The sequence below is a fragment of the Brachypodium distachyon genome, chromosome 3, assembly GCF_000005505.3.
Source record: "Brachypodium distachyon strain Bd21 chromosome 3, Brachypodium_distachyon_v3.0, whole genome shotgun sequence".
Lineage (NCBI taxonomy): Eukaryota > Viridiplantae > Streptophyta > Magnoliopsida > Poales > Poaceae > Brachypodium > Brachypodium distachyon.
Window position 1 is genome coordinate 16,154,802 of NC_016133.3, and position 282,581 is coordinate 16,437,382.

At 45.4% G+C, this 282,581-nt stretch overlaps 24 protein-coding genes, 1 long non-coding RNA gene, 1 other non-coding gene and 2 pseudogenes across 39 annotated transcripts; 15 read left to right on the forward strand and 13 right to left on the reverse strand.

The window, feature by feature from the left end:
- The first annotated feature begins 22,725 nt into the window (after positions 1 to 22,725).
- Positions 22,726 to 28,060, forward strand: LOC100832353 (putative potassium transporter 12). Of its 2 annotated transcripts, none has more exons than XM_003573489.4 (9): positions 22,726 to 23,540; positions 23,792 to 24,017; positions 24,605 to 24,850; positions 24,924 to 24,974; positions 25,258 to 25,515; positions 25,611 to 25,663; positions 25,741 to 25,855; positions 25,993 to 26,247; positions 26,889 to 28,060. In XM_003573489.4, the coding sequence occupies exons 1-9, from the start codon at positions 23,421 to 23,423 to the stop codon at positions 27,926 to 27,928; spliced, it is 2,364 nt and encodes a 787-aa protein (XP_003573537.1). In that variant the 5' UTR covers positions 22,726 to 23,420; the 3' UTR covers positions 27,929 to 28,060. The 2 variants fall into 2 exon arrangements, with proteins under 2 accessions (XP_003573537.1, XP_024317580.1); XM_024461812.1 differs by lacking the exon at positions 22,726 to 23,540 and having other exon boundaries at positions 23,919 to 24,017; positions 24,605 to 24,648; positions 24,734 to 24,850.
- Positions 28,061 to 28,833: 773 nt separating this feature from the next.
- LOC100825213 (nuclear transcription factor Y subunit C-4) lies at positions 28,834 to 31,300 on the reverse strand. 2 transcript variants are annotated; one of them, XM_014900689.2, is made up of 2 exons: positions 31,065 to 31,300; positions 28,834 to 29,833 (listed from the first exon to the last, which is right to left on the reverse strand). In XM_014900689.2, the coding sequence occupies exon 2, from the start codon at positions 29,806 to 29,808 to the stop codon at positions 29,137 to 29,139; it is 672 nt and encodes a 223-aa protein (XP_014756175.1). In that variant the 5' UTR covers positions 29,809 to 29,833; positions 31,065 to 31,300; the 3' UTR covers positions 28,834 to 29,136. The 2 variants fall into 2 exon arrangements, with proteins under 2 accessions (XP_014756175.1, XP_003571523.1); XM_003571475.4 differs by having other exon boundaries at positions 28,834 to 29,836; positions 31,065 to 31,298.
- A 19,444-nt stretch (positions 31,301 to 50,744) lies between these two features.
- Positions 50,745 to 51,287, reverse strand: LOC100825521 (nuclear transcription factor Y subunit C-4). Its single transcript, XM_003571476.1, has one exon. The coding sequence runs from the start codon at positions 51,285 to 51,287 to the stop codon at positions 50,745 to 50,747; it is 543 nt and encodes a 180-aa protein (XP_003571524.1).
- A 505-nt stretch (positions 51,288 to 51,792) lies between these two features.
- On the reverse strand, positions 51,793 to 52,224 carry LOC104584060 (nuclear transcription factor Y subunit C-2-like). The gene has a single exon (XM_010238171.1). The coding sequence runs from the start codon at positions 52,222 to 52,224 to the stop codon at positions 51,793 to 51,795; it is 432 nt and encodes a 143-aa protein (XP_010236473.1).
- Positions 52,225 to 52,362: 138 nt separating this feature from the next.
- Positions 52,363 to 53,583, reverse strand: LOC112271646 (nuclear transcription factor Y subunit C-6-like). The gene is made up of 2 exons (XM_024461377.1): positions 53,477 to 53,583; positions 52,363 to 52,552 (listed from the first exon to the last, which is right to left on the reverse strand). Exons 1-2 carry the CDS (start codon positions 53,581 to 53,583, stop codon positions 52,363 to 52,365), a joined length of 297 nt encoding a protein of 98 aa, XP_024317145.1.
- A 4,081-nt stretch (positions 53,584 to 57,664) lies between these two features.
- On the reverse strand, positions 57,665 to 58,393 carry LOC100826143 (nuclear transcription factor Y subunit C-2). Its single transcript, XM_003571478.1, has one exon. The coding sequence runs from the start codon at positions 58,391 to 58,393 to the stop codon at positions 57,665 to 57,667; it is 729 nt and encodes a 242-aa protein (XP_003571526.1).
- Positions 58,394 to 61,882: 3,489 nt separating this feature from the next.
- On the reverse strand, positions 61,883 to 62,347 carry LOC100826453 (nuclear transcription factor Y subunit C-2). The gene has a single exon (XM_003571479.1). It carries the CDS (start codon positions 62,345 to 62,347, stop codon positions 61,883 to 61,885), a length of 465 nt encoding a protein of 154 aa, XP_003571527.1.
- Positions 62,348 to 85,933: 23,586 nt separating this feature from the next.
- LOC100832978 (bifunctional purine biosynthesis protein PurH) lies at positions 85,934 to 91,330 on the forward strand. 2 transcript variants are annotated; one of them, XM_003573491.4, is made up of 12 exons: positions 85,934 to 86,089; positions 86,198 to 86,306; positions 87,028 to 87,103; positions 87,484 to 87,580; positions 87,980 to 88,082; positions 88,230 to 88,360; positions 89,095 to 89,272; positions 89,368 to 89,525; positions 89,815 to 90,024; positions 90,181 to 90,528; positions 90,668 to 90,794; positions 90,886 to 91,298. In XM_003573491.4, the coding sequence occupies exons 1-12, from the start codon at positions 85,985 to 85,987 to the stop codon at positions 91,035 to 91,037; spliced, it is 1,794 nt and encodes a 597-aa protein (XP_003573539.1). In that variant the 5' UTR covers positions 85,934 to 85,984; the 3' UTR covers positions 91,038 to 91,298. The 2 variants fall into 2 exon arrangements, with proteins under 2 accessions (XP_003573539.1, XP_010234456.1); XM_010236154.3 differs by having other exon boundaries at positions 85,985 to 86,089; positions 87,022 to 87,103; positions 90,886 to 91,330.
- A 124-nt stretch (positions 91,331 to 91,454) lies between these two features.
- Positions 91,455 to 92,078, reverse strand: LOC100833600 (defensin-like protein 2). The gene is made up of 2 exons (XM_003573493.3): positions 91,938 to 92,078; positions 91,455 to 91,828 (listed from the first exon to the last, which is right to left on the reverse strand). Exons 1-2 carry the CDS (start codon positions 92,002 to 92,004, stop codon positions 91,653 to 91,655), a joined length of 243 nt encoding a protein of 80 aa, XP_003573541.1. The 5' UTR covers positions 92,005 to 92,078; the 3' UTR covers positions 91,455 to 91,652.
- Positions 92,079 to 92,972: 894 nt separating this feature from the next.
- On the forward strand, positions 92,973 to 93,917 carry LOC100833908 (defensin-like protein 3). Its single transcript, XM_003573494.4, has 2 exons — positions 92,973 to 93,139; positions 93,523 to 93,917. Exons 1-2 carry the CDS (start codon positions 93,082 to 93,084, stop codon positions 93,696 to 93,698), a joined length of 234 nt encoding a protein of 77 aa, XP_003573542.1. The 5' UTR covers positions 92,973 to 93,081; the 3' UTR covers positions 93,699 to 93,917.
- Positions 93,918 to 105,487: 11,570 nt separating this feature from the next.
- On the forward strand, positions 105,488 to 113,451 carry LOC100834821. Of its 5 annotated transcripts, none has more exons than XM_010236155.3 (9): positions 105,489 to 105,686; positions 107,457 to 107,537; positions 107,800 to 108,530; positions 108,614 to 108,712; positions 108,785 to 108,883; positions 109,277 to 109,372; positions 109,455 to 109,553; positions 110,132 to 110,278; positions 110,861 to 113,451. In XM_010236155.3, exons 3-9 carry the CDS (start codon positions 107,898 to 107,900, stop codon positions 112,976 to 112,978), a joined length of 3,291 nt encoding a protein of 1,096 aa, XP_010234457.1. In that variant the 5' UTR covers positions 105,489 to 105,686; positions 107,457 to 107,537; positions 107,800 to 107,897; the 3' UTR covers positions 112,979 to 113,451. The 5 variants fall into 5 exon arrangements, with proteins under 5 accessions (XP_014756695.1, XP_010234457.1, XP_010234459.1 ...); XM_010236157.3 differs by having other exon boundaries at positions 107,871 to 108,530; XM_014901209.2 differs by lacking the exon at positions 107,457 to 107,537 and having other exon boundaries at positions 105,488 to 105,686; positions 108,797 to 108,883.
- Positions 113,452 to 113,987: 536 nt separating this feature from the next.
- Positions 113,988 to 118,252, forward strand: LOC100834220 (UDP-N-acetylglucosamine diphosphorylase 1). The gene is made up of 15 exons (XM_010236159.3): positions 113,988 to 114,356; positions 114,753 to 114,807; positions 114,902 to 115,053; positions 115,167 to 115,206; positions 115,526 to 115,615; positions 115,699 to 115,811; positions 115,905 to 115,979; positions 116,144 to 116,183; positions 116,285 to 116,367; positions 116,459 to 116,536; positions 116,634 to 116,777; positions 116,856 to 116,923; positions 117,328 to 117,442; positions 117,550 to 117,706; positions 117,816 to 118,252. The coding sequence occupies exons 1-15, from the start codon at positions 114,186 to 114,188 to the stop codon at positions 117,911 to 117,913; spliced, it is 1,479 nt and encodes a 492-aa protein (XP_010234461.1). The 5' UTR covers positions 113,988 to 114,185; the 3' UTR covers positions 117,914 to 118,252.
- LOC100827077 (probable pectinesterase 8) lies at positions 118,162 to 120,104 on the reverse strand. Its single transcript, XM_003571481.4, has 5 exons — positions 119,495 to 120,104; positions 119,230 to 119,401; positions 118,932 to 119,138; positions 118,580 to 118,839; positions 118,162 to 118,492 (listed from the first exon to the last, which is right to left on the reverse strand). The coding sequence occupies exons 1-5, from the start codon at positions 119,854 to 119,856 to the stop codon at positions 118,321 to 118,323; spliced, it is 1,173 nt and encodes a 390-aa protein (XP_003571529.1). The 5' UTR covers positions 119,857 to 120,104; the 3' UTR covers positions 118,162 to 118,320.
- Positions 120,105 to 120,356: 252 nt separating this feature from the next.
- On the reverse strand, positions 120,357 to 123,760 carry LOC100834521 (40S ribosomal protein S11). The gene is made up of 6 exons (XM_003573496.4): positions 123,604 to 123,760; positions 122,767 to 122,807; positions 122,584 to 122,684; positions 121,204 to 121,348; positions 121,042 to 121,131; positions 120,357 to 120,659 (listed from the first exon to the last, which is right to left on the reverse strand). Exons 1-6 carry the CDS (start codon positions 123,613 to 123,615, stop codon positions 120,566 to 120,568), a joined length of 483 nt encoding a protein of 160 aa, XP_003573544.1. The 5' UTR covers positions 123,616 to 123,760; the 3' UTR covers positions 120,357 to 120,565.
- A 9,330-nt stretch (positions 123,761 to 133,090) lies between these two features.
- On the forward strand, positions 133,091 to 133,450 carry LOC104584061. The gene has a single exon (XM_010238172.1). It carries the CDS (start codon positions 133,091 to 133,093, stop codon positions 133,448 to 133,450), a length of 360 nt encoding a protein of 119 aa, XP_010236474.1.
- An 11,253-nt stretch (positions 133,451 to 144,703) lies between these two features.
- On the forward strand, positions 144,704 to 147,996 carry LOC100827894 (zinc transporter 4). Its single transcript, XM_003571482.4, has 3 exons — positions 144,704 to 146,148; positions 146,689 to 146,838; positions 147,259 to 147,996. Exons 1-3 carry the CDS (start codon positions 145,354 to 145,356, stop codon positions 147,562 to 147,564), a joined length of 1,251 nt encoding a protein of 416 aa, XP_003571530.1. The 5' UTR covers positions 144,704 to 145,353; the 3' UTR covers positions 147,565 to 147,996.
- Positions 147,997 to 154,230: 6,234 nt separating this feature from the next.
- LOC100835437 (GTP-binding protein ERG) lies at positions 154,231 to 158,139 on the forward strand. Of its 2 annotated transcripts, none has more exons than XM_010236161.3 (9): positions 154,231 to 154,843; positions 155,422 to 155,511; positions 156,025 to 156,170; positions 156,296 to 156,454; positions 156,541 to 156,607; positions 156,940 to 157,047; positions 157,130 to 157,269; positions 157,355 to 157,469; positions 157,694 to 158,139. In XM_010236161.3, the coding sequence occupies exons 1-8, from the start codon at positions 154,364 to 154,366 to the stop codon at positions 157,452 to 157,454; spliced, it is 1,290 nt and encodes a 429-aa protein (XP_010234463.1). In that variant the 5' UTR covers positions 154,231 to 154,363; the 3' UTR covers positions 157,455 to 157,469; positions 157,694 to 158,139. The 2 variants fall into 2 exon arrangements, with proteins under 2 accessions (XP_010234463.1, XP_003573547.1); XM_003573499.4 differs by having other exon boundaries at positions 154,232 to 154,843; positions 157,677 to 158,134.
- A 354-nt stretch (positions 158,140 to 158,493) lies between these two features.
- Positions 158,494 to 161,828, reverse strand: LOC100835744 (probable cinnamyl alcohol dehydrogenase 5). The gene is made up of 4 exons (XM_003573500.3): positions 161,581 to 161,828; positions 159,290 to 159,917; positions 159,050 to 159,203; positions 158,494 to 158,963 (listed from the first exon to the last, which is right to left on the reverse strand). The coding sequence occupies exons 1-4, from the start codon at positions 161,691 to 161,693 to the stop codon at positions 158,743 to 158,745; spliced, it is 1,116 nt and encodes a 371-aa protein (XP_003573548.1). The 5' UTR covers positions 161,694 to 161,828; the 3' UTR covers positions 158,494 to 158,742.
- An 11,521-nt stretch (positions 161,829 to 173,349) lies between these two features.
- LOC100836264 lies at positions 173,350 to 176,808 on the forward strand. The gene is made up of 3 exons (XM_003573502.4): positions 173,350 to 173,788; positions 176,095 to 176,143; positions 176,444 to 176,808. Exons 1-3 carry the CDS (start codon positions 173,433 to 173,435, stop codon positions 176,513 to 176,515), a joined length of 477 nt encoding a protein of 158 aa, XP_003573550.1. The 5' UTR covers positions 173,350 to 173,432; the 3' UTR covers positions 176,516 to 176,808.
- A 243-nt stretch (positions 176,809 to 177,051) lies between these two features.
- Positions 177,052 to 177,123, forward strand: TRNAR-UCU. The gene has a single exon. It is a non-coding gene; the product is annotated as a tRNA-Arg (tRNA).
- A 465-nt stretch (positions 177,124 to 177,588) lies between these two features.
- Positions 177,589 to 178,132, reverse strand: LOC100836569. Its single transcript, XM_003573503.4, has one exon. It carries the CDS (start codon positions 177,996 to 177,998, stop codon positions 177,759 to 177,761), a length of 240 nt encoding a protein of 79 aa, XP_003573551.1. The 5' UTR covers positions 177,999 to 178,132; the 3' UTR covers positions 177,589 to 177,758.
- A 17,256-nt stretch (positions 178,133 to 195,388) lies between these two features.
- Positions 195,389 to 196,698, forward strand: LOC112271886. Its single transcript, XR_002965406.1, has 2 exons — positions 195,389 to 196,183; positions 196,271 to 196,698. It is a non-coding gene; the product is annotated as an uncharacterized LOC112271886 (long non-coding RNA).
- Positions 196,699 to 197,287: 589 nt separating this feature from the next.
- LOC100837188 (VIN3-like protein 2) lies at positions 197,288 to 204,831 on the forward strand. Of its 2 annotated transcripts, none has more exons than XM_024461922.1 (6): positions 197,288 to 197,593; positions 198,134 to 198,197; positions 198,323 to 198,387; positions 201,911 to 202,412; positions 203,085 to 203,410; positions 203,559 to 204,831. In XM_024461922.1, the coding sequence occupies exons 4-6, from the start codon at positions 201,919 to 201,921 to the stop codon at positions 204,464 to 204,466; spliced, it is 1,728 nt and encodes a 575-aa protein (XP_024317690.1). In that variant the 5' UTR covers positions 197,288 to 197,593; positions 198,134 to 198,197; positions 198,323 to 198,387; positions 201,911 to 201,918; the 3' UTR covers positions 204,467 to 204,831. The 2 variants fall into 2 exon arrangements, with proteins under 2 accessions (XP_024317690.1, XP_003573553.1); XM_003573505.4 differs by having other exon boundaries at positions 197,289 to 197,593; positions 201,911 to 202,580.
- A 7,449-nt stretch (positions 204,832 to 212,280) lies between these two features.
- LOC100836881 (26S proteasome non-ATPase regulatory subunit 8 homolog A) lies at positions 212,281 to 215,040 on the forward strand. The gene is made up of 6 exons (XM_003573504.4): positions 212,281 to 212,506; positions 213,054 to 213,132; positions 213,472 to 213,574; positions 214,095 to 214,358; positions 214,447 to 214,558; positions 214,645 to 215,040. The coding sequence occupies exons 1-6, from the start codon at positions 212,402 to 212,404 to the stop codon at positions 214,783 to 214,785; spliced, it is 804 nt and encodes a 267-aa protein (XP_003573552.1). The 5' UTR covers positions 212,281 to 212,401; the 3' UTR covers positions 214,786 to 215,040.
- Positions 215,041 to 227,488: 12,448 nt separating this feature from the next.
- LOC104583570 (putative F-box/LRR-repeat protein 23) lies at positions 227,489 to 232,320 on the reverse strand. 5 transcript variants are annotated; one of them, XM_014900372.2, is made up of 5 exons: positions 231,745 to 232,320; positions 231,277 to 231,440; positions 229,871 to 230,062; positions 228,733 to 229,079; positions 227,489 to 228,092 (listed from the first exon to the last, which is right to left on the reverse strand). In XM_014900372.2, the coding sequence occupies exons 2-5, from the start codon at positions 231,310 to 231,312 to the stop codon at positions 227,633 to 227,635; spliced, it is 1,035 nt and encodes a 344-aa protein (XP_014755858.1). In that variant the 5' UTR covers positions 231,313 to 231,440; positions 231,745 to 232,320; the 3' UTR covers positions 227,489 to 227,632. The 5 variants fall into 5 exon arrangements, 4 of the variants coding, with proteins under 4 accessions (XP_014755858.1, XP_014755857.1, XP_010234465.2 ...); XM_014900371.2 differs by having other exon boundaries at positions 231,277 to 231,450; XR_001406747.2 differs by lacking the exon at positions 231,277 to 231,440 and adding an exon at positions 228,553 to 228,626 and having other exon boundaries at positions 228,017 to 228,092.
- A 4,575-nt stretch (positions 232,321 to 236,895) lies between these two features.
- Positions 236,896 to 239,867, reverse strand: LOC100828804 (annotated as a pseudogene).
- A 16,314-nt stretch (positions 239,868 to 256,181) lies between these two features.
- LOC100838199 (noroxomaritidine synthase) lies at positions 256,182 to 257,878 on the forward strand. The gene has a single exon (XM_003573509.3). It carries the CDS (start codon positions 256,204 to 256,206, stop codon positions 257,734 to 257,736), a length of 1,533 nt encoding a protein of 510 aa, XP_003573557.1. The 5' UTR covers positions 256,182 to 256,203; the 3' UTR covers positions 257,737 to 257,878.
- Positions 257,879 to 279,093: 21,215 nt separating this feature from the next.
- Positions 279,094 to 282,581, forward strand: part of LOC100829107 — a 3,798-nt pseudogene continuing 310 nt past the window's right edge.

Genomic DNA, 282,581 nt, shown 5'->3' on the forward strand with positions numbered 1-282,581 from the left:
CTAAATTTGAACGGCATGCACGGGAAAAACAAATCACTTTGCCGGCGACCTTTTTTGGTGGCCGCCAGCAAGGATAGCTTTTTTTTCTTTCCCGCAGGCCGTTTCGCCCACCGTTAAGCTCGCACACGGGCCCACGTGCAGGGTTTCTTTGCCGTGGGCCGTCCTGTGCCGACGGCCTTTCTTACGATTTGCCGGCAGCCCACCCTTTGCCGTGGGCTTTTCCGCTGGCCCACGGCATATTAGCTTCTATCGGGCCGCCGGCAAAGAGTGTTGCCGCCGGCAACGACAAGTCTTCCCATAGTGCCTGTTGTGCAATGTCATCTTGAAGATCTCCGTCTACCTTCCGCCGCGCTGTTGGTGTGGCCGGCACATCGCCCAGGCCAGGTCCTTGAGCTTCTGCGACGAGCCCTCGCTGTGTCGTGTGATGGACATGCTGGCCGCGTAGAGCGGGCCCCTGCCCCGATCCCTTCCCCCTACTCAATGCTGGGGCCAGGCCATGGCCTCCTCCATCTTCCTGAACATCTCCTTGGCCTGCTCCCTGACGGCGGCCGTGCACATGAGCCGGTCCGCCATGTCAGAGATAAGACAGTTGTTTTAATCTGTGTACGATTGGGGGCTTGAAAGGCCCGATTTTGTAGTAGTGCATGTACTCGTACAAAATGTTTATATGCACATCCTGTTGTCTCCCCACCGAACTCATGACAGTTGACCTCACACACAATTGTTTTAATCCGTTTAATGTTTTTGCCACATTTAATTTACCTCATGTTTGCAAATTGGTGAAAATGTTTACGACACTTTACCCCTTCTTGTAACAATTTTACGGTGTTTACCCTCACTTAACTAATTTGCCTGGTCCTGACCAGATAGGCTCATCTGTCGGCTGGTACGCGCAAGTGACCGGAAGCTTAATAATGGATTCGGTCTAGCTTGTGTGCAGAAGGATCGGCTAGCAGGCGTGTCGATGGGTGGTTATGCAGGGAGTGTTCAACTGAGGAAGAAAAAGCTAGCGAACATATGCTTCTAATTTGGCATTCATCACTTGTCACATCAGTTCAACTGGTTGACCAATCATGTCAGAACCAGACATATTAGTACGTGAACGAAATGCACAGCCCTAGGTGCACGAAATGCTTAACCTTGGACAGAGAACGTGACATCAGCCCCTTCCTTTGACGCCAGTAGCTTTGCAAATTAAATGAAGCAATAGCTCTCTAATGGTGTGCAGGTACCTTGATTTTAGGTGGATCGAATCAGTCTGAAAAACCAATGGATCTTTCAAACTAATGATGCAACATTCAATTACGAATTTAATTACGATGCGATCAGACTTCAGATATTCTGATATTTCAAACATATTTTTTCCATGAATTCTCGCAGCCCGCTATGCATTTTCCCTCTGCCTCAGAACTGGATGCCTTTAACACATCGACCCAACTCCAGGATGAGCTGCTAGGGGCATTCAATCTGAAGAAAAACTGTGCCCTCACCTCTGCATTTTCGCTCCTGAGCTCAGCATAAACTGAGATGTACCTTTTGCTTCTAGTATTTCTTCCATCAGGGTAGTACCTTATTTCCCAGTGATACCCATCAACATTGAAGGTACTGGACCTAATGAAGTTTGCACGACCAACCCATTGTGCGAACTGTAGTCAACAATCGTGAAGTGGTACCTGCCATGGACTACCGTGGCGGCACAAGTCGTAGATGTTGTTCCAATATTCTCGATGTTTTTATCAGGCTACAATGCCAATTGGATGACTATAATAATATATATCTCCCGATTGACACAATAACATACTTTGATTCACTCCGACACCCAGAACCTCCAGTAGAGCAACACGTCTGGAGAACGATCAAAACACTTATCGATATTGCTTGTGACTGCGTACATATTCACGATCCAAAACCATGACAAAAGTGATGGTATAACTAAAACGTATTCAAGAGACTATTAACAAACTAGATCTGACGTGACCAGGGGTCTGAAGCATGTGAGATTTTCTATGACAGAGTGTGACGTATATATAGTTGGATATTAGATTTTGATTGGTAGCGGAGTGTGTGACATACATTTTTTTAAGTCGTTGTGTTATAATATGTGTATGAATCTTGGAGGCGAGTGTGTCATACATTTTTCTAAGTGGGCGTGTTGAAAAGTGCATGAGCTTGGTTACATTTGAACTCCTTGCAGCGGAGGAGAGGGGATGTGAGGTTTTTTGGGAGGCGGAGTGTGAGATATTTTTTTTCTAAGTGGGTGTGTTGGTATGTGATGAGTTTGCTTACACTTAGCTCGTAATCAGTGGGGTGGGGGGAGGGTGACCCCATGTGAGATTTTCTAGGAGGCAAAGTGTGACATACATTTTTCTAAGTGGGTGTATAAGTTTGATTATGGTTGAATATGTGATCTTTTGGGAGGAGTGTGGCATACATTTTTTTAGTGGGTAGGTAGAAATTGCATAGATATACATGAAATGGTTGTGCAACTTACTTCTTAAGAATTAAGACCTGGGATGTAACAAAATAACTGCAAAAACCATTTGGTCATAAATACTTGGTGAAACCCAGAACAAACGTAGCTTACACTCGCGAGCATGTTCGCAAGAAAAAGGACCTTGAGGAAGTCCCTCCCGGATTTCTTCATACTTCTGTTTGGTAGGAATAACCCTTCATTTCTGTGGCATTTTTACATTGTTAATCTCCTCATTTTGGATGGAACAGGCCGGTCTTTTCTCCGCTACCATTCTCACAAAGAACAATTTGCTGTGTGATGCTCTTTCAGAGGAATGTTCAGCGTCATCACATTGGTCGGCAACCTTATCAGGTAGGATGTCGTAGCTCTTCTCTAAACGTAGGAATGGCAGGATTTGGTGTGCGAAACTTCATAGCACTTAGGTAATTGTTGGAGGTGATTGGAGAGTTATCACACAAGAAAAGAAAAATTGCTGATAGAAAAGCAAAAGGACATTTGAAGGTTCACTACCATAATACTTCGCCGAAGTGCCTGGGGCACACGACAAATCCTGGTTTGCTCTCGGCGAAGGCATTGCCCTGGGCCGCCCATGGCCAAAGGCAGCTCGATGAAGTCCATAACGACAGCCATGCACGTCCTTCGCCGGCTGTCTTCTATGGGCCACTCGACAATGATTTCTCCGTGGGCAAAAGTAAAGCACTCAGCGACAAAAAGGTACAAAGGGAGACAGGCAAGAAATGGAGGACGCATGTGGGTTAGAATTTGCCAAGTGTCCTGCGCAACTCTCGGAAAAGAGTGAACACAAAATTAAGAAAAATCCCATCCCGAGCTGCCTGCCGAATCGGTGCACGGAGGTAGCTGGATGCACGCAGAACAACAGTGCATGTCGCCCTCCGCCCGTAGGTAGCTGGATACATAAAACATAGGTACGCGTCGAACGAGTTGGTGAAGTGGACGAGGATCGCCGTCTCGATGGCGCCGCATCCGATGGTGCACTGCTCCAGGCAGAACATCCTCTTGGGGAGCCCCGAGGGAGGTGGTTGAAGCCGGTGGTGAGGAAGAACTGCGGAAGGGAGAAGGGCAACCTCCATCGAGATATCGCCCAGACACCGAGGGTAGTAGGCGGCGGACAGAACGTGGGGCCGTTGAACTGCATGGTTCCGGCAGGGCGCTGGTATGGTGGTTTTGCTTATGGGGGGATAAGGAGAAAAGGGAGTTTTGTAATGACGAAGGATGTGGGTGAAAGAGATAACTGGCGCTGGCGGGGGTGGGGTGTTAAATAGCAGGCCAAAGGAGACGGCAGGGAGAGGAAAAGATCGGTGTGCATGCGGAGTGTGAAAGCAGTTTGCATTCATGCATCGGGCGGCAGGCCAGAGGCGCTCTAAGGTGCATTATTTTTGTGAGAAATCAATTAATACCATTATTAAGCATCAAGAGGATTTACTGAGTGGAAACAAACACGCACACAGAGTATGAATGAGTAACATTGTCTCTTATCAACGTCCCGCGTCCATTAGAGTGTGCACGATGAAAGCAGTACGAGGAATGTATAGATCACGCATGTCATATTTTTGTTTGGAACGCCAAAATGCATGCACACCACCTTTGTGCAGATGGATATCTTGCAGGACATTAATCTTCAAGGGAACCCCACCTTCACCTCCAGGGCCCTCCAACAAGGGCTGCCTACATATAAAGTGTCTTAAATGTATCTTAAGCATTTACCGATCACTTTCTTGAAACCTTTAGATTAACATCTGATTGCCCTACTGGCGACCTTCACTACCGGATTTTCATGGCCGTCTGCCCAGTGCCCCCCACGGCAAAATGTGAGTGTAATCGTACAAAATGTTTTATATGCACGCCCTGTTGTCTCTCCCGCCCAGTTCACGAGACGCATGTTGACCTTACACACAGTTGTTTCAATCTGTTTTTTCTCGCAAAAAAAAAGTTGTTTCAATCTGTTTAAATTTGTGCCGCACTTAACCCCTTCTTTGTAAATTTGTGAAAGTGTCCACTTTATGTGATCCGTAAACTGCAATATTGCTGCTCTGAACTTCGTAATAAAAAAATGGCTGTGTGCATCGGTTGATGCAGAGCCCGGGGGTTTCCCCTTTTCGAAAAAAACATTTTAAAATTTGTACCAGATTTTACCCCTTCTTTGTAACTTTTTACGGTGTTTACCCCACTTAACTAATTTGCCGGTCCTGTCCAGATGTGCCCACCTGTCGGCCGGTACGCGCAAGTGACCGAACGCTAAATGGATTCGGTCTAGCTTGTGTGCAGAGGGATCAGCTAGCAGGCATGCGGAGGGGTGAAGTTAAGCAGGGCAGGTTCAGCTGAGGAAGAAAACGCTAGCGAAAATATGCTTCTAATTTGGCATTCAAAGTACCACTCGTCACATCAGTCGAACTGGTTGACCAATCATGTCAGAACCAGGCATGCATATTAGTTAATTAAATGGGGGAAAAATAGTACCCTCACATGTTTACAAACAAGAAGCAGTAATTTCTCAGTGTTTATAAGATATAAGAGATACCTAAAAACATTAGACAACATATGTTCCACCGTACAGCTGCGACTTAAATACCGGCGACCGTTCTGCGAGGACAGCCCTACGTGCAGGAAATGCTTCACCTTGGACAAAGAACGTGACATATATAAACCCCTTCCTTTGACTCCGCTCGCTTTGCAAAATCAAGGGATAGTCTGCTCTAATTGTGCAGGTACCTTGATTTTAGGTGGATTCGTATCAGTCTGAAAAACCAATGGATCTTTCACACTAATGATGCAACATTCAATTACGAATTAAAATGTGATCAGACTTCAGATATATGTTTTTGAACTGGATGCTTTTAACACATCGACTCAACTCCAGGATGAGCTTCTAGCTAGGGGCATTCAATCTGAAGAAAAACATTGCCCTCACCTCTGCATTTTCGCTCCTGAGCTCAGCATAAACTGAGATGTACTTTTTGCTTCTAGTATTGCTTCCATCAGGGTCTGGACCTAATGAAGTTTCCAACGACCAACCCCTTGTGCAAACTGTAGTCAGCAATCGTGAAGAGAGCTGCCTGCCATGGACTACCGTGGCGGCACAAGTCGTAGATGTGGTTCCAATATTCTCCATGTTTTTTATCAGGCTACAATGCCAATTGGATGACTATAATCATACGTCTCCTGATTGACACGATTACATACTTTGATTCACTCCGACGCCCAGAACCTCCAGTAGAGCTGCACGACTGGAGAACGATCAGAACACTTATCGACATTGCTTGTGACTGCGTACATATTTACGGTTCAAAGCCATGATAAAAGTAATGGTATAACTCAAACTTATTTAAGAGACTATTAACAAACTAGATCTGACGTAACCAGGGGTCTGACTCGTGTGAGATTTTCTGTGACAGAGTGTGACATATAGTTGGATATTTGATTTTGTTTGGGAGCGGAGTGTGACATACATTTTTCTAAGTCGTTGTGTTGGAATATGTGTATGAATCTGGGAGGTGAGTGTGACATACATTTTTCTAAGTGAGTGTGTTAAAATGTATACGATCTTGGTTACAATTGAACTCGCGCGTTGCAGCTAGCGGAGGAGAGGGGATGTGACGTTTTTGGGAGACGGAGTGTGAGGTAATTTTTTCTAAGTGGATGTGTTGGAATATGTGATGAGTTTGCTTGCACTTGGACTCGTAGTCGGCGGGGTGGGGGGAGGGTGACTCCATGTGAGATTTTCTAGGAGGCAAAGTGTGACATACATTTTTCTAAGTGGGTGTGTTAGAATATGTGTATGAGTTTGATTATGGTTGAATATGTGATCTTTTGAGAGGAGTGTGGCATACATTTTTTTTAGTGGGTAGAGACATTGCATAGATATACATGAAATGGATAGCTGTGCAACTGACTTCTTAAGAATTAAGACCTGGGAGGTAACAAAATAACTGCAAAGATCATTTGGTCATAAAAACTAGGTAAAACCCGGAACAAATGTAGCTTCCACTCGCCAGCATGTTCGCAAGAAAAAGGACCTTGACGAAGTCCCTCTCCCGGATTTCTTCATACTTCTGTGTGGTAGGAATAACCCTTCATTTTTTGTGGCATTTTTACATTGTGCAATATATGGTTAGTCTCCTCTGTTTGGATGGAACAGGCCGTTCCTTTTCTCCCCGACCATTCTCACAAAGAACAATTTAATGTGTGATGCACTTTCATAGGAATGTTCAGCGTCATCACATTGGTCGGCAACCTTATCAGGTAGGATCTCCTGGCTCTTTTCTAAGCATAGGAATGGCAGGATTTGCTGTGCGAGACTTCAGAGCACTTAGGTAATTGTTGGAGGTGATTGGAGAGTTATCACACTAGAAAAGAAAAAGGAAAGAAAAACTGTTGATAGAAAAACAAAAGGACATTTGAAGGTTCACTACCGGAAACTTACTTCGCCGAAGTGCCTGGGACACACGGCATCCTGGTTTGCTCTCGGCAAAGGCATTGCCCTGGGCCGCCCAGGGCCAAAGGTGAGCTCAAAGCCTAATTATGGTACACATCTTCAGTCTTCCTGGCAAACAACATGAAGCATAACTCCTCATCAGTATACTTAGGGCCATCAACAATCAGGTTGACAAAGTAATGGTATAACTCACACGGATTTAAGATATTATTAACAAACTAGATCTAATATATAATGGCTCGTGCCAAGAAACATATAACATAATGTAGCAATACGGAATGCAATATATACCAATTGCTATAGCAAATGACCATGTACTCTTAGAACAGTCCTAGTGTGCTAATAGAAACAAAAACACACTGATTATATATACCAAAAAATCATTATTTTCGTCAGCATTTCCATTCGTGGACTAATTGACCCTGCACAGGGATAGGGCGAGATCTATATTTCCCGGCCCTTTTGTTTTACAAGGAGGATACTACAGATTTGGCCTTTCAAGCCACACTTAATCGCACATGGAGTGCAGAAACTGTATATGCATGAGTGCGACATACATTTTTCTAAGTCGTTGTATTTGAATATGTGTATGAATTTGGTTACAGTTGGACCCGTATTCAGCTACCGGGAGACCCCATGTCAGAATTTTTGGAGTGTCGTACATTTTCCTAAGTGGGTGTGTTGAAATATGTGTATGACATATATTTTTTAGAGGCGAAATGTGACATACATTTTTTCTAAGTTGGTGTGTTGTAATTAATATGTGTATGGAACTATATTGTCGTCCTATCTTATTTAGTCGCTGTCGTTTCAGTTTGTTCTGTTCCAGTGTTTGATATCGATATTGCTTCCAACTGTAGTACCAGTCCATCGATGGTAGATATATAGCTGCTGGTAAAATATATCTTACTGCTTTTCTGTACTCCGTACAAGCTAGCAAAGGACTGTCAAGTCTTGTTGCTGCTTGTATCTTAATATCGGGGGATCCGTGACCTGAATGCCCCTAACATTGGTGTAAGGAATTCTCAGACTGAAATATAATCTGTTTTTTTTTCAGAGTTCTATTCAGCTGCTGATGTTACTGTTCACACATTTTAATTTTTTCCTTTGCATACTTTTGTTTTAGAAGGGAACTACTACAAATTTGACCTTTCAAGCCCCTTTCAATCGCACACGGGGTGAAGAAGTTTTGTGTATAAGTTTGATTACCGTTGGACACGTATTTGGGGTGGGGGATGACCCGGCCCATGTGAGATTTTCTGGGAGGTGGAGTGTGACATACATTTTCTGAGTGGGTATGTATTGGAATATATGTATGAATTTCGTTACAGTTGGACTCGTAATGAGGTGGGTTGATCTGACCACATGCGTGATTTCTGGGAGAACCATGACCCACACTTTTCTAAGTGGGTGTGTTGCACTATCACTGCTACAGAATTGGTCAGCAGTGGCGGGCCAATTTCAACACCGGTGGTGGTGGACCGGCCCGCCACTAAGCCTGCGCCACTAGTGCTGACGAGCACCAGTGGCCGGTACGACCACCGCCATTGCTAATATCTTTCTCCTGTGGTGGTCAAGAATCGCAGCCACTAGTGCTATCTCTCTAGCGGCGGTGAAAAATCACCGCCACTGGTAAGATTTAGATGAATTAAAAAAAAAAGCAGACCCATGCTTGCAATGCATCGTCACTGATGATGTTGGAGAAAAAACACAGATTCAATTCCGATACAAACACACAGATACAAATCAGACCCAGGCCGTGTGGCTCCAACAACAAGAATCAATCAAAACTATAGAAAACATTTCAGATCTAAGCACTAAGACCAGTTCGGAGTAAGTGTGCTTGAACACCTTTGGATCTAGAAAAAAAAAGAATAAAAGAAGAGAGGAGTTGCAGCCGCCCTCCTCTCCATGCCAGCGGCGGCGCGGACTGGACATGGAGGTGAAGCCAGCGAGTTGCAGCCGCCCTCCCACCTGCAAGTGGCGTTGTCCTTCTCTCCTCGCTCGTCTGCAACGGAGTTAAGAGAGGGAGGGTGTGTGAGAGGGAGAGAGAACTCACCAGGATCCGCGGCGCCAGGACCAAGAAACGCCGGATCCAGAGGCGGCGGGGCCGAGCGCAGCCAGACCCAGCCCCATTCGGCCATGGCACAAGAGGAGGGGAGACCTCGGGAGCGCCATAGCAGCAGCCACGCGCGTCGGCGGAGTCGGGGGTGGGGGCCTTGTCGGCGAAGTCCACCTGCCGCGGGGAGTAGGGAGGAGGGCGGCGGCCGAGTGCGCCGAGGAGCTAAGGAGGAGGGCGGCGGCGTGGATCTGCAGAGGGCAGAGGATGAGGGAGGCCGCTGGGAGCAGAGAGAGAAAAGGGAGAGAGGCCCACGTTTGGAAAAAGAGAGCAGATAAGAGAGAGGCTCACGTGTTGGAATAAGAGAGGAAGGGGATCAGGCTGTTCGATGGGTTGTGACAAGAAAACGAGCGGCCGAGCGAGATATACGTCACCGATCCATGGCACACCAGCTCCACCCATCGTACGCAAGCACACGTATTCCGTGTTTTTCAATTCCATGGCGAGCGAGATACAAAACCGGTGGCGGACTGGCGGGTAGTACTACGAACCGGCCACTGGTGCTGAGCTAGAGTTTTCCAAAATTCCTCTCCAGCACCAGTGGCGGACTCTACTGAACTATCCGCCACTGGTGCTGATTTTTGAAAATGGTATTAAATTCATATTATATTTTATGAGTATTAAAAAATTACAAAACCTGTACTTTTGAATGTATACCAAGGATACTTATTTGAAAGTGAAGTTTAAACTATAAATTGAAAAACTTTGTACACTAATTTGGATAATTATGTGTGATTATGTGTGGCTTTTGTGTACTAAAAAATCTATCAAATTCATTTTTACTCAGAATCTTCCCAAATTTGGTTTGGACACTTCCCTAATGATAAGAAACGCACATACAAAAATTCAAGTTCAAACTAAAAATTCAAGTCACATTTGGTTGATTGGGTTAGATGGTTTCAGAGAGTTCTACCTCGATGGCCCCAAAATGAAGAATTTTTGTGGTCAATTTGGAGTTTTGTCTTCAAAAATTATATGTAAGCTTCTTGTTGTATACTAAGTTTCCATGCAAAAATTCAGATCATTTTGAGCAAAATTGAATTTTCTAGCAATTAATAACTTGAATATGAACAACATAATCATATAAATGGTTGTTGATAATTTTTTATTTAGGTTTCAAACTTCGAATGGGACAAGATATTATCAATTTACACTCAAAAGGACAGGTGGTTTAATTTTTTGAAAAACACAGAATATAATATGAATTTAAAACCCCATCCAAAATTACTACCAATTGCGGGTTCCTTGTGCGGACCGGCCACTAGTGCTGTTTTGTGATATTGGTAATCCTTTGTTGAGTAGCAGTGGCTGTTTTGAACTCAGAACGACCACTGAAGGTGGGGCGTTACCAGTGGCGGTTTTGAACTTAGAACAGCCACTGGTAACCATTGGGGGAATCCCCATTGAACCCCAGTGGTCGTGGACGGGCACCGCCACCGGTGGTGGAGCACCGGTGGCAGTGGTTTTCTTGTCACCATCTTCACCGCCACTGGTGCTAGATCACCAGTGGCTGTGGCTGGCCACCGCCACCAGTGGAGCACCAGTGGCCGTGATTTTCTTGCCCCGCTCGAACAGCCACTAAAGGTCATGCGCCAAAGCCACATTCTGGCGTAGTGTATGTTTGTATGTGACCTACATTTTTCTAAGTGGGTGTGTTGCACTATGTGTGTATGAGTTTGGTTTCGGAGCCGGAGTGTCACATACATTTTTCTAAGTCCTTGTGTTGGAATATGTGTATGAATTTGGTTACGATTGAACTCGTAATGAGCTAGGACCGATGTGACTTTTTCTAGGCGATGGAGTGTGACATGTACATTTTGTCTAAGTGGGTGTGTTAGGACATATGATGAATTTGGTTATACATGGACTTGTAATCGACACGGGTGGGTTAACCACATGTGAGCTTTTCTAGGAGGCGAAGTGTGACATACATTTTTCTAAGTGAGTGTGTTGAATTATGTGTATATGAGTTTGGTTACACTTGGACTCGTAGTCAACTCAGGTGATGGGGTTGACTCCATGTGAGATTTTATGTGAGTTGGAGTGTGACATACATTATGTTAGTCTGTGTGTTGTAATATGTGTATGAGTTCGGTTTCAATTTGACTCTCTTAATAGGTAGGGAACCCCATTTGACATTTTTTTGGGAGTCGTGGAGCTAGTGTGGCGAACAATTTTCTAAGTGGGTATGTTGAAATATGTGTACGTATGAGTTTGGTTACAGTTGGAAACCTAGTTTTTTTAGTTGGGAAACCCCATTTTCCATTCAAAACAGAACGGAAAAAAAATAGCTGTTCTCACGCTTATAGAGAGACAGCAGAAGAGAAAGTTTGAAGCGGATCCGGCCACTGGCAGGAAACCTAGTGTGTTTCAGCGGCCGAAACACTATGGGGGCCAAAACCTGCTGTCACCCAAGTTCAGTTCATCTAGCCCTATCCAGTTAACCATAGCGAAGTATCGAATCAACATTTCTCCTTACAGAGCCACAAGGGAGCCGGATAGCAAAATGCCCAAACCTAGTAATATGTAAAGTCATGGTGCATGGGATAAATAATCATCAAACTCCCCTAACCAAATAGATCGAGGTTTGAGGATCAGTAGTTTTCTGGACGCCATTGCTCTTTGTTAATTCGATGGGTCGTCGTCGCGCCAAAATCGGAGCAAGGTTTGTTGTTCCGAGATTGGCTTGCGAGTACGTCCTTGGGCAGATTGGATCCGGGACCAGGAGCGCTAGCGCGGCTCGCAGGCCAAGAAGGAAGCACGCAATGAGAGCTGGACAAATGGTCCAGCTACGCGCTGCGCGTGTGACTTGGGCTTAGGCCTCATGTGGTGGGTACCGCGGCCCAGGTGTGCGGGAGAAGCCTGATCGAACTTCGAACAGACCAAAGAGACGTCCCGCTCAAAAAAAAAAACAAAGAGACGTTCCTCTAAAAAAAACAGACATTGTCAGAGTTCGACCGATGGAGAAAACATCGTTATCATGTACCGAACCAACACGTTTTTTTCAAATTACATGCATGTATACAATTTTCAAACTTGACATGCATCAGGGACGTTGCATATTACAAGATGCATAATAATTCTGTCTTTAATTAGAACTCGTTCCAGATGCAGAAATTACACGCCCCTGCACCGTCTTTCTCAGCGTTCCAGACGGTGATTGTACCCTAACCAGCAGTTGCTTGTCACCCAGGTAGCTGATCTGGTAAGGTAAAATCAATTCCAATGCAACGGAATGTGATTGAATCTGAATCTGTGACATTTGTCTCGTTAATGTTGGATTGCTCTCTGCTCCGTCGGTTCAGCATGGTTCAGCATGGATAACAAACTAGCTGTATGTTACAAAAAAACTAGCTGTCACCTCACTAAATAAAACTAGTACTTTGTTGGACGGAGGGAGTAACAAAGCTGCAAATACAAGCAAACTATAATTGCACCTCAAAACTCACTATTCGAAGAACACTACAAATTAACTTCAGTTGGCACAAAATTTACCTGAAGTGGAGTCGATTCACTCCTACCACTATTGTGAGCCACAGCGATGGCACGATGTCTTGCTATATTGTTTGAATTGGAGAGAACTAAACGTAGCTATGATATCCAAAATCCAATCTTGGTCTGTTCTAAGCCTTGGCACCATAATGCATCAGTTTGCTCCAACGTCCTAAGATTGGATTCAAGGAGAAAAGAATGGTACAGCGTACATTGTGGCTTTGTTTCCTTCCTATCTCAAGGTGCTCATTTATGCCGGGCCTCATGTTGATCATGGCAACTGTGCTGCCAAATGTGATCCATTACTTTCACATGACTAGTGTGTTCATCGAATGGCGAAGTAATGTGCTTCATGTTGCATGCTTTCTTTCTAAGACGAACTGAAAAATGCTATTCGTGTGAACCAATGAACATAGAAAAACTAGGCTTGTTGGCCACGCACCAAGAACAGCTCTATGCAAGAGCAACAACAGTGATAAAATGTATTCCCGTATAAAAAGAACAAAGTAATTGGGGCAAATCAATATAATGAAGAACAACTGAGTTCAGGCAAAAATAGAAAAACTGGGAGGACATCTCGCTGTAGAACGGAGGTGGGCTCTCCGAATATCAAATCGAACAAGCGGCTCCGTACAATTACAGAGTAAAATATACAGTCTCCGCTTCTCGACAGCTTATATATAAACTGTAAGCTTATAGGTCGGGTTTGTCCGACGTGTCACCTGACAGATGGACCCGGTCTGTAATGAAAAGTGTCAAATTGTCTAAACACTTCATTTCGGGCTTGTTGCTACATCGTGACCGGAGGACTGTGGTTTTCCGGACAAATTAGCAAAAGTAGAGGCTGCGTGAAAACAATGCCCCGAAATGTATGGTTCTGCGAAATTTACTCTAATAAATTAGTCGTCGTGAAACTACGCCGCTGCTTCTGTTTTGTTGTGGAAGGTATGAGAAGTTAGTTCTCTTGGCAGCTAAGTAAAACACAAACGTGTCCTTCAACTTGGACCAGCCATGTCCATTTCTCAGTTTCCTCCCACATCTTAAAATTGGACAACGGGCGAGGGAAGCATGGTTCCTTTTTATCTCTATGATCGCCCCGTTCACCTTAGGGATAGGGATTGATCACGAGGGATGTGCCTTTGCGTGATTCGCATTTCTCATGACTAGATCATACCCGCGGCTTGTTTTCTTTACGTCTTTTCTTGCCGAATTGGAGCATGATATTCGTATACAGGGGCTTATCCAAGGCCCGCCGGTCGATTCCTTGGCGGCCTGGTTCAGCACGCTAGCTAAACGGTAAACAGTAGCAACGTTGGGCCCTTGGCGTTGGGCTTGGAGCAAAGAGGTACCAGCGATCATGTTGATTAAAATTAATGTTTCTTCCCACAAAAACACCATCCCAGCCCAATACTGTTTGGGCCTCTCTCGGTCGAGTTTTTAGCCCAATACATGCATTCAACCAATATATACATCCAGTTAATTCAGCCCATACCACATTCAGTCCAACAATGCAATACAATACACAGAGACAGAGCACAGTAGATGAGACATAGAACTCGAATGGTCTTGGCAAATATAAATTAGTGTACGTTGGTAGCAAGCCTTGCAAGGATGGCTAGCCTAAGTATGACGCTGCGCTTCTTAATGATCGATCACAACAAAGCATTTTGGCGCCTGCATCTTGCATGCACTACATTCCTCCTGCATAATGTTGGCATTAGTGTTAGTTGTGTATCTGCACAATAATAAATTTACAAAGCATGAAGCTCGGGTGGACTAAGTGTAAATGTAAATAAATCTCATCACCATATGAGCTGACAGTATAGTAAATGAAATAATTATTGACAGGCAGACAAACAAAAATGACAAAAAACATCTCTAAGCATACTCAATCCACAGACTAGACCGCCACACATTGTGGATAAAAAGTCCCTGGCCACAAGCTTCAAACTGCTACAAGTCATCAAAGCCAGTTGGCGATCCACGGTTTGAGAAGAGTAGACTAAGTACGGAGCCAATGAGTGCGTGAATATAAAACCTGCATATTAGAGAAGAGTTCTTTCTGCTTAAAACCATGTCATTCTTGCAAAGCCAAATTGCCAACATAAAGCAGCCGCCCCAACCATAAGAAGCGCACTCAATCTTTTATTACACCCCGTAACCAAGACCCAAACATATGAGAGACACCACGAAGGGAAAAAGATTAGAAGTTATTTAGACCATTGACCACATAGAACATGTGACATGACACCCAAAAAAATGTGTACAGTAGTGTCATCTTCAATACAAAAACCACTTAGAACACTTAAAACTTCCATTCCAATTCCGCTTTAGCAGGTTGTCTTTAGTCAAGGTGACACCCCGTCGCAAGAACCAAAGGATTTTTTTTGGAGGAAGCTTAATTTTCCAAACCTCCTATTTTTTTGCAATCGGTACATCCAGAATGAACGAGCCTGGTACATTGATGTGACCCAAAATACGCCATTGAGATGGAGATTCATGGAAACTCATCTCGCCCAGGAAAAAGATTCACATTAACAAGACGATTCAGGAGTTCAGTCCAAGCCACCAATTTGTGTCGCCTGAAGGACAAGAAAGAAGCAAGAACATGTGCCAAAGTGTCACGCTTATTACGTACACTGAGAAATAAAGACGGATATTGCTCTCCGAGAGAGCAACCTCTGAGCCAAGAATACTCTCAAAATCTCACTTTGGTATCCGTCCTTGATAGAGAAAGAACCGAAACGGAGAAAATGCCGTTTGGCTAATCATGATAGTTGTGCAGAATGCTAATTGGATTTCTACAAGTCGGCATCGTCCACTGCGCTTCCCTACTATTCGTCCCTGGCCTGAGCTCTCTTGTGGCACTTACGAAAGCACAGCCATGTTTTTTTTTCCGTGACCAATGTCGTAGTGCCAACAGGATGACCATTCAGAAATATATCGTATACAACTTTGCAAGTAAGTTCAAAGTAACATATTTTCGCGATCGAAACAGCTCACGGAAAAATGTCCTCACACCAAGAACAACTCTAAACAAGAGCAACAAGAATGATAAAATTTAAACTGCTGTAGAAAAAGAACTACTCAGGTCAAGCAAACATAGGAGAACTCGATGACACCTCGCTGTAAAACGGTACCGATAAGGCTCTCCAAGTAGCAAACTGGATAAAACGAAACAGCTTAGGATAAAAATGGACTGTACTGTACACTTACAAATTAAAGCAAAATATACAATCTCTTAGGATCTCGACAACTTATCTACGAACTGTAAACTGATAGATAAATCCGTCGCGATGAAACCCTCCCGCTGATCAAAGTTCTTGTTTCTTTGGCTCCCAAGATATGAGAAGTTAGTTCCCTTCACAGGTAATAAAAATACAAAATTCTCGTTCAACATCGATCATCCTTGCCATTTCTCAGTTTCCTCCCACATCTTAAAATTAGAGAACGAGGGTGAGCCGGTTAGAAGGACGGTTCCTTTTTATCTCCAGTTTCCATGTTCACCTTAGTAGGTGACTCGCATTTCTCATGACTAGATCACACCTTTTTATCTCCAGTTTCCTTGTTGCTTCTTTTTTCTTCTTTTTTTTAGGGGACCATGTTGCTTCTTCTTGTTCTTCTGTTTGCGACGAGCCGATCCATTGTCCACCGATCGATTCCTTTGTCGGCCTGGCCCAGCAACAAGCTAGCTACTCAATAAACGTAGCAGCATGGGCCCATAGTTGTTGGGCTTGGAACAAACAGCAAATTCTGGCCCAGGAGCCTTCAAGCACTTGTGCTTGTCGAACTTTTCCTTTTTCGGTCCAGAAGGCATCGGTTGATTCAGAAATCAGAAAATATTGTCCATGTGTTAACCTTCGTGCAAATTAAAAAAAAAATCCCTAAAAGAAGCCCCGTGCGAGGAAGAATCAAGTTGCACTGTAGCTGTGATTCCTGAGCATGTATATATGCACGAAGCTGTACGTTAGATCGGATCTAATGTCATATTGTCAACGGGCGAACGATTACACTAGTACTTTCACCAAGAAAATTCCAAATCTGAATCTCAACTCGAATGAGTACTACAGGCCACGAGGCTTCTTGATCCCTACTCCGTTCAGGTAATTAAGTAGCTTGAGTAATTAATTGTCTGTCCAGCACCCTGTCAAAAAAAAGTAGGAACACAATGGCCTTGTTTTCTTTCTTTTTGCTACTTTCAGAAATCAGCCAAAAGCTGGTTTGTGTGCAAGCTAGCCTGAATGGATCATTCGGAAAGTTTGTATGTATCCAAGAAAAACATGGTTTAATGCCAACATATCTAGTGATCATGTTCAAAAAAAATATGAACCATTGCTGTGTGGTACGCAAAAAAATAAATAGACATGTACGATAATCGATAAGCATTATTAAAACAGTTTCCATTTGCCAACATTCATGATCATAAGCATAATTAAGGTCCATGTCCTGGTCCACAACAATGTAGCACAAGCACAAATTTATATCAAAGGAACAGGGGTGTCCCCATGTTAAGAATCTATAATTAGACAATCTAGTGAAAGTAGGTGCACAATTTGTTCCTTCTACACAAATGGCCGGGAGGTAAAAGAGAACAAAGCTAGCCATACATATTTTTTTTCCAGCATGTCGCAAAATCGGTGGTTCAATCATTAATATCTTCGCATATATATCTGCATTTTTGTTTCACGTGCACGCCACGCCTCCTAATCCTACTCTTATTGTTCAATGATTATACTAATCCGGTATAATTAGTACCCCACAAGCTTTTGATTTGGGGCAAAGCTAGTAGCTACAAGGCAAACCGAAACTGGAAATCATGACGTGCACAAGGTCGAGTACAAGTTAAAGAAAGAGCCAACAACTTGCTTGCATCAACAAGCGAACGTACGTACGGCTCACAAATTTCAACGTACTGTTATGTCATCCTGAAATGGTTTGCAGATTTTGGACGGATAATATCATCCTGTTAGAAATATATAGAGTATTGATATTTACTTCCTCCGTTTCTAAATTTTTGTTGTTGTTTTAGTTCAAATTTGTACTAAAACAACGACAAAAATTTAGAAACAGAGCAAGTATCATTCATGTGAGGATACCAAAGAATCTGAAGCCTCATCATGCAACGTGTCGTGTCAACGTTCTTGATTTCCAATTTCCAAAATACAAGATATATAGATCGGTAAAATGCTAAAATTGTTCAGAATGAAGAAGCTTCATAACAACTTGATCACAAAGAAGAAGATTTGTTTTTACAAATCACTGTATTTACATCCTTATCATCGTTCTCAGGCATGAGAAACCTACTGATCCGTTAGCTGTTCATGGGATACATGTGTGCATTGAATCGTTGATGCATCATCATATTGTCAGCAATAAAATGGGAAAAATTCATCTATAGGAAAAAGGCCTTTGGATGCTTGAAGAGACACATCCTTGAAGTGATTGGATCGAAAACCTTGGCTCAGCTTCTTATATTTTCCTTTAGTTTGCTAATAATTTTTCTTTGCCATGCACATCGATTTCTTTTCTTTTTAATTAAGCATGCATATCCCCATGGATATTGATCATCGAGAGACTCCCCTAGATACAACCTAATAAGAGATCGCACCAAGATTTCACAAACTATTGTTTTTCTTCTTTTGTCTATATATCCTTGTTAGATGCTGAAACAACTTTTGCTTATTGTGGTTGCTATGATCAACTCTAACCATATATATTTTAGTACAAGGAAGCAACATTCTTTAGTACAATGACAATGCTGACACGGGTTTCTCTGTTTACAAGAAACACACGTCAGCAATGACAAGTGCAACTCAAATATTACTTCTTCCGTCCCGAATTAACTGACATGGATTATACAAATTCGGGACGGAGGGAGTATTACTTTAGAGCCTGTACTGGTCAAATATTTTTACCTTTGCTTTAGCCATCAACATAGAAAATGTACCAGCATCGAAGTACTAATTATAAAAACACAATGTTTAAGGTACTCCTGTGTCAGAAGGAACGAACAGAAAGTAATAAACCAATCTACAACAACGTGATCACAAAGATAGGACACGTGCCTGGATTTGTCTTATACCTAAAATGGACACGGACAGGGACGCATCACCATGCCGTCTCGATCTAAAGGGTAGTAAACAAACACTTCTTCTTCTCATGCGACTTGGACTAAACATAACCAAGTTGTCCATCACGTCTATAGTATCAGGACTGTGGATTAATAAATATTAGCAAAAAGCTCCGTGCGTTGCTACGGAAGAAAATAAATTGAAAAACATGCTAGCTTAAGTTTTTAAAAGTGGTGTCTTTTGCACGTAACTACGTATTGAGAGCAACTCTAGCAGTTACCGAAATTTCTGATGAAAAAACGTTAATTCAGTCTACCGAAAACGTCTTTTCCGATATAATTTCATATTTTATAATTTTTAGCCCATATGAAAATTATGTTAGCCCCGACGAGATGCTGCTCTCCCTTCGCTCCATCACGCATCTATGCGATGCCATGCCACATATATTGGGCCTGTTTCAACCATCATCGATTGGTCAAATGATCAAGTCCAATCGGGTCAAAAAAATAGATCCAGGAAAATGGTAAAACTAAAATCATATACGGAGGGAAATTAAATCAATAAATTTTTCAGAGCAGATCCATGTCCTAATTATATTTAGAAAGCATGGTTTGCATGTACCATCAATTAGGCCAAGATTTCAGCAAAAATAAAGAAAAAATAGAGAAAAGCGTTGGTAGTAGCAACGTAGAACGCCCGCTCGGGAGCAGCTGCTGCTGCGCCGTCACTGGAGGAAGGCGCCCGCGCTACCGCCATGCCCATCTCCACCCTCGCGCATCGGATCTGCGGCTGCGACGCGCCGACGACCAACTAAGGAGGCGCCCGATCGACCCGCCGAGGAGTGGGCGCCGCGGAGGATCTTGACGACGCAGGCCGGACGAAGGAGCGACACTGTTGTCTTCCCCACGCGGATCCTCGTCACTGGGATCTGGCCGTCAACGGGACCCGGGCGCTTCGCAACTGGCAACGTGTCGTCCTACGCCTCCACCTAGTCGTCGAACGCCACCCGGCCTCTCCCGATCTTCTGCAGCACTACCGTCGCGCCTCCGTCTTCAGACTGCAGCGCCGCTGCCGAGCTCCGCCTACCTCGCTCGTGGCTCGCCCCGCCTCTGCCAGAACACACTGTCGATCTCCTCCACAGACTACAGCCACCCGTCCAGATAGATGAAGAGGGAAGGGGGCAGGGGCTCAGCGTCCTTGGTCCAGATCGGGAGCACTGGAGGAGCGAAGAGGGCATGGGGCGCTGGGCCGCCAGATGCCCAGATCGAGTCTCCTCGGGACTCGGGAGGAGGAGACGGGGCAGGGGATGAGGAGACGGGAGTGGCCGCGCGGGCCAGATCGGTAGTAGAGAGACCAGAGAAGGACTGGAGAGAGGGCGGCGCGGCGGGGGAGAGTAGTGGCGGCGGTGGCATGGAGAACGAGCGAGGATGGCGATGAAGGGAGGAGTCGGACTTCATGGAGGAGGCGGATCGAGCGGTGCGAGGAAGAAGAGTTCAGGGGGGATGAATCGAGGGGATAGGTGCGAGAGGGAAGGGGACAAGGGTCGGGCCACGTGCCCGCATGAGAGGGAAGGGAGGAGTCGGACTTCGTGGAGGCGGATCGAGCGGTGCGAGGAAGAAGAGTTTGGGGGGGATGAATCGAGGGGATAGGTGCAAGAGGGAAGGGGGTAGGGGTCGGGCCGCGTGCCCCCGTGCCCGCGTGAGAGGGTCGTGCAGAAAGTATCGAGGACGTACGTCGGTGGTTAAAATCAATCGGATAAAAAAACGCTTCGGGATTAAAAGTGGTGACAGCAGTGGCAAACTGGTAATTTTGGTCTAGCAGGTGTTGTGCCAGTGCGTTGCTACGGGTCAACAAAATCACAAACTATTTATTTTTATTTTCCATGTAGCCAACTCATGGCGCCGTCGAGGTCGGCATGTGGGTGTGGTGGCGTCGGTTGTAAGACGGGGTAGTAGAGAAATCGTGAAAAAACTGGAGGAAAAGAAAATAACAGACAATGACATATTGGTTGTAATTTTAACGAAGTTAACTTACGGTGACGACGACCGTACCATCACCGCCAACTCCAATTTAATAGATACGAAGAGAACTGTCAACTAACCAGTGGAGTACTCACCTAGCAGCAATTTAATTGTGTGGGGAGCAGCATGTGGGTAAGTATACTTACGTAGCATATCTAATCCAACGGCCACAGCCTAAAGCAGAGTCTCTCTGTAGAAAGACCACTTTCAACTTGACGAGCAATAACATTTGAACAAAAAATTTGCCCAACCTTCGACCAGACTCTCATCACAGATATGGAAACGTGGAACATGTATATATGGAGGAAGAAACGTCATTTTTGGGGGGAGTTGTAGCTTTGCGTGAGAGCGCTCGATTGGCGCCAAAAAAGATGAGCCGAACGTTCCAACGCTGAGAGGCTGGGTTTGTTTGAGTGCCAATGAATGCCGCTTTTGGAATCTTGCTTGTGTGCACCGCTCAGGCTAAAGCACAAAGAACCTATTTTGCCTACGTGCCTTGGTGGCTGGTGTATATCTCTAGCCCACGCTAGTCATCTTCAGAGAAGAAAAGATTGTAGTACCTTTCTTTAACAAAACAGAGTAATTAAAGAAAAACAGAGTCAAAGCATTCTAACTCATGGCAGTGTATGGTATCATGGTGTAGCATGAGAGAAACAAAATGCTACATAAGTAGTACTACTTTTTCCGTCCAACAAAATATGTCTCAACTTTGTCATAATTTAGATGTACGTAGACCTGACTTAGTGTATAAATGCATTCAAATTTAATTAAAGTTAAGACATACTTTGTTGGAAGGAAGAATAGTAAATTTCACTATTTCAGTTGAATGAAGTTGGGAGCAGAAATGAGTTGCACAGTGGCGCGGGTAACCAAAGAACGGTGATAACCCTCCTTGAGTTCCTAAAACGTTGTTCAAAGCTCTTTAGTGAAGGTTCAAGGTTGTGCAAATTTTTAGGACAAAAACGATGACGACTTGTGTCATCGTCATGGGTTGATGAAACGGTTGCACGGGTAATCAAAGAACGGTGGTCTTGTCGTTACATGTATGAGAGTTTTTAATGTCTTGTTTAAAGTCTTTTGGAGACGACTCAATCCTATGTAAATTTTCTAGTCCTTGCTCATTAATATCAAATATGTTTAGTAAAAAAAAGCTGGATCCTTAAAAAAGAAAACTCCCACATTAGTTATTTTCCGTCAACATGCGAATAACGAGGTCTCAAGCACTGAATAACGCGTGGATGTAAAATAAAAAAAATAGACATGCGAAGATAAATTAGCAGCTCCCGAAGTCCAAAAATTCAAAATCTGGATCTCTAGATATAAACAAGAATAATACGTGTCAGCAACAGACTGGCAAATTCTCTCGCTAATTAATTGTGGAGAGTTGGTCCCTGCTGAGAGACCCCAAACCAGAAAAGGAAAAGATCAATTAATCTAGCTAGGTGAGCAGCAAAGCAATTACAATACCAGCAGCTAGCTGACAGCAAGCAGGACCAGCAAGCAAGCAAGCAAGCCTTGCTGGCTCAGCACTCAGCAGGCAGCTGGGGCCTCGCCGCTGTGGGGACTAAAATGTCTGCAAGGTTCCAAAAGAAAAGAAGTTGATATACGCTTGATTTAGCTGGGGGGAGCTCTTTTGGTTTGTTGTATTCATCGGCATTTGGCATTTTAGTACTGCATCTTGTCCTTGTGTATAAATATGTTTTGATTAGGCTGTCTCGTGCCATAATAAAGGAACACAAAAGGAAAAACTGAGTTGCCACTGTGGACCTCATTTTTCCTTCAGAATACCCAATCAGCCCTTGAACCGTATGACTACGAAGGATGAACAAAATCCGTACTTCTCCAGTAGCCAATAGTGAAAAAGAGTTTGTTTAACAGGGTAATAGAGTCATTTCCACTAGTCAACGGTGGTCATTGTTGGAACAAAAAATTGACTGCGTGACACCAATTCTGAACAAATTTCAGTTTCAGAGTTTCTTCTCAGTCAGAATTTTTTGGTCAGCGTGTTCTCTCGATCTATGCTACGGTTAAAATTGGAAACTTCCAATTCCCGAAGAGAGAAATTAATTCTAGTTCCAATTTGTGGGCTCCTCACCAACCTCTCTCATGACTCATGAGGCTAGAGCCTCCAGCATATGCTCTTCCTGCAACCCCTCCCTCTCTCGCTCCCCCCTTCTCTCTCTCTGCACCATGAATAATTTCGCCTCACTCTCTTCTGTCTAGATTTCTGCGCCTTTGCCAATTGGTGGGCGGCCCACCTCGGTGCTCGTGCTCCCGGCGCCCACTCTGGTGGCGGACAGCATCGAAGCTTGATAGTGTTGCCGAGGTTTTGAGAGGCGAAAGATTGGGTTTTTGGTTGGGTTTTCCTGGTTCTGGGAATCGCCCTCTCGGTTAATCTCTCTTGCGGGGGAGTCTTTGGGTCTGGTTGGAGCAAGGAGTTGCTAGCCCAACTCTGCCGAATCCCCGCTCCTTGGCTCCGATTTGGAGATTTCTTGCTGCGGTTCTTCTTCCTCCCATTTTCGGTTCTTGCCGTGAACAGAGAGGGGGGGAGTTCGCTCTAGGGATTTGAAGTGGCATTCTGATTTGGATGATTCTTCTCCCTTTTCTTGGCCCTTCTTCAAAGGTTGCCGTTTGCACAAGGCCAAGGCGACGCTCGTAGATTTGAGAGAGATCGGGGATTCTGGAGTTCAGTCTGGGAAGTTGAAAGCTTGCTTTTTTTTTACTGTTACAAAGATCGATTTCGGTCATTTGGGGAAATCCTGGTGTGAGCTTTTGAGGCTGAAGGGAGCTAATGGCGTCGATATCAGATAGCGAGACGACCAACCATGGGAGCATGTGGGAGTTGGATCAGGATCTTGATGAGCCCATGGATGAGGAGGCTAGCCGGCTGAAGAACATGTACAGAGAGAAGGTTTGCATATGAATAGTTATCCTTGCTTGCTGAATTTTATAGTATTTCTGTCTACTTTCCTAAGCAATGAGTATCTCATCTGTCTTTTTGTATCTATCTGAAACAAAGTTGAGTGCCACTATTTTAATATAGATAGAATCTGGAAATATATGAGTGGTGATCTTATTCTTAGTATAAATACTGTTTTGCTCTATATCTCTGGCATGTTCTTGTCTTTCTGAAACTCATATGTCCCTTCTTTTTGTTTGCAGAAGTTTTCTTCAGTTTTGTTACTGCGGCTTGCATTTCAGAGCCTTGGTGTAGTCTTTGGTGACTTAGGTACATCACCATTGTATGTTTTCTTCAATATCTTTCCGCATGGGGTCGACAATGATGAGGATGTTATCGGAGCTCTTTCGTTGATCATTTACACCCTCACGCTCATTCCTCTGATGAAGTATGTTTTTGTAGTATTGCGGGCAAATGATAATGGTCAAGGTGAGATGTTACATCCTTGCAAGTTTACCAAATTTGTTGCTTTTTAATGAGTTTTTTTTTGGTATTTGCAAGAATATCGGTCCAATTGTCAAAAAAGACTGATTTTGGCATTTGCAGATGTATTTAGTAGGATTGTATTTGACAGTGTTGTTAGAATGTTAGTAAGAGTTTAGTACGGGCAATTTCAAATGCTCTGTATTTTATTATTTTGTTAGGTTGGCGCTGGCAGTATCTTGCATGGTCACACCAGCAATACTGGTGATGTAGTTTTTCAACAGGGTTACATGATTCAACGTTGTAGGGCTTTAGTCTTGGCAAATGCAAATTTTCTGCAATTTTACCATTTGATTTGATTGACTCTGGTAGAATCTCGCTACATGGCAACATTCAAGTGATACAATTCGATCAATTGGATTTGAATATTAGATGCCACAATCGCTAGATAGTACTCTATTAATCATGAATATCTGTAGAGGGTGAAGTCAAAAGTGGATTTATTTTGTGCTCAGGCAAGAGTTATTTAACTATCCTTAGATCCCATAGTTTGTTTGCACAATTTCAGCTAACTACTTTATCATTATTTACAGGTGGAACCTTTGCCCTTTATTCTCTACTTTGCCGGCATGCGAAGGTCAGCACTATACCCAACCAACATAAGACCGATGAAGAACTAACAACATATAGCCGACAGACTTATGAGGAGAATTCACTTGCAGCAAAAGTAAAGGGATGGCTAGAGAGGCATGCATATACAAAGAACTGTCTTCTTATTCTCGTTCTCATTGGTACCTGTACTGCCATTGGAGATGGGATCCTTACTCCTGCTATATCAGGTATTCAGCTACATAGGTTTGTAAGTAAAACCAATGCAATTTAGATCGTAACTTGTATGTTTGTGTTCTGCAGTTCTCTCTGCAACAGGTGGGATCAGAGTTCAGAATCCAAAGATGAGTACAGGTAATTCTGCTCTTTTGTATGGTTTATCTTTGGGGCTGGTGTTGTGTGAAGAATTCTTAAGTGGAGTTAGTATACAAGAATGTGAGCTTGACCATAATGAAAGAAAGAAATCGGTGTCTGACTGTCTGTTATATATCCAAAACAGTGCATATACAAAAAATTTTATCTCTGGTAGCTGGGCTGCACCGACCATTTTTCTTGTGATCTAGTTAGGTTCTTTAAGCATGTTGTTCTAGTATTGTCATAAAATCTTTTGATATTTGTTTTCTTACATATCCAACAGATGTGGTTGTAGTTGTTGCGGTGATCATATTAATAGGCTTATTCAGCATGCAACACTACGGTACAGATAAAGTTGGATGGCTCTTTGCACCGTTAGTGCTCCTTTGGTTTATTCTAATTGGGAGTGTTGGGGCATTCAACATACACAAGTACAACAGTTCAGTTCTGAAGGCATATAACCCAGTCTATATCTACCGGTTTCTCCAGCGAGGAAAGTCGATCTCGACCTCCCTTGGAGGAGTCATGCTTAGCATCACAGGTCATTGGCAACTCTCTTGTAAATTCCATTGATTGATGTCATTTTGCGTTGATCATATGGTGCAGCAGAATTACTTATATGACTTTTCTTTTCAGGGACCGAAGCATTATTTGCTGATCTATGTCATTTTCCTGTATTAGCTATTCAGGTATTGAACATGAACACATTCAGTTAATCGATTATGATCGATACATTTGCTTTGATATTAATATTATCTATGCGCAGATTGCTTTCACTGTAGTGGTGTTTCCTTGCCTTCTCCTGGCGTACACTGGGCAGGCTGCTTATATTATTGCCAACAAGGACCATGTAGCCGATGCCTTCTATCGCTCCATTCCAGGTCCAAAAACAAAAAATGCTGTCTTACAAGATTATATCAATGCATCATGCCCACTATGTGCAAATTGGCATAGTGCTTTACTAGTGCTGTATGCACTATGATATACTCATGGTAACATGTTTGATCACTCACTGCAGATGCCATATACTGGCCAGCCTTCATTATTGCAACTCTTGCAGCAATAGTTGCGAGCCAAGCCACCATATCTGCAACTTACTCAATTATAAAGCAGGCTCTTGCGCTGGGCTGTTTTCCCCGTGTGAATGTTGTACACACCTCAAAAAAGTTCCTTGGTCAGATTTACATCCCTGACATCAATTGGGTACTTATGATTCTTTGCATTGCTGTGACCACTGGTTTCAAGAACCAAAGCCAGATAGGAAATGCATACGGTAAGCTTTACATTTCAAAAATTCCTTGAGTCTACGAATTCATGATTGAATAGGGAGAAATTGGTTTTGGTATTTCTACTTTATATGCAACTGACTTAAATTTGTAAGCTAATTAAGTTTCACATTGCTGCAAAATAGAGGATAGCTGTGGTACCTGTGGTTCATTTCACCACTAACTACAGAGTCAGCATTTTGTTATCAATATTTTTGTACTTTATGACATAATATGACCCAGTGAGTCCGATTCTAGAATACCTGAACAGAAGATATAATTCGCACAAGAACTAATAGCTAGAGAATACTAGATGTACTTCTCTGTTTCTCCTCGTTACTATTTGGGCCTTTGAACTTTTGTTTCTCCTCTGTTACATCGGTAACCCCAACATGGCGTGTCATTTTTTGCCTTTCTAATGATGTGGGTCATGGCCCTTTGGCCTAAATGATGTTACCTTTCTAAAAAGTGAACTAAGTCAGCATCATCTAGTGAGTAGTTAGCCAAAACAAAAAAACTGAAAGCGTTAAGGACACTTCGTAAATTGACAACTAAAGTTCTAAAAGCAACTGCAACTGAACCTTCATGATGAACTCTGCATTCCATATATTACGCCCTACTTACTTGCATGTGCATGCTATATGAACAGGCACTGCAGTTGTGATAGTTATGCTGGTAACAACATTCCTCATGGTCCCAATAATGCTGCTGGTATGGAAGAGCCACTGGATCATTGTTGTCACCTTCCTCGTGCTATCGTTGATGGTGGAGTTCCCATACTTCACAGCCTGCATTAACAAGGTAGACCAAGGTGGTTGGGTCCCACTTGTCGTTGCAATCACTTTCTTCATCATCATGTATGTGTGGCATTTCTGCACCGTAAAGCGGTATGAATTTGAGTTGCACAGCAAGGTCTCCATGGCCTGGATTCTCGGACTCGGGCCGAGCCTTGGCCTTGTTAGGGTCCCTGGGATCGGCTTTGTTTACACCGAGCTGGCAAGTGGTGTTCCGCATATCTTCTCCCATTTCATCACCAACCTCCCTGCCATCCACTCAGTTGTCGTCTTCGTGTGTGTAAAGTATCTTCCAGTGTACACTGTCCCAGTCGAAGAGCGGTTTGTCATGAAGAGGATTGGGCCAAAGAATTTCCACATGTTTCGTTGTGTCACGAGGTATGGGTACAAGGACGTCCACAAGAAAAATGACGACTTTGAGAAGATGCTTCTTGACAGGCTCATGGTCTTTGTCAGACTGGAGAGCATGATGGATGGCTATTCTGATTCTGAGGACTTCACCATGACGGAGCACAAAACTGAGAGATCCACCAATGCATTGCAGCTGACTGAAAAGGCTGGGAGCAACACAATGTGTTCCGCTGCTGACCTGAGCTACTCTTCACAGGATTCCATTGTACCGGCCAAGTCACCCCTCACGGGGAACAGCTTGACAGGGTACTCGATCCAGACATTCGACGATGAACTGGAGTTCCTGAACAGCTGCAAGGATGCGGGCGTTGTGCACATCCTCGGCAACACCATCGTCCGAGCGCGGAGGGATTCAGGGATTATCAAGAAGATTGTTGTGGATCATCTATATGCCTTCCTTAGGAAGGTATGCAGAGAGCACAGTGTGATATTCAATGTTCCCCATGAAAGCCTTCTCAATGTAGGCCAGATATACTATATATGAGACCATCTTTTTGTTTCCTTATGTTCGAAGTGAGCAGTTAACTGTGTAGGGCCGCTGAAAGTTGTACTGATCAGCTCTGGAGTTAGCTTTGTTCGTCATTTTGTTCTCGTCACAAACCATTTATTTTGCAGATGGCATGCTCTACATAATCTTCTTAAATTGACGTATTAGACAGAAAAAAGTTGTTGCAAAATCCGAATGCTCGTTTACCATCCATATACATTATGCCATAGAATAGGCCTGGAAAAAAAGTAATGTCCTGAATCATCAGGAAGAAAACCAGAAAAAACATGAAAAACAAAATTCTGACAGATCCACAAAGCAGGAAAAAATCCTGAGTCCAAGAGAGACATGAAGAACTTTTGAGCATCCAAGCGCCTCATACTTATTTCTTGCTATCAGTTTCACTGACGAGGTTTGTTGTGTCAGCCGACAAATTGCTGATAATATTCAACCAAAGCTTCAAACCAACACATTAATTCACTACTCCCTCCGTTTCAAATTATGGGACGTTGTATCTTTGTACTAAGTCAAAATTTTCTAAACTTGATTAAGGTTATAGAAGAATATATACTAACATTTACAATATCTAATAAGTATACTATATAGGTATATATCATGATGGATTTAGTAAAACTAATTTAAAGTTGTAGACATTGGTAGATTATTCTATAAGCTTATTTGACAGGAAGTCAAACATTAAGAAGTTAAACTTACGACAAAGCTAGACCATTTTATAATTTTGAACAAAGTAAGTAGGTCTGTTAAAAAAATATGCAGGGACCTGACACCAACAGATATTCATGTCGACAGCTGATGAGGTTTGCATCAAAAGGACGGTCTTTTTAGACCTACTATCACAAACAGAACGAGAAGAGTCAATCACACTTAAAAAATTCCAGCCAAATCACACCAGAATGTTAACTAAGTACAAACTCTGTAGATATCTGTAAAAAAGCTATGCCACTGCAAGACCTGAGACTAACAGAGACATTCATGTCAAAGCCTGATGAAGTTTACATCAAAAGGTAGCTCAGTTTACCTACTATCAGAAACAAAAGACAGTTTAAATAAGCACAAATAGTCACTTTCACCAATGTTCCAGCCAAAGCACCCCAGAATGGTAACTATAACATACAAATGCGCCGAGTCAACCACATTAGGACACTAATCGCACGGCTTGATTCTCCCGCTTTCATCAGCTACACTCATACGTCTTGTCCACCGTTGTAAGGCGGCTCCTCCTCCTCCTCCTCCTCCTCCTCCTGCTGCTGCTCACCATTGTAAGGGGGCTGCTGCTCCGGCTGCGGCCAAGCGAAAGCAGTTGGCAGCTGGTTTCCATACATTCCAAAGGGAATGCCCATTCCTGGGACCATGGTCTGCAAGGTCACAGGTGGCAACACCGCGCCATTCTCCTGCATGACGTCCACCAGGAAATCAAAGTCGTCATTCCTGGAGACCACAGTGGCGATATCATTTTTCTGCAGTGTATTCCTATTGTTCTCTCTGGTTTGGAGCCACGACCTCAGCGTCAGCTCCAGAATGAACATCTCGCAGGCCTTCGCGAAGACCGCTGGCGCCTCACCAGCGATCATCTGGACGTCCTCATCAGCCTTCATTATCTTCTTGATCCTCGCGAGGGGTAGGCTGTGGGTCTTGCAGTCGGTTATCTGCTCGATCTCAGTCTTTCGGTCGGCCCAGAAGGTCTGAAGCTGTTGCTGAACCTCCTGCTTCTGTTGGAGTGGAAGTTGCTGCTGTAGTGGGGCGGCCGCATAAACGACTGGACCACCATTGGAGCCTGCAGGAAAGGCAGTGCCTGCTGATGGAGCTCCAGATACCATCACTACATCCTCTACCTTTGTCTGTGAGTGTTGATCCATCGCCAAGATGCACTTCAGTCTGAACCTGCTATAGAACGTCAAAACTTGTCATTTACAGGAGCTTACATGCACAATTCAGTTGAATGATGTTGGTAATTTAACCAAGAGCTACATAAATTACATAAATTACATTAAGCTAGGTATCCTTCAAAAGTAGGTAAGCTCCATTCTTTTTTCTAATGAAAAGCATGAAGAAAATATTGCAGCAAAAGAAACAAATGTATAAACATGGCCAATGAAAAAGCTGTGAATTTGCCTTAGTAAGTAAACCTGAAAATAGTAATTTCATAATTAAAAAATTAAAAATATTTCTGCAAGGTGTGGAAACCCTGCAGGCAGTTTTATTATGAGTCTAATTTTAAGTTATATATCTACTCTAACTTCGAAGGTAAATCGACACCCACGCCCTTCCAAAAGAAAAATCGATACCCACAGACACAACTTGTGCTGGGGACGCCCAGGCTGCAAATGTTACACCAAAAGTTGGCCAGAATACACAATTGGCCCAACAGAGCAGTTGCACAATTCATGGGACACAACTATATAACTTTCTTAAACAAAAGAAAATATTAGACACGTCACTTTCCTAAAAAAAACCTAGACACAACCAATGTACTGATATCCACTCGCACCTGAGGTTTATCCTCAAAGGTATAGGTAAACACATACTGATTTTTAGCTCACTTCTGCTTAGATAAAATTCAATCTACAATTCTAAAGAAAAGAAAAACATTTACATGTACTTTTGTCTACATGGAAAATGCTTTCTACTGCCGCGGTGCTAGCTGGGTAACCAACAAATAAAACCAAACATGTGCCAACATACTATAGACTATGAACATTGGCTCTTCGTGAACCCACATAAAAATAAAAATAAAAACTGCAGGGCCACATGCCTAAATTCACATCTCAAAGCAAGGCAAAAATACCCACATTTCTGGTTCCATCCAAACTCAATTTGCTAGTGTTCTGACCTGGACCGCTGTGGTTTAAGTAGCACACGGCGAGACAACGGCGATCGGCCGACCGACCAACCCGCGGGCGCCGAAAGAATTGGAAACGAGACGCACGAGACAATTACCTACCCATCCATATCCAGCATCTACACGGCCCCGATCTCGCCCGAATAACAGTAAAAACCACACAGCATCTAGCATCGCTCCACGCGCCCAAGCGGCGGCCGGATGAAGGAACCGATTATCGGTAGCTCGGGGCAGAGCGCACGATCAGGAATCGGGAGGGAGGTCGATGCTTACCAAGGTGGTCGGGGCGGCGGAGGACAGGGATGGCGGCGGCGCCGGCGTGCGATCGCCGATGGAGCCCTAGCTAGGAATTGCAGGTGGTGGCGACGGCCGGGAGAAGAGAGGAAGACCTAGGCTTGACCCCTGCTGGACTTGGGATTGGGACCGAGCGCCTGGGAGACATCTGGGCCCGGTGGCATCGCGGCCTGTAAGCCCGCCAGCCGGCAGGTGGGCCCTGCGAGATTTGGTGGGGCCTTTGGGACACACGTGCCCACCAAAAGCCAAGAACGAGGAACCAGGGAGGTTCTTCTCTTCGAGCTTTTTATTTATTTATTATTATTAGCTGAAAGCGCTATCCGTTGTTTATAATTGTTTTTTAAACAACGGGGTCGAAGCATCCGAATAAAAAATTATAGAATAACTAGTACTATGTTCATGCGTTGCTACGGAAAAAAAAATTAGTTAAACCATCTTCCTACATTTTTATCTGCGGAGAGATTCACACATGACCGGATGGCCCCTCCCCAAAAGAGGATGCCATTTAAACATTATTTGATCAAAATGTCTACATTTTAGAAGGTAGAACGAACTGCAAAGTGCTCGATTGGTGCAAAAATTTACTTCATAATTTATTGATGTTGTGGTATGATGATGTTACTGGAACTTCGTTAGGGTGACAAGCGCAGGTGCGACTCCTTGTTGGTTGCTGCTGCAAGGGTAGACTATCACCGAAAAGATTGGTAGCAGCTTTGCCACCAGTGCAAATGGGAACCGTCCAGGAGCAAAATCACACAAGGAGCACTCAGAATCAAGACGCATATATCAAGGAGTACGTAGAAGATAACAGTTCGAACAAGCCAGAGCTTCTTCTACTTCTTTCTCTTGCCCCAATCAAATCAAACAGGCAAATTAAGATGCCATGTCCCTTGGACGCAGCTCTCTCCACATCCATCCCTCCTCGCTATCTAAAACCTGCAGACGAAAATGGTGGTGGGCGCAGTAGCTCACGTGCGTCAGAGACGGACGGCGTGGTTTTCTTTCGGACGGACGACGGAAGCGATCAGATTGCGCATGGGCTCGTGCTATACACTGCTGCCGTGTGCGAGGAGCGAGGAGGAGGTGACGATGGAGAAGAGAGAGATGTTCGGATCGGGGCGGGCTGTGTACCAGGTGGAGGTGTTCGGGGTGGAAGGAGGGCGAGGGGGTAGGATCGGGCGGCCATGATGGTATCGTTGTAATTTTTATGAAAAAATCTACCGACGTCTGCCATCACCACCGTTTGTAATTTAATCTATCTAGCCCTTATTTTTTTTAATAACTTCGTTGTCGTCCGTCGGTTAGTTTTACAATTGAACGCCATAGTACATCCAGCAAGGAGTAGGGGAACGCGGTCTATTTCCTTCGTCCGCCGGGCATCCAGAAAACGAGCGTCCTCTCTCCACCTCCGAAGTCCCTCTGCCGCCCCTCTACCGGCCCGGCAATCGCATCCTCGCCGCCCCGACCTCTTCCGTCCGTCCCGATCTCCGTCGTCCGGCCTCGGTTCCAGCTTCACTGATGTAGGTAGGGCTGGGCGAGAAAGGGTCCCCTCTTGCCTATTAGTAAGCGGGCCTTCAATTCCACCGGGGTCTTACGGTCTCATAGAGGGGGGAGAACTACCTAACTAAAGAAGAATAGTGCTCTTTATAAATAAGAGTAGGCGCGGAGATTGAGCTTTTTGCGGGGAAACTTGCAAGTCAAGTTTGGGGGGAGGCGGGCGTCGACCCAACCTTATGAGTATTCGGACTATAATAGTTCTGATGAACAGTCACTCACTTTTGACAGTTATACGATTCCAGAAGATGATCCAGAATTGGGTCAATCACGTTTATTAGAAGTTGACCCTTCGAGACTTGGACTCGAGAAGGGTAAGACACCCGAAGGGACTTCGGTTTCTGGTTCGGAGACAGACAGTGACTTCGGTTTCAGGTTAGGAAACAGACAGTTTCGGCCTCATAGGGAGCGCCCGGGTTCCGGTTCGGAGACAGACAGCTTCGGCCCGATAGGGACTTCGCCAATCAACAAGGAAAGCCTGTCAAGCAAGGAAGCCACCAAGCAAACCTTTAATAAGCATCTCTAGCGCAGTCACTTCTCTATAAAAGTTATTTTCCAACCACTGCTCCAGAAAACCCCTCTAGCGGCGGTCAAACAATGGGGTTGGTGGCGGTGATCACGCCCGCCATCAACTCTGCGTCACTGGAGATTTTGGCACCGGTGGCGGGTGAAATACCCGCCACTGCTGCTCCGAGATCACCAATGGCGGGTAAAATACCCGCCACCGAAGACACACAAACCGCCACTGTAAATCCCTCCGGCACCAACCGAAAAGTGCGTGGAGCACATCAGTGGCGGGCGAAGAACCCGCCACTGGACATTTTCGAGTGGCGGTCTATGGCCACCGCCACTAGAACCTTTTCCAGTGGCGGTAGTGTCTAACCGTCACTGCTATGTGTTCAGTGGCGGTGGCTTTTAACCACCATTGGTACTATTTTTTTCTGAAAATAAATAAATGAATTCTTTATAAAAATAAATATTCCTATAGCACAGAAATAGCAGGAATACAGCACAGCACAGATAATACCAGGAATACAGCAGCACAATATACAACACCAAAGAAACAGAAATAGCAGCAAATATATTACAAAGTTTCACATGAGTTAAACATTCAAGTCACATGCATGTGTATACAAAGTGTTTGAAAGAATGAGCCAAAAATAAAAGTATTCCACACAATTTAGCCACTTTTGGCGACAATCCCGCCACCGTAGTAATCCCCGCTCGATTTGAGGACCTCCTTGTTGAGGATTTCGCCGATGTCCTTCTGGATCTCGTACACGAGAATTTTTGAGTTGTGCCCTAACTCGGCGTTGGCCAGAAACCAATTTCTCACTTCTTCGAAGGTCTTCTTCCCCTTCGGCTGGAAGTCGTTGATGAACTGCTGAATAGTGTGTGCGCAGTAGTAACCGCAGTAGACGGATCCTTCAGGCTGTTGCTCGCAGGGGAAGTTGAAATTGTGCCTGAGGGGAGCGTCAGGATTGCGGCTGAAGTCAGTCATCCCGTACCATTTCACCGCGTCGCGATAGGTTGAGTCGATGACATATTTGATCGGCCCAAAGTCACATTGTGGTTCATTCTCCTTGCGTCTTAGTGGATCAAGATATGTGACCCCTCTCATATCGAGGCAGATGGCGATTGTCATCCGATGGCCGCTGTTTCACAAAAAGACGCACATTGTATTAGCCAAATAATATAACAAGCAAGTCTTCTGACGGAAAAACATTTATGTATTCAGACGAATTGAAAACAACTTACTGTAGATGGTACAATCATTATGAAATGGCGGTCTCTGTGCTTCGAGATGAATTGAGTGAGGTATTCAATCGCCAACCTTCTACTTTCGGCCATCCCATATTGCTTCACCCTATAGACCTCCCTCGTGTAGTGTACACACCACAGTCTTAATATGGCGTTGTCGAGGCACTTGCGGTTGAAGAGGTGAAACAAGTCGAGGAAGTCAATGCCGAAGGTAACGTCGTTTTCCTTCTGGATTTCCCCCGTATTGGAGTCGAAAAAGCCATAATACTTTGGCACTCGAACCCTGATTTCCAGATTCTGGAGGTCTGTGCCTGATGATGTCACATTCATGTATTTATCATGGAGCTCTTGCATCTCCCGTGGCAGGCGATACAGGTCATCCTGGGTCACCATCGGTTGTCCGGGGTGGAACAACAAAAATTGGGAGAATCGCCTATCCACGAAATAAGACCCATGAGGCAATCTATCTCCAACACGGGGGTGGGTGGGCATCTTCAGAATGTCTGGCTGCTCTTCCCTAATCCCTTCTATCTGTGGCACGGTCTTTGGTTGTCTTCCCGTAGAAGACGACTCTTTCGCCTCCTTGGAGGAGCCCTTGCTTGCCTTGCCGCCTGTCCCCCTTTTGTTTTTCCTGCGTCTCAGGAAATCGGAACTGTCCGGTTTCTGGGGGACCTGCATCCCAGCAGGGGCACTTGGACGGCTCTCCAACGGGGCCGATTGTGCTGCGGCTCTCCGAGGGACGGGTCTTGGTGCGGATGGCTTCGGGGCTTCGGGTTTGGGCGGCGATGGAGGATTTTCGCCTGCATTGTCGTCGCTGCACTCCGCCGCAGGGGAGAAGTCTCGTTCCGTGGGCTCGTAGTCGAAAGGACCGGGTGAGGCGCCAAGCGGCGATGGAGATGTCATGCGCCGGGCGGGAGGTGACGGACCGAGGCGGGGGGACGGAGATGGAGACGGTTCCGTAGTGAGGACCACCAACCTCCTAGGCCAGATGAGGTAGGAGTTGATGCAATCCCTTAGGGTCATCGCCTCTTCGTGCGGAGGATAAGGGACCGGTTCGTCCTCAAAGCCCCTGAGCACGGAGTCCACCTGCACCCTGACCATGTCGTCACGTGGTGCACCACGGCCGTACGCGGCATCAGCAACCCGCGCGTGCCCAGAGGGTTCCCCACCGTCGGCGTGTGTAGCCGGCATTTGACGCCCTTCTGCGCATGACAAACATGGCAACATCATTAATGGATTGGAGCATGATAGTGGTATTTCACAATTTTTCTGAGCGCGCGAAGACACTTACCGTGAGGTTCTTGTCGAGTGGCCCAAGCGGGTCAAGCTGGCACTCGGTGCCGGAGCATCAGGTGCTCTTATTCTACAGCGGGGACGGATCCGATGCGGGTGGGGTTGGTTGGATGGGCGCCTCCGGGAAAACACCGTGATCGATGAAGTTGTCGACGTCACGCTGGTCCCTTGCAAGCCGCATGAACTTCCTGAGCTCCTCCCTCGCCAACACCCGGATCTTCTCATCTAGTTCCTCTGAGCTCTGTTCTTTGCTGGACGCCCTTCTGCATTTGCGGGAACCTTGCTCTTTCGCCATCTGCCTGCGAAAGGGCCCGGAATCGACACCTCGCATATGGCCCCCGTGCTCATTTCGTTGTAGAGCGTAGCTGATGGCATCATCCCACTATTGGTTGATAGACGAGTGGGAGCCATCCGACTCCCACTCTGCCATTGCACCCTGTATACAAAAAACAACATGCTCGGTGTTAATGTTATATGTGAGTATAAGAAGCCCAACCGATAAAAGAAGATGTCAGGACGAGGCCTTACGAGTGCAGCCTCTTGCTTCTCTGACATAGGCTCCAGGCCCGCCCACCGCGAAGCAAAGTTGGGACCCTCACAGATTTGCGGTCATGGACGACCACATCCATTTGCTGGAGCGCTCACCGCGAAGCAAAGTTGGGACCCTCGGCTGTATACCGGCTTGGTCCAATGCGGCGTCCTCCTTCGCCCACACCTTCTCCTTTCCGGGGCCTCCACGACTGCCGAGGCGGTGGTCGAAGGGCCTTTTCTCACGAAGTTCCTTGCACCATTTTTGGCTGGCCTTGAATTCATCTAACCTGACCCACTCCTTGAACCTCTCCCAGTCCTCCTCTGAGATCCCCTTCCAGTGCTTGTTCACCTCTGTCTTCCAGTCTTTGCCGATGAGCTTCCGACAGTTATATTGCCACGTGCTCTGGCCCTTCCTCATGATTTGGTGCATCCGCCACTCCAACCGTCTCCTGATCTCATCATTGGCAGGCACGAACCACTAACTTCAAATTTCAAAAATTATAAACCCTAACACTAATTAACAGCAAGGGAGAGAGAGGCCATACCGTCGCTGGAGTTGGGGCGGCGACAGCGGGGGTCGGGGCGACGGAGACGGTCGGGGTCGTGGACGGGGTTGGGGTGGCCGGGGCGGAGGGGGCGGGGGCGGGAGCGGCCGGGGCTGAGGGGGCCGGGGCGGAGGTGGCCGGCGCGGGGGCGGCCGGTGGAGGTGGCGGCGTCGAGGCGGCCCGGCGGGGGGCCTGCGGGACGAGGGGCTTCCCGCTCCTCGTCGTTCGCTGCGACCCCCCGGCCCCAGATTTGTCGTTCTGTGACATGGCGGCGGCGGGGAAGGGTGGCGGTGGCGGAATTGGGCAGGGCTTTGCCTAGGGTTTCGGGGATGAGCGCTGCTGGTCTGTGAGAAAGACGCGCGTCTCGGATACAAAAATTTCGCGAAGTCTCGCCCTGTAATATATATAGGAAGGGTCTCCAATGGCGGGTATTCCGCGGATGCCGGCCACTGGAGACCCTTCCTAGGGTTACCGGTGCTGGAGACCACCGGTGGCGGGTATCTCCGGATACCCGCCATTGGTGAACTACGAGTGGCGGGTATGTGGAAACCCCGCCACTGGTAATTTGAACAGGAGTGAGGGTTAACCACATCCCTGTTCCACGCACCAGTGGCGGTGGTGTTGCATATACCCGCCACTAGTTATTATTTTGGCTCTAGTATTATATTGTTATTATATTTTGTGTCTCTCTGAAAATTATGGCACCTGTACTTTCAAGTGTATAATAATTATTTCTTGTCTCACTAAAGATTTCAATGCTAAATACATTGCTGAAATTCAAATACTTATGCTTTTGTAGTGTTTACTATGGTTAAAAATTGTTATAAATTACAAAATTGCTCAGAATGGTCTGATATTTGGCATGGAGGCTGCTCACACAACAATATGCCTGTATATGAAGTTTGGTGTCAAAATTCCAAATGAAGCACATAAGAATAACATATTGGGATCATCTAGGTAGATATCTCTGATACCTTCTAAGCCAACATCCAAATGGTAACATTATAACAACTTTGGGCTTGATTTTTTCCACGTGGCTTCATTGGACTGAGAGGTGTTCTCATGCTAAGTTTCAGCTCATTTTGATGAAAATTGAATTTTATGGAATTAAATTAGCACCAAAGCCACACATAATCACAGAAATTTGTATGAAATACTATGAATTAATGTCTAAAACTTGTATTGGGAACAAAGAATATTACTATACACTTAAAAGTACAACTGCTATATTTTTTGGAAACGCAGAGAATATAATAGGATTATAATAGTGCATTCTGAAATCATTACCAGTGGCGGGTTTCATGAAAATAACCGCCACTGGTGATTTGGAGAAGATGTGGGGAATCCCAAGTCCTGTAGCACTCACCAGTGGCGGGTTTCAGTGAAATCACCGCCACTGGTGGTTGCTTCCGGTGGCGGGTTTACCTGTAATCACCGCCACTGGTACCCCTTGTGCGGCCTCGCTAGTTTACGAGCGATTCGACCAGCATAAATAGCTTCCTCCCCTCCCTTTGCAGATTCCAAATAAAATCAAATGCCGCTCTCGCCTCTACTCCCGTTCGCCTGGCCTGTGGGCTCGGTACTCTCTGTGTGCACTGGTGGGCTCGGATTATAGCCCTGTGGGCCCGTGCTCTTCTAGCCTAGTAGGTAGTAGGCAGCTCCCATGTTCTCGTCTGGCTGGGCTCGAACCTGAAACAGCCTAGTTGATCGGGTGGGCTAATTTTTTTTTTGCCTCCTTTTCTGGTAGCACGCAACAATGGCGGGTTTCACGGAAATCACCGCCACTGCTGTCCATTCCAGTGGCAGTGTTCCTGGTAATAATCGCCACTGGTACCCTTCCAGTGGCGGTTTTCCTTGTAATAACCGCCACTGGTGTCCTTCTGCGGGCTCCGTGCGAGGCGAGGTGGGAGTTTAGTCCCACCTCGCTAGTTTACGAGCGGTTCGACCAGCATATAAGGCTTTCCTCCCTTCTCTCATCAGCTTCCGATGAATCCTCTCGCCTGTCTCCTGTGCTCCTCGCCTGGCCCGTGGGCCCGGTGCTTGTACTGTTCTTTGTGGGCTCGGATAAGAGTCCCGTGGGCCCGGGTCCGCTCCGGCCTAGTAGGTAGTAGGCTGCTCCCGGGTTCGCCTGCCTGGGCCCGAACCTGAACAGCCTAGTTGACCCGGGTGGGCTTTAAAACTTTTTTTTTCTCCTTTATAATGATGAAAGAAGCAAATAAAATATGCATTCACAGTAGAAAATTATTGCGAACAAATTTACGGCATTTGTTTTCAAATTTGAACAAGTTAAAAGATTCGAACCTCGTTAGAATTTAAATTAAATTGAAAATAATCAACGAGCATAATTGATCAAAATTACACAAATAGTGAACTATTGGACAATCTTGTCTTTCTTCTTTGGTGTCTTCTGTTTCCTCTTATACGTTTGGACCTCATCGTGGCTGCTTCTGGCGTAGTTTTTCGCTATCGGGTCTTCTACGAAGAAGACTTGTTTGCATATGGAAGCAAACTTCCATGGTTCATGCAGTGCCAACATTCTTTTGACGTTCACCTGATGACGGGGAATCTCTTTTGGCAGAATCATTGTTGTGAACCTATGATCTTCATGCGTGACATCGTGTGCCCTCTGATGCGAAACATGACGATAGTTGTGAAGGTGTAGTCAAGCTCCCAGATCTCTTCGACCACGCTGTAGTACGCTTCAGTCTGGCCTTCGCTGGCGGTCCCCGTCTCAGCTACGAGCACTATACCGCTGTTTTGGTACGTACTCTTACGGTCTTGAGCCTTGGTGTAATACGTATACCCATTCATTGCGTACGACTGGCATGTCACGACGTTGCGGTCGGGAAGCCGTGACAACTTCTGGACAATCTTCTCATCTTCATTCGCCGCAGCCCTCAGATACCAAAGATCCTTGAGCCACATGGCGAATGTAGAATTGTGTTTTCGCTGGATCCAATCATCATTACTGTTAGGGTTGAGGTTTCGAAGTTCTTCGATGTGCATGTCGATGAACGGCTCGACCTCTGGCGTGAGTTGCAGCACCATTGTGTGTGCTCTTATAAAGTCGTCCGTTCTTTGGCGGGCATGCACATCAAGCTCCTTCCGGCCAAGACCACCTTCACCTTCTAGCTTCCCCTTATGTCGTGATTCGGGGACCCCTATGGGTTTGCGGTCCGCCAACCAATCAGTGCAGAACTGAACACACTCTTCTGCATGATAGCCTTCCATGATGCTTCGTTCGGGACGCCCTCTGTTATGAACATATCGCTTCAGCACCCCGTTGTATCGTTCGGGCGCAAACATGTTGTGCAGGAACGATGGCCCTAACAACAAGATCTCATCAGCGATGTGGACCATCAGATGGACCATAATGTCAAAGAACGTTGGGGGAAAGAACATCTCACATTCGCACAATATCTGTATCATTGCATCCCTCGGTTGCAGGCAACGGTCCACCGTGATGGACTTCTGGCCGATCGTGTCGAAGAAGTCACATAGCTTCATGATCGTCTCTCTCACCCATGGCTCCATGCAGCCTTTTATTGCAACCGGAAGTAGCTGCGTGAGAATCACATGGAAGTCATGAGACTTCATGCCAACCAGCTTATGGCTCTTCATGTCAACGAGTTTCTTGATACTGGATGAGTAGTTTGATGGAACTTTGATGCCATGGAGACACTCGCACATTCTATGCAGCTCGGCTTTGCTCAGACTATAACACGCAGGTTTGCATCGCGTATATATCGTGCGTTCACCATTCTTGTTTTCCTGCGGCACCTCTTCCTCTATCGGCCACAGCTTCTCCTTTATCCCCATCCACTGCAGGTCCTTCCGTGCCTTTGGTCCATCTTTTGACTTGTCCGCGTGGTGCATCATCAAGCCCAACAGGCTGTCGCACACGTTCTTCTCGACATGCATGACGTCTATGGTGTGACGGCTCTGTAAGAACCTCCAGTAAGGCAGGTCCCAGAACACGGACCTCCTCTTGTACGTAAGGCCGCCACCATCTGGACCTGCAGCCGGCTGTGCTTTCCCGGCCACGACTTCGAGGTTCCTGACAATTTCGTATACTTCGTGTCCAGTCAGCTCCCTCGGTTTGTGCCGCCTCTCTGCCCTCCCGTTGAAGTTTTTCTTATCATCCCTCCACGGGTCCTTCATCTCCAGCCACTTACGGTGTCCCATGTACACAATCTTTTTTGATTCTGGCAGGAACAACCCGTCTGTCTCGTCCCCGCACTTTGTGCACGCTTTGTACCCATGCGTTGACTGGCATGATGAATTCCCGTTCGCCGGGTAGTCATGCACACATGTCAGGAGAGCTGCTCGAAGGGTGAAGTCCTCCTTATGAGCGTCTCAAACCTTTCGACCCTTCTCCCAAAGCTCCTTGAGCTCATCCTTCAGCAGTTCCAGATACACGTTCAGATCAGCTCCAGGCTGCTTAGGGCCCTGTATGAGCATTGATAGGTGGATGTACTTCCTCTTCATGACAAGCCACGGGGGAGGTTGTATATGAACAGGATCACCGGTCATGTGCTGTGTTTGCTGCTCAAGTTTCCGAACGGATTGATCACGTCCGTACTCATCTGAACCTAATGTTCCTAGGCTCTACGCCGAACTCGGGGAATTCGTCGTCCAGAGTCCTCCATTGATCCGCATCTGCGGGGTGTCTGAGGACACCATCATCGTTGCGGTACACGCCCTCAGGATCGATATCCGCCTGAGTCGCGTCGTGGTAGATGAACCACCTGGTCTCCTTCTCGTTCTGGAACCAACGCTCCAGCCTAGTGCCACAGGGGAGATACCAGACCGTCTTTGCCGCCGCACCACGCTTCAATTCTTCCTCCTCGTCGCCGTCAGGATTGGGGTCTTTCTTCCTGTATCGGGCTGTTTTGCATACTAGACAGTTGTGCATGTCTTTGTAGTCGCCCTTATATATGATGCAGTTCAGCGGACAAGCATGGTATCTGATGACCTCTAACCTGAGTGGGCATGTAACTTTCTTTGCCTCGTACGTGCTCTTAGCCAACTTGTTGCCCGGAGGAAGTACCGTACGTAGGTAACTCAGAATCTTCGTGAATCCCGAGTCCACGATGTTGTATTTTGCCTTTATACGCAAAAGTTCGAGCGTTACTTCTAGCAAACTCTTATCCATGCCGGCATTTTCATATAACGGTGTCTCGGCATCCTCCCTCAGCTTCTCTAACTTATGGGAACCCTCTCATCCTTGGGGTCATCCAACTGATTATGCAGATGCTGATCGTCCAGCATTTCAACCATCCTACCGGTTGGAACGTCCTATACTGGATCCAGGCCACGGTATGCTTCTTCACCAGGCTGGTCGTCAGACTCCATGTTTTCCATCTCAATGCCGCCATTGGCTTCAATGCCATCCTCCCCGTGAGAAGTCCACCTTGAATAACCTGACACAAATCTCCGCATGAGCAAGTGCATCTCCACATCCTCTGCCTCGTACAGCTTGCTGTTCCGACATCTCACACAGGGACAACACATCTTATCACCCCCTTTCCTATGCATATCTTCCACACCGGCATCGACAAAAGTCTTCAGCCGCTCTATCCACTCAACACATAACCTGTCCTCGTACATCCAAGCACGGCCCATCGAGCTACAACACAATTTTTTTAAAAAAATTAACAAATCAGCTTGCTCGACAAAAATAAAGAATTTCGGCATGACCTTTGCTTAAAAAATAGCATTTTGCACTACGAAATTCGATGCCTGCATCAAAAAAAAATTACCCCCACCCACATCGGCACGACGGCCGGTATCACATCGCATAAGAAATACACGGCACGAAGGCCGGTGTCAACACACATTTAATATGTTTGAACATGCACGTACACCGGTCCCGAGGTTAAGCTTAACCCTAGGGCTAACCCCCAGGGGCTAAGCTCCCCCATAAGCAGCTATATAGAGAGAGAGCCGCAGAGAGAGAGAGCTAGAAAGAGAGCTGCAGAGAGAGAGAGAGAGCTAGAGAGAGAGAGGGAGCTCATCCGAGCAAAATTAAAGCGCGCGAGAGAGGGAGGATCATCACTAGGGTGAGGGGGAGCTCCAGAGACAGCGGGGGCAGCCCGGGAGAGCCGCCGGAGAGAGATCGGGGCCCGATTTCCCGCCGGCGGCCAAGGCACCATTAATGGCCATTTTACAAAATTGGAGAAGAATAGGAGGAGGAAGAAGGGAGAGGAAGAGGGAGGAGAAGGAGGGAGAGCTACCTTCCTGCCGCCGCCATCAAATTTTGACAAGGCTTCGCCGCCGGTGAGAAGCAGAGCCGCAGCTGGTTCCAGACAGACGCGCGAGCTCGAACAGCTTCGGGCTCGCACAGGGGTTATATACAGGGAGGTCTCCAGTGGCGGGCAAATAGAATAACCGCCACTGACGACCTCCAGTGGCGGGCGGAGAAGTAGACCGCCACTGGAAGATCACCAGTGGCGGGTAAGTTTAGACCCGCCACTGGTGATCTTCCACCAGTTCCCCAACTTTAGTCCCACCTCGCTAGTTTAGAGGAGTTTCGACCAGCATAAATAAGATTCAGCCGTCCCACCTACCGGTGGTTACTACTCAGTGCTCAGTGCGTTCTCCGTTCCGGTTGAGTTCTAAACGAGTGATTGGGCGGTGCTTAAGGGGTTCAGGGAAGGGCACTGAGACTGAGTAGTACCATCATGTATCAGGTGGTCTACCAGTGGCGGGTATTTTTTATGGCCGCCACTGGTGGTTGTTAGGGTTTCCATGGCCATTACCAGTGGCGGTGACAAACACCGCCACTGGTGATGGATCACCAGTGGCGGTGACTTGTTTCGGGACAATATTCACCGCCACTGGTGGTGGGGCAGCAGTGGCGGTGATTATCACCGCCACTGGTGGCGCTCGTGGATGCCTCGGGAGGCCTCCAGTGGCGGTGTGTTTTTTGGTCCGTTTTAACCGCCACTGGAGGGGGATCACGGATGGGGTTTTCTGTAGTAGTGCTTGCGTCACGTCTCCTATCTTCTATGTCATCATCAATGGCCATCCTTTTGGCAATTCCACGGCAGCAACGGAGGAATATGACAAGGATGTCCTCTCTCTCCGTATATTTTTGCCCGAGAGTGGATTTGTTACTCTCGAGAGCACATTGCATGCCCCTATCCTAGCTGCACATTTCCGTGGATCCGGACCGTCCTCCCACCCTTCTTCTATCTCTCCAGCGTGCCCCACACTCCGTCCTCCCTTCTCTCCCAACGCCGACACCCCTGTTTCTCTGCATGCGTCGCCTCTCTCTCTCCATCCGTCACCGCCCCACCCCTCTCTCCTGCCTCCATGCGCCGCCTGCCGTCTCCATCCCATGGCCAGGCACATCGGGCAGTGGCATCGCCCCTCCCCTCTCTCTCTACCCCATGTGGCAACGACGTCTCCCCTCCCTCCCTCTCTCTCTCCTCCATATGGAAGCAACAGGAATCTCTCTCTTCCATATGGCAGCGGCTTGGATTCTCTCTCCTCGATATGGCAGCGGCAGCGAAAACATGGTGGGCGCGTCGGGCGAGCGGTATGGCGCAAGTGCGGCGGTGCATGCCCCTGTGCTCTAAGCTCCTCCATATGTTGGGCACGAATCTCCAAGTAATCAAGGGTGGGGATAGATGGCGCAAAAAGCTCGGGAGTACGTACCTAAATCTTTCCTTTTTGCCCTTGACAACAACGAGCTTTCTATCAGTCTGCAAGAGGCTATATATATGCTGAATCACCACCTTCAAGGTATTACTCTTCAGCCCCACTATCTGCACATTCACTCTGTCACGTACGCTGGCGAGCTGCTTAATTATCTTCAGGCACGTTAGCACCGTTGAAGCCAATGCTATTTTTGTTATCAACTCTGGGAAAAACTCACTACTACAAAATACCCCTTCCGTGAACCCCCTCCAGTGGCGGTTAGAATGGGCCCAAAAAATCACCGTCACTGGTGGTCGTTCCGGGCATCCAGGAACAGTACCAGTGGCGGTGGCAAATCACCGCCATTGGTTGACCACCAATGGCGGTGATTCCCATTTCAAAATAATCACCGCCACTGGCGGTCATTAGGACAGCCATTGGTGACCTCTTAGAACAGCCACTGATGACCCCCCACCTACCAGTGGCGGTTCTAATCTCAAACCCGCCACTGGTGATCCCCCGAGACAGGCGAAACTTGCAAAAATCATAACTAATTCAAAACAAATTGAAACGATGTGATTCTTTTTGCTTAAGTCCTCATTTTTATTGATTAACACGTTGGAACAATAATATCACATGGTCTTTCTCATAAAAATATGATTTTCCATTTTTTCAATGCAAAAAATAAAGTATTTAGTGAAGCAAGTACAATTTTTATGGTTCAAAATGACACCTATACAATTTTCACACAAACTAGAACATATTTAAATGTCAGTGTCCAAAGGCTTTGAATTTTCTAGCTATATTTATACTTTTCCTCATATAGATGAATTTCCAGCGCTTTCCCAAAAGTAATTCAAATTTGAACTACAAGTGTGTGATAGTTTGTTCCTAAAAAATTCAGAAAAACATTTTAAGCTACCCAAGTAAGAATTATGCAAGATTCATATAGGGAGTTGAAATATTCAACATTTTTCTATGGAAACATGTGCCGACAATTTTCACCCCATCTTGTGAAAATTCAAATAATATGAAAAAATTGTCAAAAAAGTCAATTCTTCGGCATGGAGTCCTTCTATGTGTACTAGTTGACATGAAAAATGATAAACTTGTATTTTGACAAATGTTCAAAAAAAATCCTTCACAAAATGGACTATCAAGTATCAATGTTTATGAGTTTCAAGCCAAATGACCAAAACTACGGCCATTTCTATGTCATAGTTTGTGAGAATGAATCCAATTTTTGCACAGAGGTGCGTCTTCGCCTGCCGAACAATGTTGTCAAAGAGTTTAGAAATTTTTAGTTTTAGAAAATGTTGTTTTCATTTTCTAAACACAATAAGCGAGGTATTTTGTGAAGCAAGTACTTTAAATATATCTCAAAATGGCGCCTAACCAATTGTAACACAAAGTAGAGCATATGTGTAAACTTATAAACCAATTTAGTGACATTAAATACATGTATATTATACTGAAAATGAAAAAAATATTTTTTTGTAAACTCAGTAGTGGCTGTTTTTTTTTTGCAAAACCCGCCACTGGTGCTACGGCATGGCCCAGGAACAAAATTACATAAGTCACCTGTGGCGGTTTTAGGGTTGTACCCGCCACTGGTACTTTATTTGAGCCCAACAATTTAACTGGGCCGGCCCGGTTAGACCTAGGGTTTTCACGGATGGTATAAAATACCCCATCCCCACCCTCCCTTCTCTCCGGTCTCCCCCCGATCTCCTTTCTCCCATCCCCTCCCCGATCTCTTCCACGAACATGTGCTGCTCCCCTCCATCCCTCCCCCTTCCCTCATGATCTCCTCCTCCTCCTCCTCCTCTCCTCTCCAATCGACGCCCTCCTCCCGTCCTCCGCCACGATTACGGCCGCGGCCCCTCATCCCCGCACGACAAGGCCCCGCCTCCGCCCTTCACGACTGGCCCCGAGCAACCCCGGTGCCGGCAGATCTGGCCGCCACGGCCCCGAGGACGGCGGATCCGGCCCCGACGCCGCTGGATCCGGCCCCGCCACCACGGTACGTCCTTCCCCTCTCTCCTTCTTTCTCGGTTCTCTCTGCGTTCTCACTCTCTTTCTCCTCTCCCGCAGAAGAGGAGGACGCCGCAGTGGAGAGCTTGCCGCCGGATCTAGCCGTCCCCGGCCTCTCCACCGCCGGATCGGACATGCTGTATGCTTTGATGATGTGTATGCCCTCTGTAATTTATTTGGTTTCTCGATTAATCGATGTGTATGCTTTCTATTCTCTGTAATGCTCCAGATTTCTTTGTTAGTATGTATGGATTTGTGCCTGTGTAATTTGATCGACCATCGTCGACGTTCTAGTGCAATCCAGGCCCGTGTTTTTGTGTTCATGGCATTTGTTGTTGATTTTAATGAAGAATTATTTCTGTGCAATCCAGGCTACACGGGTGCTTTTTGAAAAAAACTCCTGAAATTCGTACCAGTGGTGGTCATATCTACCCACCAATACTAGTGGTAAGCACCGGTGGTGGGTTACAGCACCGCCACTGGTGCTAATATCACCAGTGATGCGTGGTTGGTGGCGGGTCTTTTACCCGCCACCAACATTGATTTTCAACCGCCACTAGTAGCTGTTTTTGTAGCAGTGACTCCTGCTACCTGAATAAATATACCATTCCTTTTCAGCAAGCATGTTGACCACGACTCTACCTCTCAAATCAAATCCATTTTCCCCATCCGGCCGGCCAGCAGAACCTCAATAACAGTACTGTCTAGGACACCCCTTGAGCCTCCCTAATAAGGATAGATTCTCTGCTTAAACTTCATCATCGATAAATGATAAAATCAGGCATAAACTCAATTGCTTCATGATGATGTTGGAAGACTCTAATTATTAACTCGGCTTTTCCTCCATCCCTACTGACTATATGTCTCGGTGTCATCCTTGATCGTGCATCCGCCGAATTTCGCAACACTTACTACTATTATTGTGAACTTTTGGTGGACACAAGTGTCAGGGAAGGATAGGGAAAAAAAACACTTTGTCTTAATGATGATGACATAGCATCCGGGTATAGTCTCAAGGAGGAAAAACTCGGCCCATGGAGTAGAGGGTCTGCCAGGTCATCTATATGGAGTCTGACTGCTACACCTGGGCGCCTCATTGACTTGGAGTGCAAGATAGGGAAACTCTACTACCCAAAATACCACTTGAGATATGATTCTAACCGATTAAATAATCTATTCCGTATAAACCGACTCAGGGTCTTGTAACCTGATACGTCCAAAACATACTATTCCTTTTTAAGTTTCCATCTTTGTGTTCTATTGCTTTTATCGATTTTCATTAAAGCTTTGAGCTTAAATGTAGTTAACAGTCATTAGGAAGTTTCTTCTTTCTTTGTTTTGTTAATTTCAGGTATATAACGCAAGAGGAGAGCCCCTAGAAAATTAGGAGGATCATATATCGGAGTCCAATGCAGTATACAAAATGAGGGATCGACAAAGGCCCCCACGGAGGTCCCGGTCAGCCAAGGGTAGGTGCCCCGGGCCGAGGGCTGCTTGCCTGGGGCTTGGGAGACTGTTGCTTTTCGATGTACTCTTCCATAACACTTTGGGACCCCCTAAAAATTCATGCACAAGAAGATGACGAGAACGAGGCAAAGCAGCACAGAAAGTAAAACTACCAGAAATTATGCTTCGAGATGGTGTAAATCAAGGGGAGACACGTACCGCCAGAATTGCCTCTGGTGCTTCATCAATCACCCCCAAATTGCAACTCTGTATGAGTAGGGAGTAGTTCTCCTGTCACTACAAGTAATACGCTGATTTTACCCCCCGCCCCCTCCCATTTTTGTCACTAAATTGTCACTTTTTACATTTATGATGTTTTCATGATGAAAAATGGACGATAAAAAACTGACCGTCACTAATAAGGACACCTAATGACCTTTTTGGAGAAATGATCATAAACTGTTATGAACGATTAGGATCGTTATAAATTTTATGATCAATTTTTTGGTCGCTAGTCCACCCTGGACACATAGGATCCGATGTGGCAACCTTAGTGATGAAATTAAATGGCCGCAAACCAAATTTGGCCCGGTCTAGGTTGTTTGTCCATATATGTCGGCCAAGCCCAAAAAATCAATCCATTTTATCAGTCCTGTCTGGTCTTCTAAATGGGCCATGACCATCATTTTGGCCCACGTTTTGTGACCCATTTGTTCAATTACAACCATTTTTATTTACTTTTTCCCAATTCAAGTCCAATATTAATTGGGCCAAGGCCTTTTTATAATTTATAGTCCAGTCTATTACTATTTTAAGTACATTGCTCTTATGTCGAATATTGTTTGGTCCGTTGGTCACTATGTAAAGTATATTTTTGGCCCATATGTCCAAAGTTCATTCTTTGGACAATTTTGCTAACAAAGCAGCAATCACAGGACATCTCCCTGCAACCCTAGCCATCAAGAGAAGACCTAGCCGTCCTTTGTTGAAGGAAATTTCATCTCCAGCGGTTCCCCTCGTCTCTGACTGCCGTTTCAGCGTTGAGAGACGGGGGGGACCACGGATCAACGTCTGGCATCAGTTTTGCAGTTTCCTGATTAGGTTTGTGTGTTCTTCACAGTGGCATCTTGACGGTGGAGATGACGTTGTCTAGAAGATTTATGTGCTGGCTCCGTCCTTGTCCTGGCGTAGGCGTCGCGTCCTACTCCATGGAGTCAGTGGTTCTCGCAACTCTTCTTTTGGTGTTTTTGGTTTTTTTCCTTGTCAATTCATCAACAGAGAAGCAGTTTCACAGCTTGCCTTGTAAGGGGTGTGTCCCCGGCCGTGGTGCGTTCGACGATCTTAGGTTCCCATTGTTTGAGGTGGGCGACTCAAGTGGCTTTTTAAAACCTATAAGGTTAGTCCAGCTTGTGCAAGCATGATGTTCTGCAATTCCGTTACCGGTTACACGGAGAAATGTCAAGATGCGGAAGATAGATCTAGAGATGTTGATCTCGGAAGACCATGATGGAGCTTTTAGTTCTATAGTGGATTTTTGTTCCTTATGTTCGTTTAGCTTGTTTCGATCTATTGTACTTTCTTCTATGAATCAATAAAGCCAGAAGGTTCTCAAAAAAAAAAAGCAGCAATCACAGAGAAAATCAACACTCACACAGGAAAACAACACATGATTATAAACAATTGCAGCATTTAATGCTTGTAATTTCAGCACATTACATTTTATTTTTACTTAATATATCAGACTACATGACAGAGATACAACTCAAAGTATAAGTAAACACTTGCAACGAATAGAGGCAACAATTGGCTCAAGATTGGGAGTGACAACCTAAGAAATTAAAAGACATTACAGAGAGAAAAAACAATAAACATGAAACTAAGCCCCCGAGGGTCGAGTCGGCGCGATTCGAGCAAGCTCGGGACTTCTTTTCTTGATAAACAAAATGATTGTAATCCCCGAGGGTTGAGTCGGCTTATCTGAAATGTCCCCAAGAATCAATCTGATTTTACTCGTCTCTGTTTCTCAGAGTCAAAATCACCTATATAGATAGGGAAAAAAAATCTATCCGGCGCCCGCACATCCAGCGCATCCAGCGCCCGCGCGGCCGCACATGAAGCTATCCGGCGCCTTGCCCAACGGCTGCGTCTTCTTCGCCTTCGCTCACGACGCGGCTGACGGCGGCCGGTCGTCCGCGAGGAGCAACCGCGTTGTCCTCGTCCTCGTCAACCCCATCACCGGCGCGGCCCAGAGCGTCGAGGTGTACACGCCCGAGAGCCTGTCTGGGTTGATCCATGCATGGCCAAGGTGTTGTTTGTGGCCGTGAGTGTTGATCCATGGCCAAGGTGCACTTCGTCAGTATGAACCGGCTTGCTGCAGAATGTCAGAACTTGTCATATGTTGGTAATTAAATGGAGGTTACTTCAATTACTCGAAGCTATTGATATCTTCCAAAAGTATGTAAACCCCATTTTTATCTATGACAAGCAGGGGAAAAAAATGTTAAACACACAATTAAAAGAACTAACTTCCCTAATAATTTTTTTAATTGTGGTTTTAACATTTCTTTTTATATACCAGCTTCTCATAATATCTTCCAAAGGGAATTCCCATTCCTAACCATGGTCTGCATGGTGGCAGGCGGAAACCTAGGGTCATTCTCCTGCATGATGTCCACCAGGAAATCAAACGTATCATTCCTGGAGACCATAGCGGCGATGTCATTCTTCTGCAGCGTCCTCCTATTGTCACTCCACGATGGTAACTAGGTACGGTACAACATACAAATAAGCACAGTCAACCACAATAAGACATTAATCGCCCGGCTTGATGATTATTCCGCCTCAGCTACGCTCATTCATCTTGTCCACCACTGGAAGGCGGCTGTTGCTGCTCACCATTGTAAGGCGGCTGATGCTGCTGCTCACCGTTGTGAGGCGACTGCTGCTGCTGCGGCTGCGGCCACGCGAAAGGAACTGGTTGCTGGTTTCCACAGTACATTTCAAAGGTGCCCATTCCTGGGACCATGGTCTGCATGGTCCCAGTCGGCAACCCCGCACCATTGTCCTGCATGATGTCCACAAGGAAATCAAAGGCCTCGTTCCTGGAGACCGCAGCGGCGATGTCATTCTTCTGCAGCGTCCTCCTATTATTTTCTCTGGTTTGGAGCCACGATCTCAGCGTCAGCTCCTGGATGAAGATCTCACACGCCTTAGCTAGGAGCCCATGCGCCTCCCCCGCGATCATCTGGACATTCTCCCCGCTAGCCTTCATGATCTTCTTGATCCTCGCAAGGGGAAGGCTGTGGGTCTTGAAGTCGCTCATGTGCTCGATCTCATCCAGCCGGTCGCTCCAGAAGGCCTGAAGCTGTTGCTGGTGCTGGTCCTCCTGCTGCATTGGGAGGGCTGCATAGACTGGACCACCATAGGGTCCTACATGAAAGACGGTACCTGCGGGAAAGACGACGCCTGCTGGCGCAGGTCCAGATTCCGTCCCTGCCAAATATGCTACAGATGTGTCGTTTGTGGCATCCGCCTCTGTCCTTGGCTGCGAGTGTTGATCCATGGCCAAAAGATACATGCACTTATGTCTTAACCTGGAACATAACGGGAGAACTTGTCATATGTTGGTAATTTAAACAGGGTTCCGTAAAACATGATGCTAAGTATATCTTTCAACGAGTAGATAAACTCCTTAATTTTTTTCTATGAGAAGCACGAAGAAAATATTAAAACCACAATTAAAAGAACTAACTTTCCTAAAAAACAGACACAATTAACTTCCCTGAAAATTCAAATAACTAGACACAATTACACAACTAATGTATTATCATATCCATTTGCACCTGGAGTAGTTATATGTAAATACATATCAATTTTTTTTTGCTTTTGCTTACACATAATTACAGCGTCCTCCTATTTTTTTCTCTGGTTTGGAGCCATGATCTCAGCGTCAGCTCCTGGATGAAGATCTCACACGCCTTAGGTAGGACCCCAGGCGCCTCCCCCGCGATCATGTGGACATTCTCCCCGCTAGCCTTCATGATCTTCTTGATCCTCGCAAGGGGAAGGCTGTGGATCTTAAAGTCGCTCATGTGCTCGATCTCATCCAGCCGGTCGGTCCAGAAGGCCTGAAGCTGCTGCTGGTGCTGGTCCTCCTGTTTCACTGGGGTGGCCGCATAGATTGGACCACCACGGGGTCCTACATGAAAGACGGTACCTGCAGGAAAGATGACTCCTACTGGCGCAACTCCATATACTGTCCCTGCCACATATGCTACAGGTGTGTCGTTTGTGGCATCCGCCTCTGTCCTTGGCTGCGAGTGTTGATTCATGGCCAAAAGATGCACTTATGTCCTTCGGGGTTGGCTCCTATTTTTCTCTCTGGGTTGGAGCTACGATCTCAGCGTCTCTAGGATGAAGATCTCACACCCCTTAATTAGCCAAGACCCCAGGCACCTCCCTTGCGACCATCAGGACTTCTCTGGGGCAGCCTTCATGATCTTCTTGATCCGCGGCCTCGCGAGAGGAACGTTGTGGGTCTTGAACTCCGATATCTGCTCGATCTCAGCCATCCGGTCGGTCCAGAAGTCCTGAAGCTGTTGCCGGGGGGTTGGTCCTCCTGCTGGAGTGGGGTGGTCGCGATTGGGACACCCTCGGAGCCTATAGGGTGAGTAAATTATGGATTAGCCATACTACGTTGAGTAAAGAAATTGTATATGTATATTTATTTAGTTCGTTTTTGCTTAGATTAAGGTTTACCCTTTCAAAGAAAAATGTCCTCTTTCTGGATTATGCAAGACATGGCTTGTGTCATATGCACATTGGGTTAGCCAGGATGTGTCATTCCCACATTGGATTAGCCAGGATGTGTTATACACACATTGGGCTAGCCATTGTGTCCTACACACATTGGGTTAGCCATTGTGTCCTACACACATTGGGTTAGCCATGATGTGTCATACACACATTGGGTTAGCCACACTGTGTCATACATAAATTTCCTTTCCCACGCAGCCATTTCAAGGTGATGTAAAAGGGTCTAGGTATTTGAAAAAGATGTCGATGTTGGTTCCTGGAGTCCAAAGATCTATCGTTCGTTTGAAGAAGAGAAATGAGTTGAGAGATCAATTCTTCATGCTTTAGGAATTAGGATGTAGCATGCAGGTTCGAATCATAGTGTTGTAGCACACTAAATATAAAACTTCTGTTTGTCGATCCGTGGCAATGCATGTGCATTTTACTAGTAGATACTAGTAATTAATAGATAATGGGAGAGACTAATTGGCGGTCGACCGCCAAAACCTACCTCGGCAGCCTAATCCCAATGGTTTTTCTTTTGCTATTTTTGGCAACTTCATATTTTTTTTGACTTTTTATTTTAAAATAGCTTTAATTTTATTTTATTTTACTTTTCATTTTTTGATTTCGAGCTTTTAATCTTTCAACCTTTTATTTTAAAAATTAAATTTTACATGATTTTGACTTTTTATTTTTTGTTGTCGGGCTTTTAATCTTTGTGGTTTTTATTTTTTGAGCTTTCTACTTTTTTCCTTTTCATGATAAATTTGCAAAAAAAAAACTCACCTGGGTCTACCTCCCGGGCGGTGGCGGCCTTCGGGCGGCACAACATCGTGCGCAGCCAGATCTGGCACGGTGGAAGGGTCGGCGGGGGGAGGGGGCAGGTGCACCATGGCCGTCGCGGCCGAGCGCGAGGGGGGGGGGGGGGGGGCGGCGCCGACGGCCCAGCGCGAGGGGCAGGAGGGGGCCGGCGCGTGTGAGACTAAGGAGCCGGGCGTGGGAACTGGGAGCGCGTCAGGAGTCTCTTAGACTCACTACTGCAAAACAGTGTATATGTGACGAGTCATCAGTGACGGGCCTCTCGCACCAGTCACTGATGACCCCGTATCAGTGACGGGCGCATAAAACCCGCCACTAATGACCCCTCATCAGTGGCGGGCGTACCACGCCCGTCACTGATGAACCCTCACCAGTAACGGGCGGGAAAGCCCGTCACCAATATCCACGTCTGAAAAATTGCAAAATTCACCAAAACACACATCAGTAGCGAGCTTTTCATCTAGGCACGCCACTGATGACTGTTCGAGGCCAGCTTTTTTAATGGGCCGGCCCAGCATTTTAGGGTTTGAGGGGGAGGTATAAAATACCCCCTCCCCCAGCTCTTCTCTCTCCCTCTATTTCCTCCCTCAGCCCCGCCGTCACCCAACTCCCTCTGCTCTCCTCTAGATCTCCCTCACTTCTCTCTCTTTTCTCCACTGCCAAGCAACCCTCTCCTCTCCCCCTTCTTCTCCACTCCCGAGCAACCCCCTCCTCTCCCCCTTATCTTCTACACGAGCCGCTTCCTCTACTCCCCTAGGTCAGGCCGCGGGCATCGAGGGCCACTCCGGCACCGCAGGTTTTCTCTCTCTCCCTTTGTTCTCTCGTTCCCTCTTGATTTCTTCTCTCCCTCGATCTCTTTAACTTGCAGATCCCCGTCGGCGGCCCATGGGGATGAGATGGCAGGGTGGCACCTCCTCCACCGCAGGAATCGTCGTCACTACCCCGGCCACCGCCAGATCCGGTGTCCCCGACCTCGTCTCCGCCACCGCCTCTGTGCAGGTACCCTCCCTCACTCTCTTTCTCTCACGCACTTTCTCCATCTCTCGGTTGCTTTCTCTTTCTCTCCATTGCAGATCGAGCCCGTCGCCGGAGTTTGAGCTTCACTGCGGAGGAGGCCGTTTGTCACTAGATCCGGCATTTGCGCTGCCCTCTCCACGTCTGGTGTCTGCCGCCGCCATGGAGACGGCAAGACGATAGGATTTGGGCTGCAATGGGCTGCGATGGGTTTGGTAGGTTTTTTTTTTTGTTTTTGCGAAAAGACATCGGTGTCGGGTGGGTATTTGTGACCGCCACTAATGATGGTATCATCACTAACGGTCGCTCACTGGCAGGAAGTTAGTGATGGGCGGGGATGCGATTTCTTGACCGTTACTAAAGACCTTTTCTGTAGTAGTGACTCTCTTTTCATCCGCCAGGAGTGGGATGGGCGATCGTTTGCCAAAGAGGAATCTCCAATAAGAAGTGGAAATAATTCTTTGGTCATGCTTTCTTGGTTAAAGTTGATATCGCCAAAGATTTTGGGAGGCTAGAAATGGCACTTCCTCTAGCAAGGACTTCTACGTAATTGGTTGCATGCATGGTCATTTTATTAATTCAGGTCTGGATCTGACTCGTTAAGGCAACCATCCACTCATGACGTGTCAAAGAAAACGGGTCCACTACAAAAATTATGTTGATCCATATGACGTTCACATATCATCACGGGCACACTCAGGAACGTCATCGTGGTGTATCTGTGACGTTTCCTAGGACAAACAAGAACGTCATGAACCTCACGTCATATATTGAGTCCAAAACTTTTCTCATATAATTTATGAGGAAATTCCCTAATTTGCCACGAGCCATAGGTCCAAAGTCATTGACAAAACGCCCCATTTCGTCATAGGCCATGAGCTCAAATGCATCGGCCCAACCCATGCCCAAATGTTAGTGACAACTTTTTTGATCCCTAGCTATCTCAAGTCTCTCCACCCTCTCCCCCCGATTCCTCCCATTTTTTCCAACGGCGTTGCCTCCAAGCTCCTCTGCCGATGACGTGTGTGTCCCCCAGCTCCATCTCTCTCGATTAATTACAGCTAGCAATCAGTTCCTCGGCCCGCAGGTGGAACAAAGCTCTCCCTGTCCCACCTGCTTTGTCCTGGCTGGGGTTTTTTGGACAGACGTGCGAGGAATGGGGAAAGGAATTATTTTCCGATAAAGGGAGCTTTTATTAAACTTAAAATTCGCATGAAGAAGATACGTACAACAAACAAGTTCGCACCGGCAATAGGGAAGGAACTAGTTAGGGTGATTCCACTGCGCCGGCCACCGGTTCTTAGGCGTCCGCGTAGGCATCGGAAACGGACAGCTTTGGTGCGCTGCAGATGAGAGGGATGGGTGGCGCGCGGGCCCAGGGCGTTCGACGATGGAGCCCTGCTGGGCCCGGTGCCGAGTCTGGGCCCGGTGGGCTGTCAGCCTGGCACTACTCCATCTGGCAGGCGTTGTTTACTTGTTTTCGTACAATCGCTCAAAAAAAGAAGCTTGTTTTCGTACAGCACTGCTGAAGCATCGGAATAAGAAAGTTGGCTAGCTGAGCCAACGTTTACCATCACATCTATATGAATACTACGGAAACAAATTTCTTGGTTAAAAGGGGCATTATGAAAGAGAGGGGATTTTCTATATGGTCAGCAAGATGTATACAATGAGAGGAAATAATTCTATGGTCTTAGTTCCTGGAATCAGCATGGATGTTAAAATCAATCTCGCGCCTAAGCTTTTTGAAAGGCTAGAGTGACACTTGTCTAACGACAAGCGCTTCTACGTAAAGGGCTGCATGGTCATTTAATTATTTTAGTTATTTTTTGCGTCATGTCGCCTATCTTCTTTAACTTGTCGCTATCAATGGCCGCCCATTTAGCAAATTCCATAGCTGTCGAGGAATACGACGATGATACCCTCTCTCCTGGTATCTTTTTGTCCTTGCCGCTAACTCCTGGAGGCTGCCGCCATCCGAAGCGAGGAGGGCGTCCGCGTCACCGCTGGCTGCCCACCACCACTCGATTTTGTCTCCTTATGCTCAAGGACCATGGGCTGGAGTAATTCAGACGATTGGGCGCAGTGCGTCGGAGCAGGGGGTCGGGTGGCGAGCCGGATTAGGAGGATGGGGCGGCACCGGATTAAAAGGACAGGGCGACGGTGCCGCAGCAGAAGGGGTGCGTGTGATCCAAGGAGAAACAGTAGAGCTTTTTTTGATAATTATGAGGGCCACAATGCTACTTTACGAATCTACGGGAAACCATGCATGTGCTTTTCTACCTGTGTGAGGACAAGGGCGTGATAGTGACGTACCACGGGATGAGACATACAAGACGCAAACTGTAAACTAAGAAATTGTTAAGATATGGTAAAAATAATTAGTCCCTTTGATGAAATGTGTCCTATAAAAAACTAGGATCAGGACGTGTAAAAAGCATTCTAATCCAAAAGAAGTACATGCCAGTCTCTAAAAAAGACTTGATGAAGATAAATGGACGTAGATGAAAAAAAAAATCCTGCAAAATCCAAATGCTCGTTTAGTTATTACCACCCAATCACCCATATACATAAGCCCGCAAAAGATAAAGATAAGTCTGAAATCATCAGGAAAGCCAGAAAAAACATCATGACAGATGTACAAGATCAGGAAAAAAAATCCCTTAGTCCAACATAGATACCCTTGCGCATCCAAGATCCAAGCGCGCACTACTGCGTTACAAGATGTATTTATTGATATCAGTGTCTCTGACGAGGTTCCATTGCGTCACCCGACAACTGCGGATAATATTCAACCAAAGATTTAAACCAATAAGTTAATGGCGCTACACAAAACCCTGTAGTGGCAATTCCAATAGCCGTAGAAAAGACGATGCCCCCTGCAAAGACGTGAGAGTCGGGGACTACCAAAGATTAATGTCGAAGACAGATGAAGTTTCACATCAAAAGGTAGTTCAGTTTAGACTTTAGACAAACAACCACAAACAAGCACAAACATTCACTTTCGCCAAGTTCCAGCCAAATCACCCCATAACGGTAACTAGGTACGGTACAAGATACAAATATGAAATAAGCACAATGTAGTCAACCACAACAGGACATTAATCGTGAGGCTTGATTATCCCCACCTCTCAGGTACCCTCATTCATCTTGTCCATCACTGGAAGGCGGCGGCGGCTGCTGCTGCTGCTCACCATTGTAAGGTGGCGGCTGATGCTCCGGCTGCAGCCACGCGAAAGGAACTGGCTGCTGCTGGTTTCCATAGTACATTCCAAAGGTGCTCATTCCCAGGACCGCGGTCTGTACGGTCGCAGACGGAAACCCCACGCCATTGTCCTGCATGACATCCACCAGGAAATCAAAGGTCTCATTTCTGGAGACCGCAGCGCCGATGTCGTTCTTTTGCAGCGTCCTCCTATTGTTATCTCTGGTTTCGAGCCATGACCTCAGCGTCAGCTCCTGGATGAAGATCTCAGAGGCCTTAGCCAAGAGCCCAGGCGCCTCGCTGGCGATCATCCGAATGTCCTCCCCGCTAGCCTTCATGATCTTCTTTATCCTCGCGAGGGGAAGGCTGTGAGGCTTGATCTCGCTCATGTGCTCTATCTCAGCCAGCGTTTCGGTCCAGAAGTCTTGCAGCTTTTGCTGGTGCTGGTCCTCCTGCTGGAGGGGATGACGCACCTGCTGCAGCGGGGTTGCCGCATAGACGACTGGACCGCCACTGGAGCCTGCAGCAAAGACTGTACCTGCCGGAAAGGCGGCCGCGCCTGCTGGCGCAGCTCCAGATACCGTCCCAGGTGCCACATATGCTACAGGTGTACTGTTGACGTTTGTGGCATCCGCCTCTGCCCATGGCTGCGAGTGTCCATCCATGGCTAAGTCTGACCTTCTACATAATGGGAGAACTTGTGTCATATATATGTTGTTAATTTAAACAGGGGTACACATAAAACATGATACTAACTGCTAACTAACAAAAGTAGGTAAACTCCTTTTTTTTTTCTATGAGAAGCACGAAGAAAATGTTACGATCACCCTAAAAGAATTAACTTTCCTAAATAAGAACTAATGTGCCAACGGTTCCATGCATCTAAACTCAATTGCTAGTGTATTGCCTAATCTGTCGCGTGGTTCCGTATGAAAACACAAAAATAGTTACGAGGCCACCTAACGCTGGCAGATTTCTCGGCCCCTCCTTGCGTGTCAGCAAACGCTCCTGTATCCTCCCTTGTCTGGTGCCCTTAAATTTCAGGCTTAATTTCTAAAATGCCACTGTGCTACAGTCCCCCGAAGTCCCAATTGGCATCCTTGCGTGCCAGCAAACCAAGACTGCTGTCATGGCCGCCGCGCCGCCCACCGGGGATCGAGATAGAAAGAGACAGAGGGGGAGGAATAACCCCGTCCGGATCTCGATCTCAGCAGCGATGGCACTCTCTCCAACCTCGATCTCCCAACGAGAAGATCAGGATGCTAGCTAGGGTTTGGCTGCTGCCGCCGCCCCTAGTAAGTACTCATGTGTTAGAGTTCACAGAGCGAGACAACGCCGATCGATCCATCGATCGACATCTGAATGAGCACGCGCGGCGAGACTTAACAGGGATCTCGCAAAAGAACATGGCGCCGACAGAATCGGAGACGATAACACAGCAGAATTTCAGAATTACCGACCTATCTATCTACACGCCCTTTCCTAGATCTCGCACGAACAATTAGTACACACTCCAATTGAAGTACAACATGTACAGAAGCTAGCATAACACGGATCTCGCAAATAGAACATGGCCGGCGCCGACAGAATTGGAGACACGGCAAGACAACACAGCAGAATTTGAGAAACGGCCTATCTATCTATTGTTCTACACACGCCCTTTCCTAGATCTCGCACGAACAATAGTACATATACACAACACAGCAGCTAGCATAAATTGGAGGAGATGCGAGAATAGATGCGATGTTGAAGCTTACCGGGGCTTGGGCAGCGGAGAGAGACGGGACTGGAGCACCGGCCTGGAGATGGAATCCTAGGAGGAGGAAGATGGCGACGGCAAGGAGAGGGACTGATGAGGGAGACCTTGGCTTGACCCTTGTACTATATATCCGCCCACTGATGGACTGCGATCCAGTGCCTGCCTACTGGACTGGGTGTCAGGCAGAATGTCTGAACTGGGAGACTTTTTGTCCATGCCTTCCTTATTTGGGATATACTATGTACTTCGAGGCCCAGTGGGCGGCGGGCCGGGGCCTGTGTGAGTGTGATTCGGTGGGCGCTTTGGGACACACGTGCGACGGAAAGGGAAGGAACTAGCTAGGGTGATTCTGTCTGACAGAGACATTCTCGAGAGCAATTTTTTATCTGAAGACTCTATATAATTTTTGTCAACTGACAAAAAAAAACTGCGGGGTCAGAGAGCACCACCCTAGCTAAAGCCCCAGCACCGATTACCGCTATAAATATCCTATTAAGATGTTCCTCTCCATGATCAAACATTACTCATTGACAGTATGTGTAGTTCTCTGCAACGAAATATAACTTCTTCCTATGTAACACCTCCAAATGGACCTTTTTTTTTACTGTACACATTAAATAAAGTCGACAAGTCACATATTTTAGAAAGAAACCCCAGAAGACACATAATCAAATTAAAATGTTAAGATATCTTGTAAGTTGTAACATGAATTATATTATGATCTAAGATGTTATGACCAGTAAAATAAAAAACGGGCATTATTTCACTGACTTTGCTGAGATTGTTAGGATGTACTCTTTGTTGGTAGGAGTATAGAACAAGAAGTAATTCTTTTGGTCTTAGTGCCCCGAATCAGCATACTTTCATGGTTAAAATTGATCTGACTAAATCTTTTGATAGGCACTTCATCAGACAAGAGCTCGTACGTAAAGGGTTGCATGGCCATTTCATTAATTTAGTCACTTGCGTCACGTCTCCTATCTTCTCTGTCATCATCAATGGCCACCTTTGGCGCGGAGACTTAAGCAGGTGATTGCTGGAGCATACGCGGCGCGGCATATGGATCGCTTCTACGTAAAGGGTTGCATGGTCATTTCATTAGTTTAGTTATTGCTAGCGTCACTTCGTCTATCTTGTATGTCTTCATCAATGGCCACCCTTTTGGCAAATTCCAGAAAAGTAGAGGAATACGACAAGGATGCCCTCTCGCTTGGCATCTTTTGTCCTTGCCGTTAACTCCTGGAGGCTGCCTTTGTTCGCGGCGAGGAGGGCGTCGAAGGTGTCACCGCCGGCTGCCCACCATGAGTCTATCTAATCCCCTTATGCAGTTATGCTCAAGGATCGTGAGCTGGAGTAATTGAGGCAATGGGGCCGTGTGTCAGAGCAGGGGGTCGGGCGGCGAGCCGGATTAGGAGGATGAGGCGGCAAGGAAGGAGAAACAGTGGAGTTTGTCTTAACAATTATGAGGGCCAAAATATTTTTTACAAATCTACATGAAACCGTATATGCGTTTTTCTTCATATGTGACAAGGGTGCGGTAGTGACGTACCACGGGATGAGACATATACAAATGCAAACTGTAAACAAAGATGTGGTTTAGATATGTTTTTAGTCCATTTGATGAAAACGTGTCCTATAGAAAGCTAGGATCAGGACGTGTAAAGCATTCATATCCAAAAGAAGTACATGCCCGCGGTCTCTAAAAAAGACTTGAAGATACGTAGATGAAAAAAGTTGCTGCAAAATCCAAATGCTCATTTAGTTACCACCAAATCGACCCTATGCATAGGACCAGAAAGATAAATATAAGTACCAAAAATCATCAGGAAAAAACCAAAAAATCATGAAAAAACATCGTGATAGATCCACAAGATCAGGAAAAATTCCCGAGTCCAACAGAGATATGAAGAACTTTCGAGCAGCCAAGCGCACTGCGTCAACAAGGTTCCATTGTGTCAGCCGACAATTGCAGATAATATTCAACCAAAGATTTAAAGCAACAAGTTAATGGCTACACAAAACCCTGTAGTGAGAATTCAATAAAACTGTAGAAGAAAAATACCCCTGCAAACACGCGAGAGTCTGAGACTAACAAAGATTCATCTCGAAGACCGATGAAGTTACACATCAAAAGGTAGTTCAGTTTAGACCATCTCTACAACAAACAAAATACAACAAACAAGCACAACTTTCACCGAAGTTCCAGCCAAATCACCCCATAATGTAACTAGGTACGGTACAACATACGGATAACCACAGCCAACCACAATATAAGACAGTAATAACCCGGCTTGATTATCCGCCTCAGCTCCGCTCATTCATCTTGTGCACCACTGGAAGGCGGCTCCTGCTCCTCAGCGTCGTTGTAAGGTGGCTGATACTGCTCCTCACCATTCTAAGGCGGTTGCTGTTGCTCCGTCTGCGGCCACACGAAATGAACTGGCTGCAGGTATCCATAGTACATTCCGAAGTTGCCCATTCCCGGTACCGTGGTCTGCATGGTCCTAGTCGGCAACCCCACGCCATTGTCCTGCATGACGTCCACAAGGAAATCAAATGCCTCATTCCGGGAGACCGCAGCGGCGATGTCATTCTTCTGCAGCGTCCTCCTATTATTTTCTCTGGTTTGGAGCCACGATCTCAGCGTCAGCTCCTGGATGAAGATCTCACACGCCTTAGCTAGGAGCCCATGCGCCTCCCCCGCGATCATCTGGACATTCTCCCCGCTAGCCTTCATGATCTTCTTGATCCTCGCAAGGGGAAGGCTGTGGGTCTTGAAGTCGCTCATGTGCTCGATCTCATCCAGCCGGTCGCTCCAGAAGGCCTGAAGCTGTTGCTGGTGCTGGTCCTCCTGCTGCATTGGGAGGGCTGCATAGACTGGACCACCATAGGGTCCTACATGAAAGACGGTACTTGCGGGAAAGACGACGCCTGCTGGCGCAGGTCCAGATTCCGTCCCTGCCACATATGCTACAGATGTGTCGTTTGTGGCATCCGCCTCTGTCCTTGGCTGCGAGTGTTGATCCATGGCCAAAAGATACATGCACTTATGTCTTAACCTGGAACATAACGGGAGAACTTGTCATATGTTGGTAATTTAAACAGGGGTTCCGTAAAACATGATGCTAAGTATATCTTTCAACAGTAGATAAGCTCCTTAAAAAAATTTTATGAGAAGCACGAAGAAAATATTAAAACCACAATTAAAAGAACTAACTTTCCTAAAAAACAGACACAATTAACTTCCCTGAAAATTCAAATAACTAGACACAATTACACAACTAATGTATTATCATATCCATTTGCACCTGGAGTAGTTACATGTAAATACATATCAATTTTTTTTTGCTTTTGCTTACACATAATTACAATTTCAAAGAAAAAGAAAACATGTTTGTACTTTTGTCTACATGGAAACTGCAATCTACTCGTGCCGAGCAAACAATCCCCATAAAACAAGGAAGTAAACATATATACCGGAGTATAGACTACGAATATGGGCTATAGACTACGAACATGGGCTCTCTTGTGAACCCACGCGGAAATGGAAGAAAAATAACCATGGTATACGCGGCCAGAGGATAGCCCCTCCTAGATTTGCATCTAAAGAACAAATCTTACAGCAAATTAAAATACCCCACGACCTTTTCATCTAAACTCGATTGCTAGTGTTCTCTAATCTGTCGTGGTTTCCTAAATAAGAACTAATGTGCTAACGGTTCCATGCATCGAAACTCAATTATTGCTAGTGTATGTATTGCCTAATCTGTCGTGTGGTTCCGTATGAAAAAACAAAAATAGTCACGAGACCTAACGCTGGCAGATTTCTCGGCCCCGGCCCTCCTTTCGTGCCAGCAAACGCACCTGTATCCTCCTTTTTGTCTGGTGCCCTTATATTTCTAGCTTAACATAATTATTTCTAAATGTCACTGTGCTACTATACCGAAGTCCCAAACCAAGACTGGTGACATGGCCGCCCCCCAGCAGCGAGAGAGAAAGAGACAGAGGGGGAGGAACAACCCCGGCCGGATCTCGATCTCAGCGGCGATGGCGCCCTCTCTCCTCAACCTCTCCTGCTAGGAAGAACCTAGTATAAACTAACGAATCCATTGTTAGAGTTCACACTTCACAGATCGATAACATGTAAAAGGGCACGAGCAAGCGCAGCCGACGCGGCGAGACAAACGCCGATCCATCGATCGACATCTGAAACATGGCGAGACAGCACGGATCTAGCAAAAAATCATGGCACCGACAGAATCGGAGATGACAAAACAGCAGAATTGGAGAACTGGCCCTATCTATCTACATGCCTCTTCCTAGATCTCGCACAAATAATACTACTCCGTACTACATACATACCAAGACAGCAGCTAGCATAAATTGGAGGTGATGCGAGATGAGGCCTGAGGGTGGAGGTTGTTGATTCTTACCAAACCAGGGGCCGGGCGCTGGAGATGGAACCCTAGGAGGAAGATGGCGACGGCGAGGAGAGGGACTGATGAGGGAGACCTCGGCTTGGCCCCTATATATTTGCCTACTGCTGGACTGGGATCCAGTGCCTACTGGACTGGGAGTCAGTGTCTGAACTGAAAGACTTTTTGTCTATGCCTTATTTGGGATATACTATGTCGATCGAGGCCCAGTGGGCGGCGGGGCCTGTGAGTGATATTCGGTGGGCGCTTTGGGACACACGTGCGACGAAAAGGGAAGGACAGGGAAGGAACCAGGGTGATTCTGTCTGACAGACATTCTTGAGAGCATTTTTTTTAATCTGAAAACGCTATTTGGTGAACTGAAAAAATCTACGGGAGAGAGGACCCTTAAAGCCCCAACAACGAACACTGATATAAATATCCTCCGAAGATGTTCTTCTTGATGGCCAAACCTTACTCGTTTCGTTGTCATTTTGACAGTAGTTCTCTGAAAGGAAATATAACTTGTACACTATATTTAATGTGCTCTTCTTTGCTACGTAAGACCTCCAAACGGACCATTTTTTACTGTACAAATTAAGAAAGTCGACAAGTCACATTTCTTAGAAAAAAAACTCCACAAGACATAATCAAAATTAAAAATGTTAAGATATCTTGTAAGTTGTAAAATGAACTGTAATCTAAGATGTTATGACCAGTCAAATACAAAACGTGCATTATTTGACTGGATTTGCTAAGATTGTTAGGATGTACTCTTTGTCCGTAGGAGTATAGAACAAGAAGAAATAATTCTGTGTGTCTTAGTTTCCCTGAATCAGCATGCTTTCATGGTTAAAATTGGTCTGGCTAAAGCTTTTGATAGGCTAGAATGACACTTCATCACACGTAAAGGGTTGCATGGCCATTTAATTTCATTAATTTAGTCGCTTGCGTCACGTCTCCTATCTTCTATGTCATCGTCAATGGCCAGCCTTTTGGCAAATTCCACGGCAGCAACGGAGGAATATGACAAGAATGTCCTCTCTCTCCGTATATTTTTGCCCGACAGTGGATTTGTTACTCCCGAGAGCACATTGCATGCCCCTATCATAGCCGCACATTTCCATGGCATCCTCCCACCCTTCTTCTATCTTCTCTGTCATCATCAATAGCCAGCCTTCTGGCTAATTCCACGGCCAGCAACAGAGGAATATGACATGGATGTCCTCTCTCTCCGTATATTTTTGTCCTTGACAAGAACGAGCTTTCTATCAATCTGCAAGAGGCTATATCTATGCTGAATCACCACCTTCAAGGTATTACTCTTCAGCCCCACTGTCTGCACATTCACTTTCTCACGTACGCTGGCGATCGAGCTGCTTAATTATCTGCAGGCATGTTACCACCGTTGAAGCCAATGCTATTTTTGTTATCAACTTAACTTTTTTTTCAATCTGGGAAAACTCCTGCTACCTGAATAAATCTACCATTCCTTTTCAGCAAGCATGTTGACCACGACTCTACCTCTCAAATCAAATCCATTTTTCCCATCCGGCCGGCCAGCAGAACCTCAATAACAGTACTCTATCTCGGACATCCCTTGATCCTCCCTAATAAGGATAGATTCTCTGCTTAAACTTCATCATCGATACGATAAATGATAAAATCAGGCATAAACTCAATTATATTGCTTCATGATGATGTTGGAAGACTCACGCTTATTAACTCGGCTTTTCCTCCATCCCTATTGACTATATGCCTCGGTGTCATCCTTGATCGTGCATCCGCCGAATTTCGTAACACTTGATGGAAATATGAGCAATTTACCACAAGATTTAATAGATAAAAACAGTAAATAAAACATGTGTAATATTGCAACCATGAATAATTCGGCACAAGAATTGATCAACATAAATAGTGGGTAAAACATGACTAGACCAAACACAGTAGTCATGCAAGCATATGAACAAAACACATCTAAATCAAGAACTAAACATACGAATTGCAGCATGATATCAAGTATGGGAAATAATGACACGTGCGGTGCAGAGGCGGAACCGCTCGTGTTCCCGTTGCTAGACATGTTGATGTCGAGGATGTCTTCAACCTCCGGGAAGAAGTCGTCGTCGGGGAAGGAGTCGTCGGAGTCCAGTGCGTTCGCGGCGAAGAGGAAGAAGACAGTAGTCGCGCGTAGCGCTCCCCAAAAACCTTATTGCCCTTCTCTCGTACAGGACTCGTAGAGGCGGGGTTCCGGAGGCCTACTATCCCGACCTGCGGTGCACGCCACGAGACGAGATGGGGAAGAACGGAGCGGCAGTGCAATGCTCTGGAACGAGAGGAGGCAGGAATGCTGTTTCGGTGTGCTTTCTGGAGAGGAGCAGGCAACAGAGGGAGGCAAAACGAAGAGGACAAATTCGTTTCAGCTTCTGTGCAACCATTCAGATTATTTTCCATTCACGCGTGTACAGGACTCGAAGAGGCGGGGTTCCGGAGGCCTACTATCCCGACCTGCGGTGCACGCCGCCAGACGAGATGGGGAAGAACGGAGCGGCAGTGCAATGCTCTGGAACGAGAGGAGGTAGGAGTGTTGTTTCGGTGTGCTTTCTGGAGAGAAGCGGGCAACAGAGGGAGGCGAAACGAAGAGGACAAATTCGTTTCAGCTTCTGTGCAACCGTTCAGATTATTTTCCATTCATGCGTGGCAAAAAGATAGAGAAGCTCTCGGCTCGAGGCATTCCCGCAACCCGCGGCGCGTGCGCGTCGTGACAAGACGAGGCGGGGGGCGGAGGAGCGCGTAGAAGCTCTCTTCTTCTCATGCTCACACAACAGGTGGAAGAGCCCCCCCCTTATAAGGTGGTGCAAACTCTCTTCAACTAGCAATGTGGGACTAAACTTTTGTCCCACCTCTTGCCATGCATGAATGGGCCGAATGGGCCTTTGGGATTTTCAGGAATTTATTGGACTATAAATTAAATAGTGGGCTGGGCCACATAAATTCCAACAACACTTACTACTATTATTGTGAACTTTTGGTGGACACAAGTGTCAGGGAAGGATAGGAAAAAAAACACTTTGTCTTAATGATGATGACATAGCATCCGGGTATAGTCTCAAGGAGGAAAAACTCGGCCCAAGGAGTAGAGGGTCTGCCAGGTCATCTATATGGAGTCTGACTGCTACACCTGGGCGCCTCATTGACTTGGAGTGCAAGATAGGGAAACTCTACTACCCAAAATACCACTTGAGATATGATTCTAACCGATTAAATAATCTATTCCGTATAAACCGACTCAGGCTCTTGTAATCTGATACGTCGAAAACATACTATTCCTTTTTAAGTTTCCATCTTTGTGTTCTATTGCTTTTTATCGATTTTCATTAAAGCTTTGAGCTTAAATGTAGTTAACAGCCATTAGGAAGTTTCTTCTTTCTTTGTTTTGTTAATTTCAGATATATAACGCGAGAGGAGAGCCCCTAGAAAATTAGGAGGATCATATATCGGAGTCCAATGCAGTATACAAAAGGAGGGATCGACAAAGGCCCCCACGGAGGTCCCAGTCGGCCAAGGGTAGGCACCCTGGGCCCAGGGCTGCTTGCCTGGGGCTTGGGAGACTCTGCTCTTTTCGATGTACTCTTTCATACTCCCTCCGTTCCAAAACACAAATCATAAAGATTTGTGCACTTGGACCAAGGCAGCTCTCATTTCTAGTGCTTGACCACTCATATTGGATTAATAATAAATGGATGTGAGTAGTTATTTGCCGGGTGCGGGTACCAAGAGAAAATAAGGTGTGTTTTGGAACAAATGAGAAAAACCTATATGAGTTGTGTTTTGGATAGGAGGGAGTAACACTTTGGGACCCCCTGAAAATTCAGACACAAGAAGATATCGATTACGAGGCAAAGCAGCACAGAAAGTAAAACTACCAGAAATTATGCTGCGAGATCACTGCTTCGGAAAAGGTTAGCAGCAGCGGTCCGAATTACACACCGGTGGCGGTAACCCGGACCGCCACTAAGCCTGCGCCACGGTAATACCCGCCACCGGTGCTAGCCAGCACCGGTGGCGGTTTGCACAACCGCCGCTGGTAATCCGTAGGGAGGTTAAGAAAGTGCACCGGTGACCGTGGGAAGAACTGCCACTGTTCTTTTCCGGTTTAAAAAAAATATTTTTTATATTAGAACATTCCTGTAACAGCAATATATCACATCACAGCAATAGATAACAGCATGATAGATAACAGCAATATATATGAGAAAATCACACATCCATGATAGATAACAGCATCCGTTCACAAAACTTATTACAAAAACACAGATATTCAATATTTAACATTGTCCATCAAAGTTTCAATACATCGGCACAACCCCGCCTTCATAAAAATCACCGTTCTCCTTCAGGACCTCTTTGTTGAGAATGGTGGCTATCTTCCTCTGAATATCGAACACAAGAACAGCTGGGTTGTGTTCATATTCTGATTCCGTCTTGAAGTAATCCACCATCTGCTGGTAGGTCGTCTTTGTCTTGGGCTTGAAATTGGTGACCCAATTGCGGATGATGTACGCGTAGTAGTATCCACAGAAGACCGTACCTTGCGGCTGTTGTATACATGCGAAGTTTCTGTGATAGGTTATTTTCTTCCAGCCGTAACTTGGCAACTCATAGTCAGTCACTGCCTTTTTCCACGCCTCTTCGAAGAGTGTTCCGACGGTTTAGAAGTCGCGCGGCTCATAGCCTTACTTCCGGCGGAGTGGATCAAGATACGTCACCGACCCTTCTTCGAAAGAGAAGGCCACCACCACCCAATGTTCGTTGTTTACAAAAAGAACACACATTTATAACCGAAATGAGAACAACTTAGTGGAACGAGAAAGAAAGCAATGGTCTTGAGAACAACTTACTCTAAATGGTAGAGTGTAAGAACATAACGGCGTTGCTTGTGCATTGCGAAGAACTTAGCCAAGTATGAGCCTTCTCTCTCGAACCCCGTTTCCATTCCTCTAGACCGATGGTTGCTTTGCTGAATAAGAGAGGATCGGCGATGGCAACGTGTGGTTCTTTCAGGCGGAAGGACTCCCTAGTGAAGTATACACACCAGAGTCTTAACATGTTGTTGTCTAAGTACTTCTGGTTGAAGACGTGAAACAAGTCAAGGAAGTCCACGCCGAAGGTAAGTTCCTTCGTCTGCAGGTCCCCCGTTTCGGCATTGTAGAAGCCATAATACTCTGGCACCTTCACATTCATCTGTTGGCCATGTTGTGTAGAATTAGCTGATGCTGCCATGTAGTAGCCATGTAGCTCTTGCATCTCTTGCGGCAGGCTCCTTAGGTCCTTAAGGCTGACCATCGGTTGTCCAGGGTAGAACATCAGCACTTTATCGAATTTCCTGGCCACGAAGTAGGCTCCGCCGACTAAATCACAAGCTATAGGGGGGCTTCATATTCAAAATATCTAGCCGGTTTTCCCAATTCCCTTCGATTATTGGCGGATTGCTGGGTTGCTCGCCCGTTGAGTCCAACTCTTTACTCTTCGAGTCACTGGATCTCTTGCTGATTTTGGACCCCTGTTATTGGTGCGCCGGCGTTTCAAAACCTCGGCCTCCTCTTGATCCTTGAAGGTCTGGGAGACCTGCTTGCCAGACGTGTACTCCAGCGCGCCCGCCACAGATTTCCGTGGCACGGGTGCAGGTCGTGGTGGTTGTGAGGGTTGGCTGTCTTTACGGTGGGGCGGCGATGGATTAGGCAGCAGCACATGAGCCGGTGCAGCGTCATCATCGCTGCAGTCTTGCGTTGGTCCGAAATCGAAGCCTCCTTGCCCCGACGTTGGTGAATCCGGACGTGCTGGCTTATTGGGGGATGGGCCAAGGGGCGATGGAGAGGGAAGTCATCGAGCGGAAGCCGGTGGAGACGCTCCGGGACACGACAAAGAGGGAGAAGGTTGGGTAGCGAGGGCAACCAACCTCCTGGGCCACTGGATGTACGTGCCCCGGCATTGCCCTAGAGTCACTGATTCCTCCTCTAGAGGATAAGGGACCGGCGTCTTGTCAAATTCCGGGAGCACGGAGTCCACCTGCACCCTGACATGATCCGGGGCCATGGGCGTGTTGTGCACGACCGGCATTCTTCGCATCAGCAGACCACGTGCGCCTAAGGGATTCCCGGTGGATGGCATCAATATCCGGCACTTAATACTCTTCTGTGCGTGACAAACAAATTAACATACGTACGTTAGTGTTATGGTGTGAAGAATGACGTAATTGAGTGTATATATACTATGGTACCAGTAAGGAGCTTACCAGGATGTTATCAGATGGGCCATCAGGGTCATCCGAAGTTCGGTGCCGGAGCCAGCACTGCTCTTATAAGGTGGCGGCGAAGGATTCGGAGTCGACTGATGAACATGCGGAGTCATAGGCCTCGGTGTCACGCCCCGGTTGCCCTAATATGTAGCAACGAACTCCTCCATAGTCTGGCCAGAGTCCCTTGCTTTTTTCAAGCAAGCGAAAAACTCCTCCCTCGCCGCCCTTTTCGCCACCTCTACAATTTCTTCGTGCTTCTCAGCCTTTCTTTTACGGCTCCGGGCTTCTTTCTCTTGAGGAAAGACTTTGCGGCAAAGGGCCCCGGTTCCTAAGGCTCGAATATGGGCCCCGTGCTTATTTCTTCCTAGAGCATAGCTTAGTGGTGAATCCCACTGTGCACGGAGCTCGTCGTGGGAGCCTTCCGACTCGAACTCGGCGACCTTGTCCTGAAATAAGACAAAGTCGGTGTCAATTTATAAGTGAGTGTGTTAGAAGCTAAACTGAAAAGGAAGTGGCGGTTGAGGCCTTACGATTAAAACTTTCTGGTCATCGCGGATAGGCTTCAGGCCTGCCCACTGTTCTTTTGTCATGGTACTCCGCACAAAGGTTGTGAACCGGTCATGACGGAGCATTGTTGGGACAGGAGGGACTATCCCTCTTGCCGCAAGCTTGGCGTCCTCCTTCTCCCACACCGGCTTCTTTCCCTCGATACCACGACTACCAAGGCGGTGGTTAAATTTCCTCTTGGCACGTAGCGCCGCGTACCACTCTTGGGTTGCTTTGAAATTTTGATCCTTTTCCTTCTCCTTGAACTCCTCCCATTCCTCCTCTGTGATCCTCGGCCATTTCTTATGAATCACCATCTTCCAATCTTCGTTCAAAAAAGCACTGGCCATGGTACCCCAATTGCTGTGACCCCTACGCATTGTGGTCTTCATCGCTCCGAATACTTCTTCACGGAGCACGGGATCAGGCACCTCGAACCTCTCCCATCCCTTGGCGTAACAATCTTGCTTTACGCTCTCCGGCACCTCGGTCCATCTTTGATTGATGTTCGTGAACTCGCGAACGATTGCATTGCAAGTGTTGGCGAAACACGACGCGGCCCTCTTTGGTGATTTGGGTTCCCCCACGTCGTCAGTCCTGGTGACGATGAATTTCTCCTTCGTCGGCTTGTTAGACCCACGCGGCGCCTTCTTCTTCTTCTTCTTAGAAGTAGCCTGCGACGTGGTAGCCTCAGAGCCTGCATTGAAGCCTGAAGGATCACCGCCGCCGTGTTCAGGCTCGTCGTCTTGGCTATGTGCTATTGGTGTGCCCGACGATGAAGAACCCTGAGGGGAGTCCTCAGGGTGTTCTCCATCGCGACCCTGAGCTTCCTATACAATGCCCTTACATGGATTACTTTAAAAATTTGAAAAATTCGACATGACCCGTAATGTAAATCTAGAAAAATTCGGCATGACCCGTGCTATAAAGCTAGCGAATTGGTCTACCCGACAATGATACCTGCATAAAAATTACCCACCCACATATACCCCCTCGGCGCGATGGCCACCCCCCTAAATTTCAACGGCCTCGGCACGATGGCCGGGCCCACATCATGCATATGCCACAAAATGCATATTTAAGACATTTGATATTTGCTACTCAAGGATATTTGCTCAAGGATATTTAAGACAAAATGCATACCTAAGACGAAATGCATAGTCTATTAATATATAATTATATGACATAGATTCATATTCATTATATTCCTAGTCAAGGATATTTGCTCATGGATATGATTTTGATCACATTAGTCACATATTTGCTACTCAAGGATATTTGCTTGACACTTTACCCATCGCCAAAGCAAGGAAAAAAAATCCTAACCCTAGAACATGGATCACTAAACCCTAGAACAGTAAACTTAAAAAAACAATCCTAACCCTAGCACTGACCTTGTCGCCGGCAGGCTCTCCCTCGACGCCGGCGGCCGGGGACCCCGGCGGTTTGTCGTCGCGGGGGAGCTTGGTCTCCAGATTTTGGACCTCGTCCACAAAATCCGGCGGGCCCGAATCAGCCGTGCGGCGGGGCGGCAGGTTTGCCGTGGCTGACGCCGTGGAGAAGCCACGGCAGCGGCCCGTGCCGCGTGTGCGCACCATGGCGGCAGCGGCGGTGGCGGCGGCTCGGGGACAGCGGGTCGGGGAGGAGAAGGCCGGGGAAAAGGAACGGGGTCGGGGAGGAGAAGGAACGGCTTCGGGTCGGGGTCGGCGACGCGGGTGGGGGAGGGGAACGGCGGCGGCGGCGAGTCGGCGGCGGGGCAGGGCTTCGCCCGCGTTAGTGTTCGATGTGCCGCTGCTGGTCTGTGAGACGCGCGGGCGAATGGTTCGAAATTTCGCTAAGTCCAGTCGCTATCTATTGGCCAAGGGGATTTTTGCACCAGCACTCGTGGCGGTTCACCAAGTAAAATAGCCACCGGTGCTAAGCACCCGTGGCCGGTTGGTGCTTTGGACCGCCACCCGTGCTTCTCAGTGGCTATAGCACTGGAGCGAGCACTGGTGACGGTCTATTTGCAAAACCGGCCACTTGTGCTGCAGTGGCCGGTTTTGCAAATAGACTGTCACCAGTGCTCGCCACCAGTGCTCCTCAGTGCCTATAGCAATGGAGCGAGCACTGGTGACGGTCTATTTGCAAAACCGGCCACTGGTGCTCCACCTGTGCTCCTGCATCTAGCACTAGTGGCGGTTTGACCGCAAAACCGCCACTGATACTAATTTCTGAATCAAGTTTTAAATTCATATTAAATTATGTGTACATCCAAAAATTAAAGAACCTGTCCTTTTGAGTGTAAACTACTAATATCATGTCCCATGCAAAGTTTCAAACCTAAATACAGAAATATCATCAACCATTTATATGATTATGTTGTTCATATTAAAGTTATTAATTGCTATAAAATTGAATTTTGCTCAAAATGACCTGAAATTTTGCATGGAACATTTCTATCAATAAACAATCTTACATATAAATTGTGGTCCAAAAATTTAAAAGGATGCACTTTGGTTCTTCATTTTTTTCACATTGCTTCTTCATTTTGGAACCATCTAGGTAAATCTCTCAGAAACCATCCAACCCCATGAACAAAATGTGACATGTTTTTTTTGATTGAACTTGAATTTTTTTTATGGGTGTTCTATAGCAATAGGGAAGTGTCCACACCAAATTTGACAATGTTTTGAGAAAAATTGAATTTTATAGAATTTTTATAGCACAAAAGCCACACATAATGACACTTAACCATAGAAATTAGGGTATATAACATTTGAATTTATGCTTCAAAACTTTATTGAGAATAAACACTCTTATTATACACATAAAAGAACAGGTGGTGTATTTATTTAAAACCCAGAGAATATATTATGAATTTAATAGCTTATTGGAAATTCGTCACCAATGGCGGTTTTTGTCGTGAGAACCGCCACTGATATGCGGTACACAAACTTAGGTTCTCCAATGCTCCTGCGTATCATACTAGTGGCCGGTTTCTTTGCGAGCACCGCCACTAGTGCTCCATGCTAGTGGCGGTTCCCAGCGTAGTCACCGTCACTTGTGCTCCTGCGCGTGAGGCGAAGTTTTGCGCCAACACTAGTGGCGGTTTGCTGCGTTTTAACGGCCACTAGTGCTTCATGCTAGTGGCGGTTCGTGCGTTTTCACCGCCACTAGTGCTCCTCAGAGCGAGCTTTCGCGCAGTGGGTTGGGAGTTTTAGTCCCACCTCGCTAGTTTACAGAGAATCTGACCAGCATAAATAGCCTTCTCCACCTGCACTCTCACTTCCGAATCACATCTCTTCCTGGCCGGTGGGCCCGGTTGTCCTCTCTTCCTGGCCTGTGGGCCCGGTTGTCGTTCCGAAACTTGGTGGGCTCGATAAAAGCCCTGTGGGCCCGGTCAAACCTGCCCTAGTAGGTAGTAGGCAATTCCCTGGTTCGCCGGGCTCGGCCCGAACCCGAAAAGCTGTGTTGACTGGGTGGGCTAATTTTTTTCCATGAAATTTGATAAAGTTATTTTGAAATTCAGAACATATCTAAGACATTTGATTTGAAATTTGAACAAGTTATTTAATACAACTGATTTCAAATTTGATCAAGTTTCTTCAAATTCAGAACATATTTAAGACATTTTATTTGAAATTTGAACAAGTTATTTAAAACATTATGATTTCAAATTTGAACAAGTTATTTCAAATTCAGAACATATTTTTTATTTCAAATTTGAACAAGTAATTATTTAATACAGTTGATTTGAAATTTGAACAAGTTGTTTAATACAATTGATTTCAAAAATCGATCAAGTTACTTCAAAATCAGAACATATTTAAAACATTTTATTTGAAATTTGAACAAGTTATTTCAAATTCAGAACATATTTAAGACTTTTGGTTTCAAATTTGACATGATACAAGTTACAATTTTCATTCAAAAGCATCGTGAAACATCAACTACGAAAAGATACACAAATATTTAACTATTCCACAATCTTGTCCTTCATCTTCTTTCTAGTCTTCTCCTTCCTCTTATATGTTAGGGTCTCTCTATGGCCGCTTCTAGCGTATGCCTCCTCTCTTGCCTCAGGTCTTGACTTCTTCCTTGTCTGAATTGTCCGTTATGCTTCTTCTTCTTCTTGGTTTGACGTTGGATCAGGAAAACCTTCATAGTCTTGTTGTGAAGTAACTCCGTCGACGCCAACTATGCTTCTTTTCCCTCTCCTTACGACAACACGGTTCTTGCTTGTCGGGTCGTCGATGAACAAAACTTGTTTGCATTTTGAAACAAACTGCCATGGTTCCCATCTTGCCGGGATTTTCTTCACGTCCACTTTATGACGAGGAACCTCACGAGGCAGGGTCATTGTTGTGAATCTATGATCTTCTTTTCTGACATCACGTGCCCATCTAACACGGAACATGGGGATGGTGGTGAAGGTGTAGTCAAGCTCCCAGATCTCTTTAATCACGCCATAGTACGCTTCTGTAGTGCCTTAGTTTTCAGAACTAGTCTCAGCAACCAGTACTATACCGCTATTTTGGTAACTGCTCTTACGATCTTGATCCTTGGTGTAGTACGTATACCTGTTCATTACGTACGACTGGTAAGTCACTATGCAGCCGTCGGGTAGGCGCGAGAACTTTTGAGCGGTCCTTTCTTCTTCATTTGCCGCCACCCTGGCATAGCAAAAACTCTTGAGCCACATGGCGAATGTTGCATTGTGGGTCTTGTGTATCCAATCAGCACTCCTGTTAGGGTACCGGTTTTCAAGTTCTTCCATATGCATGTCGATGAAAGGCTGGACCTCGTACATATGTTGCAGCACCATTGTATGTGTTCTCATATAGTCGTCCTCTCTCCCCAATGAATACACATCTAGAACCTTCCGGCCAAGCCCACCTTCACCTTCTAGTTTGACCTTATGTCGTGATTCGGGTACTCCTATGGGTTTGTGATCCGCCAACCAATCAGTGGCGTACTCCACACACTCTTCTACATGGTAGCCTTGCATGATGCTACCTTCCGGATGCCCTCTGATACGAACATACCGCTTCAGCACCGCGTTGTATCGTTCGGGCCCATACATGTTGTGCAGAAAGGAGGGCCCTAGTAGGATTATCTCGTCGGTGATATGGACCATCAGATGTACCATGATATCAAAGAATGTTGGAGGGAAGAACATCTCACATTCACACAAAATTTATATCATTGAATCCTTCAGCTGGAGGCAGCGTTCCACCGTGATGGACTTTTGCCCGATTGTGTCAAAGAAGTCACAAAGCTTCATGACCGTCTCTCTGATCCATGGCTCCATGGCACCTCTTATTGCAACTGGAAGTAACTGCGTGATAATCACGTGGCAGTCATGAGACTTCATGCCAACAAGCTTGTGACTCTTCATGTCAACGAGTCTCTTGATGATGGACGAGTAGTTGGATGGAACTTTTATGCTGTGGAGACACTGGCACATTCTGTGTAACTCGGCTTTGCTCAAGGTGTAACACACAGGTTTACATCGTGTCGTTATCGTGACTTCACCATTGTGGTCTTCCGGTGACTCTTCCTCTACCGCCCACAGCTTCTTCCTTATGCCCAAGAACTCCAGGTCCTTCCGTGCCTTTGGCCCATCTTTTGTCTTGTCTGCATTGTTCATTAGCAAGCCCAACAAGGTGTCGCACACGTTCTTCTCGACGTGCATGACATCTATGGTGTGACGGCTTTGTAAGAATTTCCAGTAAGGCAGGTCCCAAAACACCGACCTTCTTTTCCACACAGGTCCATCGCCATCCTTCTCTTTCGCTTGCGGATTTGCTTTCCCGGCAACAACTTCCAAGTTCCTAAAAATTTCATAGATTTTGCGCTCAGTCTTTTCCCTGGGCTTCGGGCGAGGCTCTGTCCTCCCATTGAAGTTTTTCTTGTCCTTCCTCCATGGGTCATCGCGTTGCAACCACTTTCGGTGTCCCATGTACACAATCTTCCGTGAAACTGGCAGCCTCTGTGAGTTCGTTTCATCCCGCACTTTGTACACGCTTTGTACCCATGTGTGCGTTGGCAAGATGCGTTCCCGTTCGCAGGGTAGTCATGCACACATGTCAGCAGAGCTGCCCAAAGGGTGAACTCCTCCTTCTTGTGAGCGTCCCAAACCTTTCGGCCCGTACTCCAAAGTTCCGCAAGTTCATCTTTCAGTAGCTCCAGATACACGTTCAGATCAGCTCCCGGTTGCTTAGGGCCTTGTATGAGCATGGATAGGTGGATGTACTTCCTCTTCATGATAAGCCACGGAGGAAGGTTGTATATGAACAGGATCGCCGGCCATGTGCTGTGTTTGCTGCTCATGTTTCCGAACGGATTAATTCCGCCCGTACTCATCCCGAACCTGATGTTCCTGGGCTCTGCGCCGAAGTCTGGAAACTTCTTGTCCAGGGTCCTCCATCGAGCCACATCGGCGGGGTGTCTAAGTACACCATCGTCGATACGGTACACCCCATCAAGATCGATATCCTTATGAGTCGAGTCGTGGAAGATGAACAATCTGGCCTCCTTCTCGTTTTGAAACCAACGCTCCAGCCGCCTACCACACGGGAGGTACCATACCGTCTTCGCTGCTGGACCACAAGTCACTTCTTCCTTTGGGAGGCCCTCAGGATTGGGGTCTTTCTTCCTGTACCAGGATGTTTCGCATACTGGACAGCTGTGCATGTCTTTGTAGTCACCCTTGTATATGATGCAGTCCAACGGACAAACATGGTATCTGACAACCTCTAACCCGAGGGGACATGCAACCTTCTTCGCTTCGTACGTGCTCTTATGCAACATGTTGCCCGCGGGAAGAACTGTAGAAAGGTAACTCAAAATATCCGTGAATCCCGAGTCCACGATGTTATATTTTGCCTTCATTCGGAGAAGTTCGAGCGTTACTTCCAGCACACTTTTGTCCGGCCCTGCATTTCCATAAAATGGTGTCTCTGCGTCCTCCCTCAGCTTTTGGAATTTACGGGACACTATCTCATCGTCAACGTCATCTAACTGTTTACGCAGGTGCACATCATCTAGCATTTCGGCCACCCTGCCTTGCGGAACTTCTTGATCTTCGCCACGGCATGGTTCGTCAGGTGGATCATCATGCTCCATGTTCTCCATTTCTGGGTCGCTTTCAACTTCAATGGCATCCTCGCCGTGACAAGTCCAACGTGAATAACCCAACAAAAAACCGTGTAGGGGCAAGTGCAACTCCACATTGCTTGGCAGAAGCATCATTGTGTTACGACAATTGCTACATGGACAACATGTCATGCCGTCCCCTTTTCTCAGCATATGTTCCGTGCCGACATCAGTGAAGTCTTTCAGTTTTCTTATCCACTCTTCGCAATTTCTTGTCTCATCGTACATCCAAGCACGGCTCATCGAGCTAAAACACGATAAACAAACATAAATCAAGTTACATATAGTATCACACAAAATTTCGGCATGACCTTTGCTATAAAATTTACAAATTTTGCAAAAAAATTGTCAAATAAACACCCACCCACACCCACATGTGAACACAAATGGCACGATGGCCGCGGAACATGCACATTCAACTCATATTTTATTGAGAGAGAGCTTAATTAATCACAGAGAGAGGGGAGCAGAGAGAGAAAGGGGACCAGAGAGACAGAGGGGAGGTGGCGCACGCAGCAACCAGAGAGACGATAGAGGGGAGGGAGAAACGGAGCTAGGGGAAGAGTGGGGGCCTCCCAAGCAAGGGGGCCGGCCGGGATAGCTCCTGGAGAGAGATCGAGCTCTCCCGGCCGCCGGCGCCATTTCAGCCACATCGAGGAAGAAGAGAAGAGAGGAAGGAGCTAGAGGAAAGGAGAGGGAGAGGAGGAGGAAGGAGAGGGAAAGGGAGCAACCTTCCAACCTCCAGTGCCATGGAATTTTGGCAGAGCTTCGCCGTCGCCTGTGTTGAGGAGCCGCAGCTGGTCCAGAGACGCGCGAGCTGAGGAAGATAAGGCCACAGTGACTTTGCTTTATAGATAACTTACCAGTGGCGGTTCAAAAGAATCAGCCCGCCACTGGTAACCGGGATGGGAATCTCTGAGGAGCACTAGTGGCGGTTAACTGATGCGGCCACTGGTACTAGGAGCACTAGTGGCGGTGAAAGCCGCATGAGTGCTGGCACTACCACTAGTGCTCCACTAACAGCGGCGGTGGAAGCTAACCGCCACTGGTACTCGTTTCAGATTCTTCCAGCTAAAGCACCGGTGGCGGTGCTGCTCGTGCGAGTGCTTTCACCGCCACCGGTGCTCCACTAGCAGTGGCGGTGGTTGCTCATCACCACTGGTATTCGTTTTGGATTCCTCCAACGACGTCCAGTGGCGGTGAATTTTTTGGACCAGCTGTACCGCCACTGGAGCTCGTGCGCCAGTAACCCATTATGGCGTAGTGGTCACTAACGACACCTAATGACCTTTTTGGAGAAATGGTCATAAACTGTTATGAACGATTAGGATCGTTATAAATTTTATGATCAATTTTTTGGTTGCTAGTCCACCCTAGACACATAGGATCCGATGTGGCAACCTTAGTGACGAAATTAAATGGCCGTAAACCAAATTTGGCCCGGTCTAGGTTGTTTGTCCATATATGTGGGCCAAGCCCAAAAAATCATTCTATTTTATCAGTCCACTCTGGTCTGCTAAATGGGCCATGACCATCATTTTGGCCCACGTTTTATGACCCATTTGTTCAATTCCAACCATTTTTATTTACTTTTTCCCAATTCAAGTCCAATATTAATTTGGCCAAGGCCTTTTTATAATTTATAGTCCAGTCTATTACTATTTTAATAAATATACTGCTCTTATGTCGAATATTGTTTGGTTCGTTGGTTTCTAAGCAAAGTATATTTTTGGCCCATATGTCCAAAGTTCATTCTTTGGACAATTTTGCTAACAAAGCAGCAATCACTGAGAAAATCAACACTCACACAGGAAAACAACACATGATTATAAACATTTGCAGCATTTCATGCTTGTAACTTCAGCACATTACATTTTATTTCAACTTAATATATCAGACTACATGAAAGAGATACAACTCAAAGTATAATTAATTAAACACTTGCAAAGAGTAGAGGCAACACTTGGCTCAAGATAGGCAGCGACAACCTAAGAAAATAAAAGACAATGCAGAGAGAAAAAACTATAAACATGAAACTAAGCCCCCGAGGGTCAAGTCGGCGCGATTCGAGCTAGCTCGGGGCTTCTTTTCTTGATAAACAAAATGATTGTAACCCCCGAGGGTTGAGTCGGCTTATCTGAAATGGCCCCAAGAATCAATCTGATTTTACTCGTCTCTATTTCTCAGAGTCAAATCACCTATATAGATAGGAAAAAAAATCTTTGCACACATGAAACTTCATCAGGTTGCGAGAAATATCGAATAAATTGATATGTATCTGTTGTGATTGTTACTCATCTATGTGACTCGTGGCAATTTTCGCACTTTTGGCTATGTCTTGTGACAAGCTTTATACTTTTTCTCTTTGTGCCATGCTGTAATATATAGTTGTGCTTTGACACTCTGCAGCAAGTCTGCATTTTTCTGTGCCTCTTGGATTAACCACAATGTGTCATACACACACAATGGATTAACCACAATGTGTCATACATACACAATGGATTAACCACAATGTGTCGTACACATTTTTTTTTACGAAATGTTGTACACATAGTAGCTAGCCGATAGTTGGAGATAATAATCAACAACTAACACTTAAACCAGCAAATTAATGGCTACACAAAACCCTGTAACGACAATTCACTATATCTGAAAAATTCCCCTAAAAAAATTGTATTCTGTGAAAAATAATAAAAATGATGCCACTGCAATATCTGGGACTTAAATAGACATTCATCTCACAGGCTAATAAAGTTTACATCAAAAGGTAGTTCAGGTTTAGACCTACTGTTACATACATAATACAGCAAATAAGCACAAAATAGTCACTTTCAGAAAAGTTCCAGCCAAATTACCCTAATTAAAATATTTAACTAGGTACAGCAACAAAAGAGCAGTAGATCACACTAGGTACACTCATCTCATCGCCAGGGCTTGATTCTCCCGCTTTCAACTTTGCTCAATTTCTCTTGTCCACCATTCTAAGGTGGCTGCTGCTGCTGCTCCGGCTGCGGCCAAGTGAAAGGGAATGTCTATCCCCGGCCGGGACAATAGTCTGCATGGTCGCTGGTGACAACCCAATACCACTTTCCTGCATGAGATGTCCACCAAGAAATCAAATTAAGGCGTCATTACTGCAGACTGCAGCGACGATGTCATTCTTCTGCAGTGTTCTACTTTTTTTTTTGGAACATGCAGTGTTCTCCTACTGTTCTTTGGTTTGGAGCAACGAGGCTCGGCCTGGACGCCCGAGCTGAGCTTTTGGGCTCGGGCTTGGCCCGCATATCCCCAAAGCCCGAGCCGACCATGCGAAATGGGCGACGCCCGAGCTGAGCTTTTGGGCTCGGGCTCGGCCCGCATATCCCCAAAGCCCGAGCCGACCATGCGAAATGGGCCTGTTTTTAATTTCGCGTCAAGCCCAGCTCGGCTTGGGATGCTCGCAAGAGTCTGAAAAAGAATCAGCCTGGTCCTTTTCCCAACGGTGGCCCAGCCCAGTGCGCACCCCGCACTCCTCCTCTGCCCGAATCCGCCGCCGCCGCACAGCGCGCAGACGCGCACCCACCTCGCGCCGCCCTCCGCCGCTCGCATCCCTCTGCTCGCCCGATGAAGAAGGATGGCGAAGCCGCCGCCACAGATCGAGCTCCGCCGCCGCCTCCGCACATCCAGCGCCCGCGCGGCCGCACATGAAGCTATCCGGCGCCTTGCCCAACGGCTGCGTCTTCTTCGCCTGCGCCCCCACGATGCGGCTGACGGCGGCCGGTCGTCCGCGAGGAGCAACCGCGTTGTCCTCGTCCTCGTCAACCCCGTCACCGGCGCGGCCCAGAGCGTCGAGGTGTACACGCCCGAGAGCCTGTATGGGTTGATCCATGGCCAAGGTGTTGTTTGTGGCCGTGAGTGTTGATCCATGGCCAAGGTGCACTTCTTCAGTATGAACCGGCTTGCTGCAGAATGTCAGAACTTGTCATATGTTGGTAATTAAATGGAGGTTACTTAAATTACTCGAAGCTATTGATATCTTCCAAAAGTATGTAAACTCCATTTTTATCAATGAGAAGCAGGGAAAAAAATGTTAAACACACAATTAAAAGAACTAACTTCTCATTCTCCTGCATGATGTCCATCAGGAAATCAAAAGTATCATTCCTCGAGACCGTAGCCGCGATGTCATTCTTCTGCAGCGTCCTCCTATTGTGATTCCATGATGGTAACTAGGTACGGTACAACATACAAATAAGCTCAGTCAACCACAATAAGACATTAATCGCCCGGCTTGATGATTATTCCGCCTCAGCTACGCTCATTCATCTTGTCCACCACTAGAAGGCGGCTGTTGCTGCTCACCATTGTAAGGCAGCTGATGCTGCTGCTCACCGTTGTGAGGCGACTGCTGCTGCTCCGGCTGCGGCCACGCGAAAGGAACTGGTTGCTGGTTAGGTTTTCATAGTACATTCCGAAGGTGCCCATTCCCGGGATCATGGTCTGCATGGTCCCAGTCGGCAACCCCACGCCATTGTCCTGCATGATGTCCACAAGGAAATCAAAGGCCTCGTTCCTGGAGACCGCAGCGGCGATGTCATTCTTTTGCAGCGTCCTCCTATTTTTTTCTCTGGTTTGGAGCCACGATCTCAGCGTCAGCTCTTGGATGAAGATCTCACACGCCTTAGTTAGGACCCCAGGCGCCTCCCCCGCGATCACCTGGACATTCTCCCCGCTAGCCTTCATGATCTTCTTGATCCTCTCAAGGGGAAGGCTGTGGATCTTAAAGTCGCTCATGTGCTCGATCTCATCCAGCCGGTCGGTCCAGAAGGCCTGAAGTCGCTGCTAGTGCTGGTCCTCCTGTTGCACTGGGGTGGCAGCGTAGATTGGACCACCATGGGGTCCTACATGAAAGACGGTACCTGCAGGAAAGACGACGCCTACTGGCGCAACTCCAGATACCGTCCTGCCACATATGCTACAGGTGTGTCGTTTGTGGCATCCGCCTCTGTCACTTGGCTGCGAGTGTTGATTCATGGCCAAAAGATGCACTTATGTCCTTGGGGGTTGGCTCCTATTTTTCTCTCTGGTTTGGAGCTACGATCTCAGCGGTCTCTAGGATGAAGATCTCCCACGCCTTAATTAGCCAAGACCTCAGGCACCTCGCGACCATCAGGAGGACTTCTCTGTGGCAGCCTTCATGATCTTCTTGATCCGCGGCCTCGCGAGAGGAAGGCTGTGGGTCTTGAACTCCGATATCTGCTCGATCTCAGCCATCCGGTTGATCCAGAAGTCCTGAAGCTGTTGCCGGGGTTGGTCCTTCTGCTGGAGTGGGGTGGTCGCGATTGGGACACCCTTGGAGCCTATAGGGTGAGTAAATTATGGATTAGCCATACTAGGTTGAGTAAAGAAATTGTATATGTATTTATTTTTTAGTTCGTTTTTGCTTAGATCAAGGTTTACCCTTTGAAAGAAAAAATGTCTTCTTTCTGGATTATGCAAGACACGGCTTGTGTCATTCCCACATTGGGTTAGCCAGGATGTGTCATTCCCACATTGGGTTAGCCATTGTGTCAGACACACATTGGGTTATCCCTGTGTCAGACACACATTGGGTTAGCCACACTGTGTCATACAGACATTGCCTTTAGCACAAATTGATGCAAGACACGGCCACGCAGGACCTACATCGACCAAGTCATGTACGCTCAAATTGGAAGCACTGTATAATTTCCCACATGTACATGTCAAGATAAAAACAATGGAATGAAGGTGTAATTTCATTTCCCACGCAGCCGTTTCAAAGGAGATGTAAAAGGGTCTAGGTATTTGAAAAGAAAAACTGCGAAGCCTCCTCCGCGTGCGCATCACCGGCCGCCTCGCGAACTTCAACATAAAACGAGTAAACAAGCAAAAACACACCCGATTACAAAACAGTCAACATAAAACCCTAACCCCCATGATTGAACAAGCAGATCAGCACAGCTTAGCATAATATACAGCAACGGTCATTACTCGTACAACTGTGCATGAGAGAGCATAACCCCCATGATTGTACAACGGTCATTACTAAACCTCGTTCCTCGTAGTCCCGAACTCGTCGATGTAGTCAGCGTGTCCGTCCTGGTCCTGGGTGTTGGTGTCATCGAGGCCCAAGGGGAGCTGGACCTCGGCGAGCACGAGATAGTTGGGTGCCTGGAGCAGCATCTTCTGCAATTTGAGCATGTGGGAGACGACGAGGTCGTAGAGGAACGTCGCATTATTCTTCCAGATCCTGAATTCCTCATTGATCAGCCGCCGCTGACCCCCAACAGTTGGCTCAGCGTCGCCGTCCCCCTGTCCATGGTAGGCTTAGGGTTTGGTTTGGGGGGACTACGGGAGCGCAGGGGGAATTGGAAGACGGGAATTGGCAAGCTGTGCGGAGGCCACACTTCTCGATCAGAAGTATAAGGTAGTACTGTAAGTTGTACTTCTCAGGTATTTTTATTATGATCGAACCAATGCAAGGCACAAAATTGTCTCATCGCAAAAGATATAAGAAAATCCACGGTTACCACGGAATGAATGTTGAGGAATCAATATATGTCCAACACACATAGGACAAAGAAATAAGTCCAGAAGCATGCATACACGTATTGAAAGCGTCGAGTCTCCAATCTCGTCCGAAACTAGATTATGTACCGCGCTGCAAAGGAGTGATTAACGAAAAGAACTTTTGTCGTTCAGTTGGAACGCAAGGAATTTCCATCGAACCAAATATTGCCGGCCAACAGTTGATTGGGCCACGTGTGGTGAAATATTTTAGGGCCAAGCCCACAAATAATGCCTCCTTCTTTCCCTCGCTCCCCAAAATCCTTTGAGCGCCCTCACGAGACAGGACACCACACACGCCGGATCCCTATCCTTTATCGGGCCAGCCCACGAATAACCCTAAGCCCGCTTGGTGCCAGCCCAACTACATGCCGAAAGCGACACAATCGCGCCACAACCTCTCTTTTTTATCTCTGAAAATCTTGTCTTCCATTGGCTCTCCAGCCTAGTTTTTAAAACCAGATCGGTGATCGAATCGGCGAGGCTCTCGATTCAGGTTTTTCCGGTCGAACCGTCGGTTCACGGGTTGAACCTGTATGGTTTTTTAGATACAAAATAATATATATATATATATATATATATATATATGTGTGTGTGTGTGTGTGTGTGTGTTTTTTAATAAACAGATCTTTCTTTTAGAATCTCCCGTAACTTTATTCAAACTCGAAAACCATTACAGGTATAGACACAAGAAACTACAAAGTAACCCCTATGACTAAGAATTACAATGAAATTTTTCGAAAACATATTCTCCGTGGCATCAATTTTTGCAACACGAAATACTCGACAGACTTCAACAAAAGAACTGCAATTAGACTGGAGCGACAACATCGCCACTTGTACCCCTGCACGAACTTGATTACCTTCAAAGGTTTCAGAAAGCCCCTTGAGTCGCCCATCTAAAAAGATGAGAAGCCGTGAGCGTTGACGTAGTTAGGTCGGGGATGATCCCCTAGAGGTGCAGGTCGTCGAACCACATGATTTTCACGAAAACGCCAGAGAAAGACTCCAAAGTCACAAAAGATCAGACCAACAAAAGCATCATGACACACTGACAAAAACTCATAAAATCCGTATGAATAGATCTGCGAGGACATAAACTCAAAATCCGCTTGATCGGACACATCGAATCCACGGTGAGTAAAACTCTTTGGCCTCGTGGCACTGCGCATTAAGACACCGCCACAGCAGAGGAAGAACCAGAATACCTTTATTCTCGACGCATCGCACCCTCCGCTGTTAATAAACAGATAAAATCCTTTAAAAGAAAGGCCTTGTACTCCTCCCCCAGCCCACCATGAGAGCCCATCCAAGGGCCACAGCCCACCTTTCCTTCCTTATCCTCTCGCTAGAGCCCAGGCCTGCGCGACGGGTCGGCCTCGGCCAGGGCCCAGGAACGACGGGAGATACCGCCCATCGATCCCTCCTCGCGCGAGCGCCGCCACCCCTCCCTCCTTCTCTCCACTCTCCAAGCAGAAAGCAAAAAGGAGACAGAAAAGAATACCACCCTAAAGTGCCGGAATTTACGAGGATGCCACTTTATCTCGTCTCCTCCTCTCCCGCCGCCGCCAAGCTCGCCGCCGGCGCCCGGGCGTCCCTTCACGGCCGCCACCTCGTCCGCGCCCCCCACGGCCCGGTACTCTCTCGTCTGGCCGCTCTTCTCCGGTTTTCTAGTCAAGCTCTCTTTCTCGGTTGGCTGCTTGGTGAGCGTAGCACGTTCGGTTTTGGTTTTGGTTTCCTGCAGAGCCGCCGCGTCTCCTTGTCGTCGGAGGCAGCCGCGGGGCGTGCGGCGGGTCCAGCCATGGCGGCGGCGCAGCCTGGCGCGTCGACGGCACCGCAAGCGAACTCCAGCGGTGAGTGTCTCTGCGCTCCTTTGGTTTGGTTTAGGGGATTTTTAAGTGTAAAAGATTGGGCTTTTATTATTTTGTGAAGTTGCGACAGGAGTAAAGTGTTCCTACTTCAACCTCCAAGCAATTTTACTTCCATGATGTTGGTCTGAGTTGATTTTGCATAAGTTTTTGTAGTACGCAGGAGTTGATTAATCACTTAAACCCTCTCAAAACCCGGACTAATGTGGATGTGTCGGGAAAGGATAAGTAGCAGTTTATACCATCACAATAGCTAGGAGTCTGACGGAAAAAAAAGCTAGGCAACTTATTCCCAGGTTTTTTAAGAGTGGGTTGTTGATTCTTGACGGTTGTGCAATTTATGAAAATTTTCCTTCCGGAGCTAAGAGAACTTGGCAATTAGATATGTGTTTTGTTGATAAAAGCCACATGACCTTACAGCCTAATTGTTGCCTGGAAAAAGGCTGCTTCAATTGTCATGTTCCAATCGGTTGTTTAGTATATGGATATACTTGATTTGTTGATATGTGCTAATTGAGTAATCTTGTTAGGGTTCATTTGTTTGAACAATTATTCGAGTAACATGGGTCCATTGTACATTTATGCCCGAGAATTTCATATTCTCTTCATTTACTTTATCTTCTTCATATCTTCATTTACTTTATCTTCTTCGTAACTTACGGACATGTTTTAAGCAATGAACTGATGAAAGTTCCAACAGCAACAGGAGTCAAGCAAGCACTGATATCATTGTCGGATAAAACAGACTTGGCCCATCTTGGAAACGGTCTTCAAAGCTTGGGGTAATAATGTAGCGCTTTCATCTTGTGGGATGTTAGCGCCAGATTGTGTTAGTCTTGCTGTATTTATAGCTTGTCCATGGATCACCATCATGAATTATGTGCCACATCGATGCCTACTTCTTGAAGTGCTAATTTATCACATATAGTGCATTTTCTCAAAGTTAGGAATTGCTCGCCGTAGGCATCTTATTAACTAGTTTTTCTCACCTAGCTGGGTGTATTTTATATGCTGATAGTTTGGTCAGGGTTTGGATTTGGTGAAATATTTATCAAGCTTAGTTTTGTACAGGAAGAAATATTATTCAGCTTAGATTTTCCTATGTTGTTGTTTTTCCTCCATTCTAGCTATGAACGATCTTATGAAGAGTTTGCTCCTGTAGGTTTTCCATCATATCCACTGGTGGTACTGCATCAAGTCTGGAAGCAGCTGGAGTGACTGTTACAAAAGTTGAACAGATTACACATTTTCCTGAAATGGTAAAACCTAATTCTTATGTTTACGTGCCGCAGCATTTCTTGATATATTTTTCAAGCATTGTGTATCATAGTCAGTAAAGTATTCCTGAATCAAGTTTGCCGGAAGTTTTGTAAGATTGCAATTCATTAAGTGTTTCCATGTGCATTGCCCATTCATATAAAAAATGGCATGCTCTGTTGGTGTAAGAATCAAGTTTGCCCACCATATAAGGTGTAAGAACCATTCTGCAAATTTCTTCTGTTCCATATCTCCTGAAACCTCATAATAGTTATTTTAACTTTGAATGATAGATGGATGAGACCTTCTGTTCTGCCTCTGTCTGACCACTTAATGGTATTGCATATTGAGTGTAAATCTTTATTGGCATCTCCATTTAATTTCTGTTTTCGTGATTTCAGCTTGATGGAAGAGTAAAGACACTGCACCCCAGTATACATGGTGGTATTCTTGCCCGAAGAGACCAGGAACATCATCTGAAAGCATTGAACGAGCATGGCATTGGTGAGTTTGTTAGTCCATTTGTATTATCTTCTTGTAACTAACCATCGTAAAAAAATTCGAGGTGTCATGCTAGCAGATAACAATCGTTGTCACCCTATGAGATAACAATCGTATTGTCAGCTTACTTGGACATTTGTTTGGGCACAGGGACATTTGATGTGGTTGTGGTGAACTTGTATCCATTCTATAATAAGGTTACCTCCGGTGCAATTTCTTTTGAGGATGGTATCGAAAATATTGATATCGGTGGGCCTACATTGATCCGGGCTGCAGCGAAGGTAACCTACAACTGTTGTTTGGACTTATATACTCATCATTTATCAAGGCTTGTTGCAGTTTTGCAAACTAATTTCGATATTGAGTTTAGTAAACATATCTAATACTTGATATCTATTATAATGTGCTTACCATTAGTTTATACTAGGTGATTCCCCGCGCCTTGCCGTGGATAATTTTATATGCACGTCTGAATATGATTTTAGAAACAAATGATAATAATATGATTTAATGTAAAATAAATACGAATATTGTAGGACAAAACGATTTTATCATTCATAACACCTATGCAACAAAACAATAGGTGTAATTTTGATGTGCATGAACATTAACAATTTCGAAGAAACCGAAAAGTGAAGTTTCGTCAACCTGAATTTGCAGATCTTAGTAAAATTGACATATGTATCATGAAAATATGTGTGTTTGCTGAAATATTTATATGCAACGTGAAGATGAAAAATCTTAGGTATCAAAATATTAAATTCAAATGGACCACCAAAATGGATTCCTGGTGTATAATAACACATGATGTGGATGGTGATGTAGAGCCTTTGAATGCCCATAATGTGCATGATGTGGATGATGATGTGGACACCTTGCATGTCAAGCTTGCAAATATTAATTGTAGTTAATGGGGATCAACTTTATAGGTTATATAGATTTGTGGAATTTATGTAGTACTTTAGTTGGAGCCTGTACACTTTTGGTTGATTGCTGTCTTTGTTATACCTGACAGAATCATAAGGATGTTCTTGTCGTTGTGGATCATAATGATTACCCTGCTCTATTGGAATATCTACAAGGAAAGCAACATGACCAGCAGTTCCGTAAGATGCTGGCATGGAAAGCTTTCCAGCATGTTGCTTCTTACGATTCAGCCGTCTCAGAATGGTTGTGGAAGCAGTCAAACAAAGGTATCACTCTACTTTTGGTGCATGATCTGATGCTTACTTAATAGTTTTGCCAACAAATTTTCAGATATCACATTGTCATGTTCTAATTTATGTAGGAGATATATTTCCCCCAAGCCTTACTGTGCCCCTTTCGCTAAACTCTACACTTCGTTATGGTGAAAACCCTCATCAAAAGGCTGCTTTTTATGTTGACAAGAGTCTTTCTGTATTTAATGCTGGCGGTATTGCAACAGCAATTCAGCACCATGGAAAGGTGAGAAGATAATGCTTTTTTTCAGTTCTTCAACTAAATGCTGCACAAATTGTTGGTTTCTGTGACCTGAGTATTTGATTTACTCTTATTTCTGGATGTTTCTTCTTTTTTGTTGCTAAACGCCACAAATTGTTGGAACTTAGGCTCCCTTTGTTTAGGTGGAATAGAGCAAGTCAGGACACACTTCATACAACTTGTTTCTGAGTATTGCCTAGTCATGCTGCTCAGTGCTCACAAACACAGATGTTTCTTCATGGTTTTTTACAAATGTTATCCTTCCTCTTTGCAGGAAATGTCATATAACAACTACTTGGACGCCGATGCTGCATGGAACTGTGTGTCAGAGTTTGAGAATCCTACTTGTGTTGTGGTCAAGCACACGAATCCGTGTGGTGTTGCGTCCCGGGCGGATGTTCTTGAGGCCTACAGGTTGGCTGTAAAGGCAGATCCTGTGAGTGCATTTGGTGGGATTGTCGCCTTCAACACCACAATCGATGAGGTATCCACTAAACTCTGAACATACTTATGTTTTGCAAGTTCGTTTTCTTTTCCTACTTCTGTCGCTGGCTATGCCACATTTAAGCATTTGTTATTGCCAAATTCCCGATTAGTCATGAGGTGGAGAATGGCAAATAATCATTTTCCCCCTGTGTAGGATCTCGCCAGGGAAATTCGCGAGTTTAGAAGTCCTACAGACGGCGAGACGCGGATGTTCTATGAGATTGTGGTTGCACCTGGGTACACGGAGAAGGGCCTCGAGGTCCTGAAAGGGAAATCGAAGACGCTGAGGATACTAGAGGCGAAGAGAAGCGGGAAAGGGATGCTGTCGCTCAGACAGGTCGGCGGCGGCTGGCTAGCTCAGGAGTCGGACGATCTAACGCCTGAAGACATCGCCTTCACAAAGGTTTCCGAGAGGGCTCCGACCGACAGCGAGCTCTCGGACGCCAAGTTCGCCTGGCTCTGCGTGAAGCACGTCAAGAGCAACTCCATTGTGATCGCCAAGGTTAGTAGTGCTTTTCTCACGTTGTGCCAGGGAAAAGAATTATCACCAGCGAATTGTAGTTTGCACCAACAAAATTTGGTTCCTTGAATTGAATTTTAACATGTTATTGGCCACCATTGATGATTTTTCATGAGTGCAGAACAACTGCATGCTGGGCATGGGTAGCGGGCAGCCAAACAGGGTGGACAGCCTGAGGATCGCCTTCAGGAAAGCAGGGGAAGAGGCCAAGGGCGCTGCCCTAGCTAGCGACGCCTTCTTCCCATTCGGTGAGAAGAAAAGAAGGATCGTCCTAAGGGTTCTATTTTCCTTTCTCCGTGCTTGTCGATCTCAATCTGACCTGTGAAATTTTGCAAACAGCCTGGAAGGACGCTGTGGAGGAGGCGTGCGAGAAGGGCATCGGCGTGATCGCAGAGCCCGGCGGCAGCATGAGGGACAAGGACGCCGTCGACTGCTGCGACAAGTACGGCGTCGCCCTCCTCTTCACCGGCGTCCGACACTTCAGGCACTGAAACCTGAAAGAGAGAACTAACCAATTGGTCGACACTCGCGCCCACCATTATTGGATCAGTATGGTGGCTAGAAGAACATGTCTGAGCTTTTTCTGTTTGCAATAAAACGCACGCAAGCAGGGTTGATCATCTTGTCTCTGCACCAAGAGCTAAAGCCCAGCTGCCCCAGCAGAAACAACAACGATAATGTGCCATTGAAAGCAGCTAGAAGCTCGCTCACAGTGTAAACCAACTGTTTGAGAGAATCTCAATGTACGGTAACATGTCTGAGCTTTTGTGTTGTTGGTGTGCGATCTCTGGTCTTTTTAGTTTGCAATAAAACGCACGCTGGTGTCCATCGTTGTCTTGCACGAAGAGCTGGAGCCCAAGTAGAAATTAAGAACAACGATGATGTTGCCATTGGGAAGCAAAGCTTGCGTTATACGTACAGGCATGATTATGCTTACATTACACGGGTGACTATCGTCACGCTTTTATTACATCGAGTGGGATGCGTGGTGGTTAAGGTGTATCTAGGGGCTTGTACCGCCGGCGTCGATGACCGGCCGGGCCGGCCGACAGACGGCGGTGGGCGGCCGGAGCTTGTACCGCCTGCGGGCCGGGGGGGTAGGGGTTCTAGCAGGCCTTCTGGCAGGTGCAGACCCTCCAGTGGCAGTAGCCGGCGGTCCAGCCGCCGTTGTACTCGCGGACGCAGTCGCTGGTGCAGTGCTTGTCCGAGACGCACGGGAAGGAGTGGTGCTGGCTCTTCCCCGTGCACAGCCGCGCCTCCACCACGCCCCCATGCTTGTCATCTGAAAGTAACCACATGTCACGAGTCAAATTTTATACTCCATTAGCTGCTGCAATAGGCTTGAACATTTGAGTGTTTGTTGCGAGTACTGATGTGGCGATTGAGCTTACAGGAAGAAAGCAATAGCAGCAGCAGCAGCGCCGCGCACACGGCCACCTTGGGCTTGACCAACTCCATCTTGTTTCTCTTCTCGATCTGGGCAGCTAAGTTTGATCAGGCCTGTATATATGTTGTTTGTGCTCGTGGTGAAGAAGGGAATGGGAATGGGAATCATGAATCATCCCATGCGTATCTGCTTACTTATAGGAATGTTTTGGGCTAGAGCAGCACCAAGAGCCGGCCGGGTGCAGTAGTACACGTGGCAATCTGCATGCGTAGCTTGTGACAGCCGTGCAGTGGCCGGGGCTGAGATCAGGTCGTGTCCATCCGCTAGCTCTTGCCTTCGTATCACAAGACGAGTAAAAACCTTAACTAAAACAACGACAACAATTTAGAATCGAACTAAGACACGTACTCTTTTCGTCTAACATGTCTTGGGTTTGTGAAAATTTGAATGTATCTAGATATGACTTAATGTATAGAATATATATGCATTCAAATTTGATTAAAATTGAGATATTTTTTGTGTTTTTTCAAAACAGACATCTTTTGTTGGATGATGAGAGTATTAATGTTCGCTTGCGCGGTCAATAAATTCTGCATGTGAAATTCTACTGAGATCATAAGACGAGATCTCACAGGCAATTAAGGTAGCCGCTTGTACCCCCGGACCGGCCGACAGGCAGCACCATGCATCGTCGAGACCTTTCAAAGGGCATGCATGCGCTGCCGCCGATGCATGGTCGGAGACACGAGTCCACGACAGGTCCTGCTGGGTCTATTCAAAGGTAGCCCCACTCCTGCCCATATCCCCCTACCTGGGGTAACCTGGCATGCATGCACCCATGGATCCAAAAGCGAGCGAATATTTGCGCTGCATGCATCGTGGCATCCCGTGCCACGTGTACCCGTGGTCGCCACGTGTCCTAGACAGCTTTCCACGTACACTCGGACGATTCTAGTCGATATCCACGGGCCAGGGCGCCCGGCGCGTTTGTGTATAAAAGCTGCCGGCCGGCTGGGGGAATATAGCACCTTAATTATAACGCCACGGTAAGAGCTAGCCATCGGTCCTTCGTTACTACTCCTCGATCCAGCTATTATATTAGCCCTTAACACTCGCTCTCAGTAGCTAAGTCGTTAATTAAGCAAGCCATGTGGACGAAGAAGAATGTGGCCCTCGTGCTGATGCTCCTGATCATCCTCGCCGCACGTACGTATATACATACATGCATGCATATGCCTGATCGAAGAAGCAGTCAAGGAGTACTCCATCCGTTTCATAATTTTTGTCGAAATATTACATGTATCTAAATGTTATTTTTAATAAATACATTTAGTTTTGGCAAATTTGAGACAAGAACTATGAAACGAAGAGAGTACATTCATATTACTTTCTCCGTCCAACAAAGAGTTTGTCAAAATTTGAATGTATCTAAACATGACTTAGTGTATAGATGTATTTAAATTTAGTCAAACTTAGCTAATTTTGACAGCTTTAAGTATATTATTATTAGCACATGCATGCATATATACGGCCGGTCATTAAGTTATTTTGACCGACGGCTTTTGTTGTGTGTTGGGGAATATATGCAGAGGAGGAGGGTGGTTCGAACGTGGCGGAGGCGAAGATCTGCCGCAAGAGGAGCGCGGGGTACCACGGGATGTGCATGTCGGACCGCAACTGCGCGCAGGTGTGCCAGGCCGAAGGATGGGGCGGCGGCAACTGCGACGGCGCGGTCCGCCGCTGCAAGTGCTCCAGGGAATGCTAGCTACTTCTTAATTCTCTATCGTATATCTACTCCACCTTGCTAGCTACGGAGTAAACACGTACGCCGTACGTACATGTATGTATACAAGCACGCGTGTACGTATGTGTGCGTGCATGGTCTACGTATGTCATGTGTACTCGTGTTGCTACGTACAGAGCTAGCTCTGGCCGTGGCCGGGCTAGCAAAAGATGAGAAATAAAAAAGGTACTGCCTGCGTAACTGCGTTATATGTGAAGTAAGTTCAATAGAAGAAATAACGCCTTAAAAAGAACAAGTACGTGAAGATTGGTACACGCCGGTATGTACGTTAACAGCCTTCTGAATACGTACGTACGTACACGTACGCCGGTATGTTTAACAGCCCGAATGTCTAATTGGTGGCGCTTTATACTCCAATTACAACCAAGCTCCCAAACATTTTAAGAGGATTTAAGAGGAACACATGGTATTGTTTTTTTTTTTTTGAGAGGAGAGGATATTGTTTTTCTTGAGAGTGATGACCAACACAAGATCAGCAGCAATAACTAGCCAGCCCGGTCCGGAGCCTTCAGCATCCAGGATGGGCCTAGTTTTTGTCTTTTGGGCGGGCCCAAGTTATAGAGGACCAGCAGCAACATAGCCCTACCACGGTCCAGACACTACGGGAGAAACTGGCCCCCGGCAAAGGCACATTTGCTTCCGGCAAAATACTCTTTGCCGGTGGCTTTCTCAAGAACCCGTCGGCAAAGCCTTTGCCGGCGGCCGAAGCGACGGCCTCGGCAAAGAAAAGGAGATCACGGCATGCGGTGCTGTTAACGGCTGGCACGTGGCAAAGGCCCGACACGTGGCACCCCCGGCTCACGTGGCACACCGCGAGCCGGCGGGGTGGGCACGTGGCACGATCTGGTGCGTGCCCGCGCTCAGCCTTTGCCGGTGGCAGGCCTTTGGCCACCGGCATAGGGTATTTTTTTTATCGCAGCAATTTAAAATATTTTCACAACACACATATATATACAGACATATATTCATCCACATCACAGCAATACATCCACACAAAATCATCGACGCATTCACATCACAAGCATATATATAAACATCTCATGAAAGTCCGAAAACATCACATATCTCACAACAAAAGTATTACAAGTGTTCATCACATGCATGGTAGCAACATATTACAAGCTAGCTAGTGTTCATACACGACAAACTGGTGACTCGGGCACCTTCAACATCTACCTCGACATACTTAGAGAAATTGCACTTGGGACAATGCTTGGCATCCACGTATTCTCTGTCAAACACCGTGCATCCATTTTTACATGAATGTAGGCACTGAGTCGGCAAGTTAAGTACACTAAGCATTTTGTTCGTCTCGTACATGCTTTTAGGCAAAAGGTGGCCTTCTGGGAGGAGACTATCGATAACTGCCATCATCACATCGAACCATTCTCTGCTCAAGTTGAACTGGGTCTTCACAACCATTATTCTAGCAACGGCATCCAGCTTACTAGACTTTGTGTGAGCATGCAGATCTGTGCTTGCCTCCGCCAGCATATCAAGATAAGCCTTAGAGGTTGCCTCCGGTTCTTCCTCCATTGGAACGCGTGCTTCCTCCAAGTCATCTAGCATGTCCTGGAACCCTGTATCATAGTCGTCCGTGCGCCTTCGCACGACCTCCTCTCTTCCTCTATCCTCTTGGTCACCATGGTAGCCCCATCGGGTATAGTTTGGCGTGTACCCGTACAACACCAAGGGATTGCCCATCTCATCCTTTGTGTGTCGTGTCTTGTTATTGCAACGACTGCAAGGGCACCAAGCACGCTCTTCTCCTCTAGCAAATGCAACCTCCAAGAAATCTACCGTGTTTTTCATCCAATCATCATCCCGGTCTGTCCGACTACGGCGGCCACTGTACATCCACCGACGATCAGCCATTCTCTGCTATTTTCGGATACCACATGACACCAAAGGGATACACGGTTTTATAACGCAACTAGCAACACAAGTAATTAGTTTCGTCAAATTAATACGTCACATATTTTATTTGTTCACTGAAAAGGGCATGTGCTGAACTATTCCACTAATAGGTAAGGATAGGTCCTAATCCCACCTGACGGTGTGTAGATTGGGCCATTTCCGTGCTCCAGTCCGGTCCGAGACGAAATTTCGGCAGCACCTCCCCGCTGTTCTCCAAATACACGTATCGACAACAAGCCAAGAGAATGTGCATCCGGAGAACAATGGGGAGATGCTGCCGAAATCACGTCTCAGACCGGACTAGAGCACGGAAACGAACCCAATCTACACACCCTCGGGCTGTCCAAAAAACGTGGACAATCCGAAAGAGTTACGCTTATAGATATGCAAAGACTTGCATATCTATATACGTAACCCTTTCGTATGGGAGACGCATAGGGTTACGCGACTTTGACATTTAAACTACAAGTGTCATCGGCTCGATGGCCGGGACAGAGCAAAAGGGGAAGGCGAGATAGAGGGAGATGCTCACCAAGCTACACCGTAGACGAAGTAGTCGAGGTCGAGGTCAAGGTCGATGGCACCTACATGAGCATGAATATTTTATAAGCATACAAGCATACTTGCATGCACATTCGCAAAGAAGCATACATGCATGAGCATGAACATTTTATAAACATACAAGCATACATGCATGCACATTTTCATCCAAGCATATATGCATACAAGCTATAGTTATGCATACAAACTATACAAATTAAGCTACTATACATATGCATCCAAACTATAGTTATGCATACACAAATTAAGCTACTATATATATGCATCCAAACTATAGCTTTGCATACAAACTATACAAATAAGCTACTATATATATGCATACAAACTATAGCTTCGTATATATGCATACAAACTACAAACTATAGCTTCGTATATATGCATACAAACTATACAAACTATACAAACTAAAATAAAAGGGGGATGCTGGAAGATAGTATGCCAAAATTCTAATCAAGCATGGTACAAACACTAGCTCTATACCGTCGACATTTTTATAGCAGTCTGGAAAAAAAAACACTGACCTGATTCCTTGAGCGATGTTGCTCACTTCGTTTGATGAGTCACCAAACTCAATGCTGATTTCTCTTGGAACCTAAACTTCCAAGGAAGTGTATCCAGAAGTCAGAACAAAAGGTTTGAAAACAACAAAGCATTGTTTCAGATGACAATATAGATATGCAGATAAAGGATGAAGAAAATAACACTACGAAGGAACAATAGTTTTTTTTTCAGATAAGACCTGCAGTAGATCTAGCTGTACAGAGCATCAGGTTACAAACAAGAAAATTAAAATGCCATATGGACATGCATTAACAGTCAAGTTGCTTCAGATTAAACAAATTGGAAAAGGACAAGCTGCATTCTCGGAGCAGACAATTCCGAGTCATATATTTAGAGGATAGAATCTACCGAGAATGATATCATGTGGGTGCAGAATACTAGACATGAGAAGGGATTTCAACCAATGTTTGTTCCAGCATAAAGCACCTTAGGTTCAAACCAAGAAACCGTTTGCATAGAACTAACCACCAAGGCTTAAATTATCAACAATGCACCATTGTTTATGTGATACAAAATTCACATAGCACAGCTTACAAATAGCACAACACTTGCAGAAAGCTAAGCATCAAAATTCACTACAACATAGCACAGGGAAAACATCAGAATACCCATCACAAAAGCCAAGAACCTAGGAGAGATAGAGGAAAGTCACCTGCAGTCACCGGCGTTGAGATGGGACGCGATGTAGAGGGAGGTGGAAGGAGACGATGTGGAGCGCCGAAATCAAGAGGAGGAGGTCCAAAGCAGGTGTGGTGCGGGAAGCCGGTGGGTAGCGGCGGGAGGGTGGAGGCCGGGGAGGAGGCGCCGGCGGGGAGGAGGGAGGAGGGGCCGGCGGTGGGGGTGGAGAGGAGAGGGGGGCCGCGGGGAGGAGAGGTGGTCGGGGTGGGGGAGGGGAGGCGGGGCGGCCAGGGAGGCTGCGGGGTGGGGGAGGGGAGGCGGGGTGGGGCGGGGTGCCGGGAGGCGGGGGAGGGAGGCGAGGCGGCCGACGGGGAGATGGGGGGAGTCGGGGGCGGCGGAGAGGGAGGGGGCAGCCGGATCCGGGCGGATCCGGCCGGGGGGCGAGGGGCGGGGGCGAGAGAGAGAGTCAGGGGCGAAAGAGAGAGAGAAAGAGGGGGGGGGCGTTTTTTTTAAACACCCTTTGCCGGCAGCCCGACGAAAAGCCGTCGGCAAAGAAACATTTGCCAGCGGCCCCGCAAAAAGCCGCCGGCAAAGAATTTTTTCATTTTTTTTCCAGTTTTTTTTTTAGAAACACAGTACAAACGCAAACGCTTTTCGAGCACAACCATTTCGAGCACAACTAATATATATTAGAACCCCCTTTACTTGCCGGAGCACTTTTTGGATCTGTCAATTATGTTATGGTCGGAGTCCTACTCATACTGATCTGGTCGAATTGGGAGAAGCCGTAGGTATTATTGCGGGTCAATCAATTGGGGAGCCTGGGACACAACTAACATTAAGAACTTTTCATACGGGCGGAGTATTCACGGGGGTACTGCCGACCTTGTACGATCCCCTTCGAATGGAAAAATCCAATTCAATGAGAATTTGGTACGCAGACGTTCACAACACGTGCGTACACTCACCCCTATGAACGCACACACGCACACCCTACCCCTATGAGCACCTCCGAAAGACTGGGCCGGCAGATCTTGAGAGATTGATGAAGTCACCGCAGGCGTCTCGCTGTTGACGGGTACATCACCCACCACTGAAACAATAGCGCCGGTTAAATCATGGAATAATCCAGAGACATGTGACACCCATGTCAAGTCTAGGACTTGAACCTGGGTGCTGGTTCCACCACAAGGAACCAGACCACCTGAGTTAGGCCCAGTTCACTTTTTTTTCCAGTTTTTACTTTAAGTGTCACACAGAACCTTGTGGTTTTCCTGTCAGTTTAGACTTCCTTTTTGTTCTATTAGGACATTTGAACATGAAAAACCAAAAATTTACCCAATTTCTTAAAGAATTCTGCTCCGTCCGTCCGAATTGCGACTTTTCCCCCCTAAGTCCGGAACTTCAGTGCGGGTTAGTCTAATTTGTGAACGAAGTGCAACCTCAGATACTTGGATTGTGTTTTACTCTTAACACCATATTTATGAACCCATCTGATGACATTATCCAAGATTTCAAACTCTCTGGATCATTCGTCGTGTGATTTCAGGCATCGCCCTCTCCTGCGGGCCTCGTGGCGTCTCCGGGCTAGCTTTTCACCAAAACTTGTGTTCTCAAGTCACTTTACTCTATACCTTTGTGTTGTACTAGCACATGGGGACATGAAAAACCAAAAGGCTACCCAAGTCCTCAAAGGATTCTGCTCCGTCCGTCCGAATTGCAACTTTCCCCCCATAAGTCCGGAACGTTTGTGCGGGTTAGTCTAGTTTGTGAAGAAAGTGCAACCTCAGATCCTTCGATTGTGTTTTCCTATTAACACCATATCTATGTACCCATTTGATGACATCATCCAAGATTTCAAGTTCTCTAGACCATCCGTCATGTGATTTGAGGCATCGCCCCCTCCTGTGAGTCTCGTGGAGTCTACGGGGTAGCTTTTCACCAAAACATTGGTTTTCCTGATGTTTTTCTATTACTTAGTGTTCTATTGCTACATGGGCACATGTAAAACAAAAAATATACCCCAAGCCCTCATAGAATTCTTCTCCCTCGGTCCGAAATGCGTGTTTTCCTCACTCTAGGGCTTGGGTTTGAATGTTCCTTACTGTTTTGTTACTAGCTTTTCACCAAAACTTGGGTTTCCATGTCACTTTACTATATCATAGTGTTGTATTAGGTCATGTCGACATGAAAAAGCAAACATCTATCCAAGTCCTCAACGGATTCGGCTCCGTCCGTTCGAATTGTGACTTTTCCCTCTCTAATTCCAGAACGCTCGTGCGCGTTAGTCTAGTTTGTGAAGGATGTGCAACATCAGATACTTGGATTGTGTTTTCCTCTTAACACCATCTTTATGTACCCATTTGATTACATCATACAAGATTTCAAGTTCTCTAGACCATTCGTCGTGTGATTTGAGGCATCGCCCCCTCCTGCGAGCCTCGTGGCGTCTACAGGGTAGCTTTTCACCAAAACTTATGTTCTCAAGTAACTTTACTCTACGTTTGTGTTGTACTAGAACATGGGCACATGAAAAACGAAAAAGCTACCCAAGTTATCAAATGATTCTGCTCCGTCCGTCCGAATTGCGACTTTTCCCCCTAAGTCCGGAAGTTCCGTGCGGGTTCGTCTAGTTTGTGAAGGAAGTGCAACCTCAGATACTTGGATTGTGTTTTCCTATTAACACCATCTTTATGTACACATTTGATGACATCATCCAAGATTCCAAGTTCTCTAGACCATCCGTCGTGTGATTTGAGGCATCGCCCCCTCCTGCGGGCCTCATGGCGTCTACGGGGTAGCTTTTCACCAAAACTTGTGTTCTCAAGTCACTTTACTCTACGTTTGTGTTGTACTAGCACATGGGGACATGCAAAACCAAAAAGCTACCCAAGTCGTCAAAGGATTCTTCTCACTCGGTCCGAATTACGTGTTTTCCTCACTCTAGGGCTTGTGTTTGAATGTTCCTTAGTGTTTTGTTACTTGCTTTTCACCAAAACGGCCGCCGGCAATGAGTAATTAATTTTCTTTATTTTATAAGTGAAAATTGGGTTCAATCTAAACAACAATATATATACGCTCTATGTGTTTACAATATGGTTGATTTACATCACAAAACAAACAAAAAAGAAAAAAAAAGCTTTGCCGACGGCTATTATGTTGGCCTTCCGCAAAGCCACCTTTGCCGGTGGCTATTTTACGGGGCCGCCGGCAAAGGGTTAATTTCTTTTTTTTTCTTCGGTTCAATTCGAACGGGGGACATTTGTGAAAAAATAAAAAAAAAGACCTTTGCCGGCGGCCTTTTCTCGGGGCCGCCCGCAAAGGGTTATTATTATTTTTTCTTTCCGGTTCAATTTGAAGGGGGGACATTTGGGAAAAAATAAATAAATAAATAAAAGAAGGCCTTTGCCGGCGGCCTTTCCTCGGGGCCGCCGGCAAAGGGTTATTTCTTTTTTAAAAAAAAATCGTGCGCGCGCGTCCAAATTTAAACGGATTGTCGCGGGAAAAACGAATCTCTTTGCCGGCGGCTTTTTTTTGTGGTCGCCGGCAAAGGTAGTTTTTTTTCTCCCCCCACCAGCCGTTTTGCCCGCCGTTAACCTCGCACACGGGCCCACGTGCAGGGTGTCTTTGCCGGCTGCCGCCCTTTGCCGACGGCGTTTCGGAAAATTTGCCGACGGTCGACCCTATGCCGTGGGCTTTTCTGCCGGCCCACAGCATAGGGCCTCTTTGCTGGCGGCCCGATAGAAAGCCGCCGGCAAAGGCCATTGCCGCCGACACAGGCCGGTTTTCCCGTAGTGAGAGTTTCCTGTAAGATGCATGCGTCTCTTGCGCCGCCTGAATCCAAGGCCTCTTTGGTTGGTTAAGGGTATTTTGAAACTACTACAGCAATAAAACTAAGTCCCTTTCAAAAGAATGTGTAAACAAAGAAAAACTAGACTATTTTTTTAGAACACACGCTCACAATACGCGCATACACTCACCCCTATGAACGCACAGACGCACACCCTACCCCTATGAGCACCTCCGAAAGACCGAGCCGGCAATTCTTGAGACTATGAGCACCTCCGAAAGACCGAGCCCGCAGTTCTTGAGAGATTGACGAAGTCACCACTGGTGCCTCGCTGTTGACGGGTACGTCACCTACCACCGAAAAAATAGCGCCGGTTAAATCCTGAAATAATCCAGGGAAATGTGACACCCATGTCAAGTTCAGGACTTGAACCTGGGTGAGTTGATTCCACCACAAGGAATCAGACCACCTGAGCTAGGTTCAGTTCACGAAACTATACCGTTTTTGATAGTTTGATTCATATCCTCATAGTTGAAAAGGCAAGAGTGTATTTCTGGTGCCACTTGAGGCGATTATAGGGCCCCATGGAGCCTAAAGCTACCACAATTAGTAAGGCTTGTCTAAGTCAATGCAAGAGAATCTTTGGTTTGAAGCCCCTAAAACAAGACTCCTAAACAATATTTGGGAGTTTCTCTCAAATTTTAGTGTCCCAAAAGATACAAACATCTTTAGCTATTCTACAACACTTTTTTTTAGTACAAAGCTGTAACTCCATGTGCATGCGCGGTGCCAGTCCATGTGTACATTTGCCACCATTCACTTTTGCTTGTTGTCCAATGACCGCAGCCGGTTCATTCTTGCCGGCACCATTTTCTTCGCCTATTCAAACAACAAACAGATTGAAAAGAAAATCAGAAAGCGTGATTAATTAGTGAGCTAAACCAAGGGATGACGTAGAAGCACCATAATGCATACCTTTGCTTTAAACCCAGTTATGTCGCGGTCAATCGGGGGGCACCACGATTTAAATTTCCTTCCACATTTGATTGAAATTGAATTTGAGATCCAAAGTTGCCATTGTTTGCGGGCGGAAAGAAGAGGAAATGATACATATGGTGGCCAGAAACTAGAGATCATGCCCTATATAAAGAATAAGACAACGTGGCCGCAAAAGTTTCATTCCCTCCAATTAATTCTCCTCAGAAGTATGAGAATTATAAATTTGATTTCTCTTCGAATCGCAAATTCAATTTCAATCAAATGTGGAAGGAAATTTTGGTGCGCGAGATCACCGATGCATGGAGGCTAGCATACGTATGGGGTGGACGTGCATGGGGCATGCAAAGTGTGAGGTGGACGTCCGTTTCGCGGTGGGGAAGGAAACCAATTCGCAAGCGAAGTGAGATAGACGTGCATGTCCCTGTATGTTGCACTAAATATCGCCTTAATTGTGTACATAGCGAACAAGTACATATTGTGTAGTGATCGACAACCCTATTTAATGTGCACTAAAATTATACGGTTAGGAACTTCAAATGTTAATGATATAATTTTTAAGATATAATAATCACGTTACATTATTACATTACTTAGATCTTCAACCTAGGGATGCATTGGGGCCCCTTATACCGAAACGGAGGGAGTACCGAATCTTTTATTTTGACACAAAAAAACTACCGAATCTTTTTTTACAGCAAAAAATATTACCGAATCTTATAGGTACACAGTGCGTATTTTTCTCGACACTCTTGCTCTTGTGGGTTGATTTGCAAAACGATAAGACACTCCGGAATGATCGTCATCCTCTGAATATATACGCCGGTATGTTAACAGCCCGAATGTCTAATCCCTTGCGATTTTTACTCTCAACTCCGAACAAATACCGAAGCATCCACTCCCTCCAATTCTAAATTCTTGTCGTTTTTTTATTGCAAACCTGCACTGAAACAACGATAAAATTTATTGCAAATTTGCACTGAAACAACGACAAAAATTTAGAACCGGAGGAAGTAATTAATAGGATTTTATCTCAAGAATCAGGTACAAGCGAAGATTAAGATTAATAGGAGGAAGAGAGGAATAGAATAATTTTTTTTTTGAGAAACATGTTTTTTTAGAGAGAGGAGGAACAGAATATGAGCAGCAACTGGCCGGTCCGGAGCCTTCGGGTTCCAGGATGGGCCTAGTTGTTTGTAGCCTCCCGTGTCTTTGAGCGGGCCCAAGTTCAAGAGCCACATCCATTCCAGCCCAGTTGTAGAGGAGCAGTGTGAGTTAACACAACCTACCACGGTCCAAAGCTCCCTGTAACAAAATCGGTTCAGTCCATAGCTCCCTATAAAAAAGAACGGGGGACACTCCCAAGATTCATGCGCGTTTTAACTTTAAAAAAAAAAGATTCATGCGTGTTTTAACTCTTGAGACGAATCTAAGCCCTCTTCGGTTCACAATATTTTGAAAGTGTAAACACCCTTTTAAAAAAAAAGTGTAAACAAAGAAAAACATTGAATATGATACTTTGAAAGTTTACTTCACAGAATTTTGTAAACCTAAGTTTTTTTAGGAAACACACAGAAGTATGAAAGGCAAAAGAGAGGATTTTGATTCGTAGAAATAAGAAATAGAAAAAAATAGAAATATTAATAATCTTTGCTAAATTGAGTAGAAACAAAGTAAAGTTGTGATTGCTTTCATCATGTCCTATGTGGCACCTCACTTTTTTTTTCTCCTTTTAAAACACTCGTTTCCCACATACTTAACTAGTGGATGGGTTTAAACCGGTCTAGGATAATGCCTCGCAAGATATCTTTACTCCTATAATTCAATTGGTGGCGACAGTCCGTCACTGGACCTTGGGAACACGTCATTGTTTTTTTCTCTTTTGTTTGCATCAGTTGTTGACTGGGCACAAACTACCTGAAATGGGAATGAATAATGTTATTCTAAACTTTTCTTTTGTCCGTAGCCACGCTGTGCTAGTATATGATTTTTTTTTCTATATCCACTTGTTTCCCGCTGCAACCTTTTCATCCAGTTTGTGAAGCATTTGGTCTACCGTGTCATGTGTCCACTCATCCTCACCTTCATCGGCCATCGTCGATGCTGTTTGGCACCACAACCACTGACGCTTCCTCTTGATTGGTATGAGCACTATAGACATTCTCATGTTCCTACCTCGACAAACAACGATTCCTCCAGTGTAGGATTGACACATAAAATACATGGTGCGGATCTTAATTCCTGGTTCATTCTTGTCGGCACCATCTTCTTTGCCTTTTCCATCAATAAATATTGAAAATGAGAGAGCGTGATTAATTAATAGTGAGCTAAACCAAGGGACAACGTAGGAGCACCACAGTACATACCTTTGTCCTTTGACCCAAATTGTGTCGTGGTCGATCCTTGAGACATTTAGATTTTTTGGGTGAAAGAAAGAAAAGTAAAAGAGACATATGGTGGCTGAAAATTAGAAGTACGTCATGCCCTATATAAAGAATTCGTATAAAGAATTGCAAATTTGATTTCCCTCCAAATCTCCAATTCAATTTCAATCAAACGTGTGTGGAAGGAAAATTTGGTGCTTGAGAATTACCAATGCATGGAGTTTGGCACACGTACGGGACGTGCATGGGCATGCAAGCTGTGAAGTCAACGTCCATCTGATGGTGGGAAGGAAACCAATTCGTGAGCCGAGTGACGTAGGCGTGCGTGCTCTTGTCTGCCGCGTTTGATATCGCCTTAATTAATTTCATGCATAACGAACAAGCGGACATACATAGTGCAGTGGTCGGCAACCCTCTTTAACGTGGATCATTCATGTTAAGCCGAGTAGCTAGGAAAAATGCTCCCGCACTATACCTACTAGGTACGTCGAAAAAAAAAAACCTAACCACATTTAAATTAGATACGAAGGGAGTTCGTTGCAATTAAGCCAAGCAAGCCAAAACCTATGCATCGCCACATCAACATTATCTGCAGGCAAGGCTAGCTAAATTCGGCATTGCCATCTTGATTCGAGGGAAACAATTCGCTTCCCTTAAGCTAATTAATCTATGACAAGTGATATGCGTGTAACATGCAGGATTTCTCGCTCTCTTGGCTCCATCTTTTGCTTACAGAAACAGTAACAGTGTCCTTGCAGCATTGGTCAGCGTGACCTACCAAAAATACCTTGCAATTTTGGTCAGCTCGACGAAGGGGATATTATCGTACGGAGTTACTTATTACTTTTACTTTTCACCGTCCGGAAGGGGAAACTGCAACCAAATGCGGCGGCGGCGACTTGTTGAGTCAAGCAAGCGTGCGTCCTGTGTGGCGGCGTCTAGCCCAGTGAGCCGAGCACCCCCAACACACCTCGCCCCTCGTTCATCTCGTCGTCTTCAACGGACGAGTCTCTTTCTCCCCTCCTCCTCGCCCAACCAACGGCGCTAACCCTAGTCAGTTCCGGCCTTCTCGTCCTCACCAGAGCGGCGAGGCCCGCGGCTTCCGCTGCCGCCGGAAGGACGGTACGTTGGTTCTCCACTCATCCTCGATTTCGTGCTGTGTGATTCGGGAGGGTGGTCTGGGGGTGGTCGGGAGTACTTGGGCGGAGACGCTTGCTGGTGGTTGGCGACGGTAGGTGGCCTCCGGGAACGTTCAATTCGGTGATTCGTGTGTGGGGATTTCGTGGTTGGTGATTCGTTTCTGCTGGCTGGGGGTAGGGTTGCTGTGGCCGGAGTAGAGCGGGGGCTTGGGTTGCGGGAGAGATGATAGGTTGTGGTGCTGGAGTGTGATCTGGTCCAGTAATCCGAGTGAACCTGTGACTGTGAGTGGATTGATTTGTAGAGCGGGGGAGGGATGATAGGTTGTAGTGCTACCTGGAACGCGATGTGCTCTAGTAATCCGAGCGAACTATCTGCTGGGCCGATGGCTGTCTGATCCTGTGATTTACCTTCTCTCATGTCACTAGCTGTGCCACAAGTTCCATATGAACTTTTTTTTGCCTTGAACCCATAGAAAGTTTGTTTATGGAGGACGGTTAGTGTCCGGAATGAAGGTCGTACACGGGCTCATTTTTACAAATTTTATCAGAATGTTCATGGAGGACGGTTAGTGTCCGGAATGAAGGTCGTGCACGGGCTCAGCGGTGTAGGTATACCGAACTGGCGAGACTCACTTGGTTGTTTCCTCAGACTTAATTACAGCCTGGCCTGACTGTTTGGTGTCTTTTGCTGATGCATATATAGCAACTTATCTAGGAGTTTCTTAATTACAGCCTTGCCTGACTGTTTCGTGTGATTTCAAGGTTGACATGGTCATCTTATTGGCGGTGTACTGTATGGATTGATGGGAATGGGATTGACAGGGGTGTAAGGTGTTGATTATAGATAGAAACTTAACGTACGGTGTGTCATTTCATGGTGTCTCCATAAAGAGTTGTCACGTCTGGGTGCGTACGTGCTTAATATGATTTCATAGCTCTAGTTGGATTATTGTGTTGTGCAATAGTAACATTTTAGTCATTTCTCATGTATGTTCTATTGTTTCTGTTAGATGGGCTCTTTGAACAATATATAAATTTACGTAAACATCTCTAGGGAGGTATACTGATTGGCATCCATCCAAAAATTGTTGCTATAACTTCTTACATACTCCATTGAAAGTATCACTTACAGGTTTTCCTTGCCGGCGGTAGATTCTTAGCTAGTTAGAGACATGAACACATTTTACCTGTTTAGTGTTTGGTGGAGAAAGCAAACATAGTGTGGTTATTGACAACTGTACATCTTATTCCATTACTAGTAAAGATATATACATGAGAGTTGTGGGCCACATTAGCCTAGCCATCATGGAGGCTCATATTTGCCAAGTAATCCTGTATACTCTCTCCATTCCTAATTAGAGGACACACTCCCCTCTGACCCGCAGACCAGGGACGGAAGAAACAAGTGCTACAATCCCTAATGACGGATCAACTCCCACAGCCTCGTTCGCCCATGTTGGCCAACTAAGCAGGATTGCATGCATGCATAGCCAATCGCCCGTGTAAAGTGTCTTGCATGCATGCAGAGCCAAATCTCTAGAGTAAATGCAGGGGAGCTGAAAGGAGCCAGCTGAATGGTAATTGCTTTTCAGGAGAAGCACACGCCTTAGGTTTTGGATCGAAGCAAAAGAAACTTGCATGCCCTTTTTTAGGGAATGGATGGAGTATAACGTGCCATTCTTAACAGTATTAAGGAGTGATTGAGAAGAATAAAGTATATTTTGATGATCTCTTTATGACTTCCCTTTTCCAGAGAAATGAGTGGAGTTATAAAAGGTCGCAAACATGTTTCCTGGATAGGTTACAGAAAGCTGGAAAGAGTGGCGGTAACAAGGTTAGACTGCTGAAGAATAAAACAATTTGAACTGCCCCCTGTTAATCAGATAAAGTTAACTTATGTACCCTTTAGCTTTTCAAATTACTTTAATACGTCAGAAACAATCTGGTAACGTTATCACAATTGTCGCAACCATTTTAATGAATAAGATTTTGTGTTTCAGTAAGAGGAATAAGTTTTTGTACTTTATTAGATATAGTCATGCAACATCTTATCTGTTTCTCATACATGTCTGTTTGTTTTGGCAACATTGTTGCAGGACGAGTTCAGCATGTCCTTATGCGGCTACAGCAGAATTTATGCTTTTGTTTTCTTTCTGTGGTTGGACAGATCTTTGTGAACTGAAGTAACATCAGTATGTATTCCGGCGGGAGGACTCGGAGTGGGCTTGTCAGACGAAATGGCATTATGGATTCCAGCAACAATTCATGTTCTAGAACAAGAAGTGGGCTTGTCAGAGTAAACAACATGATGGATCCTAACAAAGAATCATGTTCTAAAACACGGAGTGGGCTTGTTAGGGTGAACAATATTGTGGAATCCAGCGATAGTTCTTCTACTAAACCACAAAGTGGGCTTGTTATGGATGCTATGGTTAACAAAGTGGTGGATTCCAACGATGGTTCATCCTCTAGAACACGAAGTGGGCTTGTTAGGGTGAACAACATCATGGATTCCAGCGAGGCTTCATACTCTAAAACTCGCAGTGGGCTTGTCAGAGGAAACATTGTTATGAATTCCAATGATGGTTTGTGTTCCAAAACACGAAGTGGACTTGTTAGAGAAAACATTGTGATGGATTTGAGTGAAGATTTGTGTTCCGAAACACAAAGTGGAATTGCTAGAGGAAACATTGTTATGAATTTCAATGAAGATTCATCTTCTAGAACACGAAGTGGGCTTGTTAGAGGACACACTGCTGTGGATTCTAACAAGGACTCATGTTCTAGAACACGAAGTGGGCATGTTAGAAGAAGCCTCTCTGTCAAGGTATACAAATCTAACTTCTTTTGCTATGCATTTATTTTGGGTGCAACCTGACAAGTACAAAATTCTTCTCTTTTTGTTACTAGGTAGAAAACAAGGTTGGACCAGTCATTAAGGGCCTACCTGATGGATGCAGCGAACCGGCAAGTCCAGTAAATTATGGATCAGGTCACAGGAGTGATCTGGTATGTTGTAGTGACCCTTTATTGTCTTGTGTTGCATCTAACACTATATCTAAGTAACTATAGTCTCGCCAGGTCCAAATCAAGGATGACCCAGTCATTAAGGGGTCAGATGAATGCTGGAAAGAAGACACACCACCTTTGATGAACCTAGTAAATCACAAGAGTGATCAGGTATGAGACAACTGTTCCTTCTTCCCCTGCCCTGCTCTATCTAAAACACCATGGGCCGCTTTGATTCAAAGGATTTTCAAATGATTTTTAGGAGGATTCAAATCGTTAGAGAAATTTCTGATCTGAGTTGTTTGGTTTTTAGGATTGCAAACCATAGGGTTTTTTCCTAAGAATTCTTCTGCACTACATTTCATAGGAAAATTCCACTGGGTCCGAAATGTTGATATGTTTCTTTAGGTGCAAACAGACATAGTTTAAATCCTGCAGGATTCAAGATGGTATAACAATGTAGGATCATATGTTTTTCCTATCCTGTGTTTTTGGAATCTTGCGAATCAAAGAGGCCCTATGACCCTGTGTTTTTCATAAAGTTAATAACTATTCTGTTACTAGGGTCAAAGCAAGGATGAACCAGTCATGAAGGGGCCTGATGGATGGTGGAAAGAAGACATTTCCAGAAAGAACAAGTCAAGTCAGAAGAGTGATCTGGTAAGCTTTTCTTATCTTTTTCTTTTTGCTCCTTTCTGTCTACGACAGCATGTCTAAAACCATTATAATTTTTCACTACTAGGTTAAAAACAAGGATGAGCACATTAAAAGGCAGTTGCCTGATGGATGGCGGAGAGAAGACAGGCCAAGAAGGAATGGATCAACTAACAAGACTGATCCGGTATGCCACCAAGATATCTTTGAGTCTTTTCTATTTAAAAAACATAGGGATCTGCAAGTCATTTTAACCAACCTAATTTTTGTTTTGAACTGCGATAAATATGTCCCCAGCATCCATATCAAAATATCTTGCCCAGCATTGTACTACTAGCACTAGTCCATGGTAATACTCCGCGGTGCTTCATTTTCATCAAACGAATTTCACAAGTCACCCTTCTGAAGTCATAGTTCAGCTCTTAAGTTGAGAATCTGTCTTTCTTTCATGCCTCATAGCTTGCTTTTACTTGGATCTACATGATTTTAAGTGGTACTGTAAAATAAGCTATTAACTGATTATACTTGCAGTGCAATTGTTGTCGAGGATTCCCTAGAAGTTGAGGATCTAAATTTGTTATTAGTCTGTATTTGAGGCGATAACAAGAAGCTTTAACCAATTATCGAGCTTTCCACGTACTTTTATTAGATAAACTTGAGTTTGCCATGTTATAGAATGCCTCCCTAAATCTAATTATCTTCACATCATTTTCTTTATTTTTATCGGAAGCCTTGATCTGCCTCCTATTCTTTTGATCTCTGCAGTACTACATTGATCCAGTAAATGGTTATGAATTTCGCTCTATGAAGGATGTGCACCGTTATATTAAATCAGGAGACATAAAGCAATGCAGTTTTAGGCCAAAGAAGAGAACTATCCAAGATGTCTGTATTACAGACAACCAAGCTCATGTGAGTTCCTTGTAGCACCTCTTGTTTTCACCTGATTTAGCTTGCATATTTGTTCCATTATAACATAGAAGGATACAAATGCTAGGTAGGCATAATTATCATCCACACCTCAAGTCGAATCTTTCTGTTCTTGATGAATATAGGCAAGTTTGTCCCTTGTCAGTCGCTCTTATCCTTCTTGTCTTCTTGTAGAGAAAAAAAATGCAAATGCACCTTCTTTTGTTTTGCTTATGCAGAGAATCAGAGTTCTTGCACCCTGGGTTGTATAACTGTAGATCATCACAAAACCCCATAGCTTTCTAGATTTTAGTTTCAGTAGATAGATCATATATGAAACTTTCGGAGATGGGCTAAACAATGATCATTTTGTGGAAATGAAAATCAGCCGAGAACATCATAAGAAAACACATGAGCTTTGATACACAGACCATAAATTTATTACTTTCTGAATTGTACTTTCGTTAGATAGATCATGCATGATAATTTAGGAGATAGCTTAAACAAGAAAAAAAAGTTATATATGGTATTTTGCCTTCTTTTTCCTGATGATTACAACTTATTAGATCATTTTCTAAAAATCAGACAAGCACATCATCAGGATACACAAGGCCAGGTACCGCCGACAAAGCTATCCAATGTGAATTACTGACTTCAGAAGGTATCATGCTACCATGGGGTGGACTGTTGAGCCCACATACTGAAAATATGATGTTACCGGAGTCTGATGGCATGAAACCAGTGGAAAGACATGCTAACAAGGTTGATCCTTTGGAACACAAGAGTGCACGACCGGTCTCTGCAAAGTGTCGTGAAGGGGAAAAGAAATCTATTAAACGAAAAGAACAAAATACGGAGGCGAAACCCAAGAGGCGTAAAACCAGGCGTGAAATAAAGATTGCTGCACCTCCCCAAGCATCACCCCGCTTAGCTGCACTCAAGGTTAATCCTGAAGGGAACACTGAGCCTGATGATGAACTGACCAGTGTAAATTTTGTGAATGAGGTACAGCCTATTCAAGAAAAAATTGTGTATCAGTCACTGAGCCGCGCTGACACTGTCATCCAATCACAGAACAATCAGGAGAGCACTGCCGATAAGTTACAGTTGACCCAAGGAGTTACTGTCGTTCCCATGCAGACTAATCATGAGGGCACTGTTAATCAGTTACAGTTAAGCCGAGCTGATACTGTCATTCCAATTCAGACCAATCATGAGGGCACTGTCAATCAGTTACAGTTAAACCGAGGAGACACTGTCATTCACATACAGACCAATCAGTTACAGGCGAGCCAACCTCAAAGTGCCTATCACTTGCAGGAATACACTACCAATTACTCGCAGATGAGTGAAGCAGATAATGTGAATAAAAAACAGACTGATCAGGAAATTTTTGCCAATCAGTTACAGTCGAGCCAAGAAAAGCCTTTCATTCAAATGCAGACTATACAGAATAAAAAACAGACTAATCAGGAAAATTCTGCTGATCAGTTACAGTCGGGCCAAGAAAAACCATTTATTCAAATGCAGACTATACAGAATAAAAAACAGACTAATCAGGAAAATTCAGCCAATCAGTTGCAGTCGAGCCAAGGAAAGCCATTCATTAAAATGCAGAGTATACAGGAATACATTACCAATTACTCACAGTTGCATCAGAGTCATGCAGACACTGTGAATGAATTACAGACTTATCAGGAAAATGCTGCCAATCAGTTACAGTCGAGCCATTCAGACACCGTCATTCAACTACATACTACACAGGAATACTTTGCCAATCACTCAGCGCTGAGCCGAGCAAATGCTGTGAAGCACATGCAGATCAACCAGGAAAACACTGCTGTTCAGTTACAGTTGGGTCAAGCTGATAGTGTCAATCAAATGGAAACTCTGCAGGAAAACAGCACCAACCAGTTACAAAATCTCCAAGGTTTAACTGTTAATCAAGTAGAAACTACACATGATTACATCACCAATCACTCTCTGCCGAGCCCAGGAGATACTTTCAATCACATGAAGATTAACCAGGAGAACACTGCCAATCCACGACAGTTGAGCCAACCTGACTCTGTCAATCAAATGCAAACTATGCAGGAAAATACTGCTACTCGGTCAGAGCTGATCCAAGGATTAACTGTCAATCAAATACAGGCTATTCGGGAAAACAATACCAGATACTTGCAGCCACGTTGTACTGAAAATCCTATCCGGTGGTCTGGTTTTTCTTCGTCTCCTGAGAGGGGACATGTAGAACCTATCCCATGCTTTTGGAGAAATGTTGAAAATCAGAAGTCATCGGTTCCCGTGCAAATAGATGGAACACTTATTGCAACCTCCTCAGCAAATATTCAATGCCAAGATGCCCCTGCCCCAGAACCAGCTTTGCCAACACCGCCTGCAGTGCCTGGAACCGCCGGCCTATCTGGGTTTACCCTGCCGTTATTTGGAAATTCCTGGTCAGATCCATGCATCGAGTTTGCATTGAAGACTCTTACAGGTGACATTCCTGTTGTGGATGACAGTCCAGCTGTTGCAGACTACTTCCCTCTGCAACATGACCTGAATAAAATCGCACCACCAGATAATTCTTCTCCCTTCAGTGAGGATACTAGAAACTATACACAAGTCGACCATGCCAACCACCGGCCAGCGCCAAGGCCATCAGACAGGTTCTACAATGGTGGTTGGTTCCCTCCACAGTGAGACCACCCACCGGATAGGTTCTACAATGGTGGGAGGAAAAACAGAAGAACTGTTTGTGCCTGCGAAAGGCTAATGGTTAGAGGAATGATCGAGTGACCAAAGCTTGAACCAAATGGTCTGGCGAGCGTCTCTTTGTGTTTTCATGACCCCTCTGTAAAAAGGCCTGTGACTTGTTCTAACTTTGTTAGAAACAACATGTACATCTTACTGGATGGGTGTCAGCTTGCTTTAGGGATCTAGGGATCGGAATGACAGTTTTATTTTCTCTTTTGCTTTTTGTGCAGTTGCCTGGTAAATTTCATTTGCTCTATCATCAGGGTTGACCCAGTTTGGCGTCGTCGCTAGCAGTGTTGTTTATTTATTTTTGCAAGTGAGTCTTGTGCGCATGAGACGATCAGCATCTTTGGGCTCACTTTAACTGTAATAATTCTTAATAGTTGATGTAGCATTGGCTGCCCTTGGTTTTGTGGTTCTGCTGGGCTTGTCGTGATGCTCTGTTGCTTTTATGTTTTCAGCTATACAAACCAGTACTAACTCCGTCGAGGCAATATTAGGATTCGGTTGATCAAGCCTTTGATCACAAATTATTTCATGAATGTGTAATTAATGTGATCAAAATCATAACCATAAGCAAATATCCTTGAGTAAGAACATAATGCAAATTACTTCATGAATGTGTAATTAATGTGATCAAAATCATAACTATAAGCAAATATTCTTGAATAGGAATATAATGCATATAAATCTATATCATATAATTATATATTAATAGAGTAATTTGTGGTCAAAGCATTGGTCAAAGAAAACTAATGTTGAGTAACACATTAGTGGATTTGAAGCATATTTTCGGTTGTCAAGTAACAACCTTGAAACTCCGTTGTCTAAGATCTGAAAAGCAGTTCAAGCCAGGGGGCAGTGTGGTTCCCGTTACCACGGTAGTTTTCTAAACGGGGAGCAGATCTTGCTTTTACCCCCGTCGTGGGAATAAAGAAGAGGGGAATTATATTATGGCAGAGATGAGATGCAACAGCAGCGCGCTGACAGACAAAAACAAAACACGCGGCTGACGATCCAATCGGAACACCATCATCATCATCCATCACACCCCAGCCCAGCTGGGCTCGAGATCGGATCGCTGCCCAGTCCGTCGCAGATCTCCTCTCCCGCGCGGCCCTGATCCGCAAGTTCCTTCTTTGGCGGAAGATACATGGCGGAGCTGGTGGTGGCAGCGGCTGCGCCGGCGCCGGCGGGGAGGTGGGGCGCCGCGCCGCCGCAGGAGCTGCTCGAGAGGCTCAAGGACTACGGCCAGGAGGGCGCCTTCGCGCTCTGGGACGAGCTCGCGCCCGAGGAGCGCGACTTCCTCGTCCGGGACATCCAGGTACCCAAACTCTTGTTCCACTCCTCGTTCGGAAAATTTGTTAGGGAGGGCTCAAACCCGTGTAAGGATTCCAGACATCCTGTGTTGCGGAAAGATTTGTGCGCTCTGTGTTGCGCTTGTGCCAGAATTCTGAAATCCAACTCATCTCACTTGAACTGGAAGTAGGGAAACAAAGCAGTACTCCGTACTAGAAATACATGTTACTAGTTGGTTGGTTCGTTGGTGATGCCATTTGAGTACTAGTCACATTTGTAACTGAGCAGCTGCTGTCTTTAGACGTTGAGCTAGCCTGTCATCTCACATGCAAAGTGAATTGGTGGCGTCAATGCATTTCTATCTCTAATAACTTAGCTGATCCACGGTACCGCTAACTGAAGTTGATAAACTGCATTTCAGAGCATAGATCTTGCCAGGATCGACCGGATCGTTCGATGTTCACTCAGATCGCAAGGTGAGGGGCCTTTTCTCCATACACATTTCCCATGCTTTGTGGGTTTCTGTGAGGTTTTGCTCACATGAATTTGTGTCGATGCTTGGAAGCACAGGTGGTCCTGTGCCGGTTGTTCAGCCTGTGCCGGAGTCAAGTGTGGCGACAGTGGATGATAGAAGCCCTGAGGACAAAGAAAGGTGGTGGAGGAGGGGTTTGAAAGCCATTGCAGAGGGAAAGTTGGCTGTCGTACTTTTGGCTGGTGGTCAGGTACTCGGAAGCACGGTTTCCCCTAGCTTGCCTAGGTTGTTTAGTGATTATACACAGTACACTGTACAAAATTTCTCTTGTAGTAATATCATATATTTTTTAATTGTGAACAGGGAACACGCCTTGGCAGTTCTGATCCTAAGGGATGTTTCAGTAAGTCTCTCCACTCCAAGTTCTTGCATGTTGCTTTCACTGTATGACACAAATGTTGTTTAAATCTGAATATGTATTCCGTTTTTATTACTTTTTGTTTGGCAGAACTCTTTATTTTCCTGATTGCATATTTCCAAATGAAAGTTTATGTTACCCTACTTTTCTATGTTTCCCCCCACAGTAAATATGAACGGAAACATTTGCAAATTTTATGTATTGCATTTATGTTCATGCCTTGGTACTTTCTTAGTGATGCCCAAGTTCTAGTTTTCTCTTAATCTCAAATTGGTCTTAAGAATAATCTCTGATTTATGTTCAGGTATTGGGCTTCCATCTGGAAAGTCACTTTTCCAACTTCAAGCTGAACGAATTTTGTGTGTTCAAAAGCTGGCTGCTCAATCCACTGATGGTAATTTTGTCTAGAGCGCCTGTTAACTATTTGTGGTGTTGTTTGCTAAAAATTCCCATGCTCAAATTATTTATATTTTGCAGCTCCAGGCAACACTCCGCAGATCCACTGGTATATAATGACCAGTCCCTTCACTGATGAAACCACCCGCAAATTCTTTGAAAGCCGTCGATATTTTGGCTTAGAGCCTGACCAAGTAAGTATTAGATGGCTTTTTATGGTGAAAATGACGACATGACTTCCTGTACAACTCCTAAAAATTATCTTTGGCTGGATTTTTTATTTGTAGGTGACCTTTTTCCAGCAAGGCACACTCCCGTGTGTTTCTCCTGATGGAAGGTTTATCATGGAGACACCATATAAGGTACCCTTTGTTTTAAATTAGAATTTCATATTCCTCATTAAAGTCGATGCATTTCTTCATTACAAGTTCGCAACTAAATATAGGTTTGACTAGCAGAATCAAAATCAAGTACTATTTGTTTTCTGTGGTAGTGATATCATTTGCAACGTTCTTAACAAAACCAGGTGGCAAGAGCCCCGGATGGCAATGGGGGAGTATATGCTGGTAATTTTATCCCAATGCATCATTCATTCAGTTTTATATATTGGTATTTGCCACAATCTTGTTGCTTATTTTTCTTTCTTTTTTCTTTCACCGTGTCTCAGCTCTAAAATCTAAAAGGTTGCTCGATGATATGTCTGCAAGAGGTGTGAAATATATTGATTGCTATGGAGTTGATAATGTGTTGGTGAGTACATCTTTTATTGGAAAAAATCTCTGATGGAATTATAGTCTCCTTTTTTAATCTGTTAATTAACAGTCTATCTCTATGGTACCAGGTCCGTGTTGCAGATCCAACATTCCTAGGATACTTCATTGACAAGGGTGTGTCTGCTGCTGCGAAGGTTGTAAGGAAGGTATATCAAGATAAACCCAATTCCTAGCAGATTGATAAGTTACTCTTTAAATCCAATTATGCGCCTTCTTGATTGTTTATGGTTATGTGTTCTTTAGGCATACCCACAGGAGAAAGTTGGGGTATTTGTTCAGCGTGGTAGGGGTGGACCTCTCTCTGTGGTTGAGTACAGTGAAATGGATGCATCTATGACTACTGAAATCAATCAAACAACAGGACGCCTTCGTTATTGTTGGAGCAATGTATGCTTCTTCTATCCCCTTTCCCCTGGTATCTCCTCTTTCTGCACTAATAACGGTGTATTCCTTTTATTTTGGCAGGTGTGCTTGCATATGTTCAGTTTGGAATTTCTCAATCAAGTAACCAATAGTCTTGAGAAGGATAGCGTGTAAGTATTTGTATCAAAGCACTTTTCTGTTCTTGCACTTTATGAATTCATGAGGTTTGCTTTTGTTCCGAGATATTTTTATGCACACAAAAGCATGCTTGCAGTCCATATCAATATGTAATCACCATAGTTTATGTAAATTTACGGTTGTCGGTGCAATTACAGAGAAAAACTTTTCTATGAGTTCACCAGTGTTATTGGCTTTATTTATTTTGTACTGAAAATGTAATAAACTTAGTTACTTCGAAAAATCATTTTCTACTAACTTCTGATAAATCAGCTGTTTCTATCTTTCTGTTTTACCATGTAATTCCTGCATATCATAAACCAGCAATTACCAATTTAGTATCAACTTATGGTTTGTTCCATCCCTGTTTGTGCTTAATTGGAAAACCTTGTGCCAGTTATCATCTAGCAGACAAGAAGATTCCTTCAATTCATGGGTACACAGCAGGCCTAAAGCTTGAACAGTTTATATTCGACGTGTTCACCTATTCTCCATCGACAGCTCTTTTTGAGGTTTGATTCTATTCACTAATGCCTGAATGAAGCTGACTTGTTCTTCCATTTCATTCCCATAAAAGCAAACATTAGTGTGAGGTACTTGTTGACACCATACAATTCAGGTCATGAGGGAAGAGGAATTTGCACCAGTAAAGAATGCTAACGGTGCGACCTACGACACTCCTGATAGCGCCAGATTAATGCTACTTCGCCTTCACAGCCGATGGGTTGTTGCTGCAGGTGGCTTTTTGACGCATTCCGTGCCCTTGTATATGACAGGTAACTTTCCTTCTGTTTATGTGCTTGGAACGTTCGAAGACTGTCCACAGCCAAAGATTTTCGTATACAAACTCACTGATTGCCGTGATAACTTGGCTTGTACTTTTAGGTGTTGAAGTTTCTCCCATGTGCTCTTATGCTGGAGAAAACCTAGAAGCCATATGCCGTGGACGAACATTCCATGCACCAAGTGAGATCTCACTCTAGGCGGAGGTTGTTCCAAGGAGCAGTTGCATACAAGAACGGCAAAGTCTGTGAATTTTTGTTAGGACATGGGATCAAGATGGCAGGACCTGAGCACTTTCAATTAGAGTGTCAATATTAGTCAGCCTGTTGTATGCTGTGTGAGTACAGAGTATTGTAATGCAACACTTGAGGCTATCTTTTCCCCCCTTTTGGTGATATTTATCATTTGTTGCTCAAAATGTAGATTGATCAGAGGGCACAATTCAATCTTTATCAAAATCAATGTATTTCTGAAATTTTGAATACTGTTCTTTGCACAATTGATTTAATGTGAGAAAATCCAAAGAATGGATTCTACTAGTTTCCTCCTTTTTTTCTGTTACACGATGTTGGATAACTGTAGACTGAGCATCTATGATTTCTTTTCTTCAAGCAGATATCAGTGAGTCACAGTATGGTTTCAGCCATCGGTCTCCGTCGATGTAAGATGTGTTCAAGTAAGGCAATGCTTGCTCATCACTGAGCTTCAAAGAATATGGCACTCTACCTGCCAGGTTTGCACCATCACCTGTACACTTGTACTCTCCATAAAATACACTCCTGTCAATGCAAATAAAACAAAAGCTGATGTTAGTAAGCTTTCTGCAATAATCTCAATAATTAACACCGACAGTGAAGGAGGCATACTGATCTCTTGAAGGATCATTCCAATCATTCCATCCTTCAGAGGCGATGATGTCTGACATCAAAGTGTATGCAAAGACGACACGGGAGTAAGGTCTCCATGCTCGCCCAAGCCATATCCTACCTGTGCCGCCGATGCTACAGTTGACAAATGAGTAACCGGTGTTGTCACCATCAGATTCTCGGGCATGCGCTGTAATTGCACCGGTGATGGTTCTCACCCCTGCAGGCACAGGGTCTGCTATGGAAATCAATCTGCAATTCTGACAAGTACAAAAGTGGAAGCAGTTAGTGAACTCAGCACTTTTCGGTTTTGCGTTCCCGTCCTTGAGATATTATAGTGTCTTTTACTCACTTCATACAGTGACCTGGCATCTCCAAAGATGAAATCAATGGAGCCCTGAATGAAACATTCCTTGAAGTAATGCCGGCCTCGATCATCGTGAAGCGTATCTTGCGCACCGAAAAAGCCGCAGCCCCAGAATGCTGCCTGGTCACCACCGATCCTGAGAGCGACTGCCTGAGCATCAACAGCGCCAGGTCTTGGGATAGGTGCTACATTCTGTTGTCAAAATGGTTAAGAGAGTTACATTGGTACTCAAGGTTCACCTGTGTGACTTAACAGAAACTTGATGTGCAGCGTCCATGATTACAATGAAGCTAATGTTCTTTGCGACAAACCCTGCCGCGAAGACAGTGACCGAAGCGCTATAGAAGGTGCCATGCGACGAGTTGGCGGTGTCATTCCACGCAATCGCCGTCAGGTCAAATCCCTGCCCCTGAAATGTGATGTTGGGCTTGGTTGCAGGGACTGTCACCTTCTCGCTGTAACAATGCAGCTTCAGTAACCACACTATTATTACTTCTGTACTTTTGGCAACTGGGTACTGGAAGCCTGATCAAAGCAAGATTTCTTACAAGTAGATGCCCTTGTTGATCCACACAACATTCCTCTTGTGGCTGGATCTTGGGACAGCATCTACCGCATCCTGCACCTTGGTGAAATCGCAGCAGCCGTTGGGGTCGACGCAGAAGATTGATGTCTCCGCCATGTCAGGAGGTGGGAAGTCCGGCGGGAAATCGTCACAAAGCGGGTTGTATTCATCGGGGAGGCAATGATCATTGGAGAAATAGCCAACTGTGAGCAAATGAAATGGAAGGGAAGGTGTTGCAAGATCAAGCAAGGCTCTCAGGAACGAAGTGTGTGGGTTATTCAGATGAGCAAACAATAGCAGAACGACAGGTATCAGGCCAGAGAGGGAAATGACTTTGGGGCTCATTTGTATTGCGGAAAAGCTTTCACTGTTTCATGGGGAATATGAGATGACTTTGGTGCCTTTTAACAGGATAAAATGCACTTTAAGAAGACGCTTAACTTGCTTCCCTTGCAAACAACCAATCTCGTTTCTTCAAGCTTGAGACGCGGCGCAAGTCAGCAGTCTGCCAGAGGCAATCATGCAAAACAATGAAACACCCGTGAATGAAAAGAGTATTCACGTCATTGTCAGAATCCAGATATGATATAATAAAGATCTAATAAAGTAGTTGCTTCAAAGATAGGTTCACCACGGCAATTGGCAACCATCCGTACAGGGAAACCCATGGGATCATGTGAAAGCGATGCGTGTTGTTATACAAGAAAATAACCATTATACAAAGACTAGAAACGGTTACGAACAGAGAGTATCTAATTACCTTTAAAAGTCGGTAACATGGGTGAATATTTAATTCCCTTGACCCCCAACAAGAGATAAGCAAAGAGAAAGCACATCCACCAAAATAAGATAAGAAAACAAGCTGCTGATGCCATTGCTTCAAATAAGGTGCATATGGTACACCATCCGACCAGCCAACCAGTGGGCAACAGCTACCACAATTTGCATGACCAGTGATATCTAAACAAAACTTGCACGGATAGATTTCATGAACATGTTCAGAAGAATGAACTTTTATCTATAACTACTTCTAGACTAGACAATTTCGGTAAGCTCAAGCAGCGGTGAATGCCTTCTTCCCAGTGCCACCTGTGGATCCCGCTGGAATGACTTTAAGGATGTTGAACCTCACAGTTTTTGACAAAGGCCTGCACCATATACAGAAAAAGAAAAAAAGAAACAAATCAGCATCCAATAAAAGTAAAGCCCTGCAGTTCAAGAAACCAAAACCAACAGGGGATAGGTAAAATCCGATACAGTTCCTGGAATCACAGTAAGGGGGGCAATGGCTAACCAAGGAAAACCTATTTTTTTTCCATAGAAGGTGAAGTATAGATTAAATGTTTTTGAAGAGTTCGTGTGCTGCTTTAGTTGCAAAACCATTTTAAAGTAAGCGGAAGACTGGCATAACTCGGGTTGTAATTTTTAAGCCTCGCATTCCCAAGAGGTCAAGACCCAAGTAAAGTAACAGAACTGAAACCATGAACTAAATATACAATTATAAATAACACACCAGTTAGAGAGAATTACCTGCACTGACCAATGATGACATGGTCTCCTTCCTTGACCCGGAAGCAAGGATAAATGTGAGCTGGAATGTTGGAGTGCCTCTTCTCGTACCTGCAGGATGAAGGAGGTCACTCAGAAGCAGCATGAGTCTATATTCCTAAACTCCTCCAGTGCTTTACTTACCTCTGATACTTCTTCACAAAGTGTAGGTAGTTCCTGCAGATGATGATAGTCCTGTTCATCTTGGCACTGTGGCATGTTCCAGCAATAATTCTGCCTCTGATAGAAACAGTTCCAGTGAATGGGCACTTCTTGTCGATGTAGGCCCCTGAAATCAAATAAGTTCATGACTTAATTCCATTTCCCTGGAATGGAGCAAGTTAATAATTTGATTACATCTTTATAAGTAGCTATTCTTACCCAGTAGCTAAACAACATAAGCCACATGCAGTGCCAAATAAATATCACATGCTAGATAAAGGAAGATTTTATATAAGTTATTTCTTTATCTACTCACTTCAAATTACTGCCTTAGCCAGGAAGAATATCTACTTTCATCAAGTTTATGAATTGCAGAGACACTAGCTAACAAAGCATACTGCTGAGTAGGCCTGGCTAACGAGCATGCTCGGCTCGTTAAGAACTCGGCTCGTTAAGAGCTCGGCTCGTTATGCTCGTTAACCTTAACGAACATCAAAGCCTGTTCGGCTCGGTTCGTTTACTGCTCGCGAGCGCTCGTTAGGGGTGAAAAAAATGGGCAGCATGTATGCAGAAAAAATGACAAGCAAAGCATGTGTACAACATTATATAATAAGTCCATAACAAATAAGACTAATAACCATTACAGGCTACAACACAAATACTCATAAGACCAGCAGCCATTACAGCTTCGGTGTCCTCATACAGTACAATACAAAAGCACTAATAAGACTAATATTAGTTTGACGAGAGTACGAAACGAGGAGGAGACTGGAGGCCCGACTGACCTAATAACGAGTCTTGGGCTTGGGCCGCATTCAGGCAGTTGGGCTGTTCGGGAGGGTGTGCTGGGCGCCTGGGCCTAACAAGTCGTGGGTTACTGTGTTTAGTTCGACCGCCAGACGTCAGATAACGAGCTAACGAGCATGCTCGCGAGTCTCGCTAGCTCGGCTCGTTAAGCTCTTTAGTATTAACGAGTTTCAGGAGGTGCTCTACTCTGCTCTTTAGTCTAACGAGCCAGGTACCAAACGAGTCGAGCTACTCTCCGAGTACCGAGTAAAATGTCCAGGCCTACTGCTGAGATAAACAACTTCAGGAAGAGAACTTGAGCACATTAAAGCTACCTTGAAATCAGAAACTCATCTGACTAGTCATTCAAGAGGCATCTAGTTTCATATCAGGCAACCACAGTTCATGGTGTTGGGTAAAGGAAACATGAATAAGGGGTCAGAATAGAATGATCAATAGTATTGTCTTTAATCATTTGATCTAATTTTTTTACAGTAATACCTCAAAAACTAATCATACATGGGAAACTTGAAAGGCGCATGGATTGCATAATGACAGGCAATATATTATTTATACCTTCAATCGCTTCCTTGGGGGTCTTGAAGCCGAGGCCAACATTCTTCCAGAAGCGATTACCTGCCTTGCCAGGTCTCTTCCCCTTGTCAGATTTCTTTGGGCTGAAATCAAACATAAGAGTTGTTAAACATACACATGCTGTATGCAAAGAGTACCACTAAGAGGTAGATGCAGAGCCCTCACCAAAGGAAGACCTTTGGCTGCTTCAAGAAAGCCTTCTCAGTCTGCACAAAACAGAGGATATCGTACATCAAAACTTGGAAGCCAGTGTCAGACATTTACATTCTGCAATGCTGAAAATCATGCCCAAAAGATGCCCTAGAGGCAAACTTCCAAGCAACACAAGTACAGCAGCACAACACAGTTCTACTCGTAGACCAAAATTAAGGCTCATATACCATGATATACATTGACCGGCTACAGGCATCTAGTGACCTTAGAGTGCGAAACATCACTGCTCGCTAGGCACGGTACTATATGCATTTTTTTACTTTCTATGTATATGCAGGTTACGTCAACACATACATTCATCACGCAGCGATAACCAAGAAAGGGATCACAAAACACAAAGTATGGCGACAAAGACCATCACTTGAGATTTGGAGACTGCTAAGTTGCAACCAAAAATTACAGATGGTCACCAAATTACATTAAGAAAAACAACGCAACATAGAGAAAATCACAAAATCGCCACTTTATGATTTGGAGTGTCCCAATTTTGAAATCAACCGCTCGTCGCCGATTCATTTCACCCTAATCCAAATCACATATGGACATAACCCCGCCAGTTATAAATAGGAGAAAGACGGTCCACGAAATCTATCAATCTTTCCTAGCCATTTCCTAACAATCTACTACAAGTGAGAATGCTATAGATCCAAGACTCGGACACGAGTAGGAACCTGTGCTACACTGGATCAGACCGGGAGATGTGCCAATTGAACACCTGTTCCTGCAGGTGCGGCACGAAAGAGGAGGCGGAACAGAGATCGATTGGAAGAGCGCGAGACGGGGATTTACCTGCTCCGCCATTGGAGACCGGGAGGTGTCCGGCGGCGAAGGGCAGAGCTGGGGCGGGGCGGTGACGGCTCAAACCAGGCGAACCCTAACGCCAAAGGTGTGATGAACGAACTTCAACAGAAACAAGAAGTTTTGGAATTTAGAACGTTCTTTCTGTTTTGTTTAACAAAATACTCCCCTGTTCCTAAATGCAAGACATTTTGGTATTTAATTAACTGTGTAACCTTTTTTCAGGGTGATTCTCTCAACCTTCTATTGGCAATAAATAGCTCGTTACGGCTGTTTCGTCAAAAAAAAGAGACATTTTGATATAGCTCAAAAGGTACTCTCCCTGTTTTACTCCATGACAAGATGTTCTAACTTTACGCTAAAATCAGGGATGAATTGATCAAGGTTGTAGAAAAATGCACTAATACCTACAGTATCAAATAAGTACACCATCAATGTAAATCATGACGGATTCTATAAAACTAATTTATAATAGTAGATATAAGTAAAAGAAATTGAGAAAAACATCAATAGATTTTTTTTCTACTTGTATAAATTTTCGTCAAATTTACATAGGACAAAAACGGAACATCTCATAATTTAGAGCTAAGGAAATATAATAAGTCAGTGAACACAAATCACATGAAAGATGTCTGACCTGCCCTGACATCTGCTTTGGCCTCACCACGGAACATCTCATCACTCCTTCCCTGCAGCTGCAATCAGTGAAAAAACAAAAGAACCGTGGACCAAGGAATCGTGAAATAGTACGAGACAACGGCCGGCCCCTACAGCCGAGCGACCTGCTGCCGTGGATCACGAGCCGGAGCAGAGTTGTTTGTCTCGTACGTACAAGTCCAAGACACGAAGAAAACGTGTGACCTTTGGTGTCTGCTTACTGTAACTGAACACTGCACTTACGGCCGGAGCACTCCACTGCTGAATGCATCGTGCGATCTTGAATGAATTTTGTCCATCACAACAGGTTACGTGGCTACATCGTCCGGCAAATCGAGCCAGATCGATGAGCTTGGTAAATCAAAAATATTGAAAGCGTCGTGCAATCAATTCAAAGCCACTTAAAGACAAGATATCCTAGGAATCTTAGATTTATAAAATAGTTATGGGAATAACACCAACATTCTTATAGAGTTTCAATCGGATTAAAACGGATAAGGTAAACCAAAGTCGGATACAACCACATTCGAATAAAGAGGGAAATAGATAACTAAATAGATAATCTCATATTATTGGACGGGGAAAATGTTGATTTCAGCATGCTCAGTTGCTTCTTCGCCATGGCAATCACATGTTGCTTAAAATGCGAGGAAGAGAATTCAGGCTGACAGGTTTCACAATGCAATCCTTTGCGCCTGCGTCCAACAATCTGACATGTGTAGATAATAGTAGATGAGTACACTAGAATAATCATATATATCCAGTTATCTTTTGGCAAGTTTTAGCAATTAAATAAGTAAGGAAATAAATATGTAAATATTACCCATCTCTACTCACTTTTGAATCTCTTCTGGGATGTTGTCTAGTGATGTAATCAGAAATGGAAGGTGTGCCAGCTGAGTTGATTTCTAGATGAGAAAAGGAGAATACTAGTTGATATTTTTTTAAATAATTAGACAAATCTGAATAAAATGTATGACATATATATATCATATGACTGCTTTACCTTCACTTCCACAAGGAAGTCATAGCAACTCATCTCTGGCAAATGATCATCACAGATAATCATAGCAACATCATTTCCCTGTTGAAACAATGACAAAGTATTCATGCATCTTAGAAATTCAAATAATTAACCACAAAACCGCAAAAAAATAAACCTAGCTCTAGTAGAATAAAGATGTGAAAAATTGATCAAAACTACTAATTTACCGAGTCCAAGAACTTCAAAGCTTCCTCAGCACTTTCTATTGCAGTCACTGCATAAGTGAGGCATGCAAACATTAGTGTCGAAATTATAATCTATGTGTTTTTGGGCAAATATTTGATCATCATACACTCTAAAAGGACATCAATTTGGAAATGATGGTATAGCATCATATTCTCAAAAAGAATTGTTTGGAATATGTATGTGATAATGCATTGTAAACTGATAACAAAAGCAGGAATTTGTGCACCGCTGAAAGTACCTCGAAGGTTGCCACGCTTTAAGACTTCAAAAAGAATACGACGTTGTATACGTTCATTCTCGATTGCAAGAACGTGAGGAAGGTCACTATTGGAAGCATTTGCAATCAGAGGTGTCGACATCGAAAACTACGTACAAGCACTACTATGCGAAGTTGTTGGGATACTAGCTCACAAAAAATTTCAGGCTACCGGCTTACTGTGTTGAGGAAGGTAAGGCATCACCCAAATTTATATTGTTTCATCCAACCTCATTTTCGATGTGCTAATAAATGAATATATTTTGAAAATTTATTGTATAATCTCAATCAGTAAATAGTGCATGCATCTCTCATAAATTTTGCTTCGATATAGATTTCTCCATGATCTATAATAGATACACATTTATGTATATTCATTTGTTAAAAAATCAATACACATTTATGTATATTTGATTTCTTTAACACAATTTGTCTAGTTGCGGGTGCGTGTTGCACTATGACGTCAGATGGTCATGAACATATCTATTTCTTTTATGCGTAGTAATGTCTCTTCATGAATATCTCATCACCGTGGATTTTTTTAGTGGTTACTAATGTCCTGACAATAATTGTCATTGAATGTATATAAAGACAACATAAAAAGAAAATCTTGCGGATTCGAGATTGTTTCAGAGGTGGGTGTAACATGGAAGTATATCGACAATTTGGGGATGTGTAGGCCTTGTCCACTAAACACTGTTTATCCTAGGTCCCTCATGTGCCATGCCTCGACCTACGACACGGTAATTATACTTGGGCATGGGCAGCTCGGCCCAAAAAACCGAGTCGAGCCAGGCTTCCTTCCGGCTCGGGCCTTGATTGCAGTCCGCACAATTTTTGGGGCCAGGCTCAGGCCTTTCCTTTACAGTTTCTTTGTTTATTTTTTAGAAAGTTTATTCATCGAGAAAATAAAAATAAAAATTCAAAAGATTGATTCTTTTTTGCCACTAGGCACTAGCTGGGCAAAAAAAAAGTGAGCCTCCTGATATCTCCATGATGTTGTTGTGCCTTCTCTTAAGTTCTGATGGTTGGCATCGCCTCAGAAAGACTAGAGAATTTAGTTGAGTTGAGTGTATCATATATGCTTGCGCATAGTAGTTGGTATTTGGCACACATCACAATCAAATATAAAGACCAAGGGAATCCGAGAAAAGGAAAAAAGGTGAGTGATTTTATTTACGCATGCCACTTAACTACAACAAAACATGCCTGTAGAGACGCTGAATTAGCAGGCTAAAGACATGATATTTCATCTCTAGTGGATTATAGAGTCGCTTTCACAAAGCGTCCTTGGAGTGTCTCCTCTGGAACCGTGTCAAGTTACGTAGAGACGCTAGCTAAGCGTGATTACAGGATATGAGACGTTTCATAGAGACGTTCAAATTCGTGTCTATACATGTAAGGACGTTTTATTTGACATGCTTCAATCACGTCTCTATCAACATTTTGACACGCTCAATTTGCGTGACAACAAAGATAGAGACGCTTTTACAAATTTGGCCTAGCCCATCTTATGAGTCAGTATTGGGTTAGGTTGGGCTGTAGTTTGGCCCACCTTTCTGTCGGCCCATCATAATTGAAAACTCATGGCACATGCCAAGCCCATTTCTGTAAAAATATGTTCGGATAGCCTATTTTAAAATTTTGAATTTTCTAGGAAAATAATGTTTTCTTAAATTTGACGGATAATCACACAATCAGTTGTACGAGGACACACGATCAATTGTAAATATAATCTGCATCTTCCTTTCATATATATGACCATATTCTCATAACAAGACTAGAAAATACTGTAGCCTTCGATTGACTGCAACAACAAATATGATACATTAATAGAGCCCACAAAACACAGCTGAATCAAACATCCATGCAGATGAAGGTGCAATACATCAAGAAAAGATCATATATGTACATTTTCTTTCTAAATAGTTGTACTATCTATAAGCTTTTGCTGAACTAAAACTTTTTTGTTCATCCATCTTTCCATGCCTCTTGGCCCCAACAGTCCTGTAAATTAGGCATATAAAATGAATAAACTACATAAAAGTATAAGCTCTTTTGGGAGTGTAGAATGACATGTTTAATTTTGTGATGAAATTAAAATACCTTGTTGTTTGTTGGCTGGCTTGAAGTCATTCTCTTACGAACTCTTTTGACCTATAACATAACAATACCCTATCAGATATGTCAATACTAAGTTGTTTCATGCTTGAATTAAAATAGACTTACGTGTGACCAAGGCCAAAAAATAACACAACCAATAGCATCTTGTAGCATTTGACAATTTTCATATGGTCTAGGCAATCTTTTGTTTCGAATTTTTGTAACAGCACCTGCATAATATTTGGTTGAGCATGAGGATTGCGATATAATTCTTCAACTTCATGTTTCTTTAAACACTAAAGATCCGGCGTTGAAAGACTACAAACAACACAGCCTAAAAATAGACTACAAACAGCACCTGCATAATATTTGGTGGAGCATGAGGATTGCGATATGATTCTTAAACTTCATGCTCTGATTCATATGGGATGTCACTGCCATCACCTCTTTCATAGAGACATTCTGAAATGAGAACATGATCAGAGTATACTGATAAAGAACAAATTATATTTGCAGAATTAGAGATGGAGTTCAAATACTAACTTCATTATTTTCTGTAGTTACAGCTGCATTTCTCCAATCTTAGAAAATCTCTGGAGTGCCTTGTAAATTTCCACCATCTGATTTCACATTTTCTGCATTCTCTAATGGAATATTCAAGTTTTGTAGCCATCTAGGTAGCCTTGCCATAATATCTTCACTACAGCAATGCAAAGAACATATGTCAGACAACAATCTAATGACAGGTAATTATGTGCATAACCAAAGACCTATGATCTGCATTTGTTTAGAACTCTTTGCATTACTGCAATTTCAAGTTAAAGAATAATAGTCAGGCCGTTACTTCTAAGCACAAGATCCTAGAGTGTAGTGCATTATCTAATATACAATTAACCCATGTGAGATCCAACAGGAACATAATATCAAGCAGTAGAAAATGGTTGATGACCAAAGAGGTAAACCATACTCACATGTCAGTTGGCCGCTTAATTAAAATCAGAGTACAAAGGTTAGGATAGTGGTGACTACGGCAATCAGAAAAAAATGAAACACATGTGCAGCAATTAGAGAAATTTTATCTAAATTGCTGGCCATGACCATTGGTGCGATTGAGGTGTCAGATCTACAGATGCAATTGATGGATTAGTTATTCTCTGTGCAGATTGAATCGGAAAGGGAAGGGAGGGAGAGATGCTGCATAAATGCAGAGTGCCAACGGAATCACAGGGGAAGCGGATATATACGAGGGTATTTTCTTCAAAAAAATGCGGAGAGTTCATCTTAGCTGCAAACTTATCAAAAAAAAGAAAAACGAGGGCGGCAAACATAAAAAGGTGGGAGCGGCAAAGAGATTTAGTTACTTCCAATAGAAAGATTAAGACTCATCTCTTATATAGCTTCTCAAATGTCATCTTTGCCTTAAACATAAATATAATTGTTTAATTAATTGCTAATAAAAATTAAGAGTCGTTTTATATAGCGTCTCAAATATCGTCTCTATGTTAAACATGAATATGATTTTTTTAATCAATTCTTGGTTTGTAAGAGTCTGTTGTGACATTATGTAAAACGTTTCAAAAAGCGTCTTTATGTGGCGTTCATCGTTGAGGGTTGAGACGAAGTACATTGGCGACTTTAGAAAAACGACTACTCCAACAATGACAGAAAAATCAGATTCTGAAAATAAAACCTCCAACAACACAAACCAACACATGCACGCACGCAGCTGATTCATGGCCTAACACTAACTGTGTGGTAGGATTTCCACAATGGGCGTGGCGCTCGTTGGTGATGAGGAACTTCTCCCCCGCTCTGCTGCTTAAATATGAGATGCTCCTAGGCAGTCATACTAAATCTGAAATTTATTTATCTGTGGACCGGCCGGGTGATTATGGCCCTGTTTGTTTGGGTTTCTGCTTCAGCTTGTGGTGCTTCTAGCAATTTCAAAAGCACTTCTCCCGTTTGCACATGAAGACGAGAAGCACCTCCAATTCCAGAAAATACACGAGTTTTCAAACAAATACTAGCTTGCCAAACGACCCCTATCCAATTCCCGACAAGTACAATACTACGAAGTGGAGGAACAAGAATGCTACGTCAGACGTGTCACATGGCATTAAAAGAACAAGTGTTGCATTTTATGATGGTATCGTCCTGATGACGAACAATATTTTTTTACACCAGTTTAATCTCGTTTTAGCGAGGTTGTTTTTAGTTGAATCATCGAATCACGCCAGGACACTTTCCTTTGTTTATTTTTCAGAATGTTTATTCATCGAGGAAATAAAAGGATTCTTGTAGAACTAAAATTTCGAAAGAGCGATTTCTTTTTGCCACTAGGCACTGGCTGGGCAAAAATTGAGACTCCTGATGTCTCCGTGATGCTTTTGTGCCTTCGATGTTCCGATGGTTGGCGTTGCCTCAGAAAGGCGAGATAATTTAGTTGAGCGTATCATATATGATTGCGCACATTAATTGGTACTTGGCACACATCACAATCAAACTTGAAGATGAAGAGAATCCGAGAAATGGAAAAAAGTTGCACGATTTCACGTGGGCCGCTTGGACTGTGAAAGACAATTGCACTCTGAGTCCGATCTAGCGAAAAGAGAATTGCACATTGGAAAGGCGAATATAAAATGCTTTTTAAAAATCTAGAGAAAAGCATTAACAGTCACATGTATAATTCCTGAGAGAATCCGACTCTGCAAACACTAGCGCCTGTATCCACGTGCCAAAATAGAGTAAAGTTCATATTAAACCTTGACTTAGTAGAGCAAGTCTGGAATGAGCTCTAACTTTCTAGTCCCTGAAATCAGCACTATGTACTTGTTAATCCCGTCTAATTTCAACCTTTGGTAATCAAACACCGTTTCGGAGAATGGGATTGCTGACATAGCGGTTAAAATTTGGAATTTGTTGACAAATTCAGTTCGGTTTATTGCTACCCAGATTCGCCACCCATATTTAGACTAATTATATAATTATTGTAATATAATAAAATCCTTACATGGGTCGGGCCGTAATCCTACGTGACGACGACCAAGTCAATAAATCCGAAAGACCGGTCAAATCGCCGACAAGGCGTAGCCATGCCAACTAAGCGCCGGTCAAACGAGTCAAAGGGTCAAGCCTCACATGCCATGGTCAAAGGAGGTAGAGTAGGGACCAAGAAAGCTCTAGCGATGAATTTACCACTTTACCCTCACTTTCCCTCTCCCTCAAGGGTAGCCATGGTCTTTTGTCATGCACCCCTAGGCTATAAATTATCCCCCCCACGGAGCATGTGTCATACATTCTTCATTGGAATAAGATCAAAGGGAGAGGGCTAGAGCAACCTCAGGAGCCTGCTCTCGAGTGCTTGGGTCGAGCTTAGTCTCGACTCAACGACGTGGTGGCAAGGATCGGCGAGCTACCTGCGGTTACCGCACCCGCAAGGGACGCGGAACTTGCTATGCCTCGTTCGATGGGCTTCGCACCACTTCCCCTGCAACCGGTGGTAACCTTGTCTTCGGAACCTACAAGGGGAAACAATGTGGCATCAGGAGGATCCGCGCCAGAAAACCAAGAAGTCTCGGCTTACGACCCCTCCAACCCTGGAATACCTCCATTAGCGCTCGTCACGATCGCCCATGGAGCTCCTTGGTACCACCCATATTGGGGACTTCCGCCGCATGGCGCTCTCCAAGTCGCGCACGCTCCGAACCAACCTCGCTTTGCGAGCGCACCGCAAGCGCCCCTTGCTCCCCCCGCCGGGGCCGAACAAGGTGGCAACCAAGCTCCGCCTCAAGGTGTGCCCCGCGGAGAATGAGATCCCAGCGTACACGGAAACGAGCAAGTGGCGGAGTCCGGAGCTCTCGCCGGCGGTGAAATAAATCCTCGCCGACGCTCCGAGCCCCCAAGAAGACGCCGAGATCCCTCTCTGAGTGATCCTTCTAGCGATGAGAGCGACCCCGACGAAGGAGGATCTCGTCGCTGGAAAAAACAGAAGAGCCGACCATCTTGTAACCCGCTCACGCGGGAGATCCAAGACGCGGCTTTCCCGCCAAGGTTCAAGACGCCGACGATACGGCCATACGATGGAGAGTCCAACCCTCTTCAGTTCCTGGACGTTTACTCCACCGCCATACGAGCGGCGGGTGGAGGCCCCACCGAGATGTGGAACCTTTTCCCGCTCGCGCTCACCGGGATGGCGCAAACTTGGTTTTATAACCTTCGGAAAAATTCCGTGCATTCATGGGAGCGTCTTCAAGAGGTCTTCATCGCAAACTTCCAGGGAAATTTCAAAGAACCCGTGCAAGCTCACGAGCTTTACGCCATGAAACAAAGGCCGGGAGAGTCTCTCCGAAGCTTCTTTCATCGCTTTGCAAAGGTCCGAAGCCAAATCGCCAACCCACCGTCGATGACCGTGATCGACGCTTGCAAGCAAGGCCTTCTCCAAGAAGTGAATCGCGCTCTAAGTCGCAACCTCCAAAGATGACCGAAGAGCTCTACCGGATCTTGCAAGAATACGCACGGGGCGAAGATGGAGACATCACCAAGAAGGACACACCACGCGGCGCGCCCGAAGGGACTCCTTCATCAGATCAGCCCCAAGCATCCGCACCATCTTCCAAGAGGAAGAGGAGGCGGGGGAAGAAGGTGCCCGGTGATCAAGCTCGAAAGATCTTCACCGTGAAGGGCAAAAGTCCCAAAAGACTTGGCAGCCCAAGAAGCCTCCCCGCCCCGCTGAGGGAGGTGCCGGAAGATGCCTTATCCACAACTCGGTGAGCCACAGCACCGAAGAGTGTAATACCCTCATCGCAGCTCGTGAAGAGTTCCAAGAACGAATGCAAGCCCGACGCAGGGACGAGAAGGCGCCCGAGGCTCCGCGCCCCGCCAACGTCCTCCTTGCCGACCCTGCGCCCAAGGAAGAGAACCTCCCGTTTCAAGAACCCGCTCACCATGTCGGGGTGATACTCGAGGGCTCCGCCACAGGCCGAGGGTCAAAGAGGCAACGCAAGGAGTACGCACGCGAAGTCAACGTCGTTGGAGCCTTCACCCCAACACCAACACCCAAGTGGGCGAGTGTACCCATTTCCTTCACCGAAGAAAACGCTAAGGGGATACGCTTCCTGCACGACGACGCCCTCTTCGTGACAGCCATCGTCTCAAATTGAGAGCTCAAAAAAATACTCGTGGATGGCGGAAGCTCCGCCGACATCTTGTACCTGAGCACGCTAAAGAAACTGATGGAGCCACAAGGAGGATACAAGAACGGTTCCTTGCAGCCGTCGCTTTACCCCCTAACCGGCTTTGTCCCGGGCAAGTCCATCCAGCCGCTCGGCCAAATCGAGCTCCTCATGACCTTCGGAGATGCCACTAATCACCGGACCGAGCTCGTGCGTTTCGACGTGGTGGACATGGAGGCCTCCTTCAACGCCATCCTTGGCAGAACGACCTTGAACCGCCTCTGCGCTGCCGTCCACCACAACTTCCTGTGCATGAAAATCCCAGGCCCGAAAGGCGTGATCACGGTCCGTGGTAAGCAATCCTCCGATAGGAAGATGCTATATCGCCACGAGACTAAGTGCGCCGAGAAGGGAGAATAGTCCAAAAGTGTCCACATGCTCTCGGGCACGGGGGAGTCCAAGGCCGGTCACCCAGAGCGCTACGTCCCTAAGCCCCTTCCCAAGAGAGAGCTTAAGGAGATACGCCTCTCCGGCAATGACGCCACGCACATCGTGAAAATCGGGGTCGACCTCTCGATCAAACTCGAGAAGAAGCTCATCGACCTACTCCGGGAGAACTCCGACCATTTCGCTTGGTCTCCCTCTGACATGGGAGGAGTCTCACGTGATGTCATGGAACATCGACTCGCGTAAGGCCCGACAAGACGCCCGTGAAGCAAAAACTCCGGAAACTCTCCACGGAGCGAAGCGAGGTCATCAAGCAAGAAATTGCAAAGCTCTTCGAGGCCGAACTCATCCGAGAAGTTTGGCACCCCGAGTGGTTGGCCAATCCGGTCTTGGTGAAGAAAGCCAACAGCAAGTGGCGGATGTGTGTCGACTTCATCGACTTGAACAAGGTGCGTCCCAAGGACGACTATCCTCTCCCGTGGATCGACCAACTAGTCGACTCCACGGCGGGATGTGAGAGGTTGAGCTTCTTGGATGCCTATTCGGGGTATCACCAAGTCCACATGGCCAAGAAAGACGAAGAGAAGACCAGCTTCATCACTCCCATTAGCATCTTCTGCTATCGCAGAATGCCTTTTGGTTTGAGGAACGCCGGTGCGACATTCCAACGCCTCGTCAGTCTCATCCTCAAAGAGCAATTGGGGAGAAACGCCGAAGTCTACGTTGATGACGCCGTCATCAAAAGTCAAGTGGCGAATACCCATCCCGAAGACTTGCAAGAAACCTTCAACAACCTCCGCAAATACGGCGTGAAGCTCAGTCCCGAGAAGTGCGCGTTTGGAGTTCGAGGAGGAAAACTCTTGGGTTTCCTCGTCTCCCAACGGGGGATTGAGGACAACCCGGAAAAAATCCAGGCCATCCTAGAGATGGAGCCTCCTCGCTCCGTCAAAGACGTGCAGCGCCTAGCAGGGAGGATGGCGGCATTAGGACGATTCGTCGCCCGATCAGCCGAGAAGGGTCTTCCTTTTTTCAAAATCCTAAAGGGCCTTAACAACTTTGAGTGGACCAATGAAGCTCAAAGGGCCTTCGAGGAACTCAAAACCTATTTGTCGACTCCTCCACTCCTCACAAGCCCGAAGCAGGGAGAACCTTTACTCATGTACCTCGCCGCGACTCCGGTCGCCGTGAGTGCAGCCCTCGTGAAGGAAGAAGATGGGTCGCAACACCTGGTGTACTACGTGACCGAAGCTTTGGGAGGAGCAAAGGGTCGATACACCCAGATCAAAAAGATCGCGTATGCCCTCCTCATGGCCTCTCGGAAGCTCCATCATTACTTCATGTGCCACACCATCATGGTGCTGACAGCATTCCCACTCAAAGAAGTCTTCGGCAACAAGGAGGCCACCGGGAGAATCGCCAAATGGGCAACGGAACTAGCTCCCTTCTCGCTAGAGCTCACTGCGAGAACGGCTATAAAATCCAGTTCCTCGCCGACTTCGTGGCCGAATGGCATGCACCACTAACCTCTCCCAAAGAGACGTCGCCCAAGGGCGGGCCCCCGAACCACATTGGATAATGAGGTTCGATGGCTCCAAGCGGCTCAACGGTGCCGAGGTGGGAGTTGTACTCATCAACCCTGAAGGGAAAACCTTGGAGTACGCCGCCCACCTCGATTTCAACGCGAGCAATAACATAGCGGAGTACGAAGCACTCATTCTCGGACTCCAGTTGGCTAAGGCCATGGGTGTTCGACGCCTTCTCATCCAAGGTGACTCCCAGCTGGTGACAAACCAAATGGACAAGTCATATCAATGCCTTGATGAAAGGATGAAGAAAGTATATTGAAGAAGTTCGCAAGATGGAGCCGTACTTCCTGGGCATGGAGGCGCGACGCATCCCACGAGGAGAAAATCACCTCGCCGACAGATTGGCCCGAACGGCCGGTTCCAAGGAACCGCTGCCACCCAGTGCATTCTTCAAGGTGATCCGTGTCCCGTCCATAGGAGAAGAAGCCGATGACCCTGACGAAACTTCGAAGACCAGCATGGTCATCGACAATCCACCCTCTTGAATGATGCCAATCATCCACGCCTTGAAAGGAGAGGTGGATGAGAAGGCGGAAGGCCCAAGCGCTAAAACTTTGCTTGCAAAAGCAAAGATGTACATCCTCCTTGACGGCATCCTTTACAAGAAGGGTGCGGCCGCGCTACTCAAGTGCATAACCCCCGACAAGGGGGCTGAGCTCCTCCAGGAGATCCACTCCGGAGTGTGCGTCCATCATCTTGTGCCAAGAGCCACCACGGCGAAGGCTTTACGACAGGAATTCTATTGGCCCACCATGGTGCAAGACGCAATCACAATATTGCGAAGATGCGAAGCTTGCCAAAAAATGGCCAAGTCAATCCACGCGCCGGTGATGACACTGAAGAATATCCCAATAACTTGGCCATTTGCACGCTGGGGAATGGACCTTCTCAGGCCTTTCCCCGCATGCATCGGGGGCTGCAAATATCTTGTGGTGACGATTGATTACTTCTTAAAATGGATAGAAGCTGTGCCACTCGGCAAGATCACGTCACAGGCCATCCAAAAACATTTCTGGGAAAACATCATATGTCGATATGGTGTCCCACGAGATCTAACCGTGGACAATGGCAAACAGTTCGATTGTGCGGAATTCATTAAATTCTACGAATTCCTCGAGATCAAGCTGCACTTTGGATCCATGGCCTACCCCAAGAGCAACGGCGCATGCGAAAGAGCCAATGGACTAATCCTCCAAGGACTTCGCCGAAGGGTAGAACACACGGCCAGCAAGGCAAGAGGAGCAGGGGGGGACGAACTCGCCAGCGTGGTTTGAGGCATACGCACCTCTGTAAGCCGCTCCACAGGCTGAACACCATTCTCTTTGATGTATGGCGCCGAAGCAGTTCTTCCCGCCGAGGTAGAGTTCCGCTCACCTCGTGTCGAAAGACTCCAAGAAGCTACTCCACTCGCCTTCATCGAAAATGAAGAGCATCACAAGACGGCCATCGATCTTGTGGAAGAAGCTCGTGACAAAGCCCTCATGAGGCACGCCATCTACGAGCAGAGCGCCGCACGCTTCTACAACACGAGGGTGCGGGAAAGAGCTTTCTCCCAAGGAGACCTCGTGCTGAAAAAGAACGTCGACCCAAAACTCCAGCGCAAGCTCGACCCCAAATGGGAAGGACCATACCGCATCGCCACGGTATTGGGCAATGGTGCATACCACCTCGAGAACAGGGAAGGCAAAAAACCTCGTCCATGCCTGGAACGGCGACAAACTCCGACGTTTCTACGCCTAAAGAGGAACCTCAAGGATGACCCTCGCCGCTCCCAAAAGAAGACTATCAGCGCTCAACCGGCCACTTCCCTACGAAACTTCGAGGGATCGTAAGCGCCAAAGAGGCCACGTCTACATAAGACTTGTAAGTGCCCAACGGGCCATACCTAAAGACAGGCAAGCGAGGGATCAATAAAAACGAATCCTTGATGAGAGTGACACGAGACACTCATACGACCCACCGTCGTAAAGGGAACCCCGTCGAACGGTTATGTCGCAAAGGGGCAATCCCCGAAACTGAGTCGCTGCCCTAGTGCCGCTCACCAAGGGACGCCGAAAGGCCTACGTTGGCCCAGGCATCACCTAGAAATGCCTTCGGACATAAGTCGCCACCCGTAACCCGTTCCTTGGTGGATCCTAGCGTGCCTCGAGGCCATCCGCCAAGTAGAACCAAGTCCCCCGAGGGCCAGAAGCTCCTTAAAACGCATTTAAGGAGAACCGCAAATAAGCGAGCTATGCATGAGCTTACTTACCTCGGAGAACCATGCTACCCGCGTGCGAGACGTCGCGCACGGGCCTGCATGATACTAACCGAGTTAAGGCTCTATAATAATCGTGGGAAAGCATAGCTTCCTGAAGTCCGAAGAGGAGAAATTCCGCATGAATTTCCCTGAACTACAGGTCGAAATGTCCGGATCACTACCGGCATATCGATAGCGACCCCCACCAGGGTACTAGGATCCATGGCTGGTAACCATGGCCTAAGGCACCGAAGCCAAGTCGTATCCCAACGGCGACAGCAATTGATTACGCAAAAAGTGTGATCATAGCGAACGATCGCGAGTTGTATAAACTGAGGAAATATAGTACTTCGCCAAGAAGGAAATATAGTAATCCAAAGAACACATGTTGAGCCAAGTTAACATTTCCGATAATGTTGACTACATGGTGAAAACATAAGAAAATACATGCCGAGCTAAGTCGACATTTCCGACAATGTTGACTACATAGCAAAGCATGAAACACATCAAAAAAGATGCCTTACAACCTCTATGTCTAAGCCTAGAGCATGCAAGTCATGAGGCTATGTCATAAGTGGATATGCAACATCGCATAAGTAAGCAGCTGGGGTACCTTGTCGCCTCAAAAGGCAACAAGACTCAAGCCCCACCATCGCTCTCCTGAAGAGCGGGCTCAAGGCAACGCACGAAGCGTCGAGCCAGAGCGCGAAGAGGAGCTCCCTGATCCGCCAGAAACTTCTTCGCCCCGTGAGTCATCTCACCCTCAAGTCCACTCGTCCCGGCACCGCCGTCCAGGACGGCCGCGACTGCCGACGAAACAAGTCAGGCACCCGTACTCAGAAGGCACCTCTTCACGGCAGGCTCAAGGAGCTCCACCTGTGAAGTGAGCACCCTACTCGCCTCGTCCGTCGTGCGACACGAGGGAAGATCCGGCTGAGGGGAGCCCTTCAAACAGAGTATCATCTCTCGAATCTCCGAAGCCTGGGCGAGCATAAGCGAGACCACCTCCGGACGGCTGTCCGAGGGGGCGCGGACACGAGGGGCGAACACCGGTCCGAACCTGGCGTCCTCCAACTCCGCCTTGAGGGAGGCGACCTCCGCTCGAGCGTGCTCCACGTTGAGGCTGGCCACCACCAAGTCCTCCTCGGCACGACGGGTCTTCGCGATCACATCCTTCTGGCCCTCCTCAACAAGGTGAGCCCTCGCCTCCATGGCCGCAAGCTCCGCCGACACCCGAGAAAGCTCCGTCTCAACGGCCTCCCGCCGCGCCCTCTCTGAAGCCAACTCACTCAGAGCAAGGGTAGCCTTCGAGGTCTCGGCATCCAAGGCCGCCGAAAGCACCCCAACCTGAGCCTTGAGAGCGGGAAGAGTGCCCACGGCCTCGACCAAGCCTCTCACCTGGAAAAGGAAGAGAAATCATGAGCGCTGACCGACAAAATGGACCTAGCAAGAAGGGAGACGAGAAAAGCGGACTCACAAGCTCCAACGCCTCGAACGGGTCTCTCACTCCTCCCTCGGTCCTCGGAAGCACCTCTCCCTCCTCCGAAATCGGGGGCTCGGCCTCGGGAGCATCAGGCACCGCAGGCCCCGTACCTGAAACAAGACAAGAGAACCCCGTGAGAACATTCCCGAAAGGGAATTAAAACGCTCAACATGCGCGCACTCACCGGTGGCGGGAAGCCCCTCCTCGACAGGCCCACGAGCCAAAGAGAACACCGGAACACCCGTGCCGCTGGCTTCCGAGGAGGTATCCACCACAAGCTGAAGCCCGTTCCTCTGGGTAAAAACCGCACGCTCGTGAGGCGACGGAGGCAGGATCTTCTCAACGTCGATCTTCCTGGCTAGGTGCATGTCCATGGACTCTCTCAAGGGAGACCTCGACTCAGCCACATCGGCTAGGTCAGGAGAAGGAGCCTTCCTCTTGCGTGAACTCGGAGGACGAGGGATCTTGGGCATTGGGGCCACTGGCACACCCAACCCAAGCGCAACCTGAGGCTTCACCTTCCCACAAGTATCTCTGAGGTGAGAACCAACGACGATCATCGACGGAGTCGCAAGACGAGAGTACCGCTCGCCGGCCTTAATGAGCTTCCCAAACTTGGGATCCGGGCGCATCGGTACCGAGTCGTCGAAGCACGTTGCCACGACGTTATGGCATCCCCCCTCGCTGATGGTATCGATGTAGGCCCGATGCTCCACCGAGTTGTACGGCCCAACAATCTGGGAAGTCCACTCGGCCGCCTTCTCTCGGGAGAAAGCCGCTGAAAAACAGGCACAAGCAGCAACCAGGGTTAGTGTCAAGCAAACAAAAATACTTGAAGCAACGACTCAAGTGTCACGAAACTCATGCTTAGCCGCACGGCGTGGGTGACGAAAGGCCAAGGGGATCCCCAACTCCGCCTGTGGTCGCACCCTCATCATGAAGCGGCCCGCCATCACCATCTCCTCGAGAAGGTCGGGGAAGCTATGCTCCGAACGAGCCGACTTGATGCCGGCAAGCTCCCACTCCTCGACCAAGGACGTGCCCATGTGACGGACGACATCCCGAAGCCCCCCAGGCCTAGAGTGTCGAGGGAGCCTACCGGAGTGACGCAAGCTCGCCTCTGAAACGTCGAGGAAGAACCACTGCGAGTCCCACCCGTCGAACAGACGCACCGCGCTCTTCGCCGGCATCAGAGGGAACTCGTCGTGGAAGCCGGGACGGAGCCTCACGGCGACCGACCCAAAAGCACTCCAAGTGCTCTCGTCAGGGGTACGGCGCTCCTCCACGTGGACGATGAACAGCAACAAGAACAACCTCATGGTCGGAGGCTCCCACAAGGAGGTCTCACAAAGCCATCTGAACACGTTCAGACGCAGGATCGCCGAAGGAAGCAACTGCGCCAACTCGATACCATAGGTATCGAGGAACTCCAGCAGGAACGGGTGGACGGGCAGGCACAATCCGGCATGAAACCAGCTGGTGAACACGACGATGTGCCCTCAATGCCTCTGTGACTCCAGTCGAAGCTCACCCTCGTTAGGAAGCGCAGCAAGGCCCTTGCCGAAGTAGCCCGCCTCCACAAGGTCCGACAAGTCCTTCTCGGTCGTCACTGATGCCGGAAGGATGTCGGGAATCTGTCCCGGCATGGCCGGATGCGGCTCACGCCTAGGTCCTCTCTCCGGGCGCATGACTTTCTTTGACCTTCGTGGCTTGCCCCCCGACGTCCGCACCTCGGCCCCGCTCCCATGGGAGGCCTCTCTCTCGACGCTCCCGCCGGCGCCATCGCGACGCTCCACGCCGTATCCCGCCATCTCGCCTACAAAAAGACGCCAAAGGATTAGTACAAGTTGCATAAAATCCTAAGGAAGCAACTAGGGAAAATCCACGTCGCAAGGCCATACACGACCGCCATCAAAACACAAAAAAAATGGGGAGGAATCCCCCTTGGAAACGGCCTATGGCCCGGGTATGCTACCGCCGGCCCAGCCCAACGCAAAAAAAGAGGGGAGGGGAGCGGAGGGCGAAAGCCTAGCTCCCCTCGCCGGCCTCCCACGCATCGGCCCCGCAGCATGAATAGAAGGGCCGGCCCAAGACCGGCGCCCAGCCGCCGGACCGCATCGCAGCAAGGGAGTGGGGGCCCAGCTTCCTCGGGCGGCTCAGACGCTCTCCAAGGCCTGTGGGCTACTTTCGGCCCGCCCGGCCGAAGAACGGAGGCCCAGCCCGCAACAAAAAAAAAGAAGAAGAGGAGAGGAGAAGGACGGATGCACGCAGCGTGTTCGGCCAAATGGCCGACGCTTCACCCCCGCTCCAAGCGTGCCCCCCGCGCGCGCAAGGAACGTCCAGACCGCGCCCACGCCATGCGTGGCATGCCGGCCGAACCCGCACGGTCAAGCTCGCCAGACGAGCCATCAACGGAGTTCGGCGTGGCCACGCCCGTGTCGCCCCCGGCGCGCCAGGCCCGCCTCCCGCCGGCCCTGCGCGCGTCAAGGCCACGCCCGTGCTGCTCCCGACGCGTCACGGCTGCCGTCCCTCGACGCCATGCGCATCGTGGCCACGCCCGCACCCCCTCATCCGCGCGACAGGGGAGTCTCCATCCCATGCCGACTGCATTCCGACTGCGACACAGCATGGGTAGACGGCGACCATGGCTCACCTTGACAAGGGCAGTGGAGCTCCCGGGCGCCGCCTTTCCTTGGCTCGAATTCAAGGCAATGCCGACACCGTTCAAAGCCCGAAGCGCGCCGAAATCGTGTCCCCCACGAAGACTCAATCACCCTGAACACCTTCGGCGACGGAATGGACTGGCTAAACGCCCTCACCGGGCACCTACGAGCCACCGGTCTCACCTCCGTCCTCGGGTGCCGCCGAAGCGCGTCTTCGGCACCGGAGGAGAGGAAAACGAGAGTGTGTTGTGCCCATCTTGTGCTCCCTGGCCCCGTTTTTATAGACCAAGGCTCGCCTCGACGTCCGGACCCAACGTCTCGCTGGTCAGCTCGGTCATAGCAAGAAGACAAGGGTCAACCGACCAGGGAACAGGGGGCGCAGAGCTAAAGGGAAAAAGAAGGAAAAGAAGAGGCGCAAAGCAGGTGGTTCCGGGCAGGGACCCGGGTCCGAGCTGTTTTGGCCGCGCCGCGTGAACGCCAGCGTCACCCCGGTGACGGCGTCGTTGACCGAAGAGGAAAGGAGGACGAGCCCCTTTCTCCCTCCCGTACGAAGGAAGACGATGAGCCGGCACCGTCGGATGTAGGGTTCGGGGGAAACCCCGTCCGTCCGATCGATTAACTTAAGCCCCAAACGGTACGCCGGCTAGATGGGCCAAGTGGATCTCGGCCCAGTAAAAAAAAAGAGAGAAAACAAAAGAGGGAAGCCTCCCAGGCCCGGTCGGGCGCAGCCCGCACGCCCGGGAGGCCCATGAAGCCGAGCGCGGCCCAGGAGCGCTCCTGTGCGCGTTGGGCGGCCTAGGGGGAGGATTTTCTTGACAGAACCCCCCCCCCCCCGGATGCGGAAAATCTCAAGCTGCCCCCTGGCGGCTCGGGAATTTCGCGCCGGGAACCTCGGAAGGCCAGAAATTCACAAAAAATCCCCTGCAGCTCCATTATCTTGCAAAAGGAGTCCCCTGATCTCCAAATTCTGCAAGAAAGACCTTCATGGCCATGACTTTTCAGAAGGAAGGTCCCGAAGGAAGAATCCTAAGAGCCCTTGGGATACGCCAAGCCCACCTAGTTCTATCTTCCTCCTCGAGAAGGATTACCTAGCCGGTGGCTCCCCCAACGCAACGTCTCGAAGGACACTCCCGAAACCACGAGTATCTCACAAGGCAGCCCACCTAGGCCAGGTTTCCTCGCAAAACCTACCTAGCCGGTGGCTCGCCCCGAGGAGAGCTACCCTCGAGGCATCGAATGAAGCATCACGGCACTCCGTCAACGTTGGAGTTGACCCGAAGGCATTCCCAATACCTCCGGTTCAAGGGGGCTACTGTTGTAATATAATAAAATCCTTACATGGGCCGGGCCGTAATCCTACGTGGCGGTGACCAAGTCAACAAATCTCAAAGACCGGTCAAATCGCCAACAAGGCATAGCCATGCCAACTAAGCGCCAGTCAAAGGAGTCAAAGGGTCAAGCCTCCCATTTCATGGTCAAAGGAGCTAGAGTAGGGGAAAGCTATAGGGATGAATTAACCACTTTACCCTCAATTTCCCTCTCCTTCAAGGGTAGCCATGGTTTTTTGTCATGGACCCTATGCTATAAATTATCCTTCCCATGGGGGCATGTATCATACACTCTCCATTGGAATAAGATCAAAGGGGAGAGGGCTAGAGCAACCTAAGGAGCCTGCTCTCGAGTGCTTGGGTCGAGCTTAGTCTCGACTCAACCTCAGGGACGCGACTTAGGAAGCCTAGTTTCAAGGTTCCGAGCCGTCTAGTACGACCTCGACTCGAAGTAGAGGGATCAGGTTAGAGTGTCAAGGGTATCCCAACCTCGCTACTTGGGAAGACAAGTTTGGCCCAAGTCCGAGGCGGCCCCTAGAGATCTCTCGCCATAGGTGATTTGGGAAGACGAGTTCGGCCCAAACACCCGACTAACGACCCCCTCGAAGCCTCTCCTAACATAGGACTAAGTCGTGCCCGCAGGGTCGACTGAACCTATTCAAAAATATCGACGTGTCAACTTGTCCAAGTGTATGGCGACCTTCGCTATAAGGCCGGTGTACACCCCCTACATACTATTCTCGCATTTGTGCCATCGAGCATTGGCACCCCGTACTCCTGTTGTTTTCTAGAACAACAACAATAATATTATTTACAATCTGCATATGGATGGAGGGAGATCATATATCTCATGTTGCTTGGCAAATTAATTATGTCCCATAATATTCTCTCTTTGTCGTTTTACTTGTACACCTTGAAGAAAATGAATGCATCTAAATTTCTTTTCTTCTAATATATCTTTTTACTAAAATTATCATAGTTTTTTTATCTGCTAATTCAATGGGTTTTTAATAAAAATCCCGAGATTTGTCTATCTTGCCTGCAATCCCGTTCTCCCAAACAGTTATTTGGTTCCCGAAGGTCGGGATTGAACGGGATTAATAAGGATAGGGTGCTGATTCAGGGATTGAGAAGTCGGGGTTTATTTCAGACTTGGTCTACAAGTTTAAGGTTTAAAATTGATTTTACTCGCCAAAATATGTCTTGCTTGTTAGTGAAACTTTGAAAGTCAAGATACGTACTATTAAACTCGGGTAAGATTGTCAACTAAGCATACCTTAGTGGTTGGTTCTTTGTGGTGTAACCAGCTCACGCAGGTTGAAGTCTTAGGCTTGGCAATTGGTGTTCACGTTTATCTGAATTTATTTCAGGGGTTTTAACCGACGATGTTCTTTCGGTGAGATTGACTCGCCCGTCAATTACGAGACGTCTGTGGTGACTTCCTCAATTTCAAGATCTTGTCGGAGGTGTTGCTCGTAGGGGTGTGTGTTCTTGCGTATTTGTAAGCGACTGCGTCTGTACTCTATTTTAAAAAAATTGGACCAAAATATGTTGTGTCAATACCAGCTTGAGCGATCATTTGCCACGTGGTACATATACCATACTGTGACAATAGTCTCCCAGCTACTCCAACAGCTGACAGATTTGTGTACTAAGAAGAAACTCCAACAACACGCACACACACACGCAGCTGATTCATGGCCTAACTAACCGGTAGGAATTCCACAACGGGCGTGGCGCTCGTTGGTGCTGAAGAATCCGGAAAGGGAAAAAGAGAGAGATAAAACGGGTCGTGTCGCTGCCGCCGTGTAGAATCGGGATGACGACATGGTGTCAACACCATGCAAACATGATGATGATCAGGGGAAAATGGCAACTTCTTCTCCACCCGTTCTGCTGCTTAAATACGGTCTTAGCTATGCATGTTTTATCCGGAATTTATCTGTAGACCGGCTGGGTGATTATGTCGCCAATTCATACTACTACCTGTTTGAACATGGTTTGGTTATCTCCACACCGATTTGTGTCAGTTTTGGGGGTCTTCTTGCTCGACTTGTTCCTCTTCCCCGTGCCACTGTCCTTGTTGGCGAAGTTGTACCGCTTACATGTTTTTGTGGTTGCTTTGTCTGTTGTCACGGTTGTCCTTGTTGACAATCTACAATGTCATAATTTTTTTTTGGAGCTGTGCAAATGTCAAAACTTCAGCTTGACGAACCAGAAACTAACTGTGTTTGGCTATCTGGCTTCTTCTGTTGAATGATCCGTTGCATTGTGAATTAACATGGTTATCTGGTGGCTAGCTGAGAGTTTCCTGCTTTACTTGCATAGACGTTATTGTTTCTGGAAAATACGGTCATCCGACTCAAACGGAAAAAGCAGAGTATCCGGGAAAATTCAGTACAAAACCGTGGATGGGTGTCCGACTCCGACAACGCCATTGCCGTGTCGGATCATTGCACGGAGCGCTTTCTGTCGAATACCAAGCCAAATCCGACGGCCAGGGATGGCTCCCACGTCACGCTGGTGGCCAGTCAGTTCCTGCTTCCGGCACACGCAGCGAGAAAGGATGAGCACACCATGGCACACTCCTCGCGCCCGGCCAAAAACTCCTATAAAGCCAGCGCCAGCGGCGCCGCCTCCCTTTCCCACGCCCAGAAGCAGCCCACCGCCATGGCCACCTCCTCGCGAGCTCCTCCTCCTCTGCTGCTGCTCCTCTGTCTCGTGCTTCTTCTCGTCGTCGCGCCCGCTGCGGCGGCGGCGGCGGCGGGGTGCGACTGCGGCGCGAATAATGCGGGGGCGGAGCTGGCCGGAGAGGAGGAAGAAGGGACCGCGGCGGCGGCGGCGGCGCTGCGGCTGAAGTTCACCGCCATCGCGTCGATCCTGGCGTCGGGCGCGGCCGGGGTGCTGGTCCCGGTTCTGGGCCGGTCCTGGGCCTTGCTGCGGGCCGACGGGGACGTCTTCTTCGCCGTCAAGGCCTTCGCCGCGGGGGTCATCCTCGCCACCGGCATGGTCCACATCCTGCCCGCCGCCTTCGACGCGCTCGCCTCGGCCTCCAGGTTCCCCTTCGCCGGCCTCGTCGCCATGGCCGCCGCCATGCTCACCATGGTCGTCGACTCCCTCGCCGCCGGGTACTACCGCCGCTCCCACTTCAGGAAGCCCCGCCCCGTCGACGACGACGGCCGCGCCGCCGCCGGAGCCGGGGCAGGAGAAGACGAGGAGGAGCGCCACGCGGGGCACCTGCACGTGCACACGCACGCCACGCACGGCCACGCCCATGGCCACGTGCACTCGCACGGCCATGGCCACGGCGGTGCCGACTCGCCGGAGGAGGCTTCGGCGGCTGAAACCATCCGCCACAGAGTGGTCTCTCAGGTGAGCACATGCCCCTTACCAATATTTACTTACTCCGTAATTCAAATGAATTTCTTGCATGCCAGAAATAAACACAGTTTAAAAATGTCTGAATTTGTTCGCTGGAACAGCACCTGGTAGTTCAAATTGATTTCAGACTCGTGATGTTACCAAGATAAATTACAGTATCTGATACTTGAAATTCGACATCAGCGAGCTCAAATTCCCCACTTCTTGAGTCAGTAAACATCAACGAACTGAGAAAATTTTAAGCTTTTTACGAGCTTCTCGCAGTGCTTAGACTGTTAGACATAGACCCTCTTTTCACTTTCTAAAAGGCAGAGAATCCAAATAAGTTAATAAGGACAAGACAACCGATGCCCTACTATGATATGATGTGTCGCCCACTTTGCATTTAAGATGAAGCCTTTCTCTTCTTTTGTCCCAACCTCACAGATTTAGGAAATTAACACCATTTGCAGATTCTGCAACCAAGTTGGCATTATGCCAAGCTTGGCATTGTCTATATACAATAACCGGCAAAGGGTTGTGGTTCTGCAGGTGCTGGAGCTGGGAATCTTGGTGCACTCAGTGATCATCGGTGTGTCCTTGGGCGCATCGCTAAGGCCGACGACCATCAGGCCGCTCGTCGGCGCCCTAAGCTTCCATCAGTTCTTTGAGGGCATTGGCCTTGGCGGTTGCATTGTTCAGGTAAAGATTCTGTAAACACTGATTCCTTGAGGCTGTGATGAACTCCCTGGTTGTGGTTTTCCTCTGTTTAGATTTAGGCTGAAGATTGAAAAAAACTATCTAAATGTTAAATTCAATTAGATTAGAAGACACACAAGACTCATTGTCGTATTGAAGGGGACAGGGTGAAGAACGTACACACAGATGGATATTTTTGTAGTTGAAATGATTGGACTTGTCACTGACCACATTGTACCAGAGTCAGACAGTAGGGACCACCAATAATTGATTCATTTCTATTTCCCGGAAGATATTATGAATCACAATGATAGAATTGACTATAATGGGTGAACAGTAAGGAGAAATAATAGGTTTCAAACTTGTCCCATATACCAAGAACAACAATGTAACACAGTTTGTGTCCTCATTTTCTTGCTGCAGGCAAAATTCAAGGCAAAAGCGACCGTGCTCATGGCGACCTTCTTCTCCTTCACCGCTCCCATCGGCATCGCACTCGGTATCGCGATCACATCCAGCTATAGCAAGCACAGCTCCACCGCGCTAGTCGTCGAGGGGGTCTTCAACTCGGCCGCAGCAGGGATCTTGATCTACATGTCCCTTGTTGATCTCCTAGCCGCAGATTTCAACAACCCGAAGCTGCAGACGAATACAAAGCTTCAGCTCGCAACATACCTCGCCCTTTTCCTCGGCGCGGGGCTGATGTCGCTGCTCGCCAAATGGGCATGACAGCATCAACAGATAGCTGCCTTTCCTAAAGATCCGGAACTTTGTTTATCATTGACAGGGTTCTTTGCATCACTGCTTCAGTTTTCCATCGAGCAGAGTTGAGGAGGGAAACGAAACCAGGATGTGAACAAAGATTGTTATGATTAAGGGCATAGCTAAAAAAGCTGAATAGTCAGGGGATTGTCTGGATTCCTTGAGCAAGTTCTTTGCTGTTCATCCATGGTGATTGTGATGGCACCAGATGAGGTGAGCAAGACAGAAGCGGTAGTTGAGAGTTTGTAAAATAGTTGGCTTCCTTTCGGAAATATCAGCGCCAATGTACAGATTGTCACTAGTAGCTAGAAGTCTTCTTCTTTTGCAGGAAAAGGCATCCGTAGGCTGTAGCTTGTTAACTGAAGAATCAATCAAACCAGCTTTTGGTCCCGTTCTATCTGACTATCTGCACCTGCCACTTTCCCTAACATCAAGAAACATTTAATTTCGGGAGGCTGTAAATCTTGTCACAACTCACAAGCCTTTCAGTGAGTTTATCATGGTCTTTTTGCCAGATTGCCATGATCACTGAAAAAAACAAGACAGTTTACTGCTGAAGTCAGAGATATGCCCTTTTTGCACTGCTCAAGCCTGAAAAAAATATTCCTGAGAGACCATGACGAGGACATTCATAGTTCAGTTTAAGCCGTTATTTTCCTCAAAAGAGATACTACTACGGTAGTTTAATAACCATAAAAGAGAAAGATTTGGGATGTGATTCTCCATCTAGAGAAAAGCTACTACTAGCAAAGTGCTGAACAACGCGTAAACTACAGCAGTTGACATGTATCTCATGGAAAGAATTGGAGAATATATGCACAGGAGCTGGAACCAGTAGTGGAGCGTGACGTCGAACGAGGAACGCCGACGACGATACGACGACCAAATCTTCGGACCGACGGTGTAGATTTAAATTGTATCGTCGAAGCGGATATCACAAATCTCTTAAAACATTTTGCTATTGATGAGAACCAGCTCTTATTTTTATTTTTGAAAAAATTTGTGGAGAAACATTAGCGAGATCATAGGTTTAACTTCGGTGCCTATCAATTTTGACGTGTGGTAAATCTTGATGGTTATATGTGCACCAAGATAATAGGGAGATTCACAGGTTTAATTCCGGTATCCACCATTTCAGACGTCCGATACATCTTGAATTCTTGCTAGACACTTATTTATGATGGATCAGACTGGAGTACCACATTAGCGAGGTGAGGAAATTGCACATTTCATCACTTACTGGGGACGTTGTTGCGCAAAACACCACTTTTATGATTTTTTTGCAAATTTCAGCACATATTGGTCTAATGAGTAGCAGATAGGTCTTAATAGCGTGTTAGATGAGCTAACCACGTTTTGACCTGTGGGCCTCGCATGTCAGTGCCAACGTGGACCGAGCCCCTTACCGCGGTGGACAGGGTCGGGTCTGAGCCAACCGATTAAAATGAAATCATGTCCGATTCGGTGGAGGCAGACCCGATCCGACCATTTTTACCATATTTTGGAACGTAATCAGACGTGATTTCCTTTTAACCAGTTGGCTCCAAACCCGACCCGGTCCACTGGGACAAAGGGCTCGGTACACGTTGTCACTGACATGCGGGACCCACAGGTCAGAAACGTGATTAACTCGTCTAACACGCTATTAGGACCTATCTGCAACTCATTAGACCAATATGTAGTGAAATCTGCAAAAAATTCGTAGAAGTGGTGTTTTGCGCAACAACATTCCCAATAGGTGGTGAAATGTGCAATTTCCTCTTAGCAAGGTTCACAAGTGTCTTGGTGATGTGTAACATTGGCAAGCATTTTAGATGAAACATTGATGTGGATACTTTGGATAATATGGATATTTATGTGATGACATGTATCTTGTTTGGACTTAGTGCTTTGCTAGTGGTGTGTTGATCCATTAGTTTTTTATGTGAAAACATGGCGTGAGTTGGGTTGAAACTTACCCTGAGTCAAGTCGTGGACTTGTGCTCGTACTGGTCATTTGTGTGTTGCTTTCAGGTGTTGCTGGAGCTAGAGGAACGTGGTCGATGACGGGATTGAGGGATGAAGTTTGGGAGAAGCTGAGGTCGAGGATTGAAGTCATGCGGGACGTTCGTGCGAAGGAATAATGGAAGTGAAGGCTACGATGATCCGGGAAGGCATCAGTTTGCCGTACGTTGTTTATACCAGAGATGAACAGTATTGGAGATATTCGACACGTGATGGTCGAGTTTTGAAGACATCATAAGAAGAGTGGATGGCACGGAGTGGCATCGACGTGAAGACATGTAGGTTCAGTCGTGGCTGGATGAGAGCCGTTTAAAGATTAAACAGCAACGTCATCAAGATGGCATCTGATGGAAAAGTAGTCCACATGAAAGTTGTGAGCGTCGTCGAGACGGACAACTTTACTTTCGGAGTCATCTCAATCCGAGTTTCTATGTGGGCTCCACGGGCAGAATACCGACCAGGACAGAGGAGTTCGTGTTGGATTCGGACTCGGTTTAGGGTCGCGAATTTTCCCTTATAAATAGAGGGCGTCTAGGCTAGGGTTTTAGCAAAGACGGGAGGGAACTCAGAGCTTTGAATCTAGATCAATCCTTGGAGAGTTCTTGGATATTGGAAATATGCCCTGAGGCAATAATAAATATGTTATTATCATATTTCCTTGTTCTTGATAAATGTTTATTATCCATACTATAATTGTATTAACAGGAAACTAAATACATGTGTGTGGATAAATAAACAAATACCGTGTCCCTAATACGCCTCTACTAGATTAGCTCGTTGATTAAAAGATAGTAAAGGTTTCCTAACCATAGACATGTGTTGTCATTTAATAACGAGGTCATATCATTAGGAGAATGATGTGATGGACAGACCCAAACCTAAGCATAGCTTTTGATCGTGTCACTTAAGTTTAAATTGTTAATGCTTTTATTATGTCAACTATCATTTCCTTAGACCATGAGATCATGCCACTCCCTAGAACCGGAAGAATACTTTGTGAACATCAACCGTCATCTCGTAACTGGGTGATCATAAAGTTGTTCTTCAGATATCTCGGAAGGTGCTTGTTGGGTTGTATGGATCAAGACTGGGATTTGTCACTCCATGTGACAAAGAGATATCTCTGGGCCCTCTCGGTAATATAACATCCTAATGAGCTTGCGACCATGTGACTAATGTGTTTAGTCACGGGGATATTATATTGCGGTATGAGTAAAGAGAACTTGCCGGTAACGAGATTGAACTAGGTATGGTGATACCGACGATCAAATCTCGGGCAAGTAATATATCGCGAGACAAAGGGAATTGGATACCGGATTAATTGAATCCTCGACATCGTGGTTCAACTGATGAGATCTTCGTGTAATATGTGGGAACCATTATGGACATCCAGGTCTTGCTATTGGTTATTGATCGGAGAGGTGTCTCGGTCATGTCCACATGTTCTCGAACCCGTAGAGTCACACACTTAACGCTTTATGTCGCTAGGGTTCGATGAGATAAATAGATGGTGATATCGAATATTGTTTCGGAGTCTCGGATGGGATCCAGGACATCACGAGGAGCTTCGGAATGGTCCGGAGATAATGATTTATGTATGGAAAAGCTGTTTCAGGGTTTCGGAAAAGTTCGGGATATTTTCTGGTATTGACCGGGAATATTCTAGAAGGTTCCGCAGGTTCTCAGAAGGTTCTGAAATGTTCCAAAATATTCCTGAGAATTTAATTGGGCCTCTATATGAATTAATTGGAGCAATCGAATTAATTATCCCCTAGGCCCATTAGGGGAGAGGGAACCGTGGGGACTCCACCATGAGGTGGAAACCACGTACGTGGGGAGACCACACGTGGGAAGGAGTCCCGAGACTCCTTTCCCTCCCCTGGCCGGCCCTAGACTCTCCTTGGAGGAGGGGCAAACCCTGGCCACCACCCCCCTATATAAATAGAGGGGAGGGGCAGGGGGAGAGGACACACCAAGCTCTCGGCTGGATCTCTCTTCCCTGAGCCCCTCTCCCCCTCCTCTCTAGCGCGCAGCGAAGCCCTGCCCGCGGAGCTCTCCACCATAGTTACCACCACGCCGTCGTGCTGCCAGAATCTCATCGACCTCTTCCCCTCGCTTGCTGGATCAAGAAGGAGGAGACGACATGAAGCTGAACGTGTGGATACCAAGGAGGTGCCGTCGTTTCTGCACTGAGATTGATCTCATCGAAAGTTCCACTACGCCAACAACGATCTCGTGATCGTAACGTTTTGTGGTTTATGAGGGTAAGATGCTCATTATCCCTCTCGTTACTTACATCTACTAGATATGATCTTGGGTTTCTTCCGCACATCTCGTAGGAATTTTTTTGTTTTCCATGCAACAAACCCATCATGAGATGCATGGTTGCATCTTTTGTAATCGATCGACATCGTTGCAATAAAGAAATTCGTTGGTGGTGTCATCTCTGTTCTTCTCGGATCTTCGTGGATTCTTTGTGCTAGATCTTTCTAACACTTTGCTGCAGGTTTATCACGAGTTCATAATACTTTGCTGCAGGTTTACCACGAGATCAAGGAAAGATCGCGATTACTTCATCTTTCTTGTTATTCCTCGAAATCGATTATAGATTAATTCTCGTAACTTTCTATCAGCTGTTAATGTTTTGATCATATCTTTTGATTCGTAAGTCCAATTGAGCTGATTCGTGTTGCGTTGGTTAGATAATTTCAATACCTTTCTTTTGCATACTCGTACGTATTTTTTGGTTCGTCCTATCAAAAGTTACGACTGTTTTACTATCACGGACAGAAACGTAATTTAGAGTTTGAACTTTCGGAAAAAGTTTTAATTTGCTTCTGCACAATCATTCACCCCCCCCCCACCCACCTCTGATTGCCTATCTCGATCTCACCATTGGTATCAGAGCCAAGTCCTTCTAATTTATCTTAACCGGTTGATTAGATTTACTAGATATGGATAGGTATTTTACAAACCCTGTGTGTTCGATGGTGTTGATTTTCAGTTCTGGAAGGCCAAGATGAAGGCATACATCATGGCACAAAGTTACGCCATATGGGAGAAAGTCGCCAAGCCCTACGAGCTCCCCGCGGATGATGCGATCACACCAACAAACTTGGTCCATGTGGAGAACAACTACAAGGCGAGGAACTGCATCATCCAAGGTCTACATCGAAGTGACTTCGACCGTGTCGCTCACCTTGCATCCGCTCATGAGGTATGGAACGCACTTTGTGGTTATCATGAAGGATCAAACTCTGTTAAGGAAGTGCGTCAGGACTTGTACAAAAAGGAGTACATGAGATTTGAGATGAATACAGGTGAATTTTTGGATAAATTCTTTGCACGTTTTAATAAGATTCTCAGCAACTTACGTGCATTAGGTGTTACTTAGTATAAATTTTGTACTAAATGATTTTGATTTTGTATAAACTTTGTATAAATCCAAGACAATTATTATGAATCGGAAAGATTACTACATTAGCCAGGTTCACAAGTTTAACTCACGCATCCATCAATTCTGACGCATGACTTGAAGGCACACTCGGGTTCATGTGGTGTACGTTTGGTTTGTGTGCACCATCCGTGTGTACACCGTAAACTATTTGTATAGGCAGGTACAATGACATCTCACTTTTTTTTGACCAAACAGTGACATGCACTTGATGCTATGTTTCTCGTCGATCCTTGCTCCTTGGCATAGTGATTGGACAAAAAGAAAAGGTGAGAGAACAGATAAATGACTGGGAAAAGACATCGGCATGACTGGGAACAGATAAAAAGTGAGAGAACAGATAAGTGGTCTAGAGGAACATAGGCAGGATCCCGTCTGCACTTGCATCTCCTCTAGAGTTAGGATCAATCCAATAGTGCAACTGTCCAAGAGCTAGTCCGCAGGGACACGGACCCTGCACCACATCTGCTACCCTCGCGCTTGAATAGAGAACTACACCCGTGCCCACACAGAAAAGAGAGCGGCGGGGGCCTCTGTCTGTTCATCTCTTCCCCGGTCTCCCCCCCACCCACGAAAAAGGGAGCTCAGACCTTATCGTGTTTCTGTGGTCTTAAACAGTGCTCCATTTTTTCTTTAAATAAAAGGAGCCAGGCTCCCGATTCCATTAATGAAATCAGCAAATTGTTGTTTCTAGAGGTTCATACAAGCCGAAGCATAAACGAAAAGTGAACTCCATCCATATGGTCCACACACAATTTTGTAATTCTGTTTCAAACTTTGGTCAACAATTGGATTAGCAGTACAAGATTATCGTGAAATCAAGCAATATCATTTGATTCGTATTTAAAATATTTTCTAATGATATTATTCTCTTGCATACATATGTCAAAATATTATTTGCCTACTTCTCGTTTAAAATTTTGCATGAATTTTTGTTTGGGCCTTGTATGCATGGGTGGAGGCATTTCAACAATCTTGGAGTGACCGAGTGAGTGCCCATCCAGATGGCCCAAATATTCCTACATGGTTCCTTCAATCCAACGGGGGAATTTTTATTTTGGGAATCCAGAAGGGGCCTCACCGTGGCACGAGACCTTTTCAGCCGAAGCCTGAGGCCCAATCACTTCCCATCTTCATTCACAGAAAGAAGCCCAAGCCAACTTCCAGTGCCACAAGCCACAGACAGACTCACAGACCTCGTATCGTTTCTCCCCCATTCTCTCTCTCTCTCTCTCTATCTCTCTGCGCGCATTTCTCCAAAAAACGCCCTTAAACCCTCCGCCTCAGCCGCCGGCCGCCGCCGCCGCCATGCGCCGCCTCGTCCAAGCTCTCCGCCCGCTCCAGACTCTAACCTCCTCTACGATCCCCGTCCCTCTTCCCATCCTCCGCCTCCTCTCCACCTCCTCCTCGTCCTCCTCCGCTGCCGCCTCCTCGGACTCCGAATCCCCGGCCGCCGACTTCGACAGCGCCGACTTCTCCCTCACCACCCCGGACCCCACCCCCGTCCGCGCCCACACCCCCGTCTCCGCGCTGCGCAAGCTCCGGTTCGACCCCTCCCTCCGCGCGCGCGCCGACGAGGCGCTCTTCGGCGAGACGAATGCGGTAGATGCGGTGGAGGAGGAGCGGTCGCGGGAGGTGGCGCTCGCGCTGCTCGAGGCCGCGCTGGAGCCGCCCGACGAGGACGAGGAGGAGGGGCCCGGGGAGGTCAGGGAGGAGGACCAGATGTCGCTCTCCGTCGGGATCGTCGGCGCGCCAAACGCCGGCAAGTCGTCGCTCACCAACACCGTGGTATGTGTGGCTTCTTTAATTCCAAAATGAATATTTTCTGCCCCCATGTTAATTGTGTGTTCCACCAATGTCGTCAATAACTAGGAGTAGTTGCTAGTAGTAACAAGCAAGATCATCTCTATTCTCCAATAGTACTTAGCTTGTTAGTAACGTTAGAGAATGCCCCAAAACAAGGTCTCGAATAGCTTGTTAGGGTACTTAATTTGTGTCCATGACCCGCAAAATCTACATAACATTCTAGGACTAAGATAATATGCAGTTCTGCACCATTTATTCCTCTTTATACCCCTCGGTTCAGCTATTCCTGAATCCAGATGCCATGTATTACCATCTGAAGACCATTAAGTGACCCAAATAAATGGATAGTATATTTTCTAAATACAAACTGGTTGTTGTGAAAGTTCTAGAGTGACATCTATTTCAGTGAGGGAGTATCAATACTGGATGTCAATTGCTGCTGCTGTTATGATGCCTTTTTCAATGGTTTAAGTATTTCTGCCATATTGATAGTAAAATCACCGGCTTTGTAGCTAAATGTATTGATTCCTTACGTTTCCTTGGTTTATATTTGCTATCAGGTTGGATCAAAAGTGGCTGCAGTCTCCCGCAAGACAAATACGACAACTCATGAAATTTTGGGGGTGCTGACAAAAGGGAAAACTCAGATAGTATGTTCTGTTATCAAATATCTATATGTGCTAGAACAGGGGTCTGCATTTTTCATCTTTTGACCTTAGCATGGTTCTCTAAAACACATCAATTATGAGGCAAATGGTAGTACCACCCTTGACACATTATTAATAGCCAGGCGGGATTCAAAACTGGGTTGCTTGGTAGCACAATCTTTTTGAAATGACTTGGTTGAATATTGTTTTCAAATAATTAGAAACTAGAAATGCTGTGTATAGTTTCTCATGTCCTTCGGAACTTGTATTTTTCTTCGTGAGTTTTGATTGCATTAACGCATCTGATTACTACATCAGTAGTGCATGCTATCTATTTTATTCTTCGAAATTATGAAAATTATATTTGCAATGTAAAGCATATGTATCTAATTTACATCATAATATAATACTATCCATAGATACACCTCGTAATTAAAGATCTGCTGCGAAAAACATGACTCTCAGAATCCTGTTAAAAATCTTCTTGAAGTTTTCAGCTGATAAAATTCTCTGCAGTGCTTTTTTGACACCCCAGGGCTCATGTTAGGGCACCATGGATTTCCTCATAGGGATGTCACAGTTCGTGTGGAGAGTGCCTGGAGTTCAGTTAATCTCTATGATTTACTAATAGTCATGTTTGACGTGAACAGGCATCTTAAGATGTAAATTCTTTGTCTCACATCTATTTTTCATCTTTATTTTCCTGTCAGGATCAGCAGTCAAGTTTCAGCCAGAATTTTTCAATATAACTGGTGATGGTGAACTAAACATGTTTTCATTTATACAGGCCTGATTCGAGAGTGATAAAGTTAATAAAACGATTGGGTGCCGAAGTAAACCCAAACCAGAAACGCATATTATGCATGAATAAGGTTGACCTAGTGGAAGACAAAAAGGACTTGCTTAAAGTTGCAAAGGAATTTGAAGATCTTCCTGGATTTGAAAGGTGCTCCTTAGTTTGCATGTGGGCTTACATTGTCTTTCTATTTTATTTTTTTTATCTGCCTGATTGGAATTTGCTTCGAATGATAGGTACTTCATGGTATCTGGACTAAAAGGCAAAGGAGTGAAAGACCTAGTACAGTACTTGATGGACCAGGTATTTAAACTTGTGCCCAACACTTGGTTTACCTTGAATTTTAACTGGCTATATTCTCTGTACTTGTAAATTGTACAGTGTTTGGGATGAAAATCCAGAAGATTTAGGAACCTCATGAATTCAATATTCTTGTTTTGATGCTTCTTTTATTATTTTGCTCCAAACTGAAATGTCTTTGGTTGCTAACTAATAACTAGGGCTTTTCAGTAGCAAAATAACATTAACGAGCCTTTATGTGCTCCTTTTAGGTGCTTTTCAGTAGCAAATTTGATATATCTGATGGGATCAACTTTCTTCTGATCAATTTGCGAAACAATATCTCTTACCTATAGGCAGTGAGAAGACCTTGGGACGAGGAACCAACCACAATGACTGAAGAAGTAATGAAAACCATATCACTGGAGGTCGTACGAGAGAAGATGCTAGATCATATTCACCAAGTAATTTCTGTACATATTTCTGATGTGGAACTTGGTGCTCCTTGATTACGACGGAATTATTTGCTAAATATGACATCTGCAGGAAATACCATATGTAATTGAGCATCGGCTGATGGATTGGAAAGAGCTAAAAGATGGTTCTCTTAGGGTAGAACAGCACTTCATTGCACCTAAGCAAAGCCAACGTCAGATTCTTGTCGGGAAAAATGGCTCCAAGATCGGGTAATATTCTCTTACTAAAACGTGCTCCTATTGAATGTGCTCGCGTGTTTGATACTGATGTGTTTGTTTGGGGCAATTGTTCCAGGAGAATCGGTATTGAAGCCAATGAAGAATTGAGGTCCATATTCAAGAGAGATGTCCATTTGATGCTCCAAGTTAGAGTTGCTAAGAAGAGAAGTTCTTGAATGGATGATCACAAGGTGAGTATATTCATTTCATTCACTCTGTTAGAGTACCCTGTTTTGTCAGTCTGTTACCTGCTTTGATATAAAAACTAGAACTGTAAAAGTAGCTGCTAATTTTCTGCAAAGTTTGGCCTCTAAATTCTAATTTTGTTTAGTCTCATGAATTCTGATGCTTTGATTATCCATCAACTTTTGAAGTAAATCATACATTACCTTATGCAGTTCTAGTGCATGTATAGACAGCATCGGGACTGAGATCTGCACCACGGTGATGGCAAAATATCCATTGGGATTACGGCTTGAATGAACTAACCTGTCACACGAGCCCGTGCGTGAAAGAAGGAATTAACCTATGTCTATGCATTCAATCATGAGCTGGTTATTCCTGACGACAAGCCTCGCTAGATAATATTTTGCACGGCGTATGGAAATGGCTTGTGAAGTGGTGGCCTGTGCACCCGGAGTATGTTGTGTTTGCGAAATACAGATGTATGAATGGCTACAGATTACTGATATTATTATATAGTTCTTTGTGGTTCAAATAAATTGTTGAAATAGCCTGTGATCTGACGACAATGAAGACACAGTTTTGTGCTCCTACTTGCTTTCAGAATCTTGTTCAAACTAGCTTTCCAGATTGTTCAAGACATGTTGTGCTATACTACAGATAGCTTCTGTTATTTCAGATTGTTCTACCTTCATCGAAGTTGCGTGTTCTTCCCTGCTTTGATTCTATTTTTGGTGTCAGAAGGAATTATTGCTGATGATGTTTCTGTTGTACTCTTTCAACGAAGAGGTAGATTGAAACTTAATTATAAACCGGGGCAATAGTGGATCTCTTTCAACGAAGATGTGGACTGGTCACTGGGGTAGGTAGTTTTCGTGGTGCACTCAATAGCTAGAGAAGATCTTTCAACGAAGACGTGGGTAGGAGCTTCGAGCTATTGCGTGCAGAAGACTCCGGGCGCTTAGGCAATTGGATTTTTGCGCAAGAAAATAAGAAAGAGAAAGAAAGAAGAGGAACTCTTGAAAGATAGGATGACCGCAAGAAGTAAAATCCTCCCATCAATTCCCACAAAGAAAAGAACAATGTCTACAACATATGACCACCCATTATGTTTCTACATCAGCGTCACAGATTTTCGTCTTACTCGCCGGCGTTCTAGACACAACCACAAAACACTACACTGCGACATCACTGACAACAATTTGGAGACTGTTTATTCCTATAGTTTGTAAGCAGAGACCAGCGAACGACGTTGGCAGGCAGGCAGGAGCAGCACTGGTATCACTCTGCGGCGGCTCCGGCGACCTTGTCGAGGGTGTTGGCGATGTCGATGACGAAGCGGTACCTAACGTCGGCCTTGACGAGACGCTCCAGGGCCGTGTTCACGTAGTCCGCTCCCACCACCTCGATCTCCGCCGTCACGCCGTGCTTCGCCGCAATGTCCAGCATCTCCTGCGTGTCGGCCATGCCGCCGATGCAGCTCCCGGCCAGGGTCTTGTTCTCTGCACAAATGTTTACCAGATTACTGGTTTCTTCCTACACCTGAGCCACGAGTAGGTAGAACGATGATTTATGAGGAAAGACTTACTAGCAACGAGGGCGAAGGCAGGGACCTCGATGGGCTTGTCAGGGAGGCCGACCATGATCATCTTGCCGTTGGGCTTCAGCAGCCCAAACAGAGGGGCCATGGGAACGTTTGCAGACACCGTGTTGATGATGCCATCCATGGTGCCCATCGCTGCCTGCAGCCAAGGAAACCAAAACATGAGATCTTTTAATTTCTCCCCTGGACAAACTAATCTGTGACCAACCATCATCTTAATTTCACCTTCATCTCTTCGGGGTCTTTGCTGACGACGAAGGCGTCGGCGCCGAGCAGCCCGAGGGCCTCCTCCTTCTTCCCGGGCGACGAGCTGATCACGGTCACCTTCATCCCGAACGCCTTGCCGAACTTGACCGCCACGTGGCCGAGCCCGCCGAGGCCCAGGACCCCCAGGTGCAGCCCGGGCACGTTGAGGCCGTGGTACTTCATGGGGCTGTACACGGTGATGCCGGCGCACAGCAGCGGCGCTCCCTTGTCCAGCGGCATGGCGTCGGGAAACCGGACCACGAACCGCTCGTGCACCACCACGGCGCTCGAGTAGCCGCCGTAGGTGCAGGTGCCGTCGCGGTCCGTGGAGTTGTAGGTGAAGATCATGCCCGGGCACTGGTTCTCGAAGCCGACGTCGCAGCTCTCGCATGATTGGCATGAGTTCACCATGCACCCGACGCCCACGCGGTCGCCGGCCTTGAACTTGGTCACGTTCTTGCCCACCTCTGTCACCTCGCCGGCGATCTCGTGCCCTGGGATCATCGGGTACGTGGCGTTCGCCCACTCGTTCCTGATGCTGTGCAGGTCCGAGTGGCAGATCCCGCAGTACAGGATCTTTATCGCCACGTCATCGTCCCCAGTGCTCCTGAAAGATTACGAGAAGAAACAGGTTAAAAAGTGTGTCAATCCAAACAATATATACAGGCCAAGATCAAACCAAATTAATGATATAGGTAACAGTGTTCACTAGTAGTATTAGTCAACTCGTTAGGTGGTCACTCCTGCAAATTGGTCCAGCTTGTCATGCATGCAAATGACCAAAACTTGTTGTGATGAACTTTTTTTAATCAACTGCTGATTTTTTTTTTGTTCAGACAAATAGTTTTACTCATCCAAGCAAGTGCAAACAAAAGAGATAGCTCAGACCTTTTCAGGCAAATAGACACTTACACAGAATTTTACTAAATTTAGCAAAGAAGACTGCAGAGCATCGATCCATCTATCAACCACCTTACACTAGTATGTATAGTAAGACCATAAAATTATGTCATCGTATGATTTCCTATGAAAATTCTAATGGTGAACTTGTGATAAGAGGTACCATTTGCATCTAATGAACATGAAAAAAATTCTTCTAGCAATCAATCTGTCAAGACATGGACGTTTTCTTTGCAGGGAAAAGACAAACAAGCTTGACTGCATGCTGTATGATAATCAACATCAATATGTACTTTGAACTGGCCGAGGGTACTATATAGCTAAAATTAATTTTCTCAGAACCTTAAATCGTCACAACAACCTCGGTTCCTACGGCAGTGGTGTCAGTTCCCACGGTTCAATGCGTGCACTGCCTCTTTCCCTCAGAGAGATACGTGCCGTTGAGATTTGCCCACATGAGCCAGTCGACTCATACCACACACAGAAAGAGCTAAAGCGACGGGCGCACACAGCGGTACTACAAGGTGACTACAGGCAGTTGAGGGTGACTCATGGCTTGACAGTGGCGTCAATGTTCATTTGCTTGAATTGGTCATGCACACATAATTCTGGCCTAGCTTCTGTTGCATGGTACACAACCCTGATAGTATGTCACACTCGTTTACCGCATCTAAAATGAAGGCTTCATTTGGAAAGACCAAATTTCACATAAGTGTGACATTAGAAATTCAATCATGTTAGCCATATCTTAATCCAGAAAAACAAAATCCACATAGGATCGAGTACCAAACGAACGAGAATTATCCACGCGGATTCACAATAATCATAAGGGCATGTTGGGAACATTGGAGGATTCGCAGTCCATATCCCACTATAATCGATCGAGATAAGTATCGCCAACACCAGTGTGAAAAGTTGCTACAGAAAACAAAATTTCTAGCTAGCTGAATAATTTTGCGAGAATTCCAGCAACAGTTCGCGTCTAAGATGACCCCGCTAAGCGATTAATCAGGTCCAATATAATTCATCGTTAACCACCATTAGCTAGACGACAATCTTCCTGGAATAAATTATTCCCCAGAAGCATGCAGAGCTACTAGTACGTTCGCTGCCCGGGGATTACCGGAAAAAAAACAAGCGCAAACCGGGCGAATCGGACGGCGCACAGCGCCGCCATAACCCTAGGGACCGGATCCAACCCGTCCGCACGTCCCCGGTGGCGGCCCGGCTCAAACGACGATCGATGGCGGCGGCGCACGGACGAACAAAACAACGAACGGCAAAATTAAATCCTAGATACACAGGGACATTCTATAGAAACCCCACGGGCTGATCGAGAGAGGAAGAGAGGCGCGTGGGCTCGATGGTACCTCCGGGTGATGGCGAGCGGGGAGAGGTGGCCGGAGGCGTCGCGCGCGGCGAGCCCCACCGCCTTCTTCGTGTGCTGCGGGTGCCCGCCCTGCTCCGCCGCCGTGGGTGCCATCGGTCTCTCTCCCTCCTCACGCTTCTAGAAGGATCGATCGATGACGAGGGGACGAGATTGGAATGGAATTAGGGAGCGCTCTCTCGTCTCTGATATGCCAGCTGGGGAAGCGAAGGGAGGAGGGGTGGCGTGCTTTATAGCCGGCCTCCTAGTCACTGCCAGGTCGGGGCCACCTGCCCAGGGACGGGGTGAGCGGTGACGTCAGCGACCGCCGGGACTTGAAACGGGAAACGGGGCCGAGGACGAGGAGGAACTTTTAACTCCGGAACGGTCGCGACCGTTCTGGCTCGCTCCCGCAGTCCCGCGTCGGTATGAACAGTCCGTGCCTACAGAAAGCATTCCCCAGCCAGCCAGCCGGACACTTGTTGCGTCCGATTTTTTTTATTTTTTTTGCCCGCTGCCAACCAAGTGAAAACGAAAGCGACGGTGATGCAAGAAAGATGAATGTGCCTGTCAGAAAAAGAAGAGGAAGATGAATGTGTACGGGAGTATAAGATATGTTTTGACTTTTCCAATGCACATGCAATTTCACTATAACTTTGACTTATATATATATATGTTTAAAAAATTAGTAAAAAATATGACGTACAAGTCTTTTGCAAAACACATACTACAATGATATTATTATTTGCAAAACGCATACTCCTTCCATCCCAAAATAACTGACGTGAATTTGTGTAGATTTTTATAAATTCACTCCGGTTAATTCAGGACGGAGGGAGTACAATGTTGTGGAATGGAGAGAGTACGTAGAACCCAAGTGCGGTTTTGGGCTCATAGCGATTGCACCACATCACCTACAAATATTGCACGTGACACAAATTTAATTGGTGCCTTTTGACTGTCTCATTATGGACTCTTTTTTTAAGGAACAGTGACTACTTTTCACTCATTGTGTACTTACTTTTGTATTTGCATGAATCTCAGCCAGTGACTTAGAAGTAGAGTGGCATACGCATCACATCCATTTATACAAAAATCATTTGTGATATCTAGAAGATCGTAATAATAAGAAGCAATTGTTCTCAAACCCTCGATAAACATCCTGCTCGATCAGTTCGAGTCCCAACAAATCTAGAATCTCCTTTTCCGGTGCTCTCTCTTTCCCACATCGATCCACCGCGCGCACGGCCGGCCGGTCACTGAAGTCAACAGGGGCCCCGTGTGATCGGATCCAGTGCATTGGCTGTCCCGTTCAGGAGGTTGTTCAGACTTGGTACATCCATCGGTGCTTTGGCTTTGGCTTTGGGAGGCCGACACGTTGTGCTACTACGTCCTTTTGATTTGTCGGCCAGCCGGCCGGGTGTCGTCCGTGGTCCGTCACATTGTTTGCACATGCAGTTTCATTTGGAAGGGAAGACATATATAGAGCTGCAAAGCCTGCAACTAGGTGCTGCTGAAGCTGAAGAGCGTTTGCTAGTCCAACGGTTGTCCGAACCCACGTGCATTGGGAGCTAGCCGGCCATGCATGCTTTCTGTAGCTCTCACTTGTGGGCGCGATTGGAATATTACTCTTTTCGATTCTTTCATTTTCTTCTCTCAAAAGCGATGGAGATGTCTCGCTGTTTGCCGACGGTCGTCAGAATTAATCGGAGAGGTATCCGTGCGTGCAGCCTCGCGGCGCCGTCGATCGGCCAGCTAGCAGCCGTAATCGATCTGCGGCACCTTCTCGGCCCACACCGTACGTACCGTTCGGTGCTCGTTTCCTTTTTATTCGGACTATACTATCCAACCATCCTCTTCTAGTCTCGTGTGGGCTTTTAAACACTTGCTTCTACCTCTAATTAAAGCGATTTCGGTCCGTATGTTTTCAGTGTCTTGTAGCAGTGACACGTACGTACCATGCGAAGCTGAGCACACGATCGAGCTCCATCGATGGATCAGGTGTGTGGCGATCCAAGGATATCGTAGAGGTTACCGAATTTCCAGGATTCGTGGCTGCCATATAGTATTAGGAGTATATCCTGCTGACTGAGATAGGGAGTTAATGCTGGATTCTTTTTTTTTGGAAGACAAGTCAATCCGATTGGCGCGCAACATGTTGTCGGTGCACAAACAAAGACGTATGTACTCTCGACCGGCCGGTTCTTTGTTAATTGACGTTTTCCCCGCGCCGGTCTCTCTCAGAAAGGAACGGAAACAAAATGAAAACGATTTGTGTTTTTGGTACTCGTAGTAGTACCGTACGAGGCTAGCCGCTAGCGCTAGCGTGTGTGTACGTGTCTTCTGCGTGTGGCACGCGCGGTGCTCCAGCAGGGTCGGGGAGTCTGCACATCCTGCGCGCTGCGGCCCGAAGGGGATGACGAAAAGAAAAAGAAAGAGAAAAAGACAGAGAGGGAGAAGATGCTGATTTCTTTTTGGAAAGAGATATATATATATATATATCTTACTAATACAGAGGGTTACGGTACTCCCATGAAGAGAGCATATGCAAGTGCATTCTTGTATAACTTGGTTACAAGAACAGCGGAAACATCACGTCTAAGACGGGAAAGACTACAGCTTGAGTCTGATGGCAGGTCAGTTGAGAAGACTGACACAAAGTCACAACTGAAGTCTACAACATGCCTTGAAAGTGCGAGCTAGCCGTAGAGCCAGCGACTCTCCCAGCAATCGAGCGGGCAAATGCACACGAGGTTAGGAATATTGGGCTGTAGATCTTGGAGGCGCTTCACCGAGCCCAATAGGAATCTTTCTCGATCATCAAATTTAGGGATCAACAACAATGGCTCTCTCACCTGCCATCTGCGAATCAACCCGAATGATCGAGAATCACCGTCTTCAGCATGTTCATTAGTTAGTCTTGTTTCCAGAATGCAAAGGATACACTCACACTTAAAGCTCTTAACACCCCTCAAGCCAAGCTTCAAAGCACAGCGCTGCTCAAGCAGGATTTCATGGAATGAAGATCTAAGAACCATGAAGAAATTGATTTCAACCGTGACAAGGTTCAGATTAGAAATCTTCCACGAATAGCTAACATCATCAAATGAGCAGCGAAAATGAAGCTCAGGCACCGAGCATCAACCATCAGGATTCATGACTCCTGATCTCCTAATCACCAACGGGCTCTGATATCTCATAGCACCCTGTTCTCTGCTACTGACCACCAGGAGAGGAGAAATATGGTGGCTCACCGTGTAGATTGCAGAGGAGATGACGGCCTTGAAGCACAAGGGGTGAACAGAACCCTAAACCTGCAATCTCCCCCACACATCCATCTTGATTTCTCTGCACTTTTCAACGCCAAACACATGCGCCGTGAAACCAGCACTCCATGAGCATGGGTTTTGCCGAACTAATGCCCCGGGATCCTCCTTGACCGGCACAGGCAAAGATCCAACGAAGAAATCATCAGATCTACTGCGAAAGCAGTTGGGCCACCTGCAAGAAAGGGAAAAAAGTTGGATTTTCAGGATCTCTGGAGATGAATCGATGGGATTATTGGGGATAGGAGGAGGAAAGGAGGCACTGGCCTGACCGGACCGCCGTGCCGCTCACCAGCCGCGCTCAACAGAGGCAACAGGGAGGACGCCATGGCAGGACGGAGCAGGTTAGGGCCAAGGGGAACAACCTCCAAAGAGATGGAGATGAGGCAACTAGCTAAAATATACAAAGCACATCCTCCCCTTCCCCTCCCACTCCGGCCGGCGGTGCCGGCGAAGGAGAGGGGAAGAGGAGTAGGCCGACCGATGGGCTAAGAAGACCAGGGGCTGCTGGAGAGTTCGGGAGAGGAAAAGCGGTGGGAGAGAGGGGGCTGTGGTGAAGATGCGGATTCGGCATCTGGTTCGTCCGAGGAGTTCTTAACCAAAGTAGCGTGTCTTGTAAAACGTACTAGAAAGTAGAGAAAAGTCTATTTTAAGGGTCTGCCAGCAACATGAAGAATGGCGAGGAAGGAGAAGCAAGGAGCAGTCAGACCGTAAGAGGCAAGAGAAAAAACAAAAAGGACTACCCAGTCATGAATCTTGACAGAAATCGCCTGTTTTTTCCACAAATTTCAGGCGCCTGTCAAATCGAGAGAGAATTTGTCTAGATGGTTTCTAACCACAGTTTTTGTACACATGATAGTATAATACATATCAAACCAATTATTCCTCTGATTAATTTTTGTAATACCTAGCTGAAATGCCCATGCGTTGCAAGAGAACAACAAAATAAAATATACATTCAAAAACATGCATCAAAATCTCTCTTTGCTCTTCTTTAACGATCACCCAATATCCATTTAAAAAAGTTTTCTTCTGAAGATTGTGTCTCTATACTCTAGTCTCTCAAAATAAAACAATACATTTTCTTCTGAAATTATAACATCACCCGGGCAAATAAGTTTTGAGACGGAATCACTTTTTTTTTAGTTCTCTCCACTATTTCACTTCACCCGTTAAAACAAAGAGTTAGAATGGGCAACAAATTTATGTTTTGCCAGCGTGATATTCTCTCTACTATGCCCTAGGTGCTACCACCATTCTCTTTCGCAGTCTGTCTTATTAGCTTCTTCTAACAATTCGCCATCACCTCATGTAATTTAGCCCTAGGTGGAAACGGACGTGGCTGGGAAACGAAAGAGGGGACCATCCGTGGCCGCGCCTGGGAGACAGAGGGGATGGCCGTGGCCTTAGTTCCTTGCCTGATAGGTGCCCGATCGGGTCTCATCTTCTGACTCCCCTAGTGTTTCGGCGGAGCGATCTTTTTCTCGTCAGATTCGGAGTTGTTGCCTGACTCTCGTAATGATCCCGCTGGTGATGGATTCCCTCGCGGAATTCCAGTCCAATTCGGTGCAGGTAACGAGCCAGCCGGTTTATTAGCTCCAGTCCAATTTGGTGTAGGTAACGGACCAGCCCGCTTAATAGGCCTAAAATACGTGCAATTTTGAAGGGCCCATAATTTTTTTTGAAAAGTTTGACAGACGACAGTGAATGTATAGAATAACTACGAAATGTGTGGCCAGCTAGAACTAGCAATAACATCGATCACCTGTGAAACTTGATGATACAAGTACAAGGGTCACCAGTTCGTGTGCGAATTGAACCCGATGGAGAAAAAACATGACATACATGTGTATGTGATCGTTCGGGAGTCGGAACGAGACATATATGTATATATATATATATATATATATACACACACATATATATATACACACACATGTATGTATGTATGTATATATATACATATATCTATATATACACACACATCTATATACACACACATATATATATATACACACACGCATATATATATATATATATGGACACACACAGTGGTCGACGATGACATACAGTGTAAAGGCGGTCCCGGGCTCCCGGCCGGAGACATAGTTGTGGCTGTTCACACACTGCACATCGTTAATTTGAGTGGTACGTACTGCTTTGCGCGTTCGCGGGGGGTCGCCGTCGGCGCCCGTGACATGCACACACACTGCACGGCTTATATAGCTTTGGAATGTAGCCAGTGCGACGTGGGGTGGTGCTGATGCATGAGCATGTTTTTTGTTGTTGAAAAACACAACTTTAATACGTGCATGTGTATATACATGCTCACGTCATTACACGCTCAAATCCATACATGTACACTGCGTTTAATTACTGGAAACTGAAGTCATGCATGGAAGATCCGAGGGTAAAGCTGTTGATGAGATAACAAGATACAAGAGTACGCATTTTGGTGCCACACAATAATTTTGCGTAATTAACCTTGCTGTGACACGTTCTGTGTTACGGGAAAAAAACTTATACTCTCTCCGTCTCATATTAAATGACTTAAATTTGTGTAAATATGGATGTATTTATGACTAAAAAACGTCTAGATACATGTAATAAAAAATTCACTTAATATGGAACTGACGGAGTACTATAAGTGTGTCTATGTCTTAGTCTCGTCTGATTTTTAAGAAAAAAAAATTAAATTCAAGTCGAGGAATCAGAGTCGTTGAATTGGTATCTAGATGCCATTTTATCCTTCTTTCTTCATCGTTCATTTCGAATCTCAAAGCACAAGCCATATACAATGACCGATCAATCAACTTAATTATTTCTAACTAAAATCCAGACGATTTAGATATAGCTAGCAAAACCGATAATCTAATATGCACCTAGCTAGCTAGGTCCATATGTCTATCCCGTCCGTGAGTTTGTACAAATAAAATTCAAGGGGAAAACCCATATATGCTACTAGCTATTATAAAGTGGTAGGTTCATGCATAAAAAACCATGAAACAAATGAACAAAAAGCGTGCAGACAGAACTCGTGGTGTGACTGTTCCACATGTGTGTATATATGGACCAAACAAACTTCATTTCAGCTATAGCTACAGTATGTGTGAGAGCCACAGGCGCCTTACGGTTGTGTGGCGAACGGCGACGACGGACAAATGGAAATGGAGCCTAGCTAGCTAGCCTGGTGAAGTCGCGATTGATCCCCACGTGATGCACGACGGCATCTGGACGACAGTCATGTTTAGTTTCAATCATAAACTCGCGGATTTGAAAAACGGTTTCTTAAACTTAACAAGTTGGGTCATTTTAGTCCAAAATGACAATTTCAGACCAAATTAGGCCACGTTGACATCTGACGTGGCTCGGGGGGTTCTTTTTGCAGAATTGCGGCTTCTGGAATCTTGCGTTGGCCCTCTTGGAAAAATATGGGTTCTAACCCGCAGCTTAAATCCCTAACCCTAGCCTCAGAAATTCCCAAATCTTCCCACTGCTCTCCTGAAGCAACCGCCGGCCGTGTCGCTGTTCCAGTAGTTGCCGCAGAAGCCATCGACGTCATTCGTGTGGACGTCGATGGAGCCGCCGTTCAAGTCGTCGTCATCTACGCGATTCCATCTGTGTGGGTGCCACCGGTTGTGCCGTCGGAGATTGTTGACAATCGCCTCCGGCAGTCCGGCCCTTCTGTTCCGTCGCTTCGTCTCCCTCGGACGAGGCAGTGTAACTGAGGAGGACAAAGGCCCAACGGTCTAACACGCAACGAGTGAGGTTTTTTTTAATAAATCAAACATGCCACCTCTTTGTAGCGATGCTGGACCGCGGGTTATAGGCAAAAAATACCTGGGGTTCAATGAAAGAAAAACAACGGCCGCAAATTTGCAAAGAAGACCCTCCCAGCCACGTAAGATGACAGAGTAGCCTAATTTAGCCCGAATTCATCAATTTGGACTATAAGTGAACCCACATGCCAAGTTTAAGGGGATGTTTTTCAAATCAGTAAATTTAGGATGAAAATAAACATCCCTGCCAGGTTTAAGAGCATGCATGCAATTTCCTCCATCTGGATCCATCGCCACATATGTCGTCCTCGGGGGTTCATCGTCTGTCTTTGGAGCACTTCCGGTTAATTTGGAGGATATATACCAGAGGTTTAATTTCAGGGATTATAACTCGTGCATGCAATGCATGGTTGCCATCTGACCTGCTGTGCTGGCCGGCCGAGACGGAAGAGTACAGCACACGCTTCGGCTACTTTTGGTCGTTCCACGGTCGGTCGGTCGGTCGGTCATTGTCGAGCGTCTCATTTCGTTTTTCCTTTTTTTTCCATTTAGTTTTTTCTTAATTCGACGCAGGAAGAAAACAATATTTTCTCAACTTGCCGTTGCCGTAGGTTAAGAAGTTCATGCACCGAACCGGTCAAACTGAGAGAAAAAAGACAATTTAGCTGTATACTTCAACACCCTTCAGTTGGCTCTCATAGACCTAAATGTGTAGGTCAAAAGTATGGGTCTCGAACAAAACATTTGAAGAGCTTCATACACCAAACCATTCACCCAAAAGGTCAACAACAACTTACTACTCACCTATTTCTTCCGTTCCATAATTCTTGTCAAAATATTACATGTATCTGTACGTCTTTTACAAATAAATACATTCATATTTGGACAAATTTGGAACAAGAATTATGAAACGGAGAGAGTGACTTATCTATGCATGCAGCTAACTACTTGTATCATTAGGCCCAATCGCTCCGTGCCATACTACCATGCCTCACGGCAATCACACATGCACATACGTGCTGGACTGCAACATACATTAGTTCGACCTGATGATGTCGAACAGGATGAGTGGCGAATGCGCGATGATGTCGTAAAGCGGCGAAAGATATATAGATCTAGGCTTGTGTTTAGAGGATTATCATTGTAGGAATGCTTTACAACAAGAGTTTAATCACGTGGGGAGAGAAAATGAGATTAGATGGATGCAAAGGTCTAAGGAAAAAGACTTATTGCAAGGAGATAACAATACTTCTTATTTTATGGTAAAAGCCAGTGGGAGAAAGAGAAAGAACAAAATATTTCAGTTAGAACAGGACGAAGGGGTGATAAAAGGAGACCAGGATATTCTGCCATATGCTACTAACTTTTATAAGGATTTGTTTGGTCCAGTTAAATTACTACATATCTCTTTGTTACAATCGGTAGAGTGTGTGCTGAATGACCAAGATAGAAAAATATTAAGTTGTGATTTTACTTTGGAGGAAATTAAGAAGGTAGTTTTTGGTATGGCCCATAATAAAGCGAGTGGGCCAGATGGTTTCCCTATAGAATTTTATCAGAAATTTTGGCAGATTGTTTGTCATGATTTGTTAAGAATGTTTAAGGATTTTTAGTAAAGGAATGCTGGACATTTCTAGATTTAATTATGGGGTTATTACCTTGTTGCCTAAGGGGGCTGGAGCAAATAAGATCCAAATGTTTAGGCCTATATGCTTATCGAATGTAATGTTCAAAATTTTCACTAAAGCTGTGCATAATAGAACTGCCTTAGTGGCTGATAAAGTGATAGATTAGATTCAGGCTGCTTTCATAAAAAGGAGATACATACTTGATAACGTAGTTCTTTTGCATGAATGCCTAAATGATATTCATAGACATAAGAAATCTGGTGTCCTTTTCAAGGTAGACTTCGAGAAGACTTATGATAAAATAAATTGGACTTTCATGTTTCATGTTCTAGGCATGAAGGGCTTTCCTTCTAAATACATAGACTGGGTAATGAGCATTGTTAGTGATGGTAAAATAGCTATCATGGTTAATGACATAATTGGTCCTTATTTTAAAACTAAAAAGGGATTAAGGCAAGGGGATCCTTTATCCCCAATTCTTTTTAACATAGCTGCTGATACTTTTGCAATTCTAGTTAAAAGGGCCCAAGAACAAGGTTTAATTCAGGATCTTGCATCTGATTTAATTGATGATGGTATGATTATCTTACAGTATGCTGATGACACCAATTTTTTGCTTTGAGGATGATCTAGATAGTGCTAGGAATTTAAAATTCATTTTATGTATTTTTGAACATTTGACTGGCTTGAAAATCAACTTCCATAAAAGTGAAGTATATTGTTTAGGGGAAGCAATGGTTAATCAAGAAGAATACTCTCTGATTTTTACATGTCAAATAGGGAAAATGCCTTTTAAATATTTGGGTATTCCCATTAAAGATAAACGTCTTAGTAACGGTGATTGGAAAAGTATAGAGGATAAAGTAGAAGGTAAATTAAGTTGCTGGTAAGGAAAAATTCTATCACTAGGTTAGAGACTTACACTAGTGGAAGCTGGTTTAAGCAATGCTCCCAGTTATATGCTCTCTTTGTTTAGGATTCCAAAAGGTGTTATGAAAAGAATTGACTTTTTTAGAGCTAAACTCCTTTGGCAAGAGGATCAAGGGATTAAGAAGTACCATATGGTTAATTGGCCTGAAATCTGTCAACCTAGAGACCAAGGGGGTTTGGGTGTAACTGATCTAAACATTAAGAATATTAGCTTGTTATGTAAATGGTTGTGGAAGCTAGCTTGAAAATGAAGACAGGGTTTGGCAGGATATGATTAGAGTAAATATATCAAGAAGCAGCTTTTATTCACTTGTGAGTAGAAAAGAGGCCAATCACACTTTTGGCAAGGGCTTATGCAAGTAAAGAATATTTTCATTAATTGTTGTAGAAAACAAGTGGGTAATGGAGATAGAACTTGTTTTTGGGAAGAACATTGGATTGGGGATGGTCCTCTGTGTTCAAAGTTCCCTAGACTTTATAATTTAACTAATAAGCAATTCATCTCAGTTTCTGCAATCTTTAAATCTCAATGGCAATGCATTAGCTTCAGGAGATCCTTCTGTGAGGAAACATTAGAAATGTGGACACAACCGAGAATGTTGTGTCTAGGTGTCTGTCTAAATGAGGAACAAGATAGATGTGTTTGGAAACTAACTAGTTGTGGGCAGTTTTCTATTAAATCTCTTTATAATATGCTTAAGGATAAATAGGTCAGAATACCATATATACAGTTGTGGAAAATAAAGATCCCTTTGAAAGTTAAAAAAATTCTGTGGTTAATATGCAAGGATAGCATATTGACAAGGGATAATTTAGCAAAACGGGGCTGAGTAGGCTCTGCAAAGTGTGAATTTTGTGATGCCCAAGAGAGTATTGATTATCTTTTATTTGAATGCTCAGCAGCTAAGGTGTGTTGGAAGGTAATGTGTTGCTCTTCTGACATTGGTAGTACCCCTAGTTCAGTTAAGGACCTGTTGGATGTCCGGATGTTACAGTTTAGGGGGCGCCAGTGAGGGCTTGTGGCTGTTGGCGTCGCTGCACTCTGCTGGAGCATCTGGAGATGTCAGAATGATTCTTATTTTAAGGGATTAGTACTTAAATAACCTACTAATATTCTGTTTTCTGTTTGTCACTGGATTAATTTCTGAGCTGGGCTACAAAAGGAAGCGGATCGTGATAAGCTCAGGGATGGCGCATCCAGGCTATCCAAGGTCGCGTTTGATGTGTCTCATGTTCATAGCGCTTGGAGGGAGGCGACGATGAGAGATACAAGCTGATGCACAATATCAAAAGAAGTCATCGAAGTGCCTGTATTTGCATGTCGTCGACCCAGTGCCTTTTATATTTCCTGTTAGAACCTTTTATGGTTTCATGGAGTATTGGTTCATAATGCCCAGTTATTGTAATTTTTCTGTTGGACCTCTATATCACACATACTATTGCGGTTTCATTAAGGAAATCGGGAGCTGAGCTCCTTAGTTCTAAAAAAAAGATATATAGATCTGTATGGATCTGCTAATTCCAACGAAAACACAGGGGCTAGCACCAGTCCGCGCATGGCCGATATTTAGGTATTTTCTCCGTTTCATAATTTTTGTCGAAATCTTACATGTATCTAGATACTTTTAAGAATAGATACATCTATTTTTGTTCAAATTTGAGACAAGAATTATGAAACGGAGGGAGTACTTCTGTATATCAAACTTATGTACGAACATTGTTACGATTAAAAGCCATCAAAACTAATATCCATAAAAATCTACAAATGCACGTACAAACTTGTAAAAATATGTTATAAACTATGTTCACGGCAACAACAACAAAATAAAAATAAATCTGCGTTACATGAATCGCCCAAACAGACTTCATTTTCAGCTACGTGCGGTCCACAGGCTGACAACTTGTGTTTTTTTTACACCCTCTCTTCCGTTTAATTTAATTTTTTTAGTGGATTCCGTTTAATTTAATTTGCAGGTTAATTCTGGACTGAAACAAACATTGGTGGGCCGGAAAACGAGGCCCTCCTGAGACGAGATCACGTGTGGTACCAAGCCCATCTATAGGCCCAGTGGCGGCCCGTGGCAAGTGCTTGGACATCCGATAAATAAACTCCACGCCACTCTTCTCTCTCTCACTATCCCGAACCGCCTCCTCTTCCTCTTCCTCCCAGTCCGCCATTACTGCCCATCTCCCATGGCTCGCAAGCGCCGCCGCCGCCGGGAAACCATCGCCGGATCCGAGCACTCGCTAGACTCGGAGCCCCAAATCACCAACCAACCGCCGCCGCCGCCGGCCGAGGACGAGGGTTCCCAGTCCGAGCAAGCCCGCGGGCAAAAGAGCTTTTTGGAAATGTGCGAGATGTATCCTCTGCTCGCGCAAAATATGGAGCTTCTTGCGGAGGAGCAGCAAAACCCTTCCTTCAGAAACGCCTTCGTCCGAATAGATGCCGAGATAGCGCGTTCGCTTGAGGATCAGCTTGAGTCAGTCAGACAACAAGAGCTCAAGATCCGGATGGAAGTTGAGGGAGCGCTTTCCGATGTTGTGGAAAGGTATGGGATGTGGTTTTTATTATTTTACTTTTTACTATTATTGTTCTGTCCATAGAATACATGAGCGAATTTAACTTTGTTACTCACTTGTGAAATATGATCACTCTCAAAATAGAAAACAATAATCCATAAATTTGGTAGTAATAAAAAATGATTGGGTTCATGTACAAACTCCATTTGACCTACAGATTTGTTGTACTACATTAAATTTGTGTTGAGAGAAGATAGTTAAGCCTCATCCGTAGCACTTCAATATTGGGGCCTTGAATAGTCTATGGTTGTTCCTTTTGGAATTGATACAGCATGAATTTTTGGATGCAAAATTTACTACTCCCTCCATTCCATAAAAGTTGGCACAGATTTCAATTAGAGCTAGTTTAAAGCCGCGCCAATCTTTATGAAACGGAGGGAGTATGTCTTTAGTTTGTTAACTGTATGAGATTTAGGAGTTGCCTTATGCCCGGTATTGATTATTTGATCCACTAATTATATCGCTTGGGTGTCCTGGGACGAAAGTATTCTGCATTTTCAGTGGCAAACCAGGGAGTTTGGCTACATCAGAGTACAAGATTTATTATAGGATGATTGAAAGTAGGGGATGGCTAGACAGTGCGCAGTTACAATTTAGAGCTACGGGGTGCTCGCTTCCGATAGTCGTAATTAGGAAACCCTATGTCTGACGCGTTTCCTACAATTTAGAGCTACGGGGTGCTCGCTTCTGACAGCCCTAATTCGGAAACCCTATGTCTGACATGTTTCCTGCAATTTTAGAGCTACGGGGTGCTCGCTTCCGACGGCCGTAATTAGAAAATCGTATGTCTGACACGTTTCTTTAAAGGATAGGACTCCTTTCTGCTCGCGCTGGGCACTAACTATCCATGTCACTCCATAATTATCACTAGCTGTGGGCAAAATTTACACCACCTGCCCTCAAATCTAAACCTACATGTATCCACCATTCAAAAAAGAACTCTGCTTCTCACCACTGAAACTGGTACCCAAATACACTGGAAATCCTCATGATCAATTTGATGGACATGTAGCGAGAGTTATGCAGCAAGTAGTCAACTAAAAAGATGACAAGTGTTATATTTCCATCATAAGCAAACTGTCAAACTTCTGCACAAAGCAGAGGGGCGAGCATACTGAAAAGGTAAGAGGACGTAAAAAAGAACCCTAGTAATCACGTACGGAACAAGAATATACCTATGGTGGTCCTATTGCTGAGTCAGAAGCTACAGGAAGTAATTCTGGAGAAATGCCCAGGATAAACTTTGACATGGAAACACCGAATGCTTCAGCTTGATCTACTGTTTTCCCTGTTAATCCACTATGTGCATTGTAACTACAATCAAGAAAACTGCTATTGCTGGTGACACATTTTTGGATTGGCAATTTTTTGCACGTTGCTATATCCTTAAAAGGTAGTCATTATTAACTTATTTCATAGTTAGAAGAACACATGGTTAGTGACATAAACTACTAGATGCAAGTTTTCTGATATGCTTCTTTCCATGAGAGCATGTAGTTGACATAAGGGAGTTGATACTGGTATGGGGCTTGGGGTGGCAGGCTGTCTTGCTTGATCAATCCATCAGAGCGCAAACGCGCACTCGTTAAGATCAGTACTGCCCGTGCAGAAAGTAGATTTCACGTTGACAGTATCGCATTTTGTTTCATTAAAATATTAATTAATCTATGTTCTTTTAGTCCTGACTTTCTTGCTGTAAATATTTGCTGTGCACTGCTATGGTCTTTTTCTTTATCTCTGTGTAAACACTTTGTTTTTTACATTGTTTTCCAATCTTAATGCTTCCCTTTCTCTTTCCATATAAGCAAATGGTAGGCTGTGTGCATTTTTGTTCTAGTTATGGGAAAGACACTTATGGTAGCTTAGGTTCTTACTTAATCTCTCCTTTCTGTTCTAGTTGATTGCTGGATTTCTGGTAGCATGATTGTGTAATTTGTTGCCTATTAGGTTTATTTTACAAGTCATGGTATTATAACTAGATACTAGAAGGCCATTTTTTGTTCCAGTAATGGGAAAGGATTCCTGCTGCTCATATATGCAACACGATAAAAATAATTACATTTCAACTTGCAGCTATCATATTACTAGTCCAAATACAGTTCTTTGTTACATGAATATTGTTGTTGTTTATTGGTTTGAATTCCCTTTGCAACGCCCAGGGTATTATCTAGTTTCATAGGGCAACAAGATACCAAAAAGGCAAAGTAACTTGTCTTGCCAAAAGATAATCACCCTTTTTATCGCTAAGTTGATTTTTCAATTTATTTCATTGCAGATGTAAAGTTCGCCATGGTTACTTGAGCTTTCACAACCTGCACAGACCAGTAAGTTCTGTTTAACATGATTTATGTAAAATTTGATCATTTTTATTTGCAAACAATATTTAATGTAAAGGAAGTATAATCTCTCTGAAGATATCTTAAAACCCATCAATTCCACATGACCATTGGATGGTCAAGTGTCATTTTGTGATTTGTCTGTGTTCGAGAAATTTTTTCTTTCACCCTAGAGTATTAACCACACGAGTTTAGGAATTTTATTCAGTATAAAAGCCTTGTTCTATTTGTATAATCTGTGTTGGTTTATTCCTCACAACTTTGTACTTTGTTTTTTTAATCTAACAGCAAGTGATGGCGAAGAAAAGGGGTCATGGAACCATGAAGGATGCGCTCATCAATGTTGGAAGACATGATTAGTGGGCAAGGTAACGAGGACATGGGTGATGCCGTGATGAAGTGGTCTGCAGCAAATTGTGTTTTTGACTTCTTGCTGGCCAATGGTTAGTTTGTAGTCCAGGCAACATTGTCCGTAATGACCTGATGTCATGTTGCATTTGGAATGGTCAAATGTGTGCCAACTTCTCTGTACCGTTGCCTGCCTGGCCCTCTGGTCTTGACATCATGCTGCGTGGTCACTGGTTTGGACGAATAAGTTATTTTGTTATGCTTTGCATGTTAAAAATGAGATGACGGCGTCAAGATTAGGATTAGTGTGACCGCCAGCGGTTGCTAGCAACCACATCAAGAATCTATTGCCAAAAGGCGCTTGTTCAGAGGTATGCCGTCGGACATGCACCTCCCTGTCTTACACTGCTTAAATCAGAGCGTAGATTCCCACTAGCATTTGTATATGGGTTTTTTTATTTCCTAAAAGAGTTTCGTTCTAACAGTTTTTTCTCGGAACAAGAAAATACTAATGAAAAGCGTCCATTGTCTAAAAATACTAATGAAAAGCGTCCATTGTCTAATGGATAGGACAGAGGTCTTCTAAACCTTTGGTATAGGTTCAAATCCTGTTGGACGCAATCTTATTTCTATCTATTCTTTAAATAACTATATTGAAAACTAAGAAAAAAAATTTTGATGATTTAAATCAAAAAAATTTCTCAACAATTCCTCTTCTACTAACAAGAGTAGACATGCTAAATTTATGTTTGTTCCTGAAGGGAAAACCGTTCGAGCTGTTCCTGAATAGCTTCCTTCAAAAGGATTTCCGCTTGCTCGGTGAATGTCTTGCTAGAAGATATAATTTCTTTGAATTGAGGTTTAGTATCTTTTAGGTTTTTACGTAACTTACCTAGAAATTTATTTACCTGTTCAAGAGATAAGAGTGCGAGGTTCTGGACTTTGATTAATCGATGGAGATACGAGTAAATTTAGTCAAATCCTTAACTACCGCAGCTTACTTCGACGCGTCGTAATGATTCCGTCCAACTGATGAACGACATCGTCTTCCTTGGGGGAGTTAAAAAGCAGTCCGACAGAAATACTGAGTAAGTAGGAAACAATTATCCTTTTTTAGAATGAACAGAACAGAACAGAATCAAGTAAATTAGCAAGCACTCGCCAATTTATTTCCCCTAATTTTGACCATCTAATAATGCAACCAAACCAACCAAGGAGATGAATAGAATGACACACATGGACGGAAACAAATCTGTTACATGAGGCCCGGGCGAGAATGGAAGGGGAAGTGCGGCGTCGTCAGGGCAGCCCGGTCAAGGTTGCTGCTCCTCTTCTTCTTCTCCTCCTTTACCACCGGTTGCTTCTTCCCCTGTTTCGCCGGCTGCTTCTTCTTGCTATTGCCACCAGAAGAACCATTCGCAGACGACGCTGATGAAGAGACAGAGTTGTTCTTGGGGAGCACCTTGGGGACTGACGGCACGCAAAAGAAGCCCATGGCTGCCACTACTCTGTTCTTCTTCTTCAACTAACAGCTTCTATAAAGCTCTCTCTGTTTTTCTTCAGCTTATATAAAGCTCTGTTGTTCTTTCTGTTCTCTGTGTGTGTTGGTACTAAAGGAGAGGATCATGGCGACCCTTTTATAGTGAACCAGTGCACTTGCTGCTGCTCCAAGCTTCCAGCGGAAGGTTGCTACTCAGAAACTGCTCCCTAATTTTTCCGTTTAATGTTGACACGTGCATCTATCTCGCTTTCCATCGGCAGTGACGCACGCATATAGGCTAGGCGCGGGGTGCAAGCACCTTGTGGTGGCCAGCCTGAGGGACTGACATTGGGGCAGGTAAAATCCTATGTCCCCACCTGTCAGTGAAAGAGGTACATGGTGCGGCATGTATGTCTCGTTTCCTCGGGGACCGCTGAATTTTTCCTTGGCGTTGCAGCTGGCAGTTGTCTTGGTCAGGTGCCGTTGATGCGTTGACTGAAGCACGTGGGGTAAGATGAGGTGAGCTTCCTTGGCAGTCAAGCTTCTCAGATAGAACAGACAAATTCTTTCTTTCACTCGTAGTATTATCCAAAGCGATTTTGTTCATTTGGATTGGAAATGACAACTCTGCCAGTCATCTGTTCGGGTAGAAAGTGGGTGGAAGCCCTTTTGTTTTGACCATGCATCTTCTTCTCTCACATTTTTTTTCTCCTGGGATAGAAAGTGGGTGGAGGAACTCGTTTGCTTGAATCTAAAGTTTAACGGACCAAGTAAATATTGTTATTTTTAGATTAGGTCATACAAGTAATGTACTATTTGAATTTTATTCCTCACAACTTTGTACTTTGCTTTTTTAATCTAACAGCAATGATGGCGAAGAAAAGGGGTCATCTTAAAACCCATCAATCCCACATCAAGTGTCATGGAACCCTGAAGGATGATCCGTAATGTTGGAATATATGATTAGTGGTCAAGGTAACGGGGACATGTTAAACCTTTTGGCGTTATGTTAGGATTTCGCAGGCGCGGAAAATGGTGATGCCATGGCCTTGGCCATGTACGAGGTGTGCTTCTTGGCAGGCAGGCTTCTCAGATAAAACAAACTTCTTTCTTTCATTTTTCTATATTTTCCAGGAAAACGATTTTGTTCATGTGGACTGAAAATCAAAGCTCGGCCAATCATCTCTTGGGATAGAAACTGGGTGGAAGCCGTTTTCGTTTTGTTTTGACCATGCATTTTTCTCTTCTCTCGCAATTTGGGCCAGAACTATTGAGCGCACGTGCCCATGGGAAATATTGCGTGCGGCGTCTCATCTGCTAGCTAAATCCATGTGATTTACTTCATTATTTTTTAATAATTTTTTATCTCTTAAACCGTGCACATGATTGGCGATCCGTTTTCACCCTTGGTTTGTGTCGAGATCTACAAAGCTATATCCCGCTATGTTTTGACAAAAAAAAATTAAAACGTTATCAGGTTATGTTACTTGTTACCAGATTATGACCACGTAGTTACCATGTTAATATCACCTGGTTACCAACCATTTTGTGTGAGATCGAGATAGGCAATCACACCGGGGGGGGGGGGGGGGGTTGAATGATTGCGCGGAAGCAAATTAAAACTTTTCTCGAAATTTCAAACCCTAAATCACCTTTCTGTCCGTGATAGTAAAACAGCCGTAACTTTTGATTAGATGAACCAAAAAATATGTACGAATATGAAAAAGAAAGGTATTGAAATTATCTAACCAATGCAATAAGAATCAGCTCAATTGGACTTACCAATAAAAAGATATGATCAAATCTGTAACAGCTGACAGAAAGTTACGAGAATTAATCTATAATCGATTTCGAGAAATAACAAGAAAGATGAAGTAATCGCGATCTTTCTTGATCTCGTGGTAAACGTGCAGCAAAGTATTATGAACTTGTGATAAACCTGCAGCAAAGTGTTAGAAAGATCTAGCACGAAGAATCCACGAAGATCCGAGAAGAACAGAGATGACACCGCCAACGAATCTCTTTATTGCAACGATGTCGATCGATTACAAAAGATGCAACCATGCATCCAAGAACTCTCCAAAAATTGATCTAAATCTAAAACTCTGAGTTTCTTCACGTCCTTGCTAAAAGTCTAGCTAGGACGTCCTTTATTTCTAAGGGAAAATCCGCGACCCTAAAACGAGTCCGAATCCAACACGAACTCCTCTGTCCCGGTCGTTATTCTGTCCGTGGGGCCCACAGACGATCTCGGATTGAGATGACTCCAAAAGCAAAGTTGTTCGCCTCGACGACGCTCACAACTTTCATGTGGACGACTTTTACATCGGACGCCATATTGATGACGCTACAGTTTAATTTTAAACAGCTCTCATCCAGCCACGACTAGACCTACATGTTTTCTCCATGCCATCAACTCTTCTTGTGACGTCTTCAAAACTCGACCATCACGTGTCGAATATCTCCAGTACCGTACATCTTCGGTATAAACAACGTCAACAAACCGGTGCCCTGCCGGATCATCGTAGTCTTCACTTACATTGTTACTTCGCACGAACATCCCGCATGATTTTGATCCCTCGACCTCAGCTCCTCCCAAGTTTCATCCCTCGATCCCGTCATCGACCACGTTCCTCTAGCTCCGGTAACTCCTGAAAGTGAACACACAAATAATCAGTACGAGCACAAATTCGCGACTTGACTCAGGGTAAGTTTCACACAACTCACGCCATATTTTCACATAAGAAACTAATGGATCAACACACCACTAGCAAAGCACTAAGTCCAAACAAGATACATGTCATCACATAAGTATCCATATTATCAAAGTATCCACATCAATGTTTCACCTCAAACACTTGACAATGTTACACATCACATATGATTTCACACTTTGTTACCAGTTTGGCTTAAGTATCCACATGCACCTATGTAAAAGACTAAGATCGTTGTATTTCTATGTTCCGATGACATCTTTTACTTGTCCAAACGTTTCAGTACTCATTTTCTGATGATAACATTGGTATGAATAAATACATGTTTTTTACTTGATAGCCCGTGCGTTGCAATGGAACAACAAAATAAAATGACTCACTTAAAGACATGCATCAAAACTTTCTCTCTCTCTCCCCCTCTCTCTTGTCTTCTTTGACGATCATTAAACATCCCATTAAAAAAAGTTCTCTTACGAAAATTTGGTATATATACTCTACTCTCAGAAGTAATAGGCAACTACGGTCTCGAAAAAAAAGAATAGACGACTAATTAAAGTAAATCACCTGGTCAATAAAACTAAAAATACAGTAAACCATTATCTCCCTGACACATTCAAAGTTCAAACCACATATCTTCATGGACATTGCATATCTGAGGCTTTAACTTATGAGAACTTTTCTTTCTCGAAACCTAAACCAGAAATCACAACGTTCCACAAGACGGCATCCAATTTGAGTCAGTTGTAACTTGTAAGCAAAGTACCCATAAGCCCTAGTAAGCATTGCACACGGATTTTTAAAGCTTTGAAGCTGGACGAGATCGATCTCATCCACTCCGCTATCAAGCCAATGCTAGAACCAACGCCACCTCCAAGGGCCGAAACTTTGTGCCACCGGTAAACACCGCTCCAAAACCTCACCTTACGCCCCCGACCAATCCCCACGCCTCAGCTTACAAATCTCCAACCTCACACGAACAGATTTTTGGATAAGACTCACACGAACAGATCAAACCACCAAAGCTGCCCGTAACAAAGCAGCAGCATCTAGGTGCCTGGTCGGAGCCCTGGGGCATGAACTCTGTACATCCCCGGGGACACGCCGAGGTCGGCGGTGTTGAGCTGAGGAACCGCGTGGGCGTGGCGACGTCCACCAAGCGCACGAAGGCGCACGCGTCGAGGTCCGGCATGATCAGCGCAGCTAGCAGGCTGGGCTTTTCTCTCAGTGTGTGTATGCGTTTCTTTGAGATCACGATAAAATGGATTGTTTTTTCTGCAGGTAAAAAGGATCGTGTTGTAACTACAAGAACATCAACTCGCAAAATTTAGCGCACGACGTGGTAAAATTCATACGCAAATGCCGAAGAAGAATACTCTGCAACAAATTGCGCCTGTAACTATAAGGCAGATTTTCACGTACCTAATACTCCGTCTGCCCTTAATGGAGTATTAGAGAAGGGCAATCCTTACTTTTCACATTTTCATACATTAGTAAAAAATAAATTAGAGTTTCTCTCCTTCCTAATCGATTAGAGCGCCGCCGCCTGCTTCCTCGTCACAGATCGCCGCCGTCCTCCACTCTCATCACAGCGCGCCGCCGTTCTGCTCCCTCTCTCCGGCGACCGCTCGTCGTCACTAGCCTCCTGCCTGGGCGAGGTTAACGGACGCCTGATCTGGGCACTGGGGAGTGGGGCTACCTCGCGACCGACTCGCCTTCGTGCTGCGCGCGGTGTGCCTCGCTGCCGGGTTTGTGTCCTTGGTGACGCTCTTCAGGCTCAACCGCAGGTCACCATTCTGGATGTTTCTATTCTGCGCGGCGCTCCTGGTCGCCGTGGCGGTCGCCTACGACTATCTCGAGGTCGTCTGCGCGGCGGTGCCTCCAGCGTCGGTCGGGAGACAGAGGCGCAGCGGGGTGCGCGTGACGGCAGGAAGACACAGTGGGCTCTCTGCGCGGCTGCGACGTGGGCACTGAGCGGTCGCACTGGCGATGTGCACCTCACGACGATGTGGTCTCCCGTGACCGTGGTGGTGTTTGTGGGGGGCGGGGCGTCTGCCGTTGCATTGGCGGCTTGGTAGTGTCTGCAGTGGACGAGCTGATAGGTGGAGACGACACGGGAGAAGGCGCGGCGGCCGTGGAGTACCCCAGCCCACCGTCGCCACCAGGCCCGGCGAGGCCGCCGCGACGACCCTCGTGCGAACCATCTGCGACCAGCGAGGTCGCTCGTTCCATCACCATGCGCTGGCGTGTCCGGTGGACTCGACAGCTCCGCTACTTTGCTGCCTCCGCCGCCATCGAGGAGGCCTGCAATCGGGGCCACGGGGATCGACGGGATACAGTTTTACCCCTGTCTGCGGAATACTCCGTCTCATTTCCACCTGATACTCCACACGCCCAAATTAGAGTATCAGGGAGTACTAACTCATGTGAGCCCTTAGATCAAAGTAAATGGGCGGCTCAAATTAATCTTGGGGTACTGTAGAATAGCCCAACTATAAAAACATCACGTTGCAAAAATTAAGCTAATTATTAATCTAAGTTGGAGTTGCAAAAAGTCAGCACACAAATTTCACTCGTAATTTATGAAGAGACATTAAGTTGCAACTGCAAAAAAGAAGCAAAAAATTAAATTTTTAATTGCTAAACTAAGTTGTGGTTGAAAAAAGTCAGCACAGAAATTTTGCTTGTAATTTGTGAAAAGATACTAAAGATGCAACTGCAGAAATGAAACTCAAAGTGTGCATTTATTAAAGAAAAATAGAGACCTGAAATAACACATCAACTACTTCCGATTAACATAGCTAGAGAAACTAAATCAATGAAATATAAAGAAAAACATACATGGCAAATATTAATTTAGAAGATGCACTTACCCTAACTACATACTCTTAACATTGCATATAAAAAAAAGAGAAGAGGTAATGAAAACAAAGAAAAGCGAAGAGAAACAAGAATAATAATAAGAAAAGCGAAGATAAACAAGAATAATAATAAGAAAAGTGAAGCAAGTTATAAATAAGAAACCAAAAATAGAAAGAAAAAACAGGAAAACAAAAAAATACCCGGAAAAAATGAAACACTGAGAACTCGAACATCCAACTTTGGAATGACCACACTAACCACCAGGCCAACAAGCTAATGCTATCCTAATTCAGTAGTTCCGCTATTCAATCTGTATTCGCACAACTTCAACACGGATCTTGGCACAAGATCGGACGGTCCACACCATTGACTGAGAAATAACAATTCTCAGGCGACCGAGAATTAGCAAAACCGATTAAATAACTAATTGGCTTCATCTTTTAAATATTGCTTAATGTTTCAGATTTAACAAGTTGGCCAATCAAATGTTGACACATGTCACCCTTGCTTGGCTTGTCAGTTGTTGATACGTGTTACCCTTACTTTTGTTATTCCGTTGCAACACACGGGCATTTCAGCTAGTTATGTCAAATATCTACATGATCTTTTTAGGTCGTTAACTATATGGAGATATCTCTAGAAGTATCAGTGTAACTATATAGCAACATATCATTAGATGTACTATATCAAACCGTACTGCAAAAATGGCTACAACACCAACTATACAATGGTTTGTAACTGCACATCATTCAAGTTGTCTCTCAAACTCGGTGGTTATATAAAGGAGAATATTAGAGCGTCAATATATAGCTATTGTATCATTATATATATAGCCAACAAATCAATTGGAGTGTGCTACTTCGTATAACTCCAATAATCTATTAAAACATGTTATTTAATGTGATAAAGTACAGTCCAATATCTAGAAAAAAATAAATATTTTTTAAATTCATTAAAAAAATATTTTGTAACCATAAGAAAATTTTGAACATTACATGTCTATGTATTTCGTTCTTATTTATTTTATTTTAGTTTACTAATAGACTCTCCTCTAAAAATAAAATTAGTGTCATGAATGTCAAAATACTATATGATACAAATTGCGCTTGCAAGTGGTGTACTCGTATAAATATTCATCACATGCTCAAAATTACCTTTTTGTCATTCAATTATTTACAGTGCAAATTAGGCATACACCCATGCGGCAATATGCACTCGATTTCATTATTTTTTTGCATCTGTTGTGACAAAAATATGTATTTCATTGGAAGATAGTGTTCGTGGAGAAGGTGGATCTGGATGTTCGGACAAACTGATTTGAGGAGAAAGGAAGAAAATTACCAGGAATATGAGTAGTTGCGCACGGCCAATCAATTATATTGAATCATGTATTGTTTTTTTTCGAGCGGAGCAGACGCAGCGGATTATACCAGCGCAAGATCTGAGGATGTTGCGGGCACGACCTTGTCGTCGCTGGAGCCCTCGGAGTGTGGCAACGGCGGCGGATGCGGATGCCTTGTGCCGCGGCGATTGTGTTGATCGACTTGCGGCTCTCCCACTGGATCACCTCCTCTGAGTTAAACAACATCTCATTGTGCTGTAGCGCGTACAAGATCGAGTCCTGATCCATCGACCCAAATTACAAGCCGAAGGAATGAATAGGACCAAAAAGGGGCCGAAAAAAATCTTAAACAGAAATTAATTAAAAGCAAACAACATGATCGAGATGCTTCTAGAAGGCACATCATGGCGGCGGCGCGGACGAAGATGGACGTTGACAGCGAGCGGTGGGCGGAGGAGGATGCTGGGGAGAAGGCTGCAGGGTGAAGCGGCGAGGCGGCGAGGAGAGACTCCATGGTAACATATACGATAGTTGGTGGGAGACGGGAAGAGGAGAATCTAGGGAGAGAGAGAATCTGGCCGGTGAGAGGTGGCGCGACAACAGAGTGCTTGTGCATGCCTTGATATCTAATTAGTTTCGGATTTGTACCAAAGTCAGGTGTTTGTAAATCCCTCTTGTTCTGTGTGGTCTTGTGCAGTAGAATGTGTAATATATACACACGTATGTTAAAAGTTGTAAACTCAGATTTGCGTGATTGGTTTTGGATAAATCTAACAAATCTGCTTCCCATTTTGATACTGCTTATCAAAACCACGTAGTCGATCATTCGATAAAATATGGTTCCAGCATTGATAACTTGATCACAACTTTATCATTATATACCTACCCCCAAGCGTATAAAGAAAATCTCCCGGGTTCCGTATGTGCATCGACATTGGACTGTTTACCTACCTCCCTTATTAAGCTAGCGTGCGCTATATGATATGTGATCTTCACGATGCATCGAGTCTCGTCTACATGACTCCATCCATCTTGTTCTGATACCGCATAACCAAAGTTGGTACTGAATGGTGCAAGTCGGTACCAAATAGATGTGGTCATTTGGGAAGATCGAGCACGAAGAAAATCAAAAGAACTATTAAGGAATTAAAAATAAAATATAAACTATAAGTCTTGTTGAGGAGTTGCTTTGGTTGAACATTGCTACAAAACAAGGGCCTTATGAAAAATAGATAAAGATATGTCCATATTTTCATTTATTGGGCCACGATTTACTTGTCAATGGTGCAAATTCCGCAACAAACTGAAGATGGGTGGTGGTGGGGGGGGGGGGGGTTGACGATTTTAGATGATATACATTGCGAATTTGCGATTTTCTGAAGACTCGTTGATGCTTACTACTATGCAATATTGGGAAAATTATGGGCAAACAGGACTATTCGTTTAAGTGCCCTCGAATGGGGAACAAAAGCCAAAAAAAAGTTGGAAAATATTCAAAGAAATCTTCCCACTTCCCCATAGAAGTGAACTATCAGAACATAAGATACACACAAATGTCAGCATAATCGAGGCGGAAAATTGCTGACTTGACCTTGTTCAAGCTTGTCCTCGCCATTCACTTTGTAAGACATTTGAATACGCATTGCAAGGTTTCTGCATGTTCAAAGAAATAGAGATAACAAGATAAACTAGCTATAACAATGGGGCAAAAGATAAGTCCAAAACACTGAAGAGAACCATGTACTCAATAATCGTGGCATTCCAGGAATCATGTTTAAGTATCATGCAAAAAGGTACTATCATGGTACGACAAGCTAGATCCCATGTTGATATGTTTTGACAACTTCTTTTTGTCAAATGTTACCAAGTTATGTTACTTGTTATCAGATTATGACTACGTGGTTACCATGTTAATCACCTGGTTACCAACCACTTTGTTACCAGTTTGCTAAGTATCCACATGCACCTACGTAAAAGACTTATTTCTATGTCCCGATGTCATCTTTTACTTGTCCAAACCTTTCGGTACTCATTTTCTGATAATAACATTGCAATGAATAAATAAATGTTTTTTACTTGATAGCCATATATTAACAATGGACCGATTGTTAATATGCTAATCTTTCTCAACTAATATGGTAACCATGATAGTATAATCTGTTAACCGATGGCGTCGGAAAAATATCATCAAAATATAATAAATCGGGATCGGTTAGGGTTCGAAACTCAGGAATTAAGAGGTTAATTTCTAATTCATATTTCGTCTATGAGGTCAGGTTTTAAAATGGACATTTCTCTTCGTCTGAGGAGTTCTTTACCAAAAGTCCTGTCAGCAAAGTTTAACGTGTCTTATAAGTATATATTTAAAGCATAGGAGTATTGATTATCTGAGCAAACACCAAAAAATCAAATTCATGTCTCCAAAGCTTTGGCTTTTGCACATGGTTTGCTTGAAGTCCCAAACAATGATGTGTTATTTCTTGTGTCTGTGCTAAAAGGCTAGCTAATCACGTGGGAAGCTTAATCGTTGGTTCATTTGGACCAACATCTCTTGTGGGCTCAACCTGAATTGAACAATAGAAGTCTGTTTTTTAAATAAAGAAATGCACGTATGTCGGTGAGTAAAAATGAATTCGAAATATTTCATGACGAATTAAATGGAAATATTTCCACCTGATCAATAATCTAAACAACACTCTGTTTTTACTCTTGCAAGATTATTAGATGCCTTGTTGTCTTTTTTTTTGGAGAATTGATGCCTTGTTGTCGTTCACTACGGGCCTCTTCGGGCCGTAAAATTGGAAGGCGCAAGAGAGATTTTGTGAAATCATATGTGATGTGTAACATTGGCACGTGTTTTAGGTGAAACATTGATGTGAATACTTTGTATAATATAGATACTTATGTCATGAGATGTATCTTGTTTGGACTTAGTGCTTTGCTAGTGGTGTGTTGATCCATTAGTTTCTTATATGAAAACATGGTGTGAGTTGTGCGAAACTTACCCCCTCGAGTCAAGTCATGGACTTGTGCTCGTACTGGTTATTTGTGTGTTTGCTTTCAGGTGTTGCCGGAGCTAGAGGAACATGGTCGATGACGGGATCGAGGGACGAAGCTTGGGAGGAGCTGAGGTCGAGGGATCAAGGTCATACGGGACGTTCGTGCGAAGTAACAATGGAAGTGAAGCTTACGATGATCCGGGAGGGCACCAGTTTGTCGTACGTTGTTTATACCAGAGATGTATGGTATTTGAGATATTCGACACGTGATGGTCGAGTTTTGAAGACATCACAAGAAGAGTTGATGGCATGAAGTGGCATCGACGTGAAGACATGTGGGTCCAGCCGTGGTTGGATGAGAGCTGTTTAAAGATTAAACAGTAGCGTCATCAAGATGGCGTCCGATGGAAAAGTGGTCTACATGAAATTTGTGCGGGTCGTCGAGGCAGAACAACTTTTCTTTTGGAGTCATCTCAATCCGAGATCATATGCGGGCCCCATGGGCAGAATACCGACCGGGATAGAGGAGTTCGTGTTGGATTCGGACTCGATTTAGGGTCGCGACTTTTCCCAAATAAATAGAAGGCGTCCTAGCTAGGGTTTTGGCAAGGACGTGAGGGAACTCAGAGCTTTGGATCTAGATCAATTCTTGCAGAGTTCTTGGATGCATGGTTGCATCTTTTGTAATCGATCGACATTGTTGCAATTAAGAGATTTGTTGGCGGTGTCATTTTTGTTCTTCTCTGATCTTCGTGGATTATTCGTGCTAGATCTTTCTAACACTTTGCTGCAGATTTATCACGAGTTCATAATACTTTGCTGCAGGTTTATCACGAGATCAAGGAAAGATCGTGATTACTTCATCTTTCTTGTTATTCCTCGAAATTGATTATAGATTAATTCTCGTAACTTTCTGTCAGCCGTTACTGTTTTGATCATATCTTTTGATTGGTACATACTATTGAGCTGATTTTTGTCGCGTTGGTTAGATGATTTCAATACTTTTCTTTTGCATACTCGTACGTACAGAAAGGTGATTTAGGGTTTGAACTTTCGAGAAAAGTTTTAATTTGCTTCCGCGCAATCATTCACCACCCCCCTCTGATTGCCTATCTTGATCTCACAGATTTGTCTAATGCATCATGGGCCACTTAGAGCAACTAATGGGCCGACTGGAACACAGTCAGATCCATGAGCGATGGGCTGGTATAAATATTGGCCTGCGAGCCGTAACGTAAGGTATCACATACCTTTCCATCTGTCTCTCTCTCGCCCTCCCCTAAAAAAAATCTGTCTCTCTCGCCCCAGCCACTGCCTCCTGCCGTTGAAATGGTTCAGGGTTTTTAGGCCGCATCATCCGCACGGCCAACGCCAGATCCAGCCAGATCCAAAGGTTTTTTTTTTGTTTTTTCTCGCCCTGTGATCTATCCCTCCGATCCTAAATATTTGTCGTTGTTTTAGTTCAAATTTGAAAAATTTAGGATGGGAGGGAGTATCCTCTTGCTTTTTAAAAAAAAATCATCAGATGAGGAAACATCGTCATATGGATCTGCCGCAAATCTCTGTTCTTATTTTGGCAGATACGGGAGCGTTCAATTTTATAAAAAAAAAACATCAGACAGAATGTGTGGTGTTTGCCTCTCATTCTGGTCTTCTTTTTTATTTGATTATATAACATGAGGTGAATAGTATATTGCCCTATACTTGCCAGCGCTCAGATCCGCGGCAAGCTGGTTGCCCTATACTTTTTTATTTCACAATCGCATCACCACACAATTTATACTCATTTCCTTGATTTTGATTCGGAAAAAATGCAAGTCATCGGAGGTAGTGACCCGTTGGGATCCATGCCTGTGACAATTATTATTTTTGTAACGGTACTTCTGATGCCCGACACGAAGATAAATCGAGCAGCTGCTCCACCCACATGCAGCTGCAGGATGGGGGACGTGCGGGATGCGAAACGCCGCTGACACACACTACCAGGATCACAGAATTTAGTGTTTTCATGGAGCTGAAAAAACGCTCTCTTGCAGTGGTCGCCGTCGCCCGTCACACGTACGGCTTATATAGCTTTGAAAAATTGCCAGCAAGAGACCGTGGGTTGCTCATGTATGTATGAGTATGTTTTTTGTTGTTGAGAACACAAATTAATCAATACACACTGCCCGCGTTTATTGAAGACTGAAGTCATGCATGGAAGGTCCGAGCTAGAGTAAAACTGCTAAGCTACAAGAGTATTTTTGTGCCACACATATATTGATTTTTGCCTAACGGGTAATTAATCTAGCTCGTTGCAGAAACCGCAGCCGTCATGGAGAAGGGTTCCCCGTCCGAGCAAGCCCTCAGGCAAGAGAGGTTCGAGGAGATGTGCGGCATGTATCCTTTGCTCGGGCACAGGATGGAGCTCCTCGCGGAGCAAGACCCTTTCTTCAGAAGCGCCTTTGTTCTGCTAGATGCCGAGACGGCGCGTACGCTCGAGGATGAACTTGAGTCATTGAAAGCCGAGGAAATTGAGTCCGAAGCTCCGAAGGCATATGAAGAGTTTGCCAATGATATGGAAAGGTATGACATGTGGTTTTTATTATTTTACTTCTTTTTTTAATATTATTCTATCTATAGACTCATGTGCATATTATGGGATCGGAGGGAGTAGTCATTATTAAGATTTTTCATAGTTAGAAGAACACAAGGTTAGTGACATAAAGTACTAGATGCAAGTTTTGTGATATGCTTCTTTCCTTTCCTTGAGAGTATGTAGTTGACATAAGGGAGTTGATACTGGTGCGGAGCGCAAACGCGCACTTGTTTAAGACTGCCTGTGCAGAAATTAGATTTCATGTTGAAAGTGTTGCATTTTGTTTCGTTAAAAGATTAATTAATCTATGTTCTTCTAGTCCTGACTTTCTTGCTGTAAATATTTGCTGTGCACTGCTATGGTCTTTTTCTTTGTCTTGCTTGATAAATGATAATACCTTATGTCCTTATCCCACTTGTTTCCTTATCTCTGTATAAACACTTTGTTCTTTGACATTGTTTTCCAATCTTAATGCTTCCCTATTCTCTTTCTATATAAGCAAATGGTAAGCTGTGCATTTTTGTTCTAGTTATGGGAAAGACAATTATGGTAGCTTAGGTTCTTACTTAATCTCTCATTTCTGTGCTAATTGATTGCTTGATTTCTCAGGTAGCATGATTGTGTAATTTGTTGCCTATTTGGTTTATTTTGCAAGTCATGGTATTATAACAAGATACTAGAAGGCCATTTTCTAGTTCCGGTAACGGGAAGGATTCCTGCTGATCATATATGCAACACAGTAAAAATAATTACATTACAACCTGCAGCTAATACATTACTAGTCAAAATATAGTTCTTCTTTGTTACATGAATATTACGAATGTTTATTGCTTTGAATCCCCTTTGCAACATCCGGGATATTATCTAGTTTCATAGAGCAATAAGATACCAAAAAGGCAAAGTAATTTACTTGTCTTTGCCATAAAAAATAATTATAGTACCTTTTTTCGTGCTAAGTTGATTTTTCAATTTATTTCATTGCAGATGTAAAGTTCGCCATGGTTACTTGAGCTTTCACAACCTGCATAGACATGTAAGTTCTATTTAACATGATTTATGTAAAATTTGATCATTTATCTTTGCAAACAATATTTAATGTAAAGTAAGTATAATCTCTCTGAAGATATCTTAAAACCCATCAATTCCACATGAGTAAAAATGGTACTTTTATGATTTGTCTATAGCTTTTCACTCCCCACAATGACGCCTGTGTTCGAGAAAGATTTTTCTCTCGCCCTAGAGTATTAAGCACACAAGTTTATGAATTTTATTCGCTATAAAAGCCTTGTTCTATTTGAATACTGTGTGTTGGTTTGTTCCACACAACTTTATACTCCGTACTTTGTTTTCTAATCTAACAGCAAGTGATGGCGAAGAAAAGGGGCCATGGAACCCTGAAGGATGCTCAGTAATGTTGGAAGATATGATTAGTGGTCAAGATAACGGGGGGACATAGTTAAATCTTTTGGCGTTAGGATTTCGCAGTTTAGCTTCTGGAGCAGAAAATGGCGATGCCGTGTTCTGCAGCAAATTGTGTTTTGCCTCCTTGGTGGTCAATGGTTAGTCATGAGCGGTAAATAGCAGAACTCTGGTGTGTCTCTAATGACCTGATGTCATGTTTGTTTGACCAAATGTGTGCCAACTTGTCTGTACTGTTGTCTGTTCATCTGATCTTGACATAATGCCTTGTGATCAATGGTTTTGTCGAATCAATTATGTCGTTATGCTTAGCATGTTAGAAATGAGATGTTGTGCCAGCAACACACCAAGACACCAGAGGTTGGCAATGCAATATAAAAGCAGGCGAAAACAGTTATTATCTTTTTTTTAGAATGACCAGAAAGAATCATCTCTCAAGTAAATTAATAATCACCCGCAAATTGATTTCCCCTGGTTTTGATTATAAAAAGCCCACGAGATGAACAAATACAATTATACAACACACATTGACAGCCAGAAACAAATCTCCGAGTCGGAATTAAGCCGAGCTGATCAGCTTTGTTGTTCCTACAAAGCTAGCTCGTTGATTCTTCAAACCAATAGCTTCTACAAAGCTCTCTCTGTTATTCTGAGTAAAGCTCTGTTGTTTTTAATTTGGGGTAGATATAATCTAGAAAACATCAAAAAAACCTAGTATCAAACAAGGCCTTAAAATAATTTTCCATTTGATTCTAGATTACGAGCACAATGTTGACTCGTGCATCTCGCTTTCCATCGCACGCACGTAGTCTAGACGCCGTGTTGCACGCATCTTGTGGTCAGCCATGGCACTGACATGTGGGCGAGGAAACACCTGTGGTCAGTCCGTCAGTGAGATAAGGAGAGGGCGCGGCAGGTACGTCTCGTTTCCTCAGGGGCTGCTGGAATTTTCCTTGGCGTTGCAGCTGGCTGGCGTCTTGGTCTGTTGGTCAGGTGTCATTGATGCGTTGACTGATGCACGTGGGGTGAGATGAGGAGAGCTTCCTCGGCAGGCAAGCTTTCTTTCGTTCTTTCTTCCACTCTTATCTAAAACAATTTTGTACATACTGTTATTTTGTTTTGACCATGAGGATGAAAGCTCTGCCAATCATCTGCTGGGATAGAAAGTGGGTGGAAGCCCTTTTGTTTTGACCATGCATCTTCTTCTCCCATGTGTACATACTGTTATTTTTAGATTTGGTATCATGCAAGTAATGTAATGTACCGACCTAGTCTTGTTCCCAATTTTAAAAAATGACAGCACAGCACATGTGTTCTAATGCAATAAAAAATCCTGCAAGTTTGGCACGCATGGTAATTTCTGAAAATTTCGAAAGACTTGTTTGGCAAGAGAGCAAATTTTAGACATAATCTCCTTGATGAACCTTGCTTGGGAAGAATTGCACCACCTGCACTCGACCTCCTTAAGCCACCACAAGAAGAAACAACAATTATCTTCCTTTTCAAAAAAAAACAGCAACACGTGTTTACTCACTCACATGCCTCGTCATGTTTTGTGAATCGAGCCGATCCCGACACCTCATGGTTTTGAATTTTGCTAGTCAGGACGGTTTTGAATCGTGCAAAGTCGACTCAGGTCCTAACCGAGTGGCTATATAAAAAGAGGTGTATTGTCCAGAATCTCAACCTTCATGTCCTACCCATCACTCTTCCACTCTTACTGTCCTACTTATGCTTATCACTCCTAAGACCACATGCACGGTTGTTCAAGAGAGTTGACCTTTGCAACTGAGTCATTCGAGATTGTGCACCGGAGATGACCGATAAGGTTTTTGCGGACCGTCCTCACACCATTACTCGCTTTTGATCAACGATATCTTCATCACCATAGACGACAAACCAACAACGACGATTCCACCAACACCGCGGCTTCGCCCACTGCTTCTGCTAATGTCCCCCACTTGTTACTTGTCCTATTGTTAAGTTTGACTTCCTATTTTACCAAAACTTGGTAAAGTCAAATCCTTTGCATGTGTTGTCACAACTTATTGATTTCGTCCACCTGATGAACTGACATCATGCATCTTCCTTACAGAAGTTAATCACATGGATGCAATTAAGTGGGGGGGGGGGGGGGGTTGCTAGGGAGTGTGCGCGCACTTTTGGCATAAAAAGTTGCCCCCGACCAGATAACAGTCCTCCTGTGGTCCCCGTGCATGTGACAGTGACATTTGCTTCTCTCCTCCTGTTGTGGTCCCCGCGCTCCCCACGTGACGCCAAAACAAACAGTTCAGATATCAAATGCTTCTTCCCCTCCTCTACACTGCCACACGTTTCTTCATCTAATCGAGAAAAAAAAAACCCACAAATTACATTCGACGCAAACAACTCTATCAGATCTCTCTCTTCTTCTGTTCTATGAGAGCATTACCGAAAGTTACTTTGTCAGGCTCTGGTCGATGTAACTTTTAACGTCACGATTACATCTAAAAAAAATCTAAAAAGTAACTTTAAGCATCAAAACTACATCTACTTGATTCATAAAAGTAACTTCATGCACTGAAATTACATCCAACAGAATAAGAAAGTAACTTTGATCCAAAATTTACATGAAGCAGAATCACAAAGTAACTCTGACACATAAGTTGCATCAATTTACATCAAGCACTGGACACAATTCAGATTAAGGGAGTATGGACACACACAGGCACATGAGCTAGGTTTGTACCTGGCGATTAGAACCAAAGGTGAGCGAGTATATATGCACCTCACCATGAAGCAGATCCATTTGCACATGGGAGGAGGGCATGGCGGCAAAGGTCGTGAGGAAAGCCGGGTCGCAGAGGACGGAGCTCCAGCGACGTGAGCTGGAACGAAGGCAGAAGAGCAGGAAGGACGCGTGCAAGCACCTGGACGAGGAGGTCGTCTGGCGCCGCCCAGACGCGGCCCCCATCCGGACGTCGGCGGCTGCCGAGGCGTGGCGTCCCCCCGCCTTGCTGTTGGGCATTGCGGCACGGGTCTTCTCTTCCAGCCATGAGCACGGCTGCGACGAGCTTGTGTGCGTGCTCGCCGACGCCGTTGTATGTTCCATCGCCGCTGATTAGGTTTGGGAGGCCGGGGGTGTGGGCGCACGAGGCCGGGTTGGGATTGGGGTTGGGGGCGCCCGGCGGAAGAGGGGGAGGCCGGGGCTAGGGGCGTGCCGGCGGTAGCGAGGGAGACTGATCGAGGCTGGGGACGCCCCGGCGGCGGCGGGGGCAGGAAGGAGGCTGTGCGAGGTGAGGGAGGGACACGTGCGAATCAGAGGAGACGAGGGGGAAGAGAGAGAGTGGGGGAACATGTGGATGTGTTTCGGTGGATAAGGTTCACAGGGCGAGAGAGGCGAGAAGTGAGCACCGAACGTGAATACATCTTGCGCGGTCACAAGTTAGATTCGGCGTTAAGTGGGACCCCACTTATATCCCATTTTGAGGTCATTACAAATTTGTCAGTTCAAAAACTTGTTTAAAATTTGATTTTAGAAGGTAGCCTACAAGCAGGACATATGCGAGATCACGCTTGCATCCCTAGGCAGCAACAATCCAACAAAAAGTAAATACAAGCAGGACATCTGCGAGTAGGAAACTTTTTAGAATGTACTCCCTCCGTTTCATAATTCTTATTGAAATATTACATATATCTAAACACTTTTTAGAAATAGATACATCCATTTTTAGTCAAATTTGAGACAAGAATTGTGAAACGGAGGGAGTATATATGGAACAGAATCTCAAGCAAATTAACTAGCAGTCGCAACTTAATCTGACGAAACACACCCTAGTTTTGACCATCTAAATACAACCAAACCAACCCACGAGATGAATACACGATCACACACATGGACAGAGACAAATCTGTCACATGAGGCCCGGGCGAGAATGGAAGGGGAAGTGCGGCGTCGTAAGGGCAGCCCGATCAAGGTTGCTGCTCCTCTTCTTCTTCTTCACCTCCTCCGTCGTTACACCTTGCTGCTGCTTCTTCTTCCTGCCATGGCCACCAGCACCATTCACAGACGGCGATGAGGAGGAGTTGCTCTTGGGGACTGACGGCACGCAACAACAGAACAACCCCATTTATATATATATCTATAGCCTTCTTCCTTTTCCCCTTCGTTTACAAGCTCTCTCTTTCCTTCTGCAGCTTTATAAACTCGATCTGCTGTTCTTTCTACTCTCTGTCTGTGTGTTGGTAAAGCGGAGAGGTTCCTGGGCACCCTTTTATACTGAACTCGATCTCCAAACTTCCACCTGAAGGTTGCTCCTATAGTTGCTCCTCTCCTGCTCCCGATTTTCTTTTTATTATCCAACACAATGTTGACTTGTGCACCTCGTATTCCTTAGGCACCGTGAGCACGCAACTTTGTAGTAGCTGAAAGGGCTGACATGTGGGCGAGAAGAACTTAGGGCCATCTTGTCAGTGAGAGAAGTGGATGGTGTGGCTGGTAACTATCGTTTGCTCTGGGCCTCTTGGATTTTTCTTAGGCCTTGGTCATGTAGTAAACCGAAGCACCTGGATGAGGTTAGGAGGCGAGCTTCCTTGGCAGGCAAGCCTCTCAGATAAAACAGACTTCTTTCTTTTATTTTTTCTATATTTTCCGGGAAAACGATTTTGTGCATGTGGATTGAAAATGAAAGCTCTGCCAATCATCGATCTCTTGGGATAGAAACTGGGTGGAAGCCCTTTTGTTTTGACCATGCATTTTGCTTCTCTCTTTTAAGAATTGTTTGCTTGGATCTAAGCTTAATGGACCAAACAATCTCACTCTACATTTCTTTTTCTTGAATTGATCACGCAAGTAATATAAGCGTACCGATCATGTCTTACTCTCGGTTACACATATGTAGATAACGCGCGTGTTTAGTGTAAAACAGGAAATCATACGAGTTTGGCCCATACGGTAATTTTCGGAACTCTGAGAGGCCGATTAAATCAAGTGATAAGAGTTCAAATTTCAGGTCCATCTTGCTAAGGTTAGAAGAGTTGCACCACCTGCACTCTATCCCCTTGGCACCACGCAATATGCTTGTGTCATGTTTCGTGAATCAAGTTGATATCATTAGCTTACGTGGTTTTGACTTTTGCTAGCCAGAACCGTATCACGTAAATCGACTTGCATTATGACCGAGTTGCTATACAAAGAGGCGCTCTACCGAGAAGAATCTTGACGCAAACCCATCTCCGGGCTTTGGTCAAAAAAAAAAACCATCTCCGGGCCTCCAGGCCTCCATAGCCCTCAAAGCTCGTCCACCGGGCCTCCTCCAGGCCCGCCACGATCCAGCCCACCCACACAAACACTCCTCTAGATCTATTTATCCTGTCCTGCCCTATCTCTGCATAGTTCCCCTTTCTCTTTTTTCCATGCCACTTCGGGACTCCCCAGTCCCCACCCCACTGGCCCTGGCCTGCACTGCACTCTCACGCGCTGACACCCCGCATCAGCTTTTGCATCTGACACCCCTCTCTCTCCAGCCCCCACACCACCAATGCATCAGCCGCAGCAGAGCAGAGGGCGCCGCTGAACCCATAGAGCTTCGCCCTCCCTCCCTACTGCGCCCCTCCCTCTCACAATTTATCCGCCCCCAATTTGCTTCCTTTCTTTCTCCCAGTCCCAGGTTTCTGCTCCCTGGGCGTCCGTTTCGTTTCTTGGGGAGTTGTTTCCAAAGGTAGGGTTCTCGCCCCTCGTCTTGTGTCCGTTCTCGATCCTTCGGTCCGGTTGTACAGGCAGCGCGTGGAAAAGCTGGTGAACGTCTGATATGTCTGGGCGTGTAGTGTAGTGTTCACATCTAGGGTTGTTCTTGGCTTTGGGGAGCAATGCTGTCCAACTTTTGCGATTCCTTTGGTTCTTGTGGATGAATCTCCAGGCAATGCTGCTCTTTTACGGCAATTTCGTGTTTTTATAGTCGTTGTTGGTCAAATTTGTTTGATTTATACGCCTTGATCTGTTTTTGGGGTTCATAGCATCCACAGGGGTCTGATATTGGAAGTAGACGCTGTTGGTGCTGCTGCGTATTGTCGGTGTTAATTTGTTTCGCCTCTATGTTTGTGTGCTCTTTTGGGGGCAACTGATGCTGGTTTGCCCTAATTTATCGTATAGTCAACGATACCGCCTTGAAGAGCCCTCCCCCCCCCCCCCCCCCCCCCCCCCCTTATCTGAATATTCCTGCATGGTCAGAGGGCATAATCTGTGCTTTTTGTTCCTGTAGAAACTTGGGGGCAACAATTGACTGGATTTCTTGAAGAAGAGCACCGTCGAATCTGTTTCACATGGTAGGGTCATGTCTATTTGGCTATGTTAATGATTTTTAATTGCCACTATCTGTGATAAAATGATAATACGAAATGTTTTGCATTTTGTCCCAACACTTATATGGATGAGTTTCCTGTTCATGTAGATGCCCAATTTCAGCAAACAGTGACACCATTGATTGGTTTGGCTTTGGTAGCCTCTGCTTTCCTGGTAAATTTCTTTCTCCCGATGGAAATGCTGTTAACTTCTCACCTATTGCTAGATCTTGTCATCTGTTTGTATTACTGACACTGCGTAACCATGCCTATTAGTTGAAGTGACTAGGTAAGGTATTACCAAGTTTGTCATACAACATAAATGTTCTCAATTCTGATAGTTTGGATTTCCTCGACATAAATGAGTTGATATAAACATGGAGCCTACTTTCTTAGGTATCGTTTGGTAATATTGTGTGGATATGTGCTATATTTCCGATGTGTCTCGTAGTTTTGGTTTATTCTACACATTCCTTTCAGTCCAGTAGATTTCCATGTTGTAGTGTTCAGATTGTAGAACTCCTTGGTGGTACGGAAATATAGAATTATAAATATCGTTAAATAGGAGAACTGGCACTAAAGGTGTTGACCACTGGGCCAGATTTGGATAGCTAAGCTCATATGTTAAAAGCATTTTCTTTCAGAAGATCGCTTGAATTATTCTACAATTAATCTCTGATCATTCCATCTTCTAGTGCTAGTAGCATGAGCAATTCAGTGTAATCTTCACCATCAAGATCTGACATGACAGCTAAGGTTGAAGTTCGCATGATGCTACACAGGGAGGTTTCTGAATTAGCTCTCCTACCATAATGGTAGCATGATAATTATTGGATAAGGATGCGTGCACTGATATGTATCTGTGCCTATCAGAATAGTTTCTTTTTTATAAAATTCCGATAGACCAATTGGATGACCAGTCTTGTTTTTACAACTACGGGAAAGAAAAACAATCAATCTGCATTCTCGCACACAAACAGCAAATTGAAGCCATCTGCCCACACCAGCGACAATCCAATGCTCAGTTTAGGACTAGATGGATGGAACAGGCTGGCACGTCCTCTTTTTGCATTTTTTTCCTTCAAATTTGTATGGATGTATCCTTATTCTTTGGATAACATCATATCTCTATCCATATGGTGTATAGAGGCAACCATGCCAAACTTGTCCAGAGCCGCTGAGAATTGCTCCCTCTGATCCGTATTAGTTGTCGAAATATTACATGTATATAGACGCTTTTTAGGCATAGATACATCCATATTTGGGCAAATTTGAGACAATTAATATGGATCGGAGGGAGTAGTATTTTATTGGTTGGGCATATGGAATCTTGTCATTGTAGAACGGTTATGGAAAGTTTCTCAACTGGAAGTGAGCGAAATTCAATTTTAGTTATAAGCATGTCTGCAGTATAAATTAAACTAAATTATGGAAGCACGGATTTGCAACAATCTCTTCAGTGGTAAGATTTGCAAAACTTGGTCAAAACGTGCAAATCAAATGTCTTACAATGTCATGATCGTCTCGCTTCTTCCTTGCACTCAAGTTGCATGTTCTGAACCACAAAAAAAGTTGCATGTTCTCATTGAATCGAAGATATTTCCGTCTGGAATTATTAGTATCAAGTATATGTACGTACTTTAGTACCTAGGTGCCGTGTACTGAGTACAGGTACGTTGTATCGTATGGTACTGTACCGGGAGTCAACGTACGGTACCTGTAATATATGGAAGTCAGTGCATGGCCAGATTGAACCTTTTCAAAGATCAGCGACATTCCTCTAAACATAGAGAAGGAAAACCAGAAAACATAATCAAAAAAATTTGGGCTGTTGCATATCTTGTCAAAAGATTACGTCATTATGGCGCTGAAGCAATAAGTGTTGCTTTCTATGTAGAACTTCTCATGTTCTCCAAGAAGTAGCTTTCAGCACTAGTGCATTGCTGAATCCACCCCATGGCATTCTAGGCGATGAAAATACCTAACCCCAAAAAGGTGACGAAGGTGATAAGAATCTCTAATTCGTTACCTTTCCCCTCTTTGTTTTTGTTTTGTTTCCATCTGTGTTCTGCCACGAACATTCGATATATGATGTTTGAGATCTTGGATATGTTGGAAAATTGGATCCTTGAAATCCAGAGATGTTGCAGCTTCGGTTTGGACTTGTAAGCTGTGGTGCCAATCATGCATTTTTATGAGAAATCCAACATCGGTTCAGCTAATTGAAGGTTTGGTGTATTTATGAGTCGACAATGATAGATTGGTGTCCAATTTAGGTAATTCTATCATGTTTCGGGTTGTGTGATAGGGGATTGGCTACAAGTGAATGGATGACCAATTATATCAGTGAAATGGCGTCTTACCTGCCATGTTCGTTTTAGAGTATTAAGTTTGCAATAATTGAGCTCATGGTGAATTTGTAGAAATGAGAAAATGGAGCTAGTGTCCCTTTCAGGAATTGTGGACTTGAAGATCAGCTGTCTAGACAATAATGATATGCTGCATATAGATATTAGGGAGTCTAAATTTGGCCAGATGTTTGGTTCCTTGTGCTAGCATGTAAGAGACATAATGTATAGAGTTTCATTATGTTCTCAAGATCCAAAGTTAGATGAACAGGAGCAGTGAGAATGCCAAGATTCATTGGATTTTGTTGATGTCCTTTCAGTTCTTTAGTTTTCTTTCCAAAATATGTCGAATCATTTTAGCTTCCCTCAAGGAAAGTTACACAAACCATAGACATTTTGGCACCCATGATATGCAGACATGCGTAAAGTCGGGTTCAATTTACTTTCAGACACTTACTGGACCTGTAGCTCAGTGTGAGCAAAGGAGCATGCATTATATCTTTTGGTTAATACTAACTCCTAGATATAGGGAAAAAGAGGCAAGTGCCAGTTTGTTTGTTTTTTCTCTGCCAGCTAGCTGTTTAAATTTATGAAAAAAAAGGTCCACCTTTTCACTTTTAACTATGCCGCATGAGTTCGATTTTCAACCTGGAACTACATATCTGTCTACTACACATCCTTCAACCAATAAAAAATCTAATCCACATTCTTCAACTAATGAAACTCCACATCCTTCAACTAATAAAACTTGATAAGATGCCCTCTCCACCCGTTTTATGTGTTTAAATATGCACAAACAAAGGGTGTCAATCTCTCTATGAAGCGTGTCAATACACAGACAGTTAGCATCATCTATATCTATACTACTACTAAAAGCTCGAGTTGTGGTGGATCCAGAAGATCTCTGCCATCGAACCGTGCTAATCCAATGCCCCAAGTTGCTTCAATGATGTATGTTGTGCAACACGTTTTAATTACCCACCAATGCGGCAATGCCACACTGACCCATTAATTACGGAAACTTAACAAATTACAAATCTATCTTTTAGTTTCATGTCAGCAACTAACAGAAAGCTTTCAATCAACTATGGAAACCCTCAATTAGTTACAAATCAATCCCATCAATTCAAAATCACTACAATTATTGGATAATTTTTCCCACCAATAGATTCTCATGTATTAGTTGACACGTGCTTTGCACGTACACAGTTACTAGTTTTACTACAATGTCTATGATTTTTATATTTAACTATGCGCTTCATTCTGTCGTTTTACAGCATATTTGTGTCTGTATTTTTTAGCTCAATTGAACCATTGCTAATTGCTGCAGTTCGTGGTTCTTTCATGCAGGATTTGTGATGGATTTACAAAAACGAAATGAGATGAGTCTGAATGAGAAGAGAGAATTAGTCTACGAAGTTTCGAGATTTCCGCAAGGTGCTGCTGAGATTCTTCAATGCTGGACCCGTAGGGATCTTCTCGAGCTTATCTGTGCTGAGCTGGGCAAGGAGAGGAAGTACACCAATGTTCCAAAATCTAAGATGATTGCCTATCTGTTAAAACTAGTTTCACGAAGGAAAGTTGAGCTGAAAAATGATAAGTCAGTTGCTTTATTATTGGGGCAGAATAACCACAATGAGATGCAAAAGAAAGCAAATGGGGAACAACCACATCATGTCACTAAAAGTGTGAACTCTGATTTGTCATTATGCAGAGAGGTCCGAGCTGGTAGTTCATTGATATGCAGAAATATTGCATGTCAAGCCACCTTAAATGAAGGAGATGCATACTGCAAGCGTTGCTCTTGCTGCATTTGCCATAAATATGATGAAAACAAGGATCCGAGCTTATGGTTAGTTTGTAGCTCTGATAATCCATATATTAGTGTTTCATGTGGATTGTCATGTCATTTAAGGTGTGCTTTAAAGAATAAAAAAGCTGGCATTCTCAAGAATGTGTGCAACAAGTTAGATGGCAGTTTCTACTGCATTTCCTGTGGGAAGATCAATTGGCTCATGAGGTAACCTCTCGATTGTTTCCGTTTGACTAGTAAGCACAACGTGCTACTGGTTCTTGATCAGTTGTAGTCAATTGTGATATCCCTACTTCTTTTTGTGCCAAGTAATTTTAAGGCCACATTTCACCTGGAAAATTTGAGACAGAATTGTCTATCTTTCTGTAAAGGAACCATTGATTGGAATATCCCCTACGTCTAGGCATCTCTCTGAAAGTTTCGTTCTTAAACAAAAATCTGTCAGTTAATCTTTTGGTGTTGAATTAAAAGAGTTATGGTAGTCTATTAGTACTTTCCTTTTACTAGTTATCGTCATGATGAGACAGTCTTTACGCTTTTCATCCGTCCGTTAACAAATTTCCATAAATAGAGGGAATGCCGGAAGGGGCATAAGTTCGATAATTCCACACTATCAATAGTAAATCCCTCTCAAGTTGCAAATATTGTTTCTTTTATATCTCTTCCCTGTCAAAATTCTAACTGTGGTTTTTCACGTATTACCTTTTCCAGGAACCTGAGGAAACAACTAGAAATTGCAAGGCAAGCTAGAAGAGTTGACGTGCTATGTGAGCGATTATCGTTGAGCCATAAAATGTTGAAAGGGTCTGAACACTACAAGGAACTTTCAAACATAATCAGCTCAGCTGTGAAAATACTTGCGAAAGAAGTTGGCAGCGCATTGGATCAAGTGTCTGCTATCATTGGGCGGACCCTGGCTAACCGCCTTACTTGTGCTGCTGATGTTCAGAAACTCTGTTTGTCTGCACTAGAAATAGTAGCCTCTACAGTGGCAAGCACCTCAGTGCTTGAGGCAAACAATAATCTGGAACCCCTAGGTAAGTTCGTATGGTATTTGACTTACTAGAACAGCAGTTGCACTCTGAGAACTCATCCTTCCAGAAACTAGTATCAGTTACATGTATCTGAAAAATGCAATGTTGTAGACTACAACTGTGTATTAATAGGTGGTACTTAATTTTGCAGGTTACCAACCCCAAATTCTTTTTGAGGAGATCACACCATTTTCTTTAGTTATTGTATTGAAATATCAGGATAATATCTATAAGGAGGACATTGACGGTTGCAGAGTTTGGCACCGAAATGCCAAGGTGCTCAACTATCCAGTGGAGCCCACATGCCACATACTGAGACCAAATACTAGGAACCTTGTTTCGGGTTTAAGCCCTTCAACGGAATATTTCTTTAAGGTTTTGCCTTTTGGAAGCACACTGCGGTTCGGTGAATGTGAGGCAAAATGCTCTACACGGAGCCTTGACCGTGGCAGCAGCCAGTGTTCAACTCAAAATTCTGAGAGCTTGTGCATCAAAGAGGATGTGTTGCGGTATCAGAAAAATGAGTTGAATTTGCAGAAACAAGAAAGGGTCATCCAATATGACTCGCCTAAGGCTTCTACAAACTCAAGTGAGAACAATGAGTCCCCTGACAGGTATTACAAGCGCACGAAGATTGCAAGGTTGGATGGCACAAGTGACAATGATGAAAGCCAGTTGCCACCGACATCGGAAGTTCTACCATTGGCTGGTTCAAACTCTTCTCCTTCAGAAGCTCCCAACAAACCCGACTGGCTTAGCAGCACCCCTGATTCGGCATGCAAAAACTATGTGGAGCAGCAATACGAGTACTGTGTGAAGGTGATCAAATGGCTGGAGCACGGAGGACACATGGACAAGGAGTTCCGAGTGAAGTTCCTCACTTGGTTCAGCCTGAAGTCATCGGCGAAGGACAGACGCGTTGTTAGTGCCTTCGTCCATGCTCTCATCAGCGACCCAGCTAACTTAGTCGCGCAACTGATGGACGCATTCATGGATGTCGTCTGTAGCAAGGAGAAGCCTGCTCAATCCAAATTTCCATGCTACAAACTTTGGCATTAAAGGTCTCCATTTCCGCTGCGATTCTCTTTATTTTGAGAGCAACTGTATGCTGATTGGACAACGAACCATTCTAGTTATTGCTCTTTGTTGATGATTGTTCTGTTGTTTCTGAATTGTGGTGGTTGGACCATTGGGCAATGTTAGGTGGATAAACTATGCTCCGAAGTTACTGGCAAGACATGAATATCAGTAGTTAGGTTGATTTTAGATGCTTCAATTTAGGTGATCTGGCCCAATTAATGTCCCATTCTATTTTATCATAAGTTCTGTCAGTTGTATGCATATCTGGAATGGTACTGTGAATCTTTTTTATACCGCGAATGGTAATGTGACTTTGCCACCTTGGTAGCATTAACTGTTGTGAATTTCGTGAAATCATATTCTGATTAACGCATGTTTTATTGATAATTTTCTTTTCGAGTGAAATGTTGATGTGGAGTACGAGCATGGACAGAATACATTTAGGTGAAATGCACAGCAACAAAATAGAGTAAAATGCACCGGAGGTCCTAATTCTTTCGCAAATGTCCCAAGTTAGTCCCAATTCTTTAAATCTGCACATTTTAGTCCTAATACTTTGATAAGTGGTTCATCCCAGGTCCCTTACTCGCTCTGGCACGTGCCGCCTGCCTACGTGGCTGTTCGGGCCCACCGGTCAGGTGCCACGCGGACTGCGCTTTTGCACATAACCCCCTCATTTCTCTTCTTCTCTCCCATGTGAGCCCAACCTCTTCTTCTTTGTTCCTCTTCTCTCTTCCTCTTCTCAGCGACACAGAGGCGACCCGACGTGCGACGGCGAAGAAACTGCCATTGCCGGCGGCGGACGACGCAGGCCACTCCGCCGAGATGGCCCCAGTCCGCCGGGAGCCAGGCGCCAGCCAAGCTATGTACGGTACGTAAAACCCTAGCCTGGCGGAAACCCTAACCTAACCTCCATTGCTGTTTTCGCGATGTATTAGTATGAATTAGTTGTAGCGGATGATAGGCAGAAGTAGTTTCGTATGAATTTGAGCACAAATTTTGTCATTTATCTGCTTAGGACCCAGTGATTCATTGTTCTCTGTAAGCATCAGTCATGGGGGATTCTTTTGTGGCTTCAGGGCAAACAGGTCTTATGTAGATGGTAGTGTTGCTTGGTTTGATGGATGAGAGGTTGAAACTTGGTCACCTCTTTGGATTAAGGACTTCCTAAAACAGTTGGGCTACATTCACAACAAGTGTAAGGTGTACTGGCTTCTTCCTGGGAAGAACATGGGTGATGTATTACGCATTGTTGACCGTGATGCAGACACTTTAGCAATGGCTTCGGTTGTTCCAAAGTTTATGGTTTTCTCACTCTATGTTGACCATAAAGATGAGCTTTATAGCAACCTCTGTTTGGATGATGTTTGCATTGTTGGCTCACCACCACTGCCTCCTGTCTTGAACCCAAGGAAACCAAGCATGAACAATGCACAGACTAGCCAAGCAGCTAAAGAGAAAGAGAGATTGCCTGACCACAATGTTATGCACAGGAGTAGAAGGAATGTTGAACCAGCAGATGGAGATGTAGATGCTGATGGAAGTAGTTCAGATGACATTGGTTCAGAGTGGGTAGACTCTGACAATGAGATAGGAAATGATGATGATGATCTATTTGATGACTGGGTTGATGATGTGCATGATAAGAGTGCTGACAAAAAGAAGAAGGCTAAAGAAGAGTGTGACAGTGACTATGATTCTGAGGAAATGGACTTGCCAGAAGATGATGAATCCGAAAATGAAAAAGTTATAGTAGTGGATGCAGCAGGAAACAGACATAAAAAGAAGACGGAAGTTAAGCTGACAAAATTCAAGCTTGAACATATGAAAGTTGTCAATTTCCATTTAGGCATGGTGTTTCCAACTGTTGGGCATCTAAGGCAGGCAATACAAGAGTACATCATTCAGAACAAAATCCCTATCAAGTATGCAAAGAATGACAAGCAAAGGATTAGGGCACATTGTGATGAAGATTGCAGCTGGTTCTTGTTTGCTGCCCCTGACAGTAGGACTCAAAGCTGGGTTGTGAAGAACTTTGTTGGCCAGCACACATGCTCAAGGGAGTGGGAATTGAGGCAATTCACTGCAAAGTACTTAGCTGCCAGGTATACTGAGTTCTTTAGGGCATATGATAAGATGTCTCTTAAGAATTCTGCAAGAATAGTTCAGCTAGAATACAACATGACACCATCCAGAAGCAAACTGCAAAGAGCTAGAAGGTTAGCAATGAAGAAGATCCATGGAAATGAGTTCAAGCATTAGAACATGTTGTGGGACTATTCAGCTGAGGTAAGAAGATCAAATCCTGAATCAACCATGTTCCTTAGTCTATTAGATGGCAAGTTCAGTACCATGTACATGTCATTAGATGCTTGCAAGAGAGGGTTCTTGGCTGGCTGCAGGCCCATCATTTGCATTGATGGATGCCACCTGAAGACAAAGTTGAAGGGATATGCCCTAGAGGCAATAATATTGTATCATTATATTCCCAAGTTTGTTTATTTCTATGCTATAATTGCAATGGTTCTTGAATGTGAGATTCGGAGGAAAACTCATTTGCATATGTGGAAACATAAACCCTAATTTAAAGGTCTCTAGTCATGCCTCTTTGACTAGCTTGTATATAATTGATGATTCTATTTTCCTGATCATGAGCATATGATGCTGGTTATATATGAGAGCACATTGTTGGTTGAACAATGGTGTTGGATTGACCCAACTAATAATATACCGAGAGATCACATTGATTACTTGTTATCGGTATTATTGTTATTGTTGTAATTATCATTATCCTTAGACCATGAGAATATCGTATGATATTTATATCCGAAGGATACTTTGGTGTTACCTATTGTTTCCCGTAATAGGGTTATCATGACGGATACTTTGGTGTTACCTATTGTTTCCCGTAATAGGGTTATCATGACGGTGATTTCCGGGTACTCCAGAAAGTATGAATTAACTCGATAGTTGAAGATTGGGATTTGCTCCTCTATCGGTGGAGAAATACACTTAGGGCCCACTCGGTACGACGATATCTATCACCGTCTGGCCAGACACAAGAATGATATGATCATGGAGATATCGGAGTACGGAACGAGTTAAAAGTACAAAACCGGTAACGGGGATAACTAGGTACAAGTGGAACAAGGGTTGGTTCACGGGCGTGCCGGAAGTCTCACCCCGGATTTTGTAAACGTATCGCGAAGCAAAAGAAAATGGTTTTTAGTAACAAATGGTTCGCTCGAAAGTCTTCGTGGATGTGTAGTAATTATTGAGAGTGTCCAGGCTCTTTAAATAATTATTTACCGGGTCACAGCTGCACATTTCCGAACCTACGCGGTCACACGCTTAACAACGAATGGTTATTTCAAGGTCTAGAGTTTGGAATTTGGTCGAGAGTTGAATAACGAAGTTGTTCAGAATGACGAGACATATTTTCTGGAGGTTTTAAATGTGATTTAGGAGTTCAGAAATGTTCGGAGTAATCACGAGTGCTTCCGGAAGGTTTTAGAAGCCTCTAGAAGGATCCGATGGAAATTCCGGAAAGTCAAATGGCAAAAGGTCAAAAGTCAAAGGTAGGTCAAACCCTGGTCAAAGGTTGACCATGGGGGCCGGCCATCTTGGTTTGGAGAAGGGGATATAAGACTCCTATTAGGAGTCCATATCTATTCCTATTAGAGGTAGGAGTCCTACTCCTTTTGGAGGAGGACTCCTTTCCCCCTTTGGCCGGCCACCCTCCTATATAAGGAGGGGAGGGGCGGCCGGCTATAGGGCACTCTCGCTAGTTGTCCTTTGCCCGTCAAGTCCGAGCTCTCTCCTCTAAAGTTTAGACGTCTAATTAGTAGATCATCTACTTTCCGATCTAGTTTCTTCCGGCGGTTCTTCGTACTGGACGTCGAAGTGCTGCTGAACTATTCCTTCGAGACGTGTGGATACGTGTGGAGAGATCATCCACTTCAATCTTGCGAGCGGATCGCTGTTCGGCTACTTCAAGCTTTCAGGCGCAGCAGATCGTGCGAGGAATACTCTCGCGGCTGGGAGGTATAACCTAACTACGTGAATCTGCTACAGGCTTCAACGACAATCTACTTCCGCTACGGTTGTTGGTACGTGATCAATCTATCGCATCCGCATAGTGATCTTGGTTGGTTCGTTCGTAGGAAAATTTTAAATTTCTGCCTACGTTCCCCTTCAAAAGTTTGGTGGGCAGCTCTTGACAACAGTGGGCCTGGATCCAAATGACTGTATTTTCCCTGTGGCCATGGCTGTTGTTCAGGTGGAAGATACTCCAACCTGGAAATGGTTTCTAAGGACATGGATTGAGGATCTTGGCATAGAGAACACTAGCCAATGGATTATCATGAGTGATAGGCAAAAGGGGTTGATCAATGCTGTGAATGCTCTCTTCCAGATTCACATCATAGGTTTTGTGTGAGGACTCTCCACCAGAACTTTGCCAAAAAATGGAAAGGTGATGTGTTCAAGAACAAACTTTGGGCCATTGCAAGGTCATACACTCATGCTGACTGGATGAGGAATATGGAGGAGATGAAGCTGCTAGATGAAGCTGCACATGACTATTTGGAGGCAATTGAACCTAGTGCATGGTGCAGAGCATTTTAGTGAATTCCCCAAGTCTAACATGCTGCTGAATAACAATTGTGAAGTGTTCAACAAGTAGGTCTTAATTAATTTCTCTTTTACATGCCCATTTAATTTAGTTATCATTACCTGCACCATATGCCCATTTAATTTACTTATCATTACTTGCACCTAGGTACATACTTGATGCTAGAGAACTTCCAATACTTAGCATGCTAGAGAAGATAAAAAACAAGCTCATGACAAGGTTTTACTCTAAGAACAAAGAGTGTGAGGAGTGGGCTGGCAACATATGCCCAAATATTAGAAAGAAGTTAGATAAGCAGGCTGATATGGCAAATAACTGTTTCTTCTTACTTGCTGGCAAAGGAGTGTTTCAAGTTACTGGCTTGATTGGGCAATATACAGTGGACATTATGAAGGAGGAGTGCACATGTAGGAGTTGGCAGCTGGCAGGGATACCTTGTAGGCATGGCATTTCTTGTCTAAGGCATGAAAGGATCAAGCCTGAAACAAGGGTATCACTATGCTACCGGCTAGATGCTTTTAAGCAGGCATATGGTGAGGTCATAATGCCATGCAGAGATCTCACAGAATGGAAAAGTTTGAATGGGGTTGAAGTTCTACCACCAAAATATGACAAAGTTGTTGGCAGACCAAGCCTGAAAAGGAGGAAAAATCCTGTAGAGGAGGAGCAGGACACAAGGATGAGCAGGCATGGCATTATTGCACGCTGCAGTGCATGCAACCAACCTGGACATAACAAGAGGAGGTGCCAAGAATTAGGAAGGGGTACTGCTGCTACTGCTGATGCTGAGCAACCCCAAAATGATGTAGATGCTTCAGCTCCTCAGCCTGCAAATGCTCCAGCTGGTTCAAAGAAGAGGAAACTACCTGTCAAAAGACATATAATTCCTGCAGATGCTCCAGCTCCTCAGCCTGCAAATGCTCCAGCTCCCAGGAAGAAGAAGCAGATTCTCAAGAAAAACCTCAGTTCTAGCTGCCAGGTAAAATGATCTCCATTTTCATGTATATCAGTACTAATTCTCTTGCATAAACATGACAAATCATTACTATCTAACATTTCTTGCAAGGCATCAACAAGCCCCAAGTGTTGCTTTGTCTGGAACAACTGACTTCCATGGAGTTCTCCCCCAGAACCTTTCAGTGCTACAAATATTGTCACAGGTATGCATTTCAATAAACTCTTTCAGTAAACTCGATCAATAACAAGATATTAACTTTGACCAAAATTTGCAGAATGCTTCAACTCAGCAGTCCCAAGCACCAGGCCCTCTTCCGAGAGTACATTCATTGCAAACTACAAAGAAGCACTTCCTGTGCCAAGATCCACCACTGCTACCAGGACACTTGGTCTAGCAGGACAGAAGAGAAGGAAACCAAAGCCAAAAGAAAACAACTGACCTTAGAAGAACCTCAAGAAGGGGAGTACATTTTGGACAGGAAACTGCACATTTTGGACGGACAGACTGATAGTGCACATTTTGGATAGACAGTTGTTAGTTATGGTTCTATAGTTCTACTAAGTGAACTGTAATGCAAAGTGAACTGTATTGCATTGCTACTTATGTTCCTGTAGTTCTACCAAGTGAACCTGTGTTTTGGTTGTGACTACTCTTTGATGTTTTGGTACTTACTCTTTACTTTGCTATGTGAACTGATGGATGCTGAAGAATGACTATGGATGTTCATGAAAGTACTTTGCATTGTGAATTTTCTGCTGTGTTGTCTGTTTGATACTGAAATGTTGTCAAAAATTCTTGTAATTTTCATTCAAATACAAATAGAACTCTGTCAAAATTTTGAGTCAATATCAAATAACATAATGCAATGCCTCACAGTTTAGGGTTGGCTAGAAATCTCTCTAATTGAGACCATTCAGCTGACAGAAAGGAGCCAAATTTCATTCATTACAAACCAAAGTTCATACATTTGAAATAGATGCTCTCTCTTTGAAAACTCTTATTTCTGAGCCACCACATACAACGACAGTGCAACAAAGACTACAAAAGCACATAAAGTCATCCTACAGGTCACAACCAAAGCATCCATCTTCTCCACCAACAATTTTATCTCAGAATTCTCCATTTTCATTTGCTGCTGCTTCTGCATCTTCAGCTCAACCTTCTGCTCCTCATGCAGCTCCTCCTTCTGCTCCTCTTCTTCAATCTCTCCACCCCAATAAGTGCTTGGAATCATCACACCAATGCTTGACAAATAATCAAGATAGGAATCTTCACCATCTTCCCAATAGAAAAACTTGCAACCCCTAGTTCCAATCTGCCCAAATCAAAAGTTCAACATGCTCAGATGAGCCCCCTCCTCAAATCGGCCGGCGGCACAAAGCAAACAAATCCAAGCGAAATTTGTGCATATTATCAAAGATTGACTTCTCTTACCATGTGGTTAGGACACTTGTAGAACACCCTGCTCGGATTTTGCTCTGATTTTGAGACTAGGCGGACGACACCTCGGACACGGCAGCAGGGGCAAGTATCCAGCGGCAAAACACATGTAGGGAGCTCTGTAAATGGCGCCGGCGCTGCTCCCTTCCTCCCTCTCTTCATCGCCGACGAATTTGAGCCGAACTCCACCCAACGTCGGTTAGGGTTCACGCGAGGGAGAGAGGAGAAGAGGGGAATAATGGGGTGGGCTCGCGGGGGAGAAGAAAGAAAGAGTGAGGGGGTTATGTGCAAAAGCGCAGTCTGCGTGGTACCTGACTGGTGGGCCCGAACAGCCACGTAGGCAGGCGTGCGCCAGAGCGAGCAAGGGACCTGGAATGAACCACTTATGAAAGTATTAGGACTAAAATGTGCAGATTTAAAGAATTGGGACTAACTTGCGACATATGCGAAAGAATTATGACCTCCGGTGCATTTTACTCAACAAAATATGCTAATAATGCGAAGAAGTGTTATTGCTTAAATTTTTAAGTGCGTTTGGCTTTAGTTTTGACGTAATGACATAAGAAAAAAATCAAATCAAAAATATTTTTTAGTAAAAACTAGAAAGCCACAAGTTTTTTTTTCAAGGATCAAGTCTGAACACATTACAGACTGACACGTCAGAGTACGGATAGTATACTACTAACTCCAAAGCGGCCCAAATTCCAAATTGGGATTGCCCACCATACACCAGACCCAGAAAATATAACCCAGCCCAACACGCAACAGCCAAAGCCTCCTCCACCAGAACCTCCAACCGGCTCCGATTGCAAGAGAAAAAAAAAGGTCGACAGAACCGAGACGAAGAGGAAAGCTCCAGCGACCGCCGCCGCCGCCGCCATCGATGGATCCGAAGCTCACGGAGGTCACCCAGCTGTTCGCCCGCTTCAAAGCGGCCTACTCCCGGAACGACCTCGACGTCTGCGCCAACCTCCTCTCGCAGCTGAAGGTGCGCCCCCGAACCCTTCCCTCCTCTATCTTCTTCCCCCGCCGCCGCCGCCCCCTCTACCCCTTGCCTCCGCCGGCTTCCCTTGCCGGAGCTCGGGCCTCGTCCCTTCTCTATATATAGTAGGTTTAGTGGTACTCGCAGAAAAAAGGGGGTAGGTTTGGTGGTGTCGACTTCGAGGCTGTTGGCTCTATGCCTTCTGTGGTCAGCTCGCCGCCGGGAAGGAGTTCCCGCCGGAGTAGACAGATGATGCGCTCGGATCCCGTCTCCCTCGTCGACCAGGTTGCCGCGGAATTCCGTCGATCCGGTGCAGATTCGGCCGGAACCCCATGAAAAGGCTCCTTCAGATCTGCTGGACCGATGCGCCGCCGCCTCGGTCCCTAACCCTGGTCCATGGTGGATCTGCCCAGTGATGTCTCAGTTCCATGTGTGGCCGAAAGACTCGATTTCTACTTGGTTTGAGAGCATTGTTGTGTTTGCCCATGTGATTTCCATACAGGAGATGTAGAAATTTTTGTGAATTGACATGGCAAACTCCCTCCATTTGCAGGTCCTCCTCACCAAGTTCCCCAGCCTTCCGCCATCGTTCCAGCAGACACCGAACGCCGTGGAGGAGCTGAAACTTGCGAGTAAGATAACTTCGCTTTAATGTTTTTATTGTTTAGCAATCTAGTATGTGGGTAAGTTCATTTGTGGTTCATAACGCCTGAACTGTGGGTTAGTATTGCTCATTTGGCTCATGTCCTTAGATGCTTAACTTTCTTATGTGCGAGAGTGATGTTTCAGTTTGATGACAAGATTCATTGGATGCCTATTTTGTACTCCTGGGCGTAAATGTGTTGTTTTTAGAAGAAAACATGTGTCTATATTGTCATGGTCATGTAGTCTGGCAGCAAATTTCTGTGGCCCCTCCAATTATTCATACTTCATAACAGAGCAAGTACTAAGATCAATCTGAAACCTTTCAGGGGACATTTACGAGCATGCAGTTGTTTTGAGTGTGAAGATGGAAGACCAAGATGCATTTGAAAGGGACTTCTGCCAGCTCAAGCCGTATTACATGGACACATGGTTAGTTCCTTTTTACCATCATGTACACTGTCATTTCAGTTCATATATTGTTCCCAGTTTTCTTCCATCTTCCATGGGATTATTATTCAGTAAGGTCAAACTAAAGAAGTATCCTGGCATAAGTTGCTAAATGAGTTAAACCCAACATAGTTTATTGGGTTATTCTTGCTTGAGTTATATTGCATTGTCATCTTTACTGGGTTCAGTTGAGTAGTTGAATATGAAACAGGGCTGGGTTGGCAATTTATGTGTAATTTAGTTAGTACTAAACTCTCTCCATTGCCTGGGCTACTGGTGAGCTGTGATACAGTGGCAGGCTAGCAAGTGTTTTGTTTCTTCTATATCCTAGTAGAGTTTTTTTGACATCCGATTTGCTTTTACAAATTTGCTTCATTAGACAACAGAACCTTTTCATAGCTAGCTATAAAATTCAGTCCATGAGTATTTATCCAGGAGCATTTGGATTTTTTGGCTTGCGTACATTATGCCGCGTCGCACTAAATCATGATTATGCATGCAGTGGCATAATTCCCCCATCACCGGAGGAGTACCCAATTTTGGGGCTTAATCTTCTGAGGCTGTTGGTCCAGAATAGAATTGCGGAGTTCCACACTGAGCTGGAGCTTCTGCCCGCCAAAGCACTAGATAATCTTTGCATCAAGCACGCAGTCGAGCTTGAGCAGTCCTTTATGGAGGGCGCCTACAACCGAGTCTTGAGTGCTCGACAGGCTGTGCCGCATGAAACCTATGTATACTTCATGGACCTTCTTGCTAAGACAGTTAGGTAAGTGTGTTTATCATTCCTGCTTCCTATTAGATCTCTTGGTGTACAATGCATGCAACCCCTTACTGTGATTTTTGTTCTGCGTCAGAGATGAAATAGCTGGATGCAGCGAGAAGGGATATGATTATTTGTCAATAAGTGATGCAAAGGAAATGTTCATGTTCAGCTCTGACCAAGAGCTGCAACAGTACATCACCGAGGTAAATTCCATTTCCTTCCAACTTTGTTCCCATACGTGTGAATTACGCAATACCACCATAGGTTCTAACTATTATATCGTTGACAGGAACACCCTGAGTGGGATGTCAAGAATGGCTCAGTCTTCTTCCAAAAGGCGAAGGAGTCCCAGCCCTGCAAGGAGATACCGGCTGCACCGGTCATCAACCAAACCCTCGGCTACGCGAGGGAATTGGAAAGGATTGTGTGATCTGCTCCTGTGATCTTTTGATGTTTCTCTGTAACCGTTCATGGTGCCCTGTATTATCAATACGTTCGTGATATGCTCTGGTGGCAGGCAGCTTTGGACAGTGAATTTCCATGAAAAGGTCGATTATTGGATTGTCTTGTTTACTCAGCTGTATTTCGTTAAAATCATTTGTTTGACTTAACTGTTTCCAAACTGATTTGCGGTACACACAAGTGCAGACTATCGGCAAAAATGGCAAACGTAACATTGAATTTACATGTGGTGTAATTCTTCTAGTTAGATTTTGTTTCCCTACAATTTTTTTGGAGAAAAAAAACCATAAGCTTTGACATTCTGGAAAAACATTTTTTGCTATGGTTTTTGAAGAAAACAAGTATGGCTAACGTTTTGAAAACACATCTCGATGCAAACAGACACCAAAAATCAAACACATTTAACTAAAACGAGCATGCCAAAGCTAAACTTCAGGGATGGCAACTGTGTGGATCTATGTGCCTTGTCTAATGCGTTCACCATGAAAGAACCGTTTTCATAGAAGTACTTCATACAAAAATAGCTTATCATGCAAGAAGTGTTTTCATACAACTACTTCATACAAAAGTAGTTTGAGGAAGGATTATATGTGTGAGCCAGCATTTCTTTTAACCAGACGCAAAATAAGCTGCCCTTTAAATATATCACCATCAACCATTATAATCGTGGATTTCGAGATGAAACTCATTCGAGCATTTCTTTCAACATGGTAGCACTACTGAGATATTGGAAGAGAACAAAAGCAAAATTTTATTGGGTTTGGTAAGAAAGGTCTCTAACAGGAGATGAGTATGCAGATCGGACATTTCCTCAAAAAACAAGTGTCCGAGCCGCACAACAGAGAGCCCATCACGGCATAGGCAATCTTCGACCTTGGAGTGGCAGAGGAAGGTCGAGTTTCAGATCAAAGGCTCCACTTATTCAAGATCAAACACACCACTTATTCAAGATCAAAGGGACTGAGATCCAGGCTGCACCTGATCCCAGTCCAGATCAAAGCCTCCAATTCATATGGTAGTAGTATTTTTGCCAATTCTCAGATATTTGCCAATTCTCAAAAATGGAAGATTTTCCTTACCAACGCTTCAATACCTGACCACATTCGATACATTTTTATCTATTTATTATGTAGGGGATATGTGTTATATTACATTGAACAAAGGAAATTAATCATAAAGAACGGTGTTGGGGTTTTTTTTTACAGCTAGCAAGGCTCAGAGATCTAGCCAAACTTTACCACTACTTCAAATTACTTACAACAACTTAAAATTACTTACAACAATGGAGCGTTGATTGTCAAAATAGCATCGAAGTTCTGTTGATAGTGTTCCCAGTGTATTAGTCTGTCAACAACGGTGTTTCAGAAAAAAAATGTAAGAGTGGAAAAGTGCTCTTTAAACTTTAAGGTTCATTTAAAACAAAAACTAAATTACTGCATTTTAATTTTCAAGGTGCTTGTTACTTTTGTAATGCATCGTAGGCATCCGTAGGATCAAATTCAGTGGGAGCTTAGCCTACAAATTCCAGAAAAATGAAACAAGTTCATCCGAGCATGCCAAGAGTGGAACTTCTGTGGCCTGTTGGATATTGATGCATGTCTGTCTTTGTCTAGATTCTCATCAGTCATATGCTACCTCCCTCCTACTCCAAACCATTTCGGTGTTTTTGTAGATCAAAATAATAGCCTACCAAAGCATTTTGTATTTGGAACATAAGTACTTCGTACATTGTTTGCTAAATTGGAGACGTGACTAGAGTTTCATAAACCCAAGAGTTGCACACATAATTATTTCGTTAGTACACATCATGTTCCTATCTCTGAAAATAATCCGGCCTGATGATAACCACGTGGTACTCGCATTAGTTTTTGATTCGGTTGTCGATTTTACTTACACATGCATATTTTTCGGGTACAGAAACCAAATGATGCATTACAAATTACCGATTTATATGCAATACATAAACGGATAAATAAATTGGAGGTATACTTGTTATGAGTACGCATGAGACATTTGGAAACCAAACCATTTCGATTTTTTGTATACCAACTATGCTTTCAGAGACAAAATAGCCCATTGGGAAAGACCAAAATCAAAACATATGGCACTATCGCACAAAGGCACTTTGCCGAATCGACAAAGCCCTTTTAGCCTTCAGCAAAGGCTGTTCAAGGCCTTTTTTGATGGCCTCATGTTGTTGCATAGTTCGATCGATGCAACATAGCCTATTGGGAAAGACCAAGATCAAAACAATTACGGGTCAATTTGAAAGCAAGTACAGTAGTGTATTTTGCACCAGCCATACCTAAGGTGCCATCACACAAAAACTATTTTCGTAGAAGTACAATCACACACAAATAATTTGAGGAAGCACTTCTTTTTTTTCGTAGAAGTACAACCAACTCTGAGGTACCCTTCAAATAGCAAAACCTAAAACCACATATCATTGTTTTGAGGATGAAAAGACTCGATGCATGTCTTTAGAATTCACGACTACACTAAGATATTGGAGGAAAACAAAGATTTGTTATAACTCAGAACTTTTGGTTCTGTAGTTTGACAGATCGATGGCTGCTACTGCGCATCACAAACTAGGATGTGTGCGAGTGGCAACAGCCTAATGCGCCGCGGCAGATGAACCACGCCGGCAGGGCGAGGAAAGAAGGCCGGGATGGGAAGCATGCTTGGCTCCGGTGAAGCGACGAAGCTCGGTCTAGAGAAAGTACCGGATGAGTGCGCGGCGCCATCGTCGCAACCATCACCGTCGACGTTGTACCGTCATCCTGCCGATGCTTGTACTCTGCTATTCCTCATAACCTTCAGCCAATTTTGCCGCCGGGCGAGTCTTGTTGTGCGCGTCCCAGCGATCGGCGGAGGACGTGCGGTCGGGAGGTGGACTTCTTGTGATGGGTTCTTCTCCTCGATGTGCCGATGATGCTGGGCTGATGTCGTCGTTCTTGTGCACGTCCCACCCGTCAACGGAGTCGGCGCGTTGCCACTGGCGGGGTCGAGAGGAGACATGATCAAGCAAAACCTTCTTGATCCAAATAAATGTACCAGCGAGCCAGGACCGGAAAGACAGGTGCTCAAATCGATCGATGTATCTTGGTGTGAACCGGTGAACTAAAGTATTTTCTAGAGTACAATGCAGATCATTTTTCACCAAAGCAAAACTATTTGTCACTATAAATTAATTTGCTAGTCACTCAACCAGCCCCGGAAGTATTTTCGATTTGTTCAGTAGTTTGTCTTTTGAGGTACTGGAGGCAAATGTTATCATAGCTAGAGACTAAGACCAACATGAAACTATTTGGATAATTGGATATGGTTCAATTTAAAGTCTAAGAACCTTCCCATAGAGAGTGGAAACAACAGCTCAAACGAACAATCGGCTTGTCCATAGAGCGTCCAGACAGCAATGACAATAACGTCTCAGACACATCACACGCTCTGTAGCTCATCCTACCTTGTATGTTTGGCAAATATAATACGGAGTATGTGTTTTGACATGACTAAAATCTGAAGAAATATTTTTCAAATGAAATTTCTTGGAACATTCAACAGTACACAGTAACAGCGCATCCCCATGCCCTCGAAATCAAGAAGGCCAGCAAAGAAAACTTAGCATGCTAGAATCAGAGTTTACAAGCCAACAAAAGCCATAGCTTCTGCAAAAAAATTTGGCTATAACAAGAAGGGCCTTGAATGACGGCATTTTTTGACCGAAAACTGTGCTCCACTAGAAACTTTAAGCGATCCATCGTGTCATTACAGGAATTTACAACAGCCTGAACATCTTCGGGCCATTGTGGTAATGTAAAAAATTACACAAGCACACTGCACACCAATTAATGATGTTGCAGATGCTGTGTGCAACATAGAGAGAAGAGAACAAGAAGCTCAGAACCACCAGTCAAACGGAAGGAATTTATCATGTCGAAATAAAAAAAGAATTAAAAGCTTTATTTTCCAGGATAAGATCCTAAGTTTCTGACAGTTGGAATCCACAGATTGCACTCGCTTTACAGCAGGGCAACAAACTAATTAAATTGATGCCCTCATGCTGTCGCCTGACGCTGAATACACCGCTGCTCTGCTCCGCAAGCTGTTGAACGATTAGGTGGATGAAATGGATACCACAAAATCGCACCTTCTTGTCCAGACTCGAAGAACAGCCTAGGATTAGATCATTAGAGAGATGTGTGGCGATGGGCTCTGTTGGGTCCAAATTGACCTTTGAGCTGCGGTATTTTTTGCGGCCGCTTCCAGTTTAACCCTGGAACAGCTACTCCACTAGTTAAAAAAGAAAAAGAAGTTAGGTTTCGGGTACCAGCATAGATCTAGTGGCTCGTAAAGAAAGTTTGCAAGTTTGCACAATGGTTTTCACTGGATACTTCCCTTTCATCAAAATAGGCGCCTTATGTAGAGTTGGGGATATCAATGTGTCTTGATATATACCACCACAATCTTGGCGATTTTGAAAAATGCCATTGCAATTTTTATCTTTTGGAAAATACCATTACAAATTAGAATATTCTTCGAAAAATGCCACTAGAATGGGTCAAAAGATATGGCATTTTCGAAGAATGAAAATTGCAGTGGCATCCCTACCTGGAGCGCTCCTCATGCATAAACTGTTTTCATACAAGTGGCTAGTACAAGGAGGAGGAAGGATTATATGTGTTGAGCCAGCATTCCTATCTTATTTGTACGTAGTCACGCATTTGCTTTTGTGAGTACACATTCATGCTCCTATCTCTGAAAACAGATTTGGTTGTTGCATACTTCGAGGCAAAATAACCTATTGGGAAGACCAAAATCAAAACACTTACGTACGTGTCAATTTGAAAGCAAGTATGTTGTATTTTGCGCCAGCCGTACGTAAGGTGCCATATCATGCAAAAACTATTTTCATACAAGCACAATCACACACAAATAGTTTGAGAAAGCATTTTTTTTGTGTGTATGAATCGGTGTTCCTTTCACCGTGTGAGCAAGAGAGACCAACTGTGAGGTGCCCTTCAAATAGCAAAAACAAAAATCACAAACCGTTGCTTCCAGCGAGAATGAAGGTATGCTTGATGCATTTTCTTCAGAATTCACAACTACACTGAGATATTGGAGGAGAACAAAAAAACTGTTATAACTCAGAACTGCAACTTCTGTGGTTTCACAGATCGATGACTGCTACAAGGCACTGTAAACTTAGTTTGGTGCGAGTGACCACATCCTGCTACAACTTCTGTCGTTGCCGTCCCAGATCGACGAGGACATGGGTTCTCGGAATTGAGAGGGGTGGTAGTGAGCTCTGACCTCACGAGGAGACGAAGAAAACATTCTACCTGGGCCGGCGGAAACGAGCTGGGCGTCTCGAATCGCCACTCCATCGTCTCTCTGGCCGGTTCCCTCCCCTCGGCCAGGCCAATCCATCGTCTCCGGCAGGCCGGCTTGCCGCCCCCGCCCTGCAGGCTCCCCGTGCAGCTCGACCTCGTCCTTCTCCGCCGCGGCGCCGCCCCACGCTAGGCTACTCAGCTGCTGTGCTGCCCAGTGGCGATTCTAGGATGAAAATAGAGGGTGGGCTCAAACAACAAAGTCCCAAGATAAATTTCAGCATTCGATTGATACCAGATTGTACTCGGAAAATGTCTTTTTACTGAAATTGTACTCCTGAAATGTTATCCATAGCTACTGTGTACATACAAAAAAAAATTAGAACGGAGCAAAATCGTATCTTAATTTACACGCTTCGAGATAAAAAGTTTTTTCGATGCATGTCTCAGTAAATGTGAGGATATAAATTCACTTTACCGAGACATCGAAACAACTTTTTATTGATGGAGGGACCACACATGGGAGCGATATACAAGCCAATGATGCATGGCAAGCAAAAGCTTGATCCGAAAATTGCGAGGATTAGGTTCCGAGAGCACCTGATGCTGTAACTTCAGAACTGTTGGAGGAAGGTTTTCATAAAGTTTTTTTTTTTCATCTCCTCATCACCAGCATCACACTGACAACCATTTGTTTCTACGCCTTAAATGTGACCATTCGGTAGGTGAGTGATTGCCTGGACATGCTGCATTAGAGATATGTGACCTCCACCAAAGTTGATGGTTCCTTCCTCGGTATCAACTAGTTGAATTAAATTATAATTCAAAGATTTGTGGTTGCATGTCAATCAGCTCTCACATCCCATTCCTATGACATACCTTTGAGCATCTCTACTCCGAGATCATGACGGCATTGGGATTTCACGTTATTTCTAGAGGATGAACCTCCATGTTGCTTTTTGTTGCTAGCAGGGGTTGTACGTGAATCAGACATCCTTTTCATGTATTTCTCCTTATAGTTTGACACATTGTTAATCACCCTAGCGCAAAAACCTTAAAGCAGCCAAAAACTAGATGAAAGCAGAAAATTGAAACCACCGGAGCCTACAACTGACATTCTTCTTAACAGACTATCTCAATGTTTGACATTGGTTAATTATGCTGGTTTATTAATAGGAATTTTCTGGGCTTGATGCAGAACAAGGAAAATAAGAGTCTGTCTCTGTTCATGATATTTTTCTTCGTTGAATTTATTATTGAGATAAATCACAGAAGAAATGCAAGCAATACTTCTGTGAAAAAAAACTAGCAACAATGAATTATTGTTTGAAAAAAAACTAGCAACAATGAATTATTGTTTCTAAATTATTTGCGCTAGGGTGATTAACAATGAATCAATATTTTGTTTTGTTAAATCAATGAATCAGTTCAATTTTTTTTTTGACGAAACGGTACGGCGTACCATTATATATCAAAGAAGGTCAAGGGGAACCTTAACCCGAGAGTACAAGAAAGATCAAAACAAAAGCAAAATAAAGAAAGCAATGTACAAGGGGATCAAAAGAGCTAAAAAGGTATCAACGAACATCATCCGTTCCGGAGACCAGCTTTCCAAGTCCTGAAGTATCCATCAATTCTGGACAGTAAAAATACAATTTAACTGACATTGAAAGACCGGCCCAGATTTCTCTGTGTTGCTGTCGTCCCAGATGAATGCCGGTGGTCATGGGTTCTTCTTCTTGATGTACCGAACATGACGGCGCGATGATGATGCAAGGCGTTATCATCGTGCTCCTCAGGGGATTCGGGAGTAGGCACTCGAGTGAGAAACCCCGCGGCAGACATGGTTATCGCTCGCTCAACGGACGCCATCGATCAAATCATCAGAGGCGTTCATACGGAGAAATCTGTACTGTCGGCCCAAAGTTGCTAGTAACTGTTGGCTCAGAATGGCAGAACTTAACACTGAATTTACACCTACTATTCTAATTGTTCTAGTTAGACTTTGTTATCCGACAAACTTAATTTCTGAGAAAATAAAACAGGAAGCTTTGACCTTATGAAAAAGTACCTGCCCTGAGTACCTTTTCCCAAAGGTTTTTGAAGAAAATCAAGCTTTTAGCTCGACGCGTTTATATCTATGTCCCTTCTTTCTCTAATCAAGTGCTAACGCATTATCTGAGTCCGAAAGAAAAAGAAGTCACCAAAAAGTAACACATCGGGACGGGAGATGGGACCGAGACGGCCTCTCTGCTCAGCTTCATCGATCTTGTTCTGTTCCGCTTTCCCCACCTCTGCTCCCGTCGCCAATAGCGACTCCAATAGCGACTGGAAGTGACGATGGAAGAGTGGATGGGAAGGCGGTCCGGCAAAGTGGGCGGCTCGCGGCTAAGGCATCTAAGGGTCTCTCATCCCTCGACAAGGCAAAGCTTGTTCTGATGAAGAAGAGTGGAATCTGTCCGGAGGATGGGGCACAAGGAAAAGAGGCACTGGAGAAGTACCGCGGCCTATTCAAGCAGGAACTCCCGACGAGCTTCATGGAGGCTGTCTCCGCTCTACTGGACTCTTCCCGCCAGGGGGGAGGGCTGGTTCCAGGGGCAGGGACTGCCGTCTCCGCCTAGGGTTCTGACGGCATTTCGCCGATCCGTGGTTGCAGGTTCTTTAATGATTAGCTCAAAATTAGGGGATTGTTGCTATGTGTCTTCTTGCCATGAGGTACTGCTAGTTCGAGTTGTGGTTTGTGGCCAGTGTTCGTGCTGTCAGGTTGTAGGCTTGCTGTTCGTGGTTGTGGCAGTCTGTTGTCTTTTTCTGCTAAGCTTTTGCAATTTCCTGAGTGAAGAAGATGTTAAATGAATTGCTCGATTTTAAGTTGGAATGTCCGGGGGCTTAATAACCCGGCAAAGAGGTGGGCTGTGTTCAAATCTGTTACGGAGTTTGATTGCAAAATTGTGTGTCTGCAAGAGACTAAATTGGCAGTCATCAGTCGGAACATTGTTGCTGAAATTTTGGGAGGGAGATTTGCTGACAATTTTGTTTTCAAGCCGGCGTTTGGTACGCGAGGAGGTGTATTGTTTGCTTGCACTGAGGATTTTGCCTTCTGCTCTGATTCCGTGGTGGAAACTGCAAATGCCATCACAGTCCTGGTTCGTGACAAGGCAACAGGAGACAGTTGGTTCATGACTGGGGTGTACGGACCGCAGGAAGATGCTGAGAAGATCTTATTTATTCAGGAGCTTAGAGACCTAAAAGGCATGGTGGGCAATGAATGGATGATTTTGGGAGACTTCAACATGATTAGCCGCACGGTGGATAAGAGCAACACTAATATCAACCTTCAGATGATGGGCAGATTTAGGTCTCTAATCGAGGATCTGGAGTTGATTGATTTTCCGTTGGTTGGGCGTAGGTTCACCTGGTGCAATGAGAGGGAAGTGGCTACTCTCACGAGGATCGACAGGGTGCTTGTCTCCAAAGATTGGGACTTGAGGTTCCCACAATTTCAGCTTGCACCTGCTTCTACTGCGGTTTCAGATCATTGTCCTTTGATTCTGAGCAAAATGGAGAGGAAACCATTCCGTGGTTTCAGATTTGAATTGGTTTGGCTTAATTGGCCAGGTTTTTTCCAGGTGGTTAATCTTGCATGGTGCAAACCAGTTATTGCCAGCGATCCGGTCAGGATTTTGTTTATAAAGCTTTCACGTGTTGGAAAGGCTCTGAAATGCTGGAGTCGAAAGCGATTGAAAGAGATGAGGCTTGCTGTTGATATTGCAAATGAGCTTATATTCCAGCTTGACTTGGCGCAGGAGGACAGAAGGCTTTCCCCGCTGGAGCTGGATTTCAGAAAATCATTGAAGAGCAGACTTTTAGGCTACGCGGCTATCGACAGAGCTAGATGGCGGCAGAAATCTAGAATGATTTGGATCAAGGCTGGTGATGCAAACACCAAGCTCTTTCACTTCAGAGCAAATGGGCGGCGGCGTAAAAATCATATGCCATCTTTGCAGGGGGAGGCTGGTATTGTCAAAGACCACTCCGGGAAGGAAATTTTTTTGAAAGATTTTTTTGTTCAGCTTCTTGGTGAAAGAAGGCGAAGGGATTTGAGTTTGGATTTTAATTTTCTGGGAATTCAAAGAAGGAATCTTGAGCACCTGGACGCAAGATTCTCGATGGAGGAAATTAAGACGGCGGTGTTTGAGTTGCATGCAGAGAAGGCGCCTGGTCCTGATGGGTTCGTGGGGGCTTTCTTCAAGAAGTGTTGGCATATAATTGCAAGCGATCTTGTGGCTGCGATCAGAGGTTTTCATGACCTTAGAGGATGGAATTGGCACCTCCTAAATTCTGCTAACTTGGTGCTCCTCCCAAAGAAAGATGCAGCGGCTGAAGCTAAGGATTTTCGCCCCGTGAGCTTGATGCATGGCGTGGCGAAGATTGTGTGTAAGATTTTGGCTTCTAGGCTCGCTCCGGAGCTCCAGGACTTGATTTCTATAAGCCAAAGTGCGTTCATCAAAAGGAGATGTATCCATGATAATTTCCTTTTTGTGCAAAGTGTCATCAAGAATGCACATGTCAAGAAGAAACCAATGCTGTTTTTCAAGTTGGATATTGCAAAGGCTTTCGACTCGGTGCACTGGGAATATCTTTTAGAAGTTCTTGAGAAGTTTGGTTTCGGGGCTCGTTGGCAAGACATGGTGGCGCTGATGCTGAGCTCCTCTTCCTCTCGGGTTTTGCTGAATGGAATCCCTGGTGCTCCCTTTAAGCATATGAGGGGTCTAAGACAGGGCGACCCTCTTTCACCAATGCTGTTTATTCTTGCGATGGAGCCGCTACAAGCGATGTTTGCGAAGGCGACCGACTACGGCATCCTCTCTCGCCTTGAGAACCAAGCGGCGAGGCTGCGGCTAAGTCTATATGCAGATGACGTGGCCCTATTTATGAATCCAGTGGAGAGAGAGATTGATGGGATGAGGCAGATCTTGCACTGTTTCGGGAGAGCATCCGGGTTGTTGATTAACTATGCAAAATGTTCAGTTTTCCCGATTTCTTGCCACAATGTGGATTTGGAAAGTGTTTTACATGATTTTGGTGGAACCCGGGGACAGTTCCCATGCTCTTACCTGGGGCTTCCTCTTGGTTTGCGCAAGCCAACGAGAATTGAGGTGCAGCCTTTGATTGACAAAATGTCCGGGAAGCTCAAGACTTGGAAAGGAAAGCTGCTGTCTAGGCAGGGGAGATTGACTTTGATTAACTCGGTGCTCTCCGCATCGACCACCTATTTCTTGACTTGCTTTGCGCCCTCAGCCTGGATTGTGAAGAAGATTGATCGTTTGCGAAGAGCTTTTCTTTGGAGTGGGGAGGAGGAGACAAATGGGAGTAAATGTTTAGTAAATTGGAAAACAGTGTGTGCTCCAAAAATCTGTGGGGGGCTGGGGGTAAAGGATCTAAGGGCTTTTGGTAGGGCTTTGAGGCTGAGATGGGCCTGGCATGCTTGGGATTCGGCTGAAAGGCCATGGAAAGGAATGAAATTGCCTTGTGAGCCTACTGACATGGCCTTATTTGCAGCTTGCGCTGTTATTTCAGTTGGCAACGGAGAGAGGATCAGCTTTTGGCATGACAACTGGACGCATGACAGTGCGTTTATGGACATGGCTCCGGAGTTATACAAATTGGCTAGATTCAAGAAAATTTCGTTAAGCGAAGCTGTTGGCACGGGCAGATGGATTCGGGGGCTGCACAGGCTTGATTCTTTAGAGATGCTGCAACATTTCATTTCTTTTTGGGAAAAGGTACAGGGAACCACTCTGAATGAGGAGGAAGACTCCATTAGATGGAAATTCGATGCCAGTGGTGTTTACACAGCCAAATCAGCTTATGAGGTGCAATTTTTAGGGAGAACTTCAAAGGTGGCTCTAAACTCAGTTTGGAGTGTCAGATGTGAGGGCAAAATTCGGTTTTTCCTGTGGCTTTTGTTCCAGAACAGGCTGTGGACTGGGGATCGGCTGGCTTCGAGGGGCTGGCCTCATGGAGACATTTGCTGCTTTTGCGATCAGGTTTTGGAGACGGCACGGCACCTGATTCTTGATTGCCCTTTCTCCAAAGAGATCTGGGCATCTTTCTTAAGAGAGAGGCTGAGGATGTGTAGGATCGTTGAGCAAAGTACTTTGCTAATTGGTTGGTGGAGCCGCCTGCTGAAACTTAACTCAAGGAAGAAAAATCCGGACATTGCGTGGGCTAGCATGGTCGTGTGGCATATTTGGAAAGAAAGAAATCAGCGAATCTTCAAGGATTGTAGATCATCGTCGCAAAGCGTGGCTTCGGTTATTAGATCTGAATGCGCCCTCCTGTTGGAGGAGTGTTGGGAGTAGCTTATTTCATTTGAAACCAGCCAGTTGCTTGTAATTGGCTTGGTTCTTTTTGTCAATTCATGTATACTTTCTCGTCCACTTTAATGAAAAAGCAGAGCTCCTGCTAAGTTCTTCAAAAAAAAAAAGTAACACATCATCAGAAGTTTTTGCATTTTCTTTCTTTGCATCACCATTATCGCTCAAAAGAAGCCATGGCATGTGTTTTTTTTTCCTGTTTCTGCGTTTTAATGTTTGGTTACGAATAGCACATTTGCTCCTTCTGCAGCTTCAAAATTTTGTCAAAAAGTTCTTGCTCAAAATCTAGTCAGGAAAACAGAACACAAACGTGCAACTTGTAGCTCGTATGCATGTTTTTGGTCCGGATGATTTCTTCTACTGACGGAACCAAGATCTGAACATACCCTACACCCGCATACAGAGAATGTTTCATGCCAACACAATTTCAGAAATGAGGTCGCAGATCACAGACTAGCCCTTGCTGGCATTAGCAGATGCAGATGCAACGAGACAAATATAAACTATTATAAGTAAGCGATCCATAACAAGTGTCTCAGATTTTGTACTAACTTAATACAAAGTTGTACAAGGTCTGAGACACGTAATATTGATTGGAGGGAGTAGTTAAACACACGCTACTGGAAGACGTAACCTGGTGAAGCAACAGAAAGCTTGTCTTTCACACCAACTATCCAGAATACATACATGGGACCCCTACATACATACACACACACGAACTATATATCCACAAAAGATGGTATTGGGGAGAAGATCACAGAGAGTTGTGCTCAGTCATCCCAGGCCACATCGCTCAAGTCGGACATCTGGGACGAGGAACCCGAGGAGTATTCCCAGTAGTAGTTGTCAGCATACTCACCAACATACTCCACTGCTGCTTCGTTATGAAGGACACGAGCCTCCATTTCACGTAGATCATCCTGTTCGAAACAAATGTTACGGAGATCTGGGCAGTGGACACGAGGCCAGCGTCCAGGCAGCCAGACATGCGTGAGCTTGGCGCAGCGAGCCAGGAGTTCATCGTCCACTTGGAGGTGGCGGCACGCGGTGAGGTCGACGCACTCGAGGCGTGGGCAGCCGTCGAGGATAGTGTAGACTCCTCCATTGGTCAGGCTGTCAGCTGCCAGCTGAAGGAGTTGCAGCTCGTGCAGGTTTGCCGCGATGGCAAACGCCACCCGGTTGTGCCTCGCCTCCCAGTCCCCGTAAGGGAAACCTGGGAAGAAAGGCCCAACCTCATCATCAGCAGCAGTATCTCCGTTGTCGTCGTCCTCGTCGTGGTACTGTTCAGGGGACTGTGCTGTTCCATGCTCATCTCTGGGATCGTTGCATAGTACTGTTCCATGGTCATCTCTGGCGTCATTGCTTCTGAGTTGAACCATGGCACATGGATTCTTAGGCGTTTCAGCTGTGGGCGCGCTGCGCCAAGCTGCTTGAGAAAATATGCTGGATGCTTCTGATGCGAGCATTCTATCTCTTCCAGCATTGGACATTTAGCTGCAAGCCTGGCAACTCTGTCATCCGGAAAGTATCCCGATGCGATGATTCGAATGCTCTTCAACGAGTTTCCTCTGCAGAGTTAAGAATCAAAATAAACACGATATATAAAATCAACCTCAGACAAGAAATACAACAGGACCGCATAACAAGTTAACAGTAAGCATACTTTCTCCTTAAAGCGAAGTGCTTGGAGCGATCACATAATCACATACTCCCTCTGATCCTAAATTCTTGACCCAAATTTTCCCAATATGGATGTATCTATTCTTAAAAAGCGTTTAGATGCATGTAATATTTCGACAACAATTTAGGATCGGAGGGAGTACCATAATATCAAAAGAGATAGCTCACTTACTAGGCAATAAGCGATCTGTCCTAAATAGGCTCTCCTAATTGCAGACATAAAAGAGCTAGTAGGTAAAGTCATATTCGGTTTTAGTTTGCAAACTACTAATCTCTAGAATTTGGAGTGTCCTTTGAACACCTAACTATACTAGACATGTCAGAATAATACATCATAAAAAAACTGACCAATTTTGACAAAATTTCACCAAGCCGATATGACATCACTTCACTGCCCAGGTTAAATTCCTGCTTGGCAAAAACTATTAAGGGAGGTAAATAGTGTGACAGTGCTCAAGACTGATAGGTAGTATGTAGTAAAAGGTGCAGACATTCAAGAGCAGAAATTTGGGGCCCAAAGAAAAATACCTGCTTGCAATGTAATCCAGGAGTTCGCTACTGACAAACTTCTGTGCCCAGAATGACTCCATCCGTCCGTCAGAACGATCTACGGCCACCTTTGCCATTTTGCACATGACATCTCCCGCCTTCGAGAACACCACGTTGTGCCGTGGACATGACACGAAACGCCACAAGTCAGGCAACTTGGCGGCCTCCAACCATGAGTGGCACACAAGCCCCGCACCCATCAGGATCTCAATGGTCCCAAGCTTTGTGAAGATAGCAGAAAGCGCATCAACTGTGAGCTCAGACCAATCCCTAACTTCAGGCACAGGCAAAGGTTTTGGCTCCGCCTCCATTGTGCGAGGTAGTACCTAAAAATGAGGGTATCATCAAAAAGAGAACAAGGATGACTAACTCTAATTTGCATGATGCCATGCTAAATCACAGGTTGCACACAACATAGAAGAATTTAATGTAATGTAGTTAGAAGTAGCTTCTCTGTACAAGGTAAATGTAACTTTTAGGATTAAACCTATGGATTATAGAATGGTTAAATGGTTTAGACTGAAGAAACTTCAGATCTCTAAGTCTTATATATGTCCATTTACTCTAATCAACATTCCAACTAATGTACTGATAGATGAAACATGTAAAACTCTCTGCCCCAATGCTCAATGTGTTAAGAGCATCCCCAAGAGTTTCCCTATCTCATACACAGTCCTATTTGGGCAATATGTGTTGGAAATAATCTTTCCTTAATTCACGTTAGTCTGTCTGAGTACTATTTGAGTTAGTATTAGGAATCCGCGTGTTACTTTCCTAGAGAGAGGAGAGATTTACGGGGATGAATCGTTTATAGGGACCCATAGGGAACCAAATTTTGAGGAAGCTGCTGGAGATGCTCTAAGAGACCCACACACACAATAGAAAAGAAACCAAAAGGGAGTGGTTATCTCCCTCTCTGACATTGGGTACCAATTAACTGTCAGAAACCAACTACTTAACTTGGTGACTAGCAACAATGAAATAATTTACTTGGCAGGAAGAAACTTCTTGTCAAGTTTGTTATAAAAACAAATACTTCTTGGCAATTACTGCTAGATTGAAATGATAACTCCACACCTCAGATGGAATCGAAATGAAGAACCTCTGACATAGTTACCATTGTGGAGGGAAGCGGCAGAGTCTTCATTTCAGGGCATTTTTTATGGACAATGATATCCGAGGGTCTGAGGTTTCCGTTGGGAAGCTGATCTTTCCCGTCTTCATGTTCCATTATCATTCCCTCCTCAGATTGATCATGCTGCTCCATTCTCATTCCCTCCTCAGATGGCTGATCCATCGCAACACCAGTCTAATAAAAAAAATACGCTTAAGTAGTTTATATAAATATCAGGTGCATCAAATAGTTTTTTAAGAAGATACTAAGAATTTGAAACTACTCCTAATAAATTATTAGCTTCCCTTCCATGATGGGCTAAATGCTTTTAAGCTATGAACATGGTTTAGCTAAGTTGTAAGTACAGAGCTAAAATCACAAAGCCATGCTCGAATAATCATTTTTCTAGCTAGGTTGATTTAATATCCCACTAAGATTTCACGTTGATAAAAATTTATATCCCAATGCTTAAGGTCGCATGGAGAATTATAGGAAGGAATCAATAATGAAGGAAACATACCAGCTTATAAAATCAGAACACAAAGACAATAGTTAAATGCCACATACCTCTATCTACAATCAGAATAGCCATGCCCCAAACAAAAACAAACAAGGGAAACCATTTCAGATAGATAAACCAAAAAAACGAGCCAACACAAATCATACATGCGTTAAGTAGTATACACAAGTATGAACCATGAACTGAAGTTTCAGTTGGGTGGTGCCACAAGCAGTGTGAGTCATCCACTGTGTCGGGGGGATGACCCCGGGTAGGGTCATGACGACACATGTTAGCCGGGATAGCAAGAGCAAAGCCGGTGCAAGCAAGTACGCCGGCATCCTTAAGCCGACTTAATAACAGGCCGGCATACCAAAGGTATGCCGGCATATCTATCTTGTCTTATGTGATTGCAGGATAAGCACGAGCTATCTGATCTCGGCTATGGCCGGGATGCGCCAACGGTCTTATCCTGGGCACATGGTGCAAAGTAAAGCAGCGCTTCCTTTATGATGGAAAAGCAGTCGTTGCTCACGTCGCTGTGCCAGGCAACTGCACGGTGACGCGCCGTAGAAGGACTGATGACGAAGGCCGGGGCATGGCTACAATGCGCGCCGCCTGGCAGTACGAAAAGCACAAAGCTGCATTGTCCCCTCCTGGACAATTTGGAAGGGACCATGGGGCGTACCCGGCGGGCCCGGAGGTAGCTAGGGTTTGCTTTTGGTCCACATGTCAGTGTGACACCATTGGCCTATAGATAGGAGCACCACCCCTCCCGTGAGAGGGGTTCCTCACTTAGCCATTTAGAAGTTCTCCTTCTCATTCTTCCTCCTCAAGAAACAGCTTAAGGAGCACCATTGTAGCCCTTGTTATCTCGGATAATACAACAAAGCATGAGTAGGAGCTTTACCTCACCAAGAGGGCTCCGAACCTGGGTAAACACCATGTGTTCTTGTACTGTGCGTGGTTCACATCACGCCCTCCCTCCTCCGGTTCCTCCTTCGTCCATCGGCCCCATCTTAAGCCATCATATGGCATCTGCCGTGACGCCACCACGACACACTGATCCCCAATCTGAACAGAACTATTTAAAATTGCCGGTTAAGGCCAACCCGGCCAGACAGAAGCTAGTTAGCCTAGAGATCTAAAGCTAGAAAAGAAGCACTTTGGCTAGAACTCTTGATACACAATAATCCAACTCAATTGCTTCGGAATGACCGGATTATATCTCAGAAACTGAAGAGGATCGATTGCCTGAGGCGGATTGAAGTACACACGTATATACAAGCTCTTAACTATATCTCAGGATTCAGAATCAGCTCAATTTTGGTGGATTTACCAAAACATCGACATTTTCAGCACGCACGCACGCACGCACCTCTCTGTACTTGTGCAGGTAGAGCTGGAGAGGCTCGATGTAGTCCCGAAACCCCAGCGAGGCCATCGCCGACAACAGGTGGTCTCCGGTCACGGCCTCCTGCTTCCCCTCCCTGCACTTGCCATTCGCCCTGCAACGCAGTAAAGCGCACAAGTGAACCGGCGAAACCAAAAGGTAAAACAGACTAAAGCGCCCCATTTTATTAAGCTCTGGTGACGGAGGCGATGAACTCGGAGACGGAAGCCTGCACGGCTTCCTCGGCGTCCTTGCCGATGTCGCCGTCGGGCGGGATGGCCTTCCGCATGATGCGGCCGATGTCGGCGATGGGCAGGAGCTGGCCGCCCTGCTGCTCCCTGCTGCCGCCGCCGCCGCCGCCAAATCGTGGGCTCGCCGCCGGCGCGTCCTCCATGTGTCCCACAAACCGAAACACTACCAAACCCTAACCCCTGGAAGGCTCGAGAATCGCTCGGAGGCCGGAGCGAAGAGGAGAGATTGTCAGCTTATGGAGGCGCGCGACGTGGCGGGAGCTGGGGAAGCCAGAGAGGCTCAGGGGGGGAGTGAGGTGGCGACTGGTGGAAGAACCGAAGAAGACGAAGAGACGAGGTCGGTTCGTCGACATTTGTCAAGACATTCGGCGGTTGGTTTGGGCTTTGGGCTGGCCTTTTTTCGACAGGGTCTTAATGGGCTTGCTACCATCACGTGGCCTGCTAGTGCTAGGGATTCCATCGTTTCTTCGTTCCTCCGCAGAGAAAACCAACCTCGCTCAGAAAAAAAAGATGTTGCTCTCAAAAAAAAAAAGATGTCAGACTAAAATGAGCACGCCAAAAATGAAATGGTAACTAATTTCTTCTATTTATGCTTGCGTACGTACATACTCGGAGCAAAGCGTCCATATTGTTGATTTATGTGCCATACCAAATGCGCTCATCATGCGAGAACTGTTGAGGAAGGATTACATGTGTGAGCCAGCGTTCCTTTTAACGTGAGACTAAGAGAAGCAAAATAAGCTGCCCTTTAAATATACCATCACTATCAACTATCACAACGGTTGATTTCGGGATGAAACTCCTCGTAACATTTGGTCTAGAATGGTAGAAGTGCTGAGATATTGGAAGAGAACAAAATCAAAGTTTTATTCGGTGCGGTAAGAGAGGTCGCTGGTAGGATATGAGTATGCAGCTCGGACGTTCCTGTCAAAATTAGTGCCCGAGCCTCGGCGAGCTTCGACATTGGAGTTGCAGAGGAAGGTCACATTTCAGATGAAGACCTCCACTTATCCCAAAGGGCGGTGGAATATTGACATGCAGCTACGCTCCAAGGCTGCATGGTATCAGTACCTTTTTATTATATATGTGACTCAGTGGCACACATAATTGATGTTTGCCAATTCTCAAAAAGTGACGACTTTCTCTACTTGTAATTACGAAAATACATTATCATTTTTTTCATGTGAATTGTGCTCTTATATTATAGTGCATAGTCATTCTATATATCTCTTTTCAAAAAAATAGAAAGGAAGACCAAAAATGTGTGTCGATCGATTTTAAAGTAAATATGCTTGACTTTGCACACTCGGGCCTAAGATATCCATCATGCGAAAACTACTTCCAGAGTAGTTCTATAACATTCCCACGGAAATAGTTCAAGGAAGGAACGCTTTACGTGTGAGGCCGCATTCCTTTTTTGTGCTATCACTAAGAGAGGCCAAATGTTTGATGCTGTTTAAATAGCAATTAAATATCACAAACTGTTCATCTCAGGACCGGAAAGCTTCGAAGCAGTTCCCCTAAATTAGAGACATGGGAGGAGAACAAAAGCAAGAGTTTACCAAGGCTGCTAAAAATGTTCAGTAGTAATAGTAGATGAGTGTCCAACAAGGCCAATCACTCCGAAATAGGTAGTCCAGAAACTCAACCAGCTGGGCCTTTTCATGGCGATGCATCTCTTCGGGGCTATAGCGAGAGATGGATGTTTAGCAAGTTCCTTAGGTGTACCAGTAGCATGTCAAAGCAGATAATGGAATCCATTCGAAAGCGCGACCGAACAGTGATGAGCGGTGCTTACAATCGAGTCATCACTACTAAAAAAACTCATTAGTGACGGTTGAAAAAGTGTATCAGTAACGGACGGACCACCCGTCACTGACTTCCTGTTACTGATGTGCTTAACATCAGTAACGGGCGGTCCACCCGTTACTGATGAGGTCCCTCATCAGTAACGGTCAAGCTACAAGCCCGACACTGATATGGATTAGAAGAAAAAATAAACGAGGCCGGCTCCAAGCCCGCCCCGAATCCACACAGCAGCCTGTTGAATGTTAACAAATCAAAAGAAAAATATCGCCGGCTTCTCAAGGACACGGTGCCGCTGCCCGCCGCCGCCGGTGCTCCAGGCCCCGCGCGCTAATGCTCCTCTGCATGCCGGTGGAAGAGGGTCACCGGATCCGGTGCCGACGAGGAGAGAGCGAGAGAGAGTGAGAAATAAGAGGAATAGAGAACTGAGAGCGAGGGAGGGGGCATACCTGCGAGAGCCATGGCCGAGAACTGAGAGAGAGGGTCGCCGGATCCACCGTCGTGGAGGCCGTGGCGGCCGAATCCTGGCCCGCGGCGACCGAATCTGCCGGCGAGATAGAGAGAGGGCAAGAGGCGGCGACGAGCTCAGGGGCGGCGGTGATGGAGCTCCATGGCGGCGGAGAGAAGAGGGGAGGCGTCCATGGCGGCCGCCGTTAGTCACCGCAGGCGCGGGCGGCACCGGTGTGGGTGTGGCCGTCTTGTCGCTCGGGGAGAGAATCGGGGAGGGAGACAGAGAAATCGGGGAGGAAGAGGAGGGGGACTGGTGGGGCACGCGAGGAGACAGAGGGAGATTGGAGAGATAGAGGGAGGGAAGGGAGGCTGGCGGCGCGGAGGATTGGAGGAAGGAGTTAGGGTTAGTTGTCCTTTATATAGGAAGAATTGGGTCGGGCCTAAAATGGCTTGGCCCTATCAGTGGCGGGCCTAACTTTATAACCCGTTAGTGATGAGTCCAGTCACTTTTTTTTTGTATTTTTCATACTTCTTGTAATATGAAGTATTTCATATAATTAAATTGGCCTATAAATTTTCAATATGGTTTAATTTTTGTGAAAAATGGATAGATTTCATTTTGAACAATATTAATTGTAGTTGCTTCACAAAAATATCTCATTTTTTGCATTTGGAAATTGGAAAATCACTTTTTATAACCAAAACATGGTAAACCTCTTTGGCAATATGGTTTTCATTACAAGATTCACCTTTGTGCAAAAATGGATACATTATCATAAAATGTGGCATATAAATTGACAAAACTTTGGCCATTTGGGTTAAAACCTAAAGTTCAACTATGGGAAAATAACAAGATTGTACTACACATGTCATTTTTTCAAATGTTACCATATGATATTATTATTCCACTATGTTAAACAAGAAAAAATAAGACTTCAGCAAAAAGAATTACATTTTTCTGATTTTTTATGAATTAGTTATGATTTTTCCAATCTCCCAAGGTCTCCAAGAGTCATCAGTGGCGGGCCTGGATGTAAAGCCCGCCACTGATGCGTGCTTTTCTGAATTTTGTTATTTTTCAGATTGAACCATTAGTAATGGGCCTCTGGGGCCCGTCACTGATGAGGCGTCATCAGTGACAGGCGTGAACGCGACCGTCACTGATGAGAGGTCATCAGTGACGGGCACGAAAGGCCCGTGACGGATGATGGTCATCAGTGACGGGCTCGAAAGGTCCGTCACTGATGTCTCGTCACATATGCACCGTTTTGTAGTAGTGCAGACATAGGATCGGACTGGGACTACAAATTAGTATCTGTTCAACGATTATGTTAGTGTTGGAAATTTAACTATTCAATAATTCATGTAAATACCAAAGTCTCATGTGAACGATTATTTAGAAGCCGAAACGTTTTCTATTAGTGTACCATGAATACGTACAAATAATTGGTGCATGAATGGACCACGAATACGTGCAGCTTAATGGTTACACTAGTGATCCATGAATACATGCAAACTAATTGTTGCACCAGTGGACAATGAATACGTGTGATTCATGGCTCTGGGCAATGTTCTTGGCTCTGATCTGGACAACGAATACGATTCATGATTCATGGTTCTTGACATAGCGGCGCAGGGGTGGGCCGTGTGTGTGGTGTCACATCGACCTGGCCGACGACAATTCGGTACAAGATGCGAGGCCGTGGACCGGCGGACCGCAGTGTCGCCTTACCTCGTGCGTCTTCTCCCGCCGAGATGGAAGAGTCGGAGCAAAATGCGTGGATCTGAACCATCGGTGCCAGCAGAGACATCTCCCATGGCCGACATGGGCCAAGAAATGCCGGAAATATCTCAGGATCTGGTGGAAGGGAGAGCAAGAGGAAGGGGAGCTCCGGCCTCAGCAGATGCAGCGCGGAGATCGACATGGCTAGACGGGCCCAAGGAAACAACCTCCAAAAAGGTGGAGAGGAGGCTGCTGGCCATAAGGCATCTTCAATAAGGTAACTTAGTTGTTACTTAGACGATGACATGTCAGATTTTGATGATGTCAAAGCAAAAAGAAGAGAGAAGATGAAGTAGTGGTTTCTTCCTAAAAAAACTGCTACTACACGCATACCAAAAACTAAGTAACAACTAAGTCACTATTGAAGCAAGAGTTGTTACTTGCATCCTACCTTTGTGAGACCAACTATAATAAATTATAAATATTTTTAGAGTACCAGTTACAAGATGAAAAAATCACCTGATGGAAGGGTTGATACTTTGTGTTACATTGTTTATCTCTCTCCTTTTAGTAAGAACCTAAGTAACGGCTTGTTGGAGATGCCCTAATATAATTTGCTTTCCAACTTCAGAAAATAATTAGTTGCCTTTCTCTTCAAAACTTTGATCTAAATTTTATTATTGCTCTGTTAATTTTAATTTTTTTTCTTCTAATCAAATGTCATGTTGTCTTGGGGCGTGTGGATGACGGCCAAATTTATGTTGCTTTGTTAACTTTGTTTCTATTGAATTATCCATGTTGCTTTGTTAAAAAATTCCTATCGAAATATTCTTGTTTCCAACTCGCTCAATTCAATAACTTTTTTTTTTGAAATGGCAATTCAAAAACTTGAACATGGCAGAAAAATCTAAGAAAGGTACGCAGTTGAATTTGAACAAAATAGCAAAAGGAATTCCAACATTCCATCAAATTTCGTACATTCTTCCACCAAACCTCCTACGTCCGATCTAAAGTAGAACCTGGAGCAAAATAAATTTAAAATAGGACGCAGCGCCGTGACGAGCTCGCCGTCTCAGTCTGACTCAGAGTCGGGCTCGGAATGTTGCGGAGAACATAGCCTCCATTTCATACACATCGTCCTGTTTGATCGCAATGGTATGGAGATCTGGGCAGTGCACACGAGGCCAGCGTCCAGGCAGCCAGACATGCCTGATCTTGGCGCAGCGAGCTAGGAGTTCATCGTTGACTTCAAGGTAGGGGCATGCGGTGAGGTCAAGGCACTCGAGGTGCGGGCAGCCTTCGAGGATGGCATGGACTCCTTTGGTCAGGTTGTCGCATGCCAGCTGGAGGAGTCGCAGTTCGTGCAGGTTTGCTGCGATAGCGAAGGCCACCCGATTGTGCCCTGCCTCCCAGACCATGGCCATGTAGTGGTCGTTGTCATCATCAGTATCATCATGGATGAGGATGCGTTGTTCCAAGCTCATCTCTCACATCATTGCATCTGAGTTGAACCAAGGCACACGATTCTTAGGCGTTTCAGCTCTGGGCGCACTGCGCCAAGCTGCTTGTAAAAATATGCTGGCTGCTTCTGATGCGAGCACTCTATCTCTTCTAGCATTGGACATTTAGCTGCAAGCCTAGCAACTTTGTCATCCTGAAAGCATCCAGAGGAGATGATTTGAATGCTCTTTAACGAGTTGCCTCTGCAGAGTTAAAGAGTCAGAATAAACATGATATATAAAATAAACTTCAGACAAGAAATAAAACAGGACTGCATAACAAGTTTGCAGTAAGCATAATTTCTCCTTAAAGCCAAGTAGTTGGAGAGATCACATAATCGCGTGCCATAAATATCAAATTAGAGGTCAAAGTTTAGGGCCCAAGTGAAATTCATGCTTCGCAAAAACTATTAAGGCGTGACAGTGCTCAAGACTGATAGGTCATACATAGTGAAAAGGAAGTGCAGACATGCAAGAGCAGAAACTTAGGGCCCAAAGAAAAATACCTGCTTGCAATGTAATCCAGGAGTTCGCTACTGACAAACTTCTCTGCCCAGAATGACTCCATACGTCCGTCAGAACGATCTATGGCCACCTTCGCCATTTTGCACATGACATTTCCCGCCTTCGAGAAAACCACGTTGTGCCCCGTCATGTCCTCGAATCGCCACAACTCAGTCAACTTGGCGGCCTCCAACCATGAGTGGCACACAAGCCCTGCGCCCATCAGGATCTCAATGGTCCCAAGCTTTGTGAAGATAGCAGAAAGCGCATCAACTGTGAGCTCAGACCAATCCCTAACTTCAGGCACAGGCAGAGGGTTTGGTTCTGCCACCATTTTGCGAGGAAGTACCTAAAAATAAGGGTATCATAAAAAAGAGAACAAGGATGACCAACTTTAATTTGTATGATGCCATGCTAAATTACAGTTTGCACACAAGATAGAAGAATCAAATTCAATGTAGTTAGGAGCAGCTTCTCTGTACCATTGTAATTTGTAAACCCAACTATTAGGATTAAACTTATGGATTATAAATGGTTTAGACTGAAGAAACTTCAGATCTCTAAGTCTTTTTATATATGTCCATTACTCTAATCAACATTCCAACTAACAAAACCTCATATTTACTAATAGATGAAACATGTAAAACTCTCCGTCCCAATGCATAATGTGTGAAGAGCACCTCCAAGGTCTCCCCTATCTTATAGTCATATTTGGGGAATTAATACATCCAAAAAATTGTGTCCAGCAGATTCCCAATCCATTTCCCATTCCTAGCCATCCCCCATATACTACTCACAGATCTTGTATGTTAATTAGTGATAAGTGATGCTGATAATTGTTATGTGGTTATCACATGGAATTTGATGCTAATTTTTTTCTCAAGTCTTAACTTAGATGTAATTACTCCCTCCTTTTCACAAAGGTTGGAGTATTTTGTTTCGTAAAACAAGACTTTGAACAAGAATTACACTATTAATATGTAATCTATATGATACAAAATCATGATTATTAGAAAGAACTTTTAAAGACGAATCTATTGATATAAATTTCATGTATGTAAAAACACATATTAATAGAGTTATTGACCGGATTATATCTCATAAAGTGAAGCGGATTGAAGTACACCCATATATACAAGCTCTTAAACATTTCTCAGAAATCAGAGTCTTCCCAATTTTGGTCGATTTACCAAAAACATCCCACATTCAGTACGCACGCACCCCTCTGTACTTCTGGAGGTAGAGTTTCAGAGGTTGGATGTAGTCCTGAAACCCCAGCGTGGCCATCGCCCACAGCAGGTGGTCTCCGGTGATGGCCTCCTGCTTCTCCTTCCTGCACTTGCCACTCGCCCTGCATTGCAGAAAGCACATACACAAGTCAGCCGGCAAAACCGAAAGCTACAAAAGGGAAAAAGAAAAGAAGGCAAAACAGAGTAAAGCGTCCCGTTTTATTTATTACTCTCTGGTGACGAAGGCGATGAACTCGGAGACGAACGCCTGCACGGCCTCCTTGGCATCCTTGCCGATCTTGCCGTTGGGAGCGATGACCTTCCGCATGATGCTGCTGATGTTGGCGATGGGCAGGAGCTGGCCGTCCTGCTGCTCCCTGCCGCCGCCGCTACCGTCGGCCCCGCCACCGCCCACCGCATCCTGGGCTCGCCGCCGGCGCGTCCCTCATGTGTGCTCCGCCGCCCCAACCGAAACACAAGTCGATTAATCAGATCGGCCACCAAACCCTAACCCCCGGAAGGCTCGAGAATCGCTCGGAGGACGGAGCGAAGAGGGGTTTGCATAAAGAGGGAGAGAGAGCGAGCGAGCGAGCGAGCGAGATGTTCCCTCGGCGCGCGACGTGGCAACTGGTGAAAGAAAAACAGAGAAGACGAGGCGGCGAACATTTTGGTGCAAGAAAAGCTGTTTACCACCCCACGCCCTGCCAAATTTTGGTGCGCCCACGACTCTTCGGGCTGTGATTTGGTTAGCTGCGGCTAGAATAAGAATAAAAGCTGGTTATAGGGATTTAAATATCATATTTGTGTTTAGTTGGATGAGTTAGAAAAGGAAGTGGACTGATAGCTAACAGCCAGCTGCAGCACAAGCTCCTAGGTTATTTGTGAGAGTGAAATGTGGATCCAGATTTAATAAAATACAACATCTTATAGCTCACTATTGTACATGTTAGTTATTAGATGGGCTTATAGCGAGGTGCTGGCTACTACTATTGCTCTTGCTCTTAGCGAGGCTCGCCAACGCTACTCACCTGAAAATTCGTTCACACTAGTTCAATCATGTGCCCACGCGCGGGCGAGTCGTTGGAGGCCAAATCGCTCGTCAAATCCTGGACGAGCCAATTGTTGGCGTTGTGCGCTGGGGCTTAAAACAAACAACGGAAATTCTAAGTGGGGCACGTGCCCCACTTGATCGATCTTACTGTGCGGCGTTCCCCTTCTCATTGTCTTATCCGCTCTCTCTCTCTCTTTTCTTTTTCTCCTCTTGATCTTGTCCTCTCACTAGCCTTTCTCCTCTCGATCTCATCCCCTGGGTTTTCTCCCGATGGTAGGACCTCACGGCGGACGCAAGAGGCGGCATCATAGTTTTAAATAGCGGGCTAAGCCATTTAGCGGCAGCCTGCTCCAGAAGCTATACGTGCTATAGCGATGCTATAATGGCGCTAAGACATTTAGCGGATTTTTAAAAAATCATACAAAAGTATCAATAAATGAGGCATCATATGATAAATAAAAAATCTTCCCCTTGACATCACTAGGAACTACTTGACACTTAGAAACACCACTTGTAATGCCAGCAAGGTGGTACCTAACTCTAGTAATGCCAACAATGCACATATTGGGACAATAGCACCATTTAATATGATGTTTTTGCTCAAATTTAAAAAACTACAATGAGCTGAGACACTGCTTGAGATGTGATGGGATTTAGGCCACCCCTATGCCAGAAGCCCAAAAAATAATTATCACAGGGTTAGCTTAGCGCGCTAACGATCCCAAAATATAGCACTATAGCGTGATTAGCGGAGCTAATAGCGTTTTTTCTCAGGTTAGCATTAAAACTACATAGCTTTAGCGCGATCCCTCTCCAAACGCTATAGCGCCGCTATAGCGATGCTAGAGCGCGCTATTTAAAACTTTGGGCGGCAGTGGCGGCGACGACAAAGCAGAGCGTTGCAGCGGCGACGGCGGAGCAGGGACGGCCACGGAGCAGCTTGCAGCGGCGCACTACGGGAAAACCGGGCGTTGCCGGCGGCAAGGCACTTTGCCGGAGGCTTACATCGGGCCGCCGGCAAAGAGGCGCTATGCCGTGGGCCGGCAGAAAAGCCCACGGCATAGGGTCGGCCGCCAGCAAATCTTCCGAAAGGCCGGCGGCAAAGGACGGCCGCCGACAAAGAGACCCTGCACATGGGCCCGCGTGCGAGGTTAACGACGGGCGAAACGGCCGGCGGGGAGGGAAAAAAACTATCTTTGCCGACGGCCACCAAAAAAAAGCTGCCGGCAAAGTGATTCGTTTTTCCCACGACATTCCGTTCAAATTTGGACGCGCGCGCACGAATTAAAAAAAAAAAGAAATAACCCTTTGCCGGCGGCCCCGAGAAAAGGCCGCCGGCAAAGGCCATTTCTTTTTTATTTTTTCCCACGTGTCCCCCGTCCGAATTGAACCGAACAAAAAAAAAGAAATTAACCCTTTGCCATTGGCCCCGATAAACAGCCGCCGGCAAAGGAGAATTTTCTTTTTTCTTTTTGTCCAAAGTCCCCCGTTTGAATTGAAACGGACGAAAAAAAAACCCTTTGCCGGTGGCCCCGATAAATAGCCGCCGGCAAAGGCTGCTTTGCCGAAGGCCCACATAATAGCCGCCGGCAAAGCATTTTTTTTCCTTTTTTTGTTTGTTTGTGATGTAAATCAACCATATTGTAAACACATAGAGAAATATATATTGTTGTTTAGATTGAACCCAATTTACACTTATAAAATAAAGAAAACTAATTACTCTTTGCCGGCGGCAGTGAGTTAATTGGTTACGATCGGTTCATCGACGCATGAAATGACGAAACAAATGGTTTCCCGGCTTTCCCCTTGTGCATGGTGTGCCATGTATAAGTAAATGAAGGGTGTGTTAATGGTAAAATCCAATCGATAGCCCTGATGTGACACTTCCTTTGCAAACAATACTAGCGAATGGGCATGAATGTTCCACACTTGAGGGGAAAAGTCTCAATTCAGACCGACGGGACATAATTTAGTCGGTCCATGGGATAGATGTTTGCTTTTTCATGTTAACATGTCGTAATACAACAATATGATATAGTAAAGTGACATGAAAACCCAAGTTTTGGTGAAAAGCTAGTAAGAAAACACTAAGAAACATTCAAACCCAAGCCCTAGAGTGAGGAAAACACGCAATTCAGACCGAGGGAGAAGAATTCTGTGAGGGCTTGGGGTAGATTTGTTGTTTTACATGTGCCCATGCGGCAATAGAACACCAAGTAATAGCAAAACATCAGGAAAACCAATGTTTTGGTGAAAAGCTACCCCGTAGATGCCACGAGGCCCGCAGGAGGGGGCGATGCCTCAAATCACACGACGGATGGTCTCTAGAGAACTTGAAATCTTGGATGATGTCAACAAATGGGTACATAGAGATGGTGTTAATCTGAGGTTGCACTTCCTTCACAAACTAGACTAACCCGCACGAACGTTCCAGACTTGGGGGGGGGGGGGGGGGGGAGTCGCAATTCGGACGGACGGAGCAGAATCCTTTGAGGACTTGGGTAGCTTTTTGGTTTTTCATGTCCCCATGTGCTAGTACAACACAAAGGTATAGAGTAAAGTGACTTGAGAACACAAGTTTTGGTGAAAAGCTAGCCCGGAGACGCCACGAGGCCCGCAGGAGAGGGCAATGCCTGAAATCACACGACGAATGATCCAGAGAACTTGAAATCTTGGATGATGTCATCAAATGGGTTCATAAAGATGGTGTTAAGAGGAAAACACAATCCAAGTATCTGAGGTTGCACTTCCTTCACAAACTAGACTAACCCGCACGGAAGTTCCGGACTTAAGGGGGAAAAGTCGCAATCCGGACGGACGGAGCAGAATTCTTTAAGAAATTGGGTAGATTTTTGGTTTTCATGTTCAAATGTCCTAATAGAACAAAAAGGAAGTCTAAAGTGACAGAAAACCCCAGTGTTTAGTGAATAATTAAAGTAAAAAACTGGAAAAAAATTTGGAAAAAGTCTTTGCCGGCGGCTTTTTGTGGGTCCGCCGTCAAAGGTTTCTTTGCCTGCGGCTTTTTGTCGGGCCACCGGCAAAGCGCGCTTAAAAAAAACAAAAACCCTCCCCCCCCTCTCTCTCTCTCTCTCTCTCGCGTTCCCTTCTCTCTCGCGCGCCCGCGCCCGACCGCCGCCTCTGCCGCCCCCGTCCCTTGCCCCCCGGCCGGATCCGCCCAGATCCGGCCTCCCCCTCCCTCTCCCTGCCGGCCCATGCCACCCCGACCCCCCTCTCCCCCGCCGCCCCTGCCTCCTCGGCACCCCGCCCCACCGCGCCGCCTCCCCTCCACTCCTTCGCCACCCCACCCCGCCGCCTACCCTCCTCTCCTCCCGCCACCCCGCCCCACCCCGTCGCCGCCCCCGCCTCCCTCCTTCCTCCCCCACCGCCGGCCTCCCCTCCTCCCCTCTCAGCCCCCTCCGACCACCTTCCGGCCCCCTCTGGTGAGCATTTTTTTCTTTTTTTTTGCATATGAAATGTACAATTATATGGTAGCTTGTAGTTAGCTTAATTATAGTAGCTTAATTGTTTGCATATAGTAGCTTAATTTATATGCTAGCTTGTAGTTAGCTTAATTATAGTAGCGTAACTTGTATGCATATACTAGCTTTATTTATATGCATATTGTAGCTTAATTTGTATGCATAATTGTAATTAAGTTTGTATAACTGTTACTTAGGGTTTAGGATTTAGGGTTAGGGTTTAAGGGTTGGGTTAGGGTTTAGGGTTTAGAGGGTTAGGGTTTAGGGTTTGTATAACTGTTACTTAGGGTTTAACATTATAGAAGATTGTTGCAATATCTGTGATAAACATTGTTAAATGATGGATGTGGCAATATGCTTCGATATGTATGCTTACGGAAGATATGATTCGTACAAAGTTATTTCTTTTGCATGTATGATTATTAGTTGCATGTTGGATGGATGTGTGTATTCATGATTCTTATATAACTTTATGGTTCATGTAGGAGTGACACCAACCTCGCCGCCATCCATCTACTTCGACTACTTCGTCTACGGTGAGCATCTCCCTCTATCTCGCCTTCCCCTTTTGCTCTGTCCCGGCCATCGAGCCGATGACACTTGTAATTTAAATGTCAAAGTCGCGTAACCCTGTTCGTCTCCCGTCCGAAAGGGTTACGTATATAGATATGCAAGTCTTTGCATATCTATAAGGGTAACTCTTTCGGATTGTCCACGTTTTTTGGATAGCCCGAGGGTGTGTAGATTGGGTTCGTTTCTGTGCTCTAGTCCGGTCTGAGACGTGATTTCGACAGCATCTCACCTTTGTTCTCCGGATGCACATTCTCTTGGTTTGTTGTCGAGACGTGTATTTGGAGAACAGCGGGGAGGTGCTGCCGAAATTTCGTTTCGGACCGGACTGGAGCACGGAAACGGCCCAATCTACACACCTTCGGGTGGGATTAGGACCTATCCTTACCTATTAGTGGAATAGTTCAGCACATGCCCTTTTCAATGAAAAAATAAAATATGTGATGTAATTAATTTGACGAAACTAATTACTTGTGTTATTAAACCGTGTATCCTTTTGGTGTCATGTGGTATCCCAAAATAGCAGAGAATGGCTGATCGTCGATGGATGTACAATGGCCGTGGTAGTCGGACAGACCGGGATGATGATTGGATGAAAAACACGGCAGATTTTTTGGAGGTTGCATTTGCTAGAGGAGAAGGGCGTGCTTGGTGCCCTTGCAGTCGTTGCAATAACAAGACACGACACACAAAGGATGAGATGGGCAATCACTTGCTGCTGTACGGGTACACGCCAAACTATACCTGATGGGGCTAACATGGTGAGCAAGAGGATAGAGGAAGAGAGGAGGTCGTGCGAAGGCGCACGGACGACTATGATACGGGGTTCCAGGACATGCTGGATGACTTGGAGGAAGCACACGTTCCAACGGAGGAAGAACCGGAGGCAATCTCTAAGGCCTATCTTGATATGCTGGCGGAGGCAAGCACAGATCTACATGCTCACAGAAAGGTCAATAAGCTAGATGCCGTTGCTAGAATAATGGCTGTGAAGACCCAATTCAACTTGAGTAGAGAATAGTTTGATGTGATGATGGCAGTTATCGATAGTCTCCTCCCGGAAGGCCACCTTTTGCCTAAAAGCATGTACGAGGCGAACAAAATGCTTAGTGTACTTAAGTTGTCGGCTCAGTGCATACATTCATGTAAAAATGGATGAACGGTGTTTGACAGAGAATACGCGGATGCCAAGCATTGTCCGAAGTGCAATTTCTCTCGGTATGTCGAGGTAGACCATGGGAAGGGTCTGGTGCAGTCAAAAATACCCCATAAAGTTCTTAGGATGCTTCCATTCTCAGAAAGAATTGGCCGGATGATGCTATCTGACGTGCCTGGCAAAGCTGTGACGCATCACAAACTGGGGAAGAAATACAAATACGACAAGGATCATAGGCCGATGTTGACACATTCGTCGGATGGCGAAGCATGGAAGGATTTTGATCGGAAGTATACGGAGAAAGCCGCGGAGCCTCGGAATGTTCGAGTTGCCATCGCAACTGATGGGTTCAATCCATTTGGCATGACGAGTGCCCCATACAGCTGCTGGCCAGTGTTTGTTATTCCGCTCAATCTCCCTCCCGGAATGATAATGCAACGGAAGTACATGTTCTTGGCGCTGATAATTCCAGGACTAGAATATCCAGGGAAGAACATTAATGTGTATATTCGGCCCCTGATGGAGGAGTTTAAAAGAGGTTGGGAGGAAAGGATCATGGTGTACGACAAAGCTACCAAGACAAACTTTAGGATGCATATCTGGTTCCAGTTCTCCGTTCATGACCACCCGGGGGGATCTATACTCTCCGGTAAAGGCTTGCAGGGGAAGTTCATGTGCCCACACTGCGGGACTGATCTGGAGTTCTATCGGCTCGCTCATGGTCGCAAGTATTGTTGCTTCGATCCGCATATGCGATTCCTCCCGCCTAACCATCCGTTCAGACAAGACAAGAAGAACTTCAGGAAAGGTGTGGTCGTCGAAGAGGGGCCACCCCGTTATCGCACCGGTTCTGAGCTTCTTGCTGAGCTGGATGCTCTTGTGCCTGACCCGACACAACCTGACAAGTTCCTGGGGTATGGTGATACACACAACTGGACTCACAAGTCATGCTTCTGGGAGCTCCCCTACTTCAAAGACATTCTTCTTCCACATTGTATTGATGTGATGCACACCGAAAAGAATGTCGCCGAAGCCTTTTTCAACACAATTCTCACCATTATTGACAAGACGAAAGATAATCCGAAGGCTAGAAAAGATCAAGAAGAACTTTGCGATAGACCGCAACTAAGCATTAAAAAGGTGCCAGGCAGGTCAGATATCAGGCCAAAGGCCCCGTTTGCTCTCGACAGGGACCAAAAGATGAAAGTATTCCTGTGGTTCAAAGAGTTGAAGTTTCCTGATGGGTATGCAGCTAATCTAAAGAGGGGAGTTAATCTTGGCACCATGCGAATCAACAGCCTCAAGAGTCATGACTCTCACACATGGCTTGAGCGTTTGCTGCCGGTGATGCTTCGAGGCTATGTGTCGGAGGATATTTGGCGGGTGTTGGCAGAGTTGAGCAATTTCTTCCGCCGGCTTTGTGCTAAAGAACTATCCCCCACCTTGCTAGAAGAAATGGAAAAACAAGCCCCCATGTTGCTCTGCAAGCTAGAGAGGATCTTTCCGCCGGGCATGTTCGTGACGATGCAACATCTAATTATCCACCTCCCGTACGAGACTCGGATGTGGGGCCCTGTGCAGCATCGTTGGATGTATGCCATCGAGAGACTTATGAAGACCCTTCGAGCTAAAGTAAAAAACAAAGCTAAAGTTGAAGCATGCATATGGGAGGCAAGCCGTCTCGAGGAAGTGTCAAACGCAACGGCGAGTTACTATAGCTCCGATATTGCCACGCTGCATAATCCAGTATCCCCCTACAATCTTGGCAACCCTGAAGATGAGTCCAAGCTGAGCCTATTCAGAGGGCAACTTGGAACTTCTAAAGCCGAGAAAATAGTCACCCTGTCCTACCAAGAGTGTCGATCCCTTACGTTATATATCTTGAACAACCTCGACGAAGTCCAGCCGTACATCAAGTAAGTGCCCAGTAAGTAATTCCTCTTTGCAATTGATCACAAGTTTGTCTCTAACTCATCTCGTTCTCATCGCGTCAGCACATTCACTCAACTCAACTGGAAGCGAATAAGAAAACCCGATCCTCTAGAACATGATGCCCTTCTTAGAGATGGTCCAAATGGCCCTGGATCTGGTTTCATTGAGTGGTTCCAAAATCAAGTACTTTCTTTCTTAGCTCCTAGTTGTTTCAACACCTAGAGGCCTTGCGTGCGACTAATACATGATGCTTTTCTGCTTAAACCGGTAGGCTAACAACAATGTGTCTATGAGCTCCCAATTGAGACAAATTGCCAATGGTTTTGATGTCAAGGTCGGTTCATTCAAATCCTACGACGTCAATGGATATCGATTCCATACAACATGGTAAGAGCTCAGTCGGCCCAATCGAACCTCAACAAATTCCGGGGTGTTTGTAGAATGCGGTGGAGATGACTTCTACGGAAGGGTTGAGGAGATATACGAACTACAATACCGCGGGCCCAAACCTCCAAAGGTCATTGTATTCAAATGCCGTTGGATCGATCCGAAACACGTTAACAAGGATGACACAATTGGCCTAGTCGAAGTAAAACGAGACAGTGTCTTCGAATGCGAGGATGTATATATTGTAGCTCAACAAGCCACACAAGTTTATTTCCTCCCGTACCCGTGCACTAAAGTGGCTCGCCTTTAGGTTTTGGATGTCGTGTAACACGTGCAGCCACATGGTAAACTACCAGAACCAAACGACCAAGATTATCTGCCGCAACGAGAGCCTGGCGACGAGTTTTTCCAAGAAGCCGGCGGGGACACAAGTGATTTCATGGTACGGTATACCGATTCTCCGGGCACGGAAGTAGACAATGACGGTGAAGGTGACGAGGTTGATGGTGATGGTGACGACGACGATGAGGAACAGGCTAATGTTGATAGTGATGTTGAGAGTGATCTTGATGCGGCTCTTCTAGTTGATCCCGATGACGAAGACTACAATTCACATGCCCATACTTAGTTGTTTCATTTGTTTACATCAAGTTGTAATCCGTCCTACTTAATTAGTTAGTTCGTTGAATCCCAACTTTACTATATTGTACATCAAGTTGTTGTTTCATTTATTTACATTTAGTTGGTGTTTCTTTTATTTACATCAAGATGTTGTTTCATTTGTTTACATCTACTTGTATAATCCATCCTACTTAATTAGTTAGTTCGTTGAATCTCAACTTTACTTGTATTGTACATCAAGTTGTTTCATTTGTTTACATCAAATTGTTGTTTCATTTATTCACATCTACTTGTATAATCCGTACTAACTTGTTCACTTTTCCTCATGGCAGGTGATTGAACCATGGTGGGCGGGCGTAGTACCTCTCAGAGACGTGTCGAAGAGCTATACCCTCTGCCTAAAGTGAAGGCCAAACCCCCGAAGAAAACCCTTGCACGTAAAGCAAAGGGCAAAGCTAGGAGGGAGCCCTCTCCCTCGCCGCCGCCACTCGATTGAGGAGATTTGGGAGAAGGTGAGGGAGATGGAGATGGAGGCGGGGGACTTTGGTGAGGACGAGCTGCAGGATCACTCTGCTGGTACCTCCACGGGAGCCTCGGCGGGGGCTGCCTCCAGCTCTGGTAAAGACAAAGTGTACCATGATGATCCTACTCGTCTCCCCACCAAGCGGCCCTCTTGTGAAGATGAGAAGCCAGTCATTCGTCCAATAGCCAAGATGTACCTTTCTTGATCCTAGAATTTAGTTTACATCAAATTGTTGTTTCATTTATTAACTGCAATTGACTTGTCTTATCCTTGTGTAGGGGCTGGGTGGTTGTTGCACCCGGGTGTTTTACGATGCAACCCAAGGCTTTTCTTGGGGTCCTCCTCAAGGACCACTTCACTGGCATGGTTCTTGTTGAAGGAAAGGAGGAGCCAAAGGTAGCCCGGACATGGGCACACTACGTGGCCCAACCGGACTTTCAAGATAGAGAGAATGTGATGTATGCGAACAAAGCCGAGCGGGTGAAGGGCGAATTTTGGGTAAGTCGCCTTCGCACAATGCATACATTAGTCAAAACAATTGTAATGCAAAATATATAACTCATGAATGGATCCGTTTTGTCTAATTGCAGCGGTTCTTCAAGCTGGCGGAAGGCTATGATGATGCAACAATTGAACGGCACTTCGAGGCAAGTGTGAAGAAGGCATTGTCCGAGATGTTCTATCACGCGCGTGTCTACGCCGTGAGGAAGTACTATGCCGAAGTGAAGAAACAGAGATTGGAGAAAGCACAATGTATCGTGACGCATCTCGAGCACGAACAGTACATGCAGGTAAAGTAAAAGAAAGTGCATTTCCTTGCTTAATAAGGGCTAACGCTTAACTTCTTCGTGTCTGGGCTTGTACTTGTTCATTTAGGTTCCTCTGCACTGGTGCATCTCGCACTTAAATGCCTGGAAGGCGCTGGTGGACTCGTGGTGCTGCTCGGAGTACGTGGAGACGCGCGGGCTCCTTAGGGAGAGGAGGTTGGCCATCCCAAGCGGAATGCACCATCAAGGGAGCGTGAACCTGCAGGGCTACACCAACAACTATGTATGTGTTTTTCTCCCAAAAAGATCTTCATGTGCGAGCCTCACCCCTAACTATCTTGTTGTTGCTTGTTGTTTCAGGCGAAGGCTCATCCGGATAAAGAACGCCTCACCAGTTTCACGGCTGTTGACTGCGCCCTCAGGGGAAAGGCGAGCACCGTGTCGGAGTACAGTGCGAACGCCCCGCCCGAAGCCTACGCCACCCCAGCTGACCATGCCAAGGTCACAGGCTACGCGGAGGTGTTTGAGGAGGTGCACGGCCCCGGGGCTGATCCTAGCCGGCACGACCTTGATGTGGAAGTGGTCGTGAGGGTGGGAAGAGGCAAGAAGCACGGTAGGCTGGTCTTCAGGAACGGAACCATTGATTCGAGCACCATTCCCAGCCTACCTCACCTAAAGGCTACTTCCACGAGCTCGAGTGCTAGTATACGCAGTCGTCCAGGTGCACGGCAGTTCTCACAGCAGGTTAGTTGTTCTTCATTCACCATCTCGTGTCTTTTTGCATTTCATTGTAACGACAATGAACTTGCAATGGCATTGCAGGAGATGGAGGATATGGTGGCGGCTCAGGTGCAGGCTCAGATGGAGGCTCAGAGGCAGGCTCAGGATGCTCAGATCCAGGCTCAGGTGGCGGCTCAGGTCTAGGCCGCACCGAGGGCTCAGTACGACCACCTTAGGGTATGTTTACTGCACATAATAGCCAAGAAAGCGTGGTATTAGTTCCGTAACTGCAACTCTTTGTCTTTTCAATATGCAGCCGTACCTCGCCGCCACCTCTCAAGAGCCGCCTACAGCACCACCGCTGTTCGACTTGGCGTTTGTCAATCTCCAGATTGAGCATGCTCCACAGCCTTCTCCACAGACTCTGGTGAGTTCACTCGAAACATTTCAATCTCCATTCATGACTTTTTTTGCTTTCATTGAGGGTTGGGCTCAATGCCTAATCATCTGTGCAACAACATCAATCCGGCCGTGGCTCGTACGACCCTTCTTCACACGCAAGCCTTGCTGGAGGCAACCCTCTTGGCCAGTCACCTGCTCCTAGACACTGACTTGGGTATGTTGCCACAAACTTGTCTCATCTCGAGGTCTGTTGTTTTGAAAACTTACTTTCTTGTCTCCACACGTAGAAACATAACCTAGCATCACATAGTGACATAGATCCCATTTTAGAGCCAAGAGGGCTCACTTGGCTCCAAAATGGTGCCTTGGTGGCATTTTTGGGCATTTGGCTCATTTATGCCACCAGGGCACCAATTTGGAGCCAAATGAGCCATATTGGCTCTAAAATGGTGCCTTGGTGGCATTTTTGGGCATTTAGCTCATTTATGCCACAAGAGCACCATTTTGGAGCCAATATGGCTCATTTGGCTCCAAAATGGTGCCTTGGTGGCATTTTGGAGCCAAATGAGCCATATTAGCTCCAAAATCGTGCCTTGGTGTCATTTTGGCCATTTGGCTCCAAAATGGTGCCCAGGCACCATTTTGGAGCCAAATGAGCCATGTTGGTTCCAGAATGGAGCCATGGTGGCATAATGGAGCGAAATGGCTCGTTTTGGAGCCAAAATGGTGCCTTGGTGGCATTTTTGTGCCATTTGGCACATTTATGCGACCAAGGCACCATCTTGGAGCCAAATGAGCCATATTCACTCCAAGATGGTGCCATCGTGCCATTTTAGAGCATTTAGGGGTCATTTGGTTTTAAAATGGTGCCCTGGTGGCATTTTTGGAGCCAAATGAGTCATATTTGCTCAAAAATGATTCCATGGTTGCATAATGTAGCCAAATGTCTCGTTTTCGAGCCAAGATGGTGCATTGGTGGCATTTTTGGGTCATTTGGCTCATTTATGCGACCATGGCACCATCTTGGAGTCAAATGAGCCATAAATGGCTCTTTGGAGCCATTTATTGGAGCCATTTATGGCTCATTTGGCGTCAAAATGGTGCCTTGGTGGCATTTCTGTCGCCATTTGGCTCATTTATGTGACCATTGCACCATTTTTGAGCCAAATGGCTAAGTTTCGCTTCAAATGCTACAATTGTCACTTCAATGCCTTTATTTATATCTAATTATGCTATTCCAACTCCATTTCATAGGTTTCTACTGGTGCAATGGGTGGTGGATGTTGAAGGTGCCCGAGTCACCTTCTTGTCATGTATGAACACTAGCTTGTAATATGTTGCTACCATGTGATGAACACTTGTAATATTTTTGTTGTGAGATATGTGATGTTTTCGAACTTTCATCAGATGTTTATATGCTTGTGATGTGAATGCGTTATGTGGGCGTCTATGATTTTCTGTGGATGTATTGTTGTGATGTGGATGAACATATATCTGTATATATGTGCTGTGAAAATATTTCACATTGCTGCGATAAAAAAAAATACCCTTTGCCGACGGCCACAGTCTTGGCCGCCGGCAAAGGCGGAGCGCAGGCACGCACCAGATCGTGCCACGTGCCCGCCCTTTGCCGGCGGCTTTTTCCCTGGCTGCCGGCAAAGGCCCGACATGTGGGCCCAGCCGTTAACGGCACCGCATGCCGTGATCTCTTTTTCTTTGTCGGAGGTCGTCGTTTCGGTGCCGGCAAAGGCTTCGCCGACGGACCCGTGAGAAAGCCGCCGGCAAAGAATCCTTTGCCGGTGGATCTCCGTGCCGACGGGCTTTGCCGACGGCCCCGAAAAAAACCCGCCGGCAAAGGCTTTGCCTGAGGCAAAGGTGCCTTTGCTGGCGGCCCCTGGCCCCCCCGCAAAGCCGGTTTCTCCAGTAGTGGCGACGAACAAGCAGGCGCGGCGGCGGAGCAGATCAGCAGCGGCCACGAAGCATCTCACAGCGGCCGCGAAGGAGCAGGCGCGGCGGCGGACGAGCAGCAGGTCGCCCACCAGTTCAGTACACCACCATACGCGGGCGCCCATGCCCCTGCCCGGCCGACGCCCTCATTCCTCCTGCTCCTCCTCCACCCTCCGTCTCAGCCTCCCAGCAACCCCCAGTCCCAGTCTCCCTTCGATGATGCATCATGCATGTGTTTGTGTGGCTGGGCAGTGTGCTACGGGCTGCTGTTGTGCCGTGCTAACATGGTAAGGCTGCTGACATGCTAATACTATGCTACTAAGACACTAAGCATTAAGCAAGTTTCTTGAGGCTTCATCGATGTCGGCTATTGAAAGTAGTTTGAAACCTGAATGTGTGTTGTGTGACTTCTGAAGTTGGGATGCACCGATTGCTTCAATTTTGTCTCTCTTTACCTGAATGTGTTATGTAATCTATGTACTGATATATCTTCTATGTTGTCAAAAAGTTCCCCAAAGAAAATAGGCCATGGCAAAAAAGTTAGTTAATAACTGGATTATAGATCAACTTATCAGCTACTCACTCCGATTCTAAATTGTTGTCGAAATATTACATGTATCTAGACATTTTTGAAGAATATATACATCTATATTTGGACAAATTTGAGTCAAGAATTTAGGATCAGAGTGAGTATTTATGTTACCGATTTTCCTTGACAAGTAGGTGTAGTTAACATGGCAAGTACGTGTAGATAATCTGGCAAGTAGGCACAGTTAGACCGGCAAGGAGGTGAAGGTAACCTGACAAGCAGGTGCAGGTAATCTGGCAAGTAGGTGTAGCTAATCTGGCAAGTAGACACAGTTAAATCGGCAAGTAGGTGAAGCTAACCTGGCAAGTAGGTGTAGATAATCTGGCAGGTAAGCACACTTAAACCGACAAGTATAGGTAATCTGGCAAAGAGGCACAGTTAAACCGGCAAGTAGCTAAAGATAACCTGGCAAGTACGTGTAGATAATCTGACAGGTAAACAACCGGCAAGTGTAGGTAACCTGACAAGTATGCATAGTTAAACCGGCAAGTTGGTGGAGGTAACCTGGCAATTAGGTCTAGTTGACCGGCAAGTAGACACAGTTAAACCGGCAAGTACGTGAAGATAACATGGCAAGTAAACATATTTAAACCGGCAAGTAGGTGAAGGTAACCCGACAAGTAGGTGTGGATGAACTGCCAAATAGGTGTTGATGAACCGGCAAGTAGGTGAAAGTAACCTGGCAAGTAGGTATTTTTAAACCGGCAAGTAGGTGAAGGTAAACTGGCAAATAGGTAGGCACAGTTAAACCGGCACATATGTGTAGTTAACTTGGTAAGTAGGTGTAGTTAATCTGACAAGTAGGCACAGTTAAACCGGCAGGTATGTGGAGGTAACCTGGAAAGTAGGTATAGTTGACCGGCAAATAAACACAGTTAAATCTGCAAGTAGGCACAATTAAACCGGCTAATATGCGAAGGTAATCCGGGAAGCAGGTGAAAGTGATGCTGCTTTCCGGGACTGATGTCTATCCATGAATTTCCAATACTATTAGATTCGATCAAATTTTATAATGCGATGCAAAATAGATGCAATTTAATGAGAAAAAAGGCTAAAGCAAATTCGGCCTAAGGCCTAGAAAGATAGGCATCACGTGCTGGACTAAATCGGTTGTGCTGCTTGTGGGCTTGTAGGGATTGGGCTCCTGGGTTGTGTGGGCTGCGCTGCGAACGGCCAGGGAGCGCGCGTGCTAACGAACAGGCATCGAGCGAGAAGACCACGCGGGGATTGTAGGGATTGGGCTCCTGGGGAGGGTTACGTGGGGCACGCCGCTGGATAGTACGCTCCAACAACAATGCAAATCGAATTTTCAGCTCTCGGTGGCAATTCTGTTTCTTAGGGTGGTACAATGCAAATCAAATTTTCATTTTCAATACCATTAAGTAGTAGGAGTATGAGAATTTTCTGAAGTGCATGCATGCAGCCCAGCTCAGACGGCCCTGATTATCTACCATTCTACCCGTCAGTGATAGGTGACGTTTGTACGCACCGGCCCAAAGATTATTCATGTTTAATTGAAATAAAATATGGAGTTGAATAATGAAATATCACAAATTTTAAACATATAGCTCTCGGTTACTAGCCCCCGTGCATATTATATGCACGGTTGATGACTAGTTTGGATAGAAAATAAAAATAGCCAAACGAATTTGCTTCAGCTTTCAAGGTAGCTCTGTTTCTTGCCTACAATGCTTTTACTATGACTGAGAAGCATCAATAATATTTTGTCCTTTAAATAGCAACGTCGAATATGACAGATGGTTTGCTTCCAAATTGAGAAAGCTCGATCGATGCACGGCTACAGAATTCAGAACAATATTTGGAGATATTGGAGGCGAACAAAAGCATCCGGTTTCACAATATTGTACTCCCTCCATCTCAACATTTCAAAATAAGTGACGCGGATTTACATAAGAATTTATACAAATACACATACTTATTTTGAGACGGAGGAAGTAGATATATATGAACACATGTTCTGTGGGAGAGAAAACGCGACTCTGTCTTTGCTTGATCAGCCACGAACTAGATCCTTGGAGGTGTCACAGAGTAACTAGAGTACGTAGATCCTTTCGTGCATTTCGTTAGTGTTAATTACTCCCTCTGATTCTAAATTATTGTCGAAATATTACATGTATCTAGACGTTTTTTAAGAATAGATACATCCATATTTAGGCAAATTTAAGTCAAGAATTTAGAATCAGAGGGAGTAGCTGTGTAGGTGGCTGCTATGCAGAGAGCATTGACTTCATAACGTACTGTACGATAACAGATAAGTCTACATTACCTCTGAATTCAGGGGTGGTTCAGATTAACCTATGAATTCGAAAACTGTTTTGAATATCCCCTCAACTCTTAATTAATACCGTTTAGATTACCCTCTTCCCCATCTCTGGCTGGTTTGACCGGTTTTGATTGTCACGTAGCTCGCTGGTGCATGGCAACTTGGCATCTCGCCACAGCTCGCTGAATCTCCAGCCAAAACTTTATTGGTTTCACATACCATTAGAATCAACAATAATGCTAACATAGTAATTCAATCAGTTCAAGTCCCATGCTCAGGAAACCGAGAGTTAAGTGCATGCACGCATGCTACTGCCAGTAGCAGCTAGCGTCTCTGCTTGCATCTCTCCTCGCCGATCGAACCGAGAGTAGTTGGGGGTTGTTTGTTGTGGTTCTCGGATTCTTCCGTTTCTTCTTAATGATGAAAGCGACGATTCTAAAGAAAGAGAGTATTGCAAGAGTTTCCATATCGACCGGCTTCATCTCTATAAATTCAAGAATCTCACATGCACCTCTCTTCAATTCATGTCCACTACTTCTGCACGCCCAGTAACAATGGCATTCTTATTCTTGCCAGGGCAACTCATCTCCACGCTTGCGCTACTACTCCTAGTTCTAGCTTTGTACATCATCAAGTGTAGTCGACCAAAGGATCCATTACAGCCGACGAACTGGCCAATAATCGGCGGTCTCCCTTTCATCGTCCACAACCTCCACGGATTGCACGACCATGTGACCGACGTCCTAGCTTCCTCAGGGTACAGTTTCAAGGTGACCATAGCCAGCATGGGGACCTTGGTAACCTGTGACCCAGCCAATGTGCGGCACATCTTCACCTCAAACCATGCAAACTACCCCAAGGGCGAGGGCTTCGCCGACATCTTCGACGTGGTGAATGGCTCTCTGTTCACCGTCGACGGCGAATCCTGCCTCCGGCAACGTGCAACGTCCAACCGTGCTTTGAGCAGCCCGGGGTTTGTTGCCTTCACGACAAACTACTGCTGCGACAAGGTGGGGAAAGGCCTCCTACCCTTCTTGACCCGTGTGGCGAGAACCGGGAATCCGCTTGACATTAATGATCTCATGGGGAGGCTTGTTTTCGACTTGTACGCCACGTCCGTCTTCGGCGTGGACCCTGGTCTCCTATCCCTCGATATGCCTTCGGTGCACCTTGCGGCCATGGACACGGTCATGGAGGTGGGCTTCTTCCGGACAATTGTTCCGGCATTTTGCTGGAAATCGATGAGGCGCCTAAACATCGGTCCCGAGAGGAAGCTCGCCTCGGCGCAAGCGGTGCTTCGTAACTTCGCCATGGAAATGATTGAAAGGAGGAAGACCAGCGGTGCCCATATTGCTCCCCAAGAACAAGCGACGGCTTCATCTGTGGACATCCTGTCAAACTTTATCCATGACCTCGACTACAATAATGATGATCTGCTCCAGGCAACACTCATCTTACATATGATTGCCGGTAGGGACACCATCGGCACAACCTTGCCATGGATCTTCTACAACCTTGCCAAGAACCCACATGTTGTGTCAAAGATACGCAATGAATTGGCGCCCATCGTGTCACGCAAACAAACCACTATTGCTAACGACCCTATGACGTTTGAGCCAGAGGAGGTCAAAGCCCTAGTCTATCTGCAAGCAAGCTTGTTGGAGACACTAAGGTTGTACCCTCCCATCCCTTTCGAGCGAAAGGAGGTGGCCGCCAGCGATGTGATGCCAAGTGGCCATGAGGTGTGTGCCAGGGACATCATCATCGTTTCCCTCTACTCCATGGGTAGAATGGAGGATGTGTGGGGGGCTGACTGCCGAGAATATAAGCCAGAGAGGTGGTTCTTAAAGGATGGAGCCATGCTTAGACATGTTCCCTCTCACAAGTTCTTGGCGTTCAACTCGGGGCCAAGGCTGTGCCTCGGTAAGAACATTGCTATCACACAGATGAAGACCATTGTCGCTTCGGTCGTGTGGAGTTTTGACATGGAGGTGTTAGGTGCTCAGGTGATCGTCGAGCCAAAGCTATCGTGTCTTCTGCAAATGAAAAATGGGCTCAAGGTGAAAGTGAAGAAGCGAGAAATCTAATATCTAGGGATCTATGTTGGGCGTCCCAAAGAATAATGCAAGCGGTATATGTGCGCTTGTGGTGTTTCTCATGTATCTCACAAATATCTTGGGGTAATTGTAATACTGCATTCGCACAATAAAAATTTCATTTGTATATCTCGTTAAAAAGTATTCATAGATAAAACAGAAGTTTGACAACTTGCCATGGGTATTTCAAAAGTACAAACTGCGCCAGAAATGAAATCGATCCCGTTAATATCTCTAGAGGAACTCGGTCGATCTTCAACACTAACCGAGAACAACCCTTGGGCAGCTAGTCCAACAACGGTGTTTGACACATCAACACCTAGCTTCAACGTTTGGACGGATCAATTAATCGTCAGGGGAGAGGAGACTTGAAGAAGAAACTGAGGTGGGGAAGACATATGGTTGGCATGGACCCGATCTGTCATAATTTGGGGAAAACCGGAGGAAAACACTAGACGGGGCAATTTATGTCATAAATTTGATTAAACTGGGTAAGCTTATAGAACTTCTGTTAAACGGGGTATACTGTGTCACAAAAGTGAAATTAGGATGTAGAAAATGGAATTCTCTTTTAAAATAAATATTTGCTATGGTTAGCACCAGCCACATCTCAAGGTATCAATCATACATAAAAACTCAAGTTATCAGAAAGTCGCTTTTAACTTCAGGGGTGTAAGTGCAAAAAAAACTCAACTAACAGGTGGGCAAAGTTTTAACTTAGAAACGTGGGGGCCGTCTTCTTCTTCCTCCTCCGGCCGCTGTCTCGTCTCGCGCCCCTCGCTGCCTCCTCGCGGAACAAAATCCTATTCACTCCGTTTCATAATTCTTGTCGAAATATTACATGCATCTAAATGCTTTTTAGGAATAGATACATCCATTACATCCATTTTTAGTCAAATTTAAGACAAGAACTATTATAGAACAGAGGCAGTACGCGTTAAGAGGCCTTCCATCTTCACCTAAAAAGATTGCCAAGTCTCTTGTCCCGTGCACATATGTCAGTGTGGACTGCACCGCGCACTAGTTCTGCCAAGTACGACGTGCGCTCCAACGCCTTCCGCCGGCTCTCCGTCTTCACCGTCGACACGTGGTGCTCGTCCGGCACCGTGGCGCGCGATGGCACCGTCGTCCGGCCAGACCGGCGGCTGGAACGGCGGCTACCGCAATGCGCGGACCATGCGCGCCTGCGTCGACGACACCTGCGACTGGAACGAGACGCAGGACGCGCTCGCCGTGAACCGATGGTACGCCACCAACCAGATCCTCCCAGACGGCCGCGCCTTCATTGTCGGCGACCGGAGGCACTTCAGGTACGAGTTCTTGCCAGAGCAAACTCATCTACACGCATGTGCTTCTTCTAGTTCTAGCTTACAGCAGATCAAAGAATCCAGTGCTGCCAACGGGCTGGCCAATAATCGGTACTATTGGACATGTCAGGATCAGGACGTACTCGAAACAGCGGGAACACGTACGTGCTCCTAGATGTTAGGCATGTGCGAAGTAAATTTCATGACAATGTGGTTATGTCTAAGGTCAACAAGGGCCGTTAGACTTAGACCATGAGAGAAGCTCATGTTTAAGGGAAGGGTTTTTTATTTCTGTGTCCCTCGTCCCTTAGCTGTACTCAGAAATACACAGGTTTCATAATTGTGCTCGCTTCTAGACTTGTTCGCTTTCTGCTTCCTCGCAAATGCCCTAACGGAGCAACTGCTAACGGTCAAGCCCCTTTGACCGTTTGCTTCCGACGGGTGGGCCGCCGGTAGTGCTGACAGGTGGGGCCGGAGCCACGTTTCTGGCGTGTGGGGCTGCAAGGAGACCGTGCAAGCGGGCAGGACTTAACGGGTCTGGTTACCTTACATGCGGGCCACGTCCGTGCGTCCTGATAGGTGGGGCGGTCATCGTTAATTAATGACAGGTGGGCTGAGGAAAGGGGGACCGCTGGGGCCGAGCCAGAGGATGACAGGTGGGCCGAGCCAAAGGATGACAGGTAGGACAAGACTTCAGATGACAGGCGGGGCTAGTGTCATCTTTTCTTACATGTGGAGCCTACTTGCTCTCCTTTACTCTCATCCAAATCCCGACCAGAACCCTAAATTGGCGGAGGATGGCGGCGGCGCTGAGGCTAGTAGGTGTGTAGAAATGAACGGGAGGCGGCGATGGCGAGCACTAACCCACCTCCGTACCACAACGTCGGTAGCTGCCGCCGATTTGAGGAGGAGATATTTTGCCGCGGGGAGTCTGATATCTGGCCCGATGTGGCCGAGATAGTGATTTCCCGCACCTCAAGAATGGAAGAGAAGGCGGCGAGGCTGCGAGGTAAAGCCGTCATTCCTACCATCCATACAGGATCAACGCTCAATCTGCCGGCCACTTCGGGTGAAGAGGTCATGGCAGCTCTGAACTAGCGCCGCAACTTCAAAAGGGGAGTGCGCATCATGGTATGTCTTGCGCCCGGCAAGTTTTTGATTCGCTTTGATTCGAGTGATGATTGCACGGCAGCGGTGATGCAATCGATGCGCATCAGGTGCCCTGCCAGCGACATCTCGTTTCGCCCCTGGACCTCCATCTTCCGTGGAGAGGAATCAAAACTGCCTTTTAGCTGTGTTCTTAGCTTGGATGGACTGATGGAGGATGCGCAAGAGCTGGAATTTGTGAAGAATTTGATTAATCAGCTAGGAGATGAGTTCGTGGCAATTCTGCGTAGGACTGATCCACGCTGCGTGAAGCTCAGGCATGAATGCGTGATCCTTGTGCCATCCCGAAGCGGTTGCTGATGAGAGTGCCTACTTCGGCCACACAACCAGCTCCTGAATGTGCTGATGAGCTCATTGATGACTCAATTGCAGCGGGGACAGAACCAGAAACCAGACGTGCTGTGTCGTTCGGGGTCATCGTCCACGTCCATGAAGTGGTCGATAGGTTTCATCTTCTTACTGATGGTTCAGACCACAACAACAGGGACTACTCTGATTCTTTTTCAAATGATGAAGCTTATCTGGACTATGGTGGTTCTGGGAATACCGCGAGGAGATCTCACTCGCCTCCATGAGTTCCCCTGTTTTGCTGGCGCTGTAGATGGCTCAGGTCCTCCAAAAGGAGGGGTTAATCCATGTTGATGTTGTCTTCTGTTTAATCCATGTTGATTTTGATGTATGTTGTCTATGTATTAGTTTGTTGTTCGAAGACTACCTATTTGTACTGATCAAGAGCAGGTTGTTGCTGTTTATCTGAACCTGGGCATGTATAGTTATCAGCACTTATCATTTCCTATGAATGTCTTTCGCAATTTAACTTCCTCCAAATTGATTTCTGACTGCACAAATGAATAGCAAATGGAAAGTTATGCAAAATTACAAAATTTCAATATGTTTTCAGAAGGTTGACTTTTGTTGACCAAGGAATTTATAGTGACATTTGGCTGTCACAGCCCACCCAAATGGACAATTTTGGAGAAAACTTAGAAAGTGAACTTGTTCCAAATTGATTTTAGATTGCACAAATGGAATCCGAATGGAAATTTATGCAAGATGACCAAATTTCAACTTGTTTCGTGAAGGTTGACTTTAGTTGACCAGGGAAAAAATAGCCACATTTGGTTGTCCCAGCACACCAAAATGGCTGCAGTTGGAAGAACCCTCAAGATTCGACCTTCTCCAAATTATTTTTTGATTGCACCAATAGAAAGTACATCAAAGTTATGAACACTACTGAAATTTCAAACCCATTTGAGAAAGTTGACTTCGCGTTGACCAGGATTAATTTAAATCCACTCAAATCCATTCAAATCTGCAAAACTAAAGAGTTTTTTTGAACTTTTCTTCGAGGAGTCAAGTACTAACAATGTTTGTATACTTCCAATAGTTGTTCCACAACTTCAAATCATGTATGTCGTATCATTTTGGCCCAAACACAACAAATTTAACTGGATTTGAAATTCAAAAAATATGAAAAAACGTCCAAATTGAAAATGCTTTTGCATACATGCAATACATATCCAAATGTTATTAGTGTGCCAAATTTTACAAGATTTGGACAAAGTTTTAAATTCAAATGTCAAAATGAGTTCATTTCTCCAACATCCCCCTATGTGGTGCAATGTACATGAAGTACATTGTGAAATTTAGATAATGCTCTGATATTTTTTATGTGATGAAGTATCACTAAAAATTGACAATTGCATAAAATCATAATTTTCGGACAACTTTTTCATGTTATTAACATTTTTATACTTTTGAGTTAAGTGTAAATCACAGTAATGAAGTTATAGAACATTTAATTTTCATTTCTGAAATGGTTTGCTAATTTTTGAATATCAAATTAACTAAAATTTGCTTGTTTTCACATTTTTGATGTCAAACGTGTGCAATACTAATCCTAGAAGATTTAGACAGCTTTGTGAGTGTATCACAAGTGTTTCCACCAAATATGAGATTTTTTGGACTTGGGATACTATATCTTCGTACATTCTTTGAATTTTTGAGTTTATTTTAAAAAAATACATAAACCCATCGAACTCAACGGAATGATGAGAAAATCGATGATGAAAAGTTATGTCTGCACCATACAAGTCGAGCAAAATTGGATTCCATCCGGTTCAGTCCAATTTCAAACCTATTTGTGCATGAAAACATGAATTTCAGCAAACCAAAATGGCCGTAGGTGGAAGAACCCCCAAGATTCGACCATCTCCAAATTATTTTCTGATTGCACCAATAGAAAGTACATCAAAAGTTAAAAACACAGTTAAAATTTCAAACCCATTTGAGAAAGTTGACTTCGCGTTGAGCAGGATTTAAATCCATTCAAATCTGCAAAAGTAAAGAGTTTTTTTGAACTTTTCTTTGAGGAGTCAAGTACTAACAATGTTTGCGTACTTCCAATAGCTATTCCACAACTTCAAATCATGTATGTCGTATCATTTTGGCACAAACACAACAAATTTAAATGAATTTGAAATTCAAAAAAATATGAAAACACGTCCAAATTGAAAATGCTTTTGCATACATGCAATACATACCAAATGTGCTTAGTGTGCCAAATTTTACAAGATTTGGACAAAGTTTTAAATCCAAATGTCAGAATGAGTTCATTTCTCCAACATCTCCGTGAGGTGTTTCAGAAACACCTTAGGGAGATGTGGTGCAATGTACATGAAGTAAATTCTGAAATTTAGATAATGTTCTGATTTTTTTACGTGATGAATGTATCACTAAATATTGACACTTGCAGGAAATCGTAATTTTCGGACAAATATTTCATATTATTAACATTATTATACTATTGAGTTAACTGCAAATCATAGTAATCAAGGTATAAAACATTTAATTTTTATTGAAACCTATGTGTTTGCGTTCTAATAGGTTACAATGGGTCCAATGGACCTTTCTTAAATTAATTTCTTGTCGTAAATGTATTGAAAAAAGTGATTTTTCATTTAATGCCGAAATGTGCTGAAAATCCAAAATATGTACGAAATATAGTAAAATTGCTCTAGAAATTCTGAAATTCTTTGAGAAGAACAAGTAACATGTAAGGTTATCAAACAAAATTCTTATATGTTCTAAACCTTTATTTACAAACGCTTTGGACCCAACACTTGAAAATTGGATGAAACTCTATCAGTGGCGGGAAAAGCCCGCCACAGATGTAAGCCTGCCACCCGACACTGATAATTATGGCCGGTTCGGACATGGATCCCCTGACGTACGTTACCCTGCAGTTTGGTCACTGGCAGGTGAGCCTCATGCCTGACAACCCCACATGTCAGTGACTCTATGTCACGGGACGCTACGTCAGAGGATCTCCTTCCGGTTCTAGGCCTATCTGACAAGCTACTGCTCATTTTTTTTCAAACTCTTTACAGTGACTTGTAATCAAACTCACTTTTTTTAGTGTTTGTTGCATTATTATTTTCAGTGTTTGTTGCATTATTATTTTTAGTATTTTTGCATTATCAACGATTCTTGCGGGTCATATAGAAATTCGAATGGATCTTGAAAATACACACACACACACACATATTATAGTTCATCTCTCCAGCATCACATATAGAAATATATAAAAAAGGAAAAATACATATGGAATTTTATTCCACGCTCCTGGCCGGTGATGTTCTCCAAGGCCTTGGTACATGTCTCCAGTATACCGATCAACGATCGGAGCACTTCCACAGAGACTTGTACCGTCGGCGGCGGCGGCGGAGGCGGCAAGGGTGGCGGTGGCGTTGGCAACAAAGGTGGCGGCGACGCACGGCGTGACGGTGGGGCCATAGGAGCTGCTGGAGGCGCCGTCGGTGGAGGAGGTGGTGGCGGTGGTGCAGGTTGCGGGGCCGGTTGACGTACCACCGGCGGAGGAGTAGGCTGGGCCGACGATGGAGACACGGCCTTCTTTGTACGGCCGCCTCGCTTGACGCCAAACATTGGCAGAGACGGAGGTGGTGTCGGAGTTCGACGCCGTGGTGGAGACCGGCGGCGTCCACGACCACGGCGGCCACTGCAGCGCCGCCTACTATGGACTTCATCTTCGTCCGATGAAGTCAAGAATGCCGTCCGTCGGTACGGACTCTCTCCGTCGAGCTCCCTATTCTCCGCTTGAATGGAGGAGCACGGGAAGGAGTCCCCAGACCACCGCGCCATGTCGAAGGATCTTTGGTATCAGGGAAGAAGGCTAGATGGAAAGGTCGAATGATGACACGGAATATATAGGCACATAGCTCTTTCGAGAGACTTCTGCACACCTCCGCAAGTCAAGCTCCCTATTAATTATGGAATATTTAAGGCCAGAGGGCGTGCGGGAACACATCAGTTTCCCATGCAAGTCCCTGCAACTGCCCACGCACGCCGGTTTCCCATGCAAGGCCGCCACGCACCCCTCCGCAAGTCAAACCGCTCTGGCGTAGAGTCCCCGAGCATTCATGCAAACCGCTTTCAAAGCCCACCAACAAACACTCATCACCGGAAACCACTCCCCTTCCCCTTACCATCGCTATTTAACCCGGCGCCATGGAACTACTTCTTTCTATTCTTCTCCTTCTTCTACACATCTTCACCTCTCTCTACTTCTTCTGTGCGGTTAACCGACGGGCAATGCCATTCCAAGGCCACACCTTCAACCCGCCGCCCTCACGGAGGAGCGGTTGTACCCACCGGGCGTGCTTGTGGAGTGTACGCTCCAAGTGGGGGCGATGTCGCGCAGCAGGAGCCCGATGGCGCTGGTCAGGGACTTCCTCCACACCGGTTTCTTACACCGGGAGGCCGTAGGCCCTCCAATGTACCGCGTGGAGCACCAACACGGCACCGCCTAGTGCCGTGTATGGCGTCGACACGGCCATCCTAGTGCACCTCACCAACAGCCACGACGCTGAGTACCTCCTTGGCCGCGTGTACTGGTGTGGATGCGAGTTTATCGCATTCACGATGTACACCGTGTACACCAACACGGCAAACACGTTCCCCCACGCCGGCCAGATGCACGGCCTCCCGTACGTCGTGCCGGAGGTGGCGCCTGTGGATGGGCCTGCCGAGTCGGGCGTGGCAGCGCGGGAGGAAGCCGGCGCCCAGGAGTGATCGGCCGCGTCGTTTTATATGAATGCCGTTAATTATAAAGTTTTATATGAATGCGTTAATTGTTAGAATTTGCACTTCATGTTTTATGACGATGAACCGCTTTATTGAACTGCGTGTGATGTGATTGCTTCCATAATTGTGATTGTAAAGTTTATTTCTGTGTAAAACAAACAAGTGTAGCCTCGGGTAGAATTTGCTTTCTTCGATTAGGCTATGTAGACGCCGCTTCCCTTCGCAAGTCTCGCCGGCGAGCCCACGGAGGCGTATCTGGCGGGCCCGTTGCCAGGGCGAGCACGGAGGCGTATTTGGCGGGGGCGGGGCGTATTTGGGAAAGGGATGAGAGAGATAGGCGACGGACCCACCTGTCACTTTTTTTCGTCGCCCCACATGTAAGTTAATTCGACCGACCCCACCTGTCAGGACATGGCCCGCATGTAAGGTAACCAGACCCGTTAAGACCTGTCTGCTTGCACTGTCTCCTCGCAGCCCCACACGCCAGAAACGCAGCTCTGGGCCCACCTGTCAGCACTCCCCACGGCCCACCCGTCAGAACCAAACGATCACAGGGGCTTGATCGTTAGCAGGTGCTCCGTGAGGGCATTTGCGAGGAATCGCGAAACGAACAAGTGTAGCAGCGAGCACTGTTTCTGGCCTCGGGTATAACTGAGTACAGCTATGGAAAGAGGGGCGCAGAAATAAAAAACCCTTAAGGGAAATAGGGCAAAGAACAATTTGTACAAGGGTTTTTTACTTCTGTGCCCTTGATTCCTTAGTTCTATTCAGTTTTGCCCAAGCCTTAGAACACTGCTCGCTTCTACCCTCCTCCTTTGCGCAAATGCTCGCTTTTACCATCACGGAGCACCTCCTCATGGTCAACTCGGTCAAGGCGTTAGCTACTGACGGGTGGGACCGGGCATAAGCCTGACGGGTGGGACCAATGCACGCTGCTGACTATGGGCCAGGCCAGGCTTCGGCGAGCTTGACTCCGGCCACCGCGACGACGTCCGATGCGGCGTGGGGATCGGCGCGAGCACGAGGACAAGGACCGGGACAGGGAAGGGGACGCAAGGACCGCCGCTAGGATGCTGTCGGTCGGCACGACGGACGCTAGGATGCGCCGCGGACACAGCACAACACAACCATCGAAGAAAGAACCTAGTTCATATATTCCAACAAGGGCTTACATTAACGACATTAATTTTGAAAAAAAATGCCGATCGATCGCTCACTCCTCGGCTTCGTCTTCAGATTCCTCCATAGGCGGCGCAGGCCCCTCGACAACCACCTCCAAAGGCGTCTCCGCCTCCTTCATGTAGTGTTGGTGTACACGTTGTACAACGTGAATGCGATGAACTCGCATCCACACCAATACACACGGCCAAGGAGGTAATCGGCGTCATGGCTGTTGGTGAGGTGCACCAGGAGGGCGGTTTTGACGCCGTGCTCGCGGAGCCTCTCCAGGCGGTACATTGGAGGGCCACGGACAAGGAGCTAGTAGACGGTACCGAGAGCTCGGCCGGCGGCGGCCATGGGTGTGAGCGGGCCACCACTCCGCCATTTTCCAGCCGCCGACATGCGTCGGTGGAATTGTCCCATGCATTGAGCATGGACGCCGCCGCTCGCTGCCGCCAAAGCGTGCCCGCATCGATGTGGACGTCCCGTGCTCGTCCTGCGGACGACTCCCCCTCAACGACGACGACGACGACGATGATGACGACGTTCGACGATGACGAGGATGAGGAGGAGGCCGAGTGCGAGATCAATCGGCGCCATGCCGAGCTCCTGCACACGTACCAGCAACATGTGCGGGAAGCCGACCGGCAGCACATGGCTGTCGCGAAGGTGGCTTCCGTAGCGGAAGATTTCTCCAACGAGTGCGGCCGGGAGGCGGCGGAGGCGAGGGAGCGGTACGAGTTTGAGCTCGCGACGCTAAACTCGGAGAGGAGCAACCTTCTCGAGGAGCGGGGGAGGAAGAACGTCCGGGAAATCCGGGCGGAGCGCGATGCCATCTTGGCCACGACGACGGCGACGGCAACGACACTGCATAATGTTATCCGTTATTTATCTCTAGCTGCATAATGTTGCTACGTATCTTTATTTTTATTCCTATTTTGTAATCGACCTTGCGTACCCATCGATCTATATATATATATGGAATGTTATCCGTTTTTCTATTATATATATGGGTATGGTAACGGCATAAGGTTGTAGTATTTTGAATGAAACACGTTGGTAAAGTAAGGCCGGTCACAAATTGATTTTGGTCTGAATTTTTTTTTTCAATTGGCAGAATAGGCAAAAACAGTAGTTTAGGTGCAAAAAGGATTCAAATGCGTTTGGACCTGGTGCATTCCAAGTTTTTTGGAATTGCATGGCAAAACCATGACTTTCTTATATTGGTCCCACATCGATTTGTGCGAATTTTCATTGAATTTTGAATTATGAGCCGAAAAGGCTGGAAATTCAAAGAATGCACGAACTATCGTTCCTAAACGCCAGAAAATCTGAAATTTGGAGAGAACATCAAGGATGAACACTAAATGCTATGAAAATCTTCTTTGATGAAAATCGCGAATCTTAGTGGTGATTGAGGTAAAGTTCCCTAGATTTGTTTGAATTTCAAATTCAAAAAAATAGGTAAACAATTCAGATTTGAACAAGCTTTGAGATAATGACATTAATAGGCATATGTGACTACTGTGCAAAGTTTGAGTTCATTTGGAGAAAGTTTGTGATTCAATTCCAAAATTTACATCAAATTTGTAACATCTCCTTTAGAGATTTAAAACATCCCAGAGAGATGTGTTACTTTGAACATCATGCATGTGTTCACAAATTGATTTTGGTCTGAATTTTTTTTTGGTGACGGGTATTGACAAATAAAGAGCCCACGCAGGTTTTCAGATTTTTCCGGATAAAATTTCCTATTATTATATATTTTTTCCAATTGACAGAATAGGCAAAAAAGTAGTTTATGTGCAAACAGGATTCAAATGCGTTTGGACCCGGTGCATTCGAAGTTTTTTGGAATACCATGGCACAACCATGACTTTGTTATATAGGTTCCACATCGATCTGTGCGAAGTTTCATTGAATTTTGAATTATGAGCTGAAAAGGCTGGAAATTCAAAGAATGCACGAAATATCGTTCCTGAACTCCAGAAAATCTAAAATTTGGAGAGAACATTAAGGATGAACACTAAACGCTATGAAAATCTTCTGGGACAGAACTTGTGAATCTAAGCGATGATTGAGGTAACCGTTCCCCCATATTTGTTTGAATTTGAAATTCAAAAAATAGGCAAACAATTCAGATTTGAACAAGCTTTGAGAAAATGACATTAATAGGCATATGTGACTAGTGTGCAAAGTTTGAGTTCATTTGGAGAAAGTTTTGTGATTTAATTCCAAAATTTATATTAAATTGGCCAAATAGTGGGTCTGGTCAGCAAAAGTCAACTTTCTCAAAACAATTTGAAATTTCGTCATCTTTAATAACTTTCCGTTCAGATTGCATCTGTGCTATCAGAGATCAATTTGGAGGAAGTCTGATTTCCAAGCTTCCTACAAAATTGTCCATTCCAGTGGGCTCAAAGGGCAAAAAGTGGCTCTTTTTCTTCCCCCCGGTGAACAAAAGCAGCTCATCTTCCTGGCCGCTCTTTCTGCCGTCCATCGCGGCACCGTCGCTTCTCAACTCGGTCGCTAAACCTTGCCGCCATGACCTTGTAGACATGCCGAAGCTATATCCGCAAGTCGCGCATCCTCTCGTGCTCTATTCTGGCCGGAACGCGAACGGCCAGAGCACGCTCGCGCGCCGCTGCTTTGCGCCATCATGGCCAGCGTCCTCCACGAGCCTCGCCACCTTGCCCAAGAGACCTGCATCGGCCAAGGAGACCAGAGGTGCCTCCAATCGCTGCGTCACCATCTTCTTCCTCATCTCCTACCGGTTGCTGCCGCCGAACAGATCTCCTTCTCTGGCGACCTCCGGACTCGACCGCCGCCTCCCTCAGATCCACCTGATCACTCTGAACCTTCTGGTGATTCTCATCAAGCCTCGCGTGATCTGAGTCATCCCCGTGTCGCTGCTCCTCTCTGCCTGCCACCTGCCGGCGTCGAGGTTCTCGCGCCGTGCTCCTCCACCCCTTCCAATGCCTCCGTCAGATTTGTGATGACTTACTCATTCTTTTGCCCCTCTTTCCTGCCTCTCCCGTGCTCTGTATCGCCCCGCCTCCTAGCGGAGCCCTCCGCCACCGCAGACCGCACGAGCCCGCGGCCAGCAAGATTTCAGCAATGAGAAGCTCCAGCGCCACCTCAGGGTGAAGCAGCCTTGCGCCTGCTAGACACCCCATGCACCCCCTGCCTGGCCTATGTTGCGCAGGAGAGCAACTCCGGCGACAGCAAAGCGTCGGCGAGGCAGTGGCCAGAAGCCGCCTGATTTTTCCTTCCGAAGGTGGACCCACTTGCAAATTAATCATTTCTTCTACAGTCAAACGGATCATTTTCCTGTTGCTTCAGCCCCACATGTCAGTAGCTAGGTTGGCCCCACTCGGCAGGATTTAACCTAGCCCCACCCATCAGGAGGTAACAGTCAAAGGACTTGAATGTTAACATGTCCGCCGTGAGGACATTTACGAGCATTTGCCAAAGAACGAAGTGTAGAAACGAGCAACGTTTTAAGCCTTGGGCAAAACTAAGTACAACTAAGGAACCGAGGGCACGGAAATAAAAAAAACCCTTAGTACAATGTGCGAGTGTGCATTCTTGCAGCTGTGGAGAAGATAGAGCTGAGGGGGAATAAGCTAGACGTGGTGAGTTTCATAGTGTTGGCTAAGGCGTCCGAGGAGGGCTAGGTCGCATGCTCAAGAATTTGAGCAAAGGAGGCCTAATCCAATAGTGCATGGAGGTTAGCGCTAGACAACTTCAGGATAACGACAATATTCGCTAAAGTGGACTTTGTCATAGTCGTGTTAAATATTGTTTGTACGTAGAGTTAAAGTTGGACGGACTACTCACATGTAACGTGGACTCCCTTACATAAGAAGGGATACTATATAAGAATCGATGTAGCTCAGACAGTCATCTCACAATTAGTGAGGGATGCCCGTAGTCAAAGCATCCGGATGTAACCGCAAGGTGAATGCCGAAGGTGCCAAAGTCTTTTCTAGCGGGCTGGCTAGCTACCGGCACGGGATCAGCCAATCCCTCGCTACCAGCCTGCACGATGTATCCGAACGCCGCATGTGTATTCTTCGTATTGATCCTTTCTCCCATTTATTGGACACAGTATTCTCAAGTCTGGGTCCAAACATGTGATGTGATAAGAAGAACGGAATTTATATCGGGAGAACGTTCTCCCCAGTGCTTCCTGGCGCGACGCGCTTGCGTGCGTTCGATCGAGACGGGGAGCTCGTCCTCGTCGCGTGCTGGTCCCGCTTGAAGTCCACGTTAGCGCTAGCTTGGTGTTGCATGGTGCAGTGGTTCAATTGTTTTGGGAATCACGCCCACTTCTGTTCCCCTTAACGTCTACTGTTAATGAGCCTATCATTTAATCTTTCTGAACTGCTCTCGTATGCCCCTTTTCTCCATTCCACCGCGCGCTTTGCTTTCTCCTATCTTTTGCTTGCTCTCTGCTAATCCGCTTTCGGCCTTCCGCCGCGTTCGTGTTCGTCTACGATTGGTGTTCGGTTCCTGTCAAATCTCGCGACTCCTAGGAAGGGAACCATCCTCCTCTGTTTTCTTGGGTTTTGAGGTGGGAATTATTGGTTGGGAGTGTGTCAGGGTGTTGTTGATCGCATCGGGTTCGGGATTCCAGGTGAGTTTGTCTGCGGCATTGCTTGGATTGCTGCCGCGAGTTCGACCACAGTTGTTTTGTGTGCGGATTCCAAATGATTTGGTTGATTTTTTCGTGTTCTCGGATGATTTTTGGGTTTGTGTGTGTCGGGGTTTTCAGTGGATAGAATATGTTCGACAGATTTTGGGCACGGGTGGTTCAAAATGAATCCGGTTGGTCGATTTTGCTCCCCATTTTGAAACATTTGAACCAACCGCCCCCATTTTTGTGTGGATTTGGTACTTCTACCCTTCAGTGTATTATGGGCGCGTGTTGGGAGGTTTTGGGGGGCGGATTCGCAAGATGTCTCTGCAGGATGGTGGTGTTAGATGTTTCAGTCGATTTTTTGGTTGCGTCTGTCCCTTCTATTCAGTGTATTTATGGCAGCGTGCTGGATGGTTTTCACTGGTGGATTCATGATATGTTTTTGCGGGATGGGTGCTGTTAGAATGGGGACCAGGGATTGTCCCTTTTTGCTCATGTTTAGATTTTGGTTTTTGAATTTTAAAATAGTAGAAGAGACTTAATTGTGGGATTAGGGATGTTAGATTCATTAGTTGGAATGTTTTTTAATCAGAGATTAGGGGAGTTTGAAGAGGCTTAATGTGCATGTGGTTTTTACAATAACATGGCAATTTGTTACCTACTGTGGTGGCAACTATAGGGGTCCACTCATGGCAACTTAGTGTGCATTGGATTTGTTTGGATCAAATGTGACAGAATATGACAACTTATGTACCTTTTATATGGCAAGTTTATGTGTGTAGGGGTGACAATTTTACTTATGGTCAAGATTACTTATGCACTTAGTAGTGGAATTAGGGATGTTAGATTTTTCAATTGTAACATTTTGAATCAGATATTTAGGTTGTTTGGTAATGGAGACATTGCAATTTTAAACCAACCACAAATGTAGGTGATTTTGATTCGGTCTTATTTTTGCAGGGTAATTTGTAGCGTGCATGTTGTTTTTTACATTAACATTCGATTTCTTACCTAGTGTGGTGGCAACTACAAGGAGCCAGTCGTGGCAACTTAGTGTGCATTGGGTTTGATTGGGTGAAATATGACAGAATAAGGCCACTTTTATATGGCAAAGTTTAATTGGCAGTTTTGGGATGGATTGGAATCGAAATTTTGTGTTTAATTGTGTTTGTCGTAAATTATCACATATGCTTAGGTGGGAGTTTGTGGATGGATTGGCTCAATTTTTGGTTATCCTCCTTTCGTTGCATAGTGCAATCATATTTTTGTTCTTTTACATGGCAACTTATGTATTCTTAGTTGGTAGTTATATATGTCCAAATAGTGATTTTTGCACAAATGTAGCAGTGTGGGGCTTGGATTGGCTCAAATATGACATAATATGGCAACTTATTCACTTGTTATGTGGCAAGTTCATGTGCAAAGGGGTGGTAATTTCCTGCATGTTCAACTTTAGTTAGCGGGAAGTTTGGGAATTTATTTGGATCAAGATTTGGGTCAATTTGTTTTTTGTTGTAGCACAAATCAGATATGGCGTTTTATGTCCTTGTTAGGCGGCAATTTATGTGCAAGTTGACGGGGGAGGGGGATAAATTATTGCTTATTTGTCATTATTTAGGTGAGAGTTTGGGATGGATTGGCTCTTTTTTTGGTTATCTGGTCTTTCGTAGCATAGTCCAAACAGATGTGGTCATTATGTCCAAATAGATGTCAACTATGTTCAAATAGATATGGCAATTATTTCCATTTACATAATGAGTTTTCTTAGGCGGGTTGTTTTATCGATTTATGCCTTGCTTTCTTCATTTTTTTTCAAAATAGGTGCATATTTTTTTTTTTCATTTTTATTTGGTTTTTACATCTCAGAGGGAAATAGCGACGGTTAAGAAACGGAAGGCTACTAGTTTGGTGACTGAAGATAGAAAACGTAATTATGTTCACTTTTGATATATTTTTGCATGGCTAGTTCTGCACATTTCATATGGCAACTTGTATTGGACTGCCATTTTCTTAACTGACATGTTTTATCTACTTGCTGCGGTAGGTCATGGTCGCCGCTGAATTCAATATGTCAATAAGCTTGAGGCTGCCCCATAGTGTCTTAACCTACATGTATCAATTTGAAATGAAATATGATCAAAAGTGTGCAAACAACATGGTCTGCAGATGATGCCACGCACCCTTTGGTAACTCTCTGGCCACTTCAAATATTTTCTGGTCGAAACTACACATGTCCAAGCATGGCAACTCCAGTAGGCATAGCATGGCAACTTTTAATAGGTAGAGCATGACAACTTATTATAGCACATTGTTCATATTGTTGTTTTACCTTCCAATATTACTTGGTGTAGTAGTGGCAGTAGTGGATAAGAGGGATGCAAACCATGAAAATTTCCAAACAATACATCATTGGTTGGCGTCAATAACGGGAAGGCCCATGAACCAAATATTTTGTCCATTCCCCCCTTCCCCCTTTTTTTTATACTTCTTCCTGCGAGAATAAGAGGCATAGTCTAGTGCAAAAATTTGCAGTTTTACATCTATCTAGTCATGTGTTTGCAGCTAATATTTTTTAAAACATTTTTGTACAGGGGGACACAGTATGTTTTGTTTCTTCACGATCAAAATGGAGAACTACATCATGGCCAGATATATCTGCACATATTAAATACCTTTGAGTATTTCTGTAATGTAGGCAGCTACATGAATGCTTGAAAATTGCAACGTGCTGCAATAGTGTTTTCAAGTTCAGGTTGTAAGATGTTTGAAAACAATATATGGTTGTTTCTTGATTTCCTTCCATAGGCAAAATATTTTCATAGACCGTGGCAGCTTTAGATGTATTATCGTGGCAGTTTATTCATCGGTGCAGTGGCAACTTTTTGGGCACAGTAAACTAGGGAAGGAAGTGCACCTAGGATTTCTAACCCTTCAGTTTTTTAGGCACCCAATTAGTTTTCATTTGGAACATTGTAGGGACAATTCATGATTTAATAGGTTTTTCAGATAATTATGCAATTTGTCCACTTGATAGAGAATGGCAACTTTCAGGTAGGCACCCCGGCAGTTTTAATGGGTGTCACCTGGTTTTTTACTCATGACTAGGGTGGCAACTTTGTGCAGTTTTGCATGAAAAGCATCCCACATTGACGAGAGTACTTTCAAACATTACAATCAGATGGCAACTTGTTTTAGACAGATCATAAATCTAGATTTGCAAGACATGACAACTTCTTTAGGGGAAAATTGATACAAGATTCATAAGAGTTCCAGATTGCTATTTCTAGGTTTTGAATTTGTGAAAAACCAGTATACGATCATAAGATGCTTGGAAGTTGGAATCAGATCACATACACGTACATGAGAGAATAAGAGATTGCTGGCAATTCTTCTTTGTTATTGAACCAGTAGAAGAAAATGACCTAGAGTTATGGACTAAAAGAGGGAGAGGGGTATAAGAGTTCTAGATTGCTATTTCTAGGTTTTGAATTTGTGAAAAAACCGGTATACGATCGTAGGATGCTTGGAAGTTGGAATCAGATCACATACACGTAGATGAGAATAAGAGATTGCTGACAATTCTTCTTCATTATTGAACCGGTAGAAGAAAATGACCTAGAGTTATGGGCTAAAAGAGGGAAAGGGGTAGATGGGCCTGACAACTTTGTTTGATCTAGATTAGAATTTAGGTCGGCCTTGTTTGGACTTGACGGCTAGAAACGCGTGCACGATCTAGTTCTGGAGTAGGGCTGGAGTAGAACCTGGCAACTTTGCCATCTTCCGTGTCGCTGGTGTGTCGCTGGTGTGGTGGTGCCCTTCTGCACGCACGATCTGGGCTCGTCCAGACGCCGACGGCTCACGCTGGCGCCGCAGCATGGCGTCGCGCTGGTGCTCTTCCGACCGAACGACCTGCACTCGGTTTCGGCGCGCGGGAGAAAATGCACTCGGTTTCGGCTCGCGCTCCCGCGCGCACGCGCCCTTGCGTGGCAACTCTGACGTGGCCGCCGACGTGCCAACCTAGCTTTGTGTTCGACGTCGCACGCTGGGACTACGGCGCGACTGTCGCGCCGTATTCGCTCCCTGAGAAGAAAAGGCTGGCACGGAAGGAACCCTTGGTCCCTCCCTCGTTAACTCCTGCGCCTCTCGATCGTTCCCCAGACGCCGCCGCCAGATCCCGACGGCCTCCTCCCTACCGGCGGCCTGATCCCACCGCTCCGATTCTCTGTCCACCGCCTCCTCCTCCGGCTCCGGCGATCCCCTCCCTTCCTGCCCCCTACCTCCTGGCAAGCCCCCCTGGCTGGGCACGGCGCGGCCTCCTGCCCTCGTCCTCCGACCGGGCAAGGCACGGCCTCACGCCCTCCTCCTCCGGCTGGGAACGGCGCGACCTGCCGCCTTCCTCCTCCGGCTGGGCACGGCGCGCGCGGCCTGCCGCCCTCCTCCTCCGGCAGGGCACCTCCACCCCAAGGAGCAGCGTCGCCTGCTGGGTGGGAGCCGAAGGCCGAGTGCTTCTGCTGCTAACAGTACCACCGGATCCGGCTTCCGCAGCCTCGATGCCGCCGGAATCGGGCTCCCCCGACCCTGCTGTGGCCGGATACAGGCTTCCCCGACCCCTCGCCCCCCGTCTCCGCTAGCTCTCGGAAAGTTTTCTTCTCTTTCTCTCTCTTCTTTCATGCTCTCTCTCTCTCTAACCTGGTGGCGACCCCCTGGTCCTAAGTCCTAACTCGCACGGTGACCCTGCTTCCTCCTCGCCTCCCTGCCTCAACCTGCGCACGGTGACCCCCTGGACCCAGCCGCCATCGGTCCTGTCAAGTTATATTTGTGTTGTGGAATTTTGCTCATAAAATTGTATTCTCGTTGATATCTCATCGATGTACCATTGATATCTCGCCATGTATCATTGATTTTGTCCCATGCCTTTCGAATTTCGAACAGATTTCATTGATATCTCGTTCATGTATCACTGCTTTTGTCCCATACCATCCGAATTTTGAACAGATTTCATTGATATGTCACTGTTTTTTGTGTATGCCATTGAAGTTTCATTGATCTATCGTAATGATATTGTCCCATACCATCTAAATTTTGAACAGATTTCATTGATATGTCACTGTTTTTTGTGTATGCCATTGAAGTTTCATTGATCTATCGTCCAGATTTGGTTGCCAGGAATTATTTCAATGGTATAAATATCATTGCAATATACCATTGGATTGGTACGAGAAAAAAAATTCTAAACCTTAGTTTTATCAATACCAATTCATTTTCAAATTAGTGAAGAAACTGTGTCCATCCAACAATGAAACCAATGGATATCATTTTAAATTTCATAGTTTTTCATTGAGATATCATTTGAAATTTATGTCTATCATTGAACTTTTGTCATGGAAATGTGCATTAATGGAATTTCTGTGAAATACCAATGTATTAATGGAAATGTGTATTAATGGAATTTTATTAACATATATTATTTAGTTGATATGTTGCTGAATTTTTCAATACCATTGATATAGTACACGTCAGTTAATATAAGTACTAATGAAATTTAAGTGAAATATCAATGAAGTTTAATGAAATAGAAACGATATGCACAATTGATATAAAATGAGAACCACGAGCACTGTGGTCAGGCTTGGAGGGACCCTACATTGCTCTACTCCAAGCAGCGCACGTGGGCGGGGCCCTGCTTAGGGAATACAAAAGAATACATAGTGAATACATGGGAGAGGGCGTTCTACTTTATTGCGTGTCAGAGGCTGATTGGTGGATGGCGTGTCGGTAGGTAGCTGGCCCGCTAGAATCGCCCCTCTCTGCCGAAGGTGCGTTCTCCTTAATTTTCGAGAAAAAAAAACACAAGGTGAATCGGATGAACAAATGGCATGTCCCATTTGTGTGATTCTCTGTTTGTGTTCTTTGTAGATCAAGACTTAATCTTGGTGTGATTATCTATGATCTTTATAAAGTTGATCCCTACTAAGAGTCACATTTTATGTTTGCAAGCTCAACATGTCAAGTGTCAACATTATCAAGTTGATTTCCACTAATCTTAACATGCAAAGTGCCATGTCATCAAGTTGATTTTTCTATAAAGTTGATCCCCTAAGAGTCATTTAATTAATGTTTGCAAGCACAACATGCAAAGTGTACACATCATCAAGTTGATTTCCAATCTTAACATGCAAAGTGCCATGTCATCAAGTTGATTTCCACTTAGATTCATTTAATAATGTTTGCAAGCTCAACATGAAGTGTCCACATCATTAAATTGATCACTAAGCTCAACATACAGAGTGTCCACGTCATCAAGTTGATTCCCACTAAAGATCGGTTTGATGTTCACAAGCTCAACATGCAGATTGTCCTCCATGCGTGACAAAAGCATAACTTATTTATTTTATCTCAAAGCACTCTCATCATAATTTTTTACCTTAGACATCCCAATTCATCAAATCATGTCCTCTCTACTCTCATCATTCCAACATTATAAGAAATGTACATATGTAATTCAAAAGCTGAGCCATACTAAACCACCACCGGTGTTTCTAACTTTTAAAACCATGTCTTCTCATGCTCACATCTCAGACCAACTGCCGTGTGATCATTCAGTTGTGAACACTGATTACATGAAAAATTGAATGCCACATTTACAAGTTATTCTTATCGAACTCAGAGAAACAACAACATGTAGTTTCAATACTCCTATATAGTTGATTTTGCTTCATTGCAATCCATTTTTCTTTCACGTAGGACAAATGTATTGTTTTTAGACCCGCAGCAACACACGGGGTATCCACTAGTTCTAACGATAATTGTGCCCTTGTGGAAAGCAATATTTAAGTAAAAAAAAAAGATTATTCTAGCAACTTGATGTGTGTCCCCAGTTTAAAGCAATATTAGTCCGGGGTTTAAATAAATTGAGACGCCAAGTTAAAATCATCTCACATAGTTTTAGTAAAAAGAGCCGAATAGTATGTTGAAGCTGCAACTTGCAGCTCCTGCTTCCTTGGGCTGCCTCACGCAACACACGCAAGAACACAAGATACACAGTGGTTTGCGTCGGGCTACCTTACACAACACAACTTTTGTTCCTTGTTTGTGTTCTCTCAACAAAAACAAACATCACACGCACATCTGGCTGAGCAAACTAACTTGTGCTAGTCTTGTGCCACTCACTGCACGCAATTAGGAACCACACACTACGCCACTCAACCATGACCTCTTCTTCCACACTAGGAAATAGGAACAACATTCAGGCCACACATGCACATGCAGCAGCAAGCTGGATGGATCAGCCGATGGACTAGCTTGCTCGTAGCTTCACCTGGCCAGCGGCATTGCACGGCACGACGGTATCTCAGCATATACACCGCGTCACATTGGCAACTCGGCATCTCGCCAGCACGCTCTCTAGCCGAAATTTTTTCAGCTCTGTACGTCTCACACTTGCATCATATGGCAACCCTCCATGCATCTGACTACTACTCTCTCTGATCCATATTAATTATCGAAATATCATGTATCTAGACGTTTTTTAGGCATAGATACATTCATATTTAGACAAATTTGAGACAATTAATATGGATCGGAGGGAGTATTAGAAAATCAAAAATAATATGCTAACACAGTAATTCAATCAGTTCAAGTCCCCCATGCTCAGGACTCAGGAGACCGAGAGTTAAGTGCATGCACGCATGCTACTAGCTAGTAGCAGCGAACGTCTCTGCTTGCATATGCATCTCCTCGCGCGCCGATCGAACCGATCGAGAGTTACGTGCATACACCGTTGTATTTCGGTGGGGGTTGTTAGTTGAGGTTCCCGTGGATTCTTTCGTTTAATTCTCAAAGAAAGCGACAATTCTAAAAAAAAAAAGGAGTATTGCAAGAGTTTTCAAATCGACGGGCTCCATCGTTCTCTATAAATCAAGAATCTCACATGCATCTCTCTTCAATTCATCTCCACGCCCAGTAAGAATGGCATTCTTGTTCTTGCCCGAGCATCTCATCTCCACGCTTGTGCTACTCCTAGTTCCAGCTTTGTACATCAAGTGTAGTCGATCAAAGAATCCATTGCAGCCGAGGAACTGGCCAATAATCGGCATTCTTCCTTCCCTCGTTCAAAACTTCCACCGATTCCACGACTATGCCACTGACCTCCTAGCTTCCTCAGGGCACAGCTTCAAGTTGACCATAGCCAGCATGGGGTTCACTGCTACGGAATTGGTTAGCAGTGGCGGGCCAATTTCAACACCGGTGGCGGTGGACCGGCCCGCCACTAAGCCTGCGCCACTAGTGCTGACGAGCACCGGTGGCCGGTACGACCACTGCCACTGCTAATACCTTTTTCCTGTGGCGGTCAAGAACCACTAGTTCTATTTCTCTAGCGGCGGTGAAAAATCAACGCCCCTGGTAAGATTTAGATGAATTAAAAAAAAAGCAGACCCGTGCCTGCACTGCATCGTCACTGATGACGTTGGAGAAAAAACACAGATTCAATTCCGATACAAACACACAGATACAAATCAGACCCAGGCCGTGTGGCTCCAACAACAAGAATCAATCAAAACTATAGAAAACATTTCAGATCTAAGCACTAAGACCAGTTCGGAGTAAGTGTGCTTGAACACCTTTGGATCTAGAAAAAAAAGAATAAAAGAAGAGAGGAGTTGCAGCCGCCCTCCTCTCCATGCCAGCGGCGGCACGGACTGGACGTGGAGGTGAAGCCGGCGAGTTGCAGCCGCCCTCCCACCTGCAAGTGGCGCCGTCCTTCTCTCCTCGCTCGTCTGCAACGGAGTTAAGAGAGGGAGGGTGTGTGAGAGGGAGAGAGAACTCACCCGGATCCGCGGCGCCAGGACCAAGAAACGCCGGATCCAGAGGCGGCGGGGCCGAGCGCAGCCAGACCAGGCCCCATCCGGCCATGGCGCAGGAGGAGGGGAGACCTCGGGAGCGCCATAGCAGCAGCCACGCGCGTCGGCGGAGTCAGGGGTGGGTGCCTTGTCGGCGGAGTCCACCTACCGCGGGGAGTAGGGAGGAGAGCGGCGGCCGAGTGCGCCGAGGAGCTAAGGAGGAGGGCGGCGGCGTGGATCTGCAGAGGGCAGAGGATGAGGGAGGCCGCTGGGAGCAGAGAGAGAAAAGGGAGAGAGGCCCACGTTTGGAAAAAGAGAGGAGATAATAGAGAGGCTCACATGTTGGAATAAGAGAGGAAGGGGATCAGGCTGTCCGATGGGCCGGCAAGAAAACGAGCGGCCGAGCAAGATACACGTCACCGATCCATGGCACACCAGCTCCACCAATCGCACGCAAGCACACGTATTCCGTGTTTTTCAATTCCATGGCAAGCGAGATACAACACGGGTGGCGGACTGGCGGGTAGTACTACGAACCGGCCACTGGTGCTGAGCTAGAGTTTTCCAAAATTCTTCTCTAGCACCAGTGGCGGACTCTACTGAACTACCTGCCACTGGTGCTGATTTTTGAAAATGGTATTAAATTCGTATTATATTTTATGAGTATTAAAAAATTACAAAACCTGTACTTTTGAGTGTATACCAAGGATACTTATTTGAAAGTGAAGTTTAAACTATAAATTGAAAAACTTTGTACACTAATTTGGATAATTATGTGTGATTATGTGTGGCTTTTGTGTACTAAAAAATCTATAAAATTCATTTTTACTCAGAATCTTCCCAAATTTGGTTTGGACACTTCCCTAATGATAAGAAACACACATACAAAAATTCAAGTTCAAACTAAAAATTCAAGTCACATTTGGTTGGTTGGTTAGATGGTTTCAGAGAGTTCTACCTCGATGGCCCCAAAATGAAAAATTGTTGTGGTCAATTTAGAGTTTTGTCTTCAAAAATTATATGTAAGCTTCTTGTTGTATACTAAGTTTCCATGCAAAAATTCAGATCATTTTGAGCAAAATTGAATTTTCTAGCAATTATAACTTGAATATGAACAACATAATCATATAAATGGTTGATGATAATTTTTTATTTAGGTTTAAAACTTTGAATGGGACAAGATATTATCACTTTACACTCAAAAGGACAGGTGGTTTAATTTTTTGAAAAACACAGAATATAATATGAATTTAAAACCTCATCCAAAATTACTTACCAGTGGCGGGTTCGTTGTGCGGACCGGCCACTAGTGTTGTTTTGTGATATTGGTAATCTTTTGTTGAGTAGCAGTGGCTGTTTTGAACTCAGAACGGCCACTGGAGGTGGGGCGTTACCGGTGGCGGTTTTGAACTTAGAACAGCCACTGGTAACCATTGGGGGAATCCCCATTGAACACCAGTGGCTGTGGACGGGCACCGCCACTGGTGGTGGAGCACCGGTGGCTGTGGCTGGCCACCGCCCCCCGTGGAGCACCCGTGGCTGTGATTTTCTTGCCCCGCTCGAATAGCCACTAAAGGTCATGCGCCAAAGCCACATTCTGGCGTAGTGGTTCTTCATAACCTGTGACCCAGCCAATGTGCAGCACATCTTCACCTCAAACCATGCAAACTACCACAAGGGCGAGGGCTTCGCCGACATCTTCGACGTGACTAATGGCTCCCTGTTGACCGTTGACGGCAAATCCTGGCGCCGTCAACGTGCAAGGTACAACCGTGCTTTGAGCAGCCCCAGGTTTGTTGCCTTCACGACAAAGTACTGCCACGACAAGGTGGAGAAAGGCCTCCTACCCTTCTTGACCCACGTGGCGAGAACCGGAAACCCGCTTGAGATTAATGATCTCATGGGGAGGCTTGTTTTCCACTTGTATGCCACGTCCGTCTTCGGCGTGGACCCTGGTCTCCTATCTCTCGATATGCCACCGGTACACCTCGTAGACGCCATGGACACGGTCATGGAGGTGGGCTTGGTCCGGCTTTTTGTTCCAGCATTTTGCTGGAAATCGATGAGGCGCCTAAACATCGGTCTCGAGAGGAAGCTTGCCACGGCGCAAGCAGTGCTTCGTGGCTTCGCCATGGAAATGATTGATAGGAGGAAGACCAGCAGTACCCATATTGGTCTCCAAGAACAAGCGACGGCTTCATCCGTGGACATTCTATCAAACCTTATCGATGACCTGGACTACAATAATGATGATTTGCTTCAGGCAATACTCATCGCCACAATGATTGCTGGAAGGGACACGATCGGCACTACCTTGGCATGGATCTTCTACAACCTTGACAAGAACCCACACGTTGTGTCAAAGATACGCAATGAATTGGCACCCATCGTGTCACGCAAAGAAACCATTATTGCTAGCGACCCTATGCCGTTTGAGCCAGAGGAGGTCAAAGCTCTAGTCTATCTGCAAGCAAGCTTGTTGGAGACACTAAGGTTGTACCCTCCCGTCCCTTCCGAGCGAAAGGAGGTGGCCGCCAGCGATGTGATGCCGAGTGGCCATGAGGTGTGTGCCAGGGACATCGTCATCATTTCCCTATACTCCATGGGTAGAATGGA

Coding starts and splice junctions, on each gene's coding strand:
- LOC100832353 (XM_003573489.4), top strand. CDS start 23,421: ATGGCGTCGATATCAGATAGCGAGACGACCAACCATGGGAGCATGTGG. Junction 23,541..23,791: donor AGAACATGTACAGAGAGAAG/GTTTGCATATGA, acceptor TTTTGTTTGCAG/AAGTTTTCTTCAGTTTTGTT. Junction 25,856..25,992: donor CTTCTATCGCTCCATTCCAG/GTCCAAAAACAA, acceptor CACTCACTGCAG/ATGCCATATACTGGCCAGCC.
- LOC100825213 (XM_014900689.2), bottom strand. CDS start 29,808: ATGGATCAACACTCACAGACAAAGGTAGAGGATGTAGTGATGGTATCT.
- LOC100825521 (XM_003571476.1), bottom strand. CDS start 51,287: ATGCAGCAGGAGGACCAGCACCAGCAACAGCTTCAGGCCTTCTGGAGC.
- LOC104584060 (XM_010238171.1), bottom strand. CDS start 52,224: ATGAATCAACACTCGCAGCCAAGGACAGAGGCGGATGCCACAAACGAC.
- LOC112271646 (XM_024461377.1), bottom strand. CDS start 53,583: ATGGTGCACCTGCCCCCTCCCCCCGCCGACCCTTCCACCGTGCCAGAT. Junction 52,553..53,476: donor CGCCCGGGAGGTAGACCCAG/GTGAGTTTTTTT, acceptor CTCACCCTATAG/GCTCCGAGGGTGTCCCAATC.
- LOC100826143 (XM_003571478.1), bottom strand. CDS start 58,393: ATGGATGGACACTCGCAGCCATGGGCAGAGGCGGATGCCACAAACGTC.
- LOC100826453 (XM_003571479.1), bottom strand. CDS start 62,347: ATGCAGCAGGAGGACCAGCACCAGCAACAGCTTCAGGCCTTCTGGAGC.
- LOC100832978 (XM_010236154.3), top strand. CDS start 85,985: ATGCCACTTTATCTCGTCTCCTCCTCTCCCGCCGCCGCCAAGCTCGCC. Junction 88,083..88,229: donor ATTGAACGAGCATGGCATTG/GTGAGTTTGTTA, acceptor GTTTGGGCACAG/GGACATTTGATGTGGTTGTG. Junction 89,526..89,814: donor CAATTCAGCACCATGGAAAG/GTGAGAAGATAA, acceptor TCCTCTTTGCAG/GAAATGTCATATAACAACTA.
- LOC100833600 (XM_003573493.3), bottom strand. CDS start 92,004: ATGGAGTTGGTCAAGCCCAAGGTGGCCGTGTGCGCGGCGCTGCTGCTG. Junction 91,829..91,937: donor GCTGCTATTGCTTTCTTCCT/GTAAGCTCAATC, acceptor GGTTACTTTCAG/ATGACAAGCATGGGGGCGTG.
- LOC100833908 (XM_003573494.4), top strand. CDS start 93,082: ATGTGGACGAAGAAGAATGTGGCCCTCGTGCTGATGCTCCTGATCATC. Junction 93,140..93,522: donor CCTGATCATCCTCGCCGCAC/GTACGTATATAC, acceptor GAATATATGCAG/AGGAGGAGGGTGGTTCGAAC.
- LOC100834821 (XM_010236155.3), top strand. CDS start 107,898: ATGTATTCCGGCGGGAGGACTCGGAGTGGGCTTGTCAGACGAAATGGC. Junction 108,531..108,613: donor GAAGAAGCCTCTCTGTCAAG/GTATACAAATCT, acceptor TTTTGTTACTAG/GTAGAAAACAAGGTTGGACC. Junction 108,884..109,276: donor TAAATCACAAGAGTGATCAG/GTATGAGACAAC, acceptor TTCTGTTACTAG/GGTCAAAGCAAGGATGAACC.
- LOC100834220 (XM_010236159.3), top strand. CDS start 114,186: ATGGCGGAGCTGGTGGTGGCAGCGGCTGCGCCGGCGCCGGCGGGGAGG. Junction 115,054..115,166: donor TACTTTTGGCTGGTGGTCAG/GTACTCGGAAGC, acceptor AATTGTGAACAG/GGAACACGCCTTGGCAGTTC. Junction 116,368..116,458: donor ATGGAGTTGATAATGTGTTG/GTGAGTACATCT, acceptor CTATGGTACCAG/GTCCGTGTTGCAGATCCAAC.
- LOC100827077 (XM_003571481.4), bottom strand. CDS start 119,856: ATGAGCCCCAAAGTCATTTCCCTCTCTGGCCTGATACCTGTCGTTCTG. Junction 119,402..119,494: donor ATCAACAAGGGCATCTACTT/GTAAGAAATCTT, acceptor GCATTGTTACAG/CGAGAAGGTGACAGTCCCTG. Junction 119,139..119,229: donor CAAAGAACATTAGCTTCATT/GTAATCATGGAC, acceptor TTTTGACAACAG/AATGTAGCACCTATCCCAAG.
- LOC100834521 (XM_003573496.4), bottom strand. Junction 122,685..122,766: donor CAGCCAAAGGTCTTCCTTTG/GTGAGGGCTCTG, acceptor GTTTGATTTCAG/CCCAAAGAAATCTGACAAGG. Junction 120,660..121,041: donor GTCATCATTGGTCAGTGCAG/GTAATTCTCTCT, acceptor TATATGGTGCAG/GCCTTTGTCAAAAACTGTGA.
- LOC104584061 (XM_010238172.1), top strand. CDS start 133,091: ATGGAGCCACAAGGAGGATACAAGAACGGTTCCTTGCAGCCGTCGCTT.
- LOC100827894 (XM_003571482.4), top strand. CDS start 145,354: ATGGCACACTCCTCGCGCCCGGCCAAAAACTCCTATAAAGCCAGCGCC. Junction 146,149..146,688: donor GCCACAGAGTGGTCTCTCAG/GTGAGCACATGC, acceptor GTGGTTCTGCAG/GTGCTGGAGCTGGGAATCTT. Junction 146,839..147,258: donor TTGGCGGTTGCATTGTTCAG/GTAAAGATTCTG, acceptor TTCTTGCTGCAG/GCAAAATTCAAGGCAAAAGC.
- LOC100835437 (XM_010236161.3), top strand. CDS start 154,364: ATGCGCCGCCTCGTCCAAGCTCTCCGCCCGCTCCAGACTCTAACCTCC. Junction 157,048..157,129: donor TGCTAGATCATATTCACCAA/GTAATTTCTGTA, acceptor TGACATCTGCAG/GAAATACCATATGTAATTGA. Junction 157,270..157,354: donor AAAAATGGCTCCAAGATCGG/GTAATATTCTCT, acceptor CAATTGTTCCAG/GAGAATCGGTATTGAAGCCA.
- LOC100835744 (XM_003573500.3), bottom strand. CDS start 161,693: ATGGCACCCACGGCGGCGGAGCAGGGCGGGCACCCGCAGCACACGAAG. Junction 159,204..159,289: donor AAGACCCCGAAGAGATGAAG/GTGAAATTAAGA, acceptor CCTTGGCTGCAG/GCAGCGATGGGCACCATGGA. Junction 158,964..159,049: donor TGCCTTCGCCCTCGTTGCTA/GTAAGTCTTTCC, acceptor ACATTTGTGCAG/AGAACAAGACCCTGGCCGGG.
- LOC100836264 (XM_003573502.4), top strand. CDS start 173,433: ATGGCTCGCAAGCGCCGCCGCCGCCGGGAAACCATCGCCGGATCCGAG. Junction 173,789..176,094: donor CTTTCCGATGTTGTGGAAAG/GTATGGGATGTG, acceptor ATTTCATTGCAG/ATGTAAAGTTCGCCATGGTT. Junction 176,144..176,443: donor TTCACAACCTGCACAGACCA/GTAAGTTCTGTT, acceptor TTAATCTAACAG/CAAGTGATGGCGAAGAAAAG.
- LOC100836569 (XM_003573503.4), bottom strand. CDS start 177,998: ATGGGCTTCTTTTGCGTGCCGTCAGTCCCCAAGGTGCTCCCCAAGAAC.
- LOC100837188 (XM_003573505.4), top strand. CDS start 201,919: ATGGATTTACAAAAACGAAATGAGATGAGTCTGAATGAGAAGAGAGAA. Junction 202,581..203,084: donor AAGATCAATTGGCTCATGAG/GTAACCTCTCGA, acceptor TACCTTTTCCAG/GAACCTGAGGAAACAACTAG. Junction 203,411..203,558: donor CAATAATCTGGAACCCCTAG/GTAAGTTCGTAT, acceptor TTAATTTTGCAG/GTTACCAACCCCAAATTCTT.
- LOC100836881 (XM_003573504.4), top strand. CDS start 212,402: ATGGATCCGAAGCTCACGGAGGTCACCCAGCTGTTCGCCCGCTTCAAA. Junction 212,507..213,053: donor ACCTCCTCTCGCAGCTGAAG/GTGCGCCCCCGA, acceptor CTCCATTTGCAG/GTCCTCCTCACCAAGTTCCC. Junction 213,575..214,094: donor CCGTATTACATGGACACATG/GTTAGTTCCTTT, acceptor TTATGCATGCAG/TGGCATAATTCCCCCATCAC.
- LOC104583570 (XM_010236163.3), bottom strand. CDS start 231,942: ATGGGGCGCTTTAGTCTGTTTTACCTTTTGGTTTCGCCGGTTCACTTG. Junction 230,063..231,744: donor ACCTGCACAAGTACAGAGAG/GTGCGTGCGTGC, acceptor TTTTTTTATTAG/ACTGGTGTTGCGATGGATCA. Junction 229,080..229,870: donor TGCCGCTTCCCTCCACAATG/GTAACTATGTCA, acceptor CCTCATTTTTAG/GTACTACCTCGCACAATGGA.
- LOC100838199 (XM_003573509.3), top strand. CDS start 256,204: ATGGCATTCTTATTCTTGCCAGGGCAACTCATCTCCACGCTTGCGCTA.